The sequence below is a fragment of the Thalassophryne amazonica genome, chromosome 17, assembly GCF_902500255.1.
Source record: "Thalassophryne amazonica chromosome 17, fThaAma1.1, whole genome shotgun sequence".
NCBI lineage: Eukaryota > Metazoa > Chordata > Actinopteri > Batrachoidiformes > Batrachoididae > Thalassophryne > Thalassophryne amazonica.
The window spans coordinates 29,731,234-30,019,591 of NC_047119.1; the positions used below are offsets into that span (position 1 = coordinate 29,731,234).

The 288,358-nt window shown below is 40.6% G+C and overlaps 7 protein-coding genes across 20 annotated transcripts in view; 3 read left to right on the forward strand and 4 right to left on the reverse strand.

The window, feature by feature from the left end:
* The window catches only part of gdnfa (glial cell derived neurotrophic factor a), a 17,499-nt gene extending 15,208 nt beyond the window's left edge, over positions 1 to 2,291 (forward strand). Inside the window, exon 3 of the mRNA XM_034192867.1 lies at positions 646 to 2,291. Coding sequence (XP_034048758.1) covers positions 646 to 1,205 — 560 coding nt within the window. The 3' untranslated portion in view covers positions 1,206 to 2,291. The remainder of the gene's footprint in view (positions 1 to 645) is intronic.
* Positions 2,292 to 9,078: 6,787 nt separating this feature from the next.
* On the reverse strand, positions 9,079 to 103,707 carry LOC117529259 (WD repeat-containing protein 70). Its single transcript, XM_034191992.1, is given in 21 exon segments — positions 9,079 to 10,080; positions 13,261 to 13,423; positions 21,352 to 21,468; positions 25,296 to 25,375; positions 26,571 to 26,671; positions 47,997 to 48,135; positions 48,569 to 48,653; positions 48,756 to 48,855; positions 65,500 to 65,674; positions 88,247 to 88,323; positions 96,649 to 96,802; positions 99,718 to 99,782; positions 99,784 to 99,852; positions 100,356 to 100,415; positions 100,781 to 100,818; positions 100,821 to 100,896; positions 100,898 to 100,998; positions 101,135 to 101,242; positions 101,318 to 101,401; positions 101,510 to 101,569; positions 103,632 to 103,707. Coding segments are annotated over 20 exon segments (1,929 nt in total). The 5' UTR covers positions 101,559 to 101,569; positions 103,632 to 103,707; the 3' UTR covers positions 9,079 to 9,992.
* A 1,686-nt stretch (positions 103,708 to 105,393) lies between these two features.
* Positions 105,394 to 138,200, reverse strand: cplane1 (ciliogenesis and planar polarity effector 1). Of its 2 annotated transcripts, none has more exons than XM_034192034.1 (50): positions 138,129 to 138,200; positions 137,283 to 137,409; positions 137,062 to 137,197; positions 136,862 to 136,981; positions 136,463 to 136,695; positions 135,349 to 135,452; positions 135,108 to 135,264; positions 134,887 to 134,990; positions 132,892 to 133,074; positions 132,374 to 132,623; positions 131,669 to 131,854; positions 128,821 to 129,605; positions 128,536 to 128,726; positions 127,497 to 127,577; positions 127,242 to 127,406; positions 126,920 to 127,084; positions 126,616 to 126,844; positions 125,568 to 125,704; positions 125,264 to 125,481; positions 125,022 to 125,186; positions 123,388 to 123,529; positions 123,191 to 123,300; positions 122,952 to 123,101; positions 122,750 to 122,861; positions 121,282 to 121,588; positions 120,083 to 121,189; positions 119,697 to 119,848; positions 119,521 to 119,606; positions 119,372 to 119,436; positions 118,111 to 118,366; positions 117,688 to 118,026; positions 116,868 to 117,569; positions 116,606 to 116,787; positions 116,434 to 116,521; positions 116,270 to 116,354; positions 115,155 to 115,289; positions 115,009 to 115,077; positions 114,813 to 114,898; positions 112,430 to 112,658; positions 112,071 to 112,327; positions 111,312 to 111,411; positions 111,001 to 111,201; positions 110,125 to 110,167; positions 109,883 to 109,993; positions 109,607 to 109,778; positions 109,464 to 109,519; positions 109,237 to 109,392; positions 106,213 to 106,331; positions 105,861 to 106,057; positions 105,394 to 105,567 (listed from the first exon to the last, which is right to left on the reverse strand). In XM_034192034.1, the coding sequence occupies exons 2-50, from the start codon at positions 137,361 to 137,363 to the stop codon at positions 105,415 to 105,417; spliced, it is 9,657 nt and encodes a 3,218-aa protein (XP_034047925.1). In that variant the 5' UTR covers positions 137,364 to 137,409; positions 138,129 to 138,200; the 3' UTR covers positions 105,394 to 105,414. The 2 variants fall into 2 exon arrangements, with proteins under 2 accessions (XP_034047925.1, XP_034047923.1); XM_034192032.1 differs by having other exon boundaries at positions 116,606 to 116,799.
* Positions 138,201 to 154,668: 16,468 nt separating this feature from the next.
* LOC117529575 (protein FAM222A) lies at positions 154,669 to 209,063 on the forward strand. 3 transcript variants are annotated; one of them, XM_034192402.1, is made up of 4 exons: positions 171,690 to 171,700; positions 172,093 to 172,095; positions 185,288 to 185,456; positions 206,955 to 209,063. In XM_034192402.1, exons 3-4 carry the CDS (start codon positions 185,327 to 185,329, stop codon positions 208,295 to 208,297), a joined length of 1,473 nt encoding a protein of 490 aa, XP_034048293.1. In that variant the 5' UTR covers positions 171,690 to 171,700; positions 172,093 to 172,095; positions 185,288 to 185,326; the 3' UTR covers positions 208,298 to 209,063. The 3 variants fall into 3 exon arrangements, with proteins under 3 accessions (XP_034048294.1, XP_034048292.1, XP_034048293.1); XM_034192403.1 differs by lacking the exons at positions 171,690 to 171,700; positions 172,093 to 172,095 and adding an exon at positions 154,669 to 155,228 and having other exon boundaries at positions 185,291 to 185,456; XM_034192401.1 differs by lacking the exons at positions 171,690 to 171,700; positions 172,093 to 172,095 and adding an exon at positions 154,671 to 155,228.
* A 13,084-nt stretch (positions 209,064 to 222,147) lies between these two features.
* Positions 222,148 to 237,822, reverse strand: LOC117529825 (glycolipid transfer protein-like). Its single transcript, XM_034192689.1, has 5 exons — positions 237,426 to 237,822; positions 237,137 to 237,195; positions 227,803 to 227,936; positions 227,546 to 227,696; positions 222,148 to 223,112 (listed from the first exon to the last, which is right to left on the reverse strand). The coding sequence occupies exons 1-5, from the start codon at positions 237,526 to 237,528 to the stop codon at positions 222,930 to 222,932; spliced, it is 630 nt and encodes a 209-aa protein (XP_034048580.1). The 5' UTR covers positions 237,529 to 237,822; the 3' UTR covers positions 222,148 to 222,929.
* A 9,986-nt stretch (positions 237,823 to 247,808) lies between these two features.
* On the reverse strand, positions 247,809 to 274,618 carry git2b (G protein-coupled receptor kinase interacting ArfGAP 2b). 8 transcript variants are annotated; one of them, XM_034192019.1, is made up of 22 exons: positions 274,536 to 274,618; positions 274,376 to 274,446; positions 272,948 to 273,081; positions 271,741 to 271,847; positions 268,700 to 268,805; positions 268,187 to 268,273; positions 267,938 to 268,068; positions 267,218 to 267,312; positions 266,529 to 266,574; positions 266,117 to 266,122; positions 265,975 to 266,023; positions 265,787 to 265,859; positions 265,492 to 265,589; positions 265,261 to 265,372; positions 264,098 to 264,249; positions 263,846 to 263,998; positions 258,824 to 259,033; positions 258,601 to 258,690; positions 257,715 to 257,797; positions 253,764 to 253,919; positions 249,945 to 250,008; positions 247,809 to 248,317 (listed from the first exon to the last, which is right to left on the reverse strand). In XM_034192019.1, the coding sequence occupies exons 2-22, from the start codon at positions 274,425 to 274,427 to the stop codon at positions 248,108 to 248,110; spliced, it is 2,214 nt and encodes a 737-aa protein (XP_034047910.1). In that variant the 5' UTR covers positions 274,428 to 274,446; positions 274,536 to 274,618; the 3' UTR covers positions 247,809 to 248,107. The 8 variants fall into 8 exon arrangements, with proteins under 8 accessions (XP_034047910.1, XP_034047909.1, XP_034047908.1 ...); XM_034192018.1 differs by having other exon boundaries at positions 253,764 to 253,916; positions 265,975 to 266,026; XM_034192017.1 differs by having other exon boundaries at positions 265,975 to 266,026.
* A 4,946-nt stretch (positions 274,619 to 279,564) lies between these two features.
* sgsm1b (small G protein signaling modulator 1b) overlaps positions 279,565 to 288,358 on the forward strand; it is a 44,859-nt gene continuing 36,065 nt past the window's right edge. For 2 of the 4 annotated variants that reach the window (XM_034191738.1, XM_034191740.1), the window contains exons 1-4: positions 279,668 to 279,802; positions 283,889 to 283,964; positions 284,822 to 284,984; positions 285,138 to 285,290. In XM_034191738.1, coding sequence (XP_034047629.1) covers positions 279,740 to 279,802; positions 283,889 to 283,964; positions 284,822 to 284,984; positions 285,138 to 285,290 — 455 coding nt within the window. In that variant the 5' untranslated portion in view covers positions 279,668 to 279,739. Of the gene's footprint in view, positions 279,803 to 283,888; positions 283,965 to 284,821; positions 284,985 to 285,137; positions 285,291 to 288,358 lie in introns of those variants that run through there. The other 2 variants (XM_034191739.1, XM_034191742.1) reach the window with 2 other exon arrangements.

Here is a 288,358-nt window from a genome sequence, read left to right on the forward strand (position 1 = left end):
TCTCTGGAGAGATCTGAAAATGGCTGTGCCCCGATGCTCCCCATCCAAGCTGATGGAGCTTGAGAGGTGCCGCAAAGAGGAATAGTCAAAACTGCCCAAAAATAGGTGCACCAAGCTGGTGGCATCATATTCAAGAAGGTTTGAGGCTGTAATTGCTGCCAAAGGTGCATCAACGAAGTATTGAGCAAAGGGTGTGAACACTTACGTACATGCGATTTCTTAGTTTTTTTAATTTTTAATAAATTTGAAAAAAATTATCAAAGAAACCTTTTTCCTGTCATCATTATGGGGTGTTGCTAGTAGAATTTTGAGAGCAATAATGAATTTATTTCATTTTGGAATAAGGCTGTAACATAACAAAATATGGAAAAAGTGAAGCGATGTGAATACTTTACGGATGCACCATACGTTAGCTGACCATGTCATCCGTAATCAAAATCATTCTTTTCCTCACACCCGGTATCTCAATCTGAGGGGTTTGCTGCTTCTTTAATAATTAAGGACACTGTGGACAACCATCTGCATTCTCAAATGAGTGCAAATTTTGATTATTAGCACCACTAGGGGTTATGATGTCAGCTGTATCTGTTGGGTCATTTTACCACAGCAGTGTTGAAATCATTCTTGTATTTATTTGTGTTGCAGATGACATCACAGGTCCCTATCCAGAGCAGTTTGATGATGTAATGGATTTTATTGAGGCTACCATTGGCAGACTCCGGAGGTCGTCTGAGCCAAGTGGGCACTCCAGAGGAAGGAGGGAGCAGAGGCAAAGAGGAGCATCAAACACAGACGGTACGAGACGTGTGGGGCGAGGACATGGCGAAAGGAGGAGGGGCAGAGGCCGAGGGGGAAGTCGAGGCAGTAAAGGAGGCCGGGGTGAGAGGGGGCGGGAAAGGACAGCAGTGCAGAGCCGAGGTTGCCTGCTAAAGGAGGTCCACCTCAATGTGACGGACTTGGGGCTCGGCTACCAGACTAAAGAGGAGCTGATCTTTCGCTATTGCAGTGGCCCCTGTGTTGAGGCAGAGACCAACTACGATAAAATACTCAACAACCTCACCCACAACAAAAAGCTGGATAAGGACACGCCCTCTCGCACCTGCTGTCGACCAATCGCTTTTGATGACGACTTGTCTTTCTTGGATGACAATGTAGTGTATCACACACTGAAGAAGCATTCTGCCAGGAAGTGCGGCTGCGTCTGAGGAAGTCACATGGATGCAACAAAATGAGACATGGAGCTCCTTTACAGGTGGGTACAACCTCTCACAGGAGAGGCCTACAAGGTCAAAGAAGCAGTGCTGGATCTACATAGTCCTACGGATCTACAGAGTCATCAAACTGAAGTTACAAGAGATACTTTGTACCAAGTACCAGACAGTTTTTTTGACTGTTAGATGTAAGCAGAAGTGTATCAGGTCTGTACACATTCGCAGATGATACGATGCTGTTACATTTTTGAAAATCAACAGTGAAGTAAAGCTAAGTTGGTTTATTTTTTCAAGAAAGAACACATTCTCCCAGGAAGAAGATGTTCTACAAATGAACATGAAGATTTATGGAGTATATTCAGCATACGTTCAAAGCCAAGGGACGAGGAATACCATGCCAGGCTTCAGCAAGGACTTTTTTTTTTTGGTGCAACGCATCTACATAAATATTTAATCATATATATACATCCATATATATATATATATAGAAATACACGTGTGTGTAAGAGGTATATTTATTAAGATGGAATTAACTTATTGTTATTTATTTCAGTCCATTCTATGAGAGAAATTTGTTGTTTTCTTATTTATTTAAAAGCTTTGTTTGTCCTGGTTGGTGCCCATTGGAGCATTTTCTCAAATATCTGACAGAATGATCTAGGCCTGATAATCACTCACCCATCTCCGTCCTCACGCCTAACCGCTTCACATAGATACCAATCAATCCGCAGAGAGGAGGGGACCAATAGAAGCTTTTCAGCTGAACTAATCTCTTTTTTTGAGCATTTTGCTAATTAAGATATTGAGGACACTAGGCCTCAAGCAAGAACCACCCATACGAACACGTTTGTTTGTAAGTAGCTTGTATGAGGGACTTAAGAGAAAGTCCAGTATTCACCAATTTTTTTGAATTTTTGAGGTTTTTTCGTGGGTACAAACAAAATCTACAGGTGGTGCATCCCTGTAATAAGAGTTGTGGAAATAGTTTGCTGTCATCCAAACCTAAATTTTCAATAACTGATTGAATATATCATCATCATCATCATCATCATCTATTTTATTTGAGCAGAGGATAAGAAATACAGAAAACAGAAAAAAAAAAAAAACAGAAAACAATTTAACAATAACATAAAAAACAAAAAACTGAATTTACTATTAACTTAGGACATTGAATCTGCTCAAAAAGGAGTGGGAGGAAGAAAACTTGTTTAATTCCACCCCTTTATTCAAATTTAACATAAAGTGCATAGCTGCTTCCCGTCAATTAGATAGAAAATTAAGAAAATAATACATTTAAATACTTGTAAATTCCCACAATAGATACCAACAGCAGCAAGAAAACAATACCAATATAATAAACAAGCGACAAGCACATACCAACGATGATAAGAAATCAACGATACCGGTTACGGCAAAGAAAACAAACATATGATACTCATACCAACAATGGTAAGAAAACAACAATACCAATTACGGTAAGAAAGCAAACATATAAAAAACATACCAACAATAATAAGAGACAACAATACCAATTATGATAAAGAACCAAACATATGAAAGAAAGAAACATATAATGCACAAACCAACAATTGTGATACAGAGTCATGAGCCATGAATGTAAAATGGCTTTTATTGTTAAGTCTCAATCATTCTATACTGATCCCAGACCCTCTGTTTATAATGTGACTTGAATTCATGAATGTTTTGGCATTGCTTGAGTCTGACGTCCAAACCATTCCATATAATAATCACTTTGAAGTCATTTTAGTATGAAAATCCTCCATAAATTAAATTTCATCAAAATTATATTGATGTTATCTTGTTTAACTCTACAGTTGCAATTGGAACAGAATTCTAAAGGGTACCATTCATTTCAGAGAAGATCTTCCTTTATTAGTACCACAACAGACCTCATTGTCTCGGGGCGGGTCATAGTTCGATCTGTGCTGCACTGAGGAAAAAGTTACAAAACAGCTGATCTGGGCGACTCTTGCTGGACCACAGATTAATATGAACATCTCACACCGCAAAACCACGTGTATTCTTTTGCTCATCTCCATGATGAAGACTCACCCTTGACCTCCTCCAGTGGCAGTCCTAAATCACTCTGCTGTAGTGAGATATTGTTTTAATCCATTTTTATGATGAACAAAATTTGTTCCCTATTTCAGAGACCAAGTTCAGCCCTCTTGGGTGAAACACCGTTAACGGTGCTCGTTGTTTCTTCCCAATAGCTGGATTTAACAGGTCCCGTAAATCCACTTTTTATGCTGGTAAAAGGGGAACTCTCTGATTTTTAGACCCAGGCCTTATTTTTACATGTCTTTGGGTTCAGTTCATCATCCATCATCACAAAAAAGAATTAATCGGTCTAGCTAACAATGCTACAGGCTAAACAATGACACAATGTAATGTTATTGGGTAAGCTCCAAACACAGAAACCAAATTGATGAAAATGTCGTTAGATGTGTCTGGTAAAATGGAGAGAATCCCTGTGGACAGACATATGTGTATGTTTACCTCATTAAATGTAAATAAAATTTTTAATATGCATGAGTATACAGTTAGTGTCTTACCTTAGCCTCCTTTTGTTTCGGGGCCACTATCATAAGTCGATTGTCGCTGAGGGGCTCGTTCTTCTGCTTGCAACATGACCAAACCCTTCATTGAAGGTTGAATTTAAATAACTGAGTGCATAGCTCCAGCACCAAAACAAAGGAGGCTAAGCTAAGACGCTAACTGTATAATCAGTCCTTTTAAGCAGCAGGGATTCTTTCTGTGCTACCGGACACTTGTAATGAGATATTCACTGATTTGGTGGCAAAAAGTTTTACTTTGAGTCGCTTAAAATTTTGCATACCATTAGATTTTATAGCTGAGTAGCCCATGATGTGTTAGCATTGTAACTAAATACTGGACTGCTTGAATCAGTTGTTGTTCCCAGCTAAGTTGAACTCGAAAACATGCAAAAACAAGGTCCAGGATGAAAAATTCCCCTTTAACAAATCTACTTTTTTTTTTCTTTAGCTGTGATCTACTTCTGATGGGCATGGGGCCTAGCCACATATTATATTGTGGGGTTTTATTTACGCTAATTCACTATCCTCAGGAACGCTTTTGGGGTTTACACACAGTTTGTATTCAACATGTTTACACACATCATTTATGCAATTTTCTGAATTCAGGAGCATTTGCTGAATCTGGCATAGGACGCTCATACGATCCTATGGTAGTAAAGAAGGTAAATTTAAGAAAAGTTTATGAAAACATTCATGGGAATGTTCTTGCATGAGGCCTGATGTTTCCGATGTTGCTCGCAACTTGCAGCACCCGATTCATAGACTCCTAATCAAGTAAACAGGATTATTATTTAACAAGAAGGCACACAGCTGCTTGTCCCTAATTATTAAAATATCAAGATCATTCTTGTGTCACTTCCTAGCAGTTAAATAATAATAATAATAAAGTCTAACTGGACTTTGCTGAGAGAAGTGAACCATCTGAAGATCTGTAGGTGACTTGAGGATCCATTCTTTGAGTCACTGAATACAGAAGCTGCTAGAATGTCTGGCCGTCAGCACACGTTACCCGAAACTCCCCTCTGGCCGTGCACCAAGGTTGGGCAAAGGCTTTTCAGTAGTTACTCTCCCGGTAGGCTTTAAAGTTCAGGGAGACTGCTGGTGAATCGGTCTCAGCTGTGACGGACAGGTCTTAGTCCTTGAAAAGGGGATTTGAAAACGATCCTCTAACATGAGTCTTAACCACACATCCCCACCAACGAAGACATTTTAGCGAAGGCAGTCTACGCAAAATTGAGATCTGTAGCAGCTTTCGTCAATATCTCAAAACCAGACATTTAGAGAACATGTTTTGGGATTACTGCAGGAAGATCGAGTGATTGGTTTTTCAAGCAAATGTATGTTAAATCAACTTTAATCCAAATCTAGAGCTCCAGTACAAACCACATCCAAATTCAAATAGTCAGAATCTGGATCCAGCAGTATCTCCAGCTTTACTCAAATTGCGTATGTGGACACTCAGTCGCATGTTCCACATTCTGCTCTCCGTTTGAATTACTGCAAACACTGAATTCTGGATTTGGATCCAGATCATGACTGCATTGATTCTGTGCCAACTGTTGGGCCATGATGCCATATGAGGTCCTGTAATAATCAAAGGGGAATGTAAGAAAATAACTACAAAATACTTTTAATATAGAAAGTTCTTTTTATAACTTAATGTAAGCACAGACTGAGGTGTGTGTTGCAATTATTTAAAAGCAACTTTTCACTGATGTAATATGTATGAAAAATGAAGTGCAGCCATTAAAATAATATATCACACCAGAAATAGATGTTAAAAATGACAAAAGCTTAAAAAAAGTTTTATAAATGGATTTATAAACCAAAAAGGTTGGGAGCCTCAAATTAATTGACAAATATTTCTTCAGAGTGCCCTTGGTAACACTTTACAATGGAGAAACATTAACCAACATTAGTTAATGCTGTAATAATCATTAACTAACACTGAATTAGGAGTTAACAAATACACTTAAGAAAAATGTATTAATCTGTTCATCTTAGTTAATGCAGATATAATAATTCAATGACAGTCAGTTAACAGTTAACTAATGTGTTCAGTAATCATTTATTAATGTGTTTGGTATTTTTTTTTATAAATCATTAAATATTGTATAAAGCAATACTCTAACATGCACAACTTTAACAAATGGTTATAAGTAGATACGTCTCAATTTGCTGTTAGTCAGTGCTTATTATTGCATTAACTAACAGCTATTTAAGTGTTTGTTTAGTCATTTATTAATCATTTCTTATCTTTATAAATGATTAATTAATGTATAAATGAATAACTTAGTTAACATGAACACCCTTAAGTGATTACTAATGACAGCTAGGTCTTAATTTACTGGTAGTTAATGCTAATTAGCGCACTAATTACTCTTCACTCAAAGATTCAAAATATTGCAATTTTTCTTTCAAAGTTTTTTAAAAATTTGTTGACTCTGCCCCTTCTCATGGAACCAACCTCAAAGTTAATGGTTTCTGTTACAGGTCAGGGCCAATTTTGTCCATTAATTTGGCGAGTAATCCTGCTAACAGTGCATATATATGTGTATCTATGGGATACTCTTAAGAATACCTGTACCCATCAAGGCCGGGTGGAGTGAATCATTTTAAAAGGAATAGAGAGCCCACAAGTAGATCTTGATGTTAGCACAGATTAGGGACCAAGGTATCTGTGCCCACCCAGATCAACTCAGCCAGCTTTAGTGTGTAATCCCCCCCAAACACACAGAACAAATCCACGGCATCAAGCTGAATTTAGGCCAAACGCAGCAGCAAGAGCAAAAACTCTCACTTTTATCGCAGCATACCTCATCAATTGGATCATCTTCCACCCTTTTTAACGACTGATTTGTGCATAAGCCTTTCCAGATGCGAATGTGCAGCTCAAAGACTTCCCAGCAGCCTTGGCGCGCCTCACTAACTCTGCGATACCATTAACGTGTGTAAACTGTGAACAGGAGCCCTCTCATCTTCACCACTGTTTGCTCAACTGTTCCTCGGCGATTAATCCAACAATTTTCAGGCGACGAGTGGCAGTGAGCACTCCTCAGTGTTTTCACTCTGTGTTGTTAAAACCTCCGTGGGAGAAAAAAACAAAAAAAACAAACTGTCATGTGGTCTCACTTGTTTTGTGTTACAGAACCAAAGCTCTCGACAAACTTTATTTTTGTACAATATTCATTTTATAACTTTTTACAGAATTAAACTTGTTTCTATGAAACGAGCGTGTCTGTTGGTGTTCTGCCGTCTACGGTAATTAATGTTTGACAGATGGTGTTAATTTGCCTGGAATATGTTCAAACACGCAACTTGTAGAATTAAGGATGAAAATTTGGATTAATGGAAAATTACAGAGACTGCCTGGAGGTCGCCTCGACAGCACGGGTTCCCGTCCTGTGCTGCGTTCCTCAACACTAGCCCAGGGTCGTACAGTAAACAAAAACTGGCCAGAAAGCGCCACTGAGCCGTAAATCGCAGTGCTCAAGAATGTTTCCACTGTGCAAAGAAGACAACATGCTGATGAGAAAATGGTACCCATTAAATGAGATCTTGAGTTAGTTTCACCCGTTTGTATGCTAAGGTCTAACCCGGTGTGGTTTACGTTGGGATTTCCTTTTATATGGATCACTGTTGTAGGTGACTTTTGGTTTTGAGCCTAAAATGGTCCAATCTAAATCACAAAACAAGTTTCATTGTGAAAGTGCTTTAAATGACAGATGTTGGCTTGAAGAACATCTTGATTACTTGTTTCATGTAACACAAGCATCTTGACCTTCGTTTGTATTGTGGCAGCAGCTGATATTTGAGATAAGAGTTGCAACCACTGTTGGAATCTTGTAATCACAACACGCCTTAAACCATGAGGTCGATGACACTACACACAAGCGTAACACACCATATGAAGATGTCCATGGAAGACAATAATTCCAGCACATCACCAAGGCGAAATCATTGATATTTTGTATTTAATAAATGTATCCTACTGTATGATATGGATTTAAGCTAAACTTCCCACAATAGCACACCATGTGAAGATGTGATAAAAGGAAAAGGATTCTGGTCCAACATTGCCAAAGGAAGGTACTTGGACATTTGGGTTTAATTCATGCAGCACATATTAACCTTATAAACGCAACTCCTTCTAAACCACTGATTATATTAGATTAGATACAAGTTTACTGATCCTGTGGGAAGACTTCCTCAGGGAAATAGAAGTTCCAGCAGCATTGTATAGCAGAACACAGGGTAAGAAGCACAAAGAGTATCAAAAGTGAAAGTTTAAAAAAAAAAAAACTTTGCAAATATAAATACACAATATAAATACCAGACATACTGATCAATACTGGTTTACTGGCTACTACTGGTGGATTTCAATGAAACTTCACACCATATTAACATTTGCAGCTCGGAAAATAAGTCTGGAGCGACGTCTTCAAGGGGAAGTAACTGGATTTTTGTGTTATTGAATGTATTATAATCATCAGTCATATGTGCAGAGGCCACTGATACAGTATATAATACACAATCAACTAGCATGACATAATTGAGACAATTTGTACATTTGCACCTGCTATTCTCGTAATTATTACCATAGCGGTTGCAACAAAGAATCGTAATATGTCAAACTGCCACCACATAAAACCAAAACAATCCATGCGGCTCAATAGCACTGGGGTTAAGTATGAAAACTGTTGGTTGAAGAATTTTTTCTTCTCAAAAAGTGCTTGACATCATTCTCCCCCGTGAAGCCACTGGCCTCTTCTTTTTATTTGCTCCAACAATCCATTAATCATTATTCCACTCCATAATTTTTATCCGAGCACAGCTTTCTCATTTTCATTTTACGATTGCAGGAATACTCCCAGCGCACAGACACACTCCACTGCTTGCTTGTAGTTTTGGTTAAGGAGGAATCTGGGATTCCGCTATATGATTGCACCCGCTGTAAATCACAAGCTAAACAAATCTAACGTGCAAATGACATACAATCAGCGCAGCGGTGCACACCGGCTGGAATATACAAACTCTTACAGACGAATGAACCGGAGTTTAAATCTTCTTGTTGCAAGCAAGCGGCTGCACGTAACTAGAAGAGGCAGCAGCTCGTGCTAGTTTATGGTTATGCTTGTTAAACAGATACCAAACAAAATGCAAACACAGTGGATAATGAATGGAAAACTTGAGTTTTGTGGAATCTGTACATTGTGAAGCCGTCAAGAGAAATGTTTGCAGACGATGCACAAAAGTTCAAAGAGGAAAAATGTCTGGAAACACTGTGCGTTGCTTAAATATTTTATCACTGACTTGCAAAAACACCGGGTAAGTTAGACACAATTCACTGATCACAGGCAGCCAAAATGTTTAGTTCATTATGCAAGAAGAAAAAAAAAACTGGCTATGAACCATAAAGTGATGTGATGCTGAAACAAATGGAAAGAAATTCCAAATAACTTCACACAACCTTTAAAGAAAATCCAACATGTGCAGTAATTTACTGCAATTTAAACTATGAAGAAAATACACTCCCCCACACCTTTAATTTATAATGTATGAAGCAATGTGTAAAAAAAAACAAAAAAAAAACAGTAGTGACAACTGGCTGTACATCGAGTACATTAAAAAAAAAAAATCATGGAGTTTGAGGACTAGTCAGAGCATCGAGATATTCAGCAGAGTTTGTGAAGGTAAAACAAATTATTTTAATAGTCAGAAGAAAACATCTAAATCTGCGTATGACTGCACACGTTGTGTGCATCGCTCATAAAAACACATCAAAGCTGTGGAGAAAACATTCCAAAATAAAACTGGTTGTAACATTTGTGCTTCTCGATTATTTTAGTTCTACAAACTTGTGAAGCGTTCTTCGAAGATAAACGGCACCAGACCACAAAATCTGGAGCCGATTTAGGAGGCATTAAGCAAACTGGAAATGTGGGGAGGAGAGGACAATGGAAATGATGAAGATGAAGAATATATAGTCAAAACAGAGTGAAACACTCTTAAATTTAAAAGTGAAGAAAATACTGTAAATTCAGACAAAATGATGCAAAGTTTACAACGGCAGACTAACATACAAACACAAACATACACACAAGCTGAGGAGACTTCACAGGAAGCAGGACTGTCAGAAATGACTGATTATTTGAGCACGACGGGATTGATCCTGTTGACCCACAGCCTTTGTGTGAACTGCTCAGATTTTGCGTTTCTTCCACTCTGGTTCCTTGTCAGCCTCCTCATCCTCTTCTGAATCCTCAGCAAACAAGGTTTCTGGTTGTGTGCTACAAGGGTTTACATAAAAGAGTCATAAACATAAGAAAACACCCAGCTGACAGCTGTAAACAATAATGTCAATATGAACACATTAGTCATGAATTAATCCCGCCGAGGCTGCAGAGCTGTGTGTTGCAGCAGGCGAATGCTGGCTCTGCCTTTGACAGGGCTGGTGCTTGGAGGGATTTAGAGAGAGGATTTAGAGCTTTTATTGGTGCTTTTAATGGCACTTGCAGTAAAACAAAAGTGGCTGAAAAAGAGCTGCACCAGTGTTAAGATAACTGGCTGAGTGAGCGCGGCAGTGCCACGACGTAGACTGTGAGAGTTGGGCTGTCAAAGAGCTCAACAAACTGGCACAGGTGCGATCGTGTTCGGAGGGAAGCTGCAGTGCTGCAGTCAAGGCTTCCAACCCCCTCAAGGCCAAAGTTTCATTTCTTTATGAAACTCTTATGACAAAGAAACGGAATTGAGGGGTGATTGTTTACATTTACCCTGCCCCCCCATACTCCCATAAACTACAGATTGATCATCCCTGCACCGAATGGCACTGTACATCTACATGCCTTTGCACAGCCCCATTCCACTCTACTTATTTGACAGTGAACACAGGTTTGGCCATTTGTCTATTTGACTCCTTCACATCTTACAGAAGTTTTTTTTTTTTTCTTTCATTGCTGAACAAAAGAAAATGTCCATCATTGACCCCAGATCAAATTCCTTGTATGTGAGAACTTACTTGGCAATAAATTCGATTCTGATTACAGTTTAAATGTGAACTTTATTAGAACTAAAAAGATAACCAACCAACGTACATTACGCTGCCTTCACTCCAGTTGGTAGCTGCCATGTTGCATTGCTCAGCATTTGCATAAAATAATCTTCTTGTATAATTTGGCTCCACTTAGTTGGCAGCATAGCGACCACTTGCCTCTTTGTCGCTGTAAAACACCCACTCTGATTGAAAATGAAAGACAGCTGGTTGCTTTGCATGTCTCTTGTATCTAATGTGGCCAAGGGTGATGGGGGTCCCAGCCATAATTGATAGCACTGTCAATCACGTCGTCAGTGTCCTCTGGTGGACAAACTACGGAATGACAGTGTTATCAAGTGTTTTCTGCATTGTTCATTCTGTAAAATAAAAGTTTTCATATCAACAAAAACTAGAAGCACTCAGAGAGTGCAAACCTCCGCCAAGGCCATGGGGTCACTGACGCCATAACATCTACACGCCGTGGAATTATTGAACCTAAAAAAGTCTAACCATGATGTTTGCTCAGTAGTAAAAAAAGTTTTATCTGCTGTGACTGGATAGCATGTATCCTTAGCGCTTGGTATCACAGTTTATTGCAACTTGCACCTTTCCCAGAAGCTACTGTCATCTGAGCACTGATATTGATATTGCATGTGCTTATAGACAAAAACAAATAAGAGACAAAATTCAATTTATTATTCAACTAAACTGCAAATATATGAATTTTTTTTAACATTTATGAAACACTTCTCTAAACAAGGCCATAGGGTCACTGACCCTAAAGAGATTCCCTCCTTGGCACAGTGATCTATTCAACAATTCAGTGTTACAACCAAAACTATGATACATACACTTTTCTTTCCTTTATATTTGACATCACTGACCATGAAAACATACCACTAGAACTTGGAATCACTTTTATGTTTTTATTAGTTCAAAAGTTATTGTATAAAAACGATTTTTTGGTAATGGCGGTTTTCTTCTGGATCTAGCTCCATAACATTTGAAGCTACATCAAATCTGATGACACCTTACTGAATCAGTACAGATTCAGCTACAATTTGGTGTTAGTTGTGCATCTCTAGCTTCATTTGTCACCTCACAGTGACACATTTTCCATTTTCCCCATATTTTTGCATATTCTGGATCAACAGATCCGGAATCCGGATCCGATCATCACCAAACATTGTTGTTTGATAGAACATTTGACTATGTTACACCCTAATTTTTTTCAAGCCTTTCTGCCTTGTTTTTGTGGAGTTAGAAACTAGAATGTTAAAATTCCCCCTATCCCGCAATGGTGAAGAATCCTTTAAAAAATTCCTGGATCCGGATTGTGATCCGGATAACCACTAAAATTTAATCACTTGTTCCTCTTGTCATTTCTAACCACTCCACAAAACTTCATCAAAATCCGTTCAAAACTTTTTGAGTTATCCTGCTGACAAACAGACAAACAGACAGACAGACAAACAAACGCGACCGAAAACATAACCTCCTTGGTGGAGGTAATAACAGTGATACCAACATGTTTATGAAAGGCTCATATTGGCCAACTGATAAATATGTTAAACCCCTCAAGGCCTAGACAAAAATACAGGGAGAAAAATTAAAATACACAGATGGAGGTTCAAAGGAAAAAAAAAGAAAATGTACTTTTGTATCGAAAACATGTGTATTATGAAAATAGCTTCAAGTAGTATTCCGTATTGTATCATTGTTTAGGTACCTAAACAGCATGAAAACAGCAAAAATTCCATATGTCTTGAATTTTCTTGACCAAGTCTTTGAACGTTCAAGGTCAAGACATTGAAGACAAGGTCTGGGGAAAAAAAAAATAGACCGAGCTGCAGAGTAGCTGCTGAGGCAAGTTTGATCAAAGTCAGGCAGCTTCTTAGAATGAAGGAATTCCGTCTTTCCAGATGTTAATCTCTTATTTAGTGGTTTGTGATGGTGGAGGAGAGCAGCTATCGGTCCAACATTTCCCAATGGTGAACAACTGTGTTGATGACACTCTGGATGTTTTAAATTGCTGGTATTTTCTCACTCCGAGGTGGAAAGTTAAAGAGTATGACGGGATGTCAGCTGCTTCACTGTACTGCGCGCTACACCTGTATGACAGCATCAGTGCTCATTATGTTTTTTAGTTCATTTCATCAGGTTTTCTTTTGTTCCCCGTCTGTGTATCATCACAAGTATCTGATGTTTAACTGAAAAATGTGTGTGTGTGTGTGTGTGTGTGTGTGTGTGTGCCACGCCACATGCAGATTTCACTCACAGCTGTCTTCTACGGTTTGCACAGCTGTCGAGCCCGATAGCAATCTAAGGTAGTCCATTACTCTCCTTTCTGAAGCTTGAATGTGTGGCGGTAAAACTGCACAGAGTTAATTTGTTCATTTTGAGCCAAAAGTGGATAGATAAAAGCATCTTTTCTTACCTTTTGTATGCTGGTGCGACCCAGTACGGGTTCTCCGAGGCCTCCTTGGCGTGACGTAAGATGGCTTCGCGGGGGTTGCTGTCATCTGTTTTATCTAAAGCGATGTTCTTCACAATGAATGAAGACAAAGTGCCACCGTGAGCTGCCACTCTACCGCCCCGACCTGTGAGTGAACATCAATACTGACTTAGAGACGCGTTAAAAATCGAATCCGTTGGTGTTATATAGATGCTATGCAGGTTTGTAGTTAGCTAAACACTGACTGTAGCCTTATCGAGGCATCGTGGCCAAATCTATACATATGAGTAATTCTATGGTGACAGAATTACAATCAGAGCAAATTTTTAATAGGTGGCTACAATACGGCCAGATTTTGCTATCATTGATATTCCGTTACCACAGAAGTACACATACAACCCCTGGCAATAATTATGGAATCACCGGCCTCGGAGGATGTTCATTCAGTTGTTTAATTTTGTGGAAAAAAAGCAGATCACAGACATGACACAAAACTAAAGTCATTTAAAATGGCAACTTTCTGGCTTTAAGAAACACTATAAGAAATCAGGAAAAATAATTGTGGCAGTCAGTAACGGTTACTTTGTTAGACCAAGCAGAGGGAAAAAAAAATATGGACTCACTCAATTCTGAGGAAAAAATTATGGAATCACCCTGTAAATTTTCATCCCCAAAACTAACACCTGAATCAAATCAGATCTGCTCGTTAGTCTGCATCTAAAAAGGAGTGATCACACCTTGGAGAGCTGTTGCACCAAGTGGACTGACATGAATCATGGCTCCAACATGAGAGATGTCAATTGAAACAAAGGAGAGGATTATCAAACTCTTAAAAGAGGGTAAATCATCATGCAATGTTGCAAAAGATGTTGGTTGTTCACAGTCAGCTGTGTCTAAAGTCTGGACCAAATATAAACAACATGGGAAGGTTGTTAAAGGCAAACATACTGGTAGACCAAGGAAGACATCAAAGCATCAAGACAGAAAACTTAATGCAATATGTCTCAAAAATCAAAAATGCACAACAAAACAAATGAGGAGCGAATGGGAGGAAACTGGAGTCAACGTCTGTGACTGAACTGTAAGAAACCGCCTAAAGGAAATGGGATTTACATACAGAAAAGCTAAACGAAAGCCATCATTAACACCTAAACAGAAAAAACAAGGTTACAATGGGCTAAGGAAAAGCAATCGTGGACTGTGGATGACTGGATGAAAGTCATATTCAGTGATGAATCTCGAATCTGCATTGGGCAAGGTGATGATGCTGGAACTTTTGTTTGGTGCCGTTCCAATGAGATTTATAAAGATGACTGCCTGAAGAGAACATGTAAATTTCGACAGTCATTGATGATATGGGGCTGCATGTCAGGTAAAGGCACTGGGGAGATGGCTGTCATTACATCATCAATAAATGCACAAGTTTCCGTTGATATTTTGGACACTTTTCTTATCCCATCAATTGAAAGGATGTTTGGGGATGATGAAATCATTTTTCAAGATGGTAATGCATCTTGCCATAGAGCAAAAACTGTGAAAACATTCCTTGCAAAAAGACACATAGGGTCAATGTCATGGCCTGCAAATAATCAATCAATTCAATCAATCAATTTTTTTTTTATATAGCGCCAAATCACAACAAACAGTTGCCCCAATGCGCTTTATATTGTAAGGCAAGGCCACACAATAATTATGTAAAACCCCAACGGTCAAAACGACCCCCTGTGAGCAAGCACTTGGCTACAGTGGGAAGGAAAAACTCCCTTTTAACAGGAAGAAACCTCCAGCAGAACCAGGCTCAGGGAGGGGCAGTCTTCTGCTGGGACTGGTTGGGGCTGAGGGAGAGAACCAGGAAAAAGACATGCTGTGGAGGGGAGCAGAGATCAATCACTAATGATTAAATGCAGAGTGGTACATACAGAGCAAAAAGAGAAAGAAACAGTGCATCATGGGAACCCCCCAGCAGTCTACGTCTATAGCAGCATAACTAAGGGATGGTTCAGGGTCACCTGATCCAGCCCTAACTATAAGCTTTAGCAAAAAGGAAAGTTTTAAGCCTAATCTTAAAAGTAGAGAGGGTGTCTGTCTCCCTGATCTGAATTGGGAGCTGGTTCCACAGGAGAGGAGCCTAAAAGCTGAAGGCTCTGCCTCCCATTCTACTCTTACAAACCCTAGGAACTACAAGTAAGCCTGCAGTCTGAGAGCGAAGCGCTCTATTGGGGTGATATGGTACTATGAGGTCCCTAAGATAAGATGGGACCTGATTATTCAAAACCTTATAAGTAAGAAGAAGAATTTTAAATTCTATTCTAGAATTAACAGGAAGCCAATGAAGAGAGGCCAATATGGGTGAGATATGCTCTCTCCTTCTAGTCCCCGTTAGTACTCTAGCTGCAGCATTTTGAATTAACTGAAGGCTTTTTAGGGAACCTTTAGGACAACCTGATAATAATGAATTACAATAGTCCAGCCTAGAGGAAATAAATGCAAGAATTAGTTTTTCAGCATCACTCTGAGACAAGACCTTTCTAATTTTAGAGATATTGCGTAAATGCAAAAAAGCAGTCCTACATATTTGTTTAATATGCGCTTTGAATGACATATCCTGATCAAAAATGACTCCAAGATTTCTCACAGTATTACTAGAGGTCAGGGTAATGCCATCCAGAGTAAGGATCTGGTTAGACACCATGTTTCTAAGATTTGTGGGGCCAAGTACAATAACTTCAGTTTTATCTGAGTTTAAAAGCAGGAAATTAGAGGTCATCCATGTCTTTATGTCTGTAAGACAATCCTGCAGTTTAGCTAATTGGTGTGTGTCCTCTGGCTTCATGGATAGATAAAGCTGGGTATCATCTGCGTAACAATGAAAATTTAAGCAATACCGTCTAATAATACTGCCTAAGGGAAGCATGTATAAAGTGAATAAAATTGGTCCTAGCACAGAACCTTGTGGAACTCCATAATTAACTTTAGTCTGTGAAGAAGATTCCCCATTTACATGAACAAATTGTAATCTATTAGACAAATATGATTCAAACCACCGCAGCGCAGTGCCTTTAATACCTATGGCATGCTCTAATCTCTGTAATAAAATTTTATGGTCAACAGTATCAAAAGCAGCACTGAGGTCTAACAGAACAAGCACCGAGATGAGTCCACTGTCCGAGGCCATAAGAAGATCATTTGTAACCTTCACTAATGCTGTTTCTGTACTATGATGAATTCTAAAACCTGACTGAAACTGAAAATAAGTAGTCCGGATCTTAATCCAATTGAAAATCTTTGGTGGAAGTTGAAGAAAATGGTCCATGACAAGGCTCCAACCTGCAAAGCTGATCTGGCAACAGTAATCAGAGAAAGTTGGAGCCAGATTGATGAAGAGTACTGTTTGTCACTCATTAAGTCCATGCCTCAGAGACTGCAAGCTGTTATAAAAGCCAGAGGTGGTGCAACAAAATACTAGTGATGTGTTGGAGCGTTCTTTTGTTTTTCATGATTCCATAATTTTTCCTCAGAATTGAGTGATTCCATATTTTTTCCTCTGCTTGGTCTAAAAAAGTAACTGTTACTGACTGCCACAATTTGTTTTCCTGATTTCTTATAGTGTTTCTTAAAGCCAGAAAGTTGCCATTTGAAATGACTTTAGTTTTGTGTCATGTCTGTGATCTGCTTTTTTTCTACAAAATTAAACAACTGAATGAACATCCTCCGAGGCCGGTGATTCCATAATTTTTGCCAGGGGTTGTATATGGTGACAGCTCTTGTCTTGCATTCTATCTCCTCCCTCACTGTAGCTAGACCTGTCGAATGTGTCAACCCTTGGGACATTTTGGTGGTGCTGGGGTGTTCGTGAAAGAGAATTTACTGTACATATAACAGGGGTGGCCAAGTTCGGTCCTCAAGAGCCACCTTCCTGACACTCTTAGTTGTCTCCCTGCTCCAACACACCTGAATCCAATGAAAGACTCATTAAAAGTCTGCTAACGAGTCTTTCATTGGATTCAGGTGTGTTGGAGCAGGGAGACAACTAAGAGTGTCAGGAAGGTGGCTCTCGAGGATCGAACTTGGCCACCCCTGACATATAAGTAAAAAAGCTTCAATGTGAGATCCCTCGTACCCGTGTTGTAGCCCTGCAGTAAAACCAGCATAAACCCAGAGTAGAGAGGATCATGCTTCACCTGAAGTGTACTAGCGTCCTGGGTAGTCTTCAAAACATATGATCCTTTTGAAAAGATAACCTCAAACCAGCTCCAATCTTGTCATAGATACGTGGCATCACACTTTGGAGCCTTCATACTCTTGGAGTATACAGGCCCTGGGGACTGCTGGTGTTGGTGCTTATATCTCCAGTTTCCAAAATGTGAAGCAAATGAGAGTCGACTTGCCCTGGATGAGACACCATTCCGACGCAGATTACTTCGCCAGTCACAGCCAGTAACCAATTACAGTAAGGTGGACTTGGACAACGCACAGACAGATAGCATGAGTGGGGTTTCAACCCAGATATGCACATTGTATCATAAAAGCATATATATGTTTGTTTGTTTTTTTTGTTTAAATTATTAAAATGCAGGAAAAAAAGAATCTAACAGATATTTATATAATATAAAAAAAACAAACATATGAGCTAGAATATAAAAGCATTTTATTATGTCCGCCAAGGATGTAATAAAATCATTGGCGTTTGTTTATTTATTTGTTTGTTTGTCTGCCTGTTAGCAGGATTACGTCAAAACTACTGCACAGATTTTGACAACATTTTCACCACAGATAGATATTAGGACATGAAAGCCTCCATTAAATTTTGAACGTAATCTGGATCCGGATTCTAGATCAAGTTTCACTTTATATAGGCTTTGAAGGATTACTGTTAGCAAGATTACTTCAAAACTACTGCACAGAATTTGATGAAATTTTCACCACAGATGCATATTAGGCCATGAAAGACTCCATTAAATTTAGGAGGTGATCTGGATCCGGATCCTGGATCAAGATTTCACTTTATATAGGCTTTGAAGGATTATGTCAAAACAACTTCACCCATTCACACCAAATTTGCACCACAGATAGATATTATGGCCTAGAAGACTCCACTGAATTTTGGAGGTGATCCGGATCCGGATTGGCGGACATCAGAAATCTCTGATTTCTCTTGTTTTTACTGTTGTGCCACTTTGGTGTTACTGGTTTATTTGATGTTTTAACTTTTTTTGCTTCTGCTTGTAGGAATCCAGACAACCGCCAAAGTTTACCTTACCCTCATGCAACGCCACCTCACAAAGAAGGTAAACAACATAAAGACAGCCTGTCGCGTAAAACCAAAGGCCTGCTATCAAAAAGTCAAACATTTTTATGTTTGTGTCTTTCTTGTAAGCTCTGTATCTCCGCATTGTTTCACATGTATATACAAAGGAGTGACAATCTATAACAGCAAAGTAAACACAAATAAACAGATATACTGAAAAAAAAAAAAAAAATCTTTAAATAACTCCGTATATTTGTGTGGCCTCCCTCGTTGCACTGGACCTTCACATCAAAACTTTTCATTGCCAATATTTCTACATTTCATATTTAAGTCGAGATATATTTTCCCAACTGAGGATTGTTTATTTTTTTATTTTTTTATTTTTTTTTACACAGTTCGGTGAAAACGCCCAAACTTGTAAGCTATGTGGCCCTGAAGAAATCAGCGAAAAGAAAAGCACAAAGCACCAAGGCAACAATAAGACAGCTGGAAAAGAGCAAAGAAGCGAATATTATCTGGCACCTAAGAGTTTTGGATGGGTGACGTCGTATCCGTCATCAGATGTCCTGTAGGTGTGTGTGTGTGTGTGTGTGTGCTCGAGGATAAAAAATAAACAGACGGTGGATGCACTCCAGAGAAACATCACAATGCATCCTTAAATCCCGGCGGTTCAAAAATATGAGGCAACAAGTCTACTGTGAGGTTTTTGTTTTTTTTGTTTTGGTAGGGCACCTGGGAGCAGAGCTGTTAAAGCGCTCGACTTCAGCTCTGTTGTGTAACAACGAACACATCAACAACGCACTTTTACATCTGTGTCGAGCAGAACCAACAATCCAACCAGTTAAGATACTAATCCATTAAAATTTTTCCACTCTCAAGTCACACACACAATACTTTTAGAATATCGTCCTGTGCAAAGGTATCAAACACTCACATATTTGAGTTTAAGTTCCTTTATCAGAATGTCAAGAAAAGATCTTCTTTTGGCTCGCTCCATATGTTCTGTCACACCAACCACCTCGGGACATCTATGAACCTCCGTATCCTCAGCATCCTTCTGTGTTCCTCTGCCCACATCCAAATCATCTCAATCTCGCCTCTCTGACACTCATCACCATCCCAACTGCACTGTCCCGTGGACATGCCCATTCCTGATTCTGTCCATCCTTTTCACTCTCAAGGAAAATCTCACCATCTTCAGCTCTGCCTGTGTTCTTTACTCAGACCCTTCACCTCTAAACCCATTAACATAACATCACTACAGTCTTGTGAATTTGCTGGAAAAGAAGCCTGACGATGTTTGTGCAAAGGCAAGTCGACAAATACAGGATGCATTGCAGTGGCTCAAATCTTACCACACCCACCATACAGTTCAGATCTCACACCCTCCGATTATCTAAAGGGACACTGTCACACTAATGATACAAAGGTGCCAGGAGCTGTGCGTCCTTGGTGCCGAGAGAAGACACCAGATTTCTTCACTGAAGGGATGCAAAAACTTATCCAGCGTTGGCCCAAGTGTGAGGAAAGGGAAGGTGACTACATGGAAAAGTAATGACACTGCCTGATGGAGAACATTCCGAGCTTTAAGCAGATATGCGATTCAAGTGAGCATCTTGTTTGCTATTGAAATAATCGCGTGGGGTAGACCTTTTCAGCCGACTCTCGTATTTAAACTCATCTGTCTTCTCCACCTCACGCGTCACACTGTGCCCCCCCCCCCCCCACCCGTTTGCTCCTTCTCATTCACATATACGGTATGTACTTTGTCTGGTATTTCTCGAGTTTATAAAATTTATTTCGTCCTCATCGACAACTGTCTTTGTGTTGTCAAGTACTAGCAGATTAGATTAGATAGAACTTTGCTGATCCCTAGGGAAGACTCCCTCAGGGAAATTGAGGTTCCAGCAGCACTCTATAGCAGCACACAAGGTAAGAAGCACACAGAATATCAAAAGTGGAAGTAAAAAGAAAAACAGTTTGCAAATATAAATACATAAATATAACTACCAGATATATGGATCAATACTGGTTTGCTGGCTACTACTGTTCCTCTCATTCCCGACTTCTGTGGAATGCTCTCCTGGTCTCGGTGAGACTTTGGGATTCTGTGGAGATTTTTAAGAAAAGACTTAAGACACATCCTTTTACCCAGTCTTATGGCTTGCATCCTTTTTTCATTCTTTTAAGTTCTTTTACTTTTTATTGTGAACTTTTAATTGTGTTTTTTTGATGTTTTAATTTTATTTTACATTGTTTTTTTATTATTTTATATTGTTCTTGAGCTGTTTTTATGTAAGGCGCCTCGTTGGCGCAATATAAATTGAATAAAGTGATATTGAAAATTGTCTTCCTGTTACTCCTCCTCCCTCCGAGTTGTACAGTCTGATGGCCAGAGGGACAAGGCAGTTTTTCAGTCTGTTGGTCCTGCAGTACATGTAAAAGTAAAAAATATATCTTTATTAAAAAAACTTTTTTTTACTATGAATGTTTGGAAATTGAAAATTTGACTTTTTGTTTACCCACCACATTTTCCCACATAAATCTACTTTTGCACAACAGTGATTGTTTCTTAAACCATGCGTGTTCTCATTTCAACCCCAGTCTGACACCACAACTTTACATCTTTGCTTTGAAATCTGCACAAGCAATTTTTCTAGACCACACCTGTGTAATATTTTTGTCAAATATTCTTGACAACTCCTGTCTGTATGAACTCAGTCAAGACAAAACCAACCTAAGTATCAGATGATATTGTATATGACTATGTTATTATATACTGTATATATTCCCAAACTCTTATCACGTTGTTTGATGTACATCACCTGGTCCGGAAACAGGAGGTTCAGGCTTGTGGGACTTCTTGGGGTCGAGCCGGTCCTTTTCCAGCTGCTTGCGTGTACTACGCTGACGAGCCTCTCTGAACATGGGCAGGGCGTGAGCTGGACACACAAAGAACAGACAGTGATGACTTGCAGGTACTTCAAACAGTAACTTCACACAATAACAGATGACCTTTCAACAACTCGCCACAGTCGCCGGCGTCTTTCAGGATCTGTGCACGACACCTCACGGAGTATTTTATAAACAAATACACGTGCACCTGTTCCCCTGCGCCAGCATCTTTCTGCTGTCGTGCACATCGCCATATTCATTATATCGCAGTGTTTAGTCTCAGACAATCGCTCTGTTGCTCTTCACACTTTGGTGAACATGATGACAATAAAAGCCGGCAGCACTTAAAGACACATGAGTGCATGAGTGAATGTGTCCACAAGTAAACGTGAATGAGTGCCCTCGAATGTGTGTGAATAAGAGTGACTTTCTGTGCTCGTGTAAAGTGAGTGTATGCCCTGCTCTTATCTTCACGGCTTACAAAGAGACACTTTAGGAAAGGGTTCAGATGAAGCGATTTTCCATTCAGGAGCCGTGCCGCTGTTCACTGCTAATTCTTCTTCCTCCACGCTACATTAAGCAAAAAGGTACTGCTAACAGATTCCCTCGCTTTTCCCAATGGGCCATCACTTGCTTCCTGACGCCTTCAATTTTCCAGTGCCAGGGCATCAAGTCATCAAGTGCGTCACTCGCCGCTTGTGGCAGCCACATGCCTCTCTATTTCACACCCTGTTGGCATGGCAATGAAATCACATGATGCATATGGAGGCAGTTGGCCAAACAATAAGTCGTGTGTGAATTGGGTCTTGCAGCCGATTGGGGGAAAGTCTTGGCAGCTGTTCTGCTCTTGAAGGTTCATGACTTCAGCGTGGGGGTGAGGAGAGTGATGCACGCGCAAAAGAGATGATGGCCTCGTGTGCCGATGATATGACGGGATGAGTGGGGGGGTGGGAACGAGACCACTTTGTGAGGCGTGTTTGCACTTCTTGACATGTGCACCAGCAGAAGATCACGCCAGCACAAAGTGTCTCCAACGTGATCCTGCGTGACTGGAGGCCACGCTGGTGACACGTGGCATGATGCCCTGCAGAGGCTGATCCACTCATATGGACCGCGCTGCACCAGCTAATGATACTGTGAAAGCCGCTGACAATTTGGGACCATTCTTCCTACTAGGGCAAAGCGAGGTACAGAGCAACACGAGATTTCTTGCTAGATTACACCCAACGGAGCCGTGGTTTTCATGCTGGTGCACTGGTATTAACTAATTTGTCCCATAAACCAGCAAAAAACAAAAAACAAAAACTGGTCTAGAGAGTGATGGTCAGACTACCTCACGTGGTGTGCTCATAAAGCACAAACACTCACAGGGGCAAAGGAAAAAACTAAACTGTAGCTGAGACTGACTGTGGAAATCAGCTGGACTCAGTTTTCACAGGGGATCCAGAGTTTAAACATAGTTTAAAATGAAAATGAAAATGTGGACAGCTGATACATCAAGATGCAAAATAACCCATGTATTACAGACAGAATGCACCACAGTGCATTTCCAGTTAAGAGTCAGCATCAACAGTTTTTAACTTACCTTTAAAAGTACTGCAGGTTGCTGAGACTCTGAATTTGCACGAGACCCACCTCAAAGGGCAGCTGAAACCACTGCATATTACTTGTATGTACTATGGTCAGTGAACAATCTTCATACACAGCTTTATCTCTTCTGTTTGATGATGTGTGTGCCTTGTGCACCGAGCGTACAGGTGTCTTATATGTGAAGACAGGTGACGCTCTGCTTTATGTTGTGACCACAACATACCCATGGCTAATTTGGTGACTTATTCCAGCACCCTGGTTTTTGTTTCTGCTGTACTTTAATAGCAGAAAAGACTATGACATGCCCCCAAAATATTTTTGTCACACATTATAGACTATGTATTTTAAACTGTCAAGATAGGGCCCCTTCTCTCACAGTTGCTGGTCTGAGACTGAGTATGTCTGAAAGTTTTTTAGCACGAGATAACAATCTAGAGAAGACGACTGCAACCAGATGAGTGACAATGAAAAACAGCGAGCATATAAATGAGGTTTGGATTGCATTATGAACATGTTCCTCGTGTCATACTCTCTGGCAAAAGGAGATAAGCTGCTGTAGTTTTAGTTCCTCTATGTTTGTGCATGTGGGTTAACTTTTATATGTATTTCAATGTGATTGAGATGAGCCTCACATGCTTTGTCCTTACACGAGAGTTTGGGGTTTTACTCATGGCAGTAGACTGGTGTCAACATGAAGTTTACATCTGTGTGTTTTCATAGAACCAGAGAGCAGCTCAACACTGATTCAACATTGAAAACACATAAATACACGCCTGCCTTTTCCCCCTTCAGCTTCTTTTTGGCCTTAAAAACACGAGTAGGCACACGTGAAAGTATCTGTGTCACAGATACTTCCACATGTGCCTGCACATAATTTCATGTGTTCCTTTTGTAAGCAGTTTTACCTCTGGAACATATTTGACATCCGCTGTACTCTGCACTTGCAGATGTGCAAAATATAATTTGCTGTTTGATGTCTCTTAATGGAATAAACTACTGGATGGCTTGGAGCAAAAAACAACCCATCCAAAAAAGAAATAGACGATCTAGATTACTTCAGTATTTGTTTATAGAGGAATTGAAGATGAGTGAAATTTTATGCCTTGTACAATCAGCCAAAGATCAACTTTCTTGGAAAGTAGGGATAAAGCAAAATGATATCCAGGCAGAGCTTTTACAGTTGTAGTCTAATTTTTATTTATTCAATAACAATAATAATAAAACCAGTCTGTGGCCTTACGAGAGACTGGCGTCCTGCCCAGGGTGTACCCAACCTCACGCCCTATGACTGACTGCTGGGATAGGCTCCAAGCCCCCCCCCCGCATGACTCTTAGTTGGAGTAAGTGGGTATAGAAACTGGATGGATGGATGGATGGATGAATGGAAAATAATAACCACATCGTAAGTGCTCAGAGAGAACAGCAACGCCAAACGTACCATAAAATGGCCAATTGTCCTAAATAGATTTGATCTTGATCATTGATTGATCCTAAACAAACTCAAACCACTTCTTCTCATCCACAGCCCCAATGTACCGGCCAAATGTGATTAATATTCATATTTAGTGTCTTACAATATCTTGCTAAAACATACATAGTTACCACTAATAATACAAACAACAAAAATATTAAGAATAATAAAAGCTGTGTATAACCTAATAGGATTTTTCCTGAAAAAGAAAGGGCAGCTGCTACAACAACAACAACAAAAAATTAACAGAAAGGAAGAAGCAATAACACACTGATCCAGTTAGCAAAATATGAGGATTTCTAACACAGACAGCAGATCAGAGGTTATAGATGGTAAATGGTCTGCATTTATATCGCACTTTTCCATCTGCATCAGACGCTCAAAGCGCATTACACATCAATGCCTCACATTCACACCAATGTCAGGCTGCTGCCATGCAAGGCGCCCACTGCACACCGGGAGCAACTAGGGGATTAAGGACCTTGCCCAAGGGCTCTTAGTGATTTTCCAGTCAGGCGGGGATTTGAACCGAGGATTCTCTGGTCTCAAACCCAAAGCTTAACCACTAGACCATCACCTCCCCTAGGTCACCATAGCTCACAGCTGGTCTGAAAACTTTCTGTTGACACTGCAATTATTTTTAAAATCCATGCTCACAATTAACACACCTGCTGGCGAGTCATTGCAAACGGTCACACTTACTGCACTGCTGCACATTAAATTCCATAACAGATAAACTGACAGACAGGAGGTTGCTGGGACTCGGTTTAACACACGGCAGGTGTGATTATGTGTGTCTAACGGCTTACTTACGCGTGATGATGTAATCTTGTGTTAGCAACTCCGCATGCTTCTCTTTCCGCTTGTTCTTCACTACACACAGCTTAGCGCCCCTGAAAAAGAGCCAGAATGCTGCTATTCAAAGGTGTCATATGATGGAGAAAGGACGGCATTATTTTCCTCTTTTTAAGACCAGAGATCTCTTAATCCTGGCCTCGGGGACCAGAAGACCTGTACAATTCCCATCACTCTATAAATATGTGGCACTATTGTAGCAATTATTACAATAACGGGTGCAAATGCACAGCTATGTCATCCACTGTTGTAATAAATGTAACATAACTAATGTGACCGCAGATTCTTAGCAAAAATCACTATAGTACATATTTTTTTTAAATAGCAAAAGTCTAATTATATTCCTTTGCCAATATGGAGTAAAATTATTTTCCTTCATGCACATTTTCAGATGGTGTGGTACAACCATATGGTTTCACTTAAATCTACCAAACAGTTGAGAAGGAATTATGTTGTATCATATGATGTTCAAATAAGATGTTGGATTAGAACTATTTTCTATCTTGCACATCTTCATACTGTGTGCAACCATTGCGCGTAGTTTAAGAGGAGGTGCGGTTACAAGATTCCTGGAGAGACACGGTGGCTCCAATATAACCTACACATTTTTGTTTGGGCGAGTTATAACAATGTAATAATCACTACAATAGTGATTGCGTTTCTGATGCAATTTGTGAGACATTGTAATCATTAGGAAAGTGATTATCTGACTAAGAATCTGCTAACAGACTTACCTGTGGAAAGAGGCATTAGTAACATTACTAACATTTATTGCAGCAATAGATGGCTCAGCTGTGCCCTCGCGTATTTCTCATCTGGCTTTCACTTTCTGTTTTTCTGTTTACCATTTGTGATGACAGTTGTGAAATAATTTTGCCCGATATCATCTTTCATTTGACACACAATTCAGCACCAAGCTAACCAAACCTTTATACAGGCTTAAACTGCATTATAACCAGGCATGCACATAACTGGTACTCATGGTGCTTGTGCATGCTAAAAATAAATCATGCACAGCCGAAAACACAAGGACTTCATAGGAGAAAAGCAATGACAGATTGTAGGAAAAGTGTTTCCTCTCTGTGTGCTGTCTGCTGTACATTAATGATTTTTAGCACACACAAGCATGATGAGTACCAGTTATGTGCACCACTGGTTATAACTCGTTCTTTTGGGCTATTTTTTAAGACATCCATTCATCAACATGCACGTTAATGTCTGGTGTAAATATACCTGTGGCTTTTAACTGGGTCATAGTAGACTTTGACTAGTCCATTTCCAGTTCCCACCATTATCTGATTGAGCTTGGGGTGCCACAGGCAGCGGACCACGCTCTGTAAAACACACACACAAACACAAAAGGCACAAAACACAGTTAAATCTCTCTTTGTAGCTGATTTACATGTGAGGAAGGGAAGATAACGGCGCACAGCACTGTGGCTGGGAACAACACTCCTGTGGGTCAGATTTGTGGTTCTCAGCTGACAAAAGTCACATTTTACAAGTATTCCAAGCCTGTGAGTGAGGCAGGTTGGTTGTGGTACAGTGGGGATCCGTCCCCGTGTGCTCTGCTGTGCTGGTTGACTATATTTGGTTGTTAGGATGAGGGCTGGATCCTTCAGTCTGTGTGTGACAGATGGCGCTGTGCCAATAGGCAAATGTGACCACATTTATCCAGAGGTGTGTGTGTGTGAGAGAGAGAGAGAGAGACACAGATGCAGTTGTTCTGTAGTGATGAAGACCCTCTGTTCATTTTGTCATGTAAGGGCTGTACACTATACGTGTTTGAGGTGTGACAGATTGTTCACACACTCTGTGATCACATGTACACGTTTTTACTACCAACAGCAATCTATTATTCTATCCTACCAAGTGGAGACTTCTGTTTCTGGTCATTAAAAAAAAACAAAAAACAGAAGATTTACCTTTAATGCATTATTCCATACTATTACTGCAAATGTGCTTTAATTTTTTTTTTTAATTCTAACAGGGGACTTCAATCTTTGTCTGATCTCTGCCTATCAAAGTGGGTCCTCCACATACTGCACTGGAAGTGTCTGTGAAAATCAAAGTGTATTAACACACGTCTTGTACTGTAATGAATATAAGGCTGCAGAAATTTGTAATAAGAGTGAGACTGTGTATCTGGATCAGAGAATGCGATCTGTGTGTGTGTGTGTGTTGCAGTGGGTGGGGGGGGTGCGCATAAGGACAGGCGTGGAGGATGGGGGTGGGTACAACTATGACTGACGGTGAAAAGCTGCTTAACGCACAGCTGTTCAGCTCCCCGATAGGATACCCATGCAAGGAGTCTCAATCACACAAACATGTGCAAGGACAGACTAGTACACATACTCGAGTAGTGATGCACACTCGGACACATGCCTGAGTGCACATCCACAGTGCACGATCAGGGCAGTAGCTCTGTGGCAGTATATCATGGGATAGACAAGGGCTCGTGTGCTCAAACCAGATACTGCCCTGGGAGATCTGGGGTATACTTAGTCCTTCTTACAGCTTTGTCCTCTGTCTATGTCCTTGATCTGTCTCTCCATCGTCTTTGTGTCCGTGTCTCTGTGTTTTGCTGTCATTTTCATCCTCATTTGTCTCTTTGGTTTATCATGTTTATCCCCTGGTTTTGCATTCGAGTCACTTTTGTGTTCCACGTTACTTTTCTGCTTTTGTTCCTTGATTTAGTTCTTGGTTATTGTACAGTTCTGATTATAGTTTGATTATTGATTGCCTCTTTTTAAGTGTTAGTTCTTCATGTTAGTTTTCCATATGTTGCACTTTGCACACTTTTGAGTTCCATGGTTGTTTTTGCTTTTGTGTACTTGGTTTTGTGAGTCCTACATCCTTGGTTATGTTTTATTATTAGGTTTTATTTCTAATCACCTTCAGATGTCTGATTAGGTTTTTTTTGTCACCTTCTGTTTGTTTGGTTGTCACGTGTGTCTTTTGTTCTGGCTCCCTTAGTTTGCACACCTGTTGTTTATTAGTTCGTCAGTATTTAAGCACTCACTTGCTCTCTGTTAGTTGTCAGATTCTCGCATTGTCTGTAAGTATATTTATGGTTTCAGCTATTTACCCAATGTCAACAAACCCGTTTTGTTTAGTGTTACTTTCCATGCATTTTCACTGTTTTGTGCCACCTCCGTCTTTGGATTTACTTTTTGCGCTCATTTAGCCTCATGAACTTGTTGGAATGTTTGCACATTTCTTGGACAATAAATCACCTGGGTTTGGACATCACCTGTTTGATCACCGTCTGCAATTTTGGGTTCATTACAACAGCTTACCACAACACAAACATTATACACACACATCACCAACATTATTAAATGGAAAATTAGATCAAGAAGTGGCAGTGGCTTTGGTGGACACCCCACCAAGGCTTTGGAAATGATCGAAACTTTAAAAAAAAAAAAGAAGCTCTTTTCAAGCTATGTGCAACTTCAAAACCATAACACAGAAGGAAGACGTGTCAGCCTCATTCACAGTCATACAAAATCCTTTCTGCAGGGTTGTGTGGATTTGTGATTATTTGAGATTCATAACTTAACTGCTGTTAATCAGAAAATAGCAACTCATGTCTCTGATTTAGTACATTTCTACACTAAAACGGTGTCTCTATCACTAACAGTGACATCTGTTTCTACTTTCTCAGCATCCACCAACCATCCAGCAGGTGGCAGACACATCTATCAGACATTATATAAGCAAACCAAAGTTGCTTTTTGGATTAATGTGGTCCAACAAGGTTCACCAAATTTTAATGTATTTATGAGCAGGGGCGCCGACAGGAATTTTGGGCCCTATGAAAAGAAATCGTACTGGGCCACCCCCACATTATTTTGTCAGTATTATAATTTTATTAGGGGCATCTCTGGACCCCTAGAATCCTTCTCCTTATTCTCCCCTATTTGGCACCCTGTTTATGAGCACTTGTTTATTATCTGGAAAGCATCTTTCATACAAAAAATTTAGCTCAAAGTGCTGTATACCAACATAAATCATTTAAAACAAATGAAAGAATTAAAATAAGAACACATTTTCAATTTTCCAAAAGGCTCCCAACAATACCTAACTATTTCAAAAAGAAATGAGATAAAATAAAAAACACATTTTAAACATCAGAAGGCGATTAAGATGGCAGATGATGAGAAAGAATATAATAAAGTTCCATCAAATAAAATGATAAAGTGATTAAAAGTTTAGCACTAACAAATACAGTTTTACCTGTGATCTTGAAAGCACAAAAGATACAAGACAGTCCAATTTGTAGGACTGTTTTCAACAATTTTGAACCTCATACACCAATATGTGAAAGTGGTCATGTGGTGAAAGCATCCTCATAAAATCCGAGTTCCTTGTCAACTTAATCTGGCAACACCCTGTTTGTAATGTTTATCATTTTAATTATTTGATCAACACATATTTCCTACTTACAGATAAATGAAGTGTTTGCCGCTTCCCAATCTGAACCTGATTTGAAAGTATATATCACCAGAGTGGTACTTTTTTTAAAACTAACCAATATTCTTAAGTTTATCTGAATTGATATTAATCCAGAAAAGAGCAGATCAGCACAGATGTCAGGAAAACAAACAAAAAAACTGTGAAAAATCTGTTGTGTTCGTTGTCATGCCAAATGCTATTCACAGCTGCCAACGTGTATCAGCAAATACAGTGCACATCCCAAATGGCTCAAAGCTGAATGCATCGACTTCACTGTAAATGCAAGTTCAACCCAGTCTGTCAGGGTTGTTAGGCAATGCAACGATCCCCCGAGGACACGACAGAAATTCTGTTCCACGCAACAGGTACAATTAAAGTTAGAGAAATTCACACAGTGCAATGTATATTGTGTACTATAGATCAGCTCAACATGAGACACTTAACAAGCACCGCGGGGTAACTGCAGTTCAGTTAAAAAGCCCATTTAAATAAATTCACTTCACAGTTATTGCTTTCATCACTTGTCTTTCATTTTTGTCTGTCTTCGTGTTGTTTTGGTGGTCGGTCCCTCCTGACAGAAGTTGTCAGTCGGCTTTGAGTAGGATGTTGTAGGGTGATCGGGAAGGGCGGATGGGGGTCACACACGCACACCACATTCACTCACGCACTACATACCTTCTGTCCTGCAAGAATAAATTGCATATATGTGTATTAATGTTCAGAAATGGTTCTGCCAATGTGCCATTTATCATTACTATATATGCAGACAGGGGAAAAAAAAAACAAAAAACAAAATAATATATATATATATTTAAAGCCTCCTCACAACCAAATAAATCAAACTATCAGCAGCCAAACAAATCCAAAAGAAACAACACAACTGCTCTTCTGGGTCCACCTCAGATGATTCCACTGAGACGTCCACAGTCAGGCTCAGTCTAGTAAAACAGTAAGACTGCAATCCAGCTATTCAGAGCAGCGAGTTTAGGAAACCCTGTTTCTGCTTCGTGTCCACAAAATGACATTACATCACAGAGATGGAAACCTCAAACAGACTGTTCTCCAGTAGCAGCCGCCTTCTACGTCCATTCGCATTAAAACTATGATAAACGCCCATTACCTACGCCGATTATGAAATCATTATGGAGCACTAATGCGACAATACTCACAGCCATATCCTTTGTTTTATTTGCAAGAAAGTTTATTCGAATGTGTTTAGCTACTGTCAAACTGAGCTACAAAGGTCAGCTAAGTGCTGGAGAGACAATGATAATTTGAGTTTCAGCTACATACAGCTCCCATACTGCCAAGAAAGTGTAATTGGTCTTACTGGAACAATTGGTTTTTACAACTGGCAGGACTTACTGGCAAGATGTGCAACACAAAGCTCTGAACGCCTTTCCAGCTTTCATTGTTGCCTGATTATAGTGAGGTTAAAAGACAAAGCATTGGTATCAAAGGCATCCTAAGAGCACAGCACAGACCGTGACAGCTCACTGTTTCAGGGTTGTACTCATACTAGGTCTGGTTGTCTTTTACCATGTCAGGGTATGATTGCCCCACACTTGCAGTGCATGCTGCAGGAGCTAACACATTTACTACAGCACAAGCTGATTTCTGTTTTGAGCAACAGCATGTGCCCTCACAAAATTGCCAGATCACTGCAACAAAACCAGCCAAACAGACAGTAAACACCAGCCCAGCAACAATAAAAGGCCTGACACACACACACACACACAAAAAAAAACATCTTAGGACCAGAAATGGGAAAAAAAAACCAAAAACATTAGAAGTGCTCACAGGCAACAGTACGTATAGTTTGCAATACTTGAAAAGTAGCCAATTCTGCAGAAAATCACAGACTTGGCAACACAACTCCCACACCACAACAATGGAGTTTGAAACATTATTGACTTGTGAGCTATTCTAAAACTTTTTTCCAGCCTTAATGGCCTCTCGGATACCTGGCACGATGAATTAAGCAAGATCATTTCAATTTATTTAGTTCATATAGCGCTAAATCACAGAAAAGTTGCCTCAAGGCGCTTCACACAGGTAAGGTCAAACCTTACCAACCCCTAGAGCAAGCACACAGGCGACAGTGGTAAGGAAAAACTCCCTCTGATGATACTGAGGAAGAAACCTCAAACAGACCAGACTGAAAGGGGTGACCCACTGCTTAGGCCATTCTACCAAAAAGGTTTACAATACAGTACATAACACAACAACAACTCTCATCAGTTGTTGTTGTGTTATATTCTGTAGGACATAACAACAGTCATGCTGCAGATTTTTATGGACGCAGCAGATGAGGAAGAAATATTTTGGAGCTTTGCTCACCAACAAGATTCAAGTTCATCAATAAGGTAAGAAACCAGACGAGTAACTCAAATGCTCTTGAATGAAATGAAGTCTGTATTACGTAGCAAAGTAGTATTAATAATACTCATTATGACTGTTAAATGGAACAGTCTAATTAAACAAAATGTACCTTTGGGGGTGGGGGCTCAAGTGTGCTTAGGCACTGCATAGATGTCCTGTTGTGAATATGCCCTAAGAGCCATCAAGCAGAACATAATTTTGCAGCATGAGTTCTGATTGAGAAAGTGATCGAATAATGATGTTCCAACTACGATCTCTAAAGCTGCTGGCTGAGTTTGGCGCAGAGTTTTCCTGAGCTACAACTTGGTGTGGCCAGTGTGCCACCCTGGTCAGGTCGCTGGGCATAGATGAGCACAATTTGGGAAAGCTTTGCCAAACTTGTGCCGGGTTTTAAACATGTTCACAATTTTATGGCTGCACAGAAGGGCCTCCAGTGGTGTTGGCGACCCAGAGTTCAGCGTAAGGCGTGTTTACGTGCAACTACATCGAAAAGAATACAGGCAATAGTGGCAGCACCTCATAGTTTAGAAACATTCATCTATCCATCATCTATACCAGTTTAACTTGTTTGAAGGTTGTGAACACTCCTTCATAAAAGTGCAAAAAAGCAGTACAGCCAAAATTCTCAACACCAAGTTACTGTTTTTGATTTGAAATTTTGCATGTCCATGTCTACCAATTAAACAATGCCACGGGGTATCTTTGATTCCTGGGTTGCATTGATTGCATTTAACTAATTCTGACGGGATGAAGTGATACTTTTTGCAATGTAAAGGAAATATGACTGCAGACAACATAGGGAATTTCCGCCAGTAGAAGACACACATTCACGCAAAGTCCAACACCACTGTAAGTTTTACAAAGTCTAAACTTGAATTCCTGCCAAACACTCCGTTGTTTCTAAGTCAGCAGGTTCTCACCTGATTCCTACCCTTTTGATGGACTAAGATAATCTTTAGAGTGAAGTATTTACCCAAAGGACCTAAAACAGTCTCCACTCCCGAGCGGACCCGAGAATCCAGGTCTAGGGTTATGTAGTGTTTAGTTAGAAATGATTGGTGGCCCTTCCTTTCACTCGTCTGCCTGGTACACCACTTTATAAAGACTGCACTTAAATTCTTGGGCCATCAGAGGGGCAGACGGCCGATGTAAACATAGTAAATAGCACATCCATCAGGTTCACTGAGTGCAGGCCATCCAGAAACAAGTGGTCTGCTACTAAACATTTTTGTCACATCAAAACAATTTTACACAAAAAGATCATTAATAATACTTGGGATGTGCAGCTGAGATAATGCAGTAGGAAGTGGGGTTAAATACAGAGACTAATTACAAAAAAACAAAAAATAATCTGTATGATTCAAGAAAACGGAAACGTATTGATCACAACAACAACAATAATAATAACAAGAGCAATCAGAGATTTCTGACGTGTGCCAATCTGGATCCGGATCACCTCCAAAATTCAGTGGAGTCTTCCAGGCCCTAATATCTATCTGTGGTGCGAATTTGGCAAGAATCCGTGAAGTTGTTTTGAAGTAATCCTTCCAAGCCTATATAAAGGAAAATCTTGAGCCAGAATCCGAATCATCTCCAAACTTTTATGGAGTCTTCCATAGCCTAATATGTATCCGTGGTGAAAATTTGATGAGAATCCGTGAAGTAGTTTTGACGTAATCCTTCAAAGCCTATATAAAGTGAAATTTGATCCACAATCTGGATCTGGATATGGATCCAGACCCCCTCCAAAATTTAATGGAGTCTTCCATGGCCTAATATGTATCTTTGTTGAAAAAGTCTTCAAAATCTGTGCTGCAGTTTTGATGTAATCCTTCAAAGCCTATACAAAGTGAAACTTGATCCAGAATATGTATCGGGATCACCTCCAAAATTTAATGGAGTCTTCCATGGCCTAATACGTATCTGTATTGAAAATTTCATCAAAATCCGTGCAGTAGTTTTGATGTAATCCTGCAACAAGAATCCTTCAAAGGCTATAAAAAGTGAAATTTGATCCAGAATCAGGATCCAGATCACCTCCAAAATGTAATGGATTCTTCCATAGCCTAATACGTAACTGTGGTGAAAATATCATCAAAATCCGGGCAGTAGTTTTGATCTAATCCTGCTAACAGACAGACAGACAAATAAATAAAAAAATGCAGATGATTTTATTACACCCTTGGCGGACGTAATAATAATAAATGTTTGTAATCAAAGTGATCAGGTTAGGTAAGATGCAAGTCCCATAGACCCTGAGGCCCATCAGACCAGCGTTTAAACCTGGATTTTGGAGTCTGAAGTGGTTAAGAATTGACAACTCTCCCTGGATGAGATGCCAGTCCACTGTTGGTTACTTGTCCAGCAAGGCCAGTACCCTGGTACAGCTGGGTGGACCTTGTACAATGTCTTGTCGAAGGACACAACACAGATAGCCTGATGCAAACACCTAGAAATCAAACCCCATTCTATATACTGGAGAATAGGTCAGGAATAACTCAAATTAGATCAGAACCAATTTTAACCATCTAGTCTAAAGCTGAGAAACATTAAAAAAAGAAGAGTCCAGGATATTTTATGATGGAACTGCAATTTGTTTTCATGAATAGCAAACAGTAAATATGTGCCAGGAGGAAAATATATTTCAGATATCATATAGTGGTAGTATCATTGTAGGTATAATCGTTAGACACATATACTCAACAAAAATATAAACGCAACACTTTTGGTTTTGCTCCCATTTTGTATGAGATGAACTCAAAGATCTAAAACTTTTTCCACATACACAATATCACCATTTCCCTCAAATATTGTTCACAAACCAGTCTAAATCTGTGATAGTGAGCACTTCTCCTTTGCTGAGATAACCCATCCCACCTCACAGGTGTGCCATATCAAGATGCTGATTAGACACCATGATTAGTGCACAGGTGTGCTTTAGACTGTCCACAATAAAAGGCCACTCTGAAAGGTGCAGTTTTATCACACAGCACAATGCCACAGATGTCGCAAGATTTGAGGGAGCGTGCAATTGGCATGCTGACAGCAGGAATGTCAACCAGAGCTGTTGCTCGTGTATTGAATGTTCATTTCTCTACCATAAGCCATCTTCAAAGGCGTTTCAGAGAATTTGGCAGTACATCCAACCAGCCTCACAACCGCAGACCACGTGTAACCACACCAGCCCAGGACCTTCACATCCAGCATGTTCACCTCCAAGATCGTCTGAGACCAGCCACTCGGACAGCTGCTGAAACAATCGGTTTGCATAACCAAAGAATTTCTGCAGAAACTGTCAGAAACCGTCTCAGGGAAGCTCATCTGCATGCTCGTCATCGTCATCGGGGTCTCGACCTGACTCCAGTTCGTCGTCGTAACCGACTTGAGTGGGCAAATGCTCACATTCGCTGGCGTTTGGCACGTTGGAGAGGTGTTCTCTTCAACTCTATGCGAAGGAGATGTGTTGCAGTGCATGAGGCAAATGGTGGTCACACCAGATACTGACTGGTATCCCCCCTCAATAAAACAAAACTGCACCTTTCAGAGTGGCCTTTTATTGTGGGCAGTCTAAGGCACACCTGTGCACTAATCATGGTGTCTAATCAGCATCTTGATATGGCACACCTGTGAGGTGGGATGGATTATCTCAGCAAAGGAGAAGTGCTCACTATCAGATTTAGACTGGTTTGTGAACAATATTTGAGGGAAATGGTGATATTGTGTATGTGGAAAAAGTTTTAGATCTTTGAGTTCATCTCATACAAAATGGGAGCAAAACCAAAAGTGTTGCGTTTATATTTTTGTTGAGTACTTGTAAATGTAATAACTTAAGATCAAGACATGCCCAGATACTTTATACAACCCCAATTCCAATGAAGTTGGGACGTTGTGTAAAATGTAAATAAAAACAGAATACAATGACTTGCAAATCCTCTTCAACCTATATTCAATTGAATACACCACAAAGACAAGATATTTAATGTTCAAACTGATAATCTTTGTTGTTTTTGTGCAAATATTTGGTCATTTTGAAATGGATGCCTGCAACATGTGTCAAAAAAGCTGGGATGGGCCAACAAAAGACTGGGAAAGTTGATGAATGCTCAAAGAACACCTAATTGAAAACAGGTGAGTGTCATGATTGGGTATAAAAGGAGCATCCCCAAAAGGCTCAGCCATTCACAAGCAAAGATGGGGTGAGGATCACCACTTTGTGAACAACTGCGTGAAAAAAAAGTCTAACAGTTTAAGAACAATGTTTCTCAATGTTCAATGTGCAATTTAGGGATTCCATCATCTACAGTCCATAATATAATCAGAAGATTCAGAGAATCTGGAGAACTTTCTACATGTAAGTGGCAAGGCCGAAAACCAACATTGAATGCCCGTGACCTTTGATCCCTCAGGCGGCACTGCATTAAAAACTGACATCATTGTGTAAAGGATCTTACCGCATGGGCTCAGGAACACTTCAGAAAACCATTGTCAGTTAACACAGTTCGTCGCTACATCTACAAGTGCAAGTTAAAACTCAACCATGCAACGAGAAAGCCATACATCAACAACATCCAGAAACACCACGAAGCTCATTTGAAATAGACAGACACCAAGTGGAAAAGTGTGCTGTGGTCTGATGAGATCACATTTCAAATTGCTTTTGGAAATCATGGACGTTGTGTCCTCCAGACAAAAGAGGAAAAGGACCATCCAGATTGTTACCCGTGCAAAGTTCAAAAGCCAGCATCTGTGATGGTATGAGGTGGGGGGGTGTTAGTGCCCATGGCATGGGCAACTTACACATCTGTGATGGCACCATCAGTGCTGAAAGGTACATCCAGGTTTTGCCATCCAAGCAATGTGTTTTTCAGGGACGTCCCTGCTTATTTCAGCAAGACAATGCCAAGCCACATTCTGCACGTGTTACAACAGCGTAGCTACGTAGTAAAACAGTACGGGTACTAGACTGACCTGCCCGCAGTACAGACCTGTCACCCACTGAAAATGCGCAGCGTATTATGAAGCGCAAAATACGACAACAGAGGCCCCGGACTGTTGAACAACTGAAGTCATACATCAAGCAAGAACAGGAAAGAATTCCACCTACAAAGCTTCAACAATTAGTGTCCTCAGTTCCCAAATGCTTATTGGGTGTTGTTAGAAGGAAAGGCAGCTTTTTTGAAACGTGTTGCAGGCATCTGTTTCAAAATGAGCACATATTTGCACAAAAACAAAGTTTATCAGTTTGAACATTAAGTATCTTGTGTTTGTGGTGTATTCAATTGGTGGTGGAGGGTGGACTTTTTTCTGGTTCCGGAGCACAGCGGTGTTCTGCTGTATCTGTTAGCTGTTTGAACTGAGCTGTTTGAGTTCTTTGAATTAACAGTCTTTTTCAAGACTTTTTTACTTTTTTTTTACTTTTTCACCGTGCTCCAACGCCTAAAGAAGACCTCTAACGGTCGAAGCATCGCGACGGAGCTCTTTTATCAGCTAACCTTCATCAGCGTTGGCAAGCTAACTAGCTTGCTAACGCTTTCGTTTTTATTTTTATTTTTTAGCACTGTTGTCGTGCTGCTCCACAGCCTGCCTAGTGGATTTTTATTTTATTTTAGCACTGTTGTCGTGCGTTACCTGTGCTGCTCCACAGCCTGTTCAGTGGATTTTTATTGTATTTTTTGGCGCTGTTGTCGTGCGTTGCCTGTGCTGCTCCACAGCCTGTTCAGTGGATTTTATTTTATTTTAGCACTGTTGTCGTGCGTTACCTGTGCTGCTCCACAGCCTGTCCAGTGGATTTTTATTTTATTTTATTTTTTACCACTGTTGTCGTGTGTTACCTGTGCTGCTCCACAGCCTGTCCAGTGGATTTTTATTTTATTTTTAGCACTGTTGTCGTGTGTTACCTGTGCTGCTCCACAGCCTGTTCAGTGGATTTTTATTTTATTTTTTAGCACTGTTGTCGTGCGTTACCTGTGCTGTTCCACAGCCTGTCCAGTGGATTTTTATTTTATTTTTTACCACTGTTGTCGTGTGTTACCTGTGCTGCTCCACAGCCTGTTCAGTGGATTTTTGTTTTGTTTTTTTAGCACTGTTGTCGTGTGTTACCTGTGCTGCTCCACAGCCTGTCTAGTGGATTTTTATTTTATTTTTTACCACTGTTGTCGTGTGTTACCTGTGCTGCTCCGCAGCCTGTCCAGTGGATTTTTATTTTATTATTATTATTTTTTATTTTTTTTTATTTTTTTATTTTTTTTTTAGCACTGTTGTCGTGCGTTACCTGTGCTGCTCCACAGCCTGTCCAGTGGATTTTTATTTTATTTTTTACCACTGTTGTCGTGCGTTACCTGTGCTGCTCCACAGCCTGTCCAGTGGATTTTGATTTTTATTTTATTTTTTTGGGCGCTGTTGTCGTGCGTTACCTGTGCTGCTCCACAGCCTGTCCAGTGGATTTTTATTTAGCGCTGTTGTCGTGCGTTACCTGTGCTGTTCCACAGCCTGTCTAGTGGATTTTTATTTTGTTTTAGCACTGTTGTCGTGCGTTGCCTGTGCTGCTCCACAGCCTGTCCAGTGGATTTTTATTTTTATTTTATTTTATTTTTTAGCACTGTTGTTGTGCGTTACCTGTGCTGCTCCACAGCCTGTCCAGTGGATTTTTATTTTGTTTTAGCACTGTTGTTGTGCGTTACCTGTGCTGCTCCACAGCCTGTCTAGTGGATTTTTATTTTGTTTTAGCACTGTTGTCGTGCGTTACCTGTGCTGCTCCACAGCCTGTCTAGTGGATTTTTATTTTGTTTTAGCACTGTTGTTGTGTGTTACCTGTGCTGCTCCACAGCCTGTCTAGTGGATTTTTATTTTGTTTTAGCACTGTTGTTGTGCGTTACCTGTGCTGCTCCACAGCCTGTCTAGTGGATTTCTATTTTGTTTTAGCACTGTTGTCGTGCGTTACCTGTGCTGCTCCACAGCCTGTCTAGTGGATTTTTTTTTTTTGTTTTAGCACTGTTGTCGTGCGTTGCCTGTGCTGCTCCACAGCCTGTCCAGAGAATTTTTATTTTTATTTTATTTTATTTTTTAGCACTGTTGTTGTGCGTTACCTGTGCTGCTCCACAGCCTGTCCAGTGGATTTTTATTTTTATTTTATTTTTTAGCACTGTTGTTGTGCATTACCTGTGCTGCTCCACAGCCTGTCTAGTGGATTTTTATTTTATTTTAGCACTGTTGTCGTGCGTTACCTGTGCTGCTCCACAGCCTGTCTAGTGGATTTTTATTTTGTTTTAGCACTGTTGTCGTGCGTTGCCTGTGCTGCTCCACAGCCTGTCCAGTGGATTTTGATTTTGATTTTATTTTTTTTTGGCACTGTTGTCGTGTGTTACCTGTGCTGCTCCACAGCCTGTCTAGTGGATTTTTATTTATTTTTTACCACTGTTGTCGTGTGTTACCTGTGCTGCTCCGCAGCCTGTCCAGTGGATTTTTATTTTATTATTTTATTTTATTTATTTATTTATTTTTATTTTTTTAGCGCTGTTGTCGTGCGTTACCTGTGCTGCTCCACAGCCTGTCCAGTGGATTTTTATTTTATTTTTTAGCACTGTTGTCGTGCGTTACCTGTGCTGCTCCACAGCCTGTCCAGTGGATTTTTATTTTATTTTTTAGCACTGTTGTCGTGCGTTACCTGTGCTGCTCCACAGCCTGTCCAGTGGATTTTGATTTTTATTTTATTTTTTTGGGCGCTGTTGTCATGCGTTACCTGTGCTGCTCCACAGCCTGTCCAGTGGATTTTTATTTACCGCTGTTGTCGTGCGTTACCTGTGCTGCTCCACAGCCTGTCTAGTGTCGGATTCCCTGTTTGGGAATCCGCTAGCTTAGCGTAGCTACTAGCTCTTAGCCGTTTTAGCATGGCGGCTTCTCCTGTCTCTCCCGTACTTTTCTGCTCTGGGTGTGAAATGTTTAGTTATTCCTCGGCCTCTTTTAGCAGTAACGGTACATGTAATAAGTGCAGCTTATTCGTAGCTTTGGAGGCCAGGCTGGGCGAATTGGAGGCTCGGCTCCGCACCGTGGAAAATTCTACAGCTAGCCAGGCCCCTGTAGTCGGTGCGGACCAAGGTAGCTTAGCCGCCGTTAGTTCCCCCCTGGCAGACCCCGTGCAGTCGGGAAGGCAGGCTGACTGGGTGACTGTGAGGAGGAAGCGTAGCCCTAAACAGAAGCCCCGTGTACACCGTCAACCCGTTCACATCTCTAACCGTTTTTCCCCACTCGACGATACACTCGCCGAGGATCAAACTCTGGTTATTGGCGACTCTGTTTTGAGAAATGTGAAGTTAGCGACACCAGCAACCATTGTCAATTGTCTTCCGGGGGCCAGAGCAGGCGACATCGAAGGACATTTGAAATTGCTGGCTAAGGCTAAGCGTAAATTTGGTAAGATTGTAATTCACGTCGGCAGTAATGACACTCGGTTACGCCAATCGGAGGTCACTAAAATTAACATTGAATCGGTGTGTAACTTTGCAAAAACAATGTCGGACTCTGTTGTTTTCTCTGGGCCCCTCCCCAATCAGACCGGGAGTGACATGTTTAGCCGCATGTTCTCCTTGAATTGCTGGCTGTCTGAGTGGTGTCCAAAAAATGAGGTGGGCTTCATTGATAATTGGCAAAGCTTCTGGGGAAAACCTGGTCTTGTTAGGAGAGACGGCATCCATCCCACTTTAGAGGGAGCAGCTCTCATTTCTAGAAATCTGGCCAATTTTTTGGGATCCTCCAAACTGTGACTGTCTAGCGTTGGGACCAGGAGGCAGAGCTGTGGTCTTATACACCTCTCTGCAGCTTCTCTCCCCCTGCCATCCCCCTATTACCCCATCCCCGTAGAGACGGTGCCTGCTCCCAGACCACCAATAACTAGCAAAAATCTATTTAAGCATAAAAATTCAAAAAGAAAAAATAATATAGCACCTTCAATTGCACCACAGACTAAAACAGTTAAATGTGGTCTATTAAACATTAGGTCTCTTTCTTCTAAGTCCCTGTTGGTAAATGATATAATAATTGATCAACGTATTGATTTATTCTGCCTAACAGAAACTTGGTTACAGCAGGATGAATATGTTAGTTTAAATGAGTCAACACCCCCGAGTCACACTAACTGTCAGAATGCTCGTAGCACGGGCCGGGGCGGAGGATTAGCAGCAATCTTCCATTCCAGCTTATTAATTAATCAAAAACCTAGACAGAGCTTTAATTCATTTGAAAGCTTGTCTCTTAGTCTTGTCCATCCAAATTGGAAGTCCCAAAAACCAGTTTTATTTGTTATTACCTATCGTCCACCTGGTCGTTACTGTGAGTTTCTCTGTGAATTTTCAGACCTTTTGTCTGACTTAGTGCTTAGCTCAGATAAGATAATTATAGTGGGCGATTTTAACATCCACACAGATGCTGAGAATGACAGCCTCAACACTGCATTTAATCTATTATTAGACTCTATCGGCTTTGCTCAAAAAGTAAATGAGTCCACCCACCACTTTAATCATATTTTAGATCTTGTTCTGACTTATGGTATGGAAATAGAAGACTTAACAGTATTCCCTGAAAACTCCCTTTTGTCTGATCATTTTTTAATAACATTTACATTTACCCTGATGGACTACCCTGCAGTGGGGAATAAGTTTCATTACACTAGAAGTCTTTCAGAAAGCGCTGTAACTAGGTTTAAGGATATGATTCCTTCTTTATGTTCTCTAATGTCATATACCAACACAGAGCAGAGTAGCTACCTAAACTCTGTAAGGGAGTTAGAGTATCTTGTCAATAGTTTTACATCCTCATTGAAGACAACTTTGGATGCTGTAGCTCCTCTGAAAAAGAGAGCTTTAAATCAGAAGTGTCTGACTCCGTGGTATAACTCACAAACTCGTAGCTTAAAGCAGATAACCCGTAAGTTGGAGAGGAAATGGCGTCTCACTAATTTAGAAGATCTTCACTTAGCCTGGAAAAAGAGTTTGTTGCTCTATAAGAAAGCCCTTCGTGAAGCTAGGACATCTTTCTACTCATCACTAATTGAAGAAAATAAGAACAACCCCAGGTTTCTTTTCAGCACTGTAGCCAGGCTGACAAAGAGTCAGAGCTCTATTGAGCTGAGTATTCCATTAACTTTAACTAGTAATGACTTCATGACTTTCTTTGCTAACAAAATTTTGACTATTAGAGAAAAAATTACTCATAACCATCCCAAAGATGTATCGTTATCTTTGGCTGCTTTCAGTGATGCCGGTATTTGGTTAGACTCTTTCTCTCCGATTGTTCTGTCTGAGTTATTTTCATTAGTTACTTCATCCAAACCATCAACATGCTTATTAGACCCCATTCCTGCCAGGCTGCTCAAGGAAGTCCTACCATTATTTAATGCTTCAATCTTAAATATGATCAATCTATCTTTGTTAGTTGGTTATGTACCACAGGCCTTTAAGGTGGCAGTAATTAAACCATTACTTAAAAAGCCATCACTTGACCCAGCTATCTTAGCTAATTATAGGCCAATCTCCAACCTTCCTTTTCTCTCAAAGATTCTTGAGAGGGTCGTTGTAAAACAGCTAACTGATCACCTGCAGAGGAATGGTCTATTTGAAGAGTTTCAGTCAGGTTTTAGAATTCATCATAGTACAGAAACAGCATTAGTGAAGGTTACAAATGATCTTCTTATGGCTTCGGACAGTGGACTTATCTCTGTGCTTGTTCTGTTGGACCTCAGTGCTGCTTTTGATACTGTTGACCATAAAATTTTATTACAGAGATTAGAGCATGTCATAGGTATTAAAGGCATTGCGCTGCGGTGGTTTGAATCATATTTGTCTAATAGATTACAGTTTGTTCATGTAAATGGGGAATCTTCTTCACAGACTAAAGTTAATTATGGAGTTCCACAAGGTTCTGTGCTAGGACCAATTTTATTCACTTTATACATGCTTCCCTTGGGCAGTATTATTAGACGGTATTGCTTAAATTTTCATTGTTACGCAGATGATACCCAGCTTTATCTATCCATGAAGCCAGAGGATACGCACCAATTAGCTAAACTGCAGGATTGTCTTACAGACATAAAGACATGGATGACCTCTAATTTCCTGCTTTTAAACTCAGATAAAACTGAAGTTATTGTACTTGGCCCCACAAATCTTAGAAGCATGGTGTCTAACCAGATCGTTACTCTGGATGGCATTTCCCTGATCTCTAGTAATACTGTGAGAAATCTTGGAGTTATTTTTGATCAGGATATGTCATTCAAAGCGCATATTAAACAAATATGTAGGACTGCCTTTTTGCATTTACGCAATATCTCTAAAATCAGAAAGGTCTTGTCTCAGAGTGATGCTGAAAAACTAATTCATGCATTTGTTTCCTCTAGGCTGGACTATTGTAATTCATTATTATCAGGTTGTCCTAAAAGTTCCCTAAAAAGCCTTCAGTTGGTTCAGAATGCTGCAGCTAGAGTACTGACGGGGACTAGCAGGAGAGAGCATATCTCACCCGTGTTGGCCTCCCTTCATTGGCTTCCTGTTAATGCTAGAATAGAATTTAAAATTCTTCTTCTTACTTATAAGGTTTTGAATAATCAGGTCCCATCTTATCTTAGGGACCTCGTAGTACCATATTACCCCATTAGAGCGCTTCGCTCTCAGACTGCGGGCTTACTTGTAGTTCCTAGGGTTTGTAAGAGTAGAATGGGAGGCAGAGCCTTCAGCTTTCAGGCTCCTCTCCTGTGGAACCAGCTCCCAATTCAGATCAGGGAGACAGATACCCTCTCTACTTTTAAGATTAGGCTTAAAACTTTCCTTTTCGCTAAGGCTTATAGTTAGGGCTGGATCGGGTGACCCTGGACCATCCCTTGGTTATGTTGCTTTAGACGTAGACTGTGTTTCATAATTATTGTATGGCCTTGCCTTGCAATGTGGAGCGCCTTGGGGCAACTGTTTGTTGTGATTTGGCGCTATACAAGAAAAAAGTTGATTGATTGATTGATTTACGTTTTTCACAACGTCCCAACTTCATTGGAACTGGGGTTGTATTAAAGCATACCATAAGTAACCTTTAGGAAGCAGATGAGTTGAATAGGTTTTGTAGGAGTTCTGTATGCTCTGCGCTGCAGACCGCACTATAGATCCTCAAGACAGGGCCCCAAGTAAATTAATTCTGCGCATTTGGATATTAACGTGTGGAAACCTTGGCAGGATATTCTGCACCCGAAGTGTCTCTTTTCTCCTTTGCTGGGATGCTGTTTTATCACAATACTTTTATTTATACTCCTCATAAGGAGTTGCAGAAACTATAGTATTTACACAAATAAATGAGTCATATTCAAGTAGAAAAAAAAAAATAAAAAAGTACATTTCCTGTGAAGCATAATTCTAATTAAAACATACTGTGGTTATTACAAAATCTTAGAGGCTTGATGCATTTGCAGAAAGGAGACCACAGCAAGAAAAATAGCTGCCAACACTAGTATTCAGACGGCATTATTTTTTGTGGCACCGGGTTACATTTTGTGGGAAAATTGGCTGGATTTTTGTGCTACACGACAAAATAGTGAGCAGACAGTAAGGGGGATTGCCGTCCTGCTTGTAAAACTGAGCTGAAGGTTTCAGAGTTTCTCACAACGGCAGCTGGCGGAACAAGTGAAAGGCCAATGGAAAAATCACTTCCAAATGTTTACCCTCTTCAGTAAAAAGAAAGAGGTCTATGGAGTGATGCACGAGAAGAGGAGGAGAGTTTTTAAGTTCTAAACAGACTCTTTGACCCAAAGTGCTGCAGGTACTTCTTTGATGCCTCATATGCTGATTTTGTAGTAAAGGTGAGTGCAAATGTTACCGTTTGCTCAGACTCTTCATGAAGATCCATATTTTTGTGCACCATGCTGCAAATCAAGAACACTTAGGCATTCTCAGGGTAGGTAAAGATACTACGTGGATGGATGGATGAGATTTATTGTCATTATACAAGTGCAACACCAACGAGATTACATCCACACTCCAATTACCACAGACAAGATACAGCAACTAATCCACAATAATTACTTGCTTACCGTAATTCTGATGTGTGCCATTATTAAAGACAACACATATAGATGTGACACTGTTTATGTGCACTAAACTTTTAAACAGTCCGTTTTCTGAATTGAGGTGATGTGAGTGTGGGGGGACCACAGCAACATGTAGTTGTGCAACCGCCAACTTGGGGGGGCCACAGCAGCTAAAACTGTGCGGCCCCCCGGGGGGGGGGGAAGGGAGTGGCGTGAGCGGGGGCTGGGATGGGGACAGGAGGGGTGGGAGCATGCTTTCAGTCTCTGTCCATGTGTGAGTGGCAAATGAGCCAGTTTCTGTCCGTGTGTGCTGGAGTTGCAGAAGATAAGAAAGAAGGCAGCCGAATAGTTCACCAAAGCTGAAGAAATTCTTCTGGAGGAAAAAAATGGGGCATTTTGTCCTTCAGAGGCTGATAAGCCTGCCATGTTTATGGCTGAGCAGTGAAAAACACCTTTACAGCTTCACATGAACAACCAGATCCAATGATGAATATTCCCTGGTCTCCGACATCTTCCTTTGCAAGGTGTGCATTTGCTCCGAGATGTTATCCAATTTGCGTCTGAGTTCAAGGGTTAACACAGTCTGAGAATGTATCGCCTTGCGCAACTCAATCATGATGGACAGGTGAGGGGTCGTGGTTCTGGTGGCAGCCGTCTTGCCAGTTCTCAGGTAGGTCAGGGCAGCACATAAACCAATAAGTACCAGCCCTCCTACAATAAAACCAAATATAAATAAATCCTCGGTGTCCTCCACAGAGAATGGCACAAAGCATCTGACACGCCATGTCTCCCAGGAGTCAAGAACATAGCCCGCAGGGTAGGTTCCATCTGGGCACGCAGGGTCCCCCGGCCCTGATTTCCTTGTTGAAAACAATGGTGTCAATAGCATTCAGAGACCAGCTGATCAATTCCCTGGTTAATCCAATATAGTTTGAAGAATTCACAGTCTGGTGAAGTAGGGGACTTGAAGGTTGGAGCAGAGATAGAGGAGAGAGGAGGAGATACGACCGCCCTCGCTGGAGTCCCAAGCTGTTACGTACTTTCACTTTCACAGCATAACAAACATGATTCAGAATTCCTCAGTTACAAATAAAGTCCAACTTGTCAACTTGCTTGAACACCTCATACCCGGAGTTAACAACCTAGGATGGCTGTTCCAAGCAACTACAGTAGGTGAAAGCTGTATGTTTGACTGTTTTTAGCACTTATGACGGTGTGCAATTTAAGTCCTACACGCAGTACTGTCTTACAGCTGTGTGCAGACATGGTACTGAGATGTTTTTATTTGTGAAATACCACATAATGTGCCGTTTATCAAATAACTGGCTAACCTGGTAGATGTCGCTAACAACGCCACGCTACAAACTGAGCAGTAAATTGAAACTATCACATCTTCTGCACCAGGTCTCTTTGGTGGATGCAGATTTGTTTTGTAGCTATCTGTACTCCAAAAGACCAAGCACAACAAAGCCTTTCTTGGAGGCATCCATCTCGTTGTCTCAATTGAGGTCTGGAAATTGTAACATGAAAATGGGTTGTGGAATCATTCCCAATTGCAACTTACAACCTTTGAGGCAACTGGAACACAGCATAAGACCATTAAAGTGTTTCAATTAGACAACACTGTTTCATGTTTGAAGGTTTGGGGACTGCTGTCTTCTCGCATGGATAGAAGCACAACATATACAATCTACAGCGTATCCAAAAAGTATTCACAGCCTTTCACTTTTTCCACATTTTATGTTACAGCCTTATTTCAAAATGGATGAAATTAATGTGTTTCCTCAAAATTCTACACACAATACCACATAACGTTGTTAAATTCACTGATCATAGTCAATCGAAGCATAGGCTGCATGAACCTCCTCTCATATAGCGAAACTGTGCAGTGGCTGAACATTTTATTACAGATTCTCCATAGCACCGTTGATTTTTAAGGAATCAGCAGGTGGTTAGTTTGGCAGAAGGGCAAAAGTTTCACCCTTGAGCAAACTAACTCAAGTGAGAAGCTAGTAGCCTCTGTCAGTACTTACTTACTTACTTATGACTAAAGATACATAGTCCTAAATCTGTTGACAAGGGGGAAATTAGTAAAAAAAAAAAAAGAAAAAAAAATCTACTGAACTATCATATGACTTTGCTTCTTTTCTTGTATTACATGTCTGAAAATTCTTTGTTGCACTTTGTTTATATGATCTGTGTTATTGTTAGACTGGCCTAGGCACTGGAACACCACTCTTGAGTCTGGTCTGCTTGAGGTTTTTTCCTTAAAAAAAACACCAGAGGAAGTTTTTCCTTAGACCTTACCCTTGTGAAGTGCTTTGGGGCACCTTATTTTGTGATTTGGTGCTATATAAATAAATTGAACTGAAATTCTTACACTAACGTTTATTTCAGAGTTTGCTTTTTGAAGAACAGTGGGGTAAAATTTGTATTTGTGTGAGAAAAAAATAAAAGAATACAGATGTGTCCAGATAGATACAATATGTTGAAGGTGGGATTTGTTAGAAGGAAAAACAAAATAAATAAAGTTAAGACATTAGACTACTGTTGTTCTTTTAAGGTTGCAGTCTGGCTCGAATAGTGATTGCGTACCACATGTAATGGAGGGAAATGGCAAGCAGACTGTTTTATGAGCTGTTGTCTTTACTTTCCAGTCTATTGTGTATTATTTCCATGGTTTCATAACAACACATCAAATTAAATTGTAAAATATCTACAATGAGAATTGTTGTGGCTGTGGTGAATAAGGCAATACTTACTGCATTGGTGACTTCTATTTCGTAGACTCTCTGAAAGGATGTGCGGTCAAAGAAAACCAGCTTTCCATTTCCCTCGTCTTTTTTCACTGAAGTCCCCGTCACAAGAAGCTTGTCATCTGGGCTGAAACAGCAGTCAGTCCTGGTAGGAACAGTCACACAATATCGTCACATTTGTGTGTACACACAATTTACTCTTGGTGGCCATAAAACCTCTGCTTATTTCAAACTATATGCAACTTCAACCACACCTACTCCTAATTTCCATCACATGATGACTGTAGCCCGCAACAAGTCCAAACATGTCCATCAGCTGGGTGATAGGTATGTGTAATATTAAATTTAAAAAAAAGCATTTTTGGGGGATTGATCTGATGCATCAGTGTTTCAGTTTGTCCTCATTATATGCCATTTTAATTTTGTGTGTTACAAGTGATGGCTTTTATTGTTTTTGAGTAATCGTGTCAATCTACTTCCTTACTGCATTTTACAGGGTATGTACCCCTGGTCTTCCAAAGCCTAGGAATAAGAACAGTGATGAGGTAGAATGCAACAAAAACAGAAAAAAACCTCACATAGTGAAGTAGTTGGTCAGTCCGCTAGCTTCATTAACAGGCTTTTTGAAGTTGCGTATATCCCACAATTTCAAAGTGTCGTCACCTCAAAAAGACAAAGAGCAGAGTTGATCTTGTTGCACTGGCAGGTATTGTAGGTTTCTGAGGGAATGGAGGATTGCTTATTCATTTGGATGACTTTTCTTACCCCCACGTGAAGCTAAAGCCAGGCCATCGTAGGAAAATGCGAGGCAAGACGGGTCTGATCCGAGAGTGTGGGCCTGACGGCAGTGAAATTTAGTGTGGACCTAAAGCGAAATAAAAACAAGGTGAATATTACAGACTTGTCAAGATCATGACAGCAAGAAGTCACTGACTGAATGCACATACTGAAAGTCCAACTTTACAACAAATCCTGAAGTCATTACAGAGAAAATCATAAAATGCAGAACAAAAATTAATTCAGAGGGCAGTCCTGGATCCTTCACCAACTCTCCATTTCCATAAACTCACTCGTGGATCACTACTGATCATAGAACTTTTCTGTTGTACTGTGATTGCATCAGCACTTTACTACAGGAGTTGTAGTTGAAGCAATGCAGGAACAAAAAGACCTTTTTACTTTCCATGTATTGAAAACAGCACACTGTTTCAATTTCCTCTGAGAAAATTACATTATATATTTAAATATAAAACACAGTACAACTTATGAAACATAAGCTATTTTATGCACTACATCGACACTCTTCAGCAAGACTCGGGGCCACAAAGATTTACCTTGGCGAGCTTACATGACCGCACGCGGGTAAGTATTTGAAGTTTTCCTTTGGTCACACCTGAAATATTATTAAATATTCCTAAAACATGCAGCTGTCATGCGACTTTAAATGAAAAGCCTCAAAGTTTAACTGCCAAAACCAAACAATAAAACATCCTTCTCACTGCTACCTGGGTAAAAATTCTAGGTTGGTTCTTCAGAAATGACATAAATACTTTGAATAATTTTTAAAAAATAACTTTGTAATCATTTGTAAAATCTCCCAAATTAACTGCGCATTTAACACAAAGTCATTCCAACTGTACCGAAGGACAATCAAATGGTTGGGAAACACTGCTATAGAATGTGTGGCACCTGCAGTGTTTGACTAGCTACAATATGGGCATGTTTATATTTCTGCCTTGGTAACTGTTCCCCTGGCATGTTGCAGTATATGAGAACCTGATCTTCTTCAACTTGGCTGTTAACTGACGATCAGCATGTATCGCTGAAACCAAGAAGGCTAAGTGACATTTCATTTGAGGGTCATTCTATTAAGGTGAAAATGGATGGATTACAAAAGTTGGTGCAAGTGGAATCTCCCTTTTGTACTTGTTAAGAGTGAAAACACATGAACAGACTTAAGAGAAAGTGTGGAGAAAGGAATATGTGACAAGTACGCAGATTTTCCCCACACTTGATTAAAGTAATTGGAAAATATCTTCGTTCTCAGCAGTTCAGCCTTGTTCCATCCACATAAGCCCCTTTCACACCGACTCTGCGTAGAGTTGCATTGTGCTGAGTATCGAGTATGCTGGAATGGCTGCGTCATGAAAAAATGTGCACAGGGAGAAGCTTGCCCTGCCTCTTCTTCTGTGGTTTTGAAGCTTCACTACCAACAAAGTTCAGCGGGATGAATAAAATCGAGCAATGACGGTATGTACTCATAAAAAACCAAAAAGCATTTTTCGTTGGACTGCCATAGGGTAGCGTACAATAGCGTAGGCATGGTGTAGAGTAGCATAGTGCTGCGTAAACGTGCATAGAGCACTGTGTCCAGTACTTTACCCCAAATGTCCGCAAAACATTAAGCTGGTTTAATTTTTTAAACAGGTTTAATTTTTTGCATCCATTTCATGGACCCCTTTGGGACCCTCAGTGTATTGCCACGTAGGGCTGCATAAGCTTGACACCAGTGAGAAACGTTTAGAGAAACATTTGAACTTCTGGTACAAACTGATGACTCTGTTGCAACTTTCTCAGTAAGTGGTGGTGTGAGCAATTAACTATAACCTAACAAATACATGTGCCAAAGTCTGCAGCTCTGAACTAGAAATCGACCCCCCGCCCCACACACACACACACACACACACACACACACACACACACACACACACACACACACACACACACACACACACACACACACACACACACACACACACACAAGTATGGCTTTCTAGTACACAGTCAGTCTTTATATAGATACCAATTAGAATTATATAGATACACATTACATCATAGCTTCTGTTTCTATAATAAAATACCAGATTTATAGCTTAGCCTACTAACTATAATTTAATTTTACTACTAGTCTACATACTAAAATACCTATAGTACAATCTTCTCCTGTATTTAATTTAATTTTAATTTATTAATTTATATAGCGCCAAATCATGACAAAGTCGCACCAAGGCGCTTCACATAATTCACAACAACACAAATTAATCTAAATTCAAAATTAAAAGCAAGAAAAGCACAGTTAGAAGATAAAACACAGTAGAATAAAAAGAAATTACAAAGCAAACACAAACAGATTAAAAAATTAATGATAAGACAGTCTAAAAAAGTGGGTCTTCAGTCTTGATTTAAAAATCTCCACCGTGTCAGACTGCCGAATAACAGCAGGTAGATCATTCCAAAGAGCCGGACCACGGTAGGAGAAGGCTCTATACCCCAGAGACGTTTTGTTCATCCTCAGAACACACAGAAGCCCTGCGCCCTGCGAACGCAAAGGCCTCGCAGGTACGTAGGGCTTAACCAAGTCCGCCAAGTAGGAAGGCGCCAGTCCATGAACAATTTTATAAACCAACAATAAAACTTTAAAATCCAATCTGGCAGAAACCGGTAGCCAATGAAGGGATGCCAGAATGGGAGTAATGTGGTCAAACCTTCTACTTTGTGTCAAAATTCTGGCAGCAGCACTCTGCACCAACTGAAGTCCTCGAATGCTACACTGCGGCAGACCAGAAAATAAAGCATTACAATAATCCAATCTAGAACAGACAAATGCGTGAATCAGAGTCTCAGCATCAGCCATAGACAGGATGGGGCGAATCTTTGCTATATTTCTCAGAAGAAAGAAAGCAGTCCTCGTAATGTCCCTAATGTGGAGGTCAAAGGACAACGTAGGATCAAAGATTACCCCAAGGTTCCTCACTTTGTCAGTATGATGTATAACACATGAACCTAGGCTAAGCGCCAACTGATCAAATTGGTGCCGATGTCTTGCTGGGTCAAGAACCATCATTTCAGTCTTATCAGAGTTCAAAAGTAGAAAGTTGCTAGACATCCAACTTCTCACTGCTGCAAGACAGTCCTGTAAAGATTTTATGTGGACAGGATTTCCAGCAGCTATCAGCATATACAACTGAGTATCACGAGCATAACAATGAAAAGCAACCCCGAAACGCCGCAAAATGTTCCCAAGGGGTGCCATATACAGGGAAAAAAGCAAGGGACCCAGAACGGATCCCTGCGGAACCCCGAACTTCATGCCCTTAAAGTCAGAGGTAGTGTCATTGCACAAAACACAATGGGAACGACCAGACAGATAAGACGTCAGCCACACAAGAGCAGTTCCAGTAATCCCGAAACAGTTTTCTAGCCTATCAAGTAGAATATGATGATCAACTGTGTCAAACGCAGCACTGAGATCCAACAACACCAATGCTGTAGTAGTCTCCAAGTCCATTGCTCGCAGAAGATCATCAACTACTTTAATAAGTGCTGTTTCTGTGGAGTGATGTCTTCTAAAAGCAGACTGCAGTGGCTCAAAAAGGTCATTCTCAGTAAGATAGTCCACAAGCTGCTGTGAAACCACCTTTTCCAGAATTTTAGAGCAGAATGATAAATTTGATATCGGCCTATAATTTTTCAATTCACCAGGATCAAGATTAGATTTCTTGAGTAGTGGTTTAACCACTGCAGATTTAAAACAACTTGGAACAGATCCAGAGTTTAAAGAAAGGTTAACAATTTCCAGCACAGTCGGCCCAAGAATGGGCCAAAGATCCTTAAACAATTTTGTTGGTATAGGATCAAATAAACAAGTTGTGCTTCTAGTAGACATCACGAGTTTCGTCAGCACACCTTGTGAGATACTGTTAAATTCCGTGAATCTAGGTAGCACCTCAGTAGTAGTCCCCAGCTCAGTAGCTGGATACAATGATTCAACCAAAGTATGCTGAGATGTGCTCAACCTAATATCTTCTATTTTCTTTTCGAAATAGTCCAGAAAGTCCTGTGCTGAAAAAGGAGAACGACCAACAGGTGGCTGTCCATGAATAAGAAATGCCACTGTATCAAACAAGAACTTTGAGTTACGCTTGTTTTTGTTGATCAATTCAGAATAATACGCCTGCTTCGTAGCCAATAAAGCATGCTTATAATCTAAAATAGCTTCATGCCACGCAAGGTGAAACACCTCTAGTTTGGAACTACGCCATTTCCGTATTAATATTTAGGTTTTAAAACCTACTCTTGTATATTATATAATACCATATTTTTTGTATATGTTGTTTATTACCCTTATTTAATTATCAGTTATATATATGATGTCTTATCTTTCTTATGTCTTATTATTTATTATTATATATATCCTTTTTCTTGAGGCGCTTGGGTGGGTAGGGAGAGTTCCCATGTGATAAAAAAGCTTTTCAACCTACCATCCCTTGTTCTCAAGACCAGGCACCTAAGTGGCTCTACTCTACTCTTTTCTACTCTTCTATTTTACTCTTCCTTTTTAGATATACCTTAGTATACTAGTATAGTTTCACCTTAGAATTGGAATATAATATATAAGATATACCTACTGAATTTTCATTCAGAAAGGACAATGACCACAGTGCAGCAAAAAAGCGAAAGAATCATTCAGTTGATACAAGCACCAAATTTCATAGAAGTACTTCTGAGAAGTCCTTTTCCTAAAAAACAACAACAAAAAAAAACACACAAAAAACAAACAAACAAAAAAACAAAAGGCCATTCACCACATAAAATGAAGTCATTGTTTCATCTGTTCAACAGTTCATTCTGGAAGTTTTCAGTCTTCATGCACTGGTATGGGAAGAAAGAAAACTCCATCACAGAGAACCTCTCTGTGTGCTACTCTTTCCTAGTTTAGCCCACAAGCCAGTGCGGTTTACTGGGATGTGGCCATTGTCATGCACAAGCAACTACTTGGTCCCTAGGTAAGAGTTAAGTAAGCAGTGAAGACTAGTGTTCATCCAAAGGACATGGCTGACTTTAAAAACATAAAATACTACCTCTACTACTAAACCCTTACACACCACACACTATCGCATGTTCTGCAGCATATATGTATTACAGCATGCATGCACACTTACAACCCCTGGCAAAAATTATGGAATCACCAGCCTCGGAGGATGTTCATTCAGTCGTTTAATTTTGTAGGAAAAAAAAGCAGATCACAGACATGACACAAAACTAAAGTCATTTCAAATGGCAACTTTCTGGCTTTAAGAAACACTATAAGAAATCAGGAAAAAAAAATTGTGGCAGTCAGTAACGGTTACTTTTTTAGACCAAGCAGAGGGAAAAAAAATATGGAATCACTCAATTCTGAGGAAAAAATTATGGAATCATGAAAAAAAAGAACGCTCCAACACATCACTAGTATTTTGTTGCACCACCTCTGGCTTTTATAACCGCTTGCAGTCTCTGGGGCATGGACTTAATGAGTGACAAACAGTACTCTTCATCAATCTGGCTCCAACTTTCTCTGATTGCTGTTGCCAGATCAGCTTTGCAGGTTGAAGCCTCGTCATGGACCATTTTCTTCAACTTCCACCAAAGATTTTCAATTGGATTAAGATCCGGACTATTTGCAGGCCATGACATTGACCCTATGTGTCTTTTTGCAAGGAATGTTTTCACAGTTTTTGCTCTATGGCAAGATGCATTATCATCTTGAAAAATAATTTCATCATCCCCAAACATCCTTTCAATTGATGGGATAAGAAAAGTGTCCAAAATATCAACGTAAACTTGTGCATTTATTGATGATGTAATGACAGCCATCTCCCCAGTGCCTTTACCTGACATGCAGCCCCATATCATCAATGACTGTGGAAATGTACATGTTCTCTTCAGGCAGTCATCTTTATAAATCTCATTGGAACGGCACCAAACAAAAGTTCCAGCATCATCACCTTGCCCAATGCAGATTTGAGATTCATCACTGAATATGACTTTCATCCAGTCATCCACAGTCAACGATTGCTTTTCCTTAGCCCATTGTAACCTTGTTTTTTTCTGTTTAGGTGTTAATGAGGGCTTTCGTTTAGCTTTTCTGTATGTAAATCCCATTTCCTTTAGGCGGTTTCTTACAGTTCAGTCACAGACGTTGACTCCAGTTTCCTCCCATTCGTTCCTCATTTGTTTTGTTGTGCATTTTCGATTTTTGAGACATATTGCTTTAAGTTTTCTGTCTTGATGCTTTGATGTCTTCCTTGGTCTACCAGTATGTTTGTCTTTAACAACATTCCCATGTTGTTTGTATTTGGTCCAGAGTTTAGACACAGCTGACTGTGACATCTTTTGCAACATTGTGTGATGATTTACCCTCTTAAGAGTTTGATAATCCTCTCCTTTGTTTCAATTGACATCTCTCATGTTGGAGCCATGATTCATGTCAGTCCACTTGGTGCAACAGCTCTCCAAGGTGTGATCACTCCTTTTTAGATACAGACTAACGAGCAGATCTGATTTAATGCAGGTGTTAGTTTTGGGGATGAAAATTTACAGGGTGATTCCATAATTTATTCCTCAGAATTGAGTGATTCCATATTTTTTTCCCTCTGCTTGGTCTAAAAAAGTAACCGTTACTGACTGCCATAATTATTTTTCTTGATTTCTGATAGTGTTTCTTAAAGCCAGAAAGTTGCCATTTGAAATGACTTTAGTTTTGTGTCATGTCTGTGATCTGCTTTTTTTTTTCTACAAAATTAAACAACTGAATGAACATCCTCAGAGGCCGGTGATTCCATAATTATTGCCAGGGGTTGTATATACAATCTAAAAAGCATAAAACGATTTAAGTTAATTTCACATCCCCCCTAGTCCACAGTACAATATTTAACAGGTACTACATTGAAATAAACCAAGATTTTGCACATATATGATGAAAATACATATTTCCAGGTGCCATCTTGAAAACGTGGCCACCATCTTGAAAATTGTGTCAAATTTGAAGCTTATAACACAAAATGAAAATTGTAGTGGCTAAAAGCCCCCCACCCTTTTTGCAATGAGTAGAGACAGAAGTTCTATTGTGTCAAATGTGATGCTTGTATCAAGAAATGAAAGATTCTTATTACTATATGCATTTATCTTCTGCACTACCACTAATGTCAACAAGACAGTGATATAATAATTAACCAATGAATGAAAAATTGATTTACAGATAACAGATATGGCTACACTGACATGGTTACATACACTGGATTGATCTCAATGTGCTATAAACCAAAAGTGATTTTAATGTTACAAATTGGTTTAATTAATGTTGTTTCATGGGCATGTCTGCATCTTAAAACTTGTAAAAGCTCAAAGTCAACTCAAGGCTCATGTGAGACCGGTCACAGGAATGTTAGCTCACACGTAAATACAAAAAACAGCGTCTCAGCTGTGGTCTAATCTTATAACAAATGTGTGGCAATTGGTATTCACACTGCCATGACAACTGCCATCTACTGGATGGGAGTGTTCTTAAACAGAATTTTCAGTTTTCAAAGTGCCTTTTTTTTTTTTTACAAATGAAAAGAAAAGACATTTACAAACACAGATTTATTTGTAAAAAACCAACACACACATTACAATAACTTGTGTGTTGTTTTTTACATATACATAAACCGACCAACCACTGATGACAGGAAGCTCATTTTCCCATAATGCCTTCTGGCATGTGTGTGGGTCTGTAAATGCTCAAACCTTCAAAATTAGTACATTATTTTAAAACTAAAACATATAGTTGATATGTTCATTTTGTAAAAATGACAGAGGTGATGTTCATTTAGATAACCTGTCTGGAATTTGTTTGTTTAAAATTTTAACCATAAGTCAAAATTGCCTCTCCTGCAACACGTCTGCAAGAGTGTATGGCTGTGAAAATAAATGATCTTTTTTCTCTCCGGTCACCAGGTCTCTCTTTTGCTGAGAGAAGGTTGACCTCAGACAGAAGCGCTGGCTCGTTGTTGTTTGTGATTGCCTTTGAATTTACTCAGAAGTTCAGTACCTGCCGGTGTACTGGAGTCAATAATAAAAGTTATCGGTTTAGCTTTTAGCTGTAACTTCCGCAAAAAAAATTTTTTTTAGGGGTTTATCGGTTTAGCTTTATAAAAGTTAACTTTTCAATTAGCGGATTAATGGTTATCAAAGCTAACGTTTTGGTTAGCTGTGCCCACCACTGGGTCAAATAAAACTAAAGTTTATATTAAAAGACTGAGAAAAAAAAATGATTGTAAAAACAAATTTATTTAAATAGAAAAACTTGATTTGTAGCTTTTCATCACGACTTGCGAATTGTTGTTGCATTGGTTCTCGCTGGCTTCCTCCTACAGTAAGTCTTTAGTTCTCTGTTGGCTGGCGAGATAACAGCACTGTCATTAACAAACAAGCCTGTCAGTGAAGCAATAATCTTGGCACTTCTTAGCACTCAAATAAACATGACCTAGGTTTAAACTGCTGAATTTTCATTAATTCTAAAGGAAATGCAAATAAATCGGTGAATAGGGAATTGCAGCAACACGAAGCTTTTGACTCAGAAAAGCGGAGAAGGAATTTGAAGTGTTCACAGAGTGTGGGAGACAGATAAGATAGGAAAATGCAGAGAAAAGCTGGCAAAATGAGAAAGTTATAAAAGCAGGAGAGAGTGCAGCATGAGGGGAATGAATGATGAGTCTGTAAGATAAATGACAGAATCAAGGCTATACTTCACTTCTACAGCAAATGGAAGGAAGTTATTAACTTGGACAAGGCAGATAACAGTGTCACCTTGAACTGTAGATAAAATTAATTCTACTTTTAAGCCCTTGGCCTCGGCAGCTTCTCAAAGAGTATTCAACCCTCCCTGCAGAGTTCATTAATTTCCTTACACATTCTCAACATAAATCCATTTTCTGGTAACCTTATATTATCTACCTCTTCATTTCTGTGATAAATTGGCAGAAGACGTTCGCAAGGTCAAATTCATACAAGGAGGACTCCACTTTCTAATCTTGCAAGTGACATGGGGTATGAGACGACGCTACAGGCTACATCCGGATCAATACGTTAAAGCAAAGGAGCTAAAGCAAAACCGCACAAAAGCAGAATCCTGCTTTATTGTTTAACTAAAATAAAGACATCTGGGGCATTGTTTCCATCAGGTAACCACACTGGCCACTGCCATTGTTGCACAAAGAACATGGAGCCATATCCAACCACAACATTTCAACTCAAACAGCAGACGATGGATCTGGAGTAGAAAGCACAGATGAGCTGGGTAGATTTAGCATCTGACAAAGATGAACTCGTACTGATGTCTTGTTCAACAAGTGGCAATGAATAATTCTTTTGCTTCAAGTATAAGGCAGGTGACTTGTCATGCCTCAGTGGAGAGCAGAGCCAGCTGGCGGCTAAGATGCGGAGGCAATAGCCTAACTATACAATTATCTTTTCAAAAAACAAACAAACAAAAAACTATTTACATTTGGTGTGGTCAACATGTGCACATTTACTGCTAGACTGTTTCGTGGCGACAAGCACTTTACTGCAAATACATATTGCCCCATCCAACAACATTAATTAGCTGGGGGTATTCAACACGTTGCAGAAAGAGCCAAGAGGGTGCAGGTTTTATTTGCAACCACCCGGTCAGTCCACCAGGTGATTTCACTGATTAACATAACTTTGAGCAGATGGAATTGGTTAATCAGTGAAATCACCTGATGGACTGACCGGGTGGTTGCAAATAAAACCTGCACCCTCTTGGCCCTTTCTGGAACATGTTGAATATCTCTGATCTAGGGGAAGTCATGGTCTAGAGCTGGGGTGGGCAACTTGTTCCAGAAAGGGCCAAGAAGGTGCAGGTTTTCTTTGCAGCCAGTGATTCCACCAGGTGATTTCACTGATTAATATCACTTTGAGCAGATGGAATCAGTTAATCAGTGAAATCACCTGATGGAGTAAGTGACTGGATAGAAAACCTGCACCCTCCTGGTCCTTTCTGGAACAAGTTGCCCACCCCTGGTCTAGAGGTTAGCAAGGCAGGCTTGTGACCAGAGGATCCTCAGTTTGATTCCCACCACACTGGAAAACCAAGATCCTCCAGAAAATATCCTTCATCTCCAAATTGTGTGCAGTTGAGTACCTCCTCACCAGAAAGCCTCTCCACATATTTCACTTGCATCTGTTTGATGCCACAGCACTGTGCACCTTGCACTCCAATTTAAAGGGAATGACGCTCTGATTGGTTGACATTATGACCGGACTATGCCTAGGACTACTATGCCATGAATAATAAACCTGGTAAACCATTGGCTGGCAGTGTCCACCTTTGCACTTGGTTTAACCCACAAAGATATTCACAGGGATTTTGATGTACCCCAGATGGATTTGTGTGTGGCGTTTTACCATATGCACCACAGATCCTCACGGTAAAGCCCCAAGAGATGTTGTTTAACAGTTTCAGAGTTTAGTGGATGTCCTGATATCACATTTATGAAAATTGTTACAGCATGTTATACTGTCTTCAACGTCTGTTTTGGTTGTACTATATTTTAATCTATCCTCGTAAGAAGCCAACTTGTGGAATAGGGCAAAGAAACAACATCTGTCCAACTGCATACACAAATTAAAAGACAAAAAGTAAAACAAGGAAATCTCACACAGTACAGAAAAACAGGCAATCAGAAAAAGTTGTCCTTAATAGGCAGACAGTGACAAGTACTGCAAACATATACCCACTGTACTACTTTTAGAACATATACTGTTGTGAAAGCTCGAGTGTTTATTTTCTGTCCTGATGCCGGCTGCCTTTGGTAGATGCCACGGTGTTTTCTTCCTGTGATAATCTACAGAGCCGGCTCGTGAAATTGGATTCTTATACGCCGTTTGAAATGTCGCTCAAACCGTGTGACATCCTCAGTAAGCCGCGTGCTTCCCTCTGGCCAAAACAAGCACAGAGCGAACGATCACAATATTCAACAAGTCAATATTAGCATTTTGGGACATTAATATGCACAAGATAACAGTTTTGTACGTGTACGTGTGTATGCATAAGGACACATACGCCACAAAGCTACATCTACACACGTTCAGCTGCAGGAGTTGATAAATAGCTGGAGGAACACAGCGTAGGGTTTCATTCTCAGCAGGCTACGATAACAATCTACCACAGGGCCAACTGTTCCTAACCACACTGTCTGACTAACATTATATAAATACTGTATGGCCTAACCTCCCCCACCCAATGGCGTACTTTCATAACCACACACCTGAAACACTTGGCGGCTTCTGTGTGGTCGGTGGCGGCATCTTACTGTGACCTCTATTGCTTTCTGAAGATCAAGTGGCCAAACCACAGTCCTGAACAGCTGCTCTGATCTTTCAGGGAAATCAACAAGTGGTGACAGTGAATCTGTGTGTGTGTATTTGCGCGGATGCGTGTGCTGTTAATGTCCACATAATCCTAAAGTGTGATCAGTGAAGTAAATGCATTCCTCTGTGTCTTTGCTATACTGCTCTGAGTCAGACTTGAGTGAGGACTGAGCTCAGTGTTGGATGATGCAGCTTTCATTCCTTAACAAGATTTATGAAGGTAATTTTGTAACGGCTAGTCCCACCAAGAGAATGGAATGGAGGAAAACAATCTGATCTGAGGTATATTTTTACAGTTAGGGTACATTTGCATGGCCCGGAGGATTAGTCTGATTGTTCTTCAAATCCTTCTATGAAGACGTTCATGACGAAGGCCATGTACGGCAGCCAGCCTGGCTGACACTGTGGATTAGTCATTCCTATACTTAAAGAGTGCAACTGCCCAGTTTGACATCTGAAGATCTTCTGGGGCCCACCCTAATCTGTAATCACAATTCTGATTGACACATAGGACAAATGATGTAGTATTTCCATATGTATATTATTGTTTTTTAACTTCTAATTACTTGGAATGGAATGATACACCAGTTCCACATACGTATCACGATACACCTACGACAATTCGATAGACATCAGGTTATATAATTACACTGCTGTTCATGCTAATAAGTCCTGTGATAGACTGGCGTCCTGTTCAGGATGTACCCCACCTCTCACCTTATGGCAACTGCGAAAGGCAGCCCCCCCCCCATAACCCTTAATTGTAGTAAGCGAGTATAGAAAATGATTGTTCACGCTAATCACATAGAAAGTAATCTGTGGTGAATGTTTAACTTTACAGATATTATTCTAAAGTACAAATTGTAATCCTTGTGTTATGTGTTACGTGTGTGCCAAAGTCAAAGGTCACAGACAAGCAGGAAAGTGGTGAAAAACCCAAAAGGTGTGGAAGGTGAGGAAAGGAAACAACGTAACAATAAAATTAAAAGAAAAGATGTTAAAACCCACAGAACCAAAATACAGCTCCAACTACACAAAGTTAAAAACAACTGTGGAAACCAAAAGGTGTAAAAAGTGTAACAAAAGAGAAAAATCAAAGAAGAACAAATACATAAAAAGAGGCCATCAAATAAAGTACAAAAACAAAAGACGAAGGCAAGAACGCTAACAGAAAAGCAACATGAGGCTAAGCATAAAAATAAAAGTGAAAAACTAACATGGAGATTAAGAACAACTAAGGAGACAATCAAAATACAAACTACAATAATTAAACAATAACCAAAACTAACTCCAAGAACAGAAGGCAGAACTAATGTGGAAGACAGAAGTGACTAACGTGCCACAAGGGGGACAAACTGGCTAACCCAGACGGAGGACAGATCACAAAGACACCAAATATAGGAGCACAGATAACACCAAAAACAAAAAGGCACAGACAAGCGTACCCACAACAAGATCATCATTTATTCCATGCATTAGGTGAATTTTCATGGTACTGTGAAACTCATTTCAAAAGACTACATGATTTAGTATAGTGATATGATTATCAAAATATGCAATGTATCATTTCACTTGTACTGATTATATCAGAAAAATAAATATTTTTGCGCAATTGTAAGCTTCATTAGAAAACTGAAAATCAAAGATGCTTTTATTTACTTATTTTTAAAGATTGCTCATGGGCCATCAAGGGGCTGCAGCACACACGTTGGAAATCATTGCTGTAAAACAAGAGCAATCAGAGATTTCTGATGTTTGCCAATTCGGATCTGGATCACCTCCAAAATTCAGTGGAGTCTTCCATTCCCTAATACCTATCTGTGGCGCAAATTTGGTAAGAATCAATGAAGTAGTTTTGACATAATCTTTCAAAGCCTATTTAAAGTGGAATCTTGAGCCAGAATCTGGATCCAGATCCAGATCATACCCAAATTTCTGTGGGGTCTTCCATGCCCTAATATCTGCCTGTGGTGCAAATGTGGTGAGAATGTGAAGTAGTGTTGACGTAATCCTTCAAAGACTATATAAAGTGAAATCTTGATCCAGAATCTAGATCTGGATCAGAGTCTTCCATGCCCTAATATGTATCTGTGGTGCAAATTTGGTGAAAAAGTGTGAAGTAGTTTTGACGTAATCTTTCAAAGCCTGTATAAAGTGAAATCTTGATCCAGAATCTGGATCCAGATCACCTCCAAAATTTAATGGAGTCTTCCATGGAGTAATATGTATCTGGTGAAAATTTCGTCAAAATCTGTGCAGTTAAAATCCATGTAATAGTTTTGATGTAATCCTTCAAAGCCTGTATAAAGTGAAATCTGGATCCAGATCCAGATCACCTCCAAAATTTAATGGAGTCTTCCATGGCCTAATATGCATCTGTGGTGAAAATCCCGTCAGAATCTGTGCAGTAGTTTTGACGTAATCCTGCTAACAGACAGACATATAAATAAATAAACGCACATGATTTTATTATGTCCTTGGCGGAGTGTCGGTGCCAATTCCCCAATTCTGTAACACTAGCTTGGGAACAGTTGACAGTTATATTGTAGACACACATTGCTGTGTTGACTGTCAGTTTTACAAGGTTGGTGACTACAAAATCAGCCCCGTTCTCACTTTCATAGAAATGCTTCCCAGAAGGTCAGTCTATAACCATGACAAAATGGCGTGTGGAGATCACAGGTGACCATGAATGTGATCCATTGTGTGGTTTGATGACACATTTTGTACCATGTGCAAAATGTAGCACACCCACAGCACACTGTGGTGCTTCCAGAAAACCTCCCAGGGATGTCGCGGCATGTAGGACAATGTCAGAGCCTCCACGGAAATGGATCACCAAAGATGGAAATGAGAAATTTTTAAACATCTTGAGAATACAGCCATGGTTAAAACAAGATCACAGCACAATGGCAGAATAACTCTGCTCACCACAGACTCTCTCCTGGACTGAGGAAGTAGGGACAATGTTTCAAGCCATGACTTTCCAAGATGATACTCGTGAAAATGAGATTTGCTAGCGATCAAATTATGGAGGTGGCAATAATAAGTGTGGCACAGTAATAACAACAGGGTGTGAATGGCATCATTTCTTTAAAAAAAACAACAAAAAACTAAGAAATCAAAAGTTATGTTTATCAAGCAACAGAACACAAGAATAAAGAAATGAGCTGAAAGCATGAATCGCACCCAACTGGTCTCTCCAAGTGTGCCATGTTATCTCGTGATAACACTCCGCACGATTTATTAATCAAAACCACTTTCCATTTAGTTGTCTGGAAACATCCAAATCCATCCATGACGTTATGACATTCCTCTAGTCTCCGCTGTAATTTCTTAGAACAAAGACCCGTACCAGCACTCCCCAACCCAGAGCATTGTAGAATACACATTACCTGGCAACCACAAAATTAAGTCTTGTAATTTTGGCACTGACCCCTCTGGACAGAGGAGGAGCACGCAATCACACGCCGTGGCAGTCGACTAAAAGAGACCTACTTGACTCACATCATTGGATCAATCAGCTTGTGTCGGGGATCAAGGGAGTCATGTGTCACTCTCAATAGCTTCTCTCCTCACTGAGATCTAGAGAAAGGTGAAGTACGTGACTGATCTCCCTGCATATCCCAGCCATGAGTAAGAGTAGTGATATAACAGAAGATAGTCGGGGGCAGCAGCAGCAATAAAAGCACGCGCAGGTCAATTCCTCTATACGCTCATGGCTGAATTTGAGTGGGAAACACAGGTTGCTGATGAGGGCACCAACAAAGGTCTTGATGGATTCAGACAAGACAGGCTCCAGTGGTCTGGGAAACAGACATGACTATTGTAAGCTGCTATGGGACAGGGTAAATATTTAGCTTGGAGAAGGAGGGGTAATAAATTTTGAAAGCTTTAACCCAATCACTTGTGGTAGAGGAGGTGGAGACGGGTGGGTAGGTGGGGGGTCTACATAATACCGGTACACTGAACCACAAACACTCTTACAATACATAAAGAGTTACAAGAGAAAAGAAAAATTCAAAGAACGCCGTTTGTCCTCTGATTAAAAAGTTGAATGTTGTAGTAATTATTGTGTAGCCTACTTCCCATTTGACTAATCTGGATAAGCCACCATGTCCAATCAAGCTGTTCCAGCTCACTAACCACAGCTTAATTGTCACAGCCACTATTCTCACATGGAATAACAGAACCATTCAACCTTGTCCACACATGGGCATGGGCACATGAAAGGCTAGAAAGCAAAACAAAAGACTTAAAGATTTGCTAAAAGGCTGAGGGCAAACAAACTTCATGTATCTGTATCTGTATGTATATGTAAGAAATTAAAATTCACTCACAGGCATCTGTTAAAAAGGTACAGTCGTGCTACATGTTGCCAAGTATTTAACAATACGTGTGTGTGGGTTTCCATCGTATTCACTCCCCTCAATCTTGAAGTAGTAGGAGAAAAGTACAGGTATCTGTATGGATAATATTCAGACAAGATCGCATGGTTCTTCTACACTGATCCTGTACAAGTGTGTCCACCAGGTGGCAGTGTTGGTAGCTGGCATACAGAAAACCACAGAAATAATAATAAAAATAAAATACAGTGGCTGACAGGGGCCACAACACTTCCAAATAAAGACAACCATAGCAAATGCAGAAAACATGAATATACCTGCCTTAAATTCAACAACAGGTAGCTGTACCAAAAAAGCCTTGCAAATTTGGGGGAGTGGGGAGTGAATGGTCTCAATCGTGAATCACTATTAAAGGAAAAAGCATTTCCCAGCTTGGAAGTAATTTGATTCAACTGAAGAAAAAAATATGTAAAAATAGCCAAAAATGATGAATAATGTGAGCAATTTACCTCAACAATTTGCATGTAAAAGAACAAAGTCAACACTTTGATGATCTAATTACCTAAATAACTAATAGTGGAAAAAGTAACATGAAAATTGTGATGTTGTCTCTTAGCAATTTTCATGCAACTCAGCTGAATAACACAGTTTCAGTTGGGTTTTTTTTTCCCTTCATGAACAAAATAACAGCAGCAGAAATCCAAACACACTGTTGAATTTCTTGATTAATTATTGTGACTAAAAATAGGTCAGACAGGCTACTTCATAACATTCAGTACATTCTGGACAAAACCATTCAAGAGCCAGCTATTTCAGAGCTCTGCTTAGTGTTAAAGACCTTTTGACCTCTGACCCCACAGGGTGCAACCATGTAAAATAAATAGTTGTAACACTGTATTCTGGAACGCAACAAAACAGGCCGCGCTCTATGTGTTTGTGTGTGTGTGCGTGTGTGGTTCAAGACTCACACTGAGGTTTCTGTCCCAGATCTGGATGCTGCCATCCTGGCAACCAGCTGCAATGAGCTTTCCATCGCGGCTGTAGGTGCAGCACGTGGGTGTGACCTTTTTCCCCTGGAGGGAGCGAGGTTTGAACACAGATTTGTGATTCTTCTCCGAGTTCACATCCCATGTGCGCACGGTCCTGTGGACAGACAGAATTCTATTTATCCTCACCAAAGTGTCACGGAATGGTAATAAAATATATGTCCATTTATAGATAAATACCAAACACCCATAATAAATCAAACCCATATACAGACACCTCGTCCCCCAGACGTTCTTGTGAATGTTATGTGAGGCAGCTATTTGTTGCAGAGTGAGTGTTTAGGAAACAGCAGCAAAATATATCAGGCTGACAGGCATGTCCAAGCCTTCCATGAAATCCTCATTCCCTTTCCTACATCTGTTCAACACATTAGGCATTTTGGATGAGTGCTGAGACCATTAGTCAATCAACAGAAATGCAATTGTCAACTACTTCGATAATAAATTTATTGTTTAACACATTTATTAAAAAAGGCTAACTTCCTAAAATATGCACATTTGATGCTTTTCTTCCGTTAACATTACATTTTTTTGTAAGTTGAATATCTTCATGCTGTGGATTGTTGGTTGGAGGTTAAAAAAGGCCTATAACCGACTGCACATTTATGGGATAAGAGAGTATTAAGTCCACAATAACAGGAAAAATATGGAGGGAGTTAAAAATGCCTTGTGTTTCAAGAAAAGAGTCAAACGTCAAGAAAGAAGTCAAGCTTTTCATGTGAAAAAGAAAAAAAAAACATCTCGCACATCTAGGAAAAGGTCAAACTGTTAAGAATAAAGTTTTTTTTAAAGTGATTTAATTTTTTTTTTTTTTTTTTGGAAGTAATGTTTTGCCCTTCAGGATGAAACAACCTGATGAACTGTCTCATTGTGTCTTGTGACACAACATATTCTCTCTGTACGGAATGCAGGTGGAACCATCAATACCATAACAACACTAAACACAGTTTCATCACCATAGATTTTGGATTGTGTGAATGCAGCATCCTGTTGCAAGTTTGTGTGGTTTCTTCTTCTGTATACACAATTTTTGGTGCCTTCTTCTCTTCAAAGTCATTATATTTACCACCGCACTGTTTATGTACTTCAGAAAGTTGCTTCCTTGTTAAGAAAAACAATCTTCACTTAAACAATGTATTTCGTAGCAGATGCTTTAGATTATTTTCAAAAGGTCATTTTTAATCTTGAATGGTCAAGTTTACGCTCACCACATTTTGAAATGGTACTTCAACTACTACATTTGGCAATTTAACTTTATTCTGGAAATGTAAAATAAATAGAAATCTTCCTTTCATTATTTCCTTAATGTGGCCCTAAAACATGGCGTATTATTGAATTAAAATGTGTAGTTTTTTTTTTTTTTAATTTGTGCAGACTAGAGGTTTCAGTATAAAATTTCATAAAAGTTTAGCTAAAATTACTAATGCAACCTTTACTGATGCAAACATTATACGTCACTGACAACATACTGTAGCTGTATGAGCCTGGTGGGTCTTCACTGCAACGGAGATGCAACAGATGAGAAATTCAGTTATGAGGCTATTCCAGTAAATGTGTGACTTCTGGGAAATAGGTTGAGTTCCGATGTTGCCGACCAAACGGTCTCCCCTAATAATTGGTCCCCCCTGCCTTCACTGTGCATGCGTCATTTCGGAGCGTCAGCAGCAATTCACTGATTATCGCCTCGTTTCTGCTTAAAACTGCACTCCAGTCAGCATCTGTCTCAGCGACAAATATCTGAAGCTTTTGTACAACAATCATTTCCACATAAATTCAGTATTACTTCACAATTAAAAAATGGGGGAGCGATCAGAGCAGCAGCACGTCTGAGTCTGACCCTGTGAGTCTGACTCTCTACACCCAAAGCCATCAAGAGGATTAATGTGATTATTAACCATCAGATGACAAAGTAAAACCTCTTAAACCATTCTAAAGTCAGTTTTAAGCAGAAACAAGGCAATAATCTGTGACTCGCCGCTGACGCTCCGAAATGATGTAGGCGCAGCAGCACGTCAGACTCAGATGTGCTGTGGTGGTGCTTGTGATCGCTCCCCCATCTTTTATTATGAAATAATGCTGAATTTACGTGGAAATGATTGTTGTACAAAAGCTTCAGATATCTGTCTCTGAGATAGATGATGACTACAGTGCAGTTTTAAGCAGAAACGAGGTGATAATCTGTGAATTGCTGCTAACGCTCAGAAATTACGCATCCGCAGAGAAGGTGGGGGGGCGACCAATTTTTTAGGGGGTACCGTTCAGTCGGCGATGACTTAAAACTTCATGATTTCTACACATGGCTAAAAAAGCAAATGGGTATTTCCATTTGACTCGAGGTATAGTTTCTGGTCCCTTTTCAAGTTATTTTTTGTGTAACTCCCACACATATACTGTACATTTTTAGACACCATTTCTTGCACACTGACACCAATTGACACAAGGTGTGAAATGACAGAAACAAAAAGTAAAATAAATCTTTCATTACTCTTAATTAAAGCGTGACTTGTGTTACACCAAAAATCCATTGTTTCCTGAAAAAAGTAATTTTATATGTATAAAACTGAAAATGTAAGGGAAACTGTAAAAACATCTTGCCTAATTTTCCCATTCAGCATGGAAATGCCAAAATATCATCAGATTTTGAAGATGAATGAATGCGAGGACACTGAAACCTGTAGAGATGATCGACACCGCTTCCTAACACCTGATGTAACATCACTTTCTCTTCATTCAGCTCTCCCTCCACAGTTACTGTCACAGACTACACCATCCACATGAACACTCAGACTGCGTGTGCACATGTGAGACTGACTGCTTCCTTTCGTGAGTGTGACCTTTAGGTCATGAGGTCAGTAGAGGAGTATAAACACACAGGCAGGGCTGCTACTAAGAGCAAGGGAAGGATTCCTTCCTGGCTGCCTACAAAGTCACAGACACATACACACTCAACTGTGTTTAGACAAGTCTAACAGCGCGATACAAATGCCAGCTGAGAACGTGTTTTGACCGAGAAACGGCAAGGGTCGGTAAAACTGCTTTTGATGCATCGATGTGTTTAATTCAACAGAAACCCGTGCTGTTAATAGCTCAAATTGTCACTTCCTGGGGAAAAACGGTGCAAAAGTTAGGATTGTACTTATATATCACGAGGTAGCCAACACAAGCTGTACAGTAAGTGTTTACAGTATGTCAGCAGATGTGTATGTGCAAGAGAGAGAACGGGAAAGAGTGATAGCTTTGGAACATGACAAATTGGTCCACCTGCTGCCTCACACAGACATCTCAATTTTGTTTATAAAAGACTGAAGGCGCCTGTCAGCCAATAAAGACAACATAACCTTTCACGTGGCACCCAAAACCCAGAATGCTATTTATCGTCGGGGCGCTTTCCAAAACATGGCAGCACCAGCTGACAGGAGGACAGAGGCGAGAGGTTGGAGCCCACCAGTGTGGAGTCAACCATCAGCAGAGCATCAAGACTGCACACCCTCATCTGTCAGGACCCGGACTCAGAACGGGTTCACGCAAAGCCAAGATAGTAGGCTTTTACATTAAATTAATTAATTACATAATACATGCACAAGAACAATGTTTTGCAAGTCCAGACTTGCACCTGACAAATATTTTACTTGTTGATTAATAAATTTCTCATTTATTTTACAAAACATCAACATTACAATTTTCCAGGGCAAAAGATGATGCTGTGAAACTATTTATTTTCTTTGAATAACACTGTAAAAGAGAAACTGTATCAATATATTATACAACAATATGAAAAAACAAAATAAATAGTTGCCACAATTTTTTTTTTACATCAGCTAATGATTAACAAACTAATAGTTTCAATATTAGCCAGCCTCACTTACAGAAAAGCATGGGGGGGGTGTATGCACTGTGCATGCACATAATACTGTGCTGTTAATTTAGCACTACAAGAGGCAGATTTCCATGATAGGAGTTTTTCAGAAAATAACATTTTAATATTTCAATACCAAAGAGGGGATACAAAGTTTATATCATTTACCTAATCATCCGCCATCATGTAGTGTAATTGATGTCATTTCATGACTTGTTCGCGATGCCATCATGACATCAATTTTTGAACAAGTATGACATTATAACATGATGCCTTTGTGGCATCATAATAATGTCATTAAATCATTTTTTATTCAGTGACGTCAGCTTTCAATAGTCTATCCAGTCCTACTGACTGCAGAAATATCACAAAAAATGTGTTTTTAAGACTATATTTTTTAACTACCTTGCACTTAACCTTTGGCTGATCTACTCCACAAGTTAACCCTCTGTGGTCCCAGGGCATTTTTTTGGACAGTTTACTCGCCTGGTGTAAATGTTTTATTACTGCTGTTAACAGCTCTCCCTGCATCCCACAATCAAGTTTTATGACTCTTTTTTTCAAGACAACCTGTGCTTTCAGAATATATATGCTTTTGTTGTGTTTTATAAGTGTAATAAAGGTTTACAAACAAAAATAAGAAAGAAAAAAGTAAAGCGGAAAAATAATTTTACACACATTTATTCAAAACACACAGCAAACTATAATAAACAACTGTTTTGACACTTTATAAAGGTAATTTGAGGCCTTGTGTGAAAGACTGTTCAACAAAAAGGTTCAAACAATAAAACACAAATGCACATTTTGAACAATATATACAAAATGGCCTATGCGTTTTTTGTTTTTTTTTGTCTTCATGGTAAAAGCAACAGAGTTATCCAGTAACATTCACATGCAAACTAGTGGAGCAATCCTGATAGTTACACACTCTTTCTTTAAGCACGTGAGATTGTCATCAGAGGCTCTCCGTCTGCTTTCAGTGATCGCTGTGCGTAATGGCGCAGGGCGCATTTGGAGCCCAATAGTATGTACTCATTGGAGCACCCAGGGGGCTATTCAAATGGGCCAACTAGTAACATATCACTCCTGAAAACAATCTTTGGCTTTTCATGTGAGGTGAATCTGCCCTACGATTGGATTTTGGAAAAGCATGTGACAGTGAGCCAATTCCGATTGGACACTCACATTGCGCACATCATCACACAGCTTCTATGAGGAGTACAAAGATGGTCGATGGCTGGCTCGAAAGTCCGCAGAGTTAACTTTTCAGCAAAAAAAAGTAAGTTTCTATCTCATATCATTAAAAAGTTACTTGTAATTTAGTAAAGCTTGGTCTTAGCCGTCGTATAAGATGGCGTCGACCCCAGAGGGTTAACAACCTGGAAACCTTCAAACACAGAATATTCCTGCCAAGTTTGATGAAAATCTGTGCACCCATTTCAGAGTTATTCTGTAAAAAGTCAGACACACGGACTGATGCAGCTCGGTGGCACAAACTGTTAGTACTCTTGCCTCCAAACAAGATAATCGCAAGTTCAAAACCACAGAGTCCATTCTCCTTGGACATTTGGATTTGTGCCAGGAAGGTATTCCAGTGTAAAACGTGCCAAATCAAGATGCGGATCTATAGTGGATCTGCTGTGATGACTCACATCACAGCAGATGCACAGCAGCACTTTTCAAACCTTTTGTCTGACTTAGTGCTTAGCTCAGATAAGATAATTATAGTGGGCGATTTTAACATCCACACAGATGCTGAGAATGACAGCCTCAACACTGCATTTAATCTATTATTAGACTCAATTGGCTTTGCTCAAAATGTAAATGAGTCCACCCACCACTTTCTTAGATCTTGTTCTGACTTATGGTATGGAAATTAAAGACTTAACAGTATTCCCTGAAAACTCCCTTCTGTCTGATCATTTCTTAATAACATTTACATTTACTCTGATGGACTACCCAGCAGTGGGGAATAAGTTTCATTACACTAGAAGTCTTTCAGAAAGCGCTGTAACTAGGTTTAAGGATATGATTCCTTCTTTATGTGCTCCAATGCCATATACCAACACAGGGCAGAGTAGCTACCTAAACTCCAAGTGAGATAGAGTATCTCGTCAATAGTTTTACATCCTCATTGAAGACAACTTTGGATGCTGTAGCTCCTCTGAAAAAGAGAGCTTTAAATCAGAAGTGCCTGACTCCATGGTATAACTCACAAACTCGCAGCTTAAAGCAGATAACCCGAAAGTTGGAGAGGAAATGGCGTCTCACTAATTTAGAAGATCTTCACTTAGCCTGGAAAAAGAGACTGTTGCTCTATAAAAAAGCCCTCCGTAAGGCTAGGACATCTTACTACTCATCACTAATTGAAGAAAATAAGAACAACCCCAGGTTTCTTTTCAGCACTGTAGCCAGGCTGACAAAGAGTCAGAGCTCTATTGAGCCGAGTATTCCTTTAACTTTAACTAGTAATGACTTCATGACTTTCTTTGCTAATAAAATTTTAACTATTAGAGAAAAAATTACTCATAACCATCCCAAAGACGTATCGTTAACTTTGGCTGCTTTCAGTGATGCCGGTATTTGGTTAGACTCTTTCTCTCAGATTGTTCTGTCTGAGTTATTTTCATTAGTTACTTCATCCAAACCATCAACATGTCTATTAGACCCCATTCCTACCAGGCTGCTCAAGGAAGCCCTACCATTATTTAATGCTTCGATCTTAAATATGATCAATCTATCTTTATTAGTTGGCTATGTACCACAGGCTTTTAAGGTGGCAGTAATTAAACCATTACTTAAAAAGCCATCACTTGACCCAGCTATCTTAGCTAATTATAGGCCAATCTCCAACCTTCCTTTTCTCTCAAACATTCTTGAAAGGGTAGTTGTAAAACAGCTAACTGATCATCTGCAGAGGAATGGTCTATTTGAAGAGTTTCAGTCAGGTTTTAGAATTCATCATAGTACAGAAACAGCATTAGTGAAGGTTACAAATGATCTTCTTATGGCCTCAGACAGTGGACTCATCTCTGTGCTTGTTCTGTTAGACCTCAGTGCTGCTTTTGATACTGTTGACCATAAAATTTTATTACAGAGATTAGAGCATGCCATAGGTATTAAAGGCACTGCGCTGCGGTGCTTTGAATCATATTTATCTAATAGATTACAATTTGTTCATGTAAATGGGGAATCTTCTTCACAGACTAAGGTTAATTATGGAGTTCCACAGGGTTCTGTGCTAGGACCAATTTTATTCACTTTATACATGCTTCCCTTAGGCAGTATTATTAGACGGCATTGCTTAAATTTTCATTGTTACGCAGATGATACCCAGCTTTATCTATCCATGAAGCCAGAGGACACACACCAATTAGCTAAACTGCAGGATTGTCTTACAGACATAAAGACATGGATGACCTCTAATTTCCTGCTTTTAAACTCAGATAAAACTGAAGTTATTGTACTTGGCCCCACAAATCTTAGAAACATTGTGTCTAACCAGATCCTTACTCTGGATGGCATTACCCTGACCTCTAGTAATACTGTGAGAAATCTTGGAGTCATTTTTGATCAGGATATGTCATTCAAAGCGCATATTAAACAAATATGTAGGACTGCTTTTTTGCATTTACGCAATATCTCTAAAATTAGAAAGGTCTTGTCTCAGAGTGATGCTGAAAAACTAATTCATGCATTTATTTCCTCTAGGCTGGACTATTGTAATTCATTATTATCAGGTTGTCCTAAAAGTTCCCTGAAAAGCCTTCAGTTAATTCAAAATACTGCAGCTAGAGTACTAACGGGGACTAGAAGGAGAGAGCATATCTCACCCATATTGGCCTCTCTTCATTGGCTTCCTGTTAATTCTAGAATAGAATTTAAAATTCTTCTTCTTACTTATAAGGTTTTGAATAATCAGGTCCCATCTTATCTTAGGGACCTCATAGTACCATATCACCCCAATAGAGTGCTTCGCTCTCAGACTGCAGGCTTACTTGTAGTTCCTAGGGTTTGTAAGAGTAGAATGGGAGGCAGAGCCTTCAGCTTTCAGGCTCCTCTCCTGTGGAACCAGCTCCCAATCCAGATCAGGGAGACAGACACCCTCTCTACTTTTAAGATTAGGCTTAAAACTTTCCGTTTTGCTAAAGCTTATAGTTAGGGCTGGATCAGGTGACCCTGAACCATCCCTTAGTTATGCTGCTATAGACTTAGACTGCTGGGGGGTTCCCATGATGCACTGAGTGTTTCTTTCTCTTTTTGCTCTGTATGCACCACTCTGCATTTAATCATTAGTGATTGATCTCTGCTCCCCTCCACAGCATGTCTTTTTCGTGGTTCTCTCCCTCAGCCCCAACCAGTCCCAGCAGAAGACTGCCCCTCCCTGAGCCTGGTTCTGCTGGAGGTTTCTTCCTGTTAAAAGGGAGTTTTTCCTTCCCACTGTCGCCAAGTGCTTGCTCACAGGGGGTCGTTTTGACCGTTGGGGTTTTTACGTAATTATTGTATGGCCTTGCCTTACAATATAAAGCGCCTTGGGGCAACTGTTTGTTGTGATTTGGCGCTATATAAATAAAATTGATTGATTGATGACTCAAAGCACAAAAACGAGAGAAGAAAAATGCAAGGGATTGTAATATGCTGACACAAGCCTGGGGTACCTAACAATTACTTACGTCTGTCACTAAACTGTTATTTTCCTGTTAGAATTAAGATTTTAAAAAAATTCTTTATTAATCACAAAGTAATGTCTTCAAAATTTTGTGTTCTGACTCATCAACAATACTAAAAAGCATTGACACAATGTAGCAAATTTTCCACATTTAGCAAGGTGGAACATACAGGTTTTATAATGAGAGAGATTAATAAGCCAGTTAAAACTATTCTGGTTGGTCACTGATTCAATGTCATTCACTGTTACACAAATTTAAACCATCTGGGTTAAATTCACAACTCCAGAGTGAAACATCTGGGCTGGCGCAAAACCTTTACTCACCCAGAGGGGACTTGTTATGAGAAACTAATCGCAGTGAAAGCATACGGGGAGTCAAAATATTCATATAGCAGCATGAAAAAAAACAGCAAAAACATTCAGGGGCAGTACTGACACCCTGCAGCCCTGTTTCCCCTTCAATCAACAGCCTCCTTTTCCTCCACAAACGCTTCAAAAACAGAGGGGTGAATGTAATAAAATGAGATCCATACAGCCGCACTCATGCATGTGCACTTTACGAGGCAGTGCAGTCATTCACATATCAACTGAGGAGTGACAACTCCCACAGGCCCCAGATTTTATCTGTTCACCAGGTTATAGGCCTAGTGGGGGGTTATGGTTCCTAGGATCACTTTCCCACCTGATCAGATAAGACAGAGAGAGAGAGGAGAAAAGAAAAGACGTACATCTTGTGTAAGATTGTTTATTGGCTGAATCCTGATGATGAAAAAGGGATGTGCTGCATGTTGGCAGGTTGACTGACTAACTGGGGCTCTGTTATGAGAATGTCAGATTAGTGTGTGAATAACTGAAGGAATTAGGAGACATAAGGCCCCCCTGAAACTTGCACAACTTTGATCTGCGCACTTGCATGCACTCCGCTCTGCACAAGAGTAAACTCGTCTCAAACTCATTGTAAACTGTGCGCAGCTTCGTGCAAGTGCGCAAAGAAAATTTTGAAATGTTCAAAATCTCCATCATGCATTAATTACATGAACATTACGCAAACAATTAAAAAACACAGCGCGAGAGAGTGACTGCATCAGCGCACCGCATCAGAGAGCAGCTCATCTCAACGATTATAATGAGATGTTAAATCTATCATAAGCATACTTTTACAGTTGCACACAAGACGGGATGAACATGCAACTGTTTTACCGAGCTATTACAATATAAACATGACAAATAATTACCTTTTAGGTGGTTCCAAATGCGTTCTCCACCTCATTAAGTGCGTGAGAAAAGCTGCAGCTGGAACAGCCCTCTGTGATTCTGGGAGAGTGCAGAGGAGTTTTCAACAGCCAGCTTGCAGAGAAAATGATGAATCCGCTACGAAATAATTATTTTAGATATGCAGCATCCAGCGCACAACGCATGGCGGCCAGCAGAACAAAGCGCGGTGTCCAGCTGGGAACACAATGGGTGGGATTGTCACGACAATGCGTGTGCAACTGCGCGGATCAAAGTCATGCAAGTGTCAGGACACCTATACATACAGTAGTGTTCAGAATAATAGTAGTGCTATGTGACTAAAAAGATTAATCCAGGTTTTGAGTATATTTCTTATTGTTACATGGGAAACAAGGTACCAGTAGATTCAGTAGATTCTCACAAATCCAACAAGACCAAGCATTCACGATATGCACACGCTTAACGCTATGAAATTGAGCTATTAGTAAAAAAAAGTAGAAAAGGGGGTGTTCACAATAATAGTAGTGTGGCATTCAGTCAGTGAGTTCATCAATTTTGTGGAACAAACAGGTGTGAATCAGATGTCCCCTATTTAAGGATGAAGCCAGCGCCTGTTGAACATGCTTTTCTCTTTGAAAGCCTGAGGAAAATGAGACGTTCAAGACATTGTTCAGAAGAACAGCGTAGTTTGATTAAAAAGTTGATCGGAGAGGGGAAAACTTATACACAGGTGCAAAACATTATAGGCAGTTCTGTTGTGAAAGTGTCGTGACACGGACCCACAACAGGGGGCGTTAATGAACGGACAATGGATAAGTCAAAAGTAACAATTTAATGTTGTGAATCGCACGACGTACAGACAATAACAATATGGTGACTGTCAATCATACACCAGGTGACGTGTGGGCAGGCTCGACGATAGAAGACGCCTGGCGAGAGAAGAGCCGGATCCCACACAGCTTCCACCACCAACGGAGCTGAAGAACACCGGAGCCGCCAAGCCCTGCGCCCCAGGTGGCTGCTGTCTTCAGCAGTCAGACCCGGTACTGCTGGCAGAGAACAGAGACAGTCCTGATGAGTGTGACTTCGCACACTCAGTAATCCCACAGTCTGTATACAATTGGGAGGGAGAACCTCCACCTCCAAATCACACACTCGTGCAGCTCCTGTCTAACCACGTATCTGGTTGGGGTGTGAAGCGAAGCCGTCGCTGATCACACCAAACGCCAATCCCACAGATAAGGCAACACCCACAGGAAAACGGCTGCAAAGAAGTTCAGACTATTAGTCAGTGTTAAGTACAGCAGAGAATATCACCTGAATGGTAGCTGATTTCTCGGCGGGGAGGTGGAGTTGCAGTCCGGCCTTTATGGTGGTGGTGATGAGTAGTGGATGAGTGACAGCTGGTACGGATGATGAGTGACAGCTGTCACTCCTGGTCGCTCCGATGCCCTCTCGTGCTTGAAGCCCGCACTTCAAGCAGGGCGCCATCTTGTGGTGGTGGGCCAGCAGTACCTCCTCTTCAGCGGCCCACACAACAGGTTCATCTACAATGATCTCCAATGCTTTAAAATGGACAAAAAAAACAGAGACGCGTGGAAGAAAACAGAAAACAACCATTAAAATGGATAGAAGAAAAACCAGAATGGCAAAGGCTCACCCATTGATCAGCTCCAGGATGATCAAAGACAGTCTGGAGTTACCTGTAAGTGCTGTGTCAGTTAGAAGACGCCTGTGTGAAGCTAATTTATTTGCAAGAATCCCCCGCAAAGTCCCGCTGTTAAATAAAAGACATGTGCAGAAGAGGTTACAATTTGCCAAAGAACACATCAACTGGCCTAAAGAGAAATGGAGGAATATTTTGTGGACTGATGAGAGTAAAATTGTTCTTTTTGGGTCCAAGGGCCGCAGACAGTTTGTGAGACTACCCCCAAACTCTGAATTCAAGCCACAGTTCACAGTGAAGACAGTGAAGCATGGTGGTGCAAGCATCATGATATGGGCATGTTTCTCCTACTATGGTGTTGGGCCTATATATCGCATACCAGGTATCATGGATCAGTTTGGATATGTCAAAATACTTGAGGAGGTCATGTTGCCTTATGCTGAAGAGGACATGCCCTTGAAATGGGTGTTTCAACAAGACAATGACCCCAAGCACACTAGTAAACAAACAAAATCTTGGTTCCAAACCAACAAAATTAATGCCTCGCAGATGTGAAGAAATCATGAAAAACTGTGCTTATACAACTAAATACTAGTTTAGTGATTCACAGGATTGCTAAAAAAAAAAAAGCAGTTTGAACATAATAGTTTTGAGTTTGTAGCGTCAACAGCAGATGCTACTATTATTGTGAACACCACCTTTTCTACTTTTTTTTACTAATAGCCCAATTTCATAGCCTTAAGAGTGTGCATATCATGAATGCTTGGTCTTGTTGGATTTGTGGGAATCTACCGGTACCTTGTTTCCCATGTAACGATAAGAAATATACTCAAAACCTGGGTTAATCTTTTTAGTCACATAGCACTACTATTATTCTGAACACTACTATACAGAGGCATCGAAGCAAAGAAGAGAAGTATGAGCCATTGTGGTCTAAGGAAGACACTAAGACACTCAGGGTGGCTTAGGGTGTGCACCTCTGCCTTATATAAGCTATACACTGCATAACTAGATACACTGGATATGATACGATTCAGGAACAATACATTTAATTGGAATTAACACACAGTTAAGGGGAAAACTTTAGTACTGACAAAACTGGCTGGCGTGACTATTTCTTTTTGTTTTATTTGAAATTTTCGTGGAGAAGCACTGCGTAAAAGCGGTGCCACATTTTGGATCCGAGAGCTGTGTTTGGTTGCTTTGCAGTTGTTGGTGGTGGTGATGCTTGAAAAATTCTCACACTTTTATGAGAATATGAGCATGCAGAAATAGCATGCAAAATAAGCTTAAACAAATCACAATGTTCAAAAATGAGCCATTAACCAGCTCATCATACATTTAGATCAAATCAGGGGTCTGCGTATTGATGCAGTCATGTCTCTTGCTTTAAAAATCTATTTTCAGTTTGTATCTGTTAATAGGTACACCCCTACAAGACATCACTTAGTCAGAATCTAACCAGAAGAAAGTGGTCTGACATTCAGGTCACTCAAAAATTGTTTTGACACACTGATAAACTTGCAGGTGTTTATGTCCAAATCAAGAATTTTTGCACAACACAACCTAAAGCCTAAAAAAGCAACTGAAAAGGTATGCATTCTTGGGCATTACATGGAACACTTGCAGTGTAAGGCACAGAGTTGTTAAAGGTACGCTGGACTGTGGATGAACCTGTCGTGTCAACCTGTGTGCCCAAACATGTTCAAGCACAGCGTGAAGGGTCTCTCTCTCTCTCTCTCAAAATATAAATGCAACACTTTTGGTTTTACTCCCATTTTGTATGAGATGAACTCAAACATCTAAAACTTTTTCCACATACACAATATCACCATTTCCCTCAAATATTGTCCATAAACCAGTCTAAATCTGTGATAGTGAGCACTTCTCCTTTGCCGAGATAATCCATCCCACCTCACAGGTGTGCCATACCAAGATGCTGATTAGTGCACAGGTGTGCCTTAGACTGCCCACAATAAAAGGCCACTCTGAAAGGTGCAGTTTTGTTTTATTGGGGGGGGATACCAGTCAGTATCTGGTGTGACCACCATTTGCCTCATGCAGTGCAACACATCTCCTTCGCATAGAGTTGATCAGGTTGTCAATTGTGGCCTGTGGAATGTTGGTCAACTACTCTTCAATGGCTATGCGAAGTTGCTGGATATTGGCAGGAACTGGTACACGCTGTCGTATATGCCGGTCCAGAGCATCCCAAACATGCTCAATGGGTGACATGTCCGGTGAGTATGCCGGCCATGCAAGAACTGGGACATTTTCAGCTTCCAAGAATTGTGTACAGATCCTTGCAACATGGGGCCGTACATTATCCTGCTGCAACATGAGGTGATGTTCTTGGATGTATGGCACAACAATGGGCCTCAGGATCTCGTCACGGTATCTCTGTGCATTCAAAATGCCATCAATAAAATGCACCTGTGTTCTTCGTCCATAACAGACGCCTGCCCATACCATAACCCCACCGCCACCATGGGCCACTCGATCCACAACACTGACATCAGAAAACTGCTCACCCACACGACGCCACACACGCTGTCTGCCATCTGCCCTGGACAGTGTGAACCGGGATTCATCCGTGAAGAGAACACCTCTCCAACGTGCCAAACACCAGTGAATGTGAGCATCTGCCCACTGAAGTCGGTTACGACGACGAACTGGAGTCAGGTTGAGACCCCGATGAGGAAGACGAGCATGCAGATGAGCTTCCCTGAGACGGTTTCTAACAGTTTGTGCAGAAATTCTTTGGTTATGCAAACCGATTGTTTCAGCAGCTGTCCGAGTGGCTGGTCTCAGACGATCTTGGAGGTGAACATGCTGGATGTGGAGGTCCTGGGCTGGTGTGGTTACACGTGGTCTGCGGTTGTGAGGCTGGTTGGATGTACTGCCAAATTCTCTGAAATGCCTTTGGAGACGGCTTATGGTAGAGAAATGAACATTCAATACATGAGCAACAGCTCTGGTTGACATTCCTGCTGTCAGCATGCCAATTGCACGCTCCCTCAAATCTTGCAACATTTGTGGCATTGTGCTGTGTGATAAAACTGCACCTTTCAGAGTGGCCTTTTATTGTGGGCAGTCTAAGGCACACCTGTGAGGTGGGATGGATTATCTCAGCAAAGGAGAAGTGCTCACTATCACAGATTTAGACTGGTTTGTGAACAATATTTGAGGGAAATCAATCAATCAATCAATTTTTTTATATAGCGCCAAATCACAACAAACAGTTGCCCCAAGGCGCTTTATATTGTAAGGCAAGGCCATACAATAATTATGTAAAACCCCAACGGTCAAAACAACCCCCTGTGAGCAAGCACTTGGCTACAGTGGGAAGGAAAAACTCCCTTTTAGCAGGAAGAAACCTCCAGCAGAACCAGGCTCAGGGAGGGGCAGTCTTCTGCTGGGACTGGTTGGGGCTGAGGGAGAGAACCAGGAAAAAGACATGCTGTGGAGGGGAGCAGAGATCGATCACTAATGATTAAATGCAGAGTGGTGCATAGAGAGCAAAAAGAGAAAGAAACAGTGCATCATGGGAACCCCCCAGCAGTCTACGTCTATAGCAGCATAACTAAGGGATGGTTCAGGGTCACCTGATCCAGCCCTAACTATAAGCTTTAGCAAAAAGGAAAGTTTTAAGCCTAATCTTAAAAGTAGAGAGGGTGTCTGTCTCCCTGATCTGAATTGGGAGCTGGTTCCACAGGAGAGGAGCCTGAAAGCTGAAGGCTCTTCCTCCCATTCTACTCTTACAAACCCTAGGAACTACAAGTAAGCCTGCAGTCTGAGAGCGAAGCGCTCTATTGGGGTGATATGGTACTACGAGGTCCCTAAGATAAGATGGGACCTGATTATTCAAAACCTTATAAGTAAGAAGAAGAATTTTAAATTCTATTCTACAATTAACAGGAAGCCAATGAAGAGAGGCCAATATGGGTGAGATATGCGCTTTGAATGACATATCCTGATCAAAAATGACTCCAAGATTTCTCACAGTATTACTAGAGGTCAGGGTAATGCCATCCAGAGTAAGGATCTGATTAGACACCATGTTTCTAAGATTTGTGGGGCCAAGTACAATAACTTCAGTTTTATCTGAGTTTAAAAGCAGGAAATTAGAGGTCATCCATGTCTTTATGTCTGTAAGACAATCCTGCAGTTTAGCTAATTGGTGTGTGTCCTCTGGCTTCATGGATAGATAAAGCTGGGTATCATCTGCATAACAATGAAAATTTAAGCAATACCGTCTAATAATACTGCCTAAGGGAAGCATGTATAAAGTGAATCAAATTGGTCCTAGCACAGAACCTTGTGGAACTCCATAATTAACTTTAGTCTGTGAAGATTCCCCATTTACATGAACAAATTGTAATCTATTAGACAAATATGATTCAAACCACAGCAGCGCAGTGCCTTTAATACCTATGGCATGCTCTAATCTCTGTAATAAAATTTTATGGTCAACAGTATCAAAAGCAGCACTGAGGTCTAACAGAACAAGCACAGAGATGAGTCCACTTTCCGAGGCCATAAGAAGATCATTTGTAACCTTCACTAATGCTGTTTCTGTACTATGATGAATTCTAAAACCTGACTGAAACTCTTCAAATAGACCATTCCTCTGCAGATGATCAGTTAGCTGTTTTACAACTACCCTTTCAAGAATTTTTGAGAGAAAAGGAAGGTTGGAGATTGGCCTATAATTAGCTAAGATAGCTCGGTCAAGTGATGGCTTTTTAAGTAATGGTTTAATTACTGCCACCTTAAAAGCCTGTGGTACATAGCCAACTAACAAAGATAGATTGATCATATTTAAGATCGAAGCATTAAATAATGGTAGGGCTTCCTTGAGCAGCCTGGTAGGAATGGGGTCTAATAAACATGTTGATGGTTTGGATGAAGTAACTAATGAAAATAACTCAGACTGAACAATCGGAGTGAAAGAGTCTAACCAAATACCGGCATCACTGAAAGCAGCCAAAGATAACGATACGTCTTTGGGATGGTTATGAGTAATTTTTTCTCTAATAGTTAAAATTTTGTTAGCAAAGAAAGTCATGAAGTCATTACTAGTTAAAGTTAATGGAATACTCAGCTCAATAGAGCTCTGACTCTTTGTCAGCCTGGCTACAGTGCTGAAAAGAAACCTGGGGTTGTTCTTATTTTCTTCAATTAGTGATGAGTAGAAAGATGTCCTAGCTTTACGGAGGGCTTTTTTATAGAGCAACAGACTCTTTTTCCAGGCTAAGTGAAGATCTTCTAAATTAGTGAGACGCCATTTCCTCTCCAACTTACGGGTTATCTGCTTTAAGCTACAAGTTTGTGAGTTATACCACGGAGTCAGACACTTCTGATTTAAAGCTCTCTTTTTTAGAGGAGCTACAGCATCCAAAGTTGTCTTCAATGAGGATGTAAAACTATTGACAAGATACTCTATCTCACTTACAGAGTTTAGGTAGCTACTCTGCACTGTGTTGGTATATGGCATTAGAGAACATAAAGAAGGAATCATATCCTTAAACCTAGTTACAGCGCTTTCTGAAAGACTTCTAGTGTAATGAAACTTATTCCCCACTGCTGGGTAGTCCATCAGAGTAAATGTAAATGTTATTAAGAAATGATCAGACAGAAGGGAGTTTTCAGGGAATACTGTTAAGTCTTCTATTTCCATACCATAAGTCAGAACAAGATCTAAGATATGATTAAAGTGGTGGGTGGACTCATTTACTTTTTGAGCAAAGCCAATAGAGTCTAATAATAGATTAAATGCAGTGTTGAGGCTGTCATTCTCAGCATCTGTGTGGATGTTAAAATCGCCCACTATAATTATCTTATCTGAGCTAAGCACTAAGTCAGACAAAAGGTCTGAAAATTCACAGAGAAACTCACAGTAACGACCAGGTGGACGATAGATAATAACAAATAAAACTGGTTTTTGGGACTTCCAATTTGGATGGACAAGACTAAGAGTCAAGCTTTCAAATGAATTAAAGCTCTGTCTGGGTTTTTGATTAATTAATAAGCTGGAATGGAAGACTGCTGCTAATCCTCCGCCCCGGCCCGTGCTACGAGCATTCTGACAGTTAGTGTGACTCGGGGGTGTTGACTCATTTAAACTAACATATTCATCCTGCTGTAACCAGGTTTCTGTAAGGCAGAATAAATCAATATGTTGATCAATTATTATATCATTTACCAACAGGGACTTAGAAGAGAGAGACCTAATGTTTAATAGACCACATTTAACTGTTTTAGTCTGTGGTGCAGTTGAAGGTGCTATATTATTTTTTCTTTTTGAATTTTTATGCTTAAATAGATTTTTGCTGGTTATTGGTAGTCTGGGAGCAGGCATCGTCTCTACGGGGATGGGGTAATGAGGGTATGGCAGGGGGAGAGAAGCTGCAGAGAGGTGTGTAAGACTACAACTCTGCTTCCTGGTCCCAACCCTGGATAGTCACGGTGATATTGTGTATGTGGAAAAAGTTTTAGATCTTTGAGTTCATCTCATACAAAATGGAAGCAAAACCAAAAGTGCTGCGTTTATATTTTTGTTGAGTGTATATCATGGACCAAGCACATTACAACTCATCCCATGGTAAATACTGCTTGCTTATAATAAAAATTAAAAATTTAAGTTGCTTCCCCCCACCCCAGTGACCTTGGCGTTTTACCTTCTAACACCCAAAATCAATATACAGAGGTGGGTAACCCCAAATTCACTGAGTAAAAGTCCAAACACATGTTTCTTCCATCCACCCAACCAGCTGGTGTGTTAGTGTTAAGAACTCCAGCATGGAGAAGGTTCAAGGAGACAACCCATGTTTCACCTGGCTGCAGCAGGCAGATGGTTACTTTTGAGAGGTGCAGATGGCCTGGATGTCTGCCTAGGTGGATGCCATTCAGGAACCAAGGCGGTTGCGTGTTGTAGCGGATGCAGTGCATGCTTCCCAACCTGACTAATGGAGCCCTCTGACCTTCTCATGCATAACATATGTACACTGTACATTTGGTAGATACGTATGTTAGTTGTTATTGTCCTCAAAAGCACATTTTTGCCACCCCGCCCCAACATTTTGAGATGATCAACAAACCCATCCTGGGGAAAACATGAAAAGTAACAAACAAATAGATGAGGAACGTGACAACAGTACTCCTGCTACCTTGGTAGGTCGAGGAGTAAAAACAGATTTTCCTACTTACTGTATTTAATGAGATTAAACAAAAACAAATGTTAAGTTGCCCAATATTTAAAAAAAGAAAAATGTAAGCACTGGTGTTGAGGACATCTGCACAAAAAAAAAAAAATTAACAATGACTGATTTCTAGGATTTAAGCAAGCAGCAGAATGCAATCATGGATGCTCTCCAGTTCTTCAATATGTGTTATGTTTCATAACTTGTGCTACACCCATGTGTTTGAGCAGACAAAAAGTTTACTCCTGAGCAGTAATATGACCAGCCATGCTGTCCTTTGGGTCTACTTCCATATAGGTTGCATCCAAGTCCAGCTGCAGCCCTGACAGCACGCCAATACAAAGGGAATCCCTGGCATTCAAACTTTGTGCAAACATTCCTCAAATTGTGTGTATTTCAATGTGCGCATGTGTGTCTTAAAGGCTCAACAAAACTAACATGTGGGCCCAATTAGAACGCCGCCATTTGTCCTGTATGCTGCCCAAGTGGCTGAAATTTCAGTCACAAAAAAGCACATAACATGAATTTTTGATAGCTCGTCTGAGGAACCATAAAAACAAAAAACAACAAAAAAAAACTGTATTCTGCTTAAACAAAGCCTTCAGAATAACTGAAAATATAACAGATTCCCCCCAGTTTAAACTAAAAGAAAAACACCAAAGAATTACTGAGTAGTGTCAGATCAAAATTTGCTCCATTTCAAAAAAGCTGCAATTCAAAATATCCCATATTGTTTTTGTGTATGTCAATTTTAGTGTCAGCAAGTTACACATCCACAGAGTACAATCACCACATTTTTACTTTCCAAGCTTCCAAGAGACTTTTTTTTAACAGTCAGAGTTTCAAGACATCAAGGCGGATTCTGTGCTTAATACACATTCCGCTCCTTTGATCAAACATGAATTCTGTTGGAAAATGTACCTACTTTTTTTTTTTTTAAACAATAACACAGTTCCCCATTCAGCCGGGATAATTGCCAAAGCTGGTGCTTTCGTGAATGGCTTTATTGGGACCTCTTCCTCTCTACAAAAAAAGGCCGGGTTGACAAAATAATACAAAGAGCTGGGAGACGAGCATATGAATGAGATTCCATACAAATGCACAGCCCTTTAATTAAAGAGCTGGGCGGTCCAGTGATCATCGTTAATAACCTTTTCAAATAAACACCACAAAGGCACTCTCACTGGGCTGAGATGAGGAAAAAAGACAGAATACCTAACAAGTGTTGGTGCGATGTATAAGCAGTCTCAGCTAGTAGCAGGAACCCACTGGTACTAATGGCTGAGTGCTGGTCCATTCTTAAGAAATACTCTGAATGCAGTCAAGATTATCTGCATGTGAACGAATCCCAACGACAACTTCAACTCATCCGTATTCCGTTTTGCTTACTGTCTTGATGGTTCCTCATCATTTGCATAGTTCGTGTACAGTCAGCGTAGCGTTTGATTGTCATCCAATTTTGTCCAAACTCCCAAGTTCGACGTCGTGCATGAACATTGACGCTATCTGAACGGATCAACAACTAAAGAACCGACGAGCTGAACGAGATTCGTCCATCTGTGGGACGAAACACAATGTAGTCATACAGAAACAATAGTGGTAAGAATGTTTTATCAACTGCTTTAACTATTTATGCACATTCCAGCTGTCTGTGGCTGGAGAGGCTATGCACACACACAAACTGCTGTATGTATGTTTGCATGGCGTCTGTGGCTGGAATGTTCCAGTCACACAACGTGCATGTGTACACATGTTTTTGTGAAGATAGACCTGTTGTCAAGACAACTCTCGCACCTGTACGTGCTGTGGAGAGCGCAGACATGATTACAGGCTGGCTGATACCCGCTGTCAAGTCACGTCATCATGAATGTTTTGTTTTGATTTTGTTTAAAGCGTCAAGGTCGCCATTCGCCATTCATTTTTCTTTTCTTGGTTTCGATTTTGTTTCGTTCTTTTATGCGCTCTGGGCTCACAGGCTTTTCGGTGATGGGAGAAGTGCAAGCTCATTCGTCCACTTTTTCCTCAACGATTTGTGACTTTGTGACTTTTTTTCCTTCGTTCAGCTAATGCCGTATGCCGTGTGACCGGGCCCTTAGAAAAACATGGAGCCAGTACTGGTGTTTTGAGCTCAGTTTTCTTTTTTCCCCTGATAATAGTGTAAATATAAAGGCTTTGAGGGCGCTGGTGTTGGTGCTTAGCCACAGATTCTGCAGCGTGAAGCAGAAGACAGTCTATGACTTCCTGTGGATGGGGAGGCAGTCTGATGTAGATTACTTACCCAGCTAAGGCTGGTACCTATGGTACCTATTTACAGCTGGGTGAACTGAGACAATGCAGACAAAGTGCATGTGCACTTTTACACCTATTAAAAATATACAGGCTGAAACTCCGGAGGAAATGTGAGAAATGACAGTGACTTTTCACTGGTCAGTTTGAGGGAAAGCAGGTACACCTCATAAACAGCAAGTGCAGCAAGTCTGCATTAAGCCACGGCGCCATGAGCAAAAGTTGATAAGTTTACAATTGACGTGATGTTTTTCTGCAGAAGGTTTTTACAAACAACAGTTCAGTAATTGTGATCTTTAGCCTTTTGATTCCAAAATCAAAACACTTCCTGGGGTCATCATGCCAAATACAAACAGCATGTTTGGTTACAATCAGGCAATTAGCAAAGAACTTCTTGCACCATAAGATTTTTATAAAGTAGGCTACAGTGACCTTGACCTTTGACCCCAAAGAGAATACACTTCTTAGGGTAAATATACCTAACACAAATACCAAGTTTGGTGAAAATCACCCAGTGACAAAAGACATCATTGTGTTCACAAGATTTTATGACGTACACTCCAGTAACATTGACCTTTTAAACCCAAAACTAATAGCCTTCTTTGGGTCACTATTTATATGCATATAGAAGTTTTCATGACAAACTTCTCTCGCTCACAAATAAAATATTGCATGACAGACTGACTCACTGCTCGCACATAGTGACGTCTACTTCACTGAGCGCACCGTGGAGTAATACCAAGAGAGCACTTTATCACAAAACTCTTGGCAAATAAACATAAAAGAAAAGAAAACTGGCATCAGTTTAGAGGAACAGCTTCTTCCACCTATATGATTCTTTCCTTTCTTCAACGCTTTCAAATGCGTGGGAGTAAAGCTGCTGAAAAGACCTGCTCTGCTGTTGTTGAAAGCTCCTCATACGCAGCTGCTCTCCCTGTGAATGGTTCCCCGTGCGCTCCTCTCTGCTGTTCTCCTCTGAGTTGGCCACGGGCAACACCCAGTGCTAACGTGCCAGGGGAGGATTTCCAGAGCCTCACTAAGAGCAAAATAAACCAACTTCCACATCTGGGATAGTAGTAACACTGGTAAACACTGGGCCTCGGCCTGCCCACAAAGTCGGGCCCTTCCTTCCACTTAATGATGATAGCTCTCACTTTTTTGCACTGCTGCCTGTCACACTCGCTTAAACTCATTGCTATGCTCTTACTCAATGTCGCATGTGGTCACTAGCTGTAAATATTCACACACATACACGCACACTCACCCCTATGCAGACTAGGGCACCATATAGCAGGCAAAAATCAGCACATCACAATCTGTACTGTATCAGAATACTCAGGACCTGGATGATCTACTACCTTCAGTATGCAAACAGACTACATTACACTATCATATGATGCAGCTCCGAAACAGTGGACATGCATGAAAACATCCAGATTGATGGGCGCATCTTTCATCGAGGGCAGTGATGGAATGATGGACCTGAATTGCATGTTCTGATGGTGGGAGGAGACTGGAATGAAAGTGAGGAAGCAAACATTTTTACAGGGAGAACATGCAAACCACACCGGAAGCATGTTTGCCGTGAAAATCAACCGCAAGATGTTTATGCTATGAGGAAAGAGTGCTAACCAATGCACCCTTGTGTTTGGACTGTTCCTTCCAGTAACTATTTACCGTATTACTCTATTAATTATACTTTACACACAGAGAGCACACAGAGTAAATGGTTCTGGCTGCCGTTATTTAAAACTCACCCATCATTAGAACAGGTCATGAACTCTCCTTTAATCTTGGGATGCCAGCAGCCATCATTCAGCATGGCCGTGTGGCCCTAAGACAAGAGCAGAAGGTGAAAACAATCAAACTCTGCACTTTCAAGCTTCATGTATCTTCAGAGGAGCAGCACACTGCTCTGAATCATGTGGTGTAAAGTGGATGCCTTCAGCAGCACGAGCGTTTCAAGCTGCTTCCTACCAGCCTGCAAATGTTTTCAAACACATTTGATATTTCGCTACCAGATGCAGCCATTGTAACAATTAAGAGCTGGATGAAACATTAAAGTGGAGCTGTTGCCAGAAGGAACCAGCAAAGTTGAGTATTTAAGACGTCTTCTTCGAGACTGCCGTGACTTCTTTTGCCATCTTTGTTTTGTTTATCTTCATTGTTACATCTCAGGGCAAAATACAGAGAAATAGCAAGCCATGTCTATTTTGCACCGGAAAGTACCTGGAAGACAGCGAGTGTTGCAGTGTCTGACTGCACATTAAAGGATCCTAATGGAAGTGCAAGTCCTCCTTCGAACTTTTACTGGATTTCGTGAGGATCTACCATGAAGCTACCATATTTACATGATGCCACAACCCAGGAAGTCAAGTCATGTTGGGGGCACCTATATGGGTCACCATAAACAATAAAAAAAAGTGTAAAAACCAAACAAAAAACAAGTATGTCAGACCATACAATCCACTGTCAGCAGTGCACTTGCCAACCAATACCCAGCTGATGGTGACAGGGAAGAAGGTGGGAATGAAAGGGACAAAGACACTTTGGATCCATGTAGAAGACCAAGGGTGATGCTCCACTGCTTGTGAGTGCTATTATGGCCAGAATGGAGGATCACCGTGTCCATATCTAGGTTCATGGTTGTCTCTAGTGCACTGACATGGGATTCCCAAAACTCATTAAGTCCAGGCTGATGATGCACAGGTCCTAGATGCTGGTGAGGAAGAACTTGTGCATCATCAGCCTGGCCTTATTGACCTGCAAGAAAGCCTGTGTCAATGTGCTACAAACATCACCCACCATCACCAGGTATGGGGACTGTGGTTCTACAGTCCAGTCACAAGAGCAAAGGACCCAAGGAATGGTGCCCCTGTAAGACAGCAGGAGCTGCATTCACGAGCAGTGAAGGTGGAGGAATAGCCTTCACTAGCAGTGAAGCCAAGACAATGGAGGCTGTAGAAGCGCAGTTGAGAAGTAACAGCCTGGATGGACAGCAGTACCTACAACTAAAATGACTCATTGACAACTATGTGGATATTTCTCCAACCAGAATCGAGGAATGTCAGCAGAAAGTGCTACACCAACATCTTACTGAGACTGGCGTGGCTCAGTCCATGTGACTGCAGTTCCCACAATTGATATTGTTTTCTAATTAACCAATGTTAGAAGACATTTTAGAATTACATGAAGCTATAATGACCTAAAACATGAAAATCTTCGGTATTTGAGTCACGCTTCAACTTGTATTTACATTGCAGATGTCTCTGATATGGGCCAACATTCAGGTTTGCCAGTTCAGACTGTAAACTGCAAACCTTTCCTCAACCAGAATCCAGAAGAATAACCAAATAAGAAGACCCTCCCCCATTCTCTGGTCAAAGAGGAGCACTCCAAAGAGGCTCCAGAAGCAACATCCCATTATTTGCAAGCAGCATTTTCAAGAACAGACAGCTTTGCTTGAGCAAAAGTTGACCAAATGACATTGGTATGCGTGGAACAGGAAGAGAGGCTTGCCTGTTCACTGTCAAACACTTTAAGCACGCCACTTTAGCAACCGATAAAGGCCAATACTTGGGTCTTGCTGTTTTACGACTAAAAGCACTAATGACCAATTGCCAGGTTGTTAAATTTAACGGTAAAACACACACTTGCTGTGTGATGAGGTTAAACCTCAAACAGTCTGGAAATGGCTTAACTACTTCCACACTCCAGTGTCCAACAGCATGACAATAAACAGCCTTATCCATCACAGGCACTTTGTGTTTAGAGCAAACGGAGCGCTACCTTGACAAGCAAATCTGATGGGACAACAAACTGCCAATGACTAAAGAGAAACAGACTGATATCTTGACTAACAAGACACAACCTGGGAAAGGAACCATCTAGCTGACGGGAAGGAACTGATACTTTTGAGAATTTTAAACATACAATAATTCCTGGAAGCCACATCATATAAATAAATAATCATTTGCTCCGTCTGTAGCTCTACCCTTCACAAAAAAGTCAAAATCAAAATCATCTATAACTTTGCAAGTTGTCCTTCCTAAAATGTTAAGTATTTTAATATCAAGCATATTAAATAAATTCCAGTTGATTTGATGTTTACGTATATTGCTTTTAATATTTCAGCCAATTCTCATGATAATTTTGTAGTAGCAGGTGAAAAATAATGCCCAAAAATTTGTACAAATTTCTGTGTATTTTTCAGCCAAATTCCCACGCCAAAAAATTCATGGCTTATCATCTGAGTGAAGAAAACAAAAAGTTGATATTTTATTTATATATTATTGTTAATCTAACCTACCCTACCTAACCCCAAGATGCCTTCCTGAATACTAAATGTCTATTGCACATCCTTGTGGGCATTCACAGTAATATGCACAAAGTATTGTGCTTAACATTTAGTACGACATAATATGAAACATGCCATGAGAATATTTTGACACCCATGTGCAAAATAAATAAAATCTCATTACTCAGCTTGAGCCTTTCTTTCAAGGCTGAGCAATCCTGATATTCTGTATCGCAAGTCAAAACACAACTGGCTGTGTACATCATTATTTCCAAAAACACAGCATCTATATTAACATCAGTCCTGCCTAACTACCTGCTACCTCATTAGTTAAGCCCTTTCACCTGCTCATTAATGCAAATACCTAATAATCAGTCAATCGTGTCAGAGACTCAGACATGTAGATGTAGTCGAGAGGATCTACTGCAGTTCAAACCAATCATCAGAAAGGAGAAGAAAGGTAATTTACCGTGCATCCAGAAAGTATTCACAGCACTTCACTTTTTCTACATTTTTACCTGAGACCAAAATATGGCCATCAGGTACTGCGAAGGCTTTGTGTCCATCCATCTGTGCTCAGAATAAGTCCATTCCTATTACTGCCAGGGTCTTCAAATTCACAGGGAGCATTCTTGAGCCACAGACCTTGGACAAGTTCAAAGACGGCTAATCCTGACCTATTTTAAGAGGTCAAAAAGTCACATTGACCTATTTTAAGAGGTCAATTGATCACATTCGGTTTCCTATTTTATGCTCATACAGCTGAGGGTATTTTAACATTGCATTATATTTTTATGTTACAGCTTTATTCCAAAATGGATGAAATTAATTTTTTCCCTTAAAATTCTACACACAATACCTCAAAGACAATGCGAAATAATTTTTTGGAGATTTTTGCAAATTTATTAAACATAAAGAAATCACATGTACATAAGTATTCACAGCCTTTGCCATGAAGCTCAAAACTGAGCTCAGGTGCATCCTGTTTCCACTGATCATCCGTCAGATGTTTGTACAGCATAATTGGAGTCCACCTGGGGAAAATTCAGTTGATTGGACATGATTTGGAAAGACACACACCTGTCTATATATAAGGTCCCACAGTTGACAGTGCATGTCAGAGCACAAACCAAGTATAAAGTCAAAGGAATTGTCTGTAGACCTCAGAGACAGGATTGTCTAGAGGCACAAATCTGGGGAAGGGTACATAAACATTTCTGATGCTGTGAAGGTCCCAATGAGCACAGTGGTGTCCATCATCTGCAAATGGAAGAAGTTCAGATCCACCAGGACTCTTCCTAGAGCTGGGCGTCCATCTAAATTGAGTGTTTGGGGGAGTAGGAACTTAGTCAGGGAGGTGACCAAGAACCTGATGGTCACTCTGTCAGAGCTGCAGCTTTTCTCTGTGGAGAGAGGAGAACCTTTCAGAAGGACAACCATCTCTGCAGCAATCCACCAATCAGGCCTGTATGATAAAGCGGCCAGACGGAAGCCAGTCAGTAAAAGGCACATGGCAGCCCACCTGGAGTTTGCCAAAAGCCACCAGAAGGACTATCAGAACATGAGAGACAAAATTCTCTGGTCTGATGAGACAAAGATTGAACTCTTTGGCCATCAGGTATTGTGAAGGCTTTGCTGTGAGGATGTTTTTCAGTGGCAGGAACTGGGAGACTAGTCAGGATTGAGGGAAAGATGAATGCAGCAATGTACAGAGACATCCTGGATGAAAACCTCCTCCGGAACACTCCTGACCTCAGACTGGGGAGACCGTTTATCTTTCAGCAGGTCAATGACCCCAAGCACACAGCCAAGATATCAAAGGAGTGGCTTCGGAACAACTCTGTGAATGTCCTTGACTGGCCCAGCCAGAGTCCAGACCTGAATTCGATTGAACACCTCTGGAGAGATATGAAAATGGCTGTGCACCAACGCTCAACATCCAACCTGATGGAGAGGTGCTGCAAAGAGGAATGGGCAAAACTGCCCAAAGATAGGTGCCCCAAGTTTGTGGCATCTTATTCAAGAAGGCTGTAATTGCTGCCAAAGGTACATCAACAAAGTATTGAGCAAAAGGTGTAAATATTTATGTACATGTGATTTCTTAGTTTATTACTTTTAATAAACTTGAAAAAATAAAAATCTTTTTTCATGTTGTCATTATGGGGTGTTGTGAGTAGAATTTTGAGGGGAAAAAATGAGTTTACTCCATTTTGGAATAAGGCTGTAACATAACAAAATGTGGAAAAAGTGAAGCACTGTGAATACTTTCTGGAATCACTGTAAGTAATTCTGAAAGTGGCTGGTTCAAGTATTTCAGAAATTGCTGATCTACTGGGATTTTCCCACACAACCATCTCTCAGTTTGACCGAGACTGGTCCAAAAAATAAGAAACAGCCAAGTGAGCAGCACTTCTCTGGGGGAAAATACCTTTTGATCGCAGAGGTTAGAGAAGAATAGCTAGACTGATTTCCAGTTGAATAAAAGGCACCAATAACTCCAATGACCACTCGTTACAATCAAGGTATGAATAAGAGTATCTCTCAAAGAGCAACATATCGAACCTTGAAGCACATGGGCTACAGTGGTGGTGGATCATGCCAGGTGCTGGTTCCATCAGTCAAGAGCAGGAAACTGAGGTTGCAGTGGGTACAAACTCACCAAAATTGGATAATGAAAGATTGGAAAAATCTTGCCTGGTCAGATAGTCTCAAATTTTGCTGAAACATTCAAATGGCAGAATTTGGCATAGACACACAACATGATCCATCCTGCCCTCGAACAAAAATTCCTGCCGCTGGTGCTTGTGGAAATGCCTGACACTGTCATGTCAATATGAAGCCAAATCTCAAAAGAACATTTCCAGTACCTTGTTGAATCCATGCCATGAAGAAGTAAGACAGGCAAAACAGTTCTGAAAACAAAAGGGGATCAACCAGGTACTGTCACGGTGTGTCCAATGAATTGGCCAGTGAGTGTATATTTCACATGAAGATTCTTATTTGGATAAGTATGAATTTCACTTGATAATTTTATGGGATTAGAGCGACTGGCAGGTTTCCTCAAGACCCCTATATTATCTTAATAGCATCTGAGAATTTTGCCTTAATGTTACAAAAAGCCCATCTCACTAAGTAAAATGAAAAATTCAGTCAGTATCTGAATCAAAAATGATCATTCCACCCAAAAGTATGAAAATAAGACGGAAACTTAAGCAATCATGCTGAATGACAGGTAGATGTGAATGTGCATTACAATATACAACCCTGGCAAAAATTATGGAATCACCGGCCTCGGAGGATGTTCATCCAGTTGTTTAATTTTGTAGAAAAAAAGCAAATCACAGACATGACACAAAACTAAAGTCATTTCAAATGGCAACTTTCTGGCTTTAAGAAACACTGTAAGAAATCAGGAAAAAAAAATTGTGGCAGTCAGTAACGGTTACTTTTTTAGACCAAGCAGAGGGAAAAAAAATATGGAATCACTCAATTCTGAGGAATAAATTATGGAATCATGAAAAACAAAAGAACGCTCCAACACATCACTAGTATTTTGTTGCACCACCTCTGGCTTTTACAACAGCTTGCAGTCTCTGAGGCATGGACTTATGAGTTACAAACAGTACTCTTCATCAATCTGGCTCCAACTTTCTCTTATTGCTGTTGCCAGATCAGCTTTGCAGGTTGGAGCCTTGTCATGGACCATTTTCTTCAACTTCCACCAAAGATTTTCAATTGGATTAAGATCCGGACTATTTGCAGGCCATGACATTGCCCTATGTGTCTTTTTGCAAGGAATGTTTTCCACAGTTTTTGCTCTATGGCAGATGCATTATCATCTTGAAAATAATTTCATCATCCCCAAACATCCTTTCAATTGATGGGTTAAGAAAAGTGTCCAAAATATCAACGTAAACTTGTGCATTTATTGATGATGTGATGACAGCCATCTCGCCAGTGCCTTTACCTGACATGCAGCCCCATATCATCAATGACTGTGGAAATGTACGTTCTCTTCAGGCAGTCATCTTTATAAATCTCATTGGAATGGCACCAAACAAAAGTTCCAGCATCATCACCTTGCCCAATGCAGATTCGAGATTCATCGCTGAATATGACTTTCATCCAGTCATCCACAGTCCACGATTGCTTTTCCTTAGCCCATTGTAACCTTGTTTTTTTCTGTTTAGGTGTAATGATGGCTTTCGTTTAGCTTTCTGTATGTAAATCCCATTTCCTTTAGGTGGTTTCTTACAGTCGGTCACAGACGTTGACTCCAGTTTCCTCCCATTCGTTCCTCTTTTAAGAGTTTGATAATCCTCTCCTTTGTTTCAATTGACATCTCTCTTGTTGGAGCCATGATTCATGTCAGTCCACTTGGTGCAACAGCTCTCCAAGGTGTGATCACTCCTTTTTAGATGCAGACTAACGAGCAGATCTGATTTGATGCAGGTGTTTTGGGGATGAAAATTTACAGGGTGATTCCATAATTTATTCCTCAGAATTGAGTGGGTCTATATTTTATTCCCTCTGCTTGGTCTAAAAAAGTAACCGTTACTGACTGCCACAACTGTTTTTTTCTTGATTTCTTATAGTGTTTCTTAAAGCCAGAAAGTTGCCATTTGAAATGACTTTAGTTTTGTGTCATGTCTGTGATCTGCTTTTTTTCTACAAAATTAAACAACTGAATGAACATCCTCCGAGGCCGGTGATTCCATAATTATTGCCAGGGGTTGTAGCCTGACTGATATATCGGCCGGCCGATATGAGACTTTCACCAACACATCGGTATCAGTGTTAATTTTGCCAATATGAAAATTTTTGTTTTACTGCATAAAAGCTGCAGAAAAAAAGCATTGGCTGTTGGAAATGCAGTTTGCCTAGCAGCAGGTGCACCAACAGTATTGTTTATAATGCTGTCAAGTATGGCTGGGACCCCCATCATCCCTTGGTCCCATTAGCTACAAAGACAGAGGTAAAGTGATTGCCAGTGGGCATTTTACAGCAACAAGAGATCAGCGATCAGAACTTTATTGAGCCCTTGGGAAGACTAGATATCTAATCTAATTTATAATTAAGTTCATGTTTAAAGTGCACAAACGTCAAGCCTCCATTACATCTCTTTGTCATAAGGGTTTGATAATGAAATGTCAAGTATCAATATGTTTATATCAGCAGATATAATCGCCATCATGTTTTTTATTGCCCCCCCCCAAAAAAAATCAATATTCATTGGACTCAACGCAATACACCTTTAAACTAATTCAGGCCAGTGTTTTACCATGTAACACAGCTCAGCACTTTGGAGAGCCTCAATGGACCAAAACACATTTTCAATGAACCCAACACACCCATTACCACCAGATGCAATGTGATGGTCCTGGGCAAGAATGCAGAACCATCCAGGAAAGGAAACCACTTCTTCAATTAACCTTTACTCGCTCAAGTAATTTGTATGGTTGGCATAAACAAGAACAAGCACTGCACCTGGCACATATGGTTACTCTCAACAGTAAAGCTTTCTCAAACTTAAATAAGCCATAAAATTAGGATACTTTGAGATCCAGGTACCGTCACATGACAGCGTGCAATATTTCACTGCTGCCTCTGTAAAGTCATACAGCAAACACCATTAACCACAAGTACAAGAACAGTGCATCATACAGCAACAGTACATGTTGTCAACATAAGGATTTCAGAATGTCTATCAATAGCAAAGCAAATGATCATGTCTGTATTTACAGTAGAATTAGTGTTCTTGACTGCAGCTGCTGTGGGTCATCAAAGCTTTCAGCCAATCAGTCAGTAGGAAATAAGACTACTATATGTAATATTTTAATATGTCAGTCCCACTGTGCATACCTTAGTGTTGGCCATGTCCACAATGTACTGGTCTCCCTTCACACACTCCATCACATTGAAACCATCCCGGTCCAAAACCTTGGCCTGTGCATTACCAGACACCACCAAGATGACATCACCAGTGATGCTGTACTGCAGGGACTTGATCTGGTGGCTGAGGAGACACACAGACACACAGACAGCTGAGACCCATGAAATGCAGATCTGCTGTTTGTGAAAGAAGCGCTGAAAATAATTTTTGGAACACTTTTTTGCAAGCCATCTGTGACCAGTGAATGTACAAGACTTCTGCAGTGCACCTAAATATTGTTATATAAGAAACATTTGAATCTTGAAGGGGTTCAGGGACAACACCAAGCACATGCGCACAATATGTGCCTGTGAAGGAAACACAGATGCACAAAAAGTGGATAAAATTGCACAATTTCACTGACACCATGATGAGCAAATAGATATTTTGAAGATTTTCCTTCACTGGCAATATTAACATGTTACACACAAAAGAAAGCTTGTTGAAAGAAAAAGATATGCAACTTTCCATTTGAAAAGAGTGAACACCCCCATGGGGGGGGGGGGGGGGGATATATGAAGTTGTGTTCTTTAAGCAGCTACATCTCAGTGTTTAATCTCTATTTCTGACCCAGCATAACCCTTTTGACAGGTCAGGTCAACGAGTGTCCACTGGGGTGCATGTCTCTACATCCACCACAATACGGAACTGCCCTGGGTCCTGAATGGCAACCACCCAGACACACCAGTGGTCTGTTCTGTTGCTCTGGTTTTTATCAAAATTCATTAAAAAAAGAAAAGTATTTGAATTGTCTCTTTCTGACCTCCCGCCCTTTCTAATAAATAAATAAGATAAATCTCTGTTCTAAAGTTGCTCTTTCAAATGGCTTGGTTGCACCACTTTATCCAGATGTGTGATCTTTCTATTCTAGAATACGCTGATACGCTGGACTTCTTCAGAGTGTTTTGTGAACTGGATTACAAGGTTAAGAGATAATGAGCACTAACATTTTTTAGATTTGTTTCTTTGTCACTAAACACTTCTCAAAGTTTAATGTTTTCTGTTCTCATTTGACCAAAACAGACCAACTTTAGACCGAATTTTGTTGTGGAAACAATATGTTCATTCAAATTAGACTAATACACATACAAAGAATTAAAACACAATTTTATTGACTGAGGTAGCAATAAGGATAATATATTTTCATACTGCAAAAATATAGAAGAGTGAGTGGGTGAGTTAGTCCTCAGCTTGTGTTAGTAATAACTCAAAAATAGCAAATAGTAACTTACCAAATTAAAAAGAACAAATAATCAGAATGAACTGATTAAACAATGGCTAACTTTGATTAACCAGATTAATAAAAATAAAAAAGTTAATTTGTTTCTGCTACATAACATCTCAGAATGTCTGCCACCTACTGGATGGATTATACAAATTATACTGTGGTCAAATTTGCTTCGTTTAACACCCGCCAAACAATTGGACATGTTGTATTGCTTATTAGTGAGCTACACCAGTGTTGCTCATCCTTTATTGAGCATCTAATAGTAAAACCAGCAATCATGGCGAGAAACATGAGGCCAATTGCAGTGGCAAGTATGGGATGAAATCTACAGAATTGGAAAGAAAAACAGGTATAGAACAGAATGCCAAACTTTTCATCAGTACTGCAAATTAGTGGCAAACTACAAACACAATTCCATGACTCCTTCAAATCTTTGCATTTTGGGAAACATTGTTCCAGAGTCTGTATCAAAAGGAAGACATCTACTCATAATTACGTCACGAACTGTTTGGAGCAAATCAAAATATTCTGCTTGCTCTGGTCTTGAAACATAACACTGGCCAACAACAACAAATTTCTTACATGGACATTGAGAACTGAGTTAGGGTAATTTTGGGGTGCTGAATCTGAATCTGAGCTCAGATTTCCGGAACATGCAGATTGCAAATCCATGCAGGTTGCAATCTGCATGTTCCTTATTGATGGATACGCCAAAGTTGCTCATTCACTCACGAGTATGACGCCACTAATCATGCACAAAGCCAGCCTTCAAAAGCATAGTTGTAAACCAGGTTCGCGAAATGTGAACAAGAGGCCGTAATATCATTTATGGCGCCTGAAGAGGTGTGCGAGACTGCAGCTTTGCTTTAATGCTTGAACAGGAGAAATAGTTTTTCATATCTCAAAAGCGTGATATGACTGGAAAAACTAAAACCATATTCAGTTTCAGCGCCCCCAAATTACCCAAATCCGTTGAAAAATTTCTATGCAAGAAAAATTGTGTTGACCAGTGTAACTAAACCAAGGAAATGAGCGGTGATACTCAGCACAGCTTCTGTATGTGTACTAGCATATAGTCACTTCTCGTAAAATGGATTTAAAAACTGTTGTGCTAACTAACACTTCTAAAGCTTATCAGTAGGGCTTCTTTAAGGACTATTAGTGATTCCTGTTATATTAAATAGTATTAAAACAGCAGATCATGAAAACTACAGTAATATTTCTTTGTACAAACCTAAAAAAACCTCAAATTTTTAAGGTAAAATTAGCACTGATATAGCTTTTAAAAAACAGGGAACCTATTATGCCAAATAAGCTGCTCTTTGTCTCAACTGGTTGGTTAAGAAAGAGGAAAACTGTGTAACGCCCACAGCAGCTTTGTTTGCAATTGCAGCAAGTCAGGAAAACATCACCATGTGATCACATCAAATGTAGCATAGACCTCTTTTAAAAAGGGAAGTCCTTCCCACAAACCAAGAATGAATTTATTCTTTGAAGACGGCTTCAGTGAATCTGAAATAAACAAGAGGAGTCACACAAACACCCACATATCGCAACCATCTGCTGCTGCAAGGCTCATTATGAATGAAGAGAGGAGATGCCACCGTTATCCAAGGGCTAATAAAGCACACATCCTCATCCATGTGTGCTTGTGTATATACCTTGGCGCACACACAATTCGGAGTGTACGGAATGTTTCCTTGAAACTAATTAACCACATGTCAAGCAACTGTGTTTGTATACCACGTGTGTTCTCAAAAAGACAACTCACCATTCACAGGGCTGGAGGGATCTGAAGGCCTGCAGAGCTTGGTCCATCCCCGCAAAATCCCAGAAAACGCACATCGTAATCGTATCCGCCACTCACCAGACGAGCTCCAGAGGGGTCTAAGCCAAGCGCCGATACCTATGGAGTGTATTGCCTTGTTTACCGCTGACAACATATGGGCCGGGATTATGTTTTGCTAGATTCTATCAGCTGGAAAAAGCCAAACAACCCCGCAAGACAAACTTTTACTGCTACAAAGATTCAACAATACGCTCATCATTTAAGCCTCAACCCTCCTCTGAAGACAGCGAAAATAAATGAACAGTTTGTTTTTGTGTAAAGATCAAATCAATCAAATCTAAACAGTTTTAAAGTGCAATCAGCACTAGATGGAGTTACCAAATTGGCTCTATACTGAGGACTGTGTTTTCAACAAGCTCCAAACAAAATTCAGCCCTTTTTCTTACTGCAACATATATAGAAACACATCATTGTATGTTGGCAGAAAATATATTATTGGCTGACAGAACAGTCATACTGCTGCTCTAAACAGTGAAATATTTCTGCATGTGCATAGTCTAAATAAATGATATCGTTTGCTTTCATGTGGTGGATGAAAAATACAGACCAACTCAACCTACGGTCTTTGTGCCGTGTTGCAGGGTGATCTCATGAGTGTCTGGAATCTTCTTTACTGGATTCTGGTGCAGAGAAAAGAAGTGTGTAGTTACAATGAAATTACACATTTCAACAGTCAGCAGCAGCAGCTCATTAATAATAATAATTACAAAAAAAAAAGATCAGCTGCATGACAAATTATTTGTTCTTGTGCTGCCATCTAGTGTTAGCACTTTGACAGCACACCAAAAATGTGCATTTAAGATCACTGGTATGAGTTAATAAAAAACTAAATAAAACTAAAAAGAATGCCCCCACTGGTGGCCCGTCCTGGCATATAGCTTCCCATTATGGAATGAAAACAGCTAATAAAGCAGAATTAAACTGTCTTACAGAAAACATAGAGTTGGTTAGTGTTGTGTGAGGTTTGAAAAAATGTCATGCATACATCATCGTCCTCATCTTGCTCACCTCCCATCATCTCTCACACTGTGAGCTGTGCTGCTGTGTAACTGGAGGAAGAGGTGGACCAACCAGCTCATCATCACCATCATCATCATCTCATAATCATCACGCGGCTGGGACAGAAACTGAGCAGGAACTGGGGACCAACGAGCTCTGAATCTGAGCTGCTCTCACTGCTGCCTGCTGTCAATCTCATCCTTCCTGTGGTGGTGGGGACATGAGGGTTTACACCGATTAAAACCAGTAAATGCTCATATGTATTTCATCAGTGACACAATTTTTGTTATTCTGTCCTCTAACAGTCACTCAGATGTAGAAACTGCAAACTCATTGTTACCTGGAAGGAGCCGCTGCAGCTTTTTCCTTGGGAGATGTCCAGATGAGGTGATTGAATTGGAGCTCTCCCCTCCTTCCTCCAACGTTGAGTCTCCTTCAGCCCTCTCCTCTGAGGAGCCAACATTTACAGTGACACGCTCCGTGGTAAATGAGTATTTGTTCATTTCAGGCTTCCTAAACGTACCTAATATATGCTGGCTTCTCTCAATGGCTGTTCGCCGGGTCTGTTCAAAAATAGCCTCCAAGTCAAATGTACGGGCCTTCTTACCTGAAAGAATGAAAAGGCAACTTACTTCAAGAAGTACTAGCAACACCAACTGGCAGATTATCAAAGAGATCAAATGAAGAACGATTAAAAAAAGTTCATTCTCCATACCAAAACCAGAGAATCCCATGACAGATGAAATGTCTCCATCACCACTCATGTTGTTTGTTGCTGCAAAGAGAGCGTAGTGTTACCAGATGAAACACTGATGAGTAGAGTGCATCAGTCCAGGTTAGTGCATATTTGTTGGAAGCAGTATTGGTAATATACTGTGCATCTGACTGCTTAAAAATGCAGGAGATGGACTGTTTGCTATCTGTGGGTGCAGTGCGCAGCAACCTCTCAGCAGAAGTCAATATAAAGCATCCAAAACACAACAGTAACTAGAAGAGTGCTCAGAGAACACATTATTCCAGCAGGGTAACAATGATTCACACATTACTACAGTAGTGTTCAGAATAATAGTAGTGCTATGTGACAAAAAAGATTAATCCAGGTTTTGAGTATACTTCTTATTGTTACATGGGAAACAAGGTACCAGTAGATTCAGTAGATTCTCACAAATCCAACAAGACCAAGCATTCATGATATGCACACTCTTAAGGCTATGAAATTGGGCTATTAGTAAAAAAGAGTAGAAAAGGGGGTGTTCACAATAATAGTAGTGTGGCATTCAGTCAGTGAGTTCGTCAATTTTGTGGAACAAACAGGTGTGAATCAGGTGTCCCCTATTTAAGGATGAAGCCAGCACCTGTTGAACATGCGTTTCTCTTTGAAAGCCTGAGGAAAATGGGACGTTCAAGACATTGTTCAGAACAACAGCGTAGTTTGATTAAAAAGTTGATTGGAGAGGGGAAAACTTATACGCAGGTGCAAAAAATTATAGGCTGTTCATCTACAATGATCTCCAATGCTTTAAAATGGACAACAAAAACAGAAACGTGTGGAAGGAATAAAAGTTAAAGGACAAAGAAAATTGGGGTTCTTTGTAGAGGTGGACAATACCGGGAATTTTGGTACTGATCCGATACCAAGTAAATACAGGCCCAGTATCGCCGATATCGATACCGATATTTTTTTCATATTTAAGCTTCATAGATCAAAAGGATCCAAAAGACCTAGGAGAGAATTTCGCCAAACATTGTACGTGACAAAAAAATACTTTATTATCACAATCAACATTTTTGTTTCAAAAATATCACTCAACACAACTTAAAATCTCCTGAGGTAGAGGGTTGACAAACTACAATACAAGGGTGTGCTGCTCTGTGCTGTGTGACACAGCGCAGCGCTGCTCTTACAGACAGAGAGTAGACTTTGATGAATCTGCGTGCGTGTGGGAGAGAAAAAAGCTTGAGTATCGATCTTTTTACACAAGGATCGTTCAATATCAATACCAGCGTTGGTATCGATATTAGGATCGATCCGCCCACCTCTAGTTCTTTGTTCCAGGTGTTTGCATGCAACTTGGTCAAGATCCCAGTGCTGAGATGTCTGTCTGTATCAGTGTAAGAACTTTCACAATACAACATCTAAACTTTGAAGTCCGTTTCCTGTCCAATTCTTTTGGAGATCACTCACTGTGATAAAAGAACCTAACAGTTAAGCCATGTACAAGTAAGTGGCCTTATGATGCCTCACCTGATACCTACGATACCTGTATTGACCAATCATAGAGACGCTATGTACTAATTGCAGGTAGGGCAAAAGTGCAGTTTTAGGGATAACCAATCGGAAGGCACAAATGTTGTCACGTGATGACGGTAAGCCAATTAGAGGCACTTCGTCTCCTGTACCTGTAGCCAGTACTACTTATGCTCATAAATAGGATTTTTCTTAAAGTTAAACAATTCCACTGTCGTGTCAAATGCTTTTTGTCACAGTCTCATTTATCAAACAAGGTAGAATCATTTCAACAGAAGCCTGACTAAATCAAAAAACAATCTTATTACTGAAAAAAACGAAAGAAAAAAAAAACCCCAGTGCGTTCAAGGTGCCACAATTTAAGGTTTAACATTTGACATGCGAAAATGTTGTAAAATACTGAAACAAAATTATTCTCTTAAAACTTTATAGCTTACAGCAAAGACAAGTTAGCAAAAACTAGCATCACGGCTGTTTAGTGTCTCAAAAAACTGGAAGCTACACGATAAACCGAAAACACAACTCGGTATTGGTAGACAGCTGGCGTTAAATAACAACACAAACTATGAAAGAATTAAAATTTTGCTACCTTCACGCACTTTGTTGGGATCGATGTTTACAAAATAGTAAATTCACCTTTAACCTGCGCGTGCTCTTCCTGTTTTATGGGTAACTAAAGTAAAAATGTGCGTACCGCCACCTACTGTACCGGAGGGTGCAAAAATTCTTCTCTTTTTAAAGACCTTATCTCAGTTTAGTCCTACCACCTGTTTCTTCAACATTGCAAGACAAGAACTTCAAAACTAAAGTTATTCAAGAATTTCTTTGTATTGACACCAGCCATGAAGGCACTACTGAGAGTTTGCTGTCCATCTGTTGAGATTTTGTGCACATCTGGCTATGGATCCAGATTGTCTGACATCACAGTTCCTCCATTGAGTTCAAGCTTGGAACCAATCCTTCCAATGAAAGGCAAAATTCAACATAATTCCATAAATGCTCATAATGCTAACTTGGAGCATAAACTAGAATATTTCGGTCTGTATGAAATGCGCCAGTCTGGAGCTTCTCAAGGAAGGGAGTAGGGCTACTGGACTGGCTCGCATTCAGACTTGATCTGTCCATAATCAAAGATGTATGGGGAAATTTGAAATGAAATATGCAACGACCTGATGTTGTTGCTGTAGGGGAGGTGGTCTAGTGGTTAAGCATTGCGCTTGAGACCAAAAAAATCCTTGGGTCAAATCCCAGCCTGACGAGAAAATCGCTAAGGGCTCTTGGGCCCTTAATCACCTAGTTGCTCCCAGTGTGTAGTGAGTGCCTTGTATGGCAACACTCTGACAGCGGGGTGAATGTGAGGCATTATTGTAAAGCCCTTTGAGCTTCTGATGCAGATGGAAAAGCCCTATATAAATGCAGTCCATTTACCATTTGCTCAACTTAAGACTTTTACACTAAGAATGGGCCAAAAATAAATAAATAAATAAAACACATGAAAAGCTTCACTGCGTGATGTCCTCAATGCCGAAATGTTAAGTGTTGTGAGAAGGAATGGCAACATTACAAAGTTGGAAATTCTTTAGCGTTCCAACTTTTTGGGGAATGTGTTGCAGGCCTTAAATGCAGGAATGTATATATAATAACAAATTAAATGAAGATTAGCAAAAAAAAAAAAAAAAAAATGTTATATTGTGGGTTCATACTGTTTCAAGTGAAATTAAAGTCAAAGTTAATGTAAGAAAACACATTTTTATTATTATTATTAGTTTTTCCCCTACTGGTGAAACAACCTAAGGTTTTCAAATTGACGTAAAACACATTAACTATGAGCTGTATGTAGGCCATAAATGAATAAATAAAAACTCTTAAAACTTAAAATTAGGTATTTTATTAAGGCATTCAGTTGTGCACAAAATAAAAAGAAATGTATAAATCTTTACTCACAAATGGTACTAACACTTCTCTGTTATATATTATACTATATACACACTATACAAAAATGACTGCATTTATTGTAAGACTAATACACCAGTAAAGTTCATTTTTATTCTCTCCTGATATATCTCATGTCATTGCTTCCACTGTAACAATTTGTACTTAACATTTTAGTTTTCATTCCCATTTTTCTGCATTAAAGTAAAAAGCATCTAAGATTTCTACTCTGCAGATAAAAGGCTTATTTTTCTAAAAGTGTTTAAACTTCATTTGGCTGTAGTACACAGAGTAGTCTGAGATCTTTAACTTCAGCTTATAAAAAACAGGAGCAAAAACAAAAGTGTTGCTTTTAAATTTTTGTTGAGTGTACAACACACGAGGCCCATCAAATGATTGACGATGGTGCTTTCTTTTGGAAAGGTGGCCCTCTTGAAAGCTCAGGCATCATCTTCAGCCAAAATCTGCTCTACAGCAGCCCAGTCTATGCTGAGGACGGTGCTGGAACAGTCAGACAGGTTGTCCAGCCAGTCCAGCTCCATCTCTGACACACTGGCATCATTTTCCTTCTCATCCAAAGGTCCAGGCATCACCTGAAATGTAAAACTGTTTCTGTTATTATCATTACGTTGAGGCTACCTGTCAGATTAATCAAATGAATGATCGCGTATGGTTTAGCGATGCTGTACTGTGGTACAAACCTGAGACAGGCTGGTTTTATGTTTGGAATTTGTTAGAAACAATTCCTCAGAATGTTACTAAAAAGCCATTTTCCATCTATAAGTAGAAGGAATTACTTATATGGGATTAATAATGGTTGTTTGTTTTTTTTACATTAGATTCTAACTCTGCTTGTATTTTCTGAAAGTGTCAGCAGGTCATTTACCTCTCTCTCTGTCTTTATCCTCTCTGTCCTTATGACAGTCCCTCCAGATGGAATGTTATTCAACCCTGTATTCCTCTGGCGTGCTCCTTGCTGTAACTGTTCCGGGCTGACTGTGTGCATCTTGGCATGGCTCTTTGTGTCAGTGAGCATCCCACGTCTGGTCATCTGAGACAGGCGGTCGCTTGGCAGAAAGGTAACTTTGAGAAAAAAAAAAAATATATATATATATATATATATATATATATATATATATATATATAATCAACGTTACATGTCTTAGGATTATCAACAGCTGAGATTCAGAACATCTCAATAAAAAGCCATAAATGAATTTAGTTGACTACCGTCACACCTTTTCTATGCAGTCCCAGTCTTTTGGCATCATGCACCTCAGCTGTCCTTTGATGAACATGTGCTTGAGCTTGTCCTGACGGGGACTTGAGGATTCTCTTTGTGTCATCAGCAGGCTGACTGCAAACCCAGAGACAGATGATACCAGATGATACCACACTTAATTCAAGAATTCAGAGTGGATATAAGCAGGTCTGAAGTTATTCATTAACTTATTCAAGCAGCATAGCAGTGCAAACTGTTAACACGCTTGCTCCCAAAACAGAAGGTTAAGGGTTCAAGACCACCTGTGCCCCATTCTCTATGTACGAGGTCTATTAGATAATAAACCGACCCTTTTATTTATTTTTTTAACTATATGGATTTGAATGACATGCGATTACACCAATCATGCTTGAACCCTCGTGCGCATGCGTGAGTTTTTTCACGCGTCGGTGACGTCATTTCCCTGTGGGCAGGCCTTGAGTGAGATGTGGTCCCGCCCTCTCGGCTGAATTCCTTTGTTTCACACGCTGCTCGAGACGGCGCGCGTTGCTTTATCAAAATTTTTTCTGGACCTGTGAGGAATATCCGAGTGGACACTATTCGAGAAATTAAGCTGGTTTTCGGTGAAAAGTTTAACGGCTGATGAGAGATTATGGGGTCTTTCTGTCGGTGTAAGGACTTCCCACGGAGCGGGACGTCGTGTAGCGCTTCCAGGCGCCGTCGTCGGCCTGTTTCGACCTGAAAACATCCTAATTTAAGGCTTAAGTCACCCAGGACATTGTGAGAGAACAGAGAAGATTCAGAAGAGGCTGACATGAGGACTTTATGCGGACATCCCACTGTTTAAGGACATTTTTTAATGAAAGACGTGCGCGCAAATTCGCCGAGTTGTTTCCGTGACGACTCGGCAAATCTGTGTGCGCCGCGACAGGAAAAACACCTCCGTGTTGAAAACCATTTGTAAAATTCAGGCGGCTTTTGATGTCTTTCAACAAGTGAGTAACTGAGAAATTGTTTAACAGCTTGGGCATGTTCCAACTTGCCCGTTAAGGTTTCCAACGGAGGTGTTTTTCCTGTGGCGACCCCCCGCGGTCGGGTCCGGCCCGACATGCGACTCTGCCCGCACGTTCTTTCATTACAAAATGTCCGTTAACAATGGAATGTCCGAATAAACTCCTCATGCCGACTTCTTCTGAAAGTTCTGTTCTCTGACGACTTACTGGGTCAACAGAGCCTGAAATGTGGAAGTTTTCAACTTGAAACAGCGAGACGCTGCCGCCTCGAAGCGCAGATCGCCGTCAGGCACCATGGGCCGTCCTTACGGCGACACTACCAGACCAAACTCTCTCATCAGCTGTTAAAATTTTTACCGAAAACCAGCTGAATTTATCGAATGGTGTCCACTCAGTTGTGCCTTACAGTTTTGAAAAAATTTTGATCAAACAAAAGCAGCAGTCTCTGAGCCATTCCTAAACAATGAAAAAAATCGACAAGAGGGTGGGCGACTCCTCACTCAAAGACTGCCCACAGGCGAATGACGTAACCGACAGGCGTGAAAAAACTCTCGCATTCCCACGAGGGTTCAAGCATGTCTGATGTAATCACACATGATTCAAATCCATATGGTTTTTGAAAAAAATAATAAGGTCGGATACTTTTCTAATAGACCTCGTATATCTTAGGGCTGCACCTCAAAGGCCATGTGGTGTAAAACATGCCAAATTCACAAGTGGATAGGCTGTGGTGACCCCAAGAAAAAAAGGCGGGGGGGGGGGAGATAATAATAATAATATTCTTTTTTTCCCCATTTTATCCTGAAAAATAAATCTTGATGTGTTCTGACTTTCACATGTGAGAATTCCTTCCTTTTCATTGTTAGCGATGCTCCCAGAGTCACAGCTATGTTTATATATGTAAATTAGCAAGATATGTTCATTTTTCATTTCATTTTCATTTATTTATACAGCACCAAATCACAAAGCTGCCTCGAGGCGCTTCACACAAGTAAGGTCTAACCTTAGCAACCTTAAGTGCGGCTAATCTCATTTTGATCAAATTTAGCAGCTCAGTGGGAAAGAATAATCTGATATCAATTAGGATCAGTCAACAATCAAGGTTAGAGGTCAATGTCAAATTACCAGCCCATTGCTAATATAAAATAAAATGGGAAATTTTATAGAAATGAGCTATTTTAATATTAGTGAACTTGACTTTTTAAAAGTCTATATAACATTTTCTATATGTCTGTACACCTTGAAATGTTTAGATCTTTTTTTTCTTTCAGTGGTTTTACGTGGTTGCACACTAAAACAGAATAATTTAAAGAGATTTTAATCCACTTTAAACACACACTAAATTGTATGAAACTATGTTTGATTAATCTGAACATTTAAAATGGCTTGAAATTCTAAAACAATGGTAAGAATTGAATGCAATGTGCTTGTAACTGGTTTTCAAATATTCTACACCAAGGTCATTTAAAGTTCGACAGGTAAATATAAAAGGGTTTACAAGCAGAAACTGGTGATTTATGAGTCTGTTAACCAGCTATAAATCAATGGTAAACTTGTTTAAAAGCAACTGACTGGTTGGTCCACTTCTCAATTGGCTGATCAGCTTCTGCTTCTTTATCTTGTCACTTTTCCCTCAAATCTGCCTGTATACATCCACCTCCATTTCACCCTTCTGCTCTTTCTCTTCCCCTCTACCTCCAACCTCATCCCTCCTTTACAGACATACAGTATATCATGTGTCTAATGATCAAACTGAATGGATCAGCTTCATATATGGTCTTGGCAGAGGCTTAACAGAGGCGTACCCTCTATTTCTCTGGGTTTGGCACTAAATTGGGTTGGATTGTCCAACAGAACACACCTGATCTAGATAACCAGGTATGGGTAGAGCAGCAAGAAATGGAATATATGCAGAAACTGGTCTCTAGGAACAGAGCTTAACAATGTGACAGAATAGTGAAAATTGGTTTTTCATACTGTTGATGACCGTCAACAGGTCTGATAACTCAGATTATCATCAGCGATACCTGTGAGTGGCGCCAGAGGGTGCAACAGCAGATGGCTGTGTGGGCACACCCTCATCCCGTGTCGGTCTGGATACTACTGGATGACTGGGAGAAAAGTCACCGACTAAAGACAAGAGCTCAGCAATCCTCTGGTTATAGTGCTTCAAGAGCATACTCCTATGAAACAAATGACAGCGTTATGCATGTTTTTTGTTTTCTGTGCACATGCTTTCTGAATCGTTACATACTTTTCTTTTTCCCGTCTGAATTTCCAAGTGGCTGTTTCACTTTTGTTGGTTGTTTTCTGCAGAAAGCAACAACAAACAAGTTCAACAACAACAACATAACAGACAGACCAACATCAACAACAACAACAATAAAATGATCTCACCCTTGCAGAAGCCGAATAAGGAATGCGCTCCTTCTCCCTCAATGCCTCTCTGTGCTTTCGAAAAACTGCCATTCTTTCCCTCTGTTTCTTTCTCATCCAGATCCTCAGCTGTCTCCTTTCGTCATCTGGGGGAACATCTTGCAACCGGTTACTTTGCTGCTGGTGCGGCCCACTGTGGGTCACATCATGCTGCAGTTTAGTGAAAAATCACTTCTCACTGAAGACTGTGGATCATTCTGAAGCATTCATGCACTAAATTATTTGCAGTTATCACACCTGCTATGTGGTACAGTCTGAGATTTGGATAACTCCATGTCAGCTGAGGATAAAATCCCTTCTTTCACCAAGGCGTTTAAGATTTCTACAGTTTCAGGATCATCTACCCATCTACAGGGAGGCAGATAAAAGTGAGACCGTGCAACCGAATTTAAAATTAAGCAAAAGTAGGGTATAAACACACACGCAACAGCAAATGTGTGATTAAAATAACTGAAGGCTTCACACCAAATTAAACTTACGGACTAAATGCTCCAGATGACAAAGTCAACTCTTCGTTAAGTTCTGTGGTGATGACAAACGTTTACTGAGTGAAATTTTCTCTTTAAATCTTTTAGTCACATTAGGTAAAGTGGAATAGACACATTACATGGTACATAACTTAAAGGTGCCCTAAAAGAGATTTTATATATTAATATAGTGGCCAGCAGCTATATTCAAAGCACAGATTTAGTGAGTTAATAGCGTCCTGTTCAGAGAATGAAGCAACACTCCCTCTGTGCTGTCAGTTTACATTCCCAGTCTAGCTGAGGGTGAATGTTTAGTGTGTAAGATTTCTGTGTGTGCATGTTTAGTGCATGTGAGTACTGACCTGTGAAAGTGCTGTCCCTCCAGTACAAAAACATACAACATACAAAAATCATATTTGGAGGCTTAAAATTCTTCTGACCAAGAACACAGTCAGACTACAACCCATACATGTCTGGTTTCAAATGCTGTTCTTTCTGCTGGATGCTGAGGAGGGAGGGTTGGGGAGGAGTGGCCAAGAAGGGAATCTTTGTTTTGGTACTAGAATTAGAGCTAGTATGACACCCACTGGCAGAAAAAAAAAATCATTTAGGGCACCTTTAATAATAATAATAAAAATGCATTGGAATATTTGCCACAATCTGAGGGCAGAACCACAGCAGTGAATTTCACAAAATATACTACAGTGGTGAATACACAGAATGTAATAAAACTGCTTTGACATTTTGAGCTTTCCAGGAACTTGTCAGACTACCTGTGCAAATGGCATTCAGGTAGTTTATTCTGTCAAATTTTTTACTATCGTTATTATTTTTTAACTACAAATGCCCTTGTTAACCAACATGTCTGCTAGCTAACAGGAACAGTACCTTGATGAAGTTCATCATTGCTTGCAGGAATGTAAAGATGGGACGGACCAGCTGGATGGATGTCAGCAGAAGTGGAAGGAAGAACAGGAGGCTTTCCTTCTGGAGTGCTTGATTCATTATGAATCACAAGTCCAACGTATTCATTTTCTTCATCATCATAGGCGTCTGTTTGAGTGAACGTGTCAGGCAATGATCTCCATGCTGTTACAGACATGTATCCACTGTGTTAAGTCCAACTCAAATTCAGAAGGGAATTAAGCAGAATGTTTGCAGCACAACACTGAACCTAGTAACAGATTTGACAGTCATACCTTCCCATGGGACAGACAGGTCAACCATTTTCGATGATGCTACATTAGTCTTCACTTGAGGAGCCAAAACTGCTGGGTCCACGCCAATGGTGTGCACAAACTACCCAGACATGACAAGAGTAGTGGAGCAGATATGTGAAAAATATGCTCACTTCTGGTAGGAAGCAAACAAACAACAAAAAAAGTACACACAAGTTTCAAGGTATGCTGAATCAAAATAAATGTGGAGATATTTCATAGGGTCAATGCTAAGGATCAAACCTCCTTGTATATGTAACGTGTTCTGGTCTGAACGTTAACAATACAATTATGAATAGAATTTATTTATTCACAAAAATATGCAATATGCAACAGAGCATTTGAAAACAAACAGACAGCCCCGAAAACCTACATTTACCCACAGTGTCACTATCTTGTTTTCTAAACCCCTGAGCCTCAAGGCTGCACAAAAATGGCCAACAATACATATCAAGGGATGGTGATCATCAGTCCAATTGTTCTAAGATACCCAATACTCTGTTATATAAGTTAACTATATTATGAAATACGCCACATATACAGCCAATAAAACTGTGTTTCATATAACCAGATTCAATAAACTATATGGCTGAAAAACCACAGATTCATCTCTTTTCACTCACTATACAAATTTTTACTCTTTGAGACTTTCTCACATATCTGCTCCATGAGATTACAAACTAATTTCTACACATCAGTGATACTGAATATATGATGACAAATACAAGAATTCCATTCAACCTTTCTTGCATGGGGTGAATCCTTCTCCAAGGAGTCTGCAATGTTCTGAAGGTCAGCCAGCCTGGCATCGATCACAGGCAGATCAACTGAAAACCATCCATTAATAGATGTGGAAAAAGTACGATGAAGTCTGAGATCTTCTGTGTTGTTGGCTTGACATTTGTCAATGTCAGAAAGGCCAGCCATGTCTCCTGAAGGGATTCTTTCCTGATCCTTCTTGGAGTCAAGAGGACTAAAAGGAGACTCCTTAGACTTATCTAGATAAGACACCGGATATTCAAACATTACCAATAATGCTTCTGTGCTTCATCATAAGTCTGATCTTTGAGTATGACATGACTAGAGAAAGAAAGAAAGACCTGGGTGAATGGTGGCTTTCATGGGGTCCTCTGGAATGATGGGTGATGGGTGTGGATGAGCAGCAGCACCTCCAACAACAGAAGTCCCAAAATGGTGTGCTGAAGCAGGTGAAGAAGTGTGTATGGAAGGGCCATCCTGTGCCTCTGGGCCGAGGTAGGGTGGCAAATCCTGGTGCAGGGCTTCAACTTCTGTATCCATGACACACATCAAGTGGTGATCGTGAACATCCTGGCAAAGACAGCAAGACAGGAGGGCTCTCATTAGAAACCCCAACAGGCTAATCTTACTATGTTAACTGTTTTGCTTGAGGCACTGGAGCACAATGGCATATTATTGTGGGACGAGAGTGATTTGCCGCTGACAGTCCAACGCGATCAAAATCCTTCTCTGGACAAAATGTCACAAATTAATGCCTACTCTAATTAAACTGGATCATGTTTAATCTCTTTATGTGTCTCTTTGCTGTCAGCACAATACACTTTATCCATTACTGTGCACACAAACACACACTGACACACAAAGACAGCATTTCAGACCATCACCTTTTGCTCCAAGGACTATTTTTTTGTAATCTAAAAACAAAGGGCATGATGGGCAGAGCTACACAGACAAAATGGCATGTATTAGTTTGTATGTTGGTCATTGCTTTTGGATGTGCCCCAAAATGTAAAAACAAACACATTAAAATACAACCTCTTTAGTAAATGTAATTAAATCACCTTATACGTTATGTTTAAAATCATTCCTATAACTAGAGCAGGTGGGTCAATGGGATATGAATTGGGCCACTAATATGTAAACGTAGGTTTGCTACCCAGTCACACAACCTGTCTGTGTCGTAGGACAACACAATTATTCTACCTTGGAGCAGTTGTAAATGGGTATCAGCCTTAAGGCACCTTGACACTTGCATGCATTTAACTCCTGCACTGCCGCATAATTCGTTGTGCCAACGCAAGCCGCTGTGCTCGGGCTGGATGCTGCGCTTTGTGCCACTGGACGCTGCGTTATATAAAATAATTATTCTGTAGCAGATTAATCGTTTGCTCTCAGAATTTGGCTGATGAAACCACCTCTAATCGCTCCGGAATCAAAGAGGAATTTTCTACAGCTGCAGCTGTTCTCATGCACTTCATGACGTGGAGAACACATTTGGAATAATCTCAAAGGTAATTATTTGAAATATTTATATTGTAATGGCTTGGTGACACAGTTGCATTTTCATTTCTTCTTATGAGTATCTAAAATTATATTTACTCTAGATTTAACATCTTGTCATCATGTTCAGATGAGCTGCGCTGTGGTGCGCTGCGCTGATGCAATGACTGGCAGTGACACACACAGTCTTTTTGAATTTTTTGTGCAATGTTCACATGTAGTTCACAAAATTAATGAGTGCCGGTGATTTTGAACAGTTTGCAACGGTTTACAAGTTTATTCTCTGGCACAGCAAACTGCATACCAGTGTGCAGATCAAATATGTGCAAGTGTCAAGGCACCTTTAGTTGGAGAAGAAAGATGAGATGGACAGGTATCTCATCTAGGGGGAATAGTAGACTCTCATCCACTTCACGCTGGTGCCCATCCATGGATAGGTACCAGCACAATAGGCATCAAGTCCCTTATAGCACTTTCTTCTTATACAACTTAAGAGAATCACTTCAAAAGAGCCCTTACCTCCACTGAGGCATAAAAGACCTTTCAGTCATATTGAAGCAGCAAGTTGGTTCAAAATGTATCAGTCACTTCACCATATCTTGGTTACTAACACCATGAATGTATGTAAAAGAGGTTCACTTGGCACCACATTTGTATTTTAAGAAGTAATTCCTGATTCTAAACCTGTATCTGAATCTGCTCCAAGATGTAATGGTTTCTTCTCTGGCCCATTCCCCTCCTCTCTTCTCAAGTTTCATGAAAATCTTTTGAGCACATTTTCTGTAGTCCTGCTAACAATTAAACAAACCAACAACCAGATGCAGCTGAATACATAACCTCCGTGGCTGAATTAAAACTAGCATTAAAAATGTTCAACACAAGAACACAAGGCAAATACTGCAAAGGTATGAATACACATACAACAGATGAAGAAAAGGAAGTATGGAGACTAGTTACTCCATGAAAAATAGTAATCAGAATTGTGTTGTTGATTCTGTTTAGACAAATTTGTGAGAGATTTTCTGAATGATTTCAATTATGTATGACAAGAAGTAACCTCAGTTATACTTTAAATTTTAAATACAAGGTATCTATCATAGAAACCTGAGAAAATTGTGCACAGCTGTGTTGCTTTTTATATTAAAAGGGACCAAACTTGGAACAGAGTGTGTATCTGACTGAATACTGTTGCCTCCCATTTGTACAGTACGTGGGGCCTCTTACCGGATTCTTGTCTCGCTCCTTTGAAGTCTCCTCTTTGTCTTTAACACGGGGCTCTCTGAAAAAGTGCAGATCTTCTAAGCACTGTGCTGGATGAAGAAAACACATGCACAGTGAATGTTTGACAAATCAAGATATATAAACACATAAAGGAAAAGCAATATGTTGTTCTTGTATCTGTAGTACATAATCAACTTACAATCTGTGTTAACAGCAATCACAGAGACTTGAGGACACACAGCATTATCCACCTGTGTGGGAGCCCAATCTGAAGAAAAGATGTTAGGCAATCTGACAATATTTCCTTATTTCAATGTGCGGAACCTTACTGACACCCTAACTCACCTGGGTTCGTGTTTGTGTAAGCATCATGACACTGTGCGGGTCTTTTACACGTGGCTGCAAAGGCAAAGAGCTCAGCTGTTGAGACCACGTCCCTGTGCGATAATCTGTGACGAGTCTGCAAAATCTCAGAGGACCCTAGAAGAAAAATGGAGCAAATTTTCAAAAGACATTTTAACAGAGCCAAGCCACCTTAGAATTCCATGCATGGTATATTATCATGTACAGTAGATGAAACATCTTTTGGACTAATAAGTCAAGTCTGGGAACACATTCTGGTGCCACGCATCAGCACAACCACCAGATTGTGGAACTGCCCCAGGTCCTGGGTAGCAAACCACCCAAGCAGACAACCAATCCATCCCCACATCTTGAAAGTAGCCTGTTGCAGTCAGGTGAAATGTGGACTTCTTCTTGGCCTTCACCACCTGCTGGGGTCCTTGACACTGAGGCACCGACATGGGGGGTCATGCACAGAGAAAGGTGCCGCATGGCCAAAATTTCCCAGCTAATGCTCCCTCAAAATGCAAGTGATACCAATGGCTACTTTTGGTCAACCGAAAGTAACCATCTATCCGTTACAGCCAGGTGAAACATGGGTGTCATCTTAGCCTTTTTTGCAGCCACTGGAGTCCTCAACACTGAGGCACCCATGCATTGGATCATACTCAAAGAAACACTCCTCATAGGCAAAATGAGGTAGTTGGCGTTCCCTCAAAACACAAGTAGTACTTTCTATCATAGTCTCCCTAAGTAACTGCTGATTTGACACAAAGTCATTCCAGTGGTATCCAAGGATCCTCCAAAAAACCCTAGCACCAAAAACATGTAGTACTTAGCATCAGAGTCTCACAACCATACAGTGAAACAGGAAGTACTGGAACCCTAAAGACTTTGGCCTTCATTCTCCTGCAAAGTTATCAGTATTGTTCAACCTCTCTGTCCAATGACCTTATGACTCTGTAACACAGACACTCCAACTCCTCACAATTGGACAAACGAACAGCAGGTAAAGTTGCGTGACAAAAAAGTTTGAGAATACCCTTTATGGACATCTGAATAAATATGAATAAAAAATGCATCTGTCAATAGACATGAATTGCATGAACTACACTAACCAGCTCCAATGCTTTGCCTGAAGATAATCTCATCAGTTGGTGCAGGCTTCTCATTTACAGCATCATCTGTTGGCTGAAGATATATCTGAACAAACATATGATAGTGGTGTAAAAAGTCAGGATCGGAAATATTACAGACATCACAAATGTTACTTTAAATCTACCCCATGTGTTGCTAAGTTAGCCTCGCTTGGACTGAATGTGACTTCAGTTTTTCTTGCGCTCGTCATCTTCACCTCTCTTCTGTTTTGTCTGTAAGACGCAGTACACATGAGCAAAAAAAAAAAAAAATCAGCAATAAAAACAAGGTCATAACATGTTAAGAAATGTGACTACCTCTTGCTGGAGTTGGAGTGAGGGGAAGTTGTGGTGTTTTTCGTGCTTTCAGTATATGGGTTTGCTTTGAGCAACCGAAGTCCAGCCTTAACAGGAGTCTGCCTCCCTCCAGCTAAATGTGCTAACTCCTCCAGAGTGGTGATCCGAGCCACTTGAGATGGTGGAACTGCTGAGGGTAAAATCTGTGGTAGAAACTGTGTGAGTCACAGTACATAGTATGACTCAATAAAACCCATTTCAAACATCTTTCAGTAATACTTACCATTTTTTGTCCAGAGTCTAGATGTAGAAGCTTGATCCTGGTTTCTCCTACTGGAGGAGTAACGATGGTAGAGGGCTTTGACAAAGTTACTAAGGGTACGGGAAGCGTGGAGGAGCTGTGAGCATCAGACTGAAAGTGCACTTGATGAGGGATTTGCGTTGGTGCAGGTTTGAGAAATGATAAAACTGGAGGAAGCAGGAAGGACTCTTGGATTGTGGATCTGTTGAAGGAGGGCTCTCGTGTGCCATTCTGCGGTTGAGTAATCCTTGGAGTTCGCTCATTCGATTGATAGTTATCAAAAGCTACATTTTGCTGTCTTTTTAGAACAGAAGACCTCCTTCTTTTCTCCTTTGTTGTGTCTTTAAAGTCGGATTGTTTGTCCACTTTAAACTGTTGGTGAGGATGCGCTACAGCAGCAGAGTTTTCAGAATGCATCTTCTGTACACTTTGAGTGGTAGAGCAGTGTGCTGACATCTGCTGTGAGGACAGGGGATGGTGGAGCTGAAGTAACCTCAAACCCAAAATCTGGGAAACACGGTTAGTTTGCATGCTGTCATTACAATGCAGTGCCGCTGGGGCACTGGGCATTGAGTGGCTGGACTCCATTGTAGTCAGAAGTCCCTGGGAGGATGGAATTAATTTCATGCTCTCTCTAAACCGGCGTTCCGGTGATTCTGCATGAACAGACAGTGGCTGGATTTCCTAAAGCAGACAAAAAGTTAGTTCAATTTCGCTTCACTCAGAATAACGAAATATGTTATTGTCAGAAAACATACTGTAATGATTAACGACGATGTGTCACAGTGTAATAGGCCATTACCTGATAACTCACACCTGCAGTATTGCCAGTGGAAAATAGATTCCTGGGGGTGGGACACTGTTCACCTGTCAAGGATGTGGTAGTAGGATGGTTTACGTTCATGTTTGCAGGAACCTGACTGAACTGAGGGTTGCTCAGTCTACAGACTTGTGTCTGGGTTTCCACAGATGAATTTGTTTGGGCTGGTAAAGCATCTTGTTGATGGATAAAATGAGTAGCACAAGATAACGACACATTAGGGTGTAAGGAATTTGTGTTAGACTGATTGTTTGGATGGCTGGCTGACAAGGTGGAAAAGGATGCTCCCAAAACATCCCTGAGGCTCACAAAGTTGATATACTGCAACAAAGAACAAACAAACATTCAAAATTTGAGATGTGAGATGGTAGCAGTCCATTCTGTTCTTCTTTGTCTTATCTTTACCTGGACCAATCTGACTAACTCATCACCCAGATGCTGTCCAAAGGGCAGAGCATGAGTAGGCAATGATGGCTGGGGAGCTGAAGAAACAGCAGCAGGTGCACCTGAAGTAAAAGTATGTGGCTCACATTCTGGTGGAGTGACAGTTGTGGTGGTGAGCTGCACTTCTATGGGATCAGAAGGTCCTCTTTGAACTGGGGCTGTTGGTGGGACAGTTGTCAGAGTTTGCAACTCTGGGTGTGAAGAAGATTCTAAAGCTCTAGAAACACAAATGACAAAACAAAGTAATCTAAAATCCATTTTTAACAGCCAATTATCACTTTTTCTTGGGAATTCAAGCACAGTTACTGTATGTGGAAGTTGGGATTACAAAGGAATATGTGAATAGCAGGGTTCTCCAACCCTACCCCTGAAGAGCACTTGTCCTTTTTGTTTTCTAAAGTCTCCTGCTCCACCCACAGCTAATTATCTCAACCAATCAAGAGCTGAGAAACATCAGAGTTAACAAAAACAACAAAATGTGAGTGGAGCAGGTAGGCACAAAAACATGCAGTGCAGCAGAGCAGGGTTGGAGACCCCCGGTGTATAGCATGGGATATATTCATTTTTGATACCCGCTTACTCTAAACAACGGTCACGGGGAGTGGGGGGGTGGAGCCTATCCAAGCCATAGGGCAAAAAAGCAGGGCACACCCTGGACAGGATGCCAGTCTGTCATAGGGCTAGTGTGGGATTGAAGAATTTTAATCAGTTCCATCAGTTCCATCTTGCCAGGATCTTAAAAGCTCAAAATGCTAGAGCTTTCCCACGAGAGCCGACTTCAGAGTTGTAGTGTATGTACAGTATATTCCCCTACATGCACTCCAGTGCAGCCAAAATGTCCCAAGGACCTAGACTTCAACCAATCTAGCTACACTGAAAAACTGTACAACTGTAGCAACAAAAACTGAGAGAGGAGATATTTAACCCACTGCCATATATAGACATCAGTGGTAACAAATCTTTTGTGATGAATTCCCTGCATTAACAAAGTGGTCAACGTCTGTACTGAAGAGCCCAAGATAGATTGGAAAGATGGAAAGATAGGGTAAGCTTTTGTTTGTGAGGAGTATTAATATGCTCCAACATAAAAAAATATATCAGACATTTATTCACTGCAGGTGCAACTGATGTTGCAAATTAACCCCCAACTCCATAGTGCCTATATACTATACCTGAACTTTGTAAAGGCAGACATCACCTCAATTTTTTTTTCAGCACTTACGGAGAGGTGGAAATGAGCACATCTTCAGGTTTTTCTGCACAGTCCAAATGTGAAAGCCTGAAACTCTGGAAAGAAAATCAAACTGAAGTTATTTGTGTGTTCTGGCAACCTTGGGTGTATGGTGTCTAACAAGAGTCTTAACTACCTACCGTTCCTGATGTGCAGATGTCTTCAGAGATATCTCCACTAGAAACAGTAGACGGTACTTCCAAGCCCTCACTGTCAGTAGCTTTGCCTGCAATAAACAATCAAATCAATTAATATTTTCCATAATAACAATATGCATTAACAACAATTGTGATGATAATTTTTTTCAGTATTATACCTTCCTTTTCAGGTGTGAGATCTAAGTCTTCAAGTAATGATTGTTGTGCAGTTGGTGGCCTCATCTCAGCATCATAGGTTGCTTGATTTTGATCATCAAGATGAGGTATCCTATGAAAAATGAGTTCCTCTGCGTCATCGCTGTGAGATTCACTGCAGGGAAACATTATAATTATAATAGATATGAACTAACATTTACAATTTTGGACCAACAGTTACTACATTCCTGTGTACCATTACTGTCACGTTTTCTTACTGCAGTTGCTGAGCAACTATGTAAGTGAGATAAACTTTACTCGTGGCATCCTATCAGCTGATTTAAAAATGACTTGTTAAAGATGTGCTATATGTGTGCTTTTTTCATGTGATTAAAAACAGGGAACTTACAGTGAGACTTCCTGCTGTAGATTGTGATCAGCAACAGTAAGAGGAGTGTTGGCTGATCCGGGGTATCCCGTATCAGTACTGCTCGCTCTCTCCAGTCTCCTATTCGTCTCAGTTTCCAGCTCAGGGCCAACTGTCTGTAATGTTTCTGGAATTGGTTTATGAATATGGTTGCGGTCTGGCCCAGGTATGGTCGTGTACCTATGCTCCAGCAAGATGAGGGAGGTGAGGACAGCAGGTGCTGAGATTTTAACCCGAATCATTACTCCTTCAGCAGATGTTCCTCTGACACGCTCTCCCCTCTCTTTCTTCTTTTTGCCATGGTGTCCTTGCAGTACGGCCCGATCAGACCAACGTACCATCCATTCCAACAGCCTGCCCAGCTCTGGGAAATGAGCTTCTAATTTAGGGTCCAGGACCTGCTGCAGTTCAGTCACCACTTCCAAAGAAGTTGAGGAGCCAAACACCAAGCAGTTTGATGGCTGCCTTGTGAGAAAAGAACATCGACTTGGGTAACCTCTCATTATTCTTCCATCCGTGGACACATTCGCCTGCTGTTTGGAGCCAAACAAACCTTTCTGACTTCCAGTTCTGAGCCCAGGAAGTGAGCTCACAGAAAGGGTATTGTTTGATATGTTGGTTTCACTCCCGACTGTGGACCCTTGTGTTTCGGGTGTTCCATCATGGTTTATGGGCTTGTAGCAGCACCCAGCTCTGAACACTGGTGTATCACTGTCCCATTGCCTTCTCGTTGGATGGTGCCCCTCCCTTTGACGGCGATGCATAGTTGTGAGGACATCAAAGGTGACAGAATGCAACTCACTCTCTCTCAGCTGGGAGGAGAACCCCTTCAACAAAGGAAGGTCACTGCCCGAGTCCCTTCTATCAGTATTATCTTTCTCGACTACATAGCTGAGGAAGACTTCAAGAAAGTTTAGATATTCGTCATCTTCCAGTTCAAACTCCCAGGTTCCAACCACAGGGAGGGATGGCTTGTCTTTCTCCTTGATATCACCTGAATTACTACTTTGCTCCTCCTGAATGACCTTTTCATTCTTAATAGCCATCCTACTTGCAGTCCTCCTTTCTTGTATTTTGGCTTTAATGCTCCTGACAAAAAACAACACAAAACATGGAATAAGCCACAACAAACAGTCATATGTCAAGACTAACATCTCGTAGCTGTAGCCCAATAGAGCTACCTGGATGTGGAGCTGTAACACTTGTCAGTGGAGAAAGTGTCTGATGTATTCTCTGCTGTGTCTCCATCGCTGTACATCAAGGGGAACCCACAGTCATTTAGGGTGCTGTTACTGAGACTCCTATCCATTGAGAGCTGTGTTACCATGCCACCTCCATGTTTGTCCTCCTCTTGCTCATCTTTCTCCCACAGGCAGAGCTCAAGTGGAGCCAGATGCCTCTTCAGACGAGCCAGATGTTTTCTCCTCTGTCTGCGTTTGTCTTGAATCTGAATCCTCATCAACTCATTTGCGTCCTCCTCTTCACCTTCTGGATAATTAAGAGCATATAACAGAGTTACATTCATAAATGCATCACATGCATGTTTACAAAGTAACAGGTTATAAATTAAGGATTAAAACCTATACATGAACAATGTCTTTAGCATTAACTGATAAGACCACACACTGCATTTCACATGTATTTATAATTTACTCAAAGCTGTTAGACATCTTTTTATATCACATAGTGGGTGAGTTAAAGCGCATATTACCACTAAGGTCCAAAACACCCTGCTAGCAAAATTAGAAACTGTCTTCCAATTTGTTGGCCACACCCCTTTATGCACTAAAATGCAATAAGCTCTATTTCAGGCTAGCATCATCCTTTCACACAAAGTTGTGAAAAAAGTTTCACTTGTAAAACAGATCATCTCACAAGATTAACACACAATTTAAAAAAAAAAATATTCCACCTCTTTATTAGGTGCACACCAAAATTTTACTGTATCTATTGGCTGGACAGGTCTCTTCTTTTCACCAAGTATCATGCAAATCTGCATTATTGACATCTTATAATTAAGCAATTGCAAAAGACAGGCAGACCTGCAGTCCGTCCTTATTGCTTATGTGAAAAATCCAGTCGAAAAACCCAAAAAAAAAAAAAAAGTGTTTATGTCATGTCTTGTCACTTTAGAACAGACTCTCAAAGTGCAGTACTTCAATGGCACACACTCACCCCAGGAGTTTCCTTCCCCTGCTTTTACTTGCCTAAAAACATTTACACTGACAAATGAAACTGAATCACCAACTATTTACCTTACAGACACCTGGCTCTAACATCTATTGTAGGATTATATTTTCTTACCACAGTGTAGCCAGTGGTCTAGACGTCACTATGTGCAGGGAGTCAGTCATGTGACATTTCAAATGTGAGCAAGATTACTTCAGCTTTACTGGCCCGATTGTCATTAAACCTGGCATATATGTTATGCATAGCGACCCCAAGAAGCCAACTGACTTTGAGGTCAAAAGGTCAAACGTCAAACCTGTACTTTGTAAAAGCCTTTTGCAGAATGGTAAACTTATCAACATTTGCCCAGGGCACCATAGGTTAGTACAGCCCATGTGTTTGTTAATTTAGTAACCACAGAGAACCTCAGCATTGCCATATGAAGTTATCAGCATATGAACTGAGATGCATTTTACCCACCGTGGGCTGTGCATCGCCTCAGTCTCTGCAGCAGTGAGTTGTACTTTTCTCTTAGAGGGATTCTGACAGATTCTTCCTGCTGTGGGAAAGCCTGTATCAGCATATCTGCCACCTAAGAAAGTAAGAAATGTTCTCCATCAAGGTCAATTTGTACCTTGGCAAACAATGTACAGATACAAGTAAGCATGAGAAGTAGTTTCACCAGTGAATCGGGAGGCAGTTCAGACATGAGGCTGAGCAGAATGTCTTGGAGGATTTCATCAGCATTGAGAAAATGGGAGAAAGGCAGATAACGACATCCCCAGTGGAGGGCATCAACACAGGCAGATCTCATCTCAGAACCACCAGAGATCTACACAATACATACACGGATGAGTACTAACAAGGTGCTGATAGTGTTTACATATAAAATCTCACACACACTCAAAAATGTGATCATACCTGCTCATCTGCACCAGCCTTTCTTACCGCCTGATACTTCCTACAGGAAAGGGAGAAGAGGTCCCTGACATGAAGCATCCAGCACAAACCACACAGCTCTCTGAAACAAACTTAGAACAGAAATATACAGTAACCCACATGCACTTTTGGTAGTGAGTCAAAATGCATTATGAACTGCTACATTAGTGGCATCTTACTGATAGTTTGAATGATATCTGGCTGCAGATCTTTACGACGCCTGGGTTTGAAGAAGCCACTGCGGCTGACAAACTTCATCAAGTCTTCTGGAAAAGGCTTCTCTTCTGCAGGGGCTGATGGATATGAGTAATTCTTCTTGATCTGAAAACATGAAGTATTTGCACATTTCAGATGGCAGAATACTTCATAGCACAACTGTCAACTGACATCATGTCATGGTAATGTGCAAACAAAATGGGGGAGCAGTGAAAAATGTACTGAAAACTAGCATGCCAGAGTGTTGTAGATTTTCATCAGTTAATCTGTTATGTCAGCCAGAATAAAATGCCAAACTTTTCACTCTCAACTGCACCAAGGAGGTTACATTTGTCTGTTTGTTGGTAGGATTGCTCAACAGCTAGCAAAACACTTCTTTTGGGACTTTGTGGAAAATAATGGTTGTTGCAAAAGGAAAAACATTAAAATCTGTTGCGATTCATAATTTAGGATTCACTTTCCAAATGATTATCTGCCCAAAAGATTACCCCTCTGCACAAACATAGTACCAGGGACGGCCTAAAACCAAGGACAAACTACATCATTATGTTACTAAACTGCTATATATCCACTTGAACACCAGCTATATCAGCAGCCATTATTCATATATTAGGTATAATGCTCAGGACTGAACATTTTATACATTTACCACTATTAAACTTAATCTGACATAGCTGACCATAAGGCTACAATCATCCTATTTAGCTTGATTTTTACAAATCTCACATTTATGTAGTTACCAGGACTGAAAAAGCATAAAATTAAATAATTAAATTAATTAAAATAATTAGTATTTGTGAATGAAAGCAAATGATTTTAGTCTAACTCTATTGGTCAAGCTTTCTTTAACGCTGCGAGAGCAGATGATTTAGCGCATTTTTGTCAATTTCTTGAAAATTAATACATAGACCATCATGGAAAAAAATATCTAGGTATTCACATTCTGAGATATTTTAACAAAATGCTTAATTTGGTGCACATTCCTATAAAGACTGGATTTTAAGGATTAAAAAAAGTGTATTTTAGGGGGCTGCATTTATAATCGGTAAGTGTAACTTGCCTACAAACCTGCAACTCTCTAACACGTTCTGTATTCTGTTTATGTACTTTGTACCATAAAAGGTTAATTAATTTGTTGTGTTCACTCCATCAGAAAGAAAAATTGTGTTTGTATGCTCACAGAATATGTGAAAAAATAAAGTTGCAAGCTTCTAGCCCAGTTTGTTTTCCTACATTCACCCAATATAAGTGAGTATACCAGCTTTCAGATCAAAGTTCTCGTTATCTCAAGGGAAGTACGTACAGCATGACTAGATTCCTACATTTTTCTTCCCCATCAGATTTATCTTTGTAGAACCTTTTACATTTGCACTGAAAGGCTTGCACCTTACCTTTCATTGTACTTTGTTACAGTGACAAATAAAGTATCTGTATATGGGATTAAAATTTACACTGAAGTCTTGGCTGAGGTCTCAAAGCATTTCTATCCCTAACACTGTATTGAGAATGGCTCATGCAATTTCAAAGTCAACAGTCACAAGTACATCATGGAAATAACAGTAACTTCAAAAATACTTCTTTCAGTCTTGAAAATGACCTTGTATAGTAGGTGTCTGGCACGGCGCAGACTGCGAATGTACCACTGAGCAGCAGGATGACAACAATGAGCAGAACTCAGCAGTAACAGTAGCCTCTGGAGAACTCTGGACACTTTGTGGCGAGATACAACTTCTGTAAACTGCCCAAATGTGCCAACTGAATCCTGTGCATGAAACACAATAACTTGTAAATGTAGAATTTAGATTTCTAAACACGTAGAAATTGCCCTATTTCATGTACCTGTGTGTTTGGGGAAGGCTGAGGGCAATAAAGAGGTGGAGAAGGCAGGTATAGCCCACTGGGGACCAACACAGGCAGGCAAGAGCAAAGATCTTTGGCTGTGACCAGCAAGGAAGACAAAGATGAAGGCATAATATTTACTCCCGTCATGACTGAAGCCTTCAGAATATCCTGTATGGAAGCATGTAACAAATCCCACTCTTCTCCTTCCAGCGGGTCTAGTAGTGGTGAAACACAGTGCATATTTAAGTTACAGGTTTCTCAATATTATGTAGCATTCTTGTAATTCTCAGCTCTGACAAACCCGTAAAGCTCTTGTCCTGGTTGTTTTCTGTCAATTCTTCTGAGCCAACGCTGGTGTCAAGAAGACAGTCCAACTCGGCCTGAAAAATGCTTGCTGGTTCTAAATGTGTTGGGAGATGGAAGTCTCTCCTCCTGAGGCTGTAGTACAAATACACAATGTGCACCGACATCTTCAAGAACATAACCTTGGTAATCTTTCTTTCAATAGCGTCTGTTAGCAATAACAACTAGCTCTCCGCCAAAATTAGTTTCCAATTCCACAAATTTTCAACTTGGAAAAAATTTTCAAGGTCAACGTCCTGTTAGAAGTGGCTTTTCATAAGCTAAAATATAATACAAAATACAGATCCAAAGGGCTTTTCAATGTTAATATCAAATATCTGCTAAATCTACAATACGGATCAGATGCGGATCAATCTTAGTCTGTTCACTGAGAGTGCCAGAATGAGAGTGATTGAGGCACTTTTGATTGAGATATAATGCAAACTGTACACCAAATGGACTTTTCGATATTAAATTCAAATGTCCACAAAATCCACAATCCAGATCAGATCCAGATCAAACTTAGTCAGGGGAGTGATTGGGGCACGTTTGAATAAGATATAATGTAAACTATACATTAAAGAGGGTTTTCAATGTTAAATTTAAATGGCCACAAAATCTGTAATCTGGATCAGATCCAGATCAAACTTTGTCAGCCAATAAATGATACCATCCTACATAATACTCTCAAATATGAAAGAAATCTGACATTTTTTGACAGAGTAATGAATTTTTAAAAATTCATTCAATGTTAAAGATAGGGATTTTTCCATTTTTCCTGACTTTGACTTTTGACCTTGAAAATTCAATCACTTATTTCCTATCAGGATATGTATCTTCAGTAAAAACTTCATAACGTGATATGAAAAATTCTGGGCTCCAGACTGTTCAAACAAATAAACAAACAGGGGTAAAGACATAACCTCATCCAACTTCGTTGGCAGAGGTAAAAAGCAGCATGAACACACATCCAAGTTATTTACTCTAAAGTATGTTTACACACTGACCGGGTGAAGTCAAAGTGCTTATAGCAGTAGTTTGTATAAGCGAGGCTCAGAGAAGCTGCTGACTTCCAGTCTCCAAGGTGGTAAGCCAACCACACAGTCTCAGGAAGCAGACCTCCCAACAGGAGCAGATCCTGAGCATAGTCTACCGTCCAGGCTTCTGACAGGTGCTGCCGCCGAACTGCAATGGCCACCTCCTCCTGGCACAATGGTAAGCATCTGAGCCCGGCAGCTAAGCAAACACATGTCATTAAAAAAACATAAAAGAAAATGTTTTTCAAACTGAGCAAAAATTACGAGATGGTACCTTGAGGTAGATGCAGCGGAGGTAGCACGGCCACATTGTGTGGAGGCAGGACATAGAGGGGCTGGTTGGTGAAGTAGGAGGCCATGAATCTCCCAAGAGATTGAACCACTGCGTAGGCTGCATCAATATGAAGGTCCATCGGCAGCCATGAGGAAGACACAAAGTCTACTCCAGGACAGAAAAAGAGATTACAACTACATAATGCATATCACTTTTGAGTTCTCACTGTACGCCATGATGTATTAGTCATTTTTTTATCTTGTTAAAAGAAGCTACTGCATCCTCAAACTCAAGACTGAGATATTACTGTCTGCTGCCTGACCTGCTGCAGAGGTCACGTTGTCCATGTGGTGTCCAGATCTATACAATATTAGGCGAGCCATGTGATCTCCTAATCCCTGTGCTTCCTTCAGGTGGTACTGGGACAACAGACCATATAATAGTGCCAAACAAAGCCGCGTCTGCTGGAAGACACTGCGATCAGAACCTAAAATATAAACACATTATAATTAACATTTCGGTCTGTACATCAACGTGTGACACGTAGTCATGGATGGAGTGAACCCTTGTTTCTCACATTTTGTTATCGACTCCCAAATTTCAGAGCAGCAGGTATCAGCACTTTTTTGGTACAAGCCCAGCAGGAAATAATTTTCTCCTGTAAAAGAGTGGCATAGTGAGCAAAACAATATAATTCACACATACACACATTTTAAAGCATGTACATACATAATTTAACTTCTTCTATTCTGATTTTCAAGATTTTGCTTGTATTGGAGCAGAAGATGACAAAGTAAATCAGCAAAGCATGACTCTTAATATACTGAAATTATGGTGGAGTCCCCTTTGTTTTATTATCTTATATGTATACAATCATATAGCCAAATTTTACAAAAATGTCCCAAAGCAATCAATGTTGTAATTTTTTATGCTAGAGCTGTTAGAATTATCACGTCTGGCTTTGCATATAAGTAAGAACACATAGCATACTTTTGTGTCCCCTGCCTGTTTGGTGTTACTAATACATAAAAGTATGGAAGCATATACATATCATCTCAATTTAGTGAATGTGTACAAGTTAAAGTGGTGATACGTTTTGGCATGACCTACTTCTACTTATGTCACAAGGTTCACAGTGCACTCACGTACAAATTTGTCAAATATATCCATCCAGACAGCATGTCAATCAAGCATAAAAGCAATACCTAAGAGGAGCACTGACGAGTTATCACTGCAACTAGGTCACAAAAGTCACAGTGCACATGTACAAACTCAAGATTTTGGTCTAGAGAACATGTGAATCCAATACATCCAAGGTTTTGATCTTGACCTACTTGTAACTAAGTCACAAGGGTCACAGAGTGCTTAAATATACAACCTCGTCCCAGATTTTGACCCAGACATCATGTATGTCCATCATTAAAAGCAATACCAACAAGTGTCGCTGTGACAAAAGGTGTGAGAGATGCGTGCATGGATTCAACCCAATTTGATATTCCCCTTCCGGATGTCAGGGGAAAAACTACTGACAGTGAGTCTGTTGCTGTGCATTCAGAGCAAACAAACATTGTTCAGTTAATTGTGCTTGGTGTGAATGCACCATTTTTTTTCCAGACCTGCATAACTCAGCAGTGCAGGACCTGGCTCTAGTCTTTCTCCTGTAGCCTGTAGAGACAACTGGATCTGGGACAAGATGACAGACAACCGTTGCTGTTCCTCCTCCCAATTGTCACAGCCTTTAAATCCTTGCAGCTCCTCCACATATTGCTGTGCGACCTTGTATATCCACTGCCACACTCCAAACATTCTGTAAGGAAAAGCAATCACTGAATTACAAACAGACGTCTTCTTGTTGATTAGAACTAACATATTAGAAAAAACCAGGTGGTGACCATATGTACCTGCTGGATGGTCGATGGGGGGACGTTTGCACCTGATGTATGAAGTCGGGATGCTTCTCATCCTGTAGCAGAGGTACACAGTATATATCTGAAGGCCGGAGCTGATTTAGCTCAGAAAGAGACTCCTTTTCTGCAGTGGACCATAAGGTTCTTTGTTGCAGGCTGTAGGTGTGCTCAAGAGAATCAGAGACAAGCCGTAAGATAACCAGAGCTGTGGATAGACTGTGAGACGATAACTGAAGAAGGCCAGTCTGATAGGATTCAGGATGAGGCGTCAACAACAGCCGCACCACCCGTTTACTAAACTCCACCACCTCCCCCAGACATTGTGACCCAGGTGAGTAAGTGATATCCCAGGGCAGAAAAGAGAGGATGGCTTTGAGAAGGTGCATGATGCGAGCAGAATCTGTGGTGTTCTTTTTCCCTCTCTGGACTACAGAGCTTGGGATCAAACGCAGCAAAGCAGCAAACCGTACCATACAGAGGAGGGTTTGCTTTAACAGGTGACTTCTGTTTTCTACAGCATCTCCTGGACACATGCCAAAAGCCCACGCTGTTAAGAGACGAGCCTGGATCTTCCTAAGATCACGATGACGAAGAAGACTCTTCCTGTCAGATTTGGCCGAGTGCTTTTCAAGGTCTGGATCAGAGAAAAGGCCACTATCAGTCGGTGCATCCAGAGCATGTAGTGTGTCAAACATCGAGGCAAACTCCAGACGACCGCCATCCACAGCATTATAACCAGCAGGCGGTCCTTCGAAATCAGATTCATCCTCAAGCAAAGTCTAGAAAAACACACAAACAAACATAAGATACAGGTAGGTAGGAAGGTAGATCACATGAATGAATTTGACTTCATTCATTCAATGAATCTGATAAAAGTGATAACATTGTCCCAATCTTTGAGCTTTTAAGTACAAAAGACAAAGAAAGTATTGCTGTAGCAGCAATAGCATTGACATTAATGCAGGAGAAAAAAGGGGGCAAATCTTGCAGGTCTGGTTCAATAACAAACTACCTCAACTTCCCTAAGCAGCAACTTATTGATCTGGCTGCTAGAAAAAGGAAAACATGCACAACTAAATAAGGTGGTCTGTAGCGCTGATGACGTTAAGTGCAAATTTAAGGGCCCCTTCACACATAACACGAAAGATGCAGAAACCGGAAGAAAATCTGCGAACCAAACACAATATGGGGAACCACGAAACATTCCACCTGCTGTCATGAGGGATGCACGGTCACACAGGCGTGCACAACACACCAACGACGGTTTCGTGTACGCTCATGTGTGGGCACGAACACAGTGCGAGCAGCTGGAGCGTGTGGAACCACATCACGCAGCTGCTGTTGAAAAAATAAAAACCAGCTGGTACATGGGGAACCACATCACGCCACTGATGTGGAGAAAAAGAAAAACCAGCTGGAACGTGTGGAACCACATTGTGCTACTGTGCAGTAACAAAAATAAAAAAATACATGCCACCTGCGGGATTCGAACCTGCAATTTACAATAGCTCTGATTAATAAACGGAAACTTTACCACTGCACTCCCATCGCTGTCCTATAACATGAGCATAGAATGCCTAAAATAAACAAGAAGATAAACGTATTAAAAAAAAAGAAAAATTAGACGATGTAGACAAAGAAGAAGTCTTTAATTACGGCGAAAAAAGCACCGTTAATAACTGACAAAATGTGGGGGCGTCCTGTGGGGTGAATTCCTGCATGGCACGACAGTCACCAGCGTTGCTGTGTGCTGGTGGAGCAGTCAGCTGAAGCAACCACAGAAGGACAGCATGCTGACGTCTGCGCTTCATGCTGTAGTTATGCGACTTAATGTCCTACAAGGTGTTCCCGAGCTGTGACCTGCAAGCACAAATATCTGACCAGCTGCATGTCGCAGGGGGACACGCCCACCTGTCAGCGGACCTCGCAGCTCACAGAACAAAACGGCACACTCTCTTTTGCTTTGTTCTGTGATTTTAGTTTAATGTATGTATTATTATGTGTTTGTCCTGCATATGTCTGATGTCTGTGTTTTTAATTTGACACCTTACGTGCACGGTCACATCCAGCTGACAGTCTACAGTCAGCTGACAGACGCTGTATGTCCACAGCAAAGCATATGAGCAAAGCGACCGGACTCCGGGACCTTCAGTTACAGCTCACAATGTTGGATTCATGGTGTGTGTGTGTGTTGTTCGGGTGACAACAACGACACACTCCACAAGCCATTTGTGTTGGTGGGGGGGAGATGACAACACACTCCACACGCTGTCTGCTCACTATTTTCGTGCTAACAGCATGAATGGCACCACATTTTCTAAGTGTCTGGCGAGCGTGTTGGATGTTCGTGTGTCACCTGGAATTTGGCCGACACCTGCCGAGAGAGGGCTCAAATGAGCACGCGCAGGGCATTCGCTGTCTTTGGCCGCTTGTGTGTGCGAATGTTGTGGCGACAGGTGTACAAGGCATTTGAGGTGGCTTGGATTTTTCACGAGTGGCATGCAATTCCTCCTTTGTGTGCTAGTCGGCTCCAATCATGTTATGTGTGAAGGGGTCCTAAAGCATTTACACAGTGAAACAAAAAGGTATGCTCCCAAATGTTAATCCAAAGGCTCCAACATTTAAAAAAAATAAATAAATAAGGCAGCCTTTATATGTCAATAAAATCAATATGTGCACAGTTAAAATGATTAATGCCTGTATGAACAAACTGTGTGCATGTAAGCAAATTAAGTACTTCAGTGTGACTTCTCACACCAATCTGGTACATTTTGCAACTAAACCTCACAAAACTTATTGTGTAAATTGTAAATTTACACTCTACCATCTAACAGACCCTCACATTCTCATGGCGCTCCATGGTGCCACCCAGAGTTCTGTTGTCTTGCAGGAAAAGGGGCAAAGTCGACCCTGGTGATGTGACAGAGGCTACAGTGTTGGTACCAGGTCTAACAATGGGTTTTATCTCCTCTCGGCTGTCGTCCAGACCCAAGCAAGACACTGACTCCAACCACACCCTTACATGAACCTGAAAACAAGTGTTTGAAAATGGTAATCAAGAATAATCATCCAGAAGGTTTGATTATAGAACTACTATAAGAACAAAGACCTTAAAGTTAGAAAATATAAATCTCAAACCACTGCAGTTTTCATCAATACTTATTTCCTCTATTCAGTAGTGCATGCATAAAATAGCTGATCTCTGGGTCTGAAAAATTTCCCTATGTAATATAAAAATGAATGCATATTTAGTTCTGAAATTCTGGGTTCTGTTAGATAAAGGTGAAGACCAGTGAACATCCTATTTTTGGCAATTTGTGATTTTTTTAAATAACAATTTGCAGTTATTTTTATATTACTTTAAATAAGAATGTTAAGATAGTGGGATAAAGTAAAGTAGGCCTTTTATCTGCATGCAATTTATGAAGCCTTGTTGGCAACTGCAGGACCCCAGTGGCCCCTGGCAGCCACTAAGGCCACCCACCGTGGCTTGTGTTGAGGAGGAATTCTATGTCCACTTGCAGAAGTCCTTGATTTACTACTGTACCTGAGATTTATCCAGAATCTGGCTAGCCTTCTCAAGATCTGCTCTAGAGTCATTTAGTAGTGTTTTCAGCAGCAAAGTCGGAGAAGGCTTATCGAGTACCCTCAAAACTGTGACCATGTAGCCATCAGACACGATAAGATACAATAATCGTGGATGCCAAGTCACAGAATATCGTTGCCTTAGGATGTCCTGCTGTGACATGCTGGAGCTGGACCGAGTGGCCTCCCCTATCACAGCAGACATGGGTGGACTGTAGAGAAAAAGGATAGATGGTTAAAAAATAAAATAAAATAAACCCATACAACACATAATATGATCTTTGATCATGCTTAGAAAAAAAGATAGAGACAATGAATTACTTGCTAATTGCCATGTTGAAAACTGACAGTGAAGTACGTAGAAAAGATGACAATATATATAAGAAAGAAGAAATAAGAATTAAATGAGGAATTCTAAAAAGGTAGCCTAAGAAATTACACCCAACAAACTTTAATGAGGCAAAAGTCTCATATATGTACCAGTATGTGATCAGAGGATGGAGGGGTAGAAACTGTGCAGGCCCAAAATCAACATTGCAACCAGAACTTGTCAGACAAAGAAGCCCACCAAGCCGAGCCAGCAGAAGGAGAGAGCCTCTCTTCAGAACACAAGCCAGGAAAAGCCCCCCTGGCGTCCAGCTTGCACTGCCCACCCAGTATGACCTAGCAGGTAGTAGAATTTAACTCAGTAAAAACAAAACACAAGTCGAGACTTAAGATGCACTTATTTTCCCTTCATATGGCTAGCATACTGGTACAGTTTTGTTTTACACTTTTTACTCTTCTAATTCATTTATTAGTAATTGGAGCAGGCTTTGGCCTCAACTTTACCTAAATTCTGGGTCTTTTAGTGAAGTTTAGGGCTAGTGGCTGGCAATCACCTTAGTATTTCTCTGTTTTTCTTGTTGTTTAATGCTGGCAAATTATACAGTATGTTTTGTCTTTCTGATGCCTGATTCTGTTTGTTTAAGGTGCAGCTCCATCCAGAGATGGGAGTTGTATTCATGTTGGCAATCCTCCTGTCCTGTCCGCCAATAGCATTTCTTGTATATTCGTCTGTGAATTGTTCTGTAAATTATGTTTGTAGCATGGCCCAAGCAGAGGGTCACCCCTTTGAGTCTGGTCTGCTTGAGGTTTCTTCCTCAGAGGGAGTTTTTCCTTACCACTGTTGCTCTGGGGGTTGGTAAGGTTAGACCTTACTTGTGTGAAGCGCTTTGAGGCAACTCTATTGTGATTTGGCGCTATATAAATGAAAATAAACTGAAATTGAATTGAACAAACATTTAAAACTGGTCCTAACTAGAGATGCATGAACAAGCTTACAAAATGATACTCTCCACTCTGCCATATATATATATACGAGATCTGTTAGAAAAGTATCAGACCTTATTTTTTTTTTTCAAAAACCTGATGGATTTGAATCACGTGTGCTTGCATGAGCCAACCTTGAACCTTCGTGCGCATGCGTGATTTTTTTCACGCCTGTCGGTTGCGTCATTCATCTGTGAGCAGGCTTTGAGTGAGCACTGGTCCTCCCCCCTCGTCTGATTTTCATTGTGAGGAAAATGTCTGAACGATTGGAGCAGCGCTGAATCAAATTTTTCCAGAAACTGTGAGAGACAGCCAGGTGGAAACCATTCGGAAGATTCAGACGGCTTTCAGTGGAGTGAGTATCCGAGAAATTGTGTAAGAGCTGGACATGTCACAACATGTCCTGTGAGACTTCCAACACGGAGGTGCTTTTTGTTCTGCGCCATTAGTGGCTCCATCCCGACGCACGAACCCTCCACATGTCTTTCATTACAAAATCTTCTTTCACAGTGGAATGTGCCGAAAAAGTGCTGATGTCCACCTCTTCTGCAATTTCTCTGGCAGTCAGACGACATCCCGGATCAACACAGCGTTCACTTTGGAAATGATCTGGTCGTTTCAGCCTGTCGATGGCCTCCGCCATTGTGCGCCATCTTTAAACTGGTTGTAACACTCCTTAATCTGTGTGATGCCCATAGGATCGTCACCGAAAGCCATCTGAATCTTCCCAATAGTTTCCACCTGGCTGTCTCTCACAGTTTCTGGAAAAATTTGATCCTTTCCTTGCAATGAAAATCCAGCGAGGGGGGAGGACCAGTGCTCACACAAAGCCTGCTCACAGGCAAATGACGCAACCGACAGGCGTGAAAAAAAATCACGCATGCACACGAAGGTTCAAGGTTGGCTCATGCAAGCACACATGATTTAAATCCATCAGGTTTTTGAAAAAAAAAAAAAAAAAGGTCTGATACTTTTCTAACAGACCTCGTGTATATATATATATATATATATATATATATATATATATATATATATATATATATATATATATATATATATATATATATATATATTGCAGCATTTTTGCTATATAAATTATTTTTAAATTGAGCCTAAGATTTCTGCTCAGTACTGTATATATCTAACTGTATATATATACTGTACCTTATATATTTTGAAGGGATATCCAATTTTTTACTTCCACAGCCTCCCAGATGACTTGATATTGAGACAAAATTTTGTGTACTAACAAAGAGAACCTGTGTAGCCTGCATTCAAAAAAACAGACACAAAAACAAATGTTTGCCATTTATACTTCAGCATTATCTTTCATGCCCTACTGTATCAGAAATAAATGACGGGGGGGGGGGGCCTCAAACACTTACCCGAGGTTGTCTCTGATTCAAGACAATAGCTAAAAGTTGGCCATCAGGAGAGAAAGCAGGAACCAATGTCCCTCTGGACTTCACTGGATGGCAGGGAGGACTTAGACGTGACATGGGGTATGTCTTGCTGGTCCACCATATGCTATAACCCTCAGGACTACAAAAAGAAATGTCAAGTTTGTTTTTAACTATTACAATATTCCATATAAGATTTAACTGTTTAATATATCTGTCTGCTGACCCTGCTCTCACATGGCCTTCTTCCCACTGAATCTTCAGGCATGTGACAATAAGCTTCATCCCAGATGTGAAAACAATTGCTGATAAGCAGACATCACCTATAGCCTGGAAGCAAGTTAGAAGTTAGAAAATAAAACAAGTGCAGCAGGGGCTTATTTCTATCGTGGTCCATTTAATAATCAAATGACAAAATAGAAGTAATAATAAAATAATAATAATATGTATATGATAACAATAACCTAAACAGTTTATACATACATTAAGACAATGAAATAACATAAAAAAAACATAATTAACAGGAAACAAAAGGGTTGAGTTCTTGCTCTAAAAACCGTTGAGGTCTAAGATTTTAAAAACATTCTGGACTCACACGCCATTCCAACTCATTATAGAAACTTTGCATAATTTATTACCATCCTTGAAAATTGTCAGCTGCCTATTTTATAAACACTACCCAATCTAGAGCCCATGGATCCCCACAGGCAATGCACTACTTTTACATTATATCTTAATCAAGCGCACCCCAATCACTCTCATATTTGAAAGTGGGGTGCAGACTAGCAGTCACTATCGCCTGACAGTACTTGAATGGGAGACCTCTTCGGAACTCCAGGGGCTGTGTGTGTTTCTCCAGGTAAAACTGGAGTTGCATCAGGAAGGGCATCCGGCGTAAAACTTGTGCCAAATACCAATGCGGATCTGGCTGTATCAAGTGATTCAAGTGCATGAACTAAATACATACTCCTTACATTTGGTCACATCTAATTTAGCTTATGAAAATTCCCTTCTGACAGGACTTGTTTTCCAAGGTAAAAAATTGGGGGAATTGAAAACTAGTGCTGGTGGAGTTTTGTGCTCAAAGAACCCGAGCTATAGCTGATAATAATGTTGACTTTTAAACTGTAAAACCTCAAGCCTCAATTACATCACTTTGTCAAAAGTGTTTGATAATGAAATGCAAGGCATCATTGTCATTTTTATGTATAAATTTACAAATAAATTGGTATCATAATTGTTTACTCCCTGTTATTGGTATTGGCCCACAAAAGATAAAAAAAAATTCCATTATCGGTTGGGCTCTATTTGAGACTATAACTGAAAGCATGCATCCATACCTCTGTCTTAACAAAGATACTGTGTTGGGATGCTTCTTTGTCTTGTAAACAAGGCAGAATTGTATCTTGAAGGGGTTGTATATGTGCCCAGCGTCCACTGACAGTGCCGTCTCGAACTCCCATCAAATTCGTGATATCTGTGCACTCCCACAGTAACACCTGTCCAGTTATGATTACCAAGAGCACACGCATCCCATCTCCTGAAACCTGGAGAGACAGACGTGTGGGGTTCCCTGCAAAAGTAAGCACACACATTCATACCTTTGATGGAAATGCGCTGTAGAAATGCAGTCTTCTTTATGAGCTCTTGGAGTGCTTACTTAGCTGCAGACCTAATGCCACCCCTGCTGGGTATGATTCTGTAAATAAAACTTATCACTGACTACATAAAACACATACCTTGAACAATGGTAATGATATGCGCTACATCTGGAACTTCTGCAGATGTCTTCAGTAAGTCTTTGTCTTTGTTCCATAGAAAGAGCTTTCCTGAGGCTAAGAGGCCACACAGCCACATGCCTGGTGAAAAAAAAGGAGAAAAGTGATGCACAATCAGAGTGGCAATAGTACTGTGCTTTGATCTGGTCCATTTAACCCACCATTTTGAGATGCAGTCATTGTCACAACACTGTTAAGTAAGGAGTAAAGTTTAGGATGCTTCTTCTTGGTGCGACCAGACACCATATTGATCTCACTTATCCGTTTGTCATCTAACAGGAAGACAGACTCTTTGTCCTGTTGAAAGGGATGCAATGGGTTCAGTTTACTAAAGCAGTCAACAAGCAAATTAATGCCAAAAAAAGAAAAAAACAACTCTTACCTGTCCAAGCCAGCACAATCTTGGCCATGGTTTCTTCCTTTTGATACTTGATGACAAAACAACCTCCAACTTCAGCTCCATGTTGCAAAGGTAGCGCAGAATTATTGCACATTCAGCATCTCATCAACTGCAAAGCTCAAAAAGAGGAAGACAGCGCTTATCCATATGTAGCAGTATTGATAACATGCTATTCTGCATATTGGGATAAACCTAAAACCCAATCCTACCCCAAACTTTGTCGCGGCTAGGTACAAACAGAATTGTGTATGATCAATATTGCTACGTACAGAAAGCGACATTGAAAGAAAAATAAGCAAATAAAGCTGAGGAGAAACCATAACGTAGTTGTAAAGCGTGGGTTGGCGAAATGGGCGTGGCTAAATGTTTGGAGAACATAACGGTTCAACCAAACCTGGTATTACAAAACCAACGTCTCTTGCATAGCGTTTCTCCATCTTGTAATAAAATGAGTATGTCAAGACGCACCTCATGTGATCTATTGAACATAATTACCAGCAAGAAGACTTTCTTAGCCAGCTACTTGCTAATTAGCCAAAGCTAGGTAGAAGCGGTGCACGCACACTAAATTAATCACAGAGTATGTATTTGTACGATCCAATCTCATCTTAAATCTAACTGTAAACAACGCCAATATGTTATATCATGATTTACACTGCAGCAGAGCAGGAATTTCAAAATTCGCATCATGTCAGAGCTAGCACTGCTAATATCTTAGCCGCCTTAGTTTTGGACACTTTATTCACGTTTACGTTTTTGTAAATAATAAGAGCAAAAAAGTTATAAGAGCTAGTGAATATAAAAACAGGCTTTACATGTTATACTCACGTATATAGGTAGTGTAGCGTAAAACATTTTATTTCAAAACTCCCTCCGCTTCAGTAACCAAACTTATTTCCCATAATCCTTTATTTCAAGGAAGCGTCATTCAGTTGCCGTGACAACGAAAACAAGATTTTTTTTCCAAATTAGAATTTAAAACCCGTTCAATGTAATAAAAAAAACCCCTTCAAATTATGACTACTATTAATATGTATAAATTCACATAAGGTTTAAAAAATCACAGGTTTATCAATGAAAAACATGATTCTATCTAAATGATGACGCAAGATATCTTGTCTTTCATCCTGGTCAACTCGTGTCTAGATTTCACGTTCTTTTAAATAATGGCTTTGTGCCACTCTATCAAAAAGCTACGACTAAAGCGCCAGGAAATACTTGTTAGTTTCTCTAATCACTTTCCATCAAAGCTAGTAGGCTACAGTCTTTTAAGTTGTCATGGTTAGCTTGGTGGCTTCCCTCACTTGTCTTCATAGTTGCTTAATTTCAACCTGTTCTGGGCAGATTTGCCATATTATGATTGACTGAAACATCCAACAGCCCAATCCACACACTTTGGCCTATTAAAAATCAGGAACTACACAAAAAAGCAATGTAATTCCACCAATGTTCACCAAATTTGGAGGTATTAACCACAAAATAAAGACTGCAGTAGGAGTTCACATTCATTGCTTGTTTTATACTCCACCGGCAGTAATAAACTGCAAAAAACAACAAAACTTTTGTTTTGTAACTGAAAATAATATAATGTATTGGAAGGGCACTCCAAGAGTGGAGACCTCAGAAAAGACCAGTAGTCCACTCGTCTATGAAATGCACTTATACAATTAAGATCACCCTGCTACAAAAAAATAACCACCCTGCACTCCACTGGATACCGTTTTCCACAAACTTTCATGAAAAGTGACCTTGTAGTTTTTGCATAAGGAGAATAAGACTAGTTAAAAATGTAGTTAATTTAAGCCTGGAACATATAAAAGTGTTTAAATTAAATATTTTCCTCCTCCACAGGATGTAATAGTTTAAGCCCTACTTGTTTGTTTTTCAGAAGGATTACGCAAAAACTGGTAGAGGCGTACAACATGGCCCATGAAAAATGTCATTAAATTTCAGTATGACTCCTGGTCACACGGCAGGTCAAAGGATTTTTAAAAAAATCTTTAATTACCTCCAGCAAGGAAGTAATGTTTTCATCAGCATTTGTCTGTTTGTTTGTCTTTTAGCAAGATAACTAAAAAAGTAATGAATTCCATTGAAATCTCAATGGAATTTGGTGACCAGATAGACAGCACTCCGGGAAATAAGTGAATGCATTCTGGAGGTGATCTGGAAAATATTCTGTAACTAAGATTCAAAATAATTTTTGGCACATAGCAACATTTAACTCAAAATGTTGTGTGAATATGTTGATAAAATTTGGTAAGCAGGTGGATAATGTGTTTTAAAAATGGAGTTTATTTTGCATTTGATCCAGAACGTGTGTGCCTTTCCAAATCATGTCCAGTCAACTGAATTTACCCGAGGTGGACTCAAGGATAATCAGTGGAAACAGGATGCACCTGAGCTCAATTTTTTGACCTTCATGGCAAAGGTTGTGAATACTTATGTGGGCGTCCCAAAATAAGTGCCACAAAAACAAAGACATAGAAAATCTATGCACTTTTGGATACTGATATCTGTCACATGTCATCTCAAAGCATATCTCTGGGAATTTTATCTCTGGTGTTCATTTCTAATTTCACCTCAGTTTCTAAGAGTTTTGGCATTCACAAGATGTCCTCAATATGTGCATCACTCCTCTGCTTCTGTCAGATCTCCCTTTGTTAACATTGTGAACAGTTCTAGCAGTTTGAAACTTCTTTACAATCCTCAATATTGTCTCTGAAGCTTTTCAAACTGCAAAATGACTTTGATATTTTCATTGAATTTGCATTTGATATGGTCTCAAAGTAGAATTCCACCAGTTTCCTTTTTTGATCAATTGCAAGCGACATCCTCATTGGATCAGTTTCAAACAGAAGAAATTCCTCACATATATCCTGATGTCTGAAAAAAAAAGAAAAAACAGAATTCAGATTAGCCAGTTGTCAGATGGCTTTGTGGCACTTTTTTGGGACACCCTGTACATGTGATTTCTTAGGGGTTTTTTTTTTTCCATTTTTAATAAATTAGCAAAAATCTAAAAAAAAAAAAAAAAAAAACTTTTTCACATTGTCATTATGGGGTATTGTGTATCAAATTTTGAGGGAAAAAATGAATTTCATCCATGTTGGAATAAGGCTGTAACATAACAAAATGTAGAAAAAGTGAAGCACTGTGAATACTTTCCAGATGCACTATATATTCTTGGCTTGGGCAGTGGGTCAGGGTGGTGGTAGGGTACTGCATTTGCTTCCAAAGAAAGGTTCCCAGTTCAAGACCATTCATTCTCCATGTAATACAGAGTAAAGTCAGAGAGAGCCTCTGAGTTAAAAAAAAAAAAAAACAACCCTGTGCCAAGTTTACATATCAGATCTGATGTGGCAATCCGAAACAAAAATCTGGAATAAATACAGTTTGACAGGTCTGAAGCCAGAAATTAGATACTTTGTTCTTTTATAGTCACCACTAAATGGGCAGAATGTGCTCCAAGATAACAGTATATTTTGAGTTCACTGCATATTCACACACTATACTGTTGCACAAGCATCCTTTCGCCAACAGATGGCACTATACATGTCTCCTAAGCAGAACCGTTTATCTCAGTCCAAAAATATCTCAAATTTTCCCTTTGTACACCATATGGGGTTGAAACAAAACAATCAAGATATGCTTGTAGTGTAGAGTTTTACCTTTAATTCAAGGGGTTTGTCAAACATATCATATTAGTCATTTACAATTTCTAAATATTTTATACACAGTTCCTTTTTCAGAGGCCACAAAAAATTGTTAAAAATAAGTGCAATGTGAGTAATCATTTTTGACAGTGTTACTATGCCAAAAAGTCAATAAGACATAGTATTTCAGAGTTGATATAGGTACCTTGATGGCTTCCCTCACTTATTTCTATCTCGCACAGTCACTCAAGCTTTTAAGAACTATATTAGCATAGAATAATCTATTTTTGTACAGTATAATATAGTGTAGTGTGGATTTATATTTCTTAATTATTGATACAAATTCAGTCCAAGACATACTGAGTAATTTAGAAATGTTCATGTATGTATGTATGTTCATGTAGCCATCCCCTGACTTGTCTTAAGGAAACTGGTTGTAAAAGTGATTATTTGTCTTATCAGTAATGCTTATATTTAGTGTGTACAATTACTTGTGGGATCTGAAAATGGAGGGACTGTGGAGAAGAATGGCTGTAATTAATTGATGATCAATTCAATATTTTTGTTAAACCACTTGAATTAACGCTGAAAGGCATATGTAAGTATTGTGTAGGCAGAATTACAAAAATACAATAATTAAGTTAATGTAACTCAAACTTTGAAAAAATTTATACTCATTTCCATTAATTAAACTAACTCACAAATGACTTGTTGTCATAACAACTCAGTTCCATTATGTGCATTTAAAGTTTTGGGGCATTTAAATGTTGGTGATATATTTCCAGTGCATTCCATTCACTCATTTTAATTGAGTTTATGTAACGGAGGAATGCAGGTGGCACTGTGGATATGTAGTTAGTAAACCTCACTCCCAACAGCTCAAAAGAATTCTCTGGTAACAAGGCCAGAGCCCTGGGTTTTAACCTTCTGTTTAGAGAGTTCGACGTCCATGCCAGAGATTGTGAGTTCGCATCCCGAGGGGAGCAAATGAGCAGAGACATAACAACACAACGCAGAGTCAACAAAAACAAAGAATGCATCAAAAATCTAATCCAAAATGTAATGCAAATTTTTAGGGAGACATTTATTTGTCACTTTTTAATTGAAAAACATAAACTAGATTTACATAAGTTTAATTAACTATAAATTGATAAGTTACTAAAACTTTAACAATTAAATTTTTGAAAAAAAATGTATTTAAGTTGGCAAACTCAAATGGTTTAAGGCAGTCGGTTTCCTCAGATGGTTTGAGTTCAACTAACTCATTGAGTTTTACAGTGTGGTTACTTAGAATATCTATGTCCATTCAATATTTCTGAGAGGCTTTTTGCACTTTGTCTCTCCACAGGGTCAGTTTCCGAAATGTGCAGTTGCCCTTTTTACTGTTTGCACATTCTGAGTTGTGTAAACCTGATGTGACTCGCAGCCTTGTTACCCAGAGTTATTGGGTTTGCCCCGTGACCCCTGCTGGTGTTTAATTACCCTTGCATTCTCCACTTTTCATCATGATGGAGATGACAGCAGCCATTGGCAATAGGTGAAAGAGGCGACTTCAGCAGACCTTAATTGGTTCATTTGCCTCTGGCTGCCAGGCACAGATGGAGCTCTTTATTACTGTCACTGACAGGTTCATTCTGCTCTGATGATGGCCATCTTAAGCGAGCGAGCGCTTAGCATTATAGTAGGGCACGATGACATGGCCAAAATGCAATGGCAGTTAGGATCAGAGAAATGGAGGAAATGAACATTTACATCCACTTAGACTTTGATTTGTGAAACTGCATTGCTTCGACATATTATATGACACTTTTATGTTTCTATAACAGTGACAAGCGCACTTAAAGTCATTATTCTTATTACCTTGTCATTTCAACACAAAATCTACCTACATTTCTCTCACATTCCTATGTGCTTTTTTTGTTGTTGTTGTTGTACAGTTAAAAATGTTGAGGTTTGATCACTACGTGTTTTGGACTCTGCGCTCTAAGGAATTAAATGCTATTTATTTAATCTAGTTATGTCAACTAGTCCCAAATAAATTTGCTGTTTTAATTGAAAACAGAATATACAATTATGTGTAATGACTTTTTAAATTAATTTTAAAGAAGTTGTAAAAAATTAAGAAAGAAGTTGTTACAGTTAGTTGTAATTTCTGCTTCCCATTTAAACAGTAAGTTATGTGGGACTGCTCGATATAACTACATTAATTAAATACAGTATTTCAGTAACTGCAAACAAAACTAATATTTTTTAAGTACTTTTAAACATATTATTGTATGTACACCAACATAATTTATGATAATGGGATGAAAAAAAATACAAAGGAAATGCTTCTTTCCATACAACATTCTTAGATCAAAGTATGTACATTAGTACAGTTTGTGACAATGAGACTTTTTTTAAAAATTACAAAGGAAATGCTTCTTTTCATACAACATTCTTAGATCAATGTATGTACACCAGTACAATTTATGACAGACTTTTTGTAAAAAAATTACAAAGGAAATGCTTCTTTTCATATACATTCTTATATTAATGTATGTACACCAGTACAATTTATGACAATGAAACTTAAAAAAAATACAAAGGAAATGCTTCTTTCCATACAACATTATTAGATCAATGTATGTCTTCTTCTTCTTTGTCTTTCGGCTGTTCCCGTTAGGGGTCGCCACAGCAGATCAATCGTTTCTATCTCACCCTGTCCTCTGTATCTTCCTCTGTCACACCAACCACCTGCATGTCCTCTCTCAGCACATCCATGAACATCCTCTTTGGTCTCCCTCTTCTCCTCCTGGTGGTGGCTCCATCCTCAGCATCCTTCTCCCTATATACCCTGGGTCCCTCCTCTGCACATGTCCAAACCATCTCAATCTCGCCTCTCTGACTTTGTCTCCAAACCGTCCCACCTGAGCTGTCCCTCTGATATGTTCATTCCTAATCTTGTCCATTCTTGTCACTCCCAAAGAGAATCTCAACATCTTCAGCTCTGCCACCTCCAGCTCTGCCTCCTGTCTTTTTGTTAGTGCCACTGTCTCTAAACCATACAACATAGCTGGCCTCACTACTGTTTTGTAAACTTTCCCCTTCACTCTTGCTGATATTCTTTGGTCACAAATCACTCCTGCCACCTTTCTCCACCCACTCCACCCTGCCTGCACTCTCTTCTTCACCTCTCTACCACACTCTCCATTACTTTGAACAGTTGACCCCAAATATTTAAACTCATCTACTTTCACCACTTCTACTCCTTGTTACTGCACTATTCCACTGGGCTCCCTCTCATTCACACACATATACTCAGTCTTGCTTCTACTGACTTTCATTCCCCTTCTCTCCAAAGCATATCTCCACTTCTGCAGACTAGACTCAACTTGCTCTCTACTCTCACTACAGATCACAATGTCATCTGCAAACATCATAGTCCATGGGGACTCCTGTCTGATCTCATCTGTCAACCTGTCCATCACCACTGCAAACAAGAAAGGACTCAGAGCTGATCCTTGGTGTAATCCCACCTCCACCTTGAATGAGTGTGTCATTCCGACTGCGCATCTCACCACTGTCACACTATTCTTGTACATGTCCTGCACTACCCTAACATACTTCTCTGCCACTCCAGACTTCCTCATACAATGCCACAACTCTTCTCTTGGCACCCTATCATAAGCTTTTTCTAAGTCCACAAACACACAATGTAACTCTTTCTGTCCTTCTCTGTACTTTTCCAACAGTATTCTCAGAGCAAACATTGCATCTGTAGTGCTCTTTCTCGGCATGAAACCATATTGCTGCTCACAGATCTTCACCTGTTTTCTAAGCCTAGCTTCTACTACTCTTTCCCATAACTTCATGCTGTGGCTGATCAGCTTTATGCCTCTGTAGTTACTGCAGCTCTGCACATCACGCTTGTTCTTGAAAATAGGAACCAGCACACTTCGTCTCCACTCCTCAGGCATCCTCTCACTTTCCAAGATTTTATTAAACAATCTGGTTAGAAACTCTACTGCCATCTCTCCTAGACATTTCCATGCCTCCATTGGAATGTCATCTGGACCAACTGCCTTTCTACTCTTCATCCTCTTCATAGCAGCCTCACTTCTTCCTTGCTAATCTCTTTTACTTCCTGATTTACTCTCACCATATCATCCAGCCTTTTCTCTCGCCCATTTTCTTTATTCATCAACTCTTCAAAATATTCCCTCCACCTTCTCAGCACACACTCCTCACTTGTCAGCACATTACCATGTGCATCTTTTACCACCCTAACCTGCTGCACATCCTTTCCAGCTTTGTCCCTTTGTCTGGCCAATCGGTACAAGTCCTTTTCTCCTTCCTTACTATTCAACTTCTTGTACAGCTCGCAATATGCCTTTTCCTTTGCTTTTGCCACTTCTCTTCTCGCCTTACGCCGCATCTCCTTGTACTCCTGTCTACTTTCTTCATCTCTCTGACTATCCCAAAACTTTTTTGCCAACCTCTTTCTCCTTATGCTTTCCTGGACCTCTTCATTCCACCACCAAGTCTCCTTGTCTTCCTTCCACTGTCCAGATGTCATACCCAGTACTGCCCTAGCTGTCTCCCTCACCACATCTGCAATACTTTTCCAGTTGTCCAAAATTGCTTCCCCTCCAACTAGTGCTTCTCTCACCTGCTCGCTAAATTTCACACAACAGTCTTCCTCCTTCAGCTTCCACCATCTGATCCTTTGTTGAGCTCTCACTCTCTTCTTCTTTACCTCTAAAGTCATCCTACAAACAACCATCCTATGCTGTCTAGTGACACTCTCTCCTGCTACCACCTTACAGTCTGTGATTTATTTTAGCTTGCATCTCCTATAAAGAATGTAGTCCACCTGTGTGCACCTTCCTCCACTCTTATATGTTACCCTGTGCTCCTCCCTTTTCTTAAAGTAGGTATTCACCACAGCCATTTCCATCCTTTTTGCAAAATCAACTACCATCTGTCCTTCCCCATTCCTATCCTTGATACCATATCTGCCCATTACTTCCTCATCACCTCTGTTCCCTTCACCAACATGCCCATTGAAGTCTGCTCCTATCACCACTCTTTCATGCTTGGGCACACTCTCCACCACCTCATCTAACACACTCCAGAAATCTTCTTTCTCCTTCATCTCACAACCTACCTGTGGGGCATATGCACTGATGATATTCATCATCACCCCTTCAATTTCCAACTTTGCACTCATCACCCTGTCAGACACTCGCTTAACCTCCAACACACTTTTAACATACTCTTCCTTTAAAATGACCCCAACACCATTTCTCTTCCTGTCCTCACCATGGTACAACAACTTGTACCCACCGCCGATGCTCCTGCTCTTACTTCCCTTCCACTTGGTCTCTTGCACACACAATATGTCTACCTTTCTCCTCTCCATCATATCAGCCAGCTCTCTCCCTTTACCAGTCATACTGCCAACATTCAAAGTCCCCACTCTCATTTCCACCCTTCTAGTTTTCTTCTTCTCCCGCTGTTCGTGGCAACGTTTTCCTCCTCTTCTTCGTCGTCTTCGTCCAGCAGTAGCCCAATTTCCACCGGCACCCTGTTGGGCAATAGCACCGGTGGCGGACGTTGTTAACCCGGGCCGCGACCGATCCGGTATGGGAAATCGATTCTGAGTCAATCAATCAACTTTTTTCTTGTATAGCGCCAAATCACAACAAACAGTTGCCCCAAGGCGCTCCACATTGCAAGGCAAGGCCATACAATAATTATGAAACACAGTCTACGTCTAAAGCAACATAACCAAGGGATGGTCCAGGGTCACCCGATCCAGCCCTAACTATAAGCCTTAGCGAAAAGGAAAGTTTTAAGCCTAATCTTAAAAGTAGAGAGGGTATCTGTCTCCCTGATCTGAATTGGGAGCTGGTTCCACAGGAGAGGAGCCTGAAAGCTGAAGGCTCTGCCTCCCATTCTACTCTTACAAACCCTAGGAACTACAAGTAAGCCCGCAGTCTGAGAGCGAAGCGCTCTAATGGGGTAATATGGTACTACGAGGTCCCTAAGATAAGATGGGACCTGATTATTCAAAACCTTATAAGTAAGAAGAAGAATTTTAAATTCTATTCTAGCATTAACAGGAAGCCAATGAAGGGAGGCCAACACGGGTGAGATATGCTCTCTCCTGCTAGTCCCCGTCAGTACTCTAGCTGCAGCATTCTGAACCAACTGAAGGCTTTTTAGGGAACTTTTAGGACAACCTGATAATAATGAATTACAATAGTCCAGCCTAGAGGAAATAAATGCATGAATTAGTTTTTCAGCATCACTCTGAGACAAGACCTTTCTGATTTTAGAGATATTGCGTAAATGCAAAAAGGCAGTCCTACATATTTGTTTAATATGCGCTTTGAATGACATATCCTGATCAAAAATAACTCAAGATTTCTCACAGTATTACTAGAGATCAGGGTAGTCTGCATAGTTGGGTTGGCTTGTTTTATGCCGGATGCCCTTCCTGACGCAACCCTCCTCATTTATCCGGGCTTGGGACCGGCACTCAGAATGTACTGGCTGCACACCCCATGTGGCTGAGTTATTAGATCAATGTATGTACACCAGTACAATTTATATATGACAATGAAACTTTAAAAAAAAAATTACAAAGGAAATGCTTCTTTTCATGCAACATTCTTAGATCAGCAGTACAATTTATGACAATGAAACTTAAAAAAAAAATTACAAAGGAAATGCTTCTTTCCATACAACATTCTTAGATCCATGTATGTACATTAGTACAATTTATGACAATGAGACTTTTAAAGAAATTACAAAGGAAATGCTTCTTTTCATACAACATTCTTGGTTCAGTGTACACTTAAAAAAATGATACTTTGGATCACCTTAAAAAAATGATGTAATTTGTTACAGCTAATTTTTTTAGTTTTTCACTATGTATATTTATGATTTCGTAAAGTGATCCAGCAGATTTAAACTGAAAACCACAATTTTCCATTAGACCAATGTAAATAAGTATTTTGAATGAAGTGCACTGATGTTTTGCTTTTTTCAGTGTATGTACACCAGTACAATTTATGACAATGAAACTTAAAAAAAAAAAAATTACAAAGGAAATGCTTCTTTCCATACAACATTCTTAGATCCATGTATGTACATTAGTACAATTTATGACAATGAGACTTTAAAAAATTACAAAGGAAATGCCTATTTCTATACAACATTCTTAGATCAATGTATGTACATTAGTACAATTTATGACAATGAGACTTTTAAAAAAATTACAAAGGAAATGCTTCTTTTCATACAACATTCTTGGTTCAGTGTACACTTAAAAAAATGATACTTTGGATCACCTTAAAAAAATGATGTAATTTGTTACAGCTATTTTTTTAGTTTTTCACTATGTATATTTATGATTTTGTAAAGTGATTCCAGCAGATTTAAACTGAAAACCACAATTTTCCATTAGCCCAATGTAAATAAGTATTTTGCATGAAGTGCACTGATGTTTTGTTTTTTTTCAGTGTATGTACACCAGTACAATTTATGACAATGAGACTTTAAAAAATTACAAAGGAAATGCTTTTTTCATACAACAAGTGCAATTTATGACAATGAGATTTAAAAAAAAAAATAATTTACAAAGGAAATGCTTCTTTAGATACAACTTTCTTGTGTCTTCAGTTTGATGTATAAATGTGGAGATATTTTTTTCATTTCCCAACAACCAACACACAGTTGAAAAAAACATGTTGATTCCAAGTTCAAGCCAGGTGTTTCTACTGACTGCCCTCGGCCATCATTGATTGACATTGCAAAGCACAGACATATCAGGAACTGTCTATGTTTGAAATGAAATGAGAGGTCAGATGGTATTACAGGAATTCTTGGGATGAGCAAATCCTCTTTCTTGAATGTTCCAGACAGAATGTTTGCCTGAAGCACATGGGGATGCTACTTCTTAACGAGCAGCTTAAGAATGTGGAAAGTGACTCCCCGTTCACCACCAAAGAAACCTGCACTTCATTTAATTGAAGCTGTACCTTCGGGGAGTGATGCTGCTTCAGACTATATATATATTCTCCATGTCGGACATGCCGCTCAACAGCTTTTTCCGGACATCCACACAGACAGCAACCAGGGCAGGGGGCCATGCCAACCTAATTGTACATGCTAAGCATGCTGGGATACAATATGGTATAATAACTGCATCAGTAAGAATATAAAAAGTGCAGTTTTGTGAACTGGTGCTTTTCCAGATCAGTTAGTCACTGGGTATGCAACAGTGATTGACGTGCTATGAGTTACCTAACAATTTATTCATACTGTGTCATATAAAAATAGTCAAATATGGAGAATTGTAGGCCCATTATAATTATGGTCTAATTACCACGTGGGCTGGTGAAGCAGCAAAGCAGGTTATTGTTTTCACTAGCATGTGTGTCTGCATGTGGACAAGGTAATTCAAAAGTAGTTGGACGGATTTTTTTCAAACTTGGTGGGAATAGTACTTGGATAGATATCGAGAGGTGATTAGATTTAGGAGTAGTTTGGTCAAAGGTCAAGGTCAAGGAAAACATGGTCTGAAAAATACCTTTTTTTATATATCTCACCAACCAAGAAGACAAGATGGATGAGCTAAAGAATACTAATCAGCAAGATATTTGTGATTGACTGGCTTAAATGACTTCATAATGAAGTCACACATAGTCCAAACACCATTGCAGACATATGTGTATTTACCTGTACATTTATACAGTGGTGCGTGAAGCATGCACTGAACATGTTGATATGCATCAGCCATCTAATGCCTTTCATTATAGTACTACAACCCCTGGCAAAAATTATGGAATCATTCAGTTGTTTAATTTTGTAGAAAAAAAAGCAGATCACAGACATGACACAAAACTAAAGTCATTTCAAATGGCAACTTTCTGGCTTTAAGAAACACTATAAGAAATCAAGAAAAAAGATTGTGGCAGTCAGTAATGGTTACTTTTTTAGACCAAGCAGAGGAAAAAATATGGAATCACTCAATTCTGAGGAAAAAATTATGGAATCACCCTGTAAATTTTCATCCCCAAAACTAACACCTGATTAACTGTTAATCAATGAAATCACCTGGTGGAGTCAGTGGCTGCAAAGAAAACCTGCACCCTCATGGCTCTTTCTGGAACAGGTTGCCTACCCCTGGCTATATGTAAAGTTTGTGTTGGACTGTTTGGAACCTGTTGACCTCAAAGGACCAGTGACGCCCACCAAAATGCAAGTCCCTTTACTCTTGTTTATAATTTAACAAAATATCAAATGACAAGGATCTATTTTAGGCCTTATATTAAACAAATAATGACTTTTTTCATTCGTTCAATGGAAAGAATAGTTCATTCGGTGAAAGATGGAATGTTCCATTCAGTGAAAAATTCCATCAATATCAAATGACAAGGATCTATTTTAGGCGTTATATAAAACAAATAATGAATTTTTTTCATTTGTTCAATTGAATGGAACATTCCATCTTTCACCTCATGAAATATTCTTACTATTGCACTCATAAACATTCATTATTTGTATATTCTGTCACTAGCAAAATTTAAAAAGTCTTAAAACAGTTTATTTTAGACTTTTGTGACGTACATCACAGAAATTCATATGTGGATTCCTGCTTACTGTCTGATGTACGAGTAAGTCTGCTCTCGCTTCTGAGAGAGAGCAGCAGGTCTTTTCCATTTAAAGTGACACACAGACACAGACTATTTTCTAGACATAGTCCTGCAGACACTCCATGTGTCTGTCTGTCACACCTTGTGTGTGTGTGTGTGTGTGTGTGTGTGTGTGTGTGTGTGTGTGTGTGTGTGTGTGTGTGTGTGTGTGTGTGTGTGTGTGTGTGTGTGTGTGTGTGTGTGTGTGTGTGAGTGAGGGGTTACTTCTTGTGCAGTGGTGTCAGGAAGACCGTGCATAGTGGGAGGAAAGAAGCAGTCTTAACTCACAGCATCATTTGTATTTTTCTCCTTGACACTGCGGTTCATTTATCATTTTGCTGATTTTTTGTTTTTCATTTTTCCCCATTCCGTCCTCTCTCCATGGCAAAAACAATGTGAATAGGTTCTCACACAGACTGGGACAGCTGTTGGACTACTTGTGACATGGAGTTACAAAGTTTTATCAGGCACATCCTCTTCCTTTTTGAAGTTAAAAGCAGGGGATTTATTTAAGATCTTGGCTCTCTAAGCCCAGTGTTCATGTTACATTTGTGAATTACTGACTCTGTGTTCATGTTACATTTGTGAATTACTGACTCTGTGTTCATGTTACATTTGTGAATTACTGACTCTGTGTTCGTGTTACATTTGTGAATTACTGACTCTGTGTTCATGTTACATTTGTGAATTACTGACTCTGTGTTCGTGTTACATTTGTGAATTACTGACTCTGTGTTCATGTTACATTTGTGAATTACTGACTCAGTGTTCATGTTACATTTGTGAATTACTGACTCTGTGTTCATGTTACATTTGTGAATTACTGACTCAGTGTTCATGTTACATTTGTGAATTACTGACTCTGTGTTCGTGTTACATTTGTGAATTACTGACTCAGTGTTCATGTTACATTTGTGAATTACTGACTCTGTGTCCATGTTACATTTGTGAATTACTGACTCAGTGTTCATGTTACATTTGTGAGTTACTGACTCTGTGTTCATGTTACATTTATGAATTACTGACTCAGTGTTCATGTTACATTTGTGAATTACTGACTCTGTGTTCATGTTACATTTGTGAATTACTGACTCTGTGTTCATGTTACATTTGTGAATTACTGACTCAGTGTTCATGTTACATTTGTGAATTACTGACTGTGTTCATGTTACATTTATGAATTACTGACTCAGTGTTCATGTTACATTTGTGAATTACTGACTCAGTGTTCATGTTACATTTGTGAATTCATGACTCAGTGTTCATGTTACATTTGTGAATTAGTAACCCAGTGTTCATATTACATTTGTGAATTACTGACTTTGTGTTTGTGTTACATATGTGAATTAGTGACTCCGTGTTCGTGTTACATTTGTGAATTACTGACTCTGTATTCATGTTACATTTGTGAATTAGTGACAGTGTTCATGTTACATTTGTGAATTCGTGACCCAGTGTTCATGTTACATTTGTGAATTAGTAACCCAGTGTTCATATTACATTTGTGAATTACTGACTCTGTGTTCATGTTACATTTGTGAATTACTGACTCTGTGTTCATGTTACATTTGTGAATTAATAACCCAGTGTTCAGATTACATTTGTGAATTACAGACTCTGTGTTCATGTTACATTTGTGAATTAGTAACCCAGTGTTCATGTTACATTTGTGTATTAGTGACGTTGTGTTCATGTTACATTTGTGAATTCGTGACTCAGTGTTCATGTTACATTTGTGAATTACTGACTCAGTGTTCATGTTACATTTGTGAATTAGTAACCCAGTGTTCATGTTACATTTGTGTATTAGTAACCCAGCGTTCATATTACATTTGTGAATTACTGACTCTGTGTTCATGTTACATTTGTGAATTACTGACTCAGTGTTCATGCTACATTTGTGAATTACTGACTCAGTGTTCATGTTACATTTGTGAATTAGTAAGCCAGTGTTCATGTTACATTTGTGAATTACTGACTCTGTATTCATGTTACATTTGTGAATTACTGACTTTGTGTTCGTGTTACATTTGTGAATTAGTGACTCTGTTCGTGTTACATTTGTGAATTATTGACTCTGTGTTCATGTTACATTTGTGAATTAGTGACTCTGTGTTCATGTCACATTTGTGAATTAGTGACTCTGTGTTTGTGTTACATTTGTGAATTAGTGACTCAGTGTTCATGTTACATTTGTGAATTAGTAACCCAGTGTTCATGTTACATTTGTGAATTAGTACCCCAGTGTTCAGATTACAATTAGTAACCCAGTGTTTATGTTACATTTGTGAATTAGTGACTCAGTGTTCATGTTACATTTGTGAATTAGTAACCTAGTGTTCATGTTACATTTGTGAATTAGTGACTCTGTGTTCATGTTACATTTGTGAATTACTGACTCAGTGTTCATGTTACATTTGTGAATTACTGACTCTGTGTTCATGTTACACTTGTGAATTACTGACTCAGTGTTCATGCTACATTTGTGAATTACTGACTCAGTGTTCATGTTACATTTGTGAATTAGTAACCCAGTGTTCATGTTACATTTGTGAATTACTGACTCTGTATTCATGTTACATTTGTGAATTACTGACTTTGTGTTCGTGTTACATTTGTGAATTAGTGACTCTGTTCGTGTTACATTTGTGAATTACTGACTCTGTGTTCATGTTACATTTGTGAATTAGTGACTTTGTGTTCATGTCACATTTGTGAATTAGTGACTCTGTGTTTGTGTTACATTTGTGAATTAGTGACTCAGTGTTCATGTTACATTTGTGAATTAGTAACCCAGTGTTCATGTTACATTTGTGAATTAGTAACCCAGTGTTCATATTACAATTAGCAACCCAGTGTTCATGTTACATTTGTGAATTAGTGACTCAGTGTTCATGTTACATTTGTGAATTAGTAACCTAGTGTTCATGTTACATTTGTGAATTAGTGACTCTGTGTTCATGTTACATTTGTGAATTACTGACTCAGTGTTCATGTTACATTTGTGAATTAGTAACCCAGTGTTCATATTACAATTAGTGACCCAGTGTTCATATTACATTTGTGAATTACTGACTTTGTGTTCATGTTACATTTGTGAATTAGTGACTCTGTGTTCGTGTTACATTTGTGAATTACTGACTGTGTTTGTGTTACATTTGTGAATTTGTGACTCAGTGTTCATGTTACATTTGTGAATTACTGACTCAGTGTTCATGCTACATTTGTGAATTACTGACTCAGTGTTCATGTTACATTTGTGAATTAGTAACCCAGTGTTCATGTTACATTTGTGAATTACTGACTCTGTATTCATGTTACATTTGTGAATTACTGACTTTGTGTTCATGTTACATTTGTGAATTAGTGACTCAGTGTTCATGTTACATTTGTGAATTAGTAACTCTGTGTTCATGTCACATTTGTGAATTAGTGACTCTGTGTTTGTGTTACATTTGTGAATTAGTGACTCTGTGTTCATGTTACATTTGTGAATTAGTGACTCTGTGTTCATGTTACATTTGTGAATTAGTGACTCTGTGTTCATGTTACATTTGTTAATGAGTGACTCAGTGTTCATGTTACATTTGTGAATTAGTGACTCTGTGTTTGTGTTACATTTATGAATTACTGACTCACTGTCCGGGTTAGATTTATGCATTACTGACTCAAGGCTTGAGTTACATTTGTCCATTCATGACTCAACTTTTTTGCATTATATTTGTAAAATCAAGACAGTTTACATTTGCTGTTCAGTTAATAAGGAATTGTTGAGCTTAATAATGGATTATTAATCATTAATTGATGTTGCACAGAAAGTAAAATGACCTTTATCGGTTTGTAATAAAGAGGGTCCTGAGGGGCCAGTGTGACTTTGAAAGAGGCTGTTGTAACCAGCAGATGTGCCATCACAGCTATAAAATCCTGCTGTAACCTATTCTAAAAGTTTCAAAGCACCACTTTTGGTAATAACTCTAAAACAGGTGGCATCTTAAACTGCTGGATTTGGTGGATGACCGTATGTGGTGTGACACCACTTTAAAGATGGAGGGTTATATATTAGAGATGGAGATATATTAAAGTCTTTCAAATCCGATTGCGTTTTTATTGCTGGTGTCTGGCCTCTTCTCCTTTAAATGTTTCGGGGACTTTGACGGGATGGCCAACACGGCGACGGGAGCCGTCTCTTCCAGGCGATTGGCTGGGCCGTGGGAATATTCAAATAGGCCCATGATTGATTGGCCAGGAGCCGGTTTCAACAGCGCCGACTGGAGCGCTCATTTCCATTCCGACATCACTCTCTTTGGCACGGAGCTCGGTCGGCTGCCGACATGAAAATCCAAGCGGCTGCGCACCAAACCTAATCGCTGAAATTATCTCCCACACCAGCAGTCGGATATGTGGCGGAGGAGCGCTTAACGGAGACCATCAATGGATGTTTATCCGGAGGTTTCCCGTGCGCATCGCGAAATCACTGGCGAGATCCGGATCGGTTTTGCGGAGGAAATACGCCTTCCGACCAGGAGAGCAGCCAATCAGCCGCGGCGAACCAAAGACAAACCAGCCTTATGATCAGACAAAACTCTGTAAGGCACGCATTATGTTCTTATTCACACTGTGGAGTTAGGGGGAAACGCGCTCCGCTGCAGGTTGTAGCTTTTTAAGGTGGATGCGTAAAGTGCACGATGACAATAAGGATTTGAGGTAAAGATGATTCCGTGCGTAATGTCAGGATTAGTGCGCGCGGACGGATGGGGAGCCCGTCGCCCTGACAACGCATCTAAGATGCTAATGTGAATTAATATAGACCTGAATCAGGAACTACCAACTGCTTATTTCACGTTTATCACTTAGAGCAGTTAGTGAGCAGCGGAATATAGGCGCAGTTTTATAAGTAGGCTGTTGATATGGGTACAGAATTGGATATATCTCATATTGGCTTGTCTTCTAGCACTTCTCTTTGTGCATGTGTTGCAGGTTTGACCTTTACCCTATTGACTATTCTTCCAGCACTGCCTGTTGCCAAAATATTTATGCAAGGCTATTCTTCCAGCACTGGTAAATCTGTTGCTGAGCCAGTTATTGGCTGATAATACAATCCAACCCAGTCTCACAGATTTGTTTTTTCATGATACCTTCGGTCAAGTTTCAGTCACTATTTTTAACCCTCATCCTAATCCTAACCATAACCCCACCCTCATCTGTGTCCCTTCTAAATTTCGTGATACCACCACAAAATAATTTCATGATACGTCACGAAATGTGTTACATTTTAGTGATACGGTCACTAAAATATAACACATTTTGTGATGGTATCACTAACTAAGAGATTACATCACTTTTTTGTGATGTCATCACGAACTTGGTGTGAAATCGGGTTGTGCAAACAGGGTTATACAAACTTGAACCAATACAATACAACGCTAGTTAATAGTTTGTATAATCGGACTGCATTGTTCACAGTTTGGGACTTACAGACGCGTTGTGGTAACATTTGCTTACTAAACAATTTATATACAAGGATGTAACGTGACCACCAGATTCTGTGATTGGTTAGTAGGATAGCTCAAAAAATGGTCAGAATCCAAAATTACACCCGTGTTGATACTTTCTGATTTTGCTGATTAGTAAATCCATTTAAAACTTTAAACCTGGTTGCTAAATTTTTTTTTTTTTTCATAATTTAGTTAGAGAAAGTTGTTCATCATGAACATGACTTAACCCTATCTAGACTGGGCTTTTTTGGGATTCCTGGATTCCCCCCCCCCCCCCCCCCCCCAATAACTGGTGAACGGTGTAGCGTTTGACCACCAAATTTGCAGGACATGATCTACACATGAAACCTAATCATTAGCATTATTTTAGTATCATTATAATGTAATATGACATCATTATGATGTTATAATCTGATTGTATTGCCCAAAATGTCATAATGTATTTTCCTACAAATATTTTCCTACAAATTTAGGTTATGGATCTCAGTTTTACTGATTATGTGCCTTTGAGCACTTAAATGTTCACAACGATTTCTGCTGCAAATGGCGACTACAAAAAACATCAAAATGGCATCATAGATATGGCAAAGTGGCTTCAGTTTCTCATAACATGACAGTAAACTGTAAGTCCTTAATGTCATGATATATTGCAACCTGGTGATTTTCAAACACCTTAATCACTACAAATATATTGGATATGATGTCATAATGACATCACATATTCTATTTTATTGACTAAAACGGTCATTATAGGATAACCTTATACAAAGTTATGTTAATATAAAGGGATAAGTATATGTTAAGTAGAAAATATGGAAAGTACATTGATGAAACTTAGATCGGTGATTTTGGCGCAGACATACCTGTCAGAAAACTGTTGCCATGGAAGATGATGGACTTAAGATTTTGGTACCAAATGGTAGCCAACTTTTAGGAAAAGTCACCAAGTTTTCGTAGTCCTAGCATAAGTTGTTAAGAAATTATACGACGTGAAACGTGGCACTTTTAGCCCCCCCCCCCCCAGTCTAGATAGGGTTAAAGGAGAACTCTGGGTTCCCCTCCCCCCAACTTGGGGCCTATTTTTACATGTTCTTGTGTTCAAAAAGTATTTAAAATTTTCCTGTATTTACACTCAACAAAAATATAAACGCAACACTTTTGGTTTTGTTCCCATTTTGTATGAGATAAACTCAAAGATCTAAAACTTTTTCCACATACGCAATATCACCATTTCCCTCAAATAATGTTCACAAACCAGTCTAAATCTGTGATAGTGAGCACTTCTCCTTTGCTGAGATAATCCATCCCATCTCACAGGTGTCCCATATCAAGATGCTGATTAGACACCATGATTAGTGCACACGTGTGCCTTAGACTGCCCACAATAAAAGGCCACTCTGAAAGGTGCAGTTTTGTTTTATTGGGGGGGGGATACCAGTCAGTATCTGGTGTGACCACCATTTGCCTCATGCAGTGCAACACATCTCCTTCGCATAGAGTTGATCAGGTTGTCAATTGTGGCCTGTGGAATGTTGGTCCACTCCTCTTCAATGGCTGTGCGAAGTTGCTGGATATTGGCAGGAACTGGTACACGCTGTCGTATATGCCGGTCCAGAGCATCCCAAACATGCTCAATGGGTGACATGTCTGGTGAGTATGCCGGCCATGCAAGAACTGGGACATTTTCACCTTCCAAGAATTGTGTACAGATCCTTGCAACATGGGGCCGTGCATTATCCTGCTGCAACATGAGGTGATGTTCTTGGATGTATGGCACAACAATGGGCCTCAGGATCTCGTCACTGTATCTCTGTGCATTCAAAATGCCATCAATAAAATGCACCTGTGTTCTTCATCCGTAACAGACGCCTGCCCATACCATAACCCCACCGCCACCATGGGCCACTTGATCCACAACATTGACATCAGAAAACTGCTCACTCACACGACGCCACACACGCTGTCTGCCATCTGCCCTGAACAGTGTGAACCGGGATTCATCCGTGAAGAGAACACCTCTCCAACGTGCCAAACGCCAGCGAATGTGAGCATTTGCCCACTCAAGTCGGTTACGACGAGGAACTGGAGTCAGGTCGAGACCCCGATGAGGACGACGAGCATGCAGATGAGCTTTCCAGAGACGGTTTCTGACAGTTTGTGCAGATGGTTATGCAAACCGAATGTTTCAGCAGCTGTCCGAGTGGCTGGTCTCAGACGATCTTGGAGGTGAACATGCTGGATGTGGAGGTCCTGGGCTGGTGTGGTTACACGTGGTCTGCGGTTGTGAGGATGGTTGGATGTACTGCCAAATTCTCTGAAACGCCTTTGGAGACGGCTTATGGTAGAGAAATGAACATTCAATACACGAGCAACAGCTCTGGTTGACATTCCTGCTGTCACCATGCCAATTGCACGCTCCCTCAAATCTTGTGACATCTGTGGCATTGTGCTGTGTGATAAAACTGCACCTTTCAGAGTGGCCTTTTATTGTGGACAGTCTAAGGCACACCTTTGCACTAATCATGGTGTCTAATCAGCATCTTGATATGCCACACCTGTGAGGTGGGATGGATTATCTCAGCAAAGGAGAAGTGCTCACTATCACAGATTTAGACTGGTTTGTGAACAATATTTGAGGGAAATGGTGATATTGTGTATGTGGAAAAAGTTTTAGATCTTTGAGTTCATCTCATACAAAATGGGAGCAAAACCAAAAGTGTTGTGTTTATATTTTTGTTGAGTGTAGTTTAAATGTTAAAACCATCACAGGCGAAACAGTTACACACTGTAAACCTACGGGACGAAGTAAGCTAATTCACAGTAAAACACATTTTGCGGCCACTGTATTGGCTAAAATGTCATTAAACATGTCAGAAAGCATGGAGTATATCCCCATGGAGGTACACGTGCATATACTTGAGTAAATGTCATGAAAATGTTTAAAATGACTGATTATACAGGTGGCTACTTGCCTTTGCTATCCTGCCCATGGCACAGCAGCTCTTCATACAAGTCAGTTGTTGATAACTGTTTCTTTCTTAGTGTTTACCAGTAAAGCCATTAAAAAACATTTTAAATTAACAGAAGAGTTTCCATATTTATTTGAACTGGAATACTGCCAAACAGCTATGTAGAACATGACAGTTCAAACTACACAGTGGACCGATTAAAACAGTTTTTGTCTTGAGTGACAAGTTAAACCCAAAGACATCTAAAACAAGGCCCCGGTTGAAAACACCTGGAGTTCTCCTTTAAGATAGCTCAAACTAACTGTATCTGTAGACTCAGCTGAAATATACACTTGCATATCATCTGCATAGCTGCAGAAGTTCACAAAAGTTCTGAATGTATCTTGGCAAAATTTTGCATGTTGTATACTGTCAGATAATGTTCCAGAAGAAGTCTGTATCTGCCTCAACATACTTCCTTTTATCTCTTTAACTTTGTGTTTTTTCACAAACCCGCCCTATGATGTCACACAGATCTATAGATATCCAACTGGCCAACAAACCATCAGAATGTTGGACTTTGTTTAGGCTGTGTTAGTAATGGTGGAGGTATGACCCTGTCTAGTTTCCTCTGTTCTGCTGTGAGATAATACAATTTCTAACGAGTCTGCATTAGTGAGTTGGCTTTGTGTGCTTTGAAAGGCGCTTTATATATCAGGACCTGAGTGGAAACACGAGGTGCTTTGAAGTATATTATCGGTCATTCAGAGCTGCCTCTGAAACCTCTATTGTCTAGAAGCCGGAGGTGGGATCATCGCACCTCACTGCACCGGTGGCAGCCGAGGTTGAAGGTTATCCTCAGAGGAGAGCTCTATAGATTATTGGCCAGGTGTGAAATTCTACCCACCACACTTTCCTGCTTGTGCCAGAGCCTTTATTTCCCAGAATTATGGGACGTCACTGCTTTCTACTGGAGGCAGAAAGAAAAGCTCTGCAACTTATTGTTTTATTGTCCTCTTCTTTGCTCTTTCTACAATAACAGAGGAAGATATGTGAAGCCCCGGAGCTGTGTTCTTTTCATTTTGAGGTATCTCACAATCAGGAGGAGGCATCTATCCTGTTTCTTATCTCTCATAATTTCCTATCTGTGTATTTGCATCATGATACAATCATTGTGGCCTTTGCTGTAGCACATCTTAATAAAAAAAATCTGCTGCTGTATCTCCTTGTAATGAAAAAGTACGCTGGTTTTATATCCATTCATTATTGGTCTTCTTCATTGTCAAACCAGACTCTCCAGTCTGAAAAGTTTGCTTTTTTAAAATTCCAATGTTGAAATTCAGTTTGAACATCATTAAAATAAAATACCCCCAACTGCAAAAAGCATATTTGATATGGCTTCATTTGATCCAATAAGCATTTACTAGAACACAAAACACATTCAGAAAATGTTTAAATCAAAGAGTTCAGATGCAAAACCCAGTATCTCCAAAACCATAAATTTTTAGTTGATGCCTAAATGTACTTGGCTGTCAAGGGGACCATCAGTGTGCAAAATATGAAAGAATTTGAACAAACTGTTTTCATGTTATTGATGAAAGTCTGTGTATTTCTGCATAGGGTTTCCTTTAAATCTCCATTTTCAACTGCATTTTTCTCCATTTGAAAAAAGGACAACTGGGTTTTGCTTCTGAACTCTTCGAATGCAAACCCAACTAAAACAAAATAAAGGTTCAGGCAAGAGAGCTGTTTCTAAAATTACAAACAACATGGAAACCAATGGTGACATTATAAAAAAAATGTATCATTTAAAAGTATTCATAGGTCTGCTTTTGACTCATATTCTTATCACATCTTCTTTGATCAAAGATGTATGTCGGTACTGAGGATAGATTATCAACCCGCATTGTGAGGGAATGTCAGTTATGACACTGTGGCCATGACCCAGTACACAGGTGTCTCAGTACTGAGGACCCCCAGTAAATGCATAAGTCCAAGGGGATGTCCACGTATCACCTCCACCTGTCACCCGGCTGCAGCAGATAGATGACTACTTTCAGGATGTGAGAACAGACTGATGGTCTTCTCAGTCAGGACCCAGGCAGTTCTGTAGTGTGTTGGATGTGGTGAAACACGGCATAATGCCTACTCCCACACCTGACCCGTTTTGGGTGCTAAATGTACTACTTGTTTTCTTAATCCATGGCCAGACTGACTTGTTAAAGATCCATTTTCATCTTCACTGTTCATGTTTTGAATATAGTTAACCTATAACTCATGAATAGAGTTGTTCCTGCTTGGTTTACAAACTGACATCTCCTAGTGTTTCCCAATCCTGGTCCATGAGACCCAAAGTACTGCACCTTTCCTATTTGTTCCTGATATTCTCAGATCTGATCAGCTCAGTCAAGTGTGTTCAGCCAGTCAACAGCTAGCTGGACAATGGAACGCACCTGATTTGGCTGATCGTGTGCAGGTAAAGCAGGTAGAAATGGAATATGCACAGTAGTTGGACCCCTAGAGCCAGGATTGGGAAACACTGTCCGTAATAAACATAATTTTGACCTGGGGGTATTGGCAAACTATAGGTCCTTTTCTAATCTGCTTTTAATCTTGAGAAAATGGTCTTGAGTGACTAAATATGACATATTTGTCTGAGAATAACTTCTCTCAACAAAAAAAAATAAAAAATCACAATTTCCTAGCTCTGCTGAAAATTTGTCAAACCTTGTGCAGGGAAACAGTTGATTTGTAGTGCAACTGCAATATCTGAATTAAACTGTATTCTAAAGTAATCAGGAAGATTGAAAGGTGTGGCATGTTTGCATCAACTGCTTCCAGTTACACATTAAAAAAAAGATCCTATTGCTGTTTGCCTGGGCCTGAGCCTGTTTGAGAAGCTTGTAAATTAGGTAGTATTATGAGCAGTCAATGTGCAGGTATCCCATGGGGTTTCCCTCTGATCTCACCTCACACCCTGGCAGTAAATCCAAGTCGCTGAAGAGAAGGGATTTGTCATTTGGCTGCCTGCTTTCCTTTGCTTTCTCTGGAGCAAAGCTGAGCTCTGATTTATTGTGAAGTTTCCCCAGGCTCGCTCAATCTCAAGGACTACCGAATTACTGATTTACGGAAACTGCTTTACATGAGAATGACCTTTTCTTGGATGCTATTAGCAGTCCAGTGCAAGGACTGATTAAGGTCGAGCCTTTTCCTGCTGTGTCTTGTCCGTGTGGCTTTACATTTGGGGTTACTTGCAGTGTGATTTATGTTGTGTGTCAGTTTACTGATGCAACTTAAGTTGGAAAATGGATATGCGCCTGTTGTATAGATATAATGTCAGTGGCGTGGCTGCTTAGCGGTTCCTCCTGCGTGCACCCATTTTAATCATTGTCTTATCTGCTGAGAGATGTCATGTGCAATAACAGGCAGTCTGTCATCTTTTGAAATTTGTCTAATTGGTCTTTCTATGCTAACAGGATGAGGGGTAGTGAGACCAGGGTTAAGGGTGGGAGGTTAAGGACTGGGCCTCTGAGGTCGGTGCGGAGGGGGCAGGGCGGCCACTGTTATTCAAGTGTTTTGTCTACATAATGGTTCTCAGTCATTACTTCAGAATAATGAATAAAAACTGCCACGTTGCATTTGATGCAACAATATCGGCCAAAAATGCGAAGACAAGATAATTGGGCGTTGGGAAGGTGGTGGTGGGGGTATCAAAAGCCTGGAATATTTTAAATTATTTTGTTTACTAAAGTGCGTTCAAGACAAAAATGACAATTACAACTTTTCTTTGAACCTTGCAATTTTTTTAATCTTTTCCAAGTTATCTTTAATTAAATTTGCAGCAGTTTTAGAAGATAGCCCAGTTTGTTTACCAGCAATGTTGCACATGGATATTGCGTTGTATTTTATTTTGTTTTGTACTTTGTAACATATTGAACACGCAATATTGTAAAGAACGGAATGAACCCAAAATCAGGCAATACCAATAACATGGGCACAACATAAAATGCAAACTTATCTGGTGAGATAACCAAGGCACAGTGAACAACGGTGGACATTGTAACTTCAGTGCAAGTTTACAGTATACAAGTGCTACTATTGGGTAAAATAGTCCTGATAGAAATTTAAAACTATTGCTAACAATATATAGTGTAAGTAAACTTGAGATACAAGAATATGTTAATAATTACACTATGTAATTTTAAGGTTTGAAAAATGGTTTGGTTTAATTTATAGCGCTACTGCAGACTGAGTGCCACATATTTCCTTTTCAGCAATTTTTGGAAAGACTTAGCTGCAGTTATGAGAATCATTTATGCATAGTGGCACCCTGACATGCTGAGCGGCTACAAGAGAACCAAATAGCACTGTGCGGTTATTGAACAGTGTATTGCAGCATGACCACTTAATGAGAGGTTTCATTAAAAAAATTAAATTGTGTAAAGTATTTGTTCTTTTAATGGAACTTGTGTTGCCATTTTGAATTTTGTTGGAAATCCCATGTGACATGATGGAAATCCCGCAAGATCTCATGAGTCGTGGCTGCAGAAAGTCAAAACACAGACATGATATGGCTAATCACCCATTTTCCAGTAATGGGTTAGTAGTCCTGCCATCCATTGTTCATATAATGTTAATGCTACTGTGTTCTGTCCATTGACTGTACATATGGTCAAACCATCTGTGACATCACAAACAGGTTTTCTGAAGAGCGGTTTTGAAGCTCACTTGGGGCGGCAATAGATGTTACCATGTTGGCAATTCCAGCAACTCCAGAGTTTGGAGGATAAAAATGGATAAAATTTTAATGTATAAAAATGTGAATTATGGGCAAGCCTGAATATACCCACCTAAGTTTACATTACCAAGCTAGCTAAGGCTAAGAGGCTATTTCTCCAAAAATTTGGTTGATTTATTACCATTTTTTTTATTGTTGTTGTTTTTGTGGACTGGAAGGTGGTTCTTTTAATGGGCGGCTTGGGTGGAGGTTTTAAGAACTATTGCCTGTGATGCTGTCACAGAAGATAATGTTACCAAGGTATGGATACCCACTAATTAATGCTAGCAGAGCTATACAAATGAAAAAACAAATAAGCAAGGGAAATACTTGAGCACTGATTTCTTAGATAATCTGTTTGTACAATTAACTGCACAGTACACCGTATTATAACAGATGTTTGTAATAACAAGCTCAGAAAATCCACAGCAGCGAGTGGCCTCTGCTAGTGGTCACAGCCACTCCTAGCGAAGCCCTGGTTCCAGCAAACTAGCAATCCTTCAATGATCACAACCCTAATTATTCATAGGTTTATGGCTTAAAATTTCTTAAATAGATGTTGTACTGTACAAAACTTGCATAATGGATTCAGGTGGACCAGCGAATTTTGTCTGTTGTAATCAAAACCTGCTATATGTACGGACAAAATGCTCTATATGTATAAAATGGACAAAATCTGTTATATGTATAAAATGGACAAAATCCATTATATGTATGTAATGGTTTAGTTACAGGCAGGAGGCCCCAGATGAGCTGCGGGGAATCCCCAGCACCAATTAGGTTTACGTATTTCCTTGATTAAACACCTGACCTTGAATCAGGACTTGTATTATTTAATGGCCGGGTAAAAAAGACGGCATTTGGTTGAGTCACTCTTTTTATAAGTCAGTTGCGGAGTGGTACATTAAAATCCTGAAGCTTGATTTGTGCGTCTCCAGCTCCATAACTCTGTGGCCATGCAATGATGTTGACGTGCAGATGACTCTTCATGTTTTTTGCAGCAGGAACAGTGAGCTCAACTTCTTTATACAATCATCAACCTCCAAACCAATGGTATAGTACGTACAGTTTCCCTCCATGAATTGCGGGTCATGTGAGTGTCTTTTTCCAACTCCATGTTGTAAAGTTGGTCATATTTGCAGGCTTTTTTGATCCATAAATGGACTGCATTTATATAGCGCTTTTCCATCTTTATCAGACGCTCAAAGTGCCTCACAATAATGCCTCACATTCACCCCGATGTGAGGGTGCTGCCATACAAGATACTCACTACACACCGGGAGCAACTAGGGGATTAAGGACATTGCCCAAGGGCCCTTAGTGATTTTCCGGTCAGGCTGGGATTTGAACCAAGGATCCTCTGGTCTCAAACCCAATGCTTAACCACTAGACCATCACCTCCCCATATCCCCATCCCACATCCCAATCCATGAACGTATTTGATCCATGATCGAAATGTAATCAGTGGGTGCACTGCAAAAACAGTTGAAATATGATAGGAGAGGAAGGAGTGAAAACTTAAAAGTCACTAATCACAGCGCTTGCAGTCTCTGTCATTCAGCAGCTGCGGGTCAGCCTACGGAGAGGGATCACATCCACACAAAGGGCTCTGATCTAAAGTGGTTGTCTTTGGTTCTTCACACCCAGAGATATGTGTGAAACATAACACCATATTACAGTGCAGCAAGTAGCATTTTGTTAAAAGGCCTGCCTCATTTAGGCGCCAGGTCTGAGCACGGTTTGAAAAAAATAAACGTCCGGGCATTTAATCAAGGAAATACAGTCCCACTTTCCTCGAATTGGTCAGTGTCAGTGCTGAACTTCATTTCATACCTCTGTTGCGATTGGGCACCCCCAGACTACTCTGTCTGGTACATGCGAGAGGTTTTTAATGGGATACATTGCGAAAATCCATGATACAAAATCCGGCAAATACGGTGTTTATTATGTACAAAAGCACTGGTACTTTTGCTTTTGTTCGGTGAGTGTAAGTTTTACTGTATATAAAATTCACCCCCATACTAACTAACTATTTACACCAAAATCATTTTTGTACCAGGCTGTCGACATGTTGATTTCTGCTTTGGAGATTTTAACATGGGTTCCTATGAGTATTGACTAGCTTTTGTAGCGAGCCGCAAGTGGCTGTTCAAGGAACTACAGGTTTTGGCAGTTCCACATTGACTTCATTTTTCAACAATGGAGGTTCTGTCGTAGCACCACTGCATAACAAATGTATTGTAGGTATAGCCATGTCCTTTGTGAAAAATGGGATTTTGTTCATGTAAAATAATTGCTAAAGGTGAGAACAACCTTGGGAGTTTTGATCACTAACAATGTTTTAATATCAATCAATCAATCAATCAATCAATCAAATTTTTATATAGCGCCAAATCACAACAAACAGTTGCCCCAAGGCGCTTTATATTGTAAGGCAAGGCCATAATATGACTGAGCTTGTAGAAAAGTGAACTTGTCCTTTAACATCTCTTTTTCACACAACTAGTGACTTATAGCTTGGTAAAAAAAAACAAAAAACAAAATAGGCGGTTGATGTGACCCTCTTTAAAGAAATCTGTTTTCTGTAAAAACTTTAGCTATGTCATTTTATCTTTCCAAAGTCAGGGTTTTCCAAATCTGTCACTACTTGACAGCGGGTCTCTGTGTGCATGCTGGGCTAAGGATAAGATAAGGTTTTGTTTACTCTCTCTTGCTACTTTGGCATCAGGCAAACTTTACTGCATGCAGAGTGGTTCTGTTACCTTGGCACCTTCCACGTGCAAGGGCAGATTTGGGTCATTCCAAGGCTTTCCACTCCCAACCAAGGCTGTTATGATGAATTATGTTCTCTGCATCTGTTTGCATGTGGACTTTGAATGTGAATGCACGGCAAATTAAATGCACAAGGAATAATTACTGTGCAATTTTCTGGAACTCTTAAGAAAGCACTTGTGAAATTGCTCTTAATATTGCAGTGACTGAGTGTCTGTTGTTATTTAGGCTCATTTTGCATGACAGAAATGTAAAGTTAATGTTTTTTTCCAGACATGCAGCCCTCAGTGCTGCATGATTTACATCCACAAGAACACTCTGGACATCGGTGTGAATATTGCCCAGCCGTTGCATTTACATAAATGTTGTGCCGGTGCACAAGTTGTATAGGAAGGCATTTTAACACTGTTGTAATACCTTTTATAGGCGCTTATCTCAATGGAAATGAGGCTCATTGTTATCAGCCTCGGGCCTGGAGTGTTCTTGCAGTGCAGAGCGGAGTGGCTCTGGGTTCTTTGGTTATCCTGCATGTGAACCTTTTGTGTCTTTTTCAGAGAAGGAGAAGAGAGAAATCTGGGTCTGCTATATGCAGCTCTGATACCAATTATGCAAACTATTATAGAATTTAACCAGGCCAGCTCTAATCGGCTAATCCTGAAGTAATAGATTCTATTAAAAATGTATGAGGGGGTTGGTGGGTGGGCGGGGGGACCAGCAGCTGCAACAGTACTGCTGGTTTAATTCTTTCTATATGTCAGACTGCACGTCTGATCTCAATTATGACATTTCAGACAAGATCCTGCAGTGACTACCTTGATGCCTGCATTGATTATAAATGCCATGCATAAATGCATTCATAATTTGTGTTTTATTTCTCTTGAATGCAAAGTTGCATTTTCTCCTCCATAACACTCATTATTCAGTTTATTTATTCTTTATTTCCCCCTTTTCCATTCTTTTCCTTGCCTGCTGAGTGGATTGGGAAGGAAAAACATTAGCATAGTGCTCACACGATAATCTGTCTTGAGAGTGAAAAGGGTGCTCATCTTAAACCTTTTTCATTATCATCTAATTATTAACTGACAGATTCTGAGAACTGCCACCAGCAGCTGAGATGTTATCTGGGAGGAGGCGTGTGCAAAGTGGCAAAATGTGTATTTTCAAATTTTTATTTTAAATTTTTTGTGTTATTCTTGGGTGTGTGTGTGTGTGTGTGTTTCATGCTTTATCTGTTCAATGTGATTCTTTTGTCACCAAACTTTAATATTCCAGAGCAGTTATCTTAAAGGTTGTCATGGTATAAAAAATGTTAATTAACCATTAACGTATGGTGTGGGTTTGTGCTCATCCTCAAAGTCCCACAGTTTTATGCTTATGCATGTAGAAACCCCTCTGCGTTAAGCAAAATGTAGGCCTGAGACAGCTTGTGTTATGGTTCCGTGACATATGTCACAGAAGCAGTTGTTCCTTTCCAATAAATTCATATTTTCAATTCAAAGCCATTTATAAAACACATCAAAGTTCTTAAAATTTAGAAGAAGAAATTAAACCAAACAAAATTAATATACAACATTCCAAAAAATAAAAAATAAAAAAAATTGGGGGGGAGGTAATGGTCTAGTGGTTAAGGTGTTGGGCTTGAGTCCAGAAGTCCATGGGTTCAAATCCCCACCTGACTGGAAAATCACTAAGGGCCCTTGGGCAAGGCCTTTAATCCCCTATTGCTCTCGGTGTGTAGTGAGTGCCTTGTATGGCAGCACCCTGACATCGGGGTGAATGTGAGGCATTATTGTAAAGCGCTTTGAGCGTCTGATACAGATGGAAAAGCGCTATATAAATGCAGTCCATTTACCATTTACCATTTGAACCTGCAACTTTAACAAAAATACATCAAAAATCAGAAGTACATTAAAATAAAAATAAAATTACAATCATTTGTTAACTTTAAATACAAATAATAATAATAAGTAGAAGAACAAATTGAGATATACAACATCATAGACCCCCGTGACCTGATCCCAGATAAGCGGTTGAAGATGAGTGAGTGAGTGAGTGAGTGAAAATCATAGACTAAAAAAAGTGGAGCCACCCGAGATGTCACCATCTTGGCAATGCCTGACTCCGCCAGTCTATGGAGAAAGAAGATGAGTGTGGGCAAGGCCGCCATGTCACTTCACCGGAAGTGACATGGCGCTTTGGGCTTTATTCATCCCATCCATGTCACTTCACCAGAAGTGACATGGCGCCAACTTCGAGAATAATCAATTTCAATCAATTTCAATCAATTTTATTTATATAGCGCCAAATCACAACAAACAGTTGCCCCAAGGCGCCTTATATTGTAAGGCAAGGCCATACAATAATTACGTAAAAACCCCAACGGTCAAAACGACCCCCTGTGAGCAAGCACTTGGCGACAGTGGGAAGGAAAAACTCCCTTTTAACAGGAAGAAACCTCCAGCAGAACCAGGCTCAGGGAGGGGCAGTCTTCTGCTGGGACTGGTTGGGGCTGAGGGAGAGAACCAGGAAAAAGACATGTTGTGGAGGGGAGCAGAGATCAATCACTAATGATTAAATGCAGAGTGGTGCATACAGAGCAAAAAGAGAAAGAAACACTCAGTGCATCATGGGAACCCCCCAGCAGTCTAAGTCTATAGCAGCATAACTAAGGGATGGTTCAGGGTCACCTGATCCAGCCCTAACTATAAGCTTTAGCAAAAAGGAAAGTTTTAAGCCTAATCTTAAAAGTAGAGAGGGTGTCTGTCTCCCTGATCTGAATTGGGAGCTGGTTCCACAGGAGAGGAGCCTGAAAGCTGAAGGCTCTGCCTCCCATTCTACTCTTACAAACCCTAGGAACTACAAGTAAGCCTGCAGTCTGAGAGCGAAGCGCTCTATTGGGGTGATATGGTACTATGAGGTCCCTAAGATAAGATGGGACCTGATTATTCAAAACCTTATAAGTAAGAAATACTCTAGCTGCAGCATTTTGAATTAACTGAAGGCTTTTCAGGGAACTTTTAGGACAACCTGATAATAATGAATTACAATAGTCCAGCCTAGAGGAAATAAATGCATGAATTAGTTTTTCAGCATCACTCTGAGACAAGACCTTTCTAATTTTAGAGATATTGCGTAAATGCAAAAAAGCAGTCCTACATATTTGTTTAATATGCCCTTTGAATGACATATCCTGATCAAAAATGACTCCAAGATTTCTCACAGTATTACTAGAGGTCAGGGTAATGCCATCCAGAGTAAGGATCTGGTTAGACACCATGTTTCTAAGATTTGTGGGGCCAAGTACAATAACTTCAGTTTTATCTGAGTTTAAAAGCAGGAAATTAGAGGTCATCCATGTCTTTATGTCTGTAAGACAATCCTGCAGTTTAGCTAATTGGTGTGTGTCCTCTGGCTTCATGGATAGATAAAGCTGGGTATCATCTGTGTAACAATGAAAATTTAAGCAATGCCGTCTAATAATACTGCCTAAGGGAAGCATGTATAAAGTGAATAAAATTGGTCCTAGCACAGAACCTTGTGGAACTCCATAATTAACCTTAGTCTGTGAAGAAGATTCCCCATTTACATGAACAAATTGTAATCTATTAGATAAATATGATTCAAAGCACCGCAGCGCAGTGCCTTTAATACCTATGGCATGCTCTAATCTCTGTAATAAAATTTTATGGTCAACAGTATCAAAAGCAGCACTGAGGTCTAACAGAACAAGCACAGAGATGAGTCCACTGTCTGAGGCCATAAGAAGATCATTTGTAACCTTCACTAATGCTGTTTCTGTACTATGATGAATTCTAAAACCTGACTGAAACTCTTCAAATAGACCATTCCTCTGCAGATGATCAGTTAGCTGTTTTACAACTACCCTTTCAAGAATTTTTGAGAGAAAAGGAAGGTTGGAGATTGGTCTATAATTAGCTAAGATAGCTGGGTCAAGTGATGGCTTTTTAAGTAATGGTTTAATTACTGCCACCTTAAAAGCCTGTGGTACATAGCTAACTAATAAAGATAGATTGATCATATTTAAGATCGAAGCATTAAATAATGGTAGGGCTTCCTTGAGCAGCCTGGTAGGAATGGGGTCTAATAGACATGTTGATGGTTTGGATGAAGTAACTAATGAAAATAACTCAGACAGAACAATCTGAGAGAAAGAGTCTAACCAAATACCGGCATCACTGAAAGCAGCCAAAGATAACGATACGTCTTTGGGATGGTTATGAGTAATTTTTTCTCTAATAGTTGAAGTCATTACTAGTTAAAGTTAAAGGAATACTCGGCTCAATAGAGCTCTGACTCTTTGTCAGCCTGGCTACAGTGCTGAAAAGAAACCTGGGGTTGTTCTTATTTTCTTCAATTAGTGATGAGTAGTAAGATGTCCTAGCTTTACGGAGGGCTTTTTTATAGAGCAACAGACTCTTTCTCCAGGCTAAGTGAAGATCTTCTAAATTAGTGAGATGCCATTTCCTCTCCAACTTACGGGTTATCTGCTTTAAGCTGCAAGTTTGTGAGTTATACCATGGAGTCAGGCACTTCTGATTTAAAGCTCTCTTTTTCAGAGGAGCTACAGCATCCAAAGTTGTCTTCAATGAGGATGTAAAACTATTGACGAGATACTCTATCTCACTTACAGAGTTTAGGTAGCTACTCTGTACTGTGTTGGTATATGGCATTAGAGAACATAAAGAAGGAATCATATCCTTAAACCTAGTTACAGCGCTTTCTGAAAGACTTCTAGTGTAATGAAACTTATTCCCCACTGCTGGGTAGTCCATCAGAGTAAATGTAAATGTTATTAAGAAATGATCAGACAGAAGGGAGTTTTCAGGGAATACTGTTAAGTCTTCAATTTCCATACCATAAGTCAGAACAAGATCTAAGATATGATTAAAGTGGTGGGTGGACTCATGTACATTTTGAGCAAAGCCAACTGAGTCTAATAATAGATTAAATGCAGTGCTGAGGCTGTCATTCTCAGCATCTGTGTGGATGTTAAAATCGCCCTCTATAATTATCTTATCTGAGCTAAGCACTAAGTCAGACAAAAGGTCTGAAAATTCACAGAGAAACTCACAGTAACGACCAGGTGCACGATAGATAATAACAAATAAAACTGGATTTTGGGACTTCCAATTTGGATGGACAACACTAAGAGTCAAGCTTTCAAATGAATTAAAGCTCTGTCTGGGTTTTTGATTAATTAATAAGCTGGAATGGAAGATTGCTGCTAATCCTCCGCCTCGGCCCGTGCTACGAGCGTTCTGGCAGTTAGTGTGACTCGGGGGTGTTGACTCATTTAAACTAACATATTCATCCTGCTGTAACCAGGTTTCTGTAAGGCAGAATAAATCAATATGTTGATCAATTATTATATCATTTACTAACAGGGACTTAGAAGAGAGAGACCTAATGTTTAATAGACCACATTTAACTGTTTTAGTCTGTGGTGCAGTTGAAGGTGCTATATTATTTTTTCTTTTTGAATTTTTATGCTTAAATAGATTTTTGCTGGTTATTGGTGGTCTGGGAGCAGGCACCGTCTCTACGGGGATGGGGTAATGAGGGGATGGCAGGGGGAGAGAAGCTGCAGAGAGGTGTGTAAGACTACAACTCTGCTTCCTGGTCCCAACCCTGGATAGTCACCGTTTGGAGGATTTAAGAAAATTGGCCAGATTTCTAGAAATGAGAGCTGCTCCATCCAAAGTGGGATGGATGCCGTCTCTCCTAACAAGAGCAGGTTTTCCCCAGAAGCTTTGCCAATTATCTATGAAGCCCACCTCATTTCATAGCCTCAATAACTTTGGCTCTACCAGTGTAGCTTACACTACCTAGCTATCGATACATGCTAATTAGTGTTAATGCTGCTAACATACAAATGAAGTAATACAAAGATACCACTTCCTGAAAATACTGGCCCACAGACATCTTAGATGGTTAGATGGTATCATTAACCACGTAGCAAGCCATATTATCTCATGCCTGTATTAAAAAGCTCAGAAAGATGCTAGCAGCCTGTTAGAGATTGCACACTGCCCCGAATTATGCATGCATACATTTATGGCTGAAGTTGCCATAAGCAGGGGAACTAGCCAGGTGGTATACGTTTATTTGGATACTTTAACATTGGGTTTGAAGCAACAACGAATCAATTTGTTTTAATTCAAATCATCGCCAAGCTCAATACAAATACATGTAATTTGGCCATTTTTCAAAGAGGTCATACTTGTCAGTAAAGTCAATTTAATGTGCGATGGTTCATTTCAGGTCATCTTAGTGTATAAATCTCACCGTTCGAGGCAGTGATAGCTGTCAGCTGGCCGTTAGAAGCAAGTTAGAGACAATAGTATAACGCAGTCTTGTAACCTGACCGCTAACTGCTGCGCACGGTAGCATTAAAACAGCATGCTTTTATAGTATAAAGAGAAATTAAACCAATGTGTCAGTACTCTACTCAGGAATATGTGTTTTTAATGGGAGGATATTTATATTCTTTGCCCATTTAAAGAACAGCAGTCGCCCTCGTTGCTCCTTTGGCTCTTCAAATGACCTTGTTTTTTCACAAAGCGCCACATGCTGCGATTCCACGACAGATGCTACAAAATGAAGCATTTTATTTTTCAAGTCTGCTCTATTGCTGATGAGAAACGGGGCTCAAAAAACAAATTTGTCAGCCAATTTGTCTGCCAAAACATCCTTATCAGGAAACCATGGGAGACAGAAGATGGACTCCAAAGCACAAGCTCTTTATCTCCCTGGCAAGCCCTCGGTGACCACATCAGGGCTGCTTATCAGCCACATGAATGTCACCCGAGAGTGGTGAGGATTTAGGCGTCCTTGCAGTTTAAACTTTGTCCCTTTGATTATTATGGATGCTAGAGACGTCCTTCAGGATGGAAAATGTGTCAGAATGTGGGGCTCAGAAGAAATTTGAAAAGCTAGACATCTGGTTTATAAACTCTAAATCTTGCAAAAATGCAGATAAGCTGCTTGTATAAACCACCAAACAGGGCTGGTTTTTATATTAAAAGCTTTGTATTGTGTGCAGCAGATAGTATACCACATATCGGACACTGTTATGTTGATGTCGGGTGTTGGACTACAATTAAAGGAAAGGATAACAGCAGTTAGCCTTCGCATATGCGGTTGTGCTAACTGTCGATGCTCATACTTGGAGATGTGGTTAACATCAGCTGCGAGCTGTTAATGTGAGCAATGACTGTGGTGTAGTTAATGTTAGCATATGCAGTCCCACTTTAGCATTTACCATATGCGGTTGTCCTAACTATTGTTCTATTTCATTCCTCTTGACCGCCAGAGGGCGGTGCTTTAGCACCTGGATAACTACATGTGCGCAGCACAGAGGTCGAGAATATATACCAACAAAGTCACGCCATTGAATGTGACCTGGGTGACGTCACTGGTTGTCTTTATATACCACACGCACCCAGCACTCGCTTCTTTTCTACATTCTCGCATTCTAGAGGTTGAGAATGCATTTAGCTGCGATTGCCGCTCTCGCTTGTAGCCTCGCAACCCACCTTCGGTTGGAGCTACGTGCACTGCACACGTCCTCCAGAGGCTGCGAGACACGGCTTCACCATTTTTTGTATTCTTTGACGCCTGTCGTGAGTACACCTTCCTAAACGCCGGGTGCACGCCTTTGCCGCTGCCCTGCTGGGTATTTTCCTCTGTGCACATTAGCTGTGTTGTTTCGATGAAAGCTGGCTATTTGTTTAGTTGTGTCACTAACCCCGTTAACTACGTGGTAGTGTGTGTATCAGAACCAGTATAGTGTACTGTGTTGGGCTTACCGTGAGTGTTTTCCACTCCTTGAAGTACTTCGTCTGCACTGCCGCCATTTGCTAAGTTTAACAGCTCCGCTAGCAGCTAGTGTTGTCGTCGTTGCTCTAAGTGACTTACCACTTGGGCTGTGAGTTTTTCGGCTGTGTGCATTGTGTTATTACTGTGGCTGTGAGTGTTTCACGCTCAGGGCCTTGTATTAGCTTTTACACTGTGAGTATTTCACGGTCTGTGCCTCGTGCTGAGTCTGCGGCTGGAGTGCTTCACGCTCCGTGCCTCGTGTCGAGTCTGCGGCTGTGAGTGCTTCACGCTCCGTGCTTCGTGTCAAGTCGATGGCTGTGAGTGCTTCACGCTCCGTGCCTCGTGTTACTATTTACACTGCGTGTGATTCACGCTTTGTCTTTCCATTTGTAACCATCAGGGCTTGCGTTAGCCATCTGCACGCAGTCCACAATGTTGACAGGGCCTTTGTTGCATGGTTGTAGTACCTGTTTGGCGCCCTTGAGCCCAGATGACGGACATATGTTTTGCCCCTCGTGTCTTGGGATCGGACACCTGAGGGAAGCCCTGACTGGCGATGCCTGCCTTAATTGTGCCAGCATGCCACTGGCAGAGAGATCTGCTAGACTTGCGGCATTGGAAAGTGGAATATCTAGTGCGACTTTGGCCTCCAGCCCCAGGAAGGAACCAAAGCGCCGTAAACGCCCACATGCAGGAGCCCCTTCTGCTAAGAAGGTTACTCATGACCATGCTTTGGCTGAAAAGGTCGAAACGTTGACTTCTGAGTTTGCTCAGATTAAGTCCTTGCTTCTGAATCTACAGCCTAGGGATGCAGTGACAGTTCCTGTTGTCCCTAATGAGGCTGATCAGACCAATGTAGTTACTCAGCAGGAGGAAGATGTCGTGTCTATTGCTGCAACTGATTCCTTGTACATGACAAGTGATATAAACTGTGTGGAGGATGAGGATGAGAGGGGTCTTTCTCCAAGCCATTCATTAGTGGGCTCTCATACCTCTGAGGCAGAGTCCATGCCGCAAAACGGACCTGGACTATCCTTTGTCAAGCAAGCTGTTCAGTTGGCTTTCTCCAGGCTTGGGGTCGACAATCCCCCTGCGGAAACCACCGCTTCAAGTGCCTTTTTCAAAGTCACTCAGAAGCCTGAGTTCAACGTTCCAGTTTCACAACCATATATCGAGGAGCTCCACCGATATTGGGCGGACCCCAAATCATTGACCCATCTATCACAGGACTGCAGAGCCCTTAGCTCTATGTGTGATTCGGCGCAGTATGGTCTGAACCGTATGCCCGCCATTGACAGCATTATTGCGAACCTTGTTGTGGCTCCAGCTGATGCTGCTCGGCCGGATGCCCGCTGCCCACTGATGACCTCCTCACCAAAAGCTATGACATAGCTGCTCGCATCGGTCGCCTAGGCAACTCACTGTCCCATTTACCCCTTGCCCTCTCAAAGTCTTTGAGAGAGGCAGAGGTTGATGATGCTACGCAAAGTCTTAGTGATGCCTCACTCCAAACCTTTGCTTATATGTCCAGAGAGCTTGGCAGACTGATGTCAACCCTTACCATCACTAGACGTCAGGTGTGGCTAGTAAATCTCGACAACAGTTTGTTGACCTACACCGGTCTTCCAGACCTCAGCCAGTCAGACGTGCTACAGCTTTTCACTCTACATCCAGGCTTTTGCCGACTCCCAGAGCTGCACGTGCTTTTGCAGTTGAGGGCCAGTTCTCCCAGCAGCCTGCCTTTCATGAGCCTACGGGCAGACCCCGGAGAACTGAATGGTTTCACAGAGCTTCCAGTAATCGCGCCCAGAGGTCCTCAGGGATGCAAGGCAGAGGTGGTCGGGTCTGACTGCCAGTGTTTGGCCCCCAGCCGTTTTTCACGAAATCAACTCAGCCACTGGGAGGCTCAAGTTCAAGACCCATGGGTCATTTCAACCTTGTTCGAAGGTTACAGAATTCAGTTCAGATGTCGTCCTCCAAAGTTCAATGGGGTGAGGATGACTGTTGTTTCCGACTCGGTGCAGTCTGCTGCCCTACAACGGGAGATTTTGGAACTCCTGGAGAAGGGGGCCATAGAGCCAGTTCACAGTTCAGACCAGCTCAGGGGGTTCTATTCAATTTACTTCCTTGTTCCAAAGAAGGATGGCGGCTTTCGTCCTATCCTCGATCTCCGACGTCTGAATCGTTATATCAAAGTGCTGCAGTTTCACATGCTCCGCACAGTAGACGTCCTTCAAACTATCACACCAGGAGACTGGTTCACAAGTGTCGACTTAAAAGATGCCTATTTCCATGTGCCAGTGGCGCCTCATTACAGGCAGTTTCTCCGCTTTGCTTTCGAAGGTCAGGCATACCAGTTCAGGGTGCTTCCTTTCAGCCTCTCTCTCGCCCCTCGTACATTTACCAGATGTATGGCTGCAGCACTAGCCCCACTGCAAGCTCTTGGATTAAGAATCCTACCCTACTTAGACGATTGGCTTGTCTGCGCTCCGACTCAGGAGCAGACACACAACGACACAGCTCTTCTACTGAACCATGTCTCTCATTTAGGACTCATAGTGAACTTTGAAAAGAGTTCTCTTGTTCCCAGTCAACAAACGACCTTCATCGGCATTGCCATCAAGTCCCTGACTATGACTGCATTGCCATCCCCGCAGAGAGTGGACGATATAATTCGTCTCACACATTCAACGGGCTGTGACGCTGCTTTTTGGTTTGCTGCTCTGGTTGATGGGCAAATTGACTGCAGTGTCGCTAGTGGTACCTTTGGGACTTCTGTTCTTACGTCCCCTACAGATTTGGATCAACAACCTAGGCCTCAACTCAAAGTTGCATCAGCACAGGCTTGTACGACTCTCCAACCAGTGCCTTCTGCACCTCAAACCCTGGGGGAAGGTGGACTTCATGTGCAAGGGTGTCCCTCTAGGCTCTGTTCCTTCTCGCCGAGAGGTGGTTGTTACAGATGCATCACTCAAAGGTTGGGGAGCCGCGTGGAATCACAGGATGGTGAGGGGTGTCTGGAGTCCTCAGGAGAGACTCCAACACATAAACATGCTGGAGCTTCGCGCTGTGTGACTGGCTCTCAAGCATTTCCTCCCGGCCCTGAGAGGAAGACATGTTCTTGTCTGGTCAGACAACATGTCAACAGTCTATCACATAAACCGTCAGGGGGGCACCAGGTCCAATCACTCATTGGCAGAAACTCAAAAGCTTCTCTTATGGGCGTTGCCTCGCCTTCAAAGTGTCAGAGCAGTTCATCTGCCCGGTGTACAGAACAGCGCAGCGGATTTACTCTCCAGACAGAAACCACCACCAGGAGAGTGGAGACTGAACCCAATTGTGGTCCAAATTATCTGGCAGAAATATGGTGCAGCGGAAGTGGACCTTTTCGCTTCAAGCACCTCGACACATTGCCCACGATGGTACTCTCTCTTGGAACCAGACAGCCCGCTGGGGCAGGATGCATTGGCTCACCTGTGGCCGGATTGCCTCCTTTATGCCTTCCCTCCTCTCCCGCTGCTGATGTTGACACTGCACAGGATAGATCAGAGCAGCCACAGGATGCTGCTGGTTGCTCCATTCTGGCCTGGGAGGATTTGGTTTCCCATGATTTACAAACTCCTCGAGGGAGATCCTTGGGCCCTCCTGGAGAGGAAGGATTTGTTGTCACAGCTACAGGGGAGGATTTGGCACCCTCACCCAGAACGCCTTCAACTGTATGTGTGGCTGTTGAGGGGCCAGACTCCTTGTTAAGTTCTTGTGACCAGGCTGTTGTTCATACTATCCTTAATTCACGTGCTGCATCTACCAGGGCTTTGTATGACAACAGATGGAAGCTGTTTGCACGGTGGTGTGAGAAACAAAAGTTAGACCCGGAGCATTGCCCTGTGCCTATTCTCCTCAAATATTTACAAGAACTGCTGGAGAAAGGACTTTCTGTCGCTACCTTGAAGGTTTATGTTGCTGCAATCTCTGCCCGGCACGTCTATGTTGATGGCCGGTCAGTGGGTTCACACCTCTTAGTGTGTCATTTTTTGAAAGATGCTCTACGTTTGCGACCTCCAAGGCTTGCACGCGTACCTTCATGGGACCTTCCTCTAGTCCTGGAGGGTTTAAGCTTATCCCCTTTTGAACCAGTTGAAAGTGCTGATCTTAAATGGGTGTCAGTGAAGACTGCCTTTCTACTTGCACTGTCTTCAGCTAAGCGGGTGGGAGAGCTCCATGCCCTTATCAGTCGCTGGGGACTGTTTGCGATGGAATTCTGACGGATCTGGGGTTACGCTGTGGCCTAATCCGTCCTTTTTACCCAAGAGAATTTCATCTTTTCATGTTAACCAGCCAGTTTCCTTGGCTGTGTATGTCCCGCATTCTGATCCAGGATTATCTGTTTCAGGTTCCCTGTGTCCTGTCCGAATGTTGAAGCAGTACATTAGTGCGACTGCCAGGATCTGGAAAACGGATGCCCTGTTTGTGTGTTATGGTGATCACAAAAGAGGCTGTGCTGTCTCAAAGCAGTGACTCTCGCATTGGGTCGTGGATGCCATTTTACAAGTATACAGGTCCAGAGGTCTTCAGCCTCCTAAGGTTACGTGCCATTCCACCAGAGGGGTGTCCACCTCCTGGGCTGCACTGAGAGGTGTCCCTTTGAGTGATATTTGTGCTGCTGCTACGTGGGCTTCGTCCTGTACCTTCGCCCGCTATTATAGACTGAATGTGGCTGCTCCTCCTGCAGTGACTTCGGCAGTGTTGTCTGCCTCCACTCCCCACTGCTGATGCGAGGTGAGTGTGACTCTTAGTGACCTTGTTGGTATTAAGTCATCCAGGTGCTAAAGCACCGCCCTCTGGCGGTCAGGAGGAATGAAATAGAACGAGAGTTACGAATGTAACTACAGTTCTATGAATTCCGGATGACCGCCAGAGTTGCTTGTCACTCAGAGTCTTGCGAGTTAATTCCGAAAAGAAGCGAGCGCTGGGTGCGTCTGGTATATGAAGACAACCAGTGATGTCACCTAGGTCACATTCAATGGCGTGACTTTGTTTATTACTGATATCAACCCAGTGATTTTCACTCATTATACAGCTGGATTTTATTTTATTTTTCTCCACATCAGCGGCACGATGTGGTGCAACACGTTCCAGCTGCTCGCATTGTGTTTGTGCACATGCACAAGTGTGCACGAAACTGTACCTGATGTGTCGTGCATGCCTGTGCAACCATGCATCCCTCACGACAGCAGGTGGATAGTTTGTGGTTCCCCATTTCCTGTTTGGTTTGCGGATTTTCTTCTGGTTTCTGCGTCTTCTGTTGTGTGTAAAGGGGCCCTCAGCTAAAATAACTATGTTATGTTCTTGTTACAGCTCGAGCCTAATTTCACCTTCTTCTTTTTTTCTTTGCTAGAATGCCTAAGAGGCATCTGGCACCTGTTTCTCTATGCTATTCATTAGTTATATCATGGTAATTCTTTGTTTTAGTCTGAAGGAATGTTTAATATGATTTTAATGCAAAACCTTTTTTTCATGATATTTATTTCCAATGTTTGTTGTCTTTCATTTTGATGCTATGATGACATTTTGTTCTAATACTTAAATGTACTGTTTACAGTATGTATGTATGTATGTATGTGTATTTGTGTTATTATGTTACCAGTAATTAAGCTTAATAAACCAAATCAAACCAGTCATATTCCAGGGGTGGCCTGTACCACCAAGGCCAACCCCCTGGACCCACCTATGGACTACAATCCCTGCATATACCAATGCAAACTGCAGTTTCTTTATTACTTTCTGTCAGAAGTCAAACATGCCATGTTAATATGCCAAGTGCCACATTTCACAGTGGGTAATAGTGAAATCCTGGGGAAATCTTCTTCCTCTGGCCTGTGTATGCAAAAAACACCATCCTATACTAGAGGTGGGCGGATCGACTTTAATATCGATAATATTGATACCAACGCTGGTATTGATATTGAACAATCCTCGTGTAAAAAGATCGATACTCAAGCTTTTTTTCTCTCCCGCATGCACTGACTGCTGCGCATGCAGATTCATGAAAGTCTACTCTCTGTATGTAAGAGCAGCGCTGCGCTGTGTCACACAACACGGAGCAGCGCACCCTCCCCCCTCTGGTCTTTTGTTGTTGCGCAGTCACTTGGCTCAGCGGCGCCAGCCAATTTTGTTGTGGTGTGTTAGTTTTGTTGTATTGTGGTTTGTCAGCCCTCTACCTCAGGAGATTTTGTTTTAATTTGTGTTGAGTATTATTTTTTTAAACAAAAATGTTGATTGTGATAAAGTATTTTGTTGTCATGTACAATGTTTGGCGAAATTCTATCCTAGGTCTTTTGGATCCTTTGGATATATGAAGCTTAAATATGAAAAAGTATCAGTATCGGTATCAATATCGATATCGGAGATACTGGGTCTGTATTTACTTGGTATCGGATTGATACCAAAATTCTCGGTATCGCCCACCTCTATCCTACACCGTAAATTTTGGCCTGAATCACCTTGTTTTAGACTTTCATGACATATGTCACGGAAATCCACTCTGAAACCCTTCTTGCTCTGTGCAACACACCGACATGCCTGTTCTGCAGCATAGATCATTCAACCAAGATATTTACTTATTAAAGAAAGCATCATCTTCAACACCTGGCAACCTCAATTACGTTGATGAAAATGTGTATACCGTGACCTCTTTAATGACACCATTGCTATGATTGTAAACTCTTCATTATTTTATAGATGCCACACACTGAATTTTGATATTTATTTAACCAGCTTTATTTCTGACTTATTTCAGCTTTCTGCAAAACATTTTGCAGGAAGGTAGAGAACGTATAGTTTAAGACAGAGGTAATACACTTTCTGTGGGATTCGTTTCATCCCTTTGAATTGACAATTTTGAACTTACGTTATAAAATCTCTTTAATATCTAAAGATAGTAGGATGAAAGAAACTTTCATTATTCAGACTTTTTGTGCCTTATTTCTAGCTTCCTTTTCTGCTTTCTGTGAAACTTCTCTCTGGCCTCTTTGAATTTTAATGCCTCCTTGATCCAGGTGCAAATTACGGCAGTAATGGAAGGTTTTCCAGTTTATGCCTCACTTTCTGCTGGTGCAGGGATTTCCCTGGGTATATTTTTCTCTCTTGTGCTCGTTTTGCTCCCCCCGCACCACTCTCTTGACAAATGTGAAGTAATGGCAGGGCTGTTGTGAAATTGGCATTATTTTCCAAATGGAATCTGAGCATATTAAGGCTTTTAGCTCTTCAGATGTCTGTGCCTGGATGAGGCAGGTTGCACTGAGCGGTTTGAAGTGGGCTCGTCTCCAAAGGACAGATGTTGAGAACAGGAGGGGAGCATGCACATGAGACGGGGAATTTTGCAGGGCGCGTTGGTGAAACAAAATCCTCTTTTTTTTCCTACCTCTTTTTAAGGTGAAGATAATCATGTTTCTGCACCAAACGCAACAGGAGTCTGTGGCCGATTCACAAAAGTCAGACCTTGAGTGCAAAATAAAAACACATCGAAAATAACCTTCAAAGCATACATAAAAGAGATATCTAGCAGCTGTGTTCTGTGTGATTGTATTAATGTGTTTGTATTAACTGAACTGCAATTATCCCATTCACACACACACACTTTAATGTCAGTGTGCACTCAAACACACACTGGGAGCAACTTGAGGATTAAAGGGGCAGTTTGACATTTTGCAACTCTATTTTTAGACTTTTTGGGGGTCATCTTTTCACTGGGGAGAAAAAACAAATTAATCAGCATATTATTGCTTCATAATGCAAGCACTGCCTTGTGCTAACCAGCTAATTAATGTAATGATGTGGGGCAACCAAAAACACTTGTTAAGTTGCTTCTTGTTACCATGGAACAGGTGAAAATGTCATTAAAAGTGTTGTGTATAATAGTGAGGAACCCCGCGGAGGTAAATCCATGCATGTTTACCTCACTACATTTAAAGAAAGTTTTTAAAATCACCAGTTATGCAGTTAGCCGCTTACCTTAGCCTAACCATCCTCCACTGGCGCTGATCTCCACCGAGTGATTACTTGGCTGTAGATGAAGGGCTTTGTCTTACAGAAAAGTCCCTTATCTGGAATCGGCTTTTAATGTCTCAGTGGATATCAGTGGTGAGAGAGGATGGCTAGGCTAAGGTAAGCGGCTAACTGTATAATCAGTTACTTTAAAAAGTTTTGTTTATATTTGTGGAGGTAAACTTGCTAATGTTTACCTCCATAAGGACCCTCTCTGTGCTACTTATTTTTAGTTTACCCCGTGCCATTACACTATATAGGTGGTTAACCCCGTGACTGTGTTACATTCTAATTCATTAATGCTCCAGATAATTTTGTTTTTGTCCTGAGTGACAATATAACTCCCAAAACAGAGCCTAGGTCAGGGGTGGCCAACTTCGGTCCTCGAGAGCCACCTTCCTGACACTCTTAGTTGTCTTCCTGCTCCAACACACCTGAATCCAATGAAAGACTCGTTAGCAGACTTTTAATGAGCCTTTCATTGGATTCAGGTGTGTTGGAGCAGGGAGACAACTAAGAGTGTCAGGAAGGTGGCTTTCGAGGACCGAACTTGGCCACCCTTGGCCTAGGTTGTAAAATCCCAGAGTTCCCAATTTCCCTGCCTTAGAGGGAATCAAACGGTGGATCTTCTGGTCTTGATCTTACCACTTTCATCTCTAGATCACCACCTCTCACAGTTATACGTGACATTTTGTGTGGATTGCGCTTTAAGTCATCCCCTTGCAGTATTTTACACCACCACTGTGGGGGTTTTTTTTTTTTTAAGTTTTTGCAGCGCTAGCATGTGTACTTGCTGACTCTTTCAGATAATCAAAGAGAATGTCAAATGTGATTATCAGTGAAATATTCCCTTTATTTTCAAAATGATTGCTTCTATTACTGCAACTGAGGCAAGGTTGCTTTTTTTTTCATTTAGCCCTGACAGTACAGCACAACTTGTTTTAACAGAGCGAGCAGCTTTTGGCTTTCTCTGCCAATCGATACCGCCATAAATTTATAGAACAAGAAGCCCATTTCTCGGGGCGAGCTACAAATTGAAAGGCACGGCTTGAGGCTGCAGGGGGGCCTCACAAATGATCTGTGCAATGGCAACTGACAGAACAGGGTTGATAAGAGGAGACTGAGTCATCATTAAGTGATATTACTTTCTTAAAGGCACAGTCTGAGTTGAGAGAAAGGATTCCAAATTTGAATTTTAATATGCTAAAAAAACCCAACTGGCTGCAGAGTTTTAAGCTGCTGAAGTGATGGGGAAAAGATGTTTCGGAGAGATGAGCTCCTCCTGTGGGGTTTTATTGCTCTCTAAGAGCAAGCCTTCATTTTTCTTCCAAGATTAAACTAATCTCAGACGTAATGATGGCGCGAAATCCTACACACCGTAGCTTTAGTTATTACAATGTGTTTTATTCCACCAACGATTACGCATGAATGCTTTATGAAACTTAATACTCAGATTGTGTTAATATTAAGACAACAGAAATAGGATGTTGTGCACAATATGATATGTAACAAGACTGCTCTGAGAGCACAATATCCCCCACTGGCAAATGCTGCTTTGGTACAAGTGCTTGCTGCATTCTGATAACATTTTCAAGGTGTGTGACAGTTGATTTCAGAATGCAGACACCAACTCATGAAACTGGCAGTGTCAAGCTTTGTTAATCAAGGGCCATAACTCTAGCAAAATGTGTCAATCTTGTACAATATTACAATATGTGTATTACCAACCAATAGCAAGGAATTGTACTAAGTTTCCCACAATTCCTCCTAAAAATGTTTGAAGAGTTGATTTCAGATTGCACGCACCCACTCATGAAACTGACTGAATCTAGATTTGTTAATCAAGGGCCATTACTCTGGTCAAATAGGCCCAACTGAAATGACATGATAATGTGCATATTACTAACCTATAACAAGGACACATACCAAGTTTTATGAAATTACTCCTAAAAATATGTGAGGACCTGATTTCAGAATGCAGGCACCCACTCATGAAACTGATGGAATCTAGATTTGTTAATCAAGGGCCATAACTCTGGTAAAATAGGCCCAACTACAACGATATAATAATATGCATATTACTAACCTATAACAAAGACACATACCAAGTTTCACCAAAATTTCTCCTAAAAATGTGTGAGGAGTTGATTTCAGAATGCAAGCATCCACTCATGAAACTGACGGAATCTAGATTTGTTAATCAAGTGCCATAACTCTGGTAAAATGGGCCCAACTACAACGATATGATCATATGCATATTACCAACCTATAACAAAGACACATACCAAGTTTTACGAAATTCCTCCTAAAAATATGAGAGGAGCTGATTTCAGAATGCAGGCACCCACTCATGAAACTGACGGAATCTAGATTTGTTACTCAAGGGCCATAACTCTGGTAAAATGGGCCCAACTACAACGATATGATAATAGTCGTATTACCAAACTATAACAAGGAACTGTACCAAATTTCATGAAATTCCTCCTAAAATTGTCAGTGGAGTTGATGTCAGAATGCTTATACCCTTTTTTGGACGGATGGATGGACAGACAGACAGATGGACAGAACTCGCCAGGACATAATCCCCCTTCAGACCTTCAGCCAGCGGGGGATAAAAATCAGACGTATGAATCCATAATTAAATCACTGTGCTCTTATTGTCAGAATTCAACAGTTTCTAAAACATAACCATACTGGGTCACTGAATCACAAAAGTTGCTTCTAACCATATTAAATTTTGTGTGTAAAGCTTTATTTGTGTTTTGCAGCAGGTTTATCCAGGCTCAGTGCAGCCCCAGTGAACTATCATGCTGGCCTGTATCCAGACACGGCAGAACCTCTCGTCGCAGCGTCTGGCTTGCACACCCAAAAGCCTCGATGTTCCACCACCGCCATTACTATTGCCGGTACCGCCGCTGCAGCCGTGCGCTTCTAAAGGTGAGTATACATCACACAGATGAGGATATTTATCAAAGAGCGTGACACACAATTTATGTTCGTGCTCTTCTTATAATCAGTCATGTTGTCCAGTCTAATTAATAACCTTGACCTTGTTGTTTCTGTGTGTACATAACGATAATTCACTTTCTTTTTTTTTTTTTTTTGCATGGTGCAGCTTCCAGGTTCTGTGAAGCTTCTCGATTTAAGATAATAGGCTTCCTGATGATTATGCATTTTAATTGGGCTACTAATAAGCATGTTCCTGCTGTGCAAATGCATGCAGGTCAAAGTGCGCTTTGGAATTACAGCCTTAATCAACTCTCCCATTCAGGGATACTAATGATGCTCGTTGTTTGACAGCACTCCACGTCAGCACGGTTTGACCTTCATTTTGCCTGATTATGCTGCTCTTATTGAAAAGTTGAGTGGGTGCCTTTGAACAACCCCATGCTGACATTCATAATTTTTCTGCTTTTAACTGGTCAAATGTGATGCGTGTGCACAGTTTTCTTTTGGTAGGTTATTTTGATTTGATTTGATTTGTGCAATGGTGCAGATAGTTGTTTCTTAGACTTTTATTTTCACTTATAGCAGAAAAAGCAAAGGTGTGATGAATAACTCTAATGGTGGCCATATTCCCTTTAGGTGCTCCAGAATGAATTCCTATTCTTTGCTGTGATATGAACATTTTTCATTGAGTTGACACGGCACAATTCCACTTATTTTTCCCTGTTAAGATTTTGTAGTTTGTTTGTTTGTTCACATTTTGGAGGAGCTTTGATCAGTGAAATCTCCTGGTGGAGTTGGTGGTTCCAAAGAAAACCTGCAGCCTCTTGGCCCTTTCTGGAATCAGTTTGACACCTATGCCCTAGAATAAAGAAAAGCAGTTCAAAGAAATCACTGAAAATCCAATATTGCTATGACATTTATGTCCACTGTAATTGTATGGAAACCTCAGGCCACAAATGTAGGTCATATTTTACTGTAATGGCACCTTGAATAAATTGCACATCTGAAAATTGGCCCTGATGTCGTACCGTATACTGCAACACAAACTGCACAACAGTTGAGATGCTCTCACTCTTGTAATAAATGAAATAAAATGAAATGAAATGATAAAACTCAGAGTGCAGTTTAAGAGCTTCAGACGGTCTGATGTCTGAGAAGCCAGATAATGCAAATATTGACCAGGAACGTGCACATTTTCTCAGACAGACTTTTACAGATTTGGCTCGATAAAGCAGGGCTGTCAAGATACTGATCGTGCCTTCCAGGAAGTATCAAGGGGGGTTGTATTTGTACCATTTCAGCAAGATCAAATAAGTTGCCAGCTGTCTTAAAAACAGATGATTAAGAGTTCACGTCAGGTCTGGCACACGCTGGTGCCGCACATCCTCCACATCCACCACACCATGGAACTGCCCCATCTCGTCCACATTAAGATGACTAGAGTTTTTAGCCATATTACATATGTTCAAATTGGTCAAAAAGAGTAAAATAATGTGGACAGTGATTTGTTTTACTGCCACATTATTGTGCTTGTAACTCAAATTTGAAATGCCAGAATTTCCAACCCCCTTTACCTCATCTCTCCCCGGGTGCAACGTCTTTTTGTCTGGTTTGCAATTAAAGATTAATTGCAAATCAGTGGATCAGTTGTTTGCTAAACGCTGAAACAGAAGGGCCTGGTTTGCTTTGGGCTGATCTGTGGGTGTCTTTTTCATCCTCTTTACCTGCAGGGTGTTTTCGCCCCCTTGAGGTTTATGTACAGGAACTGTGCGTAGCGTGGCGCCCTGCAGCTCTAGTTTGACATTTCAAATGCAACCGCAGAAAAACAGGCGATGATGAAGATTTGTCTTTAATGAGTTGTTGCATTGAGTTAATGAGGGCAGTCTGTAGTTGCTGTTGCGCTTTTTCCTATACCAATGAATGCCATTGGACAATAAACCGCTCAGCCACGCAGTCCCATGTGAGATATGCGTGATGTGAGTGCTGTGATGAGTGACTAGGAGTCATTCTCTGCTATCTCTCAGCGTGAAAGCATGAGCTGGAAATGCCATTTTCCCATGCTGTTGGCCTGCTTTGAGATGGAAACTTTGCCCCAGCCGGGCCAAGTGGCACAGAAACAAACGAAGACTGACACTGGTGGCAACGAAGCATTTGCCAGAGTCCAAACGTAACTCAGTGGTTTAACTATCAGGATGCTCCGGCTCGATGCTGACATAGAGGAAAGTGACAAGTGAAAATGGGGCGAATGAGCATTTTATTTTTATGTGTTTGTGGAAGATAGTCCCATTTAGACACAGCGGTGAAAGTGATGAAGTAAACCCACCAACCGAAAATGATTCACTGCTTCAAAATGCTCAAAGCAATGACTGATACTGATTTCATTTCAAAACTCTATGAATGTTCTGCTTTATGTAAAAAAATGTCTGCAAAACATCTTCAAAAGTAGACCTTTAATAAACTGGGGGAGCATTCGGCCCCTTGCCTCTTTGGCTACGTCCCCTGTACTGTCTCTGTCAACAGGAGAAAAACAGCTTAAACAACAAGAAAAACATTTATTTTTTGTGGAACCTGCTACCTGATTTGCCGGTAAGGGCCCCTTCACACATAGTATGAATAAGTACAAATCAGGGCGAATCACGGCGAAACAGCTCGTATGAGTGAACCACGAAAACATCACACCGACGTCGGGAGGGACGTGTAGTTGGGCAGGCATGAACAATCCCGCTGCAATGGTTTCGTGCACGAGCATGCACGAAACCATCGCAGTGGGAACACAGTGCAAGCAGCTGGAGCATGTATAACTACAACGCGCATCTGCTGTGGAAAAAAATTTTAAATACATGCCATCCACAGGATTCAAACCTGCAATTTACAAAAGCTCTGATTGCCAGCCAGAAACTTTACCACTGCACTACCATTGCTGTCCTATAAAAGGTGCACAAAATGACTGAAATCAGCAAGGAGATAAATGTATTTAAAAAAATAATAAAACCACACAAAATAAAAAAAATCCTCTACTGAATTCCTCTTATCGAGCAAACACTAGACGTATGAACCTTCTGTTCCTCTGTAGATGACCCATGGTCACAGACGTACAGTCATGAAATGACATGAATGAAGCAGTGCGCTCTTATCATGTCTACTTCTGCTGGCCCGGTGTATCCGGCCTGACACGCGTGTCTTGTGAATGGCACACCACAGAACAGACATCGCGTCATGTGGAACAGAGCTCACGTGGGTGATGTGACATTCAGATCACCCCCTGCGTGTCTGTCTCATGGCAAGTCGTGATTCAGCAGCACGAAATATACATTAATCTATTGATTTGTGATATTGTGACGAAAAGCGCCTCATTTTCGTAACGGCAGCACAAATTCATTCTAATACATTCCATGATGGCTGCACAAAATTAAAAGTGAAGCGGGGGGGGGGGGTCGGGGTGGTTATGGTTAGGGTTGGGGGAAGGTCGCAGGTCGGTTTGATGTTTTCGGGGTTCGCTCATTTGGGCTGTTTCACTGTTATTCGCCCTGATTCCTATTTATTTGTGCTATGTGTGAAGGAGCCCTTAGGGAAGACCACACATGCGGAACTGAAATTTGAGTGATTTTGCCATCAGTTCTTGCCATTAGAATAACTGCTAATTTAGGTTGTCAGATAGCTGCTGAAGCTCATCTCAAATCACAGAAAGAAGGCAGGGCCAATTAATTACACGGTTCTAATGACTGGGCTCATTGGACCAAATGGGTGCATAGGAGGTTGACATGGCAACAGAGACGGGTTTTGAATATGGTGTGAAAGTGTTGTGATCTGTCCCTGGCTGCAAAGGTTGCCCACAGTGTTCTAAATATCAGGATTATTGACGTGATAAACAAGTGTTTATGCCTGCTGAGGAGCACCATTGTGTAATTAACTACCAGTTCCCTGTGCCATGTTCTTGCTGATACTTGTAAACATGTTGCAGCACAAAAAAAGCTTCTTTAGTATTAACATCAAAGCTCTGTGGGAGTTTTGCCCTTCAGTTCAGTGATATTTGATCCATTTGTATCATATTTTGAGGAGACTAGCGGGTTAGGTGACTTTGTTGTAGAGGAAAGGTTTCCTGACCTTGACTTTCTGGAAAATGCTGTGATGTTTGGATTGCAGTATTTGAGAAGCTGAATGAGAAATTGCAGTGTCTATATTTGCAAAGTTCCTGGATCAAGACTAAGATCCAGGTTTTCTAGGACTTGCTGGATTCAGCCATCAGAAACATGTGGCATTCAATTATTTCATCAGTGGCATTTATGTCTCTGGGTCCTTGGTCTTTGAGATGCCTGGGAAGAGCTTTCAGACTCATGTGGTAGTTGGACGGAGGTGTTTGGCAATTCCGATATCTTAGCAAGAGAATGAAAGCACGAGCCAAGCCCAATCAGGCAGAATTTCAAAATAACCACAATTCGTGCCACATCTCGGAGGGAATAAGAATTGTGGAGGACAGCCGTCCAAATACCCAGACTTCACTCTAACCCACCCCGACTGATTCATGCACATGAGCCTCCAAATGCAGTACAAATGTAGGTGGAACACAGTAAGAATACCTGGACTGCCAGAATGCAGTAAGAACAAATAAGAATGTGTGGAAATTGTGCTGGAACTGTGCTGGAAATTATTAATCTGTCATTAACCTCTGGATCTGTTCCGAAATGTTTTAAATCAGCAGTGATTAAACCATTACTTAAGAAATCTAATCTTGACCCTAGTGTATTGAAAAATTACAGGCCGATATCAAATCTATCATTCTGTTCCAAAATTTTAGAAAAGGTGGTTTCATGGCAGCTCATAGACCACCTTACTGAGAATGATCTTTTTGAGCCGCTGCAGTCTGCTTTTAGGAATTATCACTCCACAGAGACAGCGCTCACTAAAGTTGTGAATGATCTTCTGCGAGCAATGGACTCAGACACCACTATGGTTTTGGTGTTGTTAGATCTCAGTGCTGCGTTTGATACCGTGGATCATCATATTTTGCTCAGTAAGTTGGAGAATTTTTGGGGGATTACTGGAAGTGCCCTTGCCTGGTTGACGTCATATCTGTCCAATCGTTCTCAATGTGTCTTGTATAATGGCACTACCTCTGACCTTGCTGACATGAGATTTGGGGTTCCACAGGGATCTGTTTTAGGCCCCTTGCTTTTCTCCCTGTATGTGGCACCCCTTGGGCATATACTGCAGAGTTTTGGGATTGCCTTTCATTGTTATGCTGATGATACTCAGTTGTACATGCCGATAACTGTGGGAAATCTCACTCCCATAAAATCCCTGGAGGACTGTCTTCTATCAGTGAGAAGTTGGATGTCTAGTAACTTCCTACTTTTAAACTTTGATAAGACTGAAATGATAGTTCTTGGTCCAGCGAGACATCAGCATCAGTTTGACCAGCTGGCGCTCAGCCTGGTTTCCTGTGCCATACATCATACGGACAAAATGAGGAACCTTGGGGTAATTTTTGATCCCACGTTGTCTTTTGACCTCCACATCAGGGATGTTACTAGGACTGCTTTTTTCCATCTGAGAAATATAGCGAGGATCCGCCCCATCCTGTCCATGGCTGATGCTGAGACCCTGATTCATGCTTTTGTTTCTTCTAGACTAGATTATTGTAATGTTCTATTTTCAGGGTTACCACAGTCCAGCATTAGGGGTCTTCAGCTGGTTCAGAATGCTGCCGCCAGACTTCTGACACGTAGCAGAAGGTCTGAACATATCACACCCATTTTGGCATCTTTGCACTGGCTCCGTCTCTGTGAGAGCAGATTTTAAGGTTTTGTTATTGACTTATAAGGTTGTTCATGGACTGGCGCCATCTTATCTGGCTGATCTGGTGGAACTCTACGTGCCAGCCCGGGATTTGCGGTCGCAGGATGCGGGACTTCTCTGTGTTCCCAGGGTGAAGAAGAAGTCAGCAGGTCAAAGAGCCTTTTCGTATCGTGCACCCACCCTGTGGAACAGTCTTCCTGCGACTGTGAGGCAGTCTGAGTCTGTGGACATTTTTAAGTCAAGACTCAAAACCTATTTTTATTCTCTTTCTTATGGATAGTTTTTATTTTATTTGTTTTATTCTTTTACTTCTGTTTTTATTTATGTATTTGAATTTTTTATACATTTTTAATTATTTATTCAATTTTATGTTGACTTGTTTTATGTAAGGCGCCTTGTGATTTGGCGCATTATAAGCTAATTAAATTAAATTAAATTAAATTAAATTAAATTAAGAATGCACTTTCAAGACGTGCGATTGCGGTTTGGCAGAATATATTCCAGCAGCAGTCTAGGTGCACTTGTGGTGCATTCAGGCACATTTTGGGACATTCCGCTCGGGTTCAATGTGGTGGAAACATGCCGAATGTCCCCCCGAATGTGATCAGAATGTCATGTCATGCGATTATTTAGAATGTCACCAGACTGCAGTCAGACAGCACTTCGACTGCCGATCGACATTTTTCCACTTCGACTGCACCCTGAATGTTTCAAACATGAGCAAAACATTCGAGGTGGCCAAATGACTGTGCCCGACTGTTTGGACTGCGCTCAGAATCCTGTCAGACAACCGTGAATGCACCTCGACACCTTCCAAATGTGGGTCGAATGTTCATTCGGCCGGCTTTTGGCCTTATTTGGCCTGTAGTGTGGTGGGGGTATTCAGGTGCAGGTACCTTCTCTCTCACTGTGTGGTTGTGAGACCTGGATGCTAAGGCAATGACTGGATGTCTGTGGTACCAAGTCTCTTCAGAGGATTTCTGGGTATTACTGTAACGACTTTTTGTCAGATGAATGGTTACTAAGGGAGACTGGGATGAGGTGTATCACTTGCATTGTGAGGGAACTATGACTTTTTTTTTTTGCAAATGCCACATTTCTTTGGGTATGATCCACCATGCATGTGCCTCAGTGCCGAGGACCTCCTGGCTGGATTAGGCCTGTGACAGATAGATAATTAATTTTAAGAGATGGAGATGGCCTGGTTGTCTCTCTGAGTGGTTGCCAAACATGACCCAAGGTGGTTTTGTGGTGTGGTGGATGCGGCAACCTGTGACACTACCATATGTTCCCTGACCTGAACTGTTATTTTTGAAGGCATTCTAACAACTTCCCAATATTGGCTACAGAATTGAAGCAGTGGTCCACCTCTTGCCCTTGGACCCTCCTCTGAGGCCTTTTTTTGGTCTGTAAACTTCAAGTTCTCCAAAACAATGAGGTCGCCACTCTATGTAATCTGAGATGAAGTGGTTCAAGTGTGACCATTGGGAAAAAGATTAGTCTGTTTAAAGTGACATAAGGTATTGCGTGTGACTGTACGAAAGAGCATATTCCCCAGATACATCACTGCATTTCTATGACAATATTTTTCAACTACTTTTTTCTGAAATCTCCTAAAAAGTAGCACACGGGCACATAAACACTTTCACCCATACTATAAATTAGACAAGAGTGGTAAGAGAGAGTTCATGATTGACCTCCTGTCACCCCCAGCTGCTTTTGTCCAAGTGTTTCTCCTGCACGGAAAGAGGAAGTCAGGATTCTGTGTTTTCTGTGAAAGCATGCCAGTTTCTCCCAGCATGGTGCCACACCAGTCAAACAGCATGTTTAATGTCCGGAGCTCCTTCCAACTGAGAAAAATTCGGTGCTGACTAAATGTGAGGAGCCATTAAAACCATCAGCCTAGTTTTGTAGCTTCGTCACGCATCCCTGTCATTTTCAGAGGAAGACATATAATCTTTTGAATTATCCATAACTGCTCTCTAAAAGCAGTTGGGTGGAGAAGTTCAAGGGTTAAACAATTTAGAGAGGTAAGGGTTGCATGATGGCTGTGAGGTTGTTTGCATAAAGTGGTTGAAGTGGTTTTAACCTCCGAAGACCCGAGCTTTGATTTTATATCTTGGTTGTGGAAAAAAAAGTCTTCGTATGTGGACGCAGGGTCTCAGGAGGTTAATCTGTTTCTGCTCTCTGTCGGGGCTAACAAGTAATGAGACAATGTGTTGTTTCAAGGTTCGGGGTGATTAAGACTTGAAGGTCAGGCTGTTAATTAGCTTCTTTACCTGATTGCTCATAGTGAGCTTTTTCCCTGTTATCATGTGAATAACAATATAGTTGATTAAATTTTTTTGTACTTTCAGATCTGCCAACTATTATATTCACATTTGAAAGCCCAACTCTGCTGTTATTCAGTACTTTAACATTTGCAATAATAAGTTGAGAGGGTTATCTAGAGGACGTGTAGCATCTGTGATGGACTTCGTGCCCCAATGTTGTCTTGTTGTCCATCCTTCATGAAGTTTGTTTACATTGCGCCCTGAACTGGAACTCTGCTGAAACTGACCTCTCGCATGAGTGACGGATCGCGAGAATGCACTGCACACTAAAAGCATTTTATCATCAAAGCTGTGTCAGCCGCATTAATACAGCATAGTAATAGCTTTATTGTGAAAGGGCAATGCTAGTGTGGCTCTCTCCCTAATGTTAGCAGGCTAACATGGCTAAGCTATGGTAATTAAGTAAGTCCTATTTGAGACCTAGTGGACAGACAAGGCTGGTATCCATTTACAGCTGAGTGGACTAGGACAATGCAAACGAAGGGTCAAGTCCAAAGACACAGACAGGCAGCTTGACTGGGAATAAGGATTATTTTGGACAAAATTAAAAATAATGATTACTTAACACAGTTACTCGTTGACTTTTGAACAGCCAGTCTGCTCTGCATTTGCCTCATCCCAGTAGATCTCAGAAGCTAAGGATCCATTCAGTCCTGGTTAGTACTTGGATGGGAGACCTTTTTGGAAGAGCAGGGGCTGGGTGTGTTTTTCCGGGTAAGACTAGAGCTTCATCAGGAAGGGCATCTGGTGTAAAACTTGTGCCTAATCCCAATGTGGATCTGAGCTGGATCTGCTGTGGTGACCCTGAACAAATGGTTGCATTCAAATGTAACTTGTATTTTAACAATCACTGAACTGAAAAAGAAATAAACAGTAAAAGTCCCAGTCAGCCTATAAATGGGTAGAGAAGTGTAGCTTGGGCTGGGCCAGCATGACCTGGACAGGATAAACAAAGCCCAAACACACCAACCATTTCCTACTTACCAACAAAGATAAGGGGGACAGGTTCACTTTGGCTTAGGTGTTTGATTAATGCATATTTTTGCAGATTGAGTGGCAGTTTACATAAGTGAACTTGGTGACGGGTCATAAAAACTGTAAGAAGCATATTGTCTCAGTAAACAAGGCATCAACAACAGACATAACACCAGAAAGCTATCGCTAGGTGCTAATTGTTAACAGACAAACAAATTAACAAATTTCAAAACCACTAAAATTTCACCCAACAAACATACTGAAGCACTGACTTCTTAAATTTTCTATTAATACAATTAATTGCACAGCAAGCCATATTATTTCAGGTGTTTTGAAAAAAAATGCTCAGAAAGGACACACGTGGCCGAGTCCATTGTAGGTAGGTGCCACTTGCTAGCCTAGCAAAGGCTGCTGGTAGCAGTACTTATGTGCACGTGGCGCACACACATGCACATGCAAACCAGTGGATTTATCACACATGGCAAAAGGAGAACATCATTTCAAAATAGAGTATGACAATTACAGTATTTTCATATTTGTTGGAAGACAAAATAGTAACTGAAGTCAAAATTCTATGAATGGCTCAGCCCCATCACGGTTATGATGTCTTTATCCAAGCATGAATTACCATTGTGAGGTTTTGCTGGCTGAGATGTTTGTGATCTCATTTTTAACTCCATAAGATAATCCAGTAGTTCTCAGGATGTGCTGAGGGGAAAACAAAGTGTCTGCAGACCGTGAACGGTCTGTTTGGTAATGATGTTTCTATAGTGTCACGTTGAATTGGCTGCAGTGAGAAGCACAGCTGTGTTATGTCTCCATGGCTGTGACAGGCCTGTAATCTCTGGTCTAAGTGTATTAGACACCCTATGAAGATATGCTCCCATTCAAAGAGTCAGAAGTGTTTGTGAAGCAGCAGTCAGAGTTTAATAGTGACACTTTATACTGAATTAAAAAAAAAAAATCCATGCCTTTCTGTGTTGTGCACAATTATTTACAATGCATCCAGAAAGTATTCACAGCGTTTCACTTTTTCCACATTTTGTTATGTTACAGCCTTATTCCAAAATGGATGGAATTCATTCTTTCCTCTAAATTCTACACACAATACCCCATAATGACAATGTGAATTTTTTTTAGATTTTTGCAAATTCATTAAAAACAAGCAAACAAACAAATCACATGTACATAAGTATTCACAACCTTTGCCATGAAGCTCAAAATAAAGCTCATGTGCATCCTGTTTCTGTTGATCATCATTGAGATGTGTCTACAGCTTAATTGGAGTCCATCTGGTGTAAATTCAGTTGATTGGACATGATTTGGAAAGACACACACCTGTGTGCATATAAGGTCCCACGGTTGACAGTGCATATCAGAACACAAACCAAGCATGAAGTCAAAGGAATTGTCTGTAGACCTCTGAGACAGGATTGTCTTGAGGCACAAATCTGGGGAAGGGTACAGAAAAATTTATGCTGCTTTGAAGGTCCCAATGAGCACAATGGCCTCCATCATCCATAAATGGAAGAAGTTCAGATCCAGCAGGTCTCTTCCAAGAACTGGCCGAGTGTCTAAACTGAGTGATCGGGGGAGAAGGACCTTAGTCAATGAGGTGACCAAGAAGCCGATGGTCACTCTGTCAGAGCTCCAGCATTCCTCTGTGGAGATAGGAGAACCTTCCAGAGGGACAATCATCTCTGCTGCAATCCACAAATCAGGCCTGTGTGGTAGAGTGGCCAGGCAGAAGCCACTCCGTAGTAAAAGGCACATGGCAGCCCACCTGGAGTTTGCCAAAAGGTACCTGAAGGACTCAGATAATGAGAAAAAAAATTTTCTGGTCTGATAAAACAGAGATTGAACTCTTTGCCTGAATGCCAGGCATCATGTTTGGAGGAAACCAGGCACCATCCCTACAGTGAACCATGGTGGTGGCAGCATCATGCTGTGGGGATGTTTTTCAGCAGCAGGAACTGGGAGACTAGTCAGGATTGAGGGTAAGATGAATGCAGCAATGTACAGAGACATCCTGGATGAAAACCTGTTCCAGAGCTCTTTTGACCTCAGACTGGGTGACAGTTTATCTTTCAGCAGAATAATGACCCTAAGCACACAGCCAAGATATCAAAGGAGTGGCTTCAGAACAACTCCAGTGACCCAGCCAGAGCCCAGACCTGAATCCAATTGAACATCTCTGGAGAGAACTGAAAATGGCTGTGCACCGACACTCCCCATCCAACCTGATGGAGCTTGAGAGGTGCTGCAAAGAGGAATGGGCAAAACTACCCAAAGATAGGTGCACCAAGCTTGAGGCATCATATTCAAGAAGACTTGAGGCTGTAATTGCTGCCAAAGGTGCATCAACAAATTATTGAGCAAACGATTTGAATACTTATGTACATGTGATTTCTTGTTTTGTTTTTTTTAATAACTTTTTTAAAAAAAAAACTTTTTTTCGTGTTGTCATTATGGGGTGTTGTGGGTAGAATTTTGAGGGGGGAAAATGAATTTACTCCATTTTGGAATAAGACTATAACATAAAATGTAGCAAAAGTGAAGTGCTGTGAATACGTTCCGGATGCACTGTACGAGGTCTGTGAGAAAAGTATCCGACCTTTTTATTTTTGTCAAAAACTATATGGATTTGAATCATGTGCACTTGCATCAGACAAGCTTGAACCTTCGTGCGCATGCGTGAGTTTTTTCACGCCTGTCGGTTGCGTCATTCGCCTGTGGGCAGGCTTTGAGTGAGCACTGGTCCACCCCCCTTGTAGGATTTTTATTGTCAGGGAAATGGCTGAGAGGCTGCCTCTTTGCTCCATGAAATTTTTTTCAGAAACTGTTAGAGACAGCTAGTTGGAAACCATTCGAAAGATTCAGATGGATTTCGGTGAAGATTCTATCGGTATCACACGGATTAAGGACCATTAAAACTGGATTTAAAAACAGCCCACGGCAGCGGAGGGCGCACCGCGCCCCGAGCGGCCATCGACAGGCTGGAACAAGCAGATCACTTCCAAATTTAAGGCTCTGTTGATGCAGGACGTCGTGTGACTAGCAGAGAAGTTTCAGAAGAGGTCGGGATCAGCACTTTATCGGCACATTCCACTGTTAAAGGAGATTTTGTAATGAAAGACGTGTGGACGGATTCACGCGTCGCGACACAGCCGCTCATGGCGCGGGACAAACAACACCTCCGTGTTGGAAGTCTCACAGGACAAGTTGGAACATGCCCAGCTGTTAAACAATTTCTCGGATACTCACTCGACTGAAAAGCCACCAAAAGCCGTCTGAATCTTACAAATGGTTTCCAACACGGAGGTGTTGTTTGTCCCGCGCCATGAGCGGCTGCGTCGTGACGCGCGAATCCGATATGTGTCAAGTTTGTTGCAAATCAGAATGAAAAACCTAAATCTTGACGTTTGATTTCATGAACTTGATGTCACGCTTTTTGGTAAATTAGCCTTTTTTACAGACTGTCGTTTAACGGTCGTAAAAACCTGCGTGAAATCCAAGACTGCTCTCGGCCCAAACCAAAATGAAATTCTTTTGTCAGACTAAAAACTGATATATACATAGATAAGTCACCTTATTGATTTATTTCATCAACACTTTATACAAGAATGAATAAAATCCATGTTTAGAATCTGAAGTGAGCTCCTGTGGTGTAGCGTAACCATGGTGGAACTCTGTTGTAAAGCCACTGTAAACCCAAGAGCTTGGAGTCAACAGCCTCTGCCAGTGCAAACGATGTTAAACTTTTATCACTAAATTTTAAATTTATAGCATACATTGCAGATACAGGGAGGAGGTCCAGTAGAGCATTTTGCTAAGTTGATCCTGTGAAGCGTTGTAAATGTTGAGCAACTGACCAACCACCATAAGTCCCTTTGCGCATTGCATGGACTCTATAACCTCTACAGGGGCAAACTACATTGAAAAGCTTTTACAAAACTGAAGACCCTTCCCTCTAGAAGGGGTAAGCTCCTCCAGTATTTTCCTAATTCGCTCCCGTGGAGTGGCGTAGCTGTGGTGTAACGTTGTCATAAAACAATCATAATCCCATAAATGTAAATGGGATCCTTTCATGTGGACTAACCCATCCAGTCACTGGTCGTGCATAGCACAGTGCGCCATGTAGCGTGAATTATATGATCCCCTTTATTGCCTCTAAAGTCAAACACGTTCAGTTTTTAGATAAAGGACTAAAACTATTATTGGCGCCCCCCCCCCCCCCCCCCCCGGTTACTTCTTTTTCTATGAAACCACCGGGGGAAGGTGGGGGGGCATTGGCACATGTCTGGAAGTTGTCTACAATGGAAACAACTCTTTACATCCCAGATGTCATTGTTTTGTGCAGCGGAGCTACACTGTGATACATAATGAACAGTGTTTGTGCTTTGTTGTATTTCCCAGCAGAATTCATTCATGCTCCGGGCTCCATGGTGCCGTTCCACTTAGCCCTGCCGGGAGATCGCCGGATGGATTGAAAACTCTACCTCACCATTTTCTTCCCATTTTGAACGCCCAATTTATTTTCGTCACGGGATGGATCTTGTAGACAGAATAATTTTCACAGTCGGAGGCTGACTGCGGACCTGAGATGAATTGAACTCCGAAATCAATTTTAAAATGGAAACAACAAGTGAGCTGTCCCCCGCATAGCTGGAAATGGCTTTGTTATTAGGAATGAAATGTGTGGGGTTTTTTGTCTGTTACCACAGATTGCTGTCTTTTTCGTTTGCTTTCTGTAATTTCGACTGACTACAGCTTGATCGAGGTTAATTTCAGCTCTTTTCTTTTCATGTCAGGAATTCCATAAAGGCGTCTCTGTGAAGCGTGCTGGTAAATTCAACCGGCTGATTTATTGTTTTTAAACGGGGCGCCTTTCCCACCTTTCCTTTGTTGCCAGGAGTTAAGCAGCCGTGAAATTGCCTGAATAATAGCTTTAAAATCCAATCTCATTGGTTTGCCTGTCTGTGTTCACATATTCATTCAGTCTCTATTTACGGTTAAGGTTAAACTTCCCTGCTTTTACTCAGTTTAATCAGTTTATGTTTGCAAAAGTAAATTTGGTGTGCTGTGAAAACGTTTGATTGACCAGAAAAGCTTTGAAAAAGTATGGATCATCTATGCAAAATGTCATCATTTATGCATATTAATGAAATATATTTGCATACATTTTCACACTAATGAGAATACAACTCATATTCCCATCGTCGCTACCTCGTAGAGTAGATCCCGTGACAAGAGCGCCACCGTGACTGTTGCGTACCTTAGCATACTAATGAGGGGAACGTGATCTTTAGGGAATGACTCTTTCACAGTAGTACTAGATTATGGGAAGTTAAGACTTACAATGAATACCTCATGTGGAGTCCATGTTGCCACGTGACTGTTGCTATGTTATTTGCAGAAACGTACGTTCGTCTAGATGTCTGCCCTTGCATGTACTTCAATAAAATGTCTGATTTCATCTCAAATAACTCACCCCTTTAGTGAAAGACAATACCAGATCTATTCCGTCTTGTGCATCACGCTTGTAACGCAAACGTTTGTCCGTAAGGATTTATAGGATTTTCCACAAACCTTGCAAACGCTTCAGTGATATGTTCAGTGTGTCCCTGTAACAAACTAGACGTCTGTTACATTTCAGCCATCAGTATTCCTCTGCTTTCACGACACTTTGTCAATGTAAGTAAAGTTTATTTGTATAGCACCTAAAATCACAAAGTGCTGTACAACAATTTAAGAACACAGAAATAAAAATACAGAAACTACACTCAACAAAAATATAAACACAACACTTTTGGTTTTGCTCCCATTTTGTATGAGATGAACTCAAAGATCTAAAACTTTTTCCACATACACAATATCACCATTTCCCTCAAATATTGTTCACAAACCATTATTGTGGGCAGTCTAAGGCACACCTGTGCACTAATCATGGTGTCTAATCAGCATCTTGATATGGCACACCTGTGAGGTGGGATGGATTATCTCAGCAAAGGAGAAGTGCTCACTATCACAGATTTAGACTGGTTTGTGAACAATATTTGAGGGAAATAGTGATATTGTGTATGTGGAAAAAGTTTTAGATCTTTGAGTTCATCTCATACAAAATGGGAGCAAAACCAAAAGTGTTGCGTTTATATTTTTGTTGAGTGTAAAATTATGTAAGGTATTTCCACCCAAGTAAAATGTGTTAAATTAGCCAGAAACAATTTTGCTGAGTGACCTAAGTGTAAATTTGTTGGGCCAACATGATGAATTTGCGTTACTATTTCCTAATTATCAATGGTTCAGGCCAGCTAGATTTGTAAAGGTAAATGTAGACCTAAATGTAAAATTTGTTGGGTCAACATGATGAATTTGTATTACTGTTACTCAATTACCATGATTTAGGCCAACTAGATTTGTAAGGGTAAATGTAACAAAAATAAAAAGTAGGTCCCTTCGGCTGCTCCCTTGTTCGCAAACAAATCTGAGGTGGATCTACATTTTGAATTGGCACAGGGTTTACACCAGATGCCCTTCCTGATGCCACTCCACATTACATGGCGAAATGTGGCAGGGGTGTGGTTTGAACCGGGACCCTCCTGTATTGAAACCAAGTGCACTAAGCACTTGTCCACCACTCCTAGCCTTTAAGGGTAAATGTAACACACTGATGTAATTTCCTTGGCCATTCAAACTTGTTTGATATGATTATGAGTTACTTAACTTATTACGGTAGTTACAACTACTTTTAAAATAGTGCAGTTACATGTCAAGTTCACTTTGCACTCGGGGTCGCCACAGTAAATCTGAGGTAGAGCTGCATAAATTGTGCTGATCCAACACAGCAAACAAGTGAGCATCCAAAGAGACTTACTATTTTTTTGTTACATTTACCCTTACAAATCTAGTAGGCCTGAATCATAGTAATTCCGCAACAGCAATGCAAATTCATCATGTTGACCCAACAAATTTTATTTAGGTCTCTCAGCGAAATTGTTTCTGACTACATTAACACATTTTACTTGGGTGGAAATACTTTCCATAATTTTGCTATGTTCACTGAGCAAGTTAAATTTAAAGTTGTTGCATGTTATGTTAAAACTACATGATTTTAATGTGTTCACCCATAAAATTTGATTTTATAGCGTGGAAGCTACACTGAAAAAAGAGCATGTTTGAACCAACTTAAAAATGTGTTACAATTTGTAAAAACCTGAATGAATTAAGTTGTTTGAACTTAAGGTTGAAGTTAAATCAACTCTAACTTACAAACGTAAGTTCAAACAACTTAATTCATTTAGGTTTTTACAAATTGTAACACTTTTGTTCAAACATTCTCTTTTTTCAGGGTACATGTTAGACTTAGGTTCATGTAACATAAAAACCAGTGAATGATGAAACAGAAACATTGCATACATGTGTAAAATAATTAATGCAATAAAAAAAATTCCCCGTGCAAAACAAACTCGGGAAAGACCAGTGCACACGGGCAATGTCGTCACAGGTAACACATGCAAACAATGAGAAACAAAACCCCTGAAAACTCATTATTTTTTGCTTTATACGATGTGTTGGGGTCACGAAATGAATTTAATTTAGGGTGGGCATTTAATCAACTTTTACAAAAGGGCATGGACGGATGTTTGGAGTATGATATTTCGGGAGCAACTGTATTTTGGTGCTACTAAATAGAGTAAACCTTATACTTACACCATGTGCACATTGGAATGGTCATTTTGGCATCACATATACCTCGTGGCGTATATCAGAATCAGAATTGAATTTATTGCCAAGTAAGTTCTCACATACAAGGAATTTGATCTGGTGTCATTGGTGCATAAACAACAGTAAAAGAAAATACTTCTGTAAGAAGTAATAGGTGCATAAACAACAATAACAAGATAAGAAAAAATACTTAAGAAGTAAAGGAGTCAAATAGACAAATGGGCAAAGCTAAGTTTACTGTCAAATAGATATAGTGGAATGCTGGAATGGGGCTGTGTAGGTATGCAGATGAACAGTACAGGGATGATCAGGGATGGTCCTGATGGACCTCAGCCATCTGCCAGAGGGGAGGGTAACAAAAAGTTTGTGTCCTGGGTGAGAGGGATCGGTCACTATCTTCATTGCTTGCCTTGGGGCCCTGGAAGTGTCTAGGTCCTGTAGGGATGGCAGATTGCAGTCGATCACCTCCTCTGCTGCGTGGATGATACGCTGCAGTCTGCTCCTGTCCTTACTGGTGGCAGCAGCGTACCAGACGATGATGGAGGAGGAGATGATGAACTCAATGATGGCAGTGTAGAAGTTCACCATCATTGTTATTGGCAGGTTGATCTTCCTTAATGCTGCAGAAACTACATCCTCTGTTGTGCTTGCTTGGTGAGAGAGCTGACGTTCAGCTCCCACTTGAGGTCTTGGGTAATGGTGATCCGCTAGGTAGCAGAAGGACTGGTATGTGTTGTATCATGTCTGAGACCCTGATTCATGCTTTTGTTTCTTCCAGATTGGGCTACTGTAATGTCTTATTTTCTGGGTTGCTGCAGTCCAGTATCAGGGGTCTCCAATTAGTTCAGAATGCTGCTGCCAGACTTTTGAAACGGAGCAGAAAGTTTGACCACATTACACCTGTTCTGGCATCCCTCCATTGGCTGCCGGTCTCTGTGATCAGACTTTAAGGTTCTGTTGTTAGCCTATAAAATTGTTCATGGACTGGCACCGACCTACTTAGCTGATCTGGTTAAACCCTATGTACCGGCCCGGACTTTGCGCTCACAGGATGCAGGACTGCTTTGTGTTCTGAGGGTGAACAAGAAGTCCATGGGTCAAAGGGCCTTTTCATATCGTGCCCCAGTATTGTGGAATGGTCTCCCAGTGTCGATAAGACAGTCCAATACTGTGGAGACATTCAAGATTAATTGACACATTTCTTTCATCAGTGCTTCGGTTAGTATAGTGTGCTGCAATCTTTTTAATTCTTTTAAAATTTTATTCTTTTTTTATCTTTTAATCGTGTTTTTAAATTTGTTGTTTTTAATTCATTTTATATTGTTTTTGAACTGTTTTGTGTTTTGTGTGAAGCGCCTTGGGGCGATGTTGTCGTGATTTGGCGCTTTTATAAATTGAATAAATTGAAATTGTCTGTTGATGATATATTTCCAAACAGTGTGTGATATTAATAAGGTGGTGAGATATGTCCAACACACTGAATATGTTTTGAACTTCATTTATGTTGATTATTATGAAATAGAAACAGTGTGGCCCTGTATGGTAAATCTGTCTCAAGTAGGCAGTTGTCTGTGTTACAAAGTGACTAGTGAAGGAAGCCACCAAGACACTTGTGGCAACTTTAAAGGATTTACACTTATTTGGCTGTGATTGAAGAAACTGGGTGTAAGGTAACCTTTGTTTGTTACATCATCTGTTAATACACAGTTTCATGGTGAAGTGGAACAGAGAAGGGTTTTGTTCCAAGAAAGCAGATTAAATGCAGGCTGTTACCATGCATGAAGGAGACAAGTGAGGGAAGCCACCAAGATATCCACATCAACTCTGATGTGCTTCTCTTGATTAATTTTCTATACCCGTTTATTCCAGTCAAGGATACCGGAGCCTATTCCAGCATTCACTGGGCAAAAGGCAGTCTACACCCTGGACATGATGCTAGTCTTTCGCACGGCCACATGTAGACGGACAAACACAGTCACACTCTCACCTATGCTCAATTTAAATTTTTGAATTCCCATAACCTGCATGTCTTTGGAAGTGGGAGGAAGCCACAGCACCCAGAGGGAACCCACGCAAACACATGGCGAACATGCAGATTCCACACAGAAAGGGCCAGGTGGGAATCGACCCCAAGATCTTTTTGCTGTGAGGAAATGGTTCTAACCACTAAGCGACCATTCCGCACCCAACACATATTCAGTAACTTGGAAGTGTTCTTGTCTCTATCCTCTAACTTGTCTAAAGAAAAGTGGCTGTGAAAGTAATAATTTACTATGAATTAATCTGTGTGCCAATAAATGTGTCACACATACATTTTATATATTACATATTTTTGTTTCTTTTTGTTTTGTTCTGTTTGTTCTTTTCATTGTTAAATATTCAAATGATACAAAATAGTTTCTTTTTCATTTATATATGAACAGATTTTAAATTCTGTGCTGAAAAATCAAGGGTGCCAACAATTCTGGACAGGACAGTGCCTGAATCTACAACCAGCTATTTTTCCTGCTGTAGTTCTACATGGCAAAATATTATGCAGTAAATCTCACAGGTGAGGAGGGGATGATGAGCTTTTCTGTTGCCTGTGTCCTTCATTTTGATTTCCCTTGGCAAAACAATTCCAGCTGAAACAACTCATTTTATCACACACTCGTCAAACTGTGCTGTGGGTGTTCCCTTCCCTAAAATTGGTTTAGAAGACATGAGATTATAAAATGCAGCTGGCAATGGGAGTAAAGGAGAATTCAAATTTAAGTTTCTTTGCTTGGGAAAAAGCCTAAAGCGCAGATGACTAAATGAATGATTACATCCCATCCCGTTTAAAATAATAAATTGATAAATGTGATGATCTTACAGATGGTCACATAAAATGACGACAAACTGATTACAACCTGGTGAACTCTGATGCCCCACAACCAACAAAAAAAGCAATTTAATTTTGCCACTGTAATATTTCATAGATTAGCCTGCACCTGCTGAACACTGCCATCCCCTGGATATTTTGAGCATGCTGAATGGAAAATTAGCAGCAGCTGTGGCTCTCAGTGACTGAGACACTGTTATGAGCCCGACTGATATGTAATTTTTGGCGAGTCCAAACAGATATTAGGGAGTAAAGATTTATGACACCAATATATCTGCTAATATAAAAATGGCAATGATTCTTAACATTTCATTATCAAATTGTTACGACAAAGAAATGTAATTAGGGAATAACCCTGTTGTGTCTGATGATTTGCGGACGTTAATGCTGGTTCTTACGGTCGCAAATTGAGTTTTAGCGGCGACTTGTTAGTGAAGTCGGCAAAACGGCTATTTATAAGCGTAATCCAGCATTAACGTCTGCAAATCATCAGACACAGGTGGGTTAAACCCATTGTAATCCAATTCCAACGTTTGCAAGGATTACGGTCATAAATAGCCGTTTTACCGGCTTCGCTAACGCGTCGCCGCTAAAACTCAATTTGCGGCCGTAAGAACCAGCATTAACGTCGGCAAATCATCAGACACAAGGGGGTTAATCCCATTCTAATCCAATTCCAATGTTTGCAAGGATCCTTGTCCACCACTGAAGGCTACATCTTAATCCGCATAATAATATAGTTCTGTAAAAATGTTACGCAGGCGAAGGGTGTGGTCGGCTCATCAAAGCTTAACGTGGCACCAGTGTCTTCATGCCAAACTGGAAATTCTGTCAGCAGAATTCTGTTCACCACATCACTACTTTCTTTCTTTCTTCTTTTTCTTCTTCTTCTTCTTGTACGTGTTTAATGGCAGTTGGCAACCTCTCGATCTCAGCTGACAGCACCATTATTGAAATCTGCGTAGCAACGCGCGTGGACAGGGCACGGAGTAACACATTAAATGTGAAACAGTTTTAATATTTTGCCACCGTTTACACGATATTTTATGGTCTGGAATCTCACACGATTAACCAATCAGATTTGCGGAAAAAATGTAATTGGATTAGAATTTAGGTTTGATGTTTGTTATGCTGCCTTCTCATTTACTTAGTCCTCGCCAAACTGACAACATGGTGTCTGTTCTCACTGTAAAACACCCACTCTGGCAGCTGGTTGCTCTTGTAGCTAATAAGACCAAGGGTGATGGGGTCCCGGCCATGTTTGAGTCCCTTCTACTGGACGAACTATGTGATGACACAATTTTCAACAGCAAATGTGTTTTTCTGCATTGCTTATTCAGTAAAATGAAATTTTTAATATCAGTGAAAATAACGGCAATACCAATATGTTCATGAAAGGCTCATATTAGACAGTATTATCGGACAACTGATCCATTGGTTGGGCTCTAGTTTCTGCACAGAAATAAATAAAGAAACTGTTATTTTCACATTTTTCACAGTAGTTATGTTCTAAAATTCAAATAACATGATCACACCTCCAAACGTTGCAGAAAGGGTTTTGTATTAATTCAGTCGAACACTCACCTTGTCATTCTCTCTATGCCTTTGTCAGCATAGGTTTGGTTTTTAAGTTACATGTAGCTTAATATTAACTTGTTTCTAAGGGTTTTTTTTTTTATTTGTAAAGGTCTTCTTTCCCCAAGGTTCACCACTGCTTGTTTTTTATTGAGTTAATTATCACGTTTTTGGGTTTTCTGGAGTCTGACCCCAATAATTTGTCTGCTTTTGCTTCAGGAAAATCAGCGTCCATGGTTTCTCGGTACCCTTCCCCTGCAGAGTTGGATGCTTTTGCCCAGAAGACGGCCAACAGCCCACTGTCCATCAAAATCTTTCCAACTGATATCCGTGTGCCACAACACAAACAACTGAACAAAACAGTCAATGGTTTAGACACCACAGGCCAACGCTACAGCCCCTACTCACACCCACATTCAGGTGGCTACCAGGGCTTGCTGGCCATCGTCAAGGCCTCTGTAGCACTCAGAGGTGTAGTGAAAAACTCTGATGGCAAGAGGACTAAACATGCATACACCCAGACATCAATGGTACCATACAATAATTCTCTCAATAATGGCTACACTGTTACGAAACATGAGAATAAAAGCTATCATATAAGTTCATATCAACCCCCTGATGCCCCTATAGAGACACTTTGTTCTACCACTGCAATGGCCTCCGGAGATCACAGTGTAGTCCCCCAGTCTAAACTGGTGGACGTTCAAGGCCTGATGAGGCAGATAAACAGAGTTCCTCACAGCCAGGCACTGCAGCTGGGGGGCGAAGCACGACCCAGCCCCTCCCTGCAAGCCGTGGCTGCAGTGGCACATGCAGACTTTGTCCCTGAGGTGCCGCCTCACAGTAGCCAGGCAACCTCAGGAGCAGTGGTCCCTACGCAGAGTGCGGACAGACCTGGGTACTTGGAGAATGGGGACTACATGATGTGGCAGCACAGGCACTATCGTCAGATTAAGCAGCAGCAGGCCTATGAACAGGGAACACTGAGGATATACAGTGTGCGTAACAGTGCTCAGGGAGTCAGGCAGTCTGCTTTGGCATGTACCTCGCAACCGTTGTATCAACCGCATCCTCCCACTGTGGGCACAGGGCAGGAGTGGGTTAGCGGTTCCTCTATGACCTGCGCAGCAATGCAAGGACAACTCTCTGTTGGACAGTACTTTGTTCCCATGTGGGACGGTGTTGTAGCCACGCCAAACAGCGACTGTTATCCTTCTCAGGTGCTGGCAAAGGGTACGTGTGCCATCAGGCCAAGAGACACAGGCCTTTCACATCTCATTCCTCATCCAACTCTTCATCACCACCATCCACAGCTCCACGCCCCTCCTCATACCCAGGCCTACAACCCAGAGCAAACCCTCTGCTGTGGGCCACCCAGTTCCAGTCTGTGCCACGCGGCAGCCCTCAGCAGCAGCCTACAGTCTCTGGAGTGCCTCATCAGTGAGATCCAGCCTCCCTGCATCAAAGAGCGCATGCTGGGCCGCGGGTACGATGCTATGGGGATGCCTCAGGTGCTGGAGCACCACCAGCAGACCCACATCCAGCTCCCAGTGTACAGATAAGACACGGAGCAGCCACACAACAGGACACGGAAGCAACAAACCTTTTTTATAGACAATGAAGTATGTCAGTTTAGGATACTATGAGAATAAGAGGATGCCATTTTTTTTTTAGTTCATGCATGTCCTGTATTTGTAGAAGGCTTTTTGTTTCGAAGCCTAATTGATAATCATTACTTAACCCACAAGTTTGGACTTTTGATGTTATATTTTTACATCATAATCAGTCATCAAATATCAGTGCTGTTTGTCATAATCAGAGGTGAATGTCTTTGGGAATTTTCAGATGTTTGGACATGGAATGTACAGCAGCAGTGTTTGTTACATAGACATGGCCCATTTCACTCCCCATGATCCGCATTAAAGAAAACACTAACCGTTGTTAGCATTAACATGTGGTCAGCATTTAGTGATTTACATTACCATATGTGGTCACATTGTTATGCTGCATAATATTTACCCCAGAAGTTGTAAATTGTGACTCGAAATGATGTTACACCTGAGCTAAATGAGCTCCATTTTCCCCACAACACCACAAGTTGGAAATTAAGATGGACGCATCCAGGATTTTGGAGTATAAAGTGCTACAAAAAAGCAGTTCACCCAAAGATCCCCATGGAAGAGTAGAGGTGGTGCAGATGCTACATTAATGTTTTAATTTACTGTTCCATTTGTAGCATGGTGTCGCCAGTCATTGGCATTAGCAACATATACAAGGTTAGCCAATATTGGCAGCACCAGTTGATAATATTATGCAGTATTTCATGCATAAAAATACAACCCCTGGCAAAAATTATGGAATCACTGGCCTCGGAGGATGTTCATTCTGTTGTTTAATTTTGTAGAAAAAAAGCAGATCACAGTTCCAGCATCATCACCTTGCCCAATGCAGATTCGAGATTCATCACTGAATATGACTTTCATCCAGTCATCCACAGTCCACGATTGCTTTTCTTTAGCTCATTGTAACCTTGTTTTTTTCTGTTTAGGTGTTAATGGTGGCTTTCGTTTAGCTTTTCTGTATGTAAATCCCATTTCCTTTAGGCGGTTTCTTACAGTTCGGTCACAGACGTTGACTCCAGTTTCCTCCCATTCGTTCCTCATTTGTTTTGTTGTGCATTTTCGATTTTTGAGACATATTGCTTTAAGTTTTCTGTCTTGACGCTTTGATGTCTTCCTTGGTCTACCAGTATGTTTGCCTTTAACAACCTTCCCATGTTGTTTGTATTTGGTCCAGAGTTTAGACACAGCTGACTGTGAACAACCAACATCTTTTGCAACATTGCGTGATGATTTACCCTCTTTTAAGAGTTTGATAATCCTCTCCTTTGTTTCAATTGACATCGCTCATGTTGGAGCCATGATTCATGTCAGTCCACTTGGTGCAACAGCTCTCCAAGGTGTGATCACTCCTTTTTAGATGCAGACTAACAAGCAGATGTGATTTGATGCAGGTGTTAGTTTTGGGGATGAAAATTTATAGGGTGATTCCATAATTTATTCCTCAGAATTGAGTGATTCCATATTTTTTTCCTCTGCTTGGTCTAAAAAAGTAACCGTTACTGACTGCCATAATCTTTTTTTCTTGATTTCTTATAGTGTTTCTTAAAGCCAGAAAGTTGCCATTTGAAATGACTTTAGTTTTGTGTCATGTCTGTGATCTGCTTTTTTTCTACAAAATTAATCAACTGAATGAACATCCTCCGAGGCCGGTGATTCCATAATTTTTGCCAGGGGTTGTACATAGCAACATGTTCTGAGGAGGCAATAGGACAGCACTATGTCTAAGATTTATTAAAATGGACACCAAAAAGACAGAAATGCAAAAAAAACAAAACAAAAAAAACCCGTTAAAAACTACACATTTCTCCACAGTTGCTGCTTGGAGTAGCCATCTTGGATTGTGAAATCAGGGTATGTGGTGTTTGAACGAGATGAGAAGGAGTTGGGATTCTGACTTCAGGTGGCTTTCCTGGGGGTGCGAAGGATGCACAATTAAATTAACTGGATCCACAGACATGAGTGTCAGCTGTGGTTAGCATCAACAACTAATCATTAGCTTCAACTCAACTGTAGTTAGCTTATTGCTAGGCATTGAACGAGCTGTATATTGTAAAATGCAGTGGATCGGTCCACCGCTGAGTATGAAGCGGCTGGGATGAGGATCAGCACCTCTAAATCTGAGGCCATGGTTCTCAGCAGGAAACTGATGGATTGTCTACTCCAGATACGGAATGTGAATGCGATCTTACCCCAAGTGAAGGAGTTCAAGTACCTTTGGGTCTTGTTCATGAGTGAGAGGACAATGGGGTGTGACTGGCTAGAGAATCGGTGCAGCGGGTGCAGTGTTGCATTCACTCTACCGTACTGTTGCGACGAAAAGGAGCTGAGCCAAAAGGCAAAGCTCTCGATCTGCTGGTTAATCTTCGTTCCTACTCTCACCTATGGTCATGAGGGTTGGGTCATGACCGAAAGAACTAGATGGCGGGTAGAAGCGGTCGAAATGGGCTTCCTCAGGAGGGAGGCCGGTGTCTCCCTTTTAGATAGGGTGAAAAACTCTGTCATCCCTATGGAGCTCGGACTAGAGCCACTACTCCTTCACGTTGAAAGGAGCCAGCTGAGGTGGTTTGGGCATCTGGTAAAGATGTCTCCTGGACGCCTCCCTTGGGAAGTGTTCCAGGCATGTCCAGCTGGGAGGAGACCCCGAGGAAGACCCAAGACTAGGTGGAGAGATTATACTGTATCTCCACACTGGCCTGGGAATGCCTCTGGATCACCCAGACAGAGGTGATTAATGTGGCCCATGAAAAGGAAGTTTGGGGTCCCCTATGGGAGCTGTTGACCCCGTGATGTGATCCTGAATAAGCGGTTGAAGATGAGTGAGTTAGTGTTCTTGACACATATGTAGTATGGAGTTGACTTGTTAGCTTCTATCATTTCCAAAGCCTAGGTCTGGTGGCCACTAAGTCCATCGCTGCTTGTTCTTTAATACGGACCATCAGGAGTCAAATGGGCCATGTCAGCATAACAATGTCTGATATAAATGGGGGCGGGGGGGAGTCTGCTCCATGTCTGGAAATCTGGTAATTCCCACAAAACTTTCATCTCTGCCTATAATCGAATCTTCTTGTATGATGTCACAGTCAAAGGTTGTGGCCATCGTGAAAGACAAACACAACAGGATTGCATATCGTAAAGCTGGAAGCTTTTGATTTATTTAATATCTGTGCAATGTTATACGTTTGATAGCGTTCAATTTCTGTGCATTTGCGGTTTGAAGGGGACACAAAATGGAAATTCCTTTTGTTTGCTGGCAGTTGTTACAAATCAGGGAAAACAGACAGAAGATCTGCTGAACCAGCACAGAGACTGAGTGAGCCGGGCCAAAATAAGGTGTAATCACTCAACATTCACGTTGATGGTCAAAAATCCATTATGTTGGTTGTTACAGCAGAATCTGTCATTACCAGATGGTAAATAATAAAGTAAGTCAAAACAAAGCTACCTCCCTCGGCCACTCCTCCTCAACCTTCCCTCCCCATTGAGCAGAAGAAGCACCAGTTACAGCATTTTAAGATGTCTATAGATTCTTCATGTGGAAAAGGCCAAATATATGTAGATTGTAGTCTGATCACATTCAGGGTAAAATGCATGTTGTGCCTCCCAATGTGATTTTTAGAGGCATTTCTGTAAAGTAGCTACTGTCCACCATCCTTGGGCAGGGGTACTTTTACAGGGCAGATAGAGGATAGTTGTTGGCTGATAGATTAATATTTAAAATGTCTGTTCTACTATCTACGGTGAATAAACTCTCAAAATAGGTGATCTTTGCTATGGTAACACCACCAGTTTGTCTTCCACAATGGCCACAGACACAGTCGGGCGATGTCAATTGGAAGGGTCCATACCGGGGAGTGGGCAGTGTGCCGTAATGGTCTGAGACTATGCAAGTTTTCCTTTCAGTTGATAACCTTTCAGCAGAAAATTGATCACGACTTTAATTTGGAGGCAGGAATTCATCAATAAAACCTGCTGAGGTGATCAGTTTCAAGGGAAACCTGCTCCATTTTGGCCCTCGTTGCCCACTCCTGAAATTGAGTACCAACTGAAAATTTGCCATAAGCTACATATTTTGTTGCCAATCCCTCTGCAGGCTTTGTCCAAAAAAAGGGGAAAGTTGACAGTAATTGGTGTTTGAAATTTGTTTCATTTCAAGGATCAGATGAATATTTTTCCATAAATTGCTTCTTATTTTTGAGAGAGACTTACTTTAATATTAACTGGACTTATTTTGTGCATCTGCTGCTCTGTTGTGGTTAAAAAAAACCTGTTCCCAGCATGTTCCAGTGGCTGGTCTGCAGAACTGGGTTGCTGCCTTTCTATGGTCAACCTCTCGGTTTTATGGCAAATCATCTGAATATGTATTTTTATTAATGCAGTCACAAGGAAACAAAAATACCTAAATCAACAACACTGTGGATTTGAGGCCGTGCACCATGTACTCTCCACTTGACCTTTTAGCAACACTTTAAATTTTGAAGTGTCGTGTAGATGTTCAGAATCTGCTTTTTTTTATGTTAATAATTTTATAGTATATTTCTCGTAGGGCTACATGTCTGACTGAGTAGTTATTTGTGTCTGCACTGGTTCTATAATACTATTTATTTATCTCTGCCTGTTGAGTTACATGGCAAACTATCTCTATAAAGTGCAATTATTAAATATGAACATGAGTGCTGTCCTGATCTGCAGTATCTGACCCCAATCCCTCTTTGCCTATTCTTGAGGATTGTCAAATAAATGAACATTTTTAAAACCCAGAAGATGGTTCCTCTTCAGCTAGAAATGAAGGCAGGCTTTGGTGTTCAAAAACTAAATATGAAAAGATTTTTCTGTCTGGTTTCTCTCTATTGAAATAATCTTTAGATTAATCTTCACTTCATGATCTCAGGTTTCTAACATGTAAATTGATCTGAAGCTGAAACAATATTAAACTGTTCATCATGAATACATTAGTAAACGAGTCTGGAATGATCATTTTGTATCAGTTAATGTTTCCTGCACTGCCAACCTTAAAGGGGCTGTATTTAGTAAAATCTGGTTTTATATATACTGTTTTGAGTGAGATATAACTGGGTTTCTTTGGTTCCTGCTTTAAATCTCTAACAGCTGGTTTTAGACAAGCCTCAACTTCTGGTGCTGAAACATGAAGCCAATGCAGAAATGCCAAATTTTGTAGTTCCATGAATGGCCACTTCAGTCTAGCCTCAGGGTGTTCTTCCATTCCTGATTTTTGGCCTCAATTTCTTTCCTGATTTCAAAATTTAGAAAACGTGGACCAATGTTTGTTTTTTTTTTTTGCAAAATTTGTATTATTTTATATCCACTTACATACGGGTGTAACCAGAATTGCTGAATCCACCCAAGTATGTATGATTCCCATTGTCTTTGCACACACCTTTCCAAAAAGCAAAAATGTTGCTAATGACATCTCAAAACTGTCTTCTGTTGAAGAGTGCGACATGCGTCTCAAGAGTTTCATGTTGCGAAGGAGGACCAGAAGAAGGCTTCTGGAAAAAAACAGTAGGTCCCAATTATAGCATATTAGTTATGTGTGGGTCATGTTTTTTGTTGTTTTTGTTTTTTGTTTTTTTTACATCCGCTGCTCATCATAAGAGCCACTCTACACCATCCAACCCACCAAAATATGCACTGATTGCTGATCCAAACCTAAAATGTGTGTGTATGCGGGGGGGGACCAATGGGTCTATGTTGTGATGGAATCCATAGCATTAAGGTAGAATATGTTAGATGAACACACAATCACTCACATGCATGGAAAACTGTAATGTATATATTTTTTTTCTTAGCCTTATAAACATACACAATCAGGTTCCAAAAATCAGCAAAGGGAGACCGACCTTAGCTAGCCTGGTTAACTACACAACAGGGTGTGTGTTTGGACTACACTGATTCTGGCCAGGCCATGCCGATCTTGCCCCCGCTCCATCACCTGACCCTTCGGTCACATTACCCACAAGCAAGAGAGGCAAACTGACGACCTGCCATTCATTTTCAATCAGAGTGGGCGTTTTACAGCAACAACAGACAATGGTCGCTACACTGCCAGCTACACATGGCCAAAATAGATGAGAAGTCTATTTCATGCAAATGCTGAACAACGAGACATGGTGACTGCCAATCCGAGTAAAAAGGCAGTGTGACATCAGCTGGTTGCTTGCACAAACAAAATAGTCAAAGAGGGGGGAATGCGCTCGGAAACAGCTTATTTATGTGTAAATCTAATATGTTTGCCATTTTTCTTATATATTTTCTAAAAGTTAGCGAGAAAAAACACACTTCTAAATCTAAAAATGCTGTTTTTGTAACCAGATAACACCTCTGATGTGATTTACAAGACATCTTACATAGAAATGTTAGCATGCTATCGGGCAATACAGGAACGTCACTGTGAAACACAACAGACTGAAACAAATCAAGGGAACTTTGGTTCCGTTAAGCTGTCAAGCAAGGAGGAAAACTCAGTTAAGTGTTGGGTTTTTCCATTGTTTATATCATTAAACATTGTGCACATTAATGACAAGTAATCACAAGCTGGCCACGCCCAGGAACGCCAATCAAGCGACAAACGATAACTGCTCGGCGCCCTCATTTGTAGCTAATAGGATAGGATTCAAACCCCATGCTTCTGAAAGCCTATGGGTGATGACACGAAGGGTTTGTACAATGTGTAGAAGCACACACGCAGAGTCTATGGTGACTGACAGGCTGTAGCTCCTTTCCATATAAGGCAGCAGGCTTTGATTATTTCATGGAGACAGGATATTTTTGTTTAAGTCTGCGTTTTTTTGTTTTTTTTTTCTTTTTACAATCTTTAATATGTTTTTAACACATTTGGTGACCTATTATAGCTCACTGAAAAACGGAATAATTTGACCCCTTTAACATAAGCTACATAAGACTTAAATGCAGCACTTACATGAAACGAAATATATTTCCTTATTGCTATTTTTGCATGTACATGAAAAATGCACGCTTTTCTTTTTATAATTCCTCACTGTTCCCATTATTCCTAAATGGGTTCAGTGCCAACTCTTATTTTGCTTCATTTACCTCCTAAATTGGTTGCAGCAGCAGTAATACCAGTCATAAAAACGTGCACTGATGTGCATCTATTACAAAACAAATAACCCAGATGGGATGAATAATGGCATTAGATGCACTGATGGGGATAAAATTGCAATATAAAATTGATGACCTCTCTGCAGATAACTAATATTTCACAGTCAAAGATCTCGTGCGTCTAACTGGAAAGTGGCTCTGGTTAAATCAGATCCTGTCTTTAGCCGTGTCCTGGTTTGGCTCGAGGCCTTTCCGTGCCATCTATCAGCCTGGACAGACCACGGTGCGGTGCTGATAAACCTGCAGGATTACAGGCACACGATTAGCTCAGGCCTGGACTCCTCTGGGAGCGGAACCAAAACCGCTCTCAGGCCTCCAGGATGCACTTCAGATAAGCAAGGCTGGGCCGAGGGAAAGCGTGGCTGATCTACAGGATCAGGAGACAGGAAGAAAAGAGATGTTTTCCCCGTGATGGAAAATGATTGTTCATAATCAACTGCAGGAACTTTTTTCTCTCCCCCCTCTCAAGATAATAATGTCCAAAGTATAAATCTACAGAGGGGCCTTTGAAAATGAAAACTGAGGTTTCTGAATTGTCGGGGAGGTTGAGATGAGAGACCATACTTGTGTTTCACCCTAAATTGTGTCAGCATTGGAAAAACATGAAAGAAATGACAAACTATATGTTAAGATCCTGTCATTACTTGTTCAGCATGATCACACACACACACACACACACACACACAAAAACTTCTAGAAGCAAAGACCAGAATCAAAAATGTTTATCATGCAAAGGAAAATAGGGATTAAAACAGCTGTGTGCAAAAGTCTTCAGCACCCCTCTGTCTAAATGTGCTTTTTGATCTTTTCCGTACACTGGTAACAATGTAGGGCTTGGACAGAAATGTTTTTCTAGATGTGTCCATGTGCAACTGGGTGTGCTACAAACAATAAATGCCATCATCTATCTCCCCAAAATAAATAAGTAGAATAAAATTCAAACCTTTTCACATCAGGTGAACTTTAATGCACCGGATCAATCCAAAAAGCACTTTGTTTTGCTTATCATCATATTCCACAAATGTGTCTGCCACCTGCTGGATCAATTGTGGAAAATCATTAACAGCTGTGGTTGAATTTACATGCTATTTGCCACATGCTGAATGAGCACTGGGTGAATATAGTAGAGCGGTTAAGGCCAACTTTTCACAAGAATCGTTCAGTTTTTGAAGAAAGCATGAAACTTTGCACAGGGATACTATGGGACCTAAGGACCATGAAAAAAAATAGACCCCAAAAACGTGCGCCCCCTGGTGGCTGCCATATTGAATTTTAAAATGGCCACTGAAATTGACCAATTTTTAATATTATTTCAATTTATGATATGCAAAGGACAGTAATTACAGCATCTATCACTGTTTTCAATATCAGGGTATATTTCAATGAAGTTCTGAATCTAGTCATATGGCAGCCATATTGGATTTCAAGATGGCTGCCTTGTTTTTTACTTTTCTTTGCTTTTCTTAAAAATGACAGTAATGCAGGGAAAGAAGTTGATCAAAGTTTAGTATTTTTGGTTCTAAAATCAGTAAATATCAATGAAAGTCAACCTCAAAGGGTCTTGAGGTTCTTATACCAGTGTTATGTAATAATAACACCTATATGGATGCTATGGCACTATTTTATGCTGCCAAGCTGCCCAATACATCAGAGATTACAGTTAAGACAGTGCTAATTTTCCAAAGCAAAAGTGCAACTTAAAATCCTATTTAAATTCTTTATCTCTTGTTTGCTTAATAATGCTTATCTTTAATGCATTTCACGATGTTTGGCAAGCTGCTTCATGGTATATGGGGTGCCCATATGAGCCAAATTGAGCCAGTATGGTGTTTGTCATCTATCACATGTGACGTTATAATTTTAAATGTTTTTGTGGCTTTTTGAAAGACTTAGTATAATTTTCTGGGTATTCATGTTTTCAGGTTTTGAATCAAGATGTCAACACAGTTAGAGCTTGTTGCATGCGGCTGCACAAAGTATTGCATAGGCAATTGCAAATGTTTTAAGACATTCAAAACTAAAAATACAATGCAGCCAGCTGTGCAAATGCAATGGGGAGTGCTACGATGGATAAGCTTCTGACATTGATCAGACACATGCCAGCAGGGCAACTTTTAATTATAAACTTGCTGGACATTTGGCCATCTGGGTAAGATTTCCCCACACTTGGGCTATTTGAAATGGACGAAAACGTTCATATATGTTTTTAAAGCACTAAACATTTACTGATGCAACTTTAAATCATTCTGTTTGAAAACAAAAACAAAAAAAAATTGAATATTCATGTTTGCTGTAACAAAGATAGCATAAAAATCTCCAGTTTTTGCATTGTGCTTTTTAAATAATCTGTTTTGTTCTGTTACAGATCTACACATGTTTAATTATAATAAATCAGCTGTTTGTTATAATCTTAATTTTTTTTATATATATATAAATTTGGGTCAATAATATCAGTTTGCGCAGGTAATTCCTTGTAAATAACACACTTTAGAATGAAGTATCCCAGGAGCGATACAGATTATTCCACTATGGCTAAAATAATTCAGCTGAAATGTGGAACTGACATTAGCTGGATATGGCTAATACGAACCATATCTTTTGGCCTTGTTTATATTCATTTGGCAGCCCACCCATCTATTTTACCTTTAAAGTTGCCATGGTGCATAGACATGTTTGAACTAGATGTCTGCCTCCAGGATTTAAACATAGATCTTTATTACCAGTTACTTAATTTGAAAGGTAATTCTCTGATGTATACTCAACATATATGGCACTGTATGCTAAGTAGGATGCATGGAAAAATAGAAGAAAAATATTTTGACAATAGAGTGAAATATGGCAGCCATCTTGAAATCCAGTATGACAAACATCTAGTAGATGAATTGTGAATGAAACTATTGCAATCACTACTTCATAGATACAAAGGCCTGAGGCTTGAATTTTGAATTTGTCACTAAAATAGCAGAGATAATCAATACTTAATTTTAATTGCAGCCATTTTGGAATCCAATATGGCCAGCATCAGGCAATTAATGTAATAGGTTAATTGGACTCCTCATTACTTATGGGTAACTTTTACAGTTATGCTTCCATCTTTACAGAGGACTGGGATTTTTCATAATCTTCATTTTAATGGTGGCCATCTTGAAATCCAATATGGCCTCCATCTCACAAAGTTGAAAATGAGTCCATTGGACTCCCTGACCCCAAAAACATGCGTAAATATTTTGGAATTGTGCTTTTAGCTGCCTTAGTTTGAAAGTGAATGGCAAAAATATGTTGAAAATAATGGCCATTTTTAATCCAATATTGCAGCCACCAGGGGGCGTTATTTTTGGGGTCTATTTTTTTTTTCATGATTCGTAGGTCCTGTAGTATCACTGTGCCAAGTTTCATGCTTTCTACAAAAACTGAACGATTTCTGCCTTAACCGCTCCACTAATAGTATGCTTGTCATTTTGCTGCGCCCAAATCATGTGAGCATCCATGAACAGCTGTGTGAAGAAAGACTGACATCAGCAAATATCGGACCAAATGTTTGTTCATACAACCCCTGGCAAAAATTATGAATCACCGGCCTCGGAGGATGTTCATTCAGTTGTTTAATTTTGTAGAAAAACGCAGATCACAGACATGACACAAAACTAAAGTCATTTCAAATGGCAACTTTCTGGCTTTAAGAAACACTATAAGAAATCAAGAAAAACAATTGTGGCAGTCAGTAACAGTTACTTTTTTAGACCAAGCAGAGGGAAAAAAAAATATGGACTCACTCAATTCTTAGGAATAAATTATGGAATCACCCTGTAAATTTTCATCCCCAAAACTAACACCTGCATCAAATCAGATCTGCTCGTTAGTCTGCATCTAAAAAGGAGTGATCACACCTTGGAGAGCTGTTGCACCAAGTGGACTGACATGAATCATGGCGCCAACACGAGAGATGTCAATTGAAACAAAGGAGAGGATTATCAAACTCTTAAAAGAGGGTAAATCATCACGCAATGTTCCAAAAGATGTTGTTCAGTCAGTTGTGTCTAAATTCTGGACCAAATACAAACAACATGGGAAGGTTGTTAAAGGCAAACATACTGGTAGACCAAGGAAGACATCAAAGCGTCAAGACAGAAAACTTAAAGCAATATGTCTCAAAAATCGAAAATGCACAACAAAGCAAATGAGGAACGAATGGAGGAAACTGGAGTCAACGTCTGTGACCGAACTGTAAGAAACTGCCTAAATGAAATGGGATTTACATACAGAAAAGCTAAACGAAAGCCATCATTAACACCTAAACAGAAAAAAACAAGGTTACAATGGGCTAAAGAAAAGCAATCGTGGACTGTGGATGACTGGATGAAAGTCATATTCAGTGATGAATCTCGAATCTGCATTGGGCAAGGTGATGATGCTGGAACTTTTGTTTGGTGCCGTTCCAATGAGATTTATAAAGATGACTGCCTGAAGAGAACACATAAATTTCCAGTCATTGATGATATGGGGCTGCATGTCAGGTAAAGGCACTGGGGAGATGGCTGTCATTACATCAATAAATGCACAAGTTTACGTTGATATTTTGGACACTTTTCTTATCCCATCAATTGAAAGGATGTTTGGGGATGATGAAATCATTTTTCAAGATGATAATGCATCTTGCCATAGAGTAAAAACTGTGAAAACATTCCTTGCAAAAAGACACATACAATGTCATGGCCTGCAAATAGACCGGATCTTAATCCAATTGAAAATCTTTGGTGGAAGTTGAAGAAAATGGTCCATGACAAGGCTCCAACCTGCAAAGCTGATCTGGCAACAGCAATCAGAGAAAGTTGGAGCCAGATTGATGAAGAGTACTGTTTGTCACTCAAGTCCATGCCTCAGAGACTGCAAGCTGTTATAAAAGCCAGAGGCGGTGCAACAAAATACTAGTGATGTGTTGGAGCGTTTTTTTGTTTTTCATGATTCCATAATTTTTTCCTCAGAATTGAGTGATTCCATATTTTTTTCCCCTCTGCTTGGTCTAAAAAAAAAGTAACAGTTACTGACTGCCACAATTTTTTTTTCCTGATTTCTTATAGTGTTTCTTAAAGCCAGAAAGTTGCCATTTGAAATGACTTTAGTTTTGTGTCATGTCTGTGATCTGCTTTTTTTCTACAAAATTAAACAACTGAATGAACATCTGCAAGGCCGGTGATAATAAAAATATAACGCAATGCTAAAATACCCTCGGCAATATGAGCATAAAAACAGGCAACAGAATGTGAGCTTTTCACCTCTTAAAATAGGTCAAGGTTAGCCATCTTTGAACTTGTCCAAGGTGTGTATCCCAAGAATGGTCCCTGTGAATTTAAAGACCCTGTCAGTAATAGTACTGGAGTTATGCTGAGCACAGAGACGGACGGACGGATGCAAAGCCTTCACAATACCCGATGGACATATTTTGGCCTTAGGTAAAGAGCAACTTTGTTTTGCATATGTAAAATACCAAAGACCTGTCACATGCACAACAGTCATTACAGGGTCTATACGTGCAACAGACGCATGTTTATGTTGTTTAGTCTTCAGTAGTGTGTCACTAATAGGACAAATTTGATATTTCCAAATTTCTTTTGCCTACTTCTGTTTTGCTTAGCAAATCCAATATGCATCCACATCCTAATTTGGGACGTTTTATGCTGGCTACCCATCCTGATACAATTCTATAGCCATCGGTGCAGAATGGGGCAGGGGTAGCCCTGAATTGGGTACCTTCAATCTGAGAAGAAACACACTAACCCCTTCTGCCATAGTGCTGCCAATTGGAATTTAAAAAGAAAATAAAAAAGTTGCTGAGAACAAAACTATTACAAAAGTAGTGTATTAAAGAAAGTAACAGACCTTTTCAAATCAATAAAAACCTGATTACTTTGTAGATTCACAGATCTGACACGATTCCAGGCAAAAAAAAAGAAGTCATAACTCATAATTCTTCTAAGACTGTTGAAAAAGAATCTATGGGATATTGCCAAGAGGAAGATGAGACACACCAAACCAGCAATGCAGATGAGCTGAAGGCCGATATCAAAGCAACACTGACGCAGTAATTTATGCAAAAGGAGCCCCAACCAAGTATATAGTGCATATACTGTATAGTACTGGACATACAACATTTCTGCATTAAAATATGTACAAATGTATGGTCTTATACAATCATATTGTCATTTTCTGAGGCACTGAATTTTGGGTTTTCATTTGCTGCAAGTCAAAATGACAAGAAATAAATGCTTGAAATCTATATGACTTACTTTTTGAATTACTGAAATGAATTAACTTTTCAATTATATTTTAATTTGCGTCAGTTTTTTTTTTTTTTTAATTGATACAGTATGCATGCTATACTTCAAGAGGGACGGTCTCCCGTAAGAGGCTCAACCCTGTAACCCTGACAACTTCAGTCCCCAATTAATAAATCTGGGGATGTATTTCCTTTTTGTGCATACATGTGTAAACACATTCTCAAAGTGTAACAAATAATACACAACTGAAACTACTTGTATTCTTCAGTCACGTCACCATAAATACGCACAGTGGGATTCCACACTTATGCATCCATACAATAAGATTCAAACTTTATATAATTATCCACAAAGAAAGCAGAGGCCGAATGTATGTTTCACACAAAATAGTAGATTTTAATCACCAAAATTAAACACTTCATACATAGCATGAATCAGAAATGGGATTACCAAAGGAGAAAAAGTAAATATCGCCATCTAGAGTAGAACCCATGAATTGGGCATGTTATGGTGATTTTATTTTCTTTATTAAAAAAAGGTTCTGCTTAGAGAAAAAAGATCATCATTTACCCCAAAATACACCCTACATACAAAAAAATGTGCCATTTATGTAGATCAGATTAATGAATGAATAAAGTGTATAAAAGAAGGCAGGTACGCAATAAAACTATAAAAGTTAACAATAACACACAGCAAACAACACAACTAAAGCACTTCAAGTATTTGTGCAGCTGCATGACATTTCCATCATTCAGTGGCTACAAGGCACCAAGTGGATTCTGAAGCTGGCTGGTAGTTTTTGTAGATATGAGGTTCACAGTGGCAGTAACGGCACGGCTCAGGAGGCATAAAGACCCGATCAGCGTTTACGCCATCGTCTTCATGTCCTAATGGAACAGCTGAAACCCGACTGGTACAACAATGGAAAACTGAGCAAATGTAAGCGCTGGAACAATCCTACAGTTAGTTTTTAAAGTTTAAAAGTTATAAACTTCTGTAACAGTTAAAAATCAAAGATTCACATCCAAATACATAATATTTAGTAAGGCATGATTACATTAATAAATACCACACAGAGAAAAAAGGAAATAATTGATCTCTAACCTAATGGGAATTTTTCCCACAGCTGTCAGGAATGCAGTCCGGTTAGTCCCATGTCAAACTGTGTAGTCCAGCTCTGCATTTAACGTTGTGTACATCTCGTAGATGGCATCTATCGTGGCAGTGTAATTAACCAGGAACTCACGCACGTTCTCCAGGCACTCCTCCTCTTTCAGCTCCTCGCCCTTTGACAGAGCCTTAAGAAATTCTGATCTGTAGGGTGCAGCCAGCAATGCTGCCTGCAATGAACGGACACCAAAATACACCTTCAGTGGCTTTAACACTCATTCTACATCTAAGACTATTAACACACAGGATGGTCAGCATGTTACCACGCCTGTGAGACCCCTCTTAGCTGCAGTTAAGTTAAACTGGATTTTCAGGTGCGTCTTAAATTCAGCTCGAGTGATGTCACTTGTGGCAAAACAAAAAAGAGGTAAAGCTGCATCACTGGTGCTGAGCCAAAGGAGCTGATGGGTGAGAATCACATACAAGGAGGTCATTCATTATTTTGGATTTAGCTACTGTGAGAGCCACATATATTTGGCCCTTTTTTTTTTATTATTTTAAAGCAGCAAGTTGTGTGTTGTCACATTTGGACATCAACAGAATTTTTTTTTTTTTTTTCCTGGCATGCATATCAGGTAGCATACACTGCAGTGTTGCACTGTTGTATCCACTAATGAACCACCTTAGGTCCCGACCTGCAATCACCCATGCAGAAAACCGGTCCATCCCTGCCTCTCACTAGTTACCATCTATCTGCTCTAGCCAGGTGAAAAGGGGGCAGATCATTATTTTGCAGTTGCTAGGATCCTTAACAGTGAGGCACGTGTGCTTGTTCATGTCCAGAGATGTTTCAGATAACATCCACCAGGGTGTCATCAAGAACACGAGAAAGGGGTGTCGTATGACCGAGTGGCGTGAGATATGAAAAGCTGCCAGGTCCAGGGTGAGCAAATCTAAAATAATGAAGCCAATCTGGGGCCCTCTTGGCATGAAAACAATAGTTTTTTTTATTATTATTATTTTTATTTAAGTAAATAGATTTTTCTATGTGGCTTATCAATTCCGTTAAGTGCAGCATTGCAGTAATGGTGGTGAAGTCTGCTCAGAGGACCATCGGATGCAGCTTACCACCCATTGGGGACATCTACACTCCAGATATAGAGACAAAGCCACCTGCATCCTCCGAGACTCCACCCACCCTGCGCACAGTCTGTTCACACCCCTTTCCCTCTGGAAGGAGGCTGTGCAGCATCTGGGCAAAAACGTCCAGACTGAAAAACAGCTTCTACCCGAATGCTGTCAGACTGTTGAACAGTTCAACATCCACCACCAAACTGAACATTGCACTACATGCACATTGTCACCTTCTTAATACTCTACCGCAGCTGCCAACCCTGTGCACTACACCAAGACCTGGAGAAACTGCATTTTGTTCTGCCTGTAAGGGTCGAGTGACAATAAAAGTGAGTCTGAGTAAAACTAGGACACTTAAGAGTAATATTAATTGAATGATCTTTTACTTGTTAAAACATGCAATTATTTTTATAATTATTAAGAAAAATAAATTAAAAATTTAATTTCAGGTGGACGTTTAGCTGTCTTCAAAAAAAGGGGGTGGGCTGATGCTTGGCCCTGGGCCCTCACACTTGTGAATACAGTATATGACATACACACATTTTATATATACATATACATACATACATGCATATACACACACACACACAGAGTAGTATTCAGAATAACAGTAGTGCTATGTGACTACAAAGATTAATCCAGGTTTTGAGTATATTTCTTATTGTTACATGGGAAACAAGGTACCAGTAGATTCAGTAGATTCTCACAAATCCAACAAGACCAAGCATTCATGATATGCACACTCTTAAGGCTATGAAATTGGGCTATTAGGAAAAAAAAAAAAAAAAAGTAGAAAAGGGGGTGTTCACAATAATAGTAGCATCTGCTGTTGATGCTACAAACTCAAAACTATTATGTTCAAGCTGCTTTTTTAGCAATCCTGTGAATCACTAAACTAGTATTTAGTTGTATAACCACAGTTTTTCATGATTTCTTCACATCTGCGAGGCATTAATTTTGTTGGTTTGGAACCAAGATTTTGCTTGTTTACTAGTGTGCTTGGGGTCATTGTCTTGTTGAAACAAGCATTTCAAGGGCATGTCCTCTTCAAGTATTTTGACATATCCAAACTGATCCATGATACCTGGTATGCGATATATAGGCCCAGCACCATAGTAGGAGAAACATGCCCATATCATGATGCTTGCACCACCATGCTTCACTGTGAACTGTGGCTTGAATTCAGAGTTTGGGGGTCGTCTCACAAACTGTCTGCGGCCCTTGGACCCAAAAAGAACAATTTTACTCTCATCAGTCCACAAAATATTCCTCCATTTCTCTTTAGGCCAGTTGATGTGTTCTTTGGCAAATTGTAACCTCTTCTGCACGTCTTTTATTTAACAGAGGGACTTTGCGGGGGATTCTTGCAAATAAATTAGCTTCACACCGGCATCTTCAAACTATCACAGCACTTACAGGTAACTCCAGACTGTCTTTGATCATCCTGGAGCTGATCAATGGGTGAGCCTTTGCCATTCTGGTTATTCTTCTCTCCATTTTGATGGTTGTTTTCCGTTTTCTTCCATGCGTCTCTGTTTTTTTTGGTCCATTTTAAAGCATTGGAGATCATTGTAGATGAACAGCCTATAATTTTTGCACCTGCGTATAAGTTTTCCCCTCTCAATCAACTTTTAATCAAACTACGCTGTTCTTCTGAACATGTCTTGAACGTCCCATTTTCCTCAGGCTTTCAAAGAGAAAAGCATGTTCAACAGGTGCTGGCTTCATCCTTAAATAGGGGACACCTGATTCACAACTGTTTCAGGGCTGTGAAATGAAAACTGAAATCCGAGGAAAATTTGCAGGGGTCTGGGAGGGGGGTACAGCTCCTCAGGAGCTGGGGTTGAATTAAATTTTTATCTAATGATACTTTTTCAGCATCTCCTGGAAGAATAAATCTCAAAATTAGTGGATATTTAAATGATCTTATGTTCAACCTTTTATTTGACCTGTCGATGATGTTGAAATAACAGAATATGACGTGGAAGCAGGCCATGGAATGATTTTCCTTTTAATTGTAAACCAAATTCTGCATTAACTCAGAACAATTAAACTACATGAAATTTATGAAGACTGAAAAGAATGTTACAGCATTTCAAAAACCACAGCTAAAGCTTGTAGAATATTTGGAAAATCATGGTAAAATATCATTAACATACCTTATAGGAAAAAGTCACATATTCTTGTGTAAATTCATGCAGCCTAAATCCATTCAAAGCCACAATGTCTTTTTTACAATGAAAGAAAGTCTAGTTTAGTGGAAAAAAGTCACATAATCTTGTCTAAAATCCTGTTTGAACAGCAGAATGTTTATTTTCCAGGGAGAGAAAAATTCTTACCGTGTTTCCTGATGGCACAGTTCACTTTTCCCGTTTCTTTTATCTTTCAGGTCTGTTGATGAAGCCAGCAACAATTTCACGGATTCTTGTCGTTATCAGACTTTTTCAAACCGTCTTTCTCGCCATCTTCTCTCTGTGCGACGTCGGTCCGTGACACAGACAAGCTGCACAAATCTTTTAAAAACTTGAAAGCTCTAAAACTTTGGGATGTCCACATGCTAAGTTTTAGCCACACAGCGTCGCCGTAGCAACCAACCAGTCCTGCTTCACGACAGCTGTCGTAACAGCTACGCTTTGAATGGCATTTTTTCCTCCACAAAACTCTGCGGATCTGAGGAAACTGATTTCTATCTGTAACACACAGATCAATGTCCGTGGACTTATAAAACTTATACGATGTAAAAAAAGAGAACGCTTTGCGATAGGCATTTTAAAAACTCAGTGATGTTCACGATTAAAGAGTACATCACTAACACCCCACCCCCTCCCCATGATGAAATCTACGGAATCCCGCGGATCCGCAGAGTTTTTACAGCCCCGCTGTTTGTTCCACAAAACTGACGAACTCACTGACTGAATGCTACACTAATATTATTGTGAACACCCCCTTTTCTACATTTTTTTTTTTATACTAATAGCCCAATGTCATAGCCTTAAGAGTGTGCATATCAAGAATGCTTGGTCTCGTTACAGACAGACAGACAGAATGCTTAACTCCATTTAATTTGTCCTTTACACTCTGCACAGAGAAAATTACAAACACCATCTTTGCTTTGGAACGCTTCTGGAGGCAGATATTCATCCATCTGTTCCCAGCTAATGTGAACACAGGTGTAGACCAGAACTATGCCATGGGCACAAGGCCTTACAGGTTTCTGAAATCAGGAATTTGCTGTTGGGATTTCATTAAAGCAAACCTGCATTAGCTTTAATTTAAGGTTTAGACAGTGAACTAATGAGTTTTGGGTGACACCAATTTATTTTTTCAGGACACAGAAGTGAAGTTTTAAGAAAAGATATGACAAAAAAACAAATTAGATTTTTTTTTTTCCTTTAACAGGCAGAGCAACAGCACTGAGGTCTGCCAGGAACGTTGCCCAGTAAATACCAGAAACACCCCACATTAATGTAAACCCATGTTATCAACAAAAACTTGCCTTTTTAAACATTTGCATTTGTGCGTTTCTCACCTTGAATATTTTTTGAATAAGCCAGCCATGGTATTTCTTAAGCGCGTGATTGTAGGCTTTGGTGACATTGACTTGTATGAGGTTGGGGTTACGTTCGTCTCGCTCTCCGTCCGCCAAACTCTGCAGCAGCACCTGAATGAAACGCAGACCTCTGTAGGAAAGAACGGTAACATACACTTAATCAATTAATTAAAAGCATGCCCGCCTACTTCCAGTGGAAAGATCACCCCATCGCAGTTCATTCAGCAGGAGCTCACCTCTTGAGCCACATCAGCGCTAAAGTGGCTCCAACTTTAGGCCATTCTTCTCCGTGTGCAGCTTTCTCTGCCTCCAGAATGTGCTGCAGGGTGGGATACCTGGCAGGGTCTTTAAGATATACTCCCTTTATCTTCTGGAAAAATAAAGGAAGAAACAAAAAGGTATATATATATATATATATATATATTAACATGGCCAGTGTCATGTAAACCGTCTGTGTGTAAACAAACCACAGTGTGGAAACAGCAGTTACTGGGCTCCCAGGGACCTTCAGTAACAGTTCAGAGGATCACCCAATAGCTCCAGCAGCAATATTAACCAAAATTATTGAAGAGAATGTCATACATTTGAACCAGCTCTTGAACCCAAAATGACAGATATGAGGATAAAAAGAAAATCATTCCGCGAACTAATAAAATACAACTGGTAATAACTTTTTACTATGGATGTAACAGTTACCACTGTCCTGGTAAATCACAATGAAATATGCTACAATAACAATTACCATTTCAAATTTTAATGAAGTTAACCACTCTGGTGGATTACTATGTTGTAAAAAAACTTTACAGCATCATACAAGTCTCCCAAAGCACGTGTGCGGGCTTATTTCTTTAATTTGAAAGCTGGATTTTTATTAAGGTTTTTGCTGTTATTAAGTCCACAATGGATGTAATAAAATCATCGGCTTTTATTTGTTTGTCTGTTAGCAAGATTATGTCAAAACTACTGCACAAATTTTGACAAAGTTTTCACCACATATAGATATTAAGCCAAGGAAGAACTCATTCAAAACTGGAGGTGACCCAGATCCAGATTCCGGATCAAGATTTCACGTTATATACGCTTTGAAGGATTACTTCAAAACTAACTCATGAATTCTCTCCAAAGTTGCACTACAGATAGATATTAGGCCATGGAAGACTCTACTGAATTTTGGAGATGATCCAGATCGGGAATGGCGCACGTCAGAAATCTCCGATTGCTGTTATTTTAATATATTATTTAAAAATTGGTATCTGGACGGGGGGTTGGGCTTTCATTTTGTGTATCAGTGCATGACCAGAGAGTGTGTGCCAATTACAGGAGCATCACACTACTCAGGCTCCCTGGTAAAGTCTACTCCAGGGTGCTGGAAAGGAGGGTCTGGCCGATAGCCAAACCTCTGATTGAAGAGGAACAACGCGAGTTCCAGCTCTTCACTCTCATAAGGATCCTGGAGGGTGTCTATATATATGTCCATTCAGTCTACATATGTTTTGTGGACTTGGAGAAGGCAGTGGACTTTTGTGATTTCTCACACTCAACAAGACATCTTAGCATTAGCATACGGACTACATGCCAAGTAATTACTTATGCTAGATTATTAACTTGGGTTTGATTACTTCAATTACTTATGTGTTTGGCTTTTGATAATTGATTATTTTACTTAAAATATACACTCAACAAAAATATAAACGCAACACTTTTGGTTTTGCTCCCATTTTGTATGAGATGAACTCAAAGATCTAAATTTTTTCCACATACACAATATCACCATTTCCCTCAAATATTGTTCACAAACCAGTCTAAATCTGTGATAGTGAGCACTTCTCCTTTGCTGAGATAATCCATCCCACTTAACAGGTGTGCCATACCAAGATGCTGATTAGACACCATGATTAGTGCACACGTGTGCCTTAGACTGCCCACAATAAAAGGCCACTCTGAAAGGTACAGTTTTTGTTTTATGGGGGGGTGGGGGGGATACCAGTCAGTATCTGGTGTGACCACCATTTGCCTCATGCAGTGCAACACATCTCCTTTGCATAGAGTTGATCAGATTGTCAGTTGTGGCCTGTGGAATGTTGGTCCACTCCTCTTCAATGGCTGTGCAAAGTTGTTGGATACTGGCAGGAACTGGTACACGCTGTCGTATATGCCGGTCCAGAGCATCCCAAACATGCTCAATGGGTGACATGTCCGGTGAGTATGCCAGCCATGCAAGAACTGGGACATTTTCAGCTTCCAAGAACTGTGTACAGATCCTTGCAACATGGGGCTGTGCATTATCCTGCTGCAACATGAGGTGATGTTGTTGGATGTATGGCACAACAATGGGCCTCAGGATCTCGTCACGGTATCTCTGTGCATTCAAAATGCCATCAATAAAATGCACCTGTGTTCTTCGTCCATAACAGACGCCTGCCCATACCATAACCCCACCGCCACCATGGGCCACTCGATCCACAACATTGACATCAGAAAACCGCTCATCCACACGACGAAGAGAACACCTCTCCAACGTGCCAAACGCCAGCAAATGTGAGCATTTGCCCACTCAAGTTGGTTACGACGACGAACTGGAGTCAGGTCGAGACCCCGATGAGGACGACGAGCATGCAGATGAGCTTCCCTGAGACGGTTTCTGACAGTTTGTGCAGAAATTCTTTGGTTATGCAAGTCGATTGTTTCAGCAGCTGTCCGAGTGGCTGGTCTCAGACGATCTTGGAGGTGAACATACTGGATGTGGAGGTCCTGGGCTGGTGTGTTTACACGTGGTCTGCGGTTGTGAGGCTGGTTGGATGTACTGCCAAATTCTCTGAAACGCCTTTGGAGACGGCTTATGGTAGAGAAATGTACATTCAATGCACGAGCAACAGCTCTGGTTGACATTCCTGCTGTCAGCATGCCAATTGCACGCTCCCTCAACTCTTGCGACATCTGTGGCATTGTGCTGTGTGATAAAACTGCACCTTTCAGAGTGGCCTTTTATTGTGGGCAGTCTAAGGCACACCTGTGCACTAATCATGGTGTCTAATCAGCATCTTGATATGGCACACCTGTGAGGTGGGATGGATTATCTCAGCAAAGGAGAAGTGCTCACTATCACAGATTTAGACTGGTTTGTGAACAATATTTGAGGGAAATGATGATATTGTGTATGTGGAAAAAGTTTTAGATCTTTGAGTTCATCTCATACAAAATGGGAGCAAAACCAAAAGTGTTGCGTTTATATTTTTGTTGAGTGTAGGTAGTGGTAGTGATGCTCTCACAAAAGAAAAAAAAATAGGAGGGATCTGTAGAGGAAAAACTGATGTGTTCCTCATGTCTGTAGGGCAATATGTACCGGCTCAAGGTCATCCCCCTCCTTACTGATATAAGACTATTTTTCTCCAATTTATGACTAAACATCTAATCATGGCCCTGACTAGCTCTTCTTTGTCTTTCGGCTGTTCCCGTTAGGGGTCGCCACAGCAGATCAATCGTTTCCATCTCACCCTGTCCTCTGTATCTTCCTCTGTCACACCAACCACCTGCATGTCCTCTCTCAGCACAGCCATGAACCTCCTCTTTGGTCTCCCTCTTCTCCTCCTGCCTGGTGGCTCCATACTCAGCATCCTTCTCCCTATATACCCTGGGTCCCTCCTCTGCACATGTCCAAACCATCTCAATCTCGCCTCTCTGACTTTGTCTCCAAACCGTCCCACCTGAGCTGTCCCTCTGATATGTTCATTCCTAATCTTGTCCATTCTTGTCACTCCCAAAGAGAATCTCAACATCTTCAGCTCTGCCACCTCCAGCTCTGCCTCCTGTCTTTTTGTTAGTGCCACTGTCTCTAAACCATACAACATAGCTGGTCTCACTACTGTTTTGTAAACTTTCCCCTTCACTCTTGCTGATATTCTTCAGTCACAAATCACTCCTGCCACCTTTCTCCACCCACTCCACCCTGCCTGCACTCTCTTCTTCACCTCTCTACCACACTCTCCATTACTTTGAACAGTTGACCCCAAATATTTAAACTCATCTACTTTCACCACTTCTACTCCTTGTAACTGCACTATTCCACTGGGCTCCCTCTCATTCACACACATGTACTCAGTCTTGCTTCTACTGACTTTCATTCCCCTTCTCTCCAAAGCATATCTCCACTTCTCTAGACTAGACTCAACTTGCTCTCTACTCTCACTACAGATCACAATGTCATCTGCAAACATCATAGTCCATGGGGACTCCTGTCTGATCTCATCTGTCAACCTGTCCATCACCACTGCAAACAAGAAAGGACTCAGAGCTGATCCTTGGTGTAATCCCACCTCCACCTTGAATGAGTCTGTCATTCCGACTGCGCATCTCACCGCTGTCACACTATTTTTGTACATGTCCTGCACTACCCTAACATATTTCTCTGCCACTCCAGACTTCCTCATACAATGCCACAACTCTTCTCTTGGCACCCTATCATAAGCTTTTTCTAAGTCCATAAACACACAATGTAACTCTATCCTTCTCTGAACTTTTCCAACAGTATTCTCAGAGCAAACATTGCATCTGTAGTGCTCTTTCTCGGCATGAAACCATATTGCTGCTCACAGATCTTCACCTGTTTTCTAAGCCTAGCTTCTACTACTCTTTCCATAACTTCATGCTGTGGCTGATCAGCTTTATGCCTCTGTAGTTACTGCAGCTCTGCACATCACCCTTGTTCTTGAAAATAGGAACCAGCACACTTCGTCTCCACTCCTCAGGCATCCTCTCACTTTCCAAGATTTTATTAAACAATCTGGTTAGAAACTCTACTGCCATCTCTCCTAGACATTTCCATGCCTCCATTGGAATGTCATCTGGACCAACTGCCTTTCCACTCTTCATCCTCTTCATAGCAGCCCTCACTTCTTCCTTGCTAATCTCTTTTACTTCCTGATTTACTCTCACCACATCATCCAGCCTTTTCTCTCGCTCATTTTCTTTATTCATCAACTCTTCAAAATATTCCCTCCACCTTCTCAGCACACACTCCTCACTTGTCAGCACATTACCATGTGCATCTTTTACCACCCTAACCTGCTGCACATCCTTTCCAGCTCTGTCCCTTTGTCTGGCCAATCGGTACAAGTCCTTTTCTCCTTCCTTACTATTCAACTTCTTGTACAGCTCGCAATATGCCTTTTCCTTTGCTTTTGTCACTTCTCTTCTCGCCTTACGCCGCATCTCCTTGTACTCCTGTCTACTTTCTTCATCTCTCCGACTATCCCAAAACTTTTTTGCCAACCTCTTTCTCCTTATGCTTTCCTGGACCTCTTCATTCCACCACCAAGTCTCCTTGTCTTCCTTCCACTGTCCAGATGTCATACCCAGTACAGCCCTAGCTGTCTCCTTCACCACATCTGCAGTACTTTTCCAGTTGTCCAAAACTGCTTCCTCTCCAACTAGTGCTTCTCTCACCTGCTCGCTAAATTTCACACAACAGTCTTCCTCCTTCAGCTTCCACCATCTGATCCTTTGTTGAGCTCTCACTCTCTTCTTCTTTACGTCTAAAGTAAACAGTTGCCTTGGGGCAACTGTTTGTTGTGATTTGGCGCTATATAAGAAAAAAAGTTGATTGATTGATTGATTGATAAAGTCATCCTACAAACAACCATCCTATGCTGTCTAGTGACACTCTCTCCTGTTACCACCTTACAGTCTGATTTCTTTTAGCTTGCATCTCCTATAAAGAATGTAGTCCACCTGTGTGCACCTTCCTCCACTCTTATATGTTACCCTGTGCTCCTCCCTTTTCTTAAAGTAGGTATTCACCACAGCCATTTCCATCCTTTTTGCAAAATCAACTACCATCTGTCCTTCCCCATTCCTATCCTTGATACCATATCTACCCATTACTTCCTCATCACCTCCGTTACCTTCACCAACATGCCCATTGAAGTCTGCTCCTATCACCACTCTTTCATGCTTGGGCACACTCTCTACCACCTCATCTAACACACTCCAGAAATCTTCTTTCTCCTTCATCTCACAACCTACCTGTGGGGCATATGCACTGATATTCATCATCACCCCTTCAATTTCCAACTTCACACTCATCACCCTGTCAGACACTCGCTTAACCTCCAACACACTTTTAACATACTCTTCCTTTAAAATGACCCCAACACCATTTCTCTTCCTGTCCTCACCATGGTACAACAACTTGTACCCACCGCCGATGCTCCTGCTCTTACTTCCCTTCCACACACAATATGTCTACCTTTCTCCTCTCCATCATATCAGCCAGCTCTCTCCCTTTACCAGTCATACTACCAACATTTAAAGTCCCCACTCTCATTTCCACCCTTCTAGTTTTCTTCTTCTCCCACTGTTTGTGGCAATGTTCTCCTCCTCTTCTTCGTCGTCTTCCCCCAGCAGTAGCCCAGTTTCCACCGGCACCCTGCAATAGCACCGGTGGCGGACGTTGTTAACCCGGGCCACGACCGATCCGGTATGGGAATTCGATTCCGAGTCTGCATAGTTGGGTTGGCTTGTTTTACGCCGGATGCCCTTCCTGACGCAACCCTCCTCATTTATCCGGGCTTGGGACCGGCACTCAGAATGTACTGGCTGCACACCCCATGTGGCTGAGTTATGGCCCTGACTAGCTAAAGGCAGCATTTGTATTATGATTTTATTTTATGATGGAAGTCCTTAAAATGGTTGTCTGAGAATGTAAAGGCAAAAGGCTCTGGCGATACATTGCATGCTGTATCTTTCTGGGACTTCTCCAGATGAATCTGTTTCTGCTTCAAGCAAAAATAAATTGTCTGACTCCTGATTGCTCCTTCACCGATGGTCTCATTTTATACTGAACATCATGACAGAAATTCCACAACACTCTTTGGTTCAGAATTATTTCAGAAATCTGGAATCTTTTATTACATTAATTTCACCACAGGTGTATCACAGCTCAGAATATTAATCATGACTTTAAAAAAATTAGGGGTTCAAATCTTACATATCCAGACAGACTGAAGTCAGACAAACCTTTTGATCAAAGTCTTAAAAGAAAATCTGAGTGAAAGTTAAAGCTTGACCACCAACAAGTTCATCCTATAACACAACTTCAAGCCTAATGATCAGGCACGTAGCCCTGTTTCTTATATCACAGAATTATTAAAATGTAAACTACAACCAGCTTGAGAAAATTTTCTCAAAACGGTACATTAATAGACAGCGCTCTCTCTCTCTCCCTCCCTCCCTCCATCCATTTCGCTGCCTCTTCGGAATGCTGAAACAGTAAACAAGGGATGCTAAAGTACGTTTATGAGTACTAGCAATTTTTTTTTGGAGGGGGGGTATACAACGGACTCTGAACTTTGATTTCTGATGTTACAAGCCCTGACAAGGCAGCAGTGCATCCCGTTGTATGTCTGCAAAAGCAAGTGCCGTTTGCTTTTAATGTACTGTTTTGAGAACAAAGCGCATTTCTGAAAAGCAAAGACTGTTTGCCCGGCCGTTGGGAAGATAAATATAATGTCTTACCTTATTCGACCAACCGTGACCATGTATTTGACATGTTTTGTGCATCTAATCTAGGTTTTTTAAACCACTTTTTTAAAAGCTCTATTGCAGCGTGAAAAGCGGCGTATGTTTGACACATTTTACGTCTTTAATTATTGAGAAAAAAAAAAACACCGCAATGGATGAAGGCAGACAAATTTAATAAGCATTTTGAATGGAAGCCTATTAACGACGACAAAACAGTTTTTATGAACAAAATGCTGCTTGTTGCCTGTAAGATGGTGTTAGTTTGACACAGTTCCCTGGGTGTGATAAGCCAAACAGAACCGCTTTAGATCACAGCCCCTCCGCAGGCTGCGAACCCTCCCGCACCTGGCGAGAAAATATCCCCCTTCCCTCCTGCGTTGAAAGCGGAAGTGAACTTACAAGCGCGCTCATTGGTCGGTTGTGGTTGGGCATATATGCTCATGTATTTACTTTATTGAGCCAACGGTTGGGCGTATAGCCACTCTGTTTCTGAAAAATAAATAAAAGTACTTCATTTAGTCATATTTGAGCCAGTTTGGTAAATCATCGCACCCAACAGAAGGGGAGAACCGTTCTGACTGCAACACCAGGACTTGTACTGGTATTACAGTTCTCATAACTGGAATAACTGTTATCTCAAGAGGACAAAAGCCAGCAGTGTCACTCAGCGGAAACGCTGTCATTTCACTATAGTGAATTTTGCCAACATTTAGAAAATAACACTCAACTTTTGCACAAATCTGTAATGAAAAAACAGGTACTGTGTATACACACACACAGCTTACTTTACATATTGCTACAAAATTACAGCTTGGGACTCCGGCAAGGACAGTCGCATTCCTCCCCTCTCCTCTATCTCTGCTCCGACCTTCAAAGTCCCAGCTTCACCAGTCTGTGAATTCTTCAAATTAAGATTTGGATTAACCATGGAATTGATCAGCTATTGACACGATTTTTTTTTTTTCGACAAGGAATCAGGGCTGGGGGACCCCGTATGCCCTGATGGAATCTACCCAGCCGGCTATGCTCTCGACGCCTGAGAGAGACGGGGTGTGACATGCTTGGCTCCACTCTCTGTGGAAGACGTTGAGGATTCATTCCTATTCGCTTTTATGGTGGGAGGTTTGGCGCTGATTGGTTTGTGCGCTGCCCTGACCCACAGGAATATTAGCAAGATGGCTGCTTCCAGAATTTTGTCTCATCATCTGTCCATCATGACTAATGAGTTGGGCAATCCTGTGTAATCTCAGACTGCGTGAACTCTTGAACTCAAACGCAAAATGGATACAACCTCGGAGCAAATCGCTGCATTGCAAAGGAATGTGTTGCTGAGGACCAGAGAATATTCTTCATAAATTTGGACTCTAGATGGTCAGAGGTGCAGTAAATGGAATTCTGTATCTCTCTGCCTGACATCAACATGGCAGCCTTATCGGCTCCTGGAGGCCAAATTCCCTGCCTTGGTGAAAGAATTCGGCTCAGTCGTCTCATCCATCCCCCCCCCCGCTGTTGCCTAGCAAGGTCAGACTTTACACACACACGGACAGAAATTGACAGAAATTTAACTCATCTGCACACAACGCATGTCTCCATCCCTATTACCCCCCCCCCCCCGTGTCTCACCACTCCCCTCACCCTGGCTTCCTCCCTGCCACCTCGAACGCAGCACAGTTTTTACTGCTTCAACCCCCAAGCTGGGCGGCGTGGGCCCCTCCTGCTGTGGCCTTCACCCACTTTGCCTCAATTCGGATGACAGACTGCTTCAAGTTTAGAGCACATAAACAATGTCAACTGTATATGTGTTGTCTATAATTTTGATGTGTGCCATTATTACGGTAAACAAGTAATAATTTCGGATTAATTGCTGTATCTTGTCTGATGTAGTTGGAGTGTAAACGTAATTGCCCTTTTAAGGATCAATAAAGTTGTCTGAAGTCTGAAAACCTGCAATTCCATCTGTAAATAATCCTGTCACCACCACCACCCCAAATTAATCTGGAGCACTCACTGCTGAACAAGCACTACTCTAAACAAATAAACAACACCTCTTACCGTTATATTTCCATGAACATCTGACTTGATGAGCCCAAAAATCCTGGATCCCATGCAGTCTGAAAGAGGAAAGACATTTGAGAGCACAACAATGAAATATGAATGAGCTGCTGGCGCCAGATGAATACAAATCAGTCTTCACAAACAAACGGGGCTGGGGAAAAAAAGTCATAAAGAGGACAGTGTGCGGCTGTGTCTCTCTCTCACACACGTCACAAAGTCATTTATACGGGAAACATAAAAAAGTCAAAAGTGTGACAGCGCCTGAAGCAGCGTGTCGCTCACTCACCAAAAAACGCAGGAAGGTGAGAGACGGTGTCCAGGAAGACTTTAGTGTCCACTGACTTGTCCGGGGGGAGCTCTTTAAATTTGTTATCCAGTAAAAGTGCCATATTCGAGCTGCGTGTGAGCGAAAAGGCAACCCGGAAGTAGTGCCGACGAGCTCGTCAGGTGGGCGAAGGAGAAAAGAAGGGGAAAAAAAAAGGGAGGCCGTAGCAGAAGCTCACGTTTCTCGTCACGTGGTCTTCTGGCGTCTTGACCTCCTGACTAGTTAATGTTAACGTATAAAAGATTGTGCTGTTCACAAAGTTGCTCCGCTCTCCGTCGGCCTGCCACACGTTCTCTCACCGGTTTATGGAATGCTGCCAGCGTCCTTCATGCTAGTCATTGGACCAGCCAACTGTCAATCACTCCGAACCCGGCGACTACAACGAGCAGCCAATAGGTTACAAGGAAATGTCATGACGTCGCCTCAGTTTTTATTTTTTATTTTCATCACCAGTTTCGGGGTGGGCGGAGCGATGATAATAAAAAAGAAAACATTTAAAAATAAATAAACAAATTAAAATAATACATTAAAATAAAAATTGCGAAATCACACGTCACAAAATTACAGGTGACACATATTTACAGTTTTAATGGCCTTTTTGCTATTACAAAATTTGATAGGTTTCAACTAAAACATCAAAATATTTTTTTAAAAAGACATTAAAAACAGGGTTTTGGTTTGGTGTATAAAATTGGGCTAAAATAATCAACAGATCTATATATGTGCTATCCTTACTTTTTGTCATAATTAAAAAAACACACAGATACAAATAACATTCATAAAATAACTCAAAATGCTTGTACAAATTAAAGATCGTGGTAGGTTTGAGTTTGAGTGTTAAAATATGTGGCTAACATCTTGCCTTAATAGCTATTGCTCCATCATTGGGCTGTCACAAAGCTACTTGCTAGTAGCACTAGCAGTGCCAACCTTTAAATTAAATAGTTGTAAAATTTCACAAATTTTACCCGAGTAGTGCCTTCTTAGGTGGTCCGTTAGCACAATTACCAATAAGCTGGAGGTCATATGGTTGATGGGTCTGTTCCACTTTGGCAAAGGTGTTTCTTGCTGACAAAGAAATGTCTCCAACACAGTCCAACAGTCAACTTGTTCTACTTTGCAAGATTCTTGAATTTGAAAAAGCATTCAAGAGTTCCATTTTGAATTCATATTATGATTCCAAAGAAATTTAGAAATTTCTCATTTAAAAGGGCACATCTCAGTCAACACTATTTTGAAAAAATAAACTCCATACCAGATTTAAATATTTTTTTCCAAATATTTAACTTGCACTGGCCCTGATATAGCTGATGAAAATAAAATAAGCCAAACTGCAATTTCAGGGGCACTTCTAAAATATTAAAATAATAGTAATTAAAAAAAAAGTCTGTTTGTGCAAAATTTTGTGGGTTTTTGTGGGGGGGGGGTGCTTGGAGGGGGCTTTGCCCAGGGAATAATTCAGTGTAGACCCACCACTGACTATGAGAAAGATCCATGTCCTTGATACTGCTATTATCAGTGGGGGTAGGGTTGTTTCTGATCATTATGATGCTTTCAATACCATAGATTAAGCCCCTTAAAAAATATAAAAAAATGTCCGATCCACTGGGTTCAGAACCATATTTTTACATAACAACCATGCAGTTGATGCCACTGGCCCCACTGGCAAGCATCCATCCACGAACGTGTCCACATGAAACAAAATCTGTTTTCCACTACATCATTTGGGTTGTTCTGCAGTTGTTTAAAGACAATCAAAAAAATGCTTATGCAAAAGGTTTAGGAGGGAAGAAACCCACAGGGGACAGACCTGACTGTGTCATCTGGAGATTCATGGAGGGAGCCCTCCAGTCACAGGAGTGTGAATGATCCCAGGTTCCTCTGATGACAGAAGTCCTCGTACTGATGACACCAGACATACAAGCTCAAATCCAGCCTTTGAAGACAATCCGAAATTTGCTCCATTATCAGTGTTACATCTTGGCCTGTGTGAAGAAAGTCAATCATCCTAAATTCCAGATCACAGATCAATCAATCAATCAATCAATTATTTTATATAGCGCCAAATCACAACAAACAGTTGCCCCAAGGCGCTTTATATTGTAAGGCAAGGCCATACAATAATTACAGAAAAACCCCAACGGTCAAAACGACCCCCTGTGAGCAAGCACTTGGCTACAGTGGGAAGGAAAAACTCCCTTTTAACAGGAAGAAACCTCCAGCAGAACCAGGCTCAGGGAGGGGCAGTCTTCTGCTGGGACTGGTTGGGGCTGAGGGAGAGAACCAGGAAAAAGCCATGCTGTGGAGGGGAGCAGAGATCGATCACTAATGATTAAATGCAGAGTGGTGCATACAGAGCAAAAAGAGAAAGAAACAGTGCATCATGGGAACCCCCCAGCAGTCTACGTCTATAGCAGCATAACTAAGGGATGGTTCAAGGTCACCTGATCCAGCCCTAACTATAAGCTTTAGCAAAAGGAAAGTTTTAAGCCTAATCTTAAAAGTAGAGAGGGTGTCTGTCTCCCTGATCTGAATTGGGAGCTGGTTCCACAGGAGAGGAGCCTGAAAGCTGAAGGCTCTGCCTCCCATTCTACTCTTACAAACCCTAGGAACTACAAGTAAGCCTGCAGTCTGAGAGCGAAGCGCTCTATTGGGGTGATATGGTACTACGAGGTCCCTAAGATAAGATGGGACCTGATTATTCAAAACCTTATAAGTAAGAAGAAAGGTAAAGTGGAAAGTGAGAAGGACAGTGGAATTGGGGGAACGTCAGCAGGAACAAGTGAAAACAGAGATGACTTAAGTTTTCAATAACTTCACATTATAGCTTATAGAGTAAGACATTATGGCATCCCCTCGATCCAGTGTGAGGATGCGAGCTGCCAGGGAGAAAGAAGAGCTTTGTGTGGAAAGACAACATCCTTCACCAAAGACCTGTTGAAGGACACAACGCAGAAATGCAACAAAAATATGACTAAGTAAAACGTAAACAATGAATGACGTCTCATACGCTATGCTGTGGCCCAACACACTGAAGACCACACCTGTAGAGGCCCAGGTGTCCATCTCCACTAGGAGCTGAGGACTGTAGCAGCAGGAAGCCACCAGGGGGCAGTAGAGGACAAAGCAGCTTATTAAAGACAGAGTTTATAAGTTAAACCATGTGGACAATGTGTTATTTTCATTTTTTTATACTTCAAGGACCTAATTTCTATTCACTGTGTGAGCATCTCCATGTTTAATAAATGTACAATGTTTATGTACCCAGATTGTTTGATAAAATTGATAACTAACATTAACATGACATAATATTAATATAATAATAATAATTCTAATAATAATTAATACTAATATTAACATGACATGATCCTTTCAAATTTTGCCAGCGGGCTACAGGACACTATCACCACAGTTATTACTGAGATACACAATTTTATCATACCTGGTTAAAACACTATTCAAAACAACATGTTTTACTTCAGAGTTATATTGTTATAATATTTTCAGATTAATAACATTATTATACTTATTTTATTACACTATACTCATTATATTAAGTAGTGACAGATTATATTAGAAGGAAGTACATACAACCATAGCAATAATATCACGGACAGACAAAATAATGACATGGAATGTTAAGGGGGCTAAGCTCTTGAAGTACCTAAAGAATCTAGAAAAACTACAGAGGGACTGGGTCAGTGAAATATTTCACAGCACTTTCTCCTCCAACAAACTAGGTCTTATTAAACTGATCGGAAAATATTTAATACGAGCGTATATGTGTAACGGAGGCCAGCGGGTGTCGCTGTGCAGATGTAGTTAGTAAACCTCACTCCCAACAGCTCAAAAGGATTCTCTGGTCACAAAGTCAGAGCCCCGGGTTTTAGCCTTCTGGTTAGAGAGTCCGACTTCCATGCCGGAGATCGTGAGTTCCCGAGTGAAGCGAATGGGCGGAGTCATAACAACACAATGCAGAGAGCAGCTGCTATGTTTGAGCAGAAAATGGATGCAGAAGGGAGATGGACAGTGCTCGATATGCTCTCGTATGTATACCTTATCACGTCTGTTCATGTATCACACCCTGTATCATGCCGAAAGAAGAAGGGCATGTCAATAGGGTCGCAGTCTTTGATATGCCGGGTTTTTAAGAGGTGCGCTTGCATGTGTGCCATCTTCCATTGGTCCTAGAGGGCTTATGTTCTCCACCCCAGATGGTTGTCTAAGACTGCTTGTCTGTCTTTGCCTGACAGTCTGGTGCAGAAAATAATTCTAGTCCGTTGTGTCCTGACATTCATAGACGTCCTGACGCACATAAACCTTATGTTGATCTGACAGCTGCGTTTTGCAGAAATGATGCTATGGTTGTCTACTATGGGGGGACAGGAAGAGCTGTGCCTTGTCCAAAAACTGTTGCATTGGATTGTTGATGCTATATTGCAAGCTTACAGGAACGACAACCGTCAACCTCTAGTGAGATGTCATTCAACCTGGGGCATATCCACCTCCTGTGCTGCCCTGAGAGGTTTTCCTTTGATTGACATCTGTACTGCAGCAACGTCGGCTTCCTCCTGTACTTTCACCCGCTTCTACAGACTGTAGCTGCTCCTCACACTGACAACAGCTGTATTATCGGCCTCTTCAAACTTCAACTGAGGTTTGTTAAGTACAGATTCCTCGTGACCTTTCTGGTATGAGGTCATCCAGGTGCTAAGCACTGCCCTCTGGAGGTCAGGAGGAATTAGATAGAACTAGAGCTACATATGTAACTACAGTCCAATGAATTCTGGATGAGCACCAGAGTTGGTTGTCACTCCGAGTCTAGTCGATAGATTCCCAAAGAACCGAATGCTGGGTGACACGGTCTTATACAGTAGTGTTCAGAATAATAGTAGTGCTATGTGACTAAAAAGATTAATCCAGGTTTTGAGTATATTTCTTATTGTTACATGGGAAACAAGGTACCAGTAGATTCAGTAGATTCTCACAAATCCAACAAGACCAAGCATTCATGATATGCACACTCTTAAGACTATGAAATTGGGCTATTAGTAAAAAAAAAAGTAGAAAAGGGAGTGTTCACAATAATAGTAGCATCTGCTGTTGACACTACAAACTCAAAACTATTATGTTCAAACTGCTTTTAGCAATCCTGTGAATCACTAAACTAGTATTTAGTTGTATAACCACAGTTTTTCATGATTTCTTCACATCTTCGAGGCATTTTTGTTGTGTGGGCCGCCAGAAGAGGAGGTACTGCTGACCCACCACCAGAGGGCGCCCTGCCTGAAGTGCGGGCTTCAGGCATGAGAGGGCGCTGCCGCCATGGACACAGCCGGGGGTGACAGCTGTCGCTCATTACCTCTTGACAGCTGTCACCCATCTACTCAACATCATCTCACTCCATAAAGACCAGACGTCATCTCCACCTCGTTGCCGAGATATCATACTTCATAGGAGGTAATACTCGCAGCCTTTTTGTGAGATTTGCAGGAGAACCGGTCGTTTGTGAGGAGGCTGTGCAAGACGGCGCTCCTTTTCAGCTGAGACCGCTGCAACATATTGAATGAGAGGTGGAGGTGGCATTCCCACCGTTGTTGTTACTGGGTGTACACACACCCATACTTGACTGTCTTTGTTCTTCGCCAGCAGTACCAGATCCGACAGTCGGGGACGGTGATCACCTGGGAATTCGGGACTTGGCGGCTCCAGTATTCACCAGGTTCTGGGGCGGCGGAAATCGTGTGGTTCCGGCTCTTCTCAGGACAGACGTCTTCTATCCTCGAGCCTGCCCACACGTCACCTCTGTGTATTGACTGTTATGATATTCTGTGATTGTCTGTATGTTCGTTGTGCACATTCACAACATTAAATTGTTACTTTTTGGCTCAACTATTGACCGTTCATTTGCGCCCCCTGTTGTGGGTCCGTGTCACTACACTTTCACAACAGGATATCTCGGCCAGCGTCATGGACTCCGAGGGGCGTCACCCGGCTGTTGAACGACCAATGGGAGAGCAGGGAGCGCAGGCGTCTGCAGGAGACGTGATTGGTGAGCTGCAGCACATTCTCACCGCCTTTACGGCTCGGTTGGATCAAATGACTGAGCAAAACATCGTCCTGAACCGCAGGGTGGAGGCTCTCTCCGCACAGATGGCGGCGAGCGCTCAGGGCGCTGCTGCAGCTACCCCTCCCACCATCCCCTGAAGCATACATAAGCCCTCCTGAGCCGTACGGAGGTTGTGTGGAGACGTGCGCGGACTTTATGCAGTGTTCGCTCGTCTTCGCACAACGTCCCGTCATGTACGCGTCAGATGCTAGTAAAATAGCTTATGTGATTGCTCTGCTTCGGGGTAAAGCACGCGCCTGGGCTACGGCGCTCTGGGAACAGAACTCACGGTTGTTATCAGCATACACTGGGTTTGTGGGGGAGTTCAGAACAGTGTTTGATCACCCTAACAGAGGAGAGACCGCTTCAACTGTGCTGCTGTCAATGAGACCGGGACGCGAGAGCGCAGCCGCTGATGCAGTCAACTTCCGCATCGCGGCTGCGAGGTCCGGCTGGAATAACGTTGCGCTCCGCGCCGCCTTCATAAACGGACTGTCGTTGGTTCTGAAGGAGCAGCTGGTAGCTAAGGAGGAACCGCGGGATTTAGATGGGCTTATCGATCTCGTTATACGGTTAGACAATCGGTTGGAGGAACGCCGTCGGGAGCGAGGCGAAGGACGTGACCGGATACGCGCCGCCCCTCTCCCTCCCGGGTTCGATAAGGCGCCGCCCTCCCCACGCTCCACAGCCGCAGCGCTTTGTGGGGCAACAGCTTCCCCTGCTGACATTGTTAGGGAAACGCACAGGGCCAAAATGGGGAGGCTGATCCGTGGAGAGTGTTTTCTCTGCAGCTCAACTGAGCACACACAGAGAAACTGCCCCAAACGGCCAAAACGACAACAACCGCCCTTAGAGACTGGGCTAAGGAGGGGTCAAACCATTCAAGTGAGACACACACAAATTGCCACACGACTCCCAGTCACAATCCTGAGCGGGGATTTAACCCTTCAAGCCCGAGCACTGGTGGACACGGGGTCAGAAGGGAATCTGCTAGACAGCCGATGGGCAAGGGAGGTAGGGCTCCCTCTGGTGGCGCTTCCTTCGCCATTGCAGGTGCGGGCACTAGATGGCACCCTCCTCCCTTTACTCACACACAAGACACAACCAGCAACTCTGGTAGTGTCTGGAAACCATCGGGAGGAGATTGAGTTTTTTGTGACTCCTTCTACCTCCCGCGTGATTTTGGGCATCCCATGGATGTTGAAGCACAATCCCCGGATTGATTGGCCGTCTGGGGTGGTGGTTCAGTGGAGCGAAACCTGCCATCGGGGGTGTTTAGGATCCTTGGTTCCTCCCGGCTCACAGGCTAAGGAGGAGGTCAAAGTCCCTCCCAATCTGACGGCAGTGCCGGTTGAGTACCACGATCTTGCTGACGTCTTCAGCAAGGATCTGGCACTCACCCTTCCCCCGCACCGTCCGTACGATTGTGCCATTGATTTGGTTCCAGGCGCTGAGTTCCCGTCCAGCAGGCTGTACAACCTCTCACGACCTGAGCGCGAATCAATGGAGACCTACATCCGGGACTCATTAGCTGCCGGGCTGATCCGGAACTCCACCTCCCCGATGGGGGCAGGTTTCTTTTTTGTGGGCAAGAAAGATGGCGGACTTCGTCCATGTATTGATTACAGGGGGCTGAATGAGATTACGGTTCACAACCGATACCCGTTGCCATTGTTAGATTCCGTGTTCACCCCCCTGCATGGAGCCAAAATCTTTACTAAGCTGGATCTTAGGAATGCGTATCACCTGGTTCGGATCCGGCATTTAACACCCCATTAGGTCACTTTGAGTACCTGGTCATGCCGTTCGGCCTCACCAACGCCCCCGCGACGTTCCAAGCCTTGGTTAACGACGTCTTGCGGGACTTCCTGCACCGATTCGTCTTCGTATATCTGGACGATATTCTCATCTTTTCTCCGGATCCTGAGACCCATGTCCAGCATGTACGTCAGGTCCTGCAGCGGTTGTTAGAGAACCAACTGTTTGTGAAGGGCGAGAAGTGCGAGTTTCACCGCGCGTCTTTGTCCTTCCTGGGGTTTATAATCTCCTCCAACTCCGTCGCCCTGTGGCATCTTTCTTGTTTCTTGACGACCATATTCATGAGCTTTTTACCTTTTATTCTTTCCACACGAGGTTTAACCAACACTGACAGATAGAAACTACTCCAACTTCAAGGGTAACAGCGTTTATTTCTTCATTCAGTGGCGACAGTAGTTTCTGACCACAGGTAGCACAGTACAGCACCACGTCAAATAAACAGATCACAAAGAGTTTCTGACCGAGTGTCAAATGAAACATGTGAGAACAGTCATGTTTGACAAAGCTTACAAAAATAAACCAATGTTTTCTTGAAGCTATGACATAAATGTTATAAATAGAACACTATCTGGAATATTTTGATCGAGATTACATACATACATACATACATTTGCTAAACTATAACCTAATTCTAAATAGTTTCACATGGTGCGTTGAGACCAACTCAGATAATAACACACACATACACACGCTTGAAACATCAGGAAGTATGGCTGTTATTACAACTTCAAAAACGATTGATACTTTTAAACACACAGGAATGAACAGCTGGATGGAATTAAATTTTGGACCCGTTTGGTTCTTCTGCTGTGCACTGAAATTGGTTTTACACTATAGTCAATTTCAAGACTAATCAAATAGCATCCTGAGAACGCAAGTGTCGCAAAGTGTCCTAACACATTCAAAGTGGCTCTTAAAAAATAAACTATAGTTACTCGTGTACATTGGGATTCATGCGTTCTGATCTTTGGTGGAGGAAGAACCAAAACTAATTACCTCCGGTGTCCACAAAGGTAAAACAGACAAAAGGACAACAGACAAATGGACAACGTGAAAGTCTCAACTGTGTGCAGGTGTGATCATTTTGTTAATACATAAATACACAACATTGCACACAGTTTGGAAAAAGCATTGATTTAAAGCTACAGTGTGTAGGATTTAGAGGCATCTATTAGCAGAAACGGAATAAAGCATTCATGTAGGCTGCTGTGTTGACACAGTAGCCCAAAAGAGACATACATACGCTGCATTTTGCATTTTGTAACGCAAACAGAAAAATACGAGGTCTGTCCATAAAGTATCGTACCTTTTTATTTTTTTCAAAAACTATATGGATTTCATTCATATGTTTTTACGTCAGACATGCTTGAACCCTCGTGCGCATGCACGAGTTTTTCCACGCCTGTCGGTGACGTCATTCGCCTGTGAGCACGCCTTGTGGAAGGAATGGTCCCGCCCCCTCGTCGGATTTTCATTGTCTGGAAATGGCGGAATGAAAAGGACTTTTTTTCCATCAGAATTTTTTCAGAAGCTGTTAGTGAGTTGGGACATGTCTATCTCGGCTTTCAGTGCTTACCAGTCGAGTGAGTATAAAAGAACTTGTGGAGAGCTGGACATGTCCCAACTTGCCCTCTAACACTCCGAAACGGAGGTGTTCCTTTGTCTCGCTTCATCAGCGAATCGGTCGTGACACGCGAAGCCTCCGCGCGGCTTTCCATGACAAAATCTCTTGTTAAAAGTGAAATCTGCCGGAAAATGGCTGATGTCCAGGTCTTGTGATAACCAGAGAAAGAGCACACGACGGTCTCGTGACAGAGCCATCAGCTTAGAAATGATCCAGTGGTTTGTGCCGCATCGTCGCAGCGCGGCGCACCGACCGTCCTTAAAGGGGTCCTTAAAGCTGTAGTTAAAGTCCTTATTCTCTGTGAAGCCCGTAAAATTTTCACTGAAAGCCAGATAAATTTTTCGAATGGTTTCTAGGTGCCAGTCTCTAACAGCTTCTGAAAAAATTCTAATGGAAAAAAGTCCTTTTCATTCCGCCATTTCCAGACAATGAAAATCCGATGAGGGGGCGGGACCACTCCTTCCACAAGGCGTGCTCAGAGGGGAATGACGTCACCAACAGGCGTGGAAAAACTCACGCATGTGCACGAGGGTTCAAGCATGTCTGACATAAAAACATATGAATGAAATCCATATAGTTTTTAAAAAAAGAAAAAGGACCGTTAATTTATGGACAGACCACGTATAGCCTCTGGTTGCTAGTGCAGACTAAGAAGTTTGAGAACCCGCATATTTGTGTAATGGAGGATCACACGTATTTCTTATCAAAACAGAAGACAAGGAAGCATCAGCCCTCATCGCCACAGAAGTGAAAATGTGAAGGGAAACTGACTGACGACAGTGTAATGCAATCTACAACCTCACCATTAGATGACACTAAATCCTACACACTATAGCTTTAACCCTTTTTTTTTTTTTCTTGCTGAGGTAATGACGAACATGAGGATTTGTCACCTACACCTTTGTAAGATGCATATTCTTTTCCTATTACAATAACACACAAACTGCGAAATAAATAAAGATTTAAATTCATATTTTCACATCCCCGCCTCAGGTAGAGTGAATGCTTGATTACACAGAATAATACAGCATACCAAACCAGTGTCGCATCAGTGATAAACTGTATTTTGGGTGTAACAGATATGCCTTTGGGTTAGTTGTTGTTTTCTTTGGTTGTCACAGTCACAAGTTGCTTGGCAGCTTTGGCAATGTCGTAGGCGCACTGGATGACCTGCTGAGTGACCAGCTGGACATCTGACGGGCAGGAGGTGTGGTCTGAGGCCATCTGGCACTCTCCGTGGAGCCGGCTGGCACTGGATGTGAGCAAAAACAGAGAACTCCGCACAGTCTCCAAGGACGGCCTCTGTGCAGAAAGCAGGAATGACGGACACTTGGTTGGATCTGACATGGAAACATCCAGTGGTGGGCACAGCTAACGAAAAAGTTAGCTTCGATAACCGCTAATCAGCTAACTGAAATGTTATCTCTTATAACGCGAAACTGATAAACCATCAAAAAAAAAAATTTATCGGAAGCTACAGGTAACTGCTAACTTTCAGTATTGTTTCCGGTACACTCTCAGCGAGAAACAACCAGATTTTGAGTTTAAACACCGCCAACGCTTCCGACAGAATCAAAGGTGATCACAAACCTAAGCACAGCCAATGAGTCGGCGCTTGTCTTTTTGCACCCTGCCCACTGTTGCAGGGAAGCGTCATTAACCTTGACAGCATACAGTGGTCCAGCCGTGAGGCAGACATCTTGAAAGCAAGTTTGACTTATGGTTTTGATTTATGAATCAGAATAATCCGGAGAGAATAACTACATTAATGTCAACTCTTAAAATGTACAAAGTGAAAATATAACATATCTGTTCATTTTAAAATAATACACTTATTCTGCAGATTTGAACATTAACACACAGATGCCCAAAGGGATTATGGGTAAACTGAGTCACCGCTCATACTGACTGGTTTTGCAAAACCGAAAAATCTGTTAAATTGTGATTCAGGTCAACAACTGTGTGATATAACCGGGCACCAGTAGATGGCAGTGTTTGCATTTTGACCCCGGTTTTTGACCTGAATCACAATTTAAGGCTTTTTGGTTTTGCAATTTTTTTATTTATTTATTTACAAATTTAAAAAAATGACATATTTTACAAATGCACATTTATTTGTAAACACAAACACATGTTACATTAACTTGTGTTGGTTTTCACATAGAATAAATCAGTCAACCAATCAGGATGAGCGGAGGCTCAGTTTACCCATAATCCCTTTGTGCATCTGTGTGTTAATGTTCAAATTTTCAGAATTAGTGCATTATTTTAAAAATAACCTATGTGTAATATTTTCACTTTGTACATTTTAAAAGTTGACATTAATGTAGTTATTCTCTCCAGATTAATATGATTTATAAATCATAGGTCAAATTTGCTTTCCTTTTCAAGATGTCTGCCTCACAGCTGGACCGCTGTATGCTGTCAAGGGTAATGACTTTTGTTTTGTTTTTTTTTGTGATAGTCTGGCGGCCAGGCTCCTTCTGCTTGGGTAGAGTTGAGCTCAGCTCCTCTCAGCTGTCTCACTGCTGCAAAATACATAGCAGACAGGAGCCAACAGGGTTTATAAATGTTTTTCACCATTACTATGTAAAAAAATATTAGCAGTCTAAAAGTTATTGGAACTAAATTTATCAGAAGTTAATTGGTTTGCTGACAGTTTTTGAAGTTCACTGAAAAGCTAATCCGCTAACAAAAAAGTCAGCTTTGCTAATTAGCAGTTAGCGGAACTGTACCTACCACTGGAAACATCCATAAGTAAAGTGTCACTGTGGCACCAGTAGGGACATGCGAACTGTACATGTGCAAATATAAAGCTAAGTAATACAATAAACGACAGGCGTAAAGCTAAGTAATGCACCCATCTAATCTAGTCACTCCAGGCTTACTAAACAGATGGAGGCTAAGCTGCTGGTGGGAGTCGTCTTACCTTGGGAAACAGGGTGGCCATCTCTGTCACAGCCACGCAGATCTTTTCTGAACACGGCAAAAAACTGGGAGGTGGAGACAAAAAGCTGAGTGGGTGATCAAACAGTGTTTGAATAAGCTGCTTTCACACATCCACAGTTGATGGCAAACGTTCCTGTTACTGACAAAAACAGCCGGTGTGGCTATTGTCTTCACACCACAAGTCACATAACTGGATGGACTGATAAGAAAACAGGGGCACAGTAACAAGGTACAATGCAGCTCAGTGATGCCAAATATTTTCCACGCTGCAACAACTGTGACACAGTAGTTGCATCGTGGATGCTTATCTTCCTGTTCAAATATTCTCCTTTTCATTCAAATCTTTAAATAAATAAAGAAGTCTGAAAGGTGCTGCAAATGGCTCAAATGACACGCATGGCCTTTTAAAAGGCTTTTCTTTGCAATGTCAAAATATTTTCATAGATGAAACATGTGAGTTAGACATCAAATAGCAGAAGTATAATGTTCACACATTCAGTCTGAACAGGAATATCAGGGATAAGTGAGAACAAGGAATTAATTATTTTAAATATTACTTCATTTTAAAAAACAACACAATTTATTCTTAGATTAAAGGTCTACGGCCTCTGGGTTTTTTTTTTAAGAGTTAAGTCACAAACAGAATTTTCTCTGGTTAACACTATAATTTTGTTCCTGAGCAGTTAAATAAGGGATTTATAACATTACATCACCAATATGATCAAAATTTGCACTGTCTGGAAACAATTTAGCATTTCTACCCTGAAGGGGAGATAGTCAAGCGATCAGATGGCATGGCCTACATTTTGTAGTGACACCATAGATCAAGTTTTGGCTTCCCCCAATTTGCATGGGGGATGCTGGGAAGGACACTGCCACTACCAGTTAGAGTAAAGAAAGGCAGTGTGATGTCAGCTGGCTGCTCTCTCAAATAAAATAAACCAAGATGGTGGAAAATGTTTCGAAACATCTTTTTTCTGCATAAATCTGTTTCTCATATATTTTGTAAATGTTAGTGTGAAAAATGAACACTTCTAAATCTAAAAATGCTGTTTTTGAAACAGGATAACATCTTTGAAGTCATTTACAAGACATCATATGAATGTTAGTGTGCATGCCCCGGGAATGTCCATCAAGCAAGTAGGTCAGGTCATATGTAATCTCAAAACCTGCACGATGGCATTAGGAAGAAAAGACTATATTCGCTATGGAATTCCCATCAGATAAATATGTTCTTTTCATTAAAATTAGGTCCAATTTTGCAACATGTTACAAAAATAAACCTACATTACAATGTTTAGGCCATACAGCTTTGTTTGTCCTTACTAGGGCTGTAAATCACAATTACATTTATATCTGATTAATCTTTTGATTATTTTGTGATTGATTAATTTAGTGATTATTTTGCTTGGACTGATTATTATTAATCAATCATCTTTTGGTTAACCAAAGTCCAAATTAGGCCTGGGCGATTTGGCCTATAAATAAAATCTCAGATTTTTTTCAGAAAAAAAATCGATTTTCGATTTTTTCCAATTTTTTCCCCTCTACTTTTTAAAAGAAAATATTTAGTACAAATGACAGAGATAACTCAAAACAAGTTTTGCTTTTATTTGATCAAAAACTTAAAACTAACCCCTACTTACCTCCTGGAATTGAAGCTCCAACTGTTCTTTTGATTTAAAAAATACACGTAGGTAAATTATTCCACCAGAGTAAGTTGATTTTTAGCGGGAATTTGCGCTCTTATTCCCCTCGTAAAGTGTAGCATTTCTCCCATGCAGCTGGATGCCTCTGTTTTAGATACTGGAATAAGTTTGTTGTGCGGCTGCGTTTTGTTGCGATGGGCTTTCGGGGTTCGCCCCAGAAATTTTTAGTATAGCGGTGCTGTTGGCAATTATTACCCGAGGCGGTGCGTTGCGAGTCATTTTTACTGGTTTCAGATGCATTGAAAGCAAGAATAACAGACCAAAAAAAAAGACACTTATGTTATAATATCAAAGTTCTTTTTGCATGTTTCTGTCTAAGTTAATAAAATAAATAACATTGAAAAGTTTAAAAATACATTAATATTTGATGGACATATCATTTGCTCTCCTCTTCTTTAAAAATGACACACTGTACCTTTAATCCAGTAAGACAGGCAGAGTTTTACTGTCATGTTGACAATTTAGTTTTTTCTTTTTAACATTTCTGAGTGGGACTGCATACTTTTTAAAAACAATATAACCCCTAATTGTATTGTTTGTACAAGAGCTAAACCTGGAAGATTTGACTGTCAAATCAGAATCAAATTTATTGCAAAGTAAGTTCTCACATACAAGTAATTTGATCTGGTGTCATTGGTGCATAAACAACAATAATAAACACTTCTGTAAGAAGTAAATTTGCTCTCATAAAGATGAAATCCTGGATGGAAAAACACTCTCTCTCTCTCTCTCGTTGTGAGGGAACGAGAGACTTCACTCTAACACCGTCTTTGCAGCTTATTTGAGCAAACTTTGGAAACATGAAAGCTTTCATCTGTAAATAAAGCCTTAATGTGTCACTAGCTACGCAGGCAGAAGGAGCTGTTTTTGTTGGAAGACTGATGGAGTTTTTGTTCTCTCACTCTGAGCTGCAGCGCTGTGACTCTGCTCTGCTGGCTGCCGAGCCAGTCCGTTCAGCACAAACAGACTGGCTGGATTAAACAAAAATACAACGGCACTACACTGTTGTTCCATTGTCTGGGGAGAACCGTGGCTTTAGACAAACTTTGCAGCGTGCAGTCACTTGCTGTTCCACGTCTGTCGCAGCAATCTCAAACCACTGACGAAACTCGCTCTCCATTAGCGGTTAGCCATGTTTGTTATTGTGTGAAGGAAACGGGATGGGGAGGGGGGAGCTACGGAAGGTGCTGGGGACAAAAAGGTGCGCCGCTGCAAGAGGAGAAAAAAAAACCCTCAATTTTTTTATTTTTTTTTTTTAAATCGTCCGCAACAAAAAATTCGAATTAATCGATAAAATCGATATATCGCCCAGGCCTAGTCCAAATAACACAATTTGTTAGAAAAATAGCACTGTACTGTCAGTGACACTGGATGACCCTTGACCTTTTTCTTGGGCTTCTGCTCTTCTTGTAGCTATTCTTCCTTGATAACTGTGCATGGAGACTACACTTCACTTTAAACTGTGGCATTGCGGATTAAAGCTATTCAGAAACCCACCCAGAAATAGAAGAAAGAACTGGTACATTTTTCAGTCACTCACAGAGGTTTGTTTTTTTGTTGTTGTTATTGTTGTTTAGAAACAAATGTCTCTGTGTGTTCACCACAGAATATTCTTACCCACGTCCTCCTCTTTGTTTGACCTCTTTGTCTCACTTCAGCAGCCCTCTGAGTGGTTTTAAAAATTGCTTGTTGCATGCCAATGCAAACACATCACAAATGTGGCGGTCCTGCCCATTTTGCTTTGACCAAAACAATCATCACCATGCATTAAAAATGAGACTCGAGTAAAGGTGTTCATATCAGTTTAAAGTAGAACTGTGGACAAGTGCAAACACTGTGTGAGTTGTGAATTGGCAGGTCACAGGGGAAGAAGAAGTGCCATTTCTATTTGCATTCTGCACAGTGCTTCCACTCAGCAGACAGAAACAGAGTTTGCTCTGCACAGACATACAGCTGCAGCAGTGGATTCTTACATTTTCCATAATCGTGCAAGCTGCACATGTTCATTCCACATGCAAGCAATTTCTGACGATCTTTTATCACACTGTGTACTTCAAACGTTTGTTGGATACATATTAATCACAGCCTACCTTTCGTGGTTGGTCTCCTGCGCAGCTCTCAGAAGCTCTTGAATGTTCTTTGTGATCTGTTCAGTTTTACAGATGACATCCTCAGTGCACGGCAGGCTGGGATCTTCCTCACCTTCTTCCTCTGGCTCTACAGATTCAGAAGTTGGAAGAGGGCTGCTAGAATAGAAAAGACAGGGAAAAGGCTTTCATACCTTTGGTTTTCATAAGAGCAGCAGCACAGTGACTCACAATAAATGTGAAAACAGCACATTTTAAGACTGAGTATCACAAAATATTGTCAATGTTTATTTAAACCATTTAAACCACTTCACGGAAAAACTACTGAATGTAAAATTATGAACACTGCATTAATTAATGAGCAGAAGCTAATGGACTAATTCATGTTACTGTACAAGGCACAAAGAAAGTGTAAACTGCTTCTTTTGACCACTGAGCAGACACCATCTGTTCAGTGGCTCTGTTTAATGTAATTAAAATTTTGAAAACTCTTTAATAAAACAGCTATAAAAGATAAAAGCCTTACCTTAGCTTAACCTAGCTGACCTGTCATTACAGTTCTTCTCGTCTTACACAGTCCCAACAAGTGTTGTGCTGAGTAGAATAGAGGTTATATTCCCTCTTTTTGTTCAAGAGCATGGTCTTTCAGTTTCAGAGCATGATTATTAAATTAACTTCTTCTCTAAGAAAACATGTTTTTCTCATTCAGAGCTTCTTCTTCTTCTTGCTTCATAGCAATTGGCATCCAGCTTAACAGTGCAATACCACCACTGACTGATCCACAATCTGAATCACAGTATGTTTTAGTATACAGGAACAACTTGACATGTGTGCACAGTGCCATCTTGTGGCTATAAATGATAATTTTGTATTTTTTCATATATAACTCACTTTCGAAATAAGCTGCAGGACCTCCCAACCTTTTAAAAAGACCTGCAACTTATAGTCAGGGAAATATGGCAGATAGATAGCTACTTTCAAGAGGCGGGAATTGACAGCTTGGGAGGTTGCCATCCAGGACCAAAGGCAGTTCTGAATTTGGCAATGCGTGGCACCAGCGCAAGATCCTAAACCTCATTGACACAGTTTTTCCACAGGTGGTAATGAAGTCAATATTAAAATTACTGTATTTTCAGCGTATACAGTGCATCCGGAAAGTATTCACAGCGCTTCACTTTTTCCACATTTTGTTATGTTACAGCCTTATTCCAAAATGGAGTAAATTAATGTTTTTCCTCAAAATTCTACTCACAACACCCAATAATGACAACATGAAAAAGTATTATCATATAAGTATCATCATGAACTGTTTGCAAATTTATTAAAAATAAAAATCTAAGAAATCAGATGTACATAAGTATTCACACCCTTTGCTCAATACCATTTTGATGCACTATTGGCAGCAATTACAGCCTCAGGTCTTCTTGAATATGATGCCACAAGCTTGGCACACCTATCTTTGAACAGTTTTGCCCATTCCTCTTTACAGCACCTCTCAAGCTCCATCAAGTTGGATGGGGAGCATCAGTGCACAGCCATTTTCAGATCTCTCCAGAGATGTTCAATCGGATTCAGGTCTGGTTCACTCAAGGACATCCACAGAGTTGTCCTGAAGCCACTCCTTTGATAGCTTGGCTGTGTGCTTAGGGTCATTGTCTTGCTGAAAGATGAACTGTCACCCCAGTCTGAGGTCAAGAGTGCTCTGGAGCAGGTTTTAATCCAGGATGTCTCTGTACATTCCAGGATTCATCTTTCCCTCAGTCCTGACTAGTCTCCCGGTTCTTGCCACTGAAAAACATCCCCACAGAATGATGCTGCCACCATCATGCTTCACTGTAGGGATGGTGCCTGGTTTCCTCCAAATATGATTCCTAGAATTCACACCAAAGAGTTCAATTTTTGTCTCACCAGACCAGAGAATTTTGTTTCTCATGGTCTGAGAGTCCTTCAGGTGCCTTTTGGCAAACTCCAGGTGGGCTACCATGTGCCTTTTACTAAGGAGTGGCTTCCGTCTGGCCACTCTACCATACAGGCCTGATTGGTGGATTGTGGTGAGATGGTTGTCCTTCTAGAAGGTTCTCCTCTCTCCACAGAGGAAAGCTGGAGCACTGACAGAGTGACCTTAGGGTTCTTGGTCACCTCCTTGACTAAAGGCCCTTCTCCCCCGATCGCTCAGTTTAGACATGCGGCCAGTTCACGGAAGAGACCTGCTGGATCTGAACTTCTTCCATTTACGGATGATGGCGGCCACTGTGCTCCTTGAGATGTTCAAAGCAGCAGAAACGTTTCCGTACCCTTCTCCAGATTTGTGCCTCGAGACAATCCTGTCTCAGAGGTCTACAGAGACTTCATGCTTAGTTTGTGCACTGATATGCACTGTCAACTGTGGGACCTTATATGCAGACAGGTGTGTGTCTCTCCACATCATGTCCAATCAACTAAATTGACCTCAGGTGGACTCCAGTTAAGCTGTACAAACACCTCAAGGATGATCAGTGGAAAGATTCAAAGATTCATGATTCAAAGCTTTTATTGTCATACGCACAGTAAAGAAATATGTTTCCCTGTGCAATGAAAATTTTACTTTGCTGCCCACACTGGATGCCCAAAGATGCATCTGAGCTCAGTTTTGAGCTTCATAGCAAAGGCTGTGAATACTTATGCACATGTGCTTTCTTAGCTTTTTATCTTGAATAAATTTACAAAAATCAAAAAAAAAAAGTCACTGTCATTATGGGCTATATTGTGTGTAGAATTTTGAGGAAAAAATAAATAAATTTCATCCATTTTAGAATAATGCAAAAATGTGGAATAAGTGAAGCGCAGTGAATACTTTCTGCATGCACTGTAAGTTGCACCTGTTAACCCAAACCCTAACCCGTACAAGTCACATCAGAGCATAAGTCGCACCTTTTTTAAGGTATTATCAGTTATTTAATTTACGATTTTTGTACATTGTTGAAGTGTACTTATTATTACCTCCGCCAAGGAGGTTATGTTTTAAGTCGCGTTTGTTTGTTTGTCTGTTTGTCAGCAGGATAACTCAAAAAGTTTTGAACGGATTTTGATGAAATTTTGTGGAGTGGTTGGAAATGACAAGAGGAACAAGTACTTAAATTTTAGTGGTGATCCGGATCACGATCCGGATCCCGATGCTAACGCATTAGCATGTCTATGGCATTTTCAATGTTAAAAGTTAGCATTAAGCAGTTGCAGCTGTCATTACGTTCGGGTGCATTTGTTTTCAAATTGTAATATTTCTTACATTTATTTTTGTTTATATATTAATAATCTAATGATTATTATATACAATTTTAGAGAAAGAGACAAAAAGAAATAGATCACTGTGCCAAGGAGGGAATCTCTTTAGGGTCAGTGACCCTATGGCCTTGTTTAGAGAAGTGTTTCATAAATGTTAAAAAATTCATATATTTGCAGTTTAGTTGAATAATAAATTGAATTTTGTCTCTTATTTGTTTTTGTCTATAAGCACATGCAATATGAATATCAGTGCTCAGATGACAGTAGCTTCTGGGAAAGGTGCAAGTTGCAATAAATTGTGATGCCAAGCGCTAAGGATACATGCTATCCAGTCACAGCAGATGAAACTTTTTTTACTACTGAGAAAACATCATTGTTAGACTTTTTTAGGTTCAATGATTCCACGGTGTGTAGATGTTATGGCGTCAGTGACCCCATGGCCTTGGCGGAGGTTTGCACTCTCTGAGTGCTTCTAGTTTATTTATTATTTTATTATCAGAGTTAATTTTATTTAGTGCTTTGATTCCTGGGAAAGTCCTACATAAATAGTCAGTTATTGTTATTAATACTGAATATGTGATTTTTCAGTAAACAAGTCACGCTGGAGTACAAGTCACAGAACCTGCCAAACTAATAATATCAAAAAAAAAAAAAAAAAAAACTGGCTCATGCTGCAGAAAATATGGTACTTACCCAGTCTCTTTGAGTTCAGAGTGGTTGGGCGTTGTGTCAAAGTCGCTCCCCAGCATGGTGCTGTGACCTTCCAGACTGCAGCCCTATTGAGATTTATTGACTACAATCAATTAATTCAGCAACATAATGTACCCCACAATTAGAACCTTCTTTAATGCAAACCAATTCATAATCATGCATTTCTAGAAGGGAAGCAAAGTTCACACCATACGATGTTTGGCTTTAACACAGATGAAGAGTGAGAGGAAGAGTGACGTTCTTTGTACAATGTAGCATTTACAGCTGTGGGTGCTGTTAGTCGATATGAAGGATTTGTAAGAGTAGTACAGTTATTCCATGGCTATAACTAATACACTCATTGGGATGAGCCTTTGATGCCATCTTCAATGTATAATGGACTCTACTGTCTTGTCAACTGTTTGTGTGGTGCAGCAGATCTATCTGCACCACCTCAGCCTAAAGGTGCAGTAGCCTTTGACAACTTGCATAAACATGAATGTGACTTTTGGAGGTCTTTACGTGGTTGTGCTTTTAGTCTCGTACAGTTGAGGGGACCACAAAGAGAGATCAATTTTAACTAATAATTGATAAACTTAAAAGAAAGCAAATTATTATCATTTGCATCTGTATTTCGGGCCCATATTCCATGCTTGCTAAATACATTGTGGCCTTCAACAGTGATGGTCTGTGGATAATAAGCTTTTATGTCCGCATAACTGAAGTGCAGCAGATGCATAGTGATGCATGCAGGCAGGCAGGTGGAACTGATAAGGCAGCAGAGGAGCAGTTTGAAAGCCTTAGTTGATAAGAGTACGAGTTCTGCAAAGAGACAGGTTTTGCCATCGCCGTGGCAGCCTTCAAACTGAGGGGAAGATCGGTACTTAACCCGTCGAGATCTTTCATCCCATGACCAGGACAAGGAAGAGGGGAATGTAGGGAGAGAGGAAGCGGCAGTCCCCAAAGGGCCCCTCCCAATCTAGAAAGGGGCCAAACCAAGTTGAGCATAAACTATAAAATGAATGAATGAAAGACCAATACCAGCCCTAAGCCAAGCGTCAATGATGTATTTCCCACCCAATGCCACAGACGTGCGGTGTTTGTGCACTTACATTAGCTGGGAAGGGTTGTAAAATGACTCCATCCTCCTGACGAACCGTTTCAGCACGGTGTGGGTACTGTCTCAAACTTGAACCGGTCTCGTACATGGACATGGGCCGACCCCCGCGAGGTGGGTGTTGACCAAAGGGCCTCTGGAGCTGCTGTGGTCCGCTGGGGGTCTGCCATCGAAGTGTCGTGTTTTCAGTTTGCAGGGAGTTAAGCTGTGGAGAACAAAAGATCTCTCAACCGAACTCCAGCTGGAAAAGATACTTTACAAAGCTTGGCCAGACATTAATAAGTAGGTAAAATGCAGTTACCTGCCCCCCAAAAACTAAGTCCATCTGTGTTCATCTTCACCTCTATCTTGTTTTTCCATTCTCCCTTAACTAGGCTTCTCTTGCTGGCAAGACATGATGATGGTCTCTCTTAAAGGATGACCATTGCGAAGACACTGCATAAATTGTTGCTCTTATTTACATAAACATCAGTTGTAAATTGAAAAGTAGCCCTGAAGGCATAGTAATGTCTGTGAGAGGAGGCTGGAAGTAAATCTGTACAGATTGAGTCTTTCACTTGACGTGTGTGGCTGGAGCAACATAAAAGTCAATCATATGAAAGCAGGTTTTACAGGTTAGTCATTTTACAAGGTTCACTGCATATTAGCTCGTGTAAATAAAAAAAGGCAAGGATGTTAAGGAGCTAGTCAATAAACCAGGAAGAGGAAGCAATAAACTGTTCCAATAGTTTCTCCTCAGGCAACTGCAGAGTGTATGAAAAGAAGCTAGGAACAAGTATGATGGAGGAATGAGCTAAACTAGAGGGACACCCATCAGAATGCAAATGCCCAAAATACACAATGTTGTACTGGAAAAAGAAATGCTACAATCAGTAGCTGGTACAAAGCGGGCTTGCCAACATCACAAACAGATTTAATAACACTACTGCAACTGTTACCAAAACGATCCCAGCTAGCAAACTATTTTCTTGTTATCAAAAGCCATTGTCTTAGACAAACGCTGGCCAATAACAAGAGAATCAAGTCCTCACACAGAACAGCAGGGTCAAAATGCGTACTCACACAGTGGTGAGTATGCATCTGGTTTGGTGAGGGGTGGTGCCTCAGTATATCAGGCAGGAGGTAGGACACAACACAAAAGTATGCTGCAAAATCAATTTACTTAATGATTTCAGTGTCAGTGCTTACTGACAAAACTTCCAGAATTTGACAGTTTCTTCAGATGGACATTTAGGGCATAAACCACTCTTCTTCACCTTCAATCAAACATTCATACCGTTCTGGTTTTGTGCCAATTGTATGATATAAAAACCATCAACAAGTTCACTAGCGATAATAATTGAGAACCAGTTCCAAATTTTCCCAATCCAGCGCAATCATATGCCTCAGTTCCTCTTATGCCGCCATGTTTTATCTGACAGTGCAGTGATGCAGAAACCCATGTGTCATTGTAATAAACTGTGTAGCAACAAGGAAAATGGCTGCACTGATGCTGAACACCAGGTCTACAGTCTTCCACACAAAAATTGATTAGGAATTGATAAAGATTTGCATCAACAATGGCAACGCAATGACACATCTCAGTTCCCATCCCTAATGCCCACTCACTTACTGTTAATAGTATTGACAATTCCCTGCATTATTCACGTGTGGCCTCATTTGAACATGTAGACTTTGTACTAAGAAGCTGGCAGGTTAAGGTTTGTTTAATGCCTGGTCCAACTGATTTGGACATTTTTGCCCTCACATACATCTCCACCACATAATGTCTCCATAATTTCAGGGCTGCAGTCATAGAGTTACATGTATGAAAGCTAGAGTGCAGACTCCCTATACCGCTAATGTTATGCTGCCATGCCTATGTGGGGGTGTGGCCGCCACTACTGAAGAGGGCAAAAAGGACACAAATTACCCCGATGTGCAATGCAGCAAACATGTTGAGGGAACAAAATTTATCCAACTACATACATAAATGTTTTTTTTTCAAGACAAAACCAAACATTACTCATTGGAGAAATGAGGGAAAAAATATTATAAGTCTTTATCATTGATTTAATCCAATAATGTTTCAAAATTAGTTTCTTTTATAGACAAATTTGATCTGTAACTGTTCGGTTGCCCTACTTTTTTTAAAATTTTCTTTTATTATATGCAAATAATATACAACCCCTGGCAAAAATTATGGAATCACCGGCCTCGGAGGATGTTCACTCAGTTGTTTAATTTTGTAGAAAAAAAGCAGATCACAGACATGACACAAAACTAAAGTCATTTCAAATGGCAACTTTCTGGCTTTAAGAAACACTATAAGAAATCAGGAAAAAAAAATTGTGGCAGTCAGTAACGGTTACTTTTAGACCAAGCAGAGGGAAAAAAATATGGAATCACTCAATTCTGAGGAAAAAATTATGGAATCACCCTGTAAATTTTCATCCCCAAAACTAACACCTGCATCAAATCAGATCTGCTCATTAGTCTGCATCTAAAAAGGAGTAATCACACCTTGGAGAGCTGTTGCACCAAGTGGACTGACATGAATCATGGCTCCAACACGAGAGATGTCAATTGAAACAAAGGAGAGGATTATCAAACTCTTAAAAGAGGGTAAATCATCACGCAATGTTGCAAAAGATGATGGTTGTTCACAGTCAGCTGTGTCTAAACTCTGGACCAAATACAAACAACATGGGAAGGTTGTTAAAAGGCAAACATACTAGTAGACCAAGGAAGACATCAAAGCATCAAGACAGAAAACTTAAAGCAATATGTCTCAAAAATCGAAAATGCACAACAAAACAAATGAGGAACGAATGGGAGGAAACTGGAGTCAACGTCTGTGACCGAACTGTAAGAAACCGCCTAAAGGAAATGGGATTTACATACAGAAAAGCTAAACAAAAGCCATCATTAACACCTAAACAGAAAAAAACAAGGTTACAATGGGCTAAGGAAAAGCAATCGTGGACTGTGGATGACTGGATGAAAGTCTTATTCAGTGATGAATCTCGAATCTGCATTGGGCAAGGTGATGATGCTGGAACTTTTGTTTGGTGCCGTTCCAATGAGATTTATAAAGATGACTGCCTGAAGAGAACATGTAAATTTCCACAGTCATTGATGATATGGGGCTGCATGTCAGGTAAAGGCACTGGGGAGATGGCTGTCATTACATCATCAATAAATGCACAAGTTTATGTTGATATTTTGGATACTTTTCTTATCCCATCAATTGAAAAGATGTTTGGGGATGATTAAATAATTTTTCAAGATGATAATGCATTTGCGATAGAGCAAAAACTGTGAAAACATTCCTTGCAAAAAGACACATAGGGTCAATGTCATGGCCTGTAAATAGTCCGGATCTTAATCCAATTGAAAATCTTTGGTGGAAGTTGAAGAAAATGGTCCATGACAAGGCTCCAACCTGCAAAGCTGATCTGGCAACAGCAATCAGAGAAAGTTGGAGCCAGATTGATGAAGAGTACTGTTTGTCACTCATTAAGTCCATGTCTCAGAGACTGCAAGCTGTTATAAAAGCCAGAGGTGGTGCAACAAAATACTAGTGATGTGTTGGAGCGTTCTTTTGTTTTTCATGATTCCATAATTTTTTCCTCAGAATTGAGTGATTCCATATTTTTTTTTCCCTCTGCTTGGTCTAAAAACATAACCGTTACTGACTGCCACAATTATTTTTCCTGATTTCTATAGTGTTTCTTAAAGCCAGAAAGTTGCCATTTGAAATGACTTTAGTTTTGTGTCATGTCTGTGATCTGCTTTTTTTCTACAAAATTAAACAACTGAATGAACATCCTCCGAGGCCGGTGATTCCATAATTTTTGCCAGGGGTTGTACAATAAGCCCCTTGTGTTTGTTTACTTTTTAATTTTATGTGTGCAACTATTTCAAGATTTTGTAGTGTTTTGATTGTATTCCATTCATAAAAAAGACAATGGGCTTACATGGACTGTAAATGCTGTACCCACCTGTTTTTGGTTCGCTTTATAATTAAATTAGAATAAAAAGAGTTTAATTTCTTACCTTCCTGGCAGAAATAATAGGGCTTCAGAATGAAAACAATTGGGCTTAACACTGACGTGGAATCACACTCGCCACTCGATCCACGTTAAACACAGCACGGTGGATCATGCAATGTAAATAAACCCACGGATAAATCCTCGTGATGTCGTCCTAAGATGCTAATGACATGAAATTTCCAGCTTGCCACAAAATAATGCTCAGTACTCACTCTGGAGTTACCCGTTAGATTAAAAAGAGTGAATGCAAACATGCATTTAAGAAAACTCCCATCAACTAAAAACTGTTGTGGTAAACTTCAATCCAATCCATCCAAGTAAAAGTCCAAATTTAAGTAAAATCCATCTGAAAAGAAAAAAAAAAAAAAAAAAAAACAACAACAGCACGATCAAACCGTGTAACTTGTAGCACTGTGCAGTTAACATTTCTTTCTGCCCTCTGTGATAATGGCAGACGACGTGCCTTGTAGGCACACGGCCAGCCCAGACTCCGCCCTCTAGCTTTCTTATATATAACTATATGGTTGCGGTACATATGTGGAAGGGGCTAAAGTAAACATCTTTCATATGAAACAACTGTTTATCATGGGATGACCACAGACCTCTGAGAAAATTATTTCACCATCTAGATTCTAGATGACTGGCATAAATGATTATGGTTTAAAGTAAAAATCAAATTTCTAATCTCACGGGGTGTTTAGGAGGATGATATATGCAACACACACTCCCAGCAATTTAACACCGGCTGAATTCTGGCTGCAAAAACTCCACCCATCTTCTTAATAGCATCCATGGGAAAAGAGAATACAGGGCCATTACAGAGCTTCACAAAAATGCCACAACAAATCAAAGCATTTGTAAAAATAATAATGGCAAACTGCAAACAGCAATGATGATACCTCTTATATAACTACAAGAGAGCACACTGAAATATTAATTTGCAACAATAACCAGTCTTATCAACATTATGTGAAATAAACAACCTTGCTCTGCATCAAGCGCAGCTCTTCACTCAGGTGACAGTTTACTTTAAGGAGTTGCTGAATCTTGGCTTCTGAAGCGGTGAGGGCACTTTTCACCTCCATAAATTCCTGCACTGTGATTGGTCCATCAGAAAGGTCAGATGACTCAGAGCTCTGAAACAAAACAGGTTACACAAGACAGGCATCCACTGTTTTACAAAGTAAAGACTTTGCATTTAAATGCCATAACAGTTGGTATGAAACAAAGGTAACCTTGGTCCTTCCGTCATTGCAACTGTCTCCACAGGTGGCCTCCTCCACAGGCTCTTCATCTGATGCCACACTGTCATAATCTGGCTGGTCGATGTCCTGGCTCTCACTGTTGTGTCGGCTGTCAAGACCCTGAAGGATCAGCTCCACGTTTTCTGCAAGTAGGTCAGAGAATCAATCAAAGAATGGGGAATCATGTTCTGCTGGGTACAGCAGTCAAGCCCCCCCCCCAAAAAAAGAATAAAAAAAAACAAATCAAACAGGAGGAATCGCTGTCTTATTTATGTTTGCAGGATGTTAAATTATTAGACATTCTGAAGAACTTTTACTGTTCCCAAAAGTTGCTAAATGCGGGGGTGGGGACAACCCCAGGGCATACATAGAATGGAGATGTCTTAATGATTATAAACCCAATTCATGGTTTGATTTCCAACATAAATATCTGTCAGGTTAATAATTTGTAAAGCCCCATAAAAAAACATTAGTTTATCAACCTTGACAGAAAAAAGGGGTGACGGCAGGGGGACAGGTACAGTACATCCGTCATTTCAAACTGGAAAAAATGACGCATACAGCACCTGCATACCAAGTGAGGAAGTGAAAATATCAGATATTTTTAGACTAAAGCTTGTCTCCATGTTGAATACAGCCAGTGTGCTAAACAAGAGTAGCGTGATAAATACGCATACTGTGTGTCAGTGAGACAAAGCAACTGACTGTGTGGTTGCTAATGACCGTCTTTGGCCAAAGCATACTTGGCACCTAGCAGATGTGTTGGTTCTTGCACCAGCTGTACGGCGTCAATAAAATTTGCCAAAATAAAAAAATACAAACTGATAAGAGCTGATTTCAGCATGTGGGCAGGGAAGATAAACTAATGTTTTTTTTTTTACGGGGCCTAAGTGAGACCGAATATAAAATTAATATATCTTGTGTGCCACAAACAGTTCAAATTTGTTCACTTGATTTCATTTGTCTGTGTATTATAATAAGCACATTTGTTTAAAATAATATTTAAAATAACAATTTTTAAAATAATTGGGTTACTTCAACCCTGTAATTTGTCCATCAAATTGAAAAGATAGCATCATCAGCAAATTATAGCAAAACTTGTTTTTGTTTTTTTGTTTTTTGTTTTTTTTAGGTTTAAAAACATGCACACACACCTCTGGGGCTTTCGCAGCAATTCCCCCATTGCCGGCATTTGGCATCAGTTAAAATATCAATGACAAGGGTAGCAAACTCATGAGCACTGAACCGTGCCAACTTTTGGCGGCCCTGAAAAACCGAAACAAATCAAAGGAAGGAAAAACAAAACACAGCAATTCTGTTAAATCCAGCACAAAAATAGCAAATTAAAGTTCCAAACAGCCAACACATATTTTCCAATCACTTGCCTGATTTCTGGTGGAGGAGTATTCAGGATTGACAGGCAGAAAAGGCACAACTGTGGTGTCTGTTACAAGCGTACTGTGGTTCTGCGTGGCCAACCACACTTAAAATAAACAAATAAAATCATTAATAACGGAGCTTTTAAATGTTACTGATCAGTATGTTGTTAATGTGGACTTCATAACAGGATTAAAGAGTATCTTTGCTACATCTTTGTGCAGTATAATAAATATGACAACAAACACTGTGGTCATAAAATAGTTACAACTATAAATATATTTCTACAAATCAAAGATTTACCTGCATCTGTTTCTCTTCTGTCAACTTCATCATAAACATCCATAGCAAGTTCTTCAAATTGGTGATTACTTAACTAAAACAGAACAAAATACAACAGAATCAGTGGGTCACATGCAGGATACCTGAATAAGAAACAAATCAAATACACCTCAGTAAATAAATCATCTATATTTAAAAGTAAATCTTACAGACTGGAGTTTCTTCTTTGCAGCTTTTGCAAACTCTGATAAATCCAGACTGCTTTGGACAAGAGACACAAATTAATTTTCCCCCTCTGCCCATAACAGTACTCCACACAAACAGGCAGACAAGCAGTGAAAATGTACTTACTTATTTCTTATCCATCAAAAAATAAAGAGAGCAGCATAGAGAAAGAGAGGGTGTATTATTGTGAAAGAGTCACTACAACACACAGAGAGACAGGAAAAAAGCATGCAGTAAGGGCCGCTAAATGGCATGCTTTTCACACAACCAGTAGGGGGCAGTAAGTGTCCACGTCTAAATTAACACTATGCAATTTGAACATTTTATTGTCAATTAACAGTGTGCATATTCTTGGATATATCATGATTCATGTTACAGCAGGGATACAGCCGGACATCATAACAAATATTAAGCAGTTGCTCAGTTGTAGTTCCAGACAGATACATACAAGAAGGTCTAACATCCATCACACAGGCCTCTCTCGCCCAGTGGGGGATTAAAAATGTACTTCTGCTATGAGTCAGATCACAGGTCTTACCTGTCTGCCATCTGTGGAATGATGAAGTGTTGAGCATTCCTGTGATCTATAAAACAAATTAGCATTAGGTTAGAAAACAGCTATGAAAATGGCAACATAACCCTCAAGCGACCAAGCTATTTTAGCGACTAATATGACCGACTGGGGTTATTTATGATCACATTGGCTTTATAATGGAATACTTGTATGTAAATTATTGTTTTAGGGTTCTTCATATTTATTTCACTCTCTAATGTATTTGTCCATCATCCTTTTCATCCTCACTCTGGGCATCAGGAATTAGTCTCAAAGCTTGTTCAGCTGTAAATCTTGCTATTCTAGGTCTGTTGGTCATGTTTCCCTGCAAAACAGTGAAATATAACAATTAGAGTTGGCAAATTACAATAACATCTGAAGCTATAATGTTGAAAATCTCATAGATCTTCCAGGGGTCATCAGTGACCCTGCAGAAGTTTGGATTATACTTGCCACACGCATCAGCCGAGCCGTGCAAAATTCTATGAACAAATGCATGACAAATAGATTGACAAATTGACGGAAGGAAACTTTTTCCTCATTAAAATTAGAAAAACGGTGCACAAAAATATGTTCCCGGGGTTATAAATGATCCCACTTGGTCGCTTGAGGATTAAACCATTGTACGTTATGTCAACTGCTAACGGTAAGAATGCTCAAGCTTTTCCACTTACCTGGCCTTCTTCCACAAAGGTAAAATGTTAACCGGTCAGTCAGTTCATACTGGATCTCCACTAGCCTCTCCGCTAGCTCCTGATGCCCAGCTTGTCTGAAGACAAAAAGTCCGATTTCAGAAACACTGCAACATATTAAGGTTAAATCATGTCCCAGCCAGCACCTCTTTAAAGTATCTATGCCAAGAACATGTCTGTGAAGCTACTTTTTCATACAAATACACCATGTCAGAAGGCTTCTTTGTAAGAGCAGTATACAATTAACAAATAAACTGTGTGTATGTGGAGCTATGCTTTTGCAAATGTTTAGTTTGTGGTTGGCTTGAAAACTTACAAACTACACAAGAAACACTTTACTAATGTGATCATGTAATGCAGATGTGATCTATTTTGTCATCAATTAAAACAATAACTGCCGCTGTTTGTTTTGTGTTCACTTCTTAACTTTGGTAATTTATTCAAATGAAGTCAGATAGCCTAATATAGCTACAGTACATACTTTGTACAAGACCAAGGGCGGAGATTATTGCTATTTCGTACTGACACATTACATAAACACAACGCTGTGCAAACGGGATCCAGTCTAACTGAGGAGGTGGAAGAAGGCATAACTCACAATAAATGTCTGCAAAATGCAACATATCGAATGTTAATGGAATACTACATAATGTTTTTTTAAAAATTACATCCAAGTGTTAAAAACAAAGGCCTTGCTTTTACCTTGCATAATCAATCGGTGTTTTTCCACTGGAGTCCAGAGCCCCGGGATCAGCTCCGTAAACCGCCAGCAATTCTGCTTGTAATAACTGCCCTGCTTTTGCTGCTATGTGTAATGGGGTGTTTCCTTTTTCCTGCAGGTGCCCCAAAAACAACAGTTCTACATTAGTATTGCGTCAAATGAAACCTAAAGAATTCTGAAGACTCTGACCTTGAACATATTTGTTTTTCGGCTTTCGCTGCTAAACTTACTGGATGGAAGAAGTTGGCCTGTGCTCCCAAAGATAAAAGTCGGAGGCAGGTTTCCAGGTTGCCAGTCCGCACACTAGAGTGGAGTTGCTGAATAGAAGACCAGGAGCAGATTGCTTTAATTTCATTACTGACAACACACACACACACACACACACACACACACACACACACACACACACACACACACACACACACACACACACACACACACACACACACACACACACACACCCTTTATTAGAAATGCATGTTGGAGATCTCCAGCAGCAGGTTAATTAAAACCAAAGGCTTGCATGCAGGCTTTTTTGTTACGAGTTGTATCTAACATTAGAAAATACAGTCATTAAAAAAACTGTGACCCAGTGACCTGCATCATATAAAAACCACTAAGGGAGCTCTATGTCACTACACTGCCATTGAATCCACTAATAAAAGACAGAAACTGTACCAAATTAAAAAAAAAACAACAACAACAACACCACCACACAAGACAAGAATACAACAAATTCTAACCTTACTGAGGTCTTTTGCAGTTACACTGTCATCCTCACGACAAGGCATCCGATGGACGTACGCCAACATCTGATATTTGACCTTGATGAACTCTGTCTTGTTGGGACTAAAAATAACAAAGACGCTAACATCTAAAACCTGACAGATTGACCATTTGAATGACCAATTAACACAAAACAAGTATATATATTATCAGGTGTGTCTTACACACAACTATCTCCTGATTTTCTTTATATCTGCACATGTGAACATATTTGGGGAGTGACGTTAAATGGATAATCAATGACACCTTATTTGTTAAACATTCTGGTTCAAGTAAACTAAATTATTAAGGACAAAAAAAAACAAAAAAGTAAGGCAGGAGAGCATGTCGTCAACTCCCCATTTCTGAAAATTACAGGACTCACTTTTGCAATGACGGATGCAAATTCACTCCATCACATGCCATTGTATAATTTCTTCACAATCTTCATACAGGAATTTGGAAATCGGAGTCCGGTTTCATAAAGCCGTCTAATCTTTTAGTCTACTAAGCTTACTTAGTCGACTAAGGTTAGTCGCCCAACATCATCCATCTACAACCCCTGGCAAAAATTATGGAATCACCGTCCTCGGAGGATGTTCATTCAGTTGTTTAATTTTGTAGAAAAAAAAGCAGATCACAGACATGACACAAAACTAAAGTCATTTCAAATGGCAACTTTCTGGCTTTAAGAAACACTATAAGAAATCAAGAAAAAAAATTGTGGCAGTTAATAACAGTTACTTTTTTAGACCAAGCAGAGGGAAAAAAATATGGACTCACTCAATTCTGAGGAATAAATTATGGACTCACCCTGTAAATTTTCAACCCCAAAACTAACACCTGCATCAAATCTGATCTGCTCGTTAGTCTGCATCTAAAAAGGAGTGATCACACCTGTTGCACCAAGTGGACTGACATGAATCATGGCTCCAACAAGAGAGATGTCAATTGAAACAAAGGAGAGGATTATCAAACTCTTTAAAGAGGGTAAATCATCACACAATGTTGCAAAAGATGTTGGTTGTTCACAGTCAGCTGTGTCTAAACTCTGGACCAAATACAAACAACATGGGAAGGTTGTTAAAAGGCAAACATACTGGTAGACCAAGGAAGACATCAAAGCATCAAGACAGAAAACTTAAAGCAATATGTCTCAAAAATCGAAAATGCACAACAAAACAAATGAGGAACGAATGGGAGGAAACTGGAGTCAACGTCTGTGACCAAACTGTAAGAAACCGCCTAAAGGAAATGGGATTTACATACAGAAAAGCTAAACGAAAGCCATCATTAACACCTAAACAGAAAAAAAACAAGGTTACAGTAGGCTAAGGAAAAGCAATCGTGGACTGTGGATGACTGGATGAAAGTCATATTCAGTGATGAATCTCGAATCTGCATTGGGCAAGGTGATGATGCTGGAACTTTTGTTTGGTGCCGTTCCAATAAGATTTATAAAGATGACTGCCTGAAGAGAACATGTAAATTTCCACAGTCATTGATGATATGGGGCTGCATGTCAGGTAAAGGCACTGGGGAGATGGCTGTCATTACATCATCAATAAATGCACAAGTTTACCTTGATATTTTGGACACTTTTCTCATCCCATCAATTGAAAAGATGTTTGGGGATGATTAAATAATTTTTCAAGATGATAATGCATCTTGCGATAGAGCAAAAACTGTGAAAACATTCCTTGCAAAAAGACACATAGGGTCAATGTCATGGCCTGTAAATAGTCCAGATCTTAATTCAATTGAAAATCTTTGGTGGAAGTTGAAGAAAATGGTCCATGACAAGGCTCCAACCTGCAAAGCTGATCTGGCAACAGCAATCAGAGAAAGTTGGAGCCTTGGTCTAAAAAAGTAACCGTTACTGACAGCCACAATTTTTTTTTTCCTGATTTCTTATAGTGTTTCTTAAAGCCAGAAAGTTGCCATTTGAAATGACTTTAGTTTTGTGTCATGTCTGTGATCTGCTTTTTTTCTACAAAATTAAACAACTGAATGAACATCCTCCAAAGCCGGTGATTCCATAATTTTTGCCAGGGGTTGTAATCCCCATTTCTCATCGACAGTTACACTTGTAGATTAGCCATCTTACGTTAGTTGATGAGTTTCACGGTCATAGCGGCCTTGTGAGTGCCGCTGCTAAGAAATGCCTCCAGTGCGCGACAGATTTGTTTACTTCCGGGTTGGTCCGTCTGCTACAAACATGGCCGAGCCCGTTGCAGCAGACGAGAAGCACTCCCAACCTTGGCATCCGTAAACATCTCCAATTATTATTCCAGTCCCAGAACACCTGCTCCCACCTTAAGTCTCTCATTCTTTCCTCCTCCATCAAGTGGCGGTACACGATAGCCACTTTTTTTTTTTTAGGTAAGACACTGAAATTTTGCTGACTAAAATAAGATTAGCCTGCTCTGTACCAGGCTAAAAAAATTTAGTCAGGTAATGTGAAACTTTAGCTGACTAAGCACTTTGTGCAACAACTATTGTCAAAAGATGAGTCGACTAAGTGAGTTTACTCCACTAAACAAGATTAGACTGCTTTATGAAACCAGGGCCAAGACACTTTCCTCTTAGGTGTTGAATCTTCTACTTTCTGTTTATTGGCCTAGTCTTCATTTTCCATCCGTTTACCTTTCATAGCTTACATATCAGTCCGTCCAAAAATTTATCATGTCAAAATTTCAGCAATATTAATATCAATATATTGATAGAATTATTTGTTGAATGACTTGTTGAAATCCTGGCATTGCAAATTTCTGAAGGGAGTGACATATGTCCGGAGCACTACAGTTCTGAAAGTCTCTTGATGCAAGGAGCCGAGGAGCTGAGACAATTTTACAGCAGGAAAATGACGTTTCTCTAACAGAGATTTAGTTTAAAGTGAATACATGTATAGAGATTTCAATCTAATGCATCAAAATCCAACAGCTGGAAAGTTGATGTTTGTGAGCACCATTACCACTAATATCCCCCGCCCCTCTCAAAAAACATCAAAAACACTTACTGAACTCTGTCTTGAGGGTTGGCCTTGCGTTTCCCACTTGCTGAAGGGTCCAAAAGGCTGTGCTCCCATATGGAATTTGCACCGTTGCCATATAGTGTCTGAACCATCTAAAACATAATAAGCCGAATGCAGGAACAAATGAAGAAAAACTTGGAAACAAATTAATAATGCATGCACAAATTATATCTTGTGAGACCGATTTAGGAAGATGTGTTCTCGATCTGAAACTGACATATCCCCCCCAAAATATTTTTGTCCCCCGTTTCTGACCAGATTTCAAAATTGAGGAAGTTTTTTTTAATAATAGGCAAAATCCATATTAAGCCTATATGGCTTAATATGTAAGTGGATATTGTATATCCGCTTACGCTTATGTAAGCAGATATTGTATATCCGTTTACATACAAGCGCAACAGAGTATTGCCAAACATACTTGACTATGTACAATTCCCATTACACAATTGTTTTTGCAAATGTGCCAAACACTAATTCTACGATTGTGCCACATTTTTCCAAAAGTTAAAATGTTTCTGTTAACATCTCAAAACTATCTTCTATTGAAGAGCATGACAAGCTTTTCATGGGTTTCCTGTTGCAGAGTAGGATCATAAGGAGACTTCTCAGAGAACAGTCAGTCCAGCTATTGCATATTGTACTCGCTTGTCCGCTTTTCACCTGCTATTACACAAGAACACACTCAGTCTGCACCAGTTAAATTTGATCGTTCACATTTTGCAGATTACAATTCAACCAGACATTACAATTTATTTTAAACATGTTTAAAACTTTCCTCATTGCTTGCAATGCTATACAATCCTACTATTACAGCAGCTTATACACCTGATTTCAGGCCCTGATTGTGTAGCCCTCTTTTTCTGCACCAAAAACATCTAGAATCGCGTATCAAAAATGGACAATGAGAGACTGCCCTATGCCCAGCTGCGAGGTGCTATACTACTGAGAGAAGTGCATACCCAAAGTTTTCAGTTTTATTATTTTTCCACTCTTTCACCATTTGTCTGGACTACTAGCAGAGATCTGAAACTACCCAGAAGATGAACCAAAGAACACAGCAAAAAATGCAGTCCTACTGACTTTACCATGTTTGATCGTGCAAACACTTTTTTAACCCTTTATGAGAACAAACTGCTCATTTGCAACGACAGATGTGTGTCTATGGGGGATGGAGGGGTCTCTTTCCTCTTACCTGTAACTGTGAGGGCGGCCATGGAGAATGACTCAGATGTCGGACTTGAGAACTGTGTCGCCCCAGACCTCTGTGAATGCTACAGCACTCATCACAGATCAACACACCTCTATTAACAGAGGCCCAGCGAGGCTCTGGAACACAGGTAATGCAGGCTCAGTCTCACATTATCCTGGACATTTCTAAATGATATACTAACATATGCTATACAGTATACAGTCAGATAGATCCATCTGTTTTGTTTTTTGTTGTTTTTTTTTTGGGGGGGGGGGAGCAGTTTTTGTAATTTTGCCTCTGAACGTCACCATCGTGGAATTGAAATGAAACCATCAAATTGTGCTTGTAAACCTTCGGCTTTAATTAAAGTGGTTAAACAAAAGCACTGCATTCACCATTTAGACATTACAACATTTGTATATATGGTGTCTACATGTTCAGACAACAAAGGTAATTGGACAAGCTACACATAAGGATTATTGTTACTGTAAATCATCACTTTTACAGCCAGTTTTCTTTACACAAGTCAGAACATGGATACTAGGGCTGCCACGACTAGTCATAACTACGTCGCTATTGTAACAGTCAACAACGTCTAACTCGGGCGAATATCCGTCATTTTGGGCGACTGGGCAAAAGCATGTTATTGTATTATTACATTTCAGCTTATGAGAAGTCACTTCCAACAGGATTTTGACCTTGAAAATTTTTTCCAAGGTAAAAATTTGTGGAATTGGAAACTAGTGTTGGCGCGGGGCTCCAATTAGCACTTGGAAATATTCGTGTCCACCACCTAACTTGTCTAAAGAAAACTGGTTGTACAAGTGATGATTTGTATTGCCAATACTTCTCATAGTTTGTACAACTGTTTTATGGCCTCTGAAAACAGCACTATGTAAACGATTAATGCAATATTTTTGTAAAACCTCTTCAATTAAAGCTCAAAGTCTACACTACAAACACATCTTGTTTCATTTCAACCCGATTGTGGGGGTGTACAGAAGCAAAATTACAAAAATTGTCTGGCTGTCACAACAACAACAAATGTATACAAATCAGGAATGCATGTATGTGTCAACCAGCTGTGCCCACATGAGCCAAACTAATTAACTGTCACCAGTTTGTCATAAGTACTCTTTTTAATATAGCTCCAGCATTACATTAAATATACAAAAATATCAAAGTCATAACGCAAAGATTTCCCAATCTTAGCTAACGTCGTTATGCTGATTTTTTAAATCGTTTTTTTTTTTTTTTTTTTAAATGAGGGTGGAGGAAAAGAAATCCTCCACGAGAAGAAATCCACTCCAATAATCCATTTGGATGATTATCTTATGATTAGTAGCGTGTTTGTTCTAACATTACTAGTACGTTAAGTTGCACTTTGGGCTAGCTGGTTAGCAGCTAAAGCTAGCTCGTTTGACAACCTACCAGCAGCGCTGCAGTCGGCGCAAACCTCTCTGCTTCGTAGTCGCTTTGACATCACTTAATCAGACCTCGCAGTGTCCGGGCAAAACGAATATTTGTTAGCAGCGTTACAAAACAGTTCTGTCCACCGCAGTTAGTATTTACGGTTGTGCCCGCTACCTTCCCTGCTGTTGAACAAAAGCAGTGTCCCATTCCAACACTCACACAACCTCTGCAAGTCTCCTTGTCTCCTTTCCTTCACTCGAGGTCCGCCCTGTGCTTTCACACTGAGTACAAAATTCATTCTAATCGCTTCACCACCCACTACTATGCCTTAACACTATGTCCCTATAAAACATTAACATTTGCTTTTTAATGCATTATGTCTAATTGGAATCAGAGCATGAACAACATTCATATTCTTTTTGTTTGAGTAGTTGTTCCAGGGGCGTTGCCAGAAATTCACTTCTTGTATTGGGGAGCATTGCAAACTAGACGCTTCCATCATAGTGCTTCGTGTTTTAAAACGGTGACTCACATTCAAAACAGCATATTATTTCTTGGAATGTTATTTCGTTAGGTGCGTCAGCCATTTTGAAATAGTGAATCATTTTCCAAAGAAAGTGTTTTGAACATTTCCAAACAGTGAGTAATTCTCTGAAAAAGTGTTTCACTTTGTGTGCCAAGCATTTTGAAAAAATGAACAGAGCATGTGGACACCAGTCCACATGTGTTTTGTGGATCTGGAGAAGGCGTTCGTCCGTGTCCCTCGGGGCACCCTGTGGGGAGTGCTCCGGGCATACGGGGTCCGGGGTCCTTTGCTAAGGGCTATCCTGTACGACCGCAGCAGGAGCTTGGTTCGCATTGCCGGTAGTAAGTCAAACCTGTTTCCAGTGCACGTTGGCCTCCACCAGGGCTGCCCTTTGTCACCGGTTCTGTTAATTATTTTTATGGACAGAATTTCTAGGTGCAGCCAGGGTGTAGAGGGGGTCTGGTTTGGGAACCACAGAATCTCGTCTCTGCTGTTTGCGGACGATGTGGTTCTGTTGGCTTCGTCAAATCAGGACCTTCAGCGTGCACTGGGGCGGTTTGTAGCTAAGTGTGAAGCGTCCAGGATGAAAATCAGCACCTCCAAATCCGAGGCCATGGTTCTCGACCGGAAAAAGGTGCTTTGCCCTCTTCAGGTTGGTGGAGTGTCCTTGCCTCAAGTGGAGGAGTTTAAGTATCTCGGGGTCTTGTTCACGAGTGAGGGACGGATGGAGCGTGAGATCGATAGACGGATCGGTGCAGCATGTGCAGTGATGCGGTTGCTGTATCGGACCGTTGTGGTGAGGAGAGAGCTGAGTAGGGGGGCAAAGCTCTCGATTTACTGATCGATCTACGTTCCGATCCTCACCTATGGTCATGAGATTTGGCTCATGATCGAAAGAACGAGATCGCGAGTACAAGCGGCCGAGATGAGTTTCCTCCGCATGGTGACTGGGCGCTCCCTTAGAGATAGGGTGAGGAGCTCGGTCACTCGGGAGGAGCTCGGAGTCGAGCCGCTGCTCCTCCACGTCGAAAGGAGTCAGTTGAGGTGGCTCAGGCATCTTTTCCGGATGCCCCCTGGACGCCTCGCTGGAGAGGTGTTCCGGGCACGTCCCACTGGGAGGAGGCCCCGGGGAAGACCCAGGACACGCTGGAGGGACTACATCTCTCGGCTGGCTTGGGAACGCCTTGGGGTTCCCCCGGAGGAGCTGGGGGAGGTGTGTGTGGATCGGGAGGTCTGGGCGGCTTTGCTTGAGCTGCTGCCCCCGCGACCCGACTCCGGATAAAGCGGAAGAAAATGGATGGATGGATGAACAGAGCATAGACCTCTGTCAAAGACGTGACCGTGGTAAGTGGATTTGGGTTGGGGGTGCTGTAGTGGGGTGTCCCGCTATACTGACAATAACAAATGCTATACACAATATTTAAATATCATAGAATTTACTATATTTCATTTACCCCGCTTACTGTGTGACAGGGCATAGACATTGGGCATACATACACACATACGAGGGCTGTCAATAAATTAACGGTCCTTTTTATTTTTTTCAAAAACTATATGGATTTCATTCATATGTTTTTACGTCAGACATGCTTGAACCCTCGTGCGCATGCGTGAGTTTTTCCACGCCTGTCGGTGACGTCATTCGCCTGTGAGCACTCCTTGTGGGAGGAGTCGTCCAGCCCCTCGTCGGAATTCCTTTGTCTGAGAAGTTGCTGAGAGACTGGCGCTTTGTTTGATCAAACTTTTTTCTAAACCTGTGAGACACATCGAAGTGGACACGGTTCGAAAAATTAAGCTGGTTTTCAGTGAAAATTTTAACGGCTGATGAGAGATTTTGAGGTGATTCTGTCGCTTTAAGGACTTCCCACGGTGCGAGACGTCGCGCAGCGCTCTCAGCCGCCGTCGTCAGCCTGTTCAAGCTGAAAACCTCCACATTTCAGGCTCTATTGATCCAGGACGTTGTGAGAGAACAGAGAAGTTTCAGAAGAAGTTGGTTTCAGCATTTTATCCGGATATTCCACTGTTAAAGGAGATTTTTTTAATGAAAGACGTGCGGATGGATCCGCGCGTTGGGACGGATCCGCGCGTCGGGACGCAGCCGACGCGGTGTGGCGGCACAGGAAAAACACCTCCGTGTTGATAACCATTTGTAAAATCCAGGCGGCTTTTGATGGCTTTCAGTGGAGTGAGTATATGAGAAATTGTTTAACAGGCAGGACATGTTCCAACTTGTCCTTAAGGCTTTCAAAAGAGGTGTTTTTCCTGTGGCGGAGCGTCGCGGCGGCTGCGTCCCGACGCGTGGACCCGTCCGCACGTCTTTCATTAAAAAAATCTCCTTTAACAGTGGAATATCCGGATAAAATGCTGAAACCGACTTCTGCTGAAACTTCTCTGTTCTCTCACGACGTCCTGGATCAATAGAACCTGAAATGTGGAGGTTTTCAGCTTGAAACAGGCTGATGACGGCGCCTGGGGCCGCTGCACGACGTCTCGCACCGTGGGAAGTCCTTAAAGCGACAGAATCACCTCAAAATCTCTCATCAGCCGTTAAAATTTTCACTGAAAACCAGCTTAATTTTTCGAACTGTGTCCACTTCGATGTGTCTCACAGGTTTAGAAAAAATTTTGATCAAACAAAGCGCCAGTCTCTCAGCAACTTCTCAGACAAAGGAATTCCGACGAGGGGCTGGACGACTCCTCCCACAAGGAGTGCTCACAGGCGAATGACGTCACCGACAGGCGTGGAAAAACTCACGCATGCGCACGAGGGTTCAAGCATGTCTGACGTAAAAACATATGAATGAAATCCATATAGTTTTTGAAAAAAATAAAAAGGACCCTTACTTTATTGACAGCCCTTGTACATACATTATTAGCATCAACAAATCAATAGCTGCTAGAACAAAGGCAAGTGTTATAGCTAATGTTACCAGCTTTCGTTATAGGCTTTCATGTTACAGAATAGTTATTCAGAAAATAAACTCAAATAAACTAAAAAAATAAACACAAATTTTTCATGTAAATAACAACAGGGGAACAATTTTAAATGTTTTAATTTATTAACATGTTTTATTTTTATTATTGTATTTTTGTGACACCTGCTTCTCCCCCACTTCTAATGGCTGTAGCCAAGAATTACATTTTGAGTGAATCCTAATCATCATGTTTTACAGTTTAAACATATAGTTTATTTTATAAAAGTATTTATTTTTAAATATCTAAAATACATCACATGGTTGTCACTCTGTTGTCACGCTGCCTTCACTCGGATTGGCAGTCACCATGTCGCATCATTCAGCTTTGCATAATACACTTAATCTATTTTGGCTCACACGTCTAGTTGGCAGCATAACAACCATTTGTCTTGTGATGCTGTAAAACAGCCACTCTTATGAAAAATTAATGGCAGCTGTTCGCTTTGCCTCTGGCTCTTGTAGTTTATATGACAAAGGGGTGATGGGGGTCCCAACCATGTTGGAAAGCATTGTAAAACAATGCCATTGAAGGACAAACTATGTAACTACACCATTCCCAAAAGTGTTTTTCACCATTGTTTGCTCCATGAATAACACCAATACCGATATATTCTTGAAAGGACGATATTAGTGGTCATGCATTATATTGGTCAAGCTCTAGTTTTAAGGAGCGTGTCTTGAAGGGGTGTGTTTTGATATATATGTTGCCTGTTATATTCCTCTCACAGTATTTGTTTGTTGTGTTCTTATTGTAATGTCTCTTCTGTATTACTTTGACAACTGTCATGGGTCACGTTTTTAGGTCCACTTTTCAGTTAGCAGATTCATGGTTATCAAAGCTAACTTTTCGGTTAGCTGTTCCCACCACTGCCTATGAGTGACACCAGGGAGGGTTTGGCCATAACTTTTCCAGCCAATGGTTCTTCCTTGGCAGAAGCCTGTGCTTTGAGTGCCCTTCTAGTTTTGTTTTGGAGCTCCTATAACTATTACTGGTGAAAATGAAGTAACTAACTAACTAACTAACTAAATAAACAAATAAATAAATGTATAATAATAATAATAATAATAATAATTATTATTATTATTATTATTATTATTATTATTATTTAATTAGTTAGTTAGTAATAATAGTTAGATAGTTAATAGGTAATAGTTAGTAATAATAATAATAATTGTAATTGTTATTATTATTATTAGTTAGTAATAATAGTTATGTAGTTAATAGGTAATAGTTAGTAATAATAATAATAATCATAATTGTTGTTATGATTATTATTATTAGTTAGTAATAATAATTATATAGTTAATAGATCATAGTTAGTAATAATAATAATAATAATAATAATAATAATAATAGTTAGTTAGTTAGTAATAATAGTTCTATAGTTAATAGGTAATAGTAATAATAATAATAATAATAATAATTATTATTATTATTATTATTATTATTATTATTATTATGACGATGATGATGACTTTAAGGGGAATTTTTTTCTTAACACAATACTGCTTCTTAGGGATTCCATGAGTTTAGATCCAATAACAAGCTGGGCTTTGATTTGCGCATGTGTTAAAGAGAGTGAAGAAATGATGTGTGCACGTTGTCTGTAATGTATGCTGTTACTTTAAAGGGGTGTTGGTTGGTGTAGAGGGGGCACATCGGTTTTTTTAGTCGCTAAAAGAACACATCGTGCAGTTTGGCTCATCGGTGCGTTTTTGTCCCTCGTTATTTTTTTTTTTTAATCCAGTCCACTTTCCTTCCCTTTGAGGACGTTTGTTCCACTCGTCGTCCAGCCTGGCACGATGGGAGGTACTGCTGCTGTGGGGAACCTGTCGCGATAAATTTTCCCACCGATCGTGCGCTTTTCCACACTGACCGTCATGTTTTCTCTCGTCACAGAGGCCGAGACGCGACAGAAACTGCTGCGCAACGTGAAGAAAGAGGTTGGTTCCCGATCTTTGCGGGGCTTCTCGTGCACTTTGTTTCCTGAATGTATACAGCTCACGCCTTGCGTGCGTGCGCCCGTCGTGCACCCGCTTTGAGACACGACATCAGAGGCCTGTTTAATACGACTAATTGAGATCTCATTATTTTAATGAGAGTGCATGAAATGCGCTTTGAATTACACCGGTGTGGGTGTTTTTTTTAAACTGTTAGATTGGCGTAAGATGACGTAGATGATGACGACACTGGTGATGACGTTGGGAGTGACACTGTACTACTGGCGTGCAGCTTTATTTTACTGTCACTATTCTCCCAATCTGCGAGCGTGCACCTGCTTTCCTTACAGTTTTCCAATCACATTACCGGCTGTAATTATTTTATATTTTTTTCCTTTTCATTAATCTGCAAATAAATTTAAGGGATCACATCAAAGACCACCCCCAAAGTGTTCAGTGACTCCCCCCGGGGAGAGGAAAGAGGATGTTTTATTCATGACTGAAGGGCTTTCTGTGCTCCCCCTCACCTGTGACTCACTGTTCTTCCTCCATCAGCAGATTCTGCAGCAGAAGAAGCTCTTTATGATTTATTCACTTCATCATTTTCTTCTCATACCTGCAATCTGCACACACATTGATTAATTACAACATATTTAATGAAAGGCATAAGGGGACTGATGCATGCACTGCACGCTCCACACATGTATAAATGTACATGTAATAAACATGTAATGTCTGTAATGGTGTGTATGACTTCTGTGTGACTTCATTATGAAGTCATTACTAATCAATCACAGATATTTGTTGATCAATATATGCTTTAGATCATTCATCGAGGCTTCTTGGTTTTTGAGTTACAAAAAGTCCACCTGGGGTAAATTCAGTTGATGGGACATGATTTGGAGAGACACACACTTGTCTACATATAAGGTTCCACAGTTGACAGTGCATGTCAGAGCACAAACCAAACATGAAGTCAAAGGAATTGTGTATAGACCTCTGAGACAGGATTGTCTCAAGGCACAAATCTGGGGAAGGATACAGAAACATTTCTGCTGCTTTGAAGGTCCCAATGTGCACAGTGGCCTCCATCATCTGTAAATGGAAGAAGTTCAGATCCACCAGGACTCTTCCTAGAGCTGTCCACCCATCTAAACTGAGCGATCTGGGGTGGAAGGGTCTTAGTCAGGGATGTGACCAAGAACCCAATGGTCACGCTGTCAGAGCTGTAGCATTCCTCTGTGGAGAGAAGAGAACCTTCCAGAAGGACAACCATCTCTGCAGCAATCCACCAATCAGGCCTGTGTGGTAGAGTGGCCAGACCGAAGCCACTCATTAGTAAAAGGCACATGGCACATGGAGGACACCAGGCACCATCCCTACAGTGAAGTGTGGTGGTGACAGCATCATGATGTGGGGATGTTTTTCAGCAGCAGGAACTGGGAGACTAGTCAGGATTGAGGGAAAGATGAATGCAGCAATGTACAGAAACACCCTGAATGTAAACCTGCTCCAGAGCGCTCTTGACCTCAGACTGGGGTGATGTTTCATCTTTCAGCAGGACAATGATCCTAAGCACACAGCCAAGATATCAATGGAATGGCTTCAGGACAACTGAATGTCCTTGAGTGACCCAGCCAGAGCCCAGACCTGAATCTGATGGAACATCTCTGGAGAGATCTGAAAATGGCTGCTCACCAACACTCCCCATCCAACCTGATGGAGCTTGAGAGGTGCTACAAAGAGGGAAGGGCAAAACTGTCCAAAGATCGGTGCACCAAGCTTGTGGCGTCATACTCAAGAAGACCTGAGCCTGTAATTGCTGCCAAAGGTGCATCAACAAAGTATTGAGAACAGGATGTGAATACTTATGTACATGTGAATTCTTAGTTTTTTATTTTTAATACATTTACAAAAAATTCAAAAACTTTTTTTTCATTTTGTCATTATTGTTGTATGGCTGGGGGGCCTGGCTGCCTTTTTGTTTCTGTCTTTTGTTTTTCCTTCCAGGTGGCTTGCATTTGGGACTGAGTGGCTGTGTTGCTGAGGTTATCAGGACCTCACCCTGATCACCTGCGGCTCGTCAGGACTCACAGCTGTGGTGCATCTATATGGATTGGAACATGGTGGCATTTAAGACTGGAGTATACAGTGTGTATTTGCCAGAGACTCGACCTTGTGACCAGACGGGTGAGATCGTCGTCTCGGGAGCCATCTCATCATCAGTGGATGCAGAGAACGTCCAGGTTTGATGCACGGTCTGTGAAAGAGGAGGGGGTGAGGTCTCACGCTCGTCAGCACACTTCCTGAGGTACGTTAGATTTTGTGACTAACGTTTATACAGTCAGTAAATGTGGTGTCCCTCACACCTTATTATATTGAGCTGTATGTTAGTCATGTATCGGCTTCCACTGCAGTGGAGTTTTGTGAACTGGATGTTCCATTCCTGCAGGTTGGGAAGCTGATTAGTAATTAAGCCAGGAAGTGTTTGCTGTTTATGTACACCTTTGAGTGGTCTCTCTGTGTGTAGAGTGTGGACTCACATAATGGTTCCTTCTTTCACAGACTCGGTTTGTTGCGGCCACCTGGGGGGTGTCGGCGGGGTCCTTGGGTCCGAACGGCTTCTGGCTCCGGACCGTTAGCGCTGCTGGGAGCGCACCGTATCACCACCACGCCAGACCGCACACTCTTTTGTTGTTTTGTATCACATCACTGTTATGTATTAAATTCAGTTAGCCTTTGTACCGTGCTCTGCTTATTTCATACTGGGTCCTTCAAACGCTGGTCGGTTCTCCGAGCTGCGTCCGACACATAACAATTATAGGGTGTTGTGAGTGGAATTATTAGGGGAAAACGAATTTGCTCCATTTTGAAATAAGGCTGCAACATAACAAAATGTGTAAGAAGTGAAATGCTGTGAATATTTTCCGGATGCACTGTATACTCTGAAAAATACAGTAATTATATATATATATATATATATATATATATATATATATATATATATATATATATATATATATATATATATATGCTTACTCCAATTATGGGTCATGGGCGGGGAGTCAGGGCTGAAGCCTATCCCAGCAATCATAGGGCTTGAGGCAGGGTTCACCCTGGACAGGACGCCAGTCTGTCACAGGGCCACATATAGACAAACAAACACATTCTCACCCACACGCACACCTACGGACAATTTAAAGTTTCCAATCCACCTAACCTACATGTCTTTGGATGTGGGAGGAAGCCGGAGCAAAGACCATAGCTGAGAATATATATATATATATATATATATATATATATATTCTATTTCTACCTCATTTCTTATGTCTCGTACTGTTACAAGTATTATTATTACTGCTTATCCTTGCACACGCTGTTTGATGAACATTTTCCTCGACTTGCACCCATCTTGTGTGTTTTTTAAGAGCTGACGTAACATGTGAATTTCTCCTCTGTGAGATCAGTAAAGTTTATCTTTATCTTTATCTTTAAGAGTGCATGATTTTTTGGTATATAAGTTGCACTGGAGTATATGTCACATGGCTTTCCAAACTATATAAAAGAAAACGACTTATGCGTCAGGAAATGCGATGGTTGTATAACATAAATAATTGCTTCATAATCAAAAGTATATTTTGATCCACTTTACACTGAAGGAAAAAAAGTCTGGTGGAGTCATGATTTAAATATGTACATTGCTTGTACATGATCAGAAAGTGTCTGATGTTTCTTTGTGTTTCTCATTGAGGTACATAAATCTGAACACATTGTGATCATGTGCAACCAATCTACATGTTTTTATCATGACTCCTTTATTCTGCATATAGGGAGAAAATGCACATTGTGCGGTTCACTTATTAGTGAAAAACTTTAGTCTCTGCACAGTTAAATCAGTGCAGTTTTATGTGCGTTCTCGCTAAGTCACGTTGTTCTTTTGACTAAGGGAACGACAAAACCGAGATTAAATTCACTCACAGTGATATCCAAATGTCATGTCAGTGTTTTGACACTGTACTACTTCATCGTCGCCTTTGTGTAACTGTCAGATGCATAAAGTCTTGCTCACTGCATGCTTTTTTTTCCTAGGTGAAACAAATCATGGAGGAGGCAGTAACGAGGAAATTTGTGCACGCCGACAGCAGCCACATCATATCCTTCTGTGGTAAATGTTTCTGTCTACTAAGCTTATATTGTTGGGCTGGATGACATCACATTTAGGATCCACACTCATCAGCCTGCCAAAACACTGTCTGAATCCGTTAGCATTAAAGGGGTCATGTGCAAAATTTAAAATATGAAATGTTGTTAAATACGTAAACACAAACTGCAGAAAGATTTGGAATTATTCTATATACTGAAGAAGAAAAAATCAATAATGTATAAATAATAATTGGCACAACAATATTGTTGTGCCAATTTTTTAATGAGCAAGACGAGATTTTACACAAAAAACAAAGAAACATGCAAATTAAATACATAAGATCAAGGCATTGTAATTTGAAGTTGCAAAATTAATAACCTCATTTGCATTTACAGTGTAAATTGGTGGCTGACATCATTGTGTGTCAATCCGTCACATCCTATGATTATCTCACACACACACACACAAACACTCCTTCCTTTGCACTCTATTCAAGTGCTGCAAACGCCAAACTTTTATTTTGATAATGTCGTATTTCATTATTCATAGGGTGGATTAATGATGTGCATTAAAGTTGACTAAGAGCTTTGAACACTATTAAAATAGACGTTTATGATTCACATCCTTGATTTCTTAGCAACAGCGTCAGGCTGAATGTCTTATTCCTCCAGTGCTGAGATTTACAAAAAAAAAATTAAACTTTGAAGTATCAACCTGAGCCAAAGTGAAGAATGATGTACACACTTAAAAGTCTGTGTACACAAATGCTATTATTCAGAAAGAGTAAATTGCACTGGGTTTATAAGATCAGCACAAAGCTTGAGTGCAGAATCATGTTTTGACTCAGAGTCATGCAGACTCTCTGTGTTTGTGTGCAGGCGTCGTGGAAGCCTGCCTGTTGCACGGATTGAAGCGCCGTATTGCCGGCCTGCTGTGCAGTAATAAGGTCGCCGCCCTCTTCATGAAGGTGGCAAAAACCTTTCTGCCTGCAGAGGAGCTTTGCAACAAAGTCCAGGAACTGGAGCAGCTTATCGAAAACAGGTGAAGTGTTATTTTCGCCTGAATTTTTTTCCTCTTCCAGTCACGTCGGAGTCGTCTCGCTTGTGTTTATGATGCATCTTAACAACCTTTTCTTGCCCTACTTATGCATCAACTTTCAGGACTGTCTTGTGGTTTATTTTTTATTTTATTCAGCAAGCAGAATAACTCTCAGCTGAGCGGTGACCGCAGTAGGCAGTCTAATTTTGCCAACCTGCCACCTCAAGCACTGAAACACCTGTGGATCCGAACAGCACTGATGGAGAAGCTTCTGGACAAGATTGTTCTGTACTTGGTGGAGAACAGCAGGTAAAGTGATGTGTTTTTTTTTTTTTTTTTTACAGACTCGCTGCCTCTGCGGAGCAAGCAGTATTCTGCAGGACAGAACACACCCCTCACACCACCTTTTTTCTTTGCTTCCATCCGGCAGGCGTTATCAGGCCTTCAAAGCCCACACCACAAGGCTAAAAAACAGCTTCTTTCCTAGAGCTGTTACAGAACTGAATAGACATGCCCAAGCTCCAGTCAGAACAATTGCGTTATTCTAATTAGAACAAGGGGGGACATGTACAATATTTGTTTTTAACTATTTATAACTTTTAGGTATATTTACTAATGTTGGATTGCGTGTGTGTGTGTGTGTGTGTTTAGCTATTTAAGGGTTTTTATTAAAGTTGGGTATTTTAAATGTTAATTGATGTTTTAGAAGGATATGTGCAATATGGGACATATGCAGCATGGGATAAGTGCAATATGAGTTGGTTTGTTCAGAAAATCTCCTGATGTTCTTAATATTTATTGAAGTATGTGTGTGGGTAAGTTATGTGTGAGGGTGGGCATTGTTTTTGAGGATGCACAAGCAAATTTCACTGTGCTGATTGCTGTGCAATGACAATAAAGGTGATTCTGATTCTGATTCAAATTTCAAAGTAAATAAATAATCCTTAGTGTACTTAAAAATGCAAGTGCTCATTTCTTTCCATCAATTTGTCCAAATAAATAAATAAATAAAATACTTTTAGACACTTTGGGCACGCAGAATAATTTCTGGCTGCAATCTGTGATCTACTTTACACCGTTCAAGTGGATTTGGCTGTTAAAGATCATGCAAGATGACAACATGATGTGATTGGTTTAATTCATGTTACACCCATGTAATACCACCTCTTTGTGCCCTGCATGCACCTTACTTTGCACTCAGAGTGCAAGATGCGCAAATAACAAATTGGAGTTGTTGGAAACACCCCAAATGAGTGACAAGATAGGGATGTTGTCATTTTTGGGACATAATCTTGACTGTGATCTCTGCATAACTGTGTTATTTTGCCCATTTGAGCTGTGACTGTCACACTGACTGTGAAACATTTATCAGTACTTTCTAATATATATATATATATATATATATATATATATATATATATATATATATATATATATATATATATATATATATATATATATATATATATATTTATATGACTCTCTCTGTGGACCGATGGCAGATGATGTGAAGGTGTGGGTGGTGGTTGCCACTCATGACTCACAAGCAATCATTCAGTTGTCTCAGTTAGAAAGAGGATGATTGATGAGAATGGCTGATTGATCGGAGAGACCAAAAAAGAGGTCAGGTCACATCTGGTAAATAAATGGACTGCATTTATATAGTACTTTCCATCTGAACCAGAAGCAGAAAGTGCTTTACACTGATGCCTCACATTTACCCACATACACCGTGTCAGGGTGCTGCCATACAAGGCACTCAGTACACACACCGGGAGCAACACAGGGATTAAGGACCTTGCCCAAGGGCCCTTAGTGATTGTCTTGTATGGCAAGGGTTTGAACCGAGGATTCTCTGGTCTCAAGCTCAACGCTTAACCACTAGACCATCATCTCCTGGTATTATGCATTGGTGCCATGCTTCACCACATTTACCACACTACAAAACTGCCTTGGGTCCTTGATGCCAACCGTCCAGACACACATCCGGTCCATGGTAAATGGACTGCATTTATATAGAGCTTATCCATCTGCATCAGAAGCTCAAAGCGCTTTACAACGATGCCTCACATTCACCGATTCACACAGCCACACTCACACACCGATGTCAGGGTGCTCCCATGCAAGGCACTCACTACACACTGGGAGCAACTAGGGAATTAAGGACCTTGCCCTGGCCCTTAGTGATTTTCCAGTCTGGCTGGGTTTTGAACCACAGATCCTCTGGTCTGAAGCCCAGTGCTTAACGACTAGACTATCAGCTCCATTCCCACCTCTTGAAAGTAGCCATCTATCTGCAATACTCAAGTGAAATGTGGGCATCCCCTTGGGCTACTCCAGCTACTGTGGTCTTCAGCACTCGGGCACCCATGTGCTGCATCACACCCAGAGAAACACGCCACACTCCCAAAAAGTTGTAGATGACACACTCTCACCATGTCAGTGATACTCCTCATTTGAGTCTCCTTAGGTAACCCTTTTTTTTTTAAACACACACAGTCCTTTCACTGGTACCCAAGGATCCTCTGAATAGACCTTGTACCAACAAGACATCCAGTCTTACAACCCCTGGCAATAATTATGGAATCACCGGCCTCGGAGGATGTTCATTCAGTTTAATTTTGTAGAAAAAAAGCAGATCACAGACATGACACAAAACTAAAGTCATTTCAAATGGCAACTTTCTGGCTTTAAGAAACACTATAAGAAATCAGGAAAAATAATTGTGGCAGTCAGTAACGGTTACTTTTTTAGACCAAGCAGAGGGAAAAAAATATGGACTCACTCAATTCTGAGGAATAAATTATGGAATCACCCTGTAAATTTTCATCCCCAAAACTAACACCTGCATCAAATCAGATCTGCTTGTGAGTCTGCATCTAAGAAGGAGTGATCACACCTTGGAGAGCTGTTGCACCAAGTGGACTGACATGAATCATGGCTCCAACACGAGAGATGTCAGTTGAAACAAAGGAGAGGATTATCAAACTCTTTAAAGAGAGTAAATCATCACGATATGTTGCAAAAGATGTTGGTTGTTCAGTCAGCTGTGTCTAAACTCTGGACCAAATACAAACAACATGGGAAGACCAAGGAAGACATCAAAGTGTCAAGACAGAAAACTTAAAGCAATATGTCTCAAAAATCGAAAATGCACAACAAATGAGGAACGAATGGGAGGAAACTGGAGTCAACGTCTGTGACCAAACTGTAAGAAACCGCCTAAAGGAAATGGGATTTACATACAGAAAAGTTAAACGAAAGCCATCATTAACACCTAAACAGAAAAAAACAAGGTTACAATGGGCTTGTTGTGTGGGCCGCTGAAGAGGAGGTACTGCTGGCCCACCACCACCAGAGGGCGCCCTGCCTGGAGT

Bases quoted from the DNA above. Each gene is read 5' to 3' on its own strand.
- cplane1 (XM_034192032.1), bottom strand. From the start codon at position 137,363: ATGGAGCTGAAGTTGGAGGTTGTTTTGTCATCAAGTATCAAAAGGAAG. The intron at 121,190-121,281 runs GTAGCTCTATTG...GTTTTTTGTCAG, and splicing joins TGTTACAGCTCCACATCCAG to GAGCATTAAAGCCAAAATAC. The intron at 116,522-116,605 runs GTAGTCACATTT...TGCGTCTTACAG, and splicing joins CACTCCAACTCCAGCAAGAG to ACAAAACAGAAGAGAGGTGA.
- LOC117529575 (XM_034192403.1), top strand. From the start codon at position 185,327: ATGCTGGCCTGTATCCAGACACGGCAGAACCTCTCGTCGCAGCGTCTG. The intron at 185,457-206,954 runs GTGAGTATACAT...CTTTTGCTTCAG, and splicing joins GCAGCCGTGCGCTTCTAAAG to GAAAATCAGCGTCCATGGTT.
- LOC117529825 (XM_034192689.1), bottom strand. From the start codon at position 237,528: ATGGCACTTTTACTGGATAACAAATTTAAAGAGCTCCCCCCGGACAAG. The intron at 237,196-237,425 runs GTGAGTGAGCGA...TTCCTCTTTCAG, and splicing joins TCACCTTCCTGCGTTTTTTG to ACTGCATGGGATCCAGGATT. The intron at 223,113-227,545 runs GTGAGAAACGCA...CGTTCATTGCAG, and splicing joins TTATTCAAAAAATATTCAAG to GCAGCATTGCTGGCTGCACC.
- git2b (XM_034192017.1), bottom strand. From the start codon at position 274,427: ATGTCAAAGCGACTACGAAGCAGAGAGGTTTGCGCCGACTGCAGCGCT. The intron at 265,590-265,786 runs GTAAATCTTTGA...GTTTATTTTAAG, and splicing joins CAGAAGAGAAACAGATGCAG to TGTGGTTGGCCACGCAGAAC. The intron at 257,798-258,600 runs GTTAAGTACCGA...AAATCTCAATAG, and splicing joins GGGATGAAAGATCTCGACGG to GGCTGCAGTCTGGAAGGTCA.